This window comes from Podarcis tiliguerta (genome assembly GCF_965153285.1).
Source record: "Podarcis tiliguerta genome assembly, chromosome: 5".
In the NCBI taxonomy this organism is placed as follows: Eukaryota; Metazoa; Chordata; class Lepidosauria; order Squamata; family Lacertidae; genus Podarcis; species Podarcis tiliguerta.
Genome location: NC_139538.1, coordinates 66,476,919 through 66,713,781, shown reverse-complemented (window position 1 = coordinate 66,713,781; position 236,863 = coordinate 66,476,919). Strand labels below are relative to the sequence as shown.

General features: G+C 42.2%; 4 protein-coding genes across 13 annotated transcripts; 2 read left to right on the top strand and 2 right to left on the bottom strand.

Annotated features, from left to right (window-relative positions):
• The first annotated feature begins 53,358 nt into the window (after positions 1-53,358).
• On the top strand, positions 53,359-138,049 carry MCU (mitochondrial calcium uniporter). Of its 2 annotated transcripts, none has more exons than XM_083441453.1 (8): positions 53,359-53,663; positions 122,264-122,333; positions 125,253-125,423; positions 126,340-126,444; positions 130,923-131,083; positions 132,916-133,119; positions 134,099-134,215; positions 136,090-138,049. In XM_083441453.1, exons 1-8 carry the CDS (start codon positions 53,520-53,522, stop codon positions 136,099-136,101), a joined length of 984 nt encoding a protein of 327 aa, XP_083297579.1. In that variant the 5' UTR covers positions 53,359-53,519; the 3' UTR covers positions 136,102-138,049. The 2 variants fall into 2 exon arrangements, with proteins under 2 accessions (XP_083297579.1, XP_083297578.1); XM_083441452.1 differs by having other exon boundaries at positions 136,086-138,049.
• Positions 138,050-146,955: 8,906 nt separating this feature from the next.
• OIT3 (oncoprotein induced transcript 3) lies at positions 146,956-178,012 on the top strand (the record flags this gene model as incomplete). Of its 2 annotated transcripts, none has more annotated exons than XM_083441411.1 (9): positions 146,956-147,209; positions 151,109-151,483; positions 154,420-154,530; positions 158,235-158,357; positions 160,564-160,686; positions 164,916-165,076; positions 167,689-168,104; positions 176,142-176,241; positions 177,842-178,012. In XM_083441411.1, the coding sequence occupies exons 1-9, from the start codon at positions 147,140-147,142 to the stop codon at positions 178,010-178,012; spliced, it is 1,650 nt and encodes a 549-aa protein (XP_083297537.1). In that variant the 5' UTR covers positions 146,956-147,139. The 2 variants fall into 2 exon arrangements, with proteins under 2 accessions (XP_083297537.1, XP_083297538.1); XM_083441412.1 differs by lacking the exon at positions 146,956-147,209 and adding an exon at positions 149,098-149,130.
• Positions 172,765-191,869, bottom strand: PLA2G12B (phospholipase A2 group XIIB). 5 transcript variants are annotated; one of them, XM_083441471.1, is made up of 6 exons: positions 191,509-191,857; positions 187,099-187,187; positions 184,720-184,885; positions 181,204-181,323; positions 178,347-178,369; positions 178,029-178,191 (listed from the first exon to the last, which is right to left on the bottom strand). In XM_083441471.1, exons 1-4 carry the CDS (start codon positions 191,744-191,746, stop codon positions 181,205-181,207), a joined length of 612 nt encoding a protein of 203 aa, XP_083297597.1. In that variant the 5' UTR covers positions 191,747-191,857; the 3' UTR covers positions 178,029-178,191; positions 178,347-178,369; position 181,204. The 5 variants fall into 5 exon arrangements, with proteins under 5 accessions (XP_083297596.1, XP_083297595.1, XP_083297597.1 ...); XM_083441470.1 differs by lacking the exons at positions 178,029-178,191; positions 178,347-178,369 and adding an exon at positions 172,765-172,853; XM_083441469.1 differs by lacking the exons at positions 178,029-178,191; positions 178,347-178,369 and adding an exon at positions 177,208-177,369.
• Positions 191,870-204,250: 12,381 nt separating this feature from the next.
• On the bottom strand, positions 204,251-232,954 carry P4HA1 (prolyl 4-hydroxylase subunit alpha 1). Of its 4 annotated transcripts, none has more exons than XM_083441394.1 (15): positions 232,677-232,954; positions 228,092-228,213; positions 226,506-226,602; positions 225,576-225,727; positions 224,218-224,355; positions 222,961-223,203; positions 222,004-222,212; positions 221,683-221,859; positions 219,329-219,399; positions 211,916-212,015; positions 210,741-210,794; positions 207,630-207,695; positions 206,755-206,823; positions 205,793-205,889; positions 204,251-205,326 (listed from the first exon to the last, which is right to left on the bottom strand). In XM_083441394.1, exons 1-15 carry the CDS (start codon positions 232,937-232,939, stop codon positions 205,256-205,258), a joined length of 1,929 nt encoding a protein of 642 aa, XP_083297520.1. In that variant the 5' UTR covers positions 232,940-232,954; the 3' UTR covers positions 204,251-205,255. The 4 variants fall into 4 exon arrangements, with proteins under 4 accessions (XP_083297520.1, XP_083297522.1, XP_083297521.1 ...); XM_083441396.1 differs by lacking the exon at positions 210,741-210,794 and adding an exon at positions 210,625-210,682 and having other exon boundaries at positions 207,630-207,691; XM_083441395.1 differs by lacking the exon at positions 219,329-219,399 and adding an exon at positions 218,036-218,106.
• Positions 232,955-236,863: the final 3,909 nt, after the last annotated feature.

Below are 236,863 nucleotides of genomic sequence, written 5' to 3'. Positions count from 1 at the left end.
TCATATCTTTCCCTGCAGCCCAGGACCTGCTTTCTTTTGGGGAGTCTGCTGTGGTGTTCAGAAGCTGAGGCCACGATTTGCTAGCAGTTCTAGCAAGTTGATCCAACCCAGATTTTATTTAGTACTCAAGTTCTCTCTTTATTTAGTACTCAAACTTTCCTCCCACCCTCCTGCTTCAGCTTCTGCCTCCGATTCTGGACTTCAATCTGCCACAGACTCTCCCAGCTCACTAAGCCCTGTTACCCTTCAGCTTCTGACACCTCCCTCCTCTTCTCCCTCTGACAGCGCACCACCAATCCCTGGGCCCTGAGCCTTCTTTCCTTGGGGTTTCCCCAGCTGGTTCCCCCCACCATTCCTCTGCATCCAACCAGTCCATAGACACCTTTGGGCTAAACATATAGGGATAGCAGCAATGAGTGGGAATGGTCTGTATCCTCTAAGGAAGTGTATCCTCTAACAAAGTGATGCTAACAAGGGCATCTGGCAAGTTTAACTGGATATTTATCTAAGAAAGGCTCAGAAACCCCATATTTCAGCCCACCTGTGGGATGCAGCCTACTGAGGCTCGGTCATCATTGCCTTTCGTGAGATACAGATGGATGCATGTAACCATGTTTAAGAGCCTGAAAGGCATGGAGTGGCTGGGAGCATTGTGACACTTTTGTTTGCCTGTGTAGATATTATGCGGCTCATCAGTTTATATGGTGAACAACTGTTTACGGTCTCGTTTTATGCATGGCACGCATTATTTTACTTTTCAACATCCCTGGCCTCATAAACAAGGCCTGCTTTTTCCTCTCTCTTTCATCCCATCCCCCCGCTAAAGCAAATCTAGCATCTTTAAAGATCACTGGATAGCATTGCAGTAGCAGTCGATTCTAGATTGATTTTAAGTATACTGTATTTTGTTTCTGTTCTTTTGAATCTTGTTCTGCTCTGAATAGATCTGCTTGGGCTCAATTTGCAGCCATTCCATAAAGAAATCACATGATGATCATCAGAAAACCAACAACTTTTAACCAATTTATGTTGGATTAATACAGTAAAATAATCCCCGAGGATTTACTTGGATCTCATGGATAGTGTAATGAAAGCTGCTGTTGGGTGAAAAATCTATCACCATTACTTTATTTTGAGTAGAGGTGTTTCTGCAAACCCTATACTGTATGAGTTTTGAAAGACAAGCATACTGGTAATAACTGAAGTCTTACCTATTTTACTGGTCAGTTATCAATAATCCTCTATCAGCCTTCCCTTCATTTTTAGCTCAATATTTGATGTTCCCTGTCATTTCTGGGGGGATTTTAATTCTTTTCTCCCTTAGATTTCTTTATTCTTCTCCATTTTAAGGCTCTATTTCTGAATATTGGAACTCTCTGCAATCAACCAGTTGCCTTCCCTGTACTCTGTTTGGTGCCTGCTAAAAACATTCTTGTTTAGACAAGCCTACCCAGATGCTTAGAAAGCTGAGGTAATTTCAATCTGCTTTAGTATGTTAACTTTAGTACATTTTAAAGTAGGGTCGATTGCTTTTTTTGCTTTTCTCGTTTTATCTTTCTGTAAACCATTTTTTAGGTTTCTTTTGCAATAAAACAGTGCATAAATTTTATGAAATAAATAAAACAAAGTCATCCTGAAGTGATGACTTCCTGGGGATACTTCATCCGCTCTGCCCCCTACCCGAGGTTTCCTGTGGGCTGGACAGGGGTGGGGGAGTTTGAAGCCAGAAGACATTCTAGCCTTCGTTTCCAAGCACAATTCAAAGTGTTGTCCTAAACCCTAAATGGCCTTGGCCCAGTATACCTGAAGGAGCATCTCCACCCCCATCATTCAACCCAGACACTGAGGTCCAGCTCTGAGAGCCTTTTGGCGGTTCCCTCACTGTGAGAAGCGAAATTACAGGGAACCAGGCAGAGGGCCTTTTCGGTGGTGGCGCCCACCCTGTGGAACGCCCTCCCATCAGGTGTCAATGAAATAAACAGCTACCTGACTTTTAGAAGGCAGCCCTGTTTAGGGAAGTTTTTAATGACTAAGGTTTTAATGTATTTTTAATCTTTTGTTGGAAGCCACCCAGAGTGTTTGTGGAAACCCAGCTAGATGGGCAGGGTAGAAATAAATTATTATTATTATTATTATTAGAATGTAAAAGGAGCCTAACAAGTGTCTTGCCAAATGCAAGGTGGTTCTTTTAATGAGATTCAGAAGCAATGCAAACACAAGTGAGTGAGATTTTGTTCTAAACAGCAAGCGTTATATACATTACCAAGCAAGCACATCGACCTGCCACTGGGAGGCCCTCAAGAAGTGGTGAAGTGACACCCCCAGGCAGTCTTCATTTTTTGCACGACCCTCTGGCCATCAGTTCGTGCATGAGCTTCTCAGAACTATACCCCCCAAACCATCTGATTTATAGATAGCTAACCTGTATGGTTTGCCTGACTGCCTACATGCTACTAGCTACGTACAGATTATTCGTTAGCCAGTCTGTTCTACACCAAAGAAGGTCAGAAGGTACCCATCACTATCGCTTCTTCCTTCTACCAGGTTATACATTAAAGGCTGCTCTCAGCCATCAAAGCACTTTAACAAGAGATAGAGATGGGAAGTAAACAGAAGCAGGAAGAGGGCAACCGAGTGAGATCGCTAAACTCCTCGAAATACAAATATATTCTGGATAGGTTGCCCATACCACAAGCCAGAGCTTGAAGAACCAAAGCCAGGACTGCCGCAAGGAAGTTCTCCTGAGTGCCTCTCACACTACCATACCTGCCCAGTGCTTCAGGGAGCATGCCAGGCAACAAAAAGGAGAAGAAGCATGTGTCTGCAAACCAGGGGATGGACCATTAAGAATTTCTGTTCTTCAAGCAAGAAGGCAGAGGCTCAGAAGTCCACTATTTATGGTCAGTCATTATCTAAGGAGGTTGCTCACTAGGAGATGACTTGTGGGTACCAGGCAGATTGGTACAGCAGGTTCATCAGGTTCCCCGCAATTATCATCATCCTTGGTTCTCAATGCTGCTGAATACTACCAGGGAGACTCAGGTTCAAATTCCTGTTCAGCCATGTGATCTTAGACTAGTTACTCGCAGACCAAAACTACCTTATATGGTTTATTTATTTATTTTTTATATAATATTTTATTTTCCGCATTCAATAAACAAAAAAAAGAACAAATCGACAAACACATCAAAAGGAAAAAAGCAAAAGAAAAACAATACATACATTATACAAAAACATAAAGAAAAATAAAAACGGTAAGAATAAAAGAGTTAAAAACAAATATTGTATCATTATATTCTTCAGCATTAACTTAGGTCTGCGACTTCCCCATGCCTTCCCACTCTGTATTCTAGGTCTTATATTCTGGTAGTAAACTCTTTCCCTCTGGCGTATCTTTGGTTCAGATTAATATTATTGTCTTATTTATCCTTACATTTCCCTATGTCTTATTAAATATACTTTCTTTAACATTGTCATTTTTATAATAACATTCTTTTACATTCAATCTGATAACCTCAAACGTTCGTAATTTTATAATGCTTCTGTAAATAGTCTTTAAATTTCCTCCAGTCTTCCTTCACCATCTCTTCTCCCTGGTCTCTGATTCTGCCGGTCATTTCTGCAAGTTCCATATAGTCGATGAGCTTCATTTGCCATTCTTCCAGCGTGGGTAGATCTTGCGTCTTCCAATATTGCGCGATGAGTATTCTTGCTGCTGTTGTAGCGTACATAAAAAAAGTTCTATCCTTCACTTGAACCTGTTGGTTTACCATACCCAGGAGAAAGGCTTCTGGGGTCTTTCTAAATGTGTATTTAAATATTTTTTTCAATTCATTATAAATCATTTCCCAGAAAACCTTAATCCTTGGGCACGTCCACCAAAGGTGAAAAAAGGTACCTTCTGCTTCTTTACATTTCCAGCATTTGTTATCAGGCATATGATACATTTTTGCAAGCTTGACTGGTGTCATGTACCACCTATATATCATTTTCATTATGTTCTCTCTTAAGGCATTACATGCCGTAAACTTTATTCCAGTGGTCCACAACCTTTCCCAGTCAGCAAACATTATGTTATGGCCAACGTCTTGAGCCCATTTAATCATAGCCGATTTCACTTCCTCATCCTGTGTGTTCCATTTCAGCAGCAAATTATACATTCTAGACAATATTTTTGTTTTAGGTTCTAATAGTTCTGTTTCCAATTTTGATTTTTCCACCTGGAAGCCAATTTTTCTGTCCATTTTAAATACCTCCATTATTTGATAATAATGAAGCCAATCTCGGACTTTACTTTTTAGTTTATCAAAACTCTGCAGTTTCAGTTTGTCACCATCCTGTTCTAAAATCTCCCAATACTTCGGCCAATTTGCCTCCATATTGAGTCTCTTTACTGCCTTAGCTTCCATTGAAGACAACCACCTTGGAGTTTTGTTTTCCAAAAGATCTTTATATCTAATCCAGACATTGAACAGTGCTTTTCTGACAATGTGAATTTTGAACATTCTATGCACTTTAACTTTGTCATACCATAGATATGCATGCCAGCCAAATGCATTATTGAACCCTTCTAAATCCAATATATCTGTGTTTTCAAGAAGTAGCCATTCCTTCAACCAGCAGAAAGCTGCTGCTTCATAATAGAGTTTTAGGTCTGGCAGGGCAAAGCCCCCTCTTTCTTTAACGTCTGTTAATATTTTAAATTTTATCCTTGGCTTTTTGCCCTGCCAGACAAATTTAGATAGATCTTTTTGCCACTTCTTGAAACAGTCAGTTTTATCAATAATCTGCAGTGTCTGAAACAAAAACAGCATTCTTGGCAATACATTCATCTTAATTACAGCAATGCGCCCCAGTAGTGAGAGTTTCAAGCTAGACCACGTATCTAGATCCTTTTTTATCTCCGTCCAGCACTTCTCATAGTTGTCTTTAAATAAGTTCCCATTTTTTGCTGTCATATTTATTCCCAAATATTTAACTTTCTTCACTACTGTTAAACCTGTTTCTTTCTGAAACCTTTCATTTTCAATTTCTGTCAGATTTTTTGTCAAAACCTTAGTTTTTGTTTTGTTTAATTTAAAGCCTGCCAATTGGCCAAATTCTTGGATCAGTTCTAAAACTTTTTTTCCACTAGATTCTGGCTCCTGCAACGTCAAAACCAGGTCATCTGCAAAAGCTCTTAATTTATATTGTTTAGCTCCGACCTGTATCCCTTTGACCAATTGGTCCTTTCTGATCGTATTCAGCAACACCTCCAGGACCGATATAAAAAGTAGTGGGGAAATTGGGCACCCTTGTCGTGTTCCTTTTTCTATTCTGAACTCTTCTGTCAAAACATTATTTACTATTAATTTAGCTTTTTGTTCAGAATAGATTGCCCCTATACCATTTTCAAATTCTTGGCCTACCCCCATGCCTTGGAGATTCTTCTTCATAAAACTCCAAGAGATATTGTCAAAGGCTTTCTCCGCATCCACAAATATCAGCGCCGCTTTTGTATTTATATTTTCCTGTAAAAGTTCCAAAATATCAATTATATTTCTTACGTTCTCTGATAGATGTCTTCCTGGGAGAAAGCCTGCTTGATCTTTATGAATCTCCTCTGTTAGTACCTTCTTCAATCTTCTCGCCAAGATATCCGCAAATATTTTGTAATCCACATTTAACAATGATATAGGCCGGTAATTCCTAAGTTGATGTTTTTCAACGTCTGTCTTTGGTATAAGAGTCACAAAAGCTTCTTTCCACGATTCTGGAGCCTTTTTCCCCTGAAGTATTTCATTACATATTTCCTTTAGGGGTTGAGTTAGCCAGTCTTTCAATGATTTATAATATCTTGCAGTCAGCCCATCAGGTCCCGGAGCTTTGCCTAGTTGCATATTTTGGATGGCACTCTCTATCTCTTGTTCTGTTATCCTACTGCTCAGTTTAAGTTTGTTTTCTTGCGATATTTTTGGTAGCCCATTCACTTTCAAAAATTCTTCTATCTCTGTTTCTTTCTGTGGTTGTTGAGAGTAGAGCTTTTTAAAATATTTTTGAAAAGCACTCCTGATCTCGTTGGGATATTGCAACATTCTTCCTTCAACCTCCACACTTGTAATAGTGTTCATTTTTTGTCTCTTCTTTATTTGCCATGCCAATAACTTTCCACACTTATTTGCCGAATCAAATGTTCTTTGTCTCATCTGTTTAATTTTCCATTCAATCTCTTGGTTTATTAGTTGCATGTATTGTGCTTGATACAACTTTATCTCTCTTAATATTTCCTGTGATTTTGGGTTTGTTCTCAATCTCTTTTCACCTTCCTTGATCTTATCCAAAATCTTTTCTCTTTTTTCCTGTTGTAATCTTCTCTTGAGTGCATTTTGTTGGATCAAAAAACCTCTCATAACAGCCTTACTTGCGTCCCATATAATTCTTTTCTCCACCGTAGTGTTCAAATTTATTTCAAAATAATCTTTCAGAGTTTTCTGGGCTTTCTTCACAAATTCCGCATCTCTAAAAAGAGAGTCATTCATCCTCCATCTGAAGGATCCAGTTGGTTGTAAGTTCATTACCATCTTAATAGCGTTATGGTCGGAGCAAGTCTTTGGGCAGATTTCCACCTTATTTATCTTTGGGGCCAGTTCTCTAGTGGTCCAAATTTGGTCAATTCTAGTCCAAGTCTTTTGGGCTTCAGAAAAGAAGGTTCCCTCTCTTTCCAGGGGATGTTTCGTTCTCCAAATGTCAATCAAATCCAAGTTATCAGTCATTTCAAAAAAGGTTTTCGGTAGTCTCCCATCTTTGGTAACTACCTGTCTTTGTGCCTTATCCATATTCGTTGAGACTACTCCATTCATATCTCCCATTAGAATCACATTGTACTCCATATAATCCAACAATGTCTCATGCAGTCTTTTAAAAAATTCTGATTTTCCTTCATTGGGCGCGTATACGCCCACCATCAAATATTTCTGTCCATGATACTGTATTTCAATAGCCAAGTATCTTCCTTGCTCATCTTTAAAGACAAATTTTGGCGCCAGGCCTTCTTTAGCATAAATTACAACTCCTCTTTTTTTAACTTTATCCGATGAGATAAATTCTTGTCCCAACTTTTTGTTAATTAAAATTTTTCTGTGAAGCCTGGTCACATGTGTTTCTTGCAAGCAAATCAAATCCACATGTTCTTTTTTTAATATGTGAAAAATGGATTTCCTCCTCCGAGAAATGTTCAAACCATTACAATTCCAACTCAAAAGCTGCAGAGACATGTTGTATTATTGTTATTCTGTTCCTCCCGTTGCTTCTGATAACTTGTCTTCTTCTGCTCCTGGTGGAGTCTTTCCATCCAAATTTAGATTTAGATTCAATATTGCCTCTGCTGTCTTCTTCCTTCTTTCCTCTAGTAGGTCTGCTGTCCCTTTCTGTAGGTCCTCCCCGCAGGCCTCCAAAAAACTGTCTCTGTCTTCCACTGACTTTATTTTAATCTTTCGTCCTTTGAAACTAAAGGAGAGTCCTTCTGGGAATTCCCACCTGAAGATGATATTATTTCTTCTCAGCAAGGTCACCAAGTCTTTATATCTGGCTCTGAGATCGAGCAAAAGTTTGGGGATGTTTTTAAAAATTTCAGCTCTCGATTGAGAGATTTCCAAAGGTTTGTGAAAATGCAGACCTAGGATCTTATCCCTCTCCTCCTTGGATCTTAATGTGATCAGACAATCTCTGGTTTTAATCTTTTTACTTGCTCTTCCCAGTCGGAAGGCACTCAAAATTTTTATTTCTTCCTTTTCTGGATCTAATTCCCAAAATTTCACAAACTCTTGTGACAGGTAGTCCCGCAGGCTCTCCTTCTCAATTTCAGGCAGACCTCTAATCCTGAGATTTGCCTCTCGTTCTTTCAAGTCCAATAGAGAAAACTTAACCTTGTAGTCCTCCAGCTGTCTGGTCATCGATGGTAATTTCTCCTCCGTGGCAGCTGCGACCTGTCGAGCTTCTTCTGCAATCTTTCGCGTTTTATCGGAGTCGCCCAATAATTTCTCTATTGCAGCTGTATTTTGCCGGATGCTCAGCGTATTTTGATCTATTTTTGAAGATGCATCTGCAATCCCTCTGTTCGTTTCTAACACCTGATTTTTGATTTCTGCAATCTCCTTCTTCGTCCCTGACACCTCAGCTGTAAGTTTATCAATGGCCCCTTGTAGTTTTGAAAAGCCAGAACTTATCAGTTCATCTGTACTAGACATTCCTTTCCCTTTCTGCTGTAAGGCAATGCCTCCTGTAGGGTCTAGAGAGCCTCTTCTTCCTGGAAGAAAGGATTTGCCCGATCTTGTTGTCTTTTCCTGATAACTCTGGTAACTCTCTTTCTCAGCCATAAGCCAAGCTTTCCCACGGTCAGGCTGCAGCTGCAGCTAGGCTTGTGGCACAAACAGACAGTCTGATAAGAAATTGCAGTAAGATATTACAGCGGAAAATTACCAATAGACTTGTAACGATGTCAGTGCCCACTAGGGGGACTCTAAGATTCCACGATCAGAAGAAACAAAATGTCCTTTGGTTTACAGTCAAGACCGAATTGTATCATCAATCCTTTTGGCGTCAGTTTTATGGTTCTAACACCTTTATAACAGTTTTATAGCACCTTTAACTCTCATTAGTCAAGCGCCGTCCACTATCCCCTTTATGAGGCTAGTATCTTCAAATTCGACAGCTCAGGACCTGGGAGTCAGAGCGATGTTTTTGTTACCGCAGCCTCTTTCTCCGGGGGATTTAGTCTTTCCCAAAATACTCCCCCTCCTTCCAGTTCTTGGGAGGGGGGTTGCAATCCTTTCTATGGCTTCAGAATAGCTTTTTCAATCTCTTATTTTAGAATGTTAAAAGCATAGTCTTTACTTTCTACTATATACAAAGCGGAAGGCTGACTTCCTGTTTAGACCTTCCCGCCTCTGTTCCGATCATTCTTAAAGAAATTTAAAGTCCCGATTCTTTTCCAATTCAGGTTTTCCAAATTAAAGTCCTTCAAATTTACTGTAGTTTACTCACGATTATTCTGTTTTGTAATCCAAATTGTAACAAGAAGAGGTCGAACGCTTTTCTGATTGGCAGTGCGACGTCGCTCTGAGAAGGTAGCGATAGCCTCACAGCACCACGCCGGCCCCCCCTCCGTTCCCCGGGGCTATTTACGACCCGGAGACGATCTGGAGCTGTGCTTTCGGTGCCCGCTGAGTCCCACGGCCGTAGGCTTTCCCCGCCTGCGGTTTTATGGAGTTTCTGCGTCGTCGAAGCAGTAAAACCCCGTCCTTCTCAGAGCTCTTCCTCTGAGACATCAGAGGAAAGCAGCCATCTTCAGATCGCGTTCAGACCCGGAAGTATATGGTTTATTTATTTTTATTTATTTCATAATTTTTATATACCACTTGATTGTAGATTGAGGGTTCAAAGCAGTTATTTTGAGCACCACCTGATAGGGTGTTCTGCATTTACTCAGGAGTAATCCCCACTAAATTCAGTGAACTAACTTCCTAATGCTTGTTTTTGGTATGTTGCTTCAGTTAAGCTAAAATCCTATCCAAACTTGCTTGGGAGTAAATGCTATTGAACTCAGTGGGATTTACTTCTGAGCAAATGTGCATACAATAAGGTTGTCACAGTGATTTTCAATTTCTTTTCCCCTCTGTTTTTTTTAATTTCACTCCCGCCAGTTTCATTTAATTTTCTTGATCTATATTTAGGAAGGGAATTTGAGATTACAAAAGACTTTTCATCTGAGCTCCTTTTCTGTAATAAAATCTGATTGGAAGTGCTTTTGATAATGCTGAATAAGGCTTTTAAAAATATATAATCTTCAAAACCATGGAATAAATGCTTTGTAGTTGAGCCCAAAACCCAGTTATGATATAATGCTTGTGTTAAAGCCAATTTAATTTTCATGACTCCAGTGTCACTAAATAGGTTTAAATTTAAGCTTTCGTTGCGAACAGATCTTTCCAAATTGTGCAGTGCACCAAAAATGATTATTATGATGATAATAATTATAATAATATAACAAAATGTTAAAAGGTTTAAACATGATGTTAATACCAACTAGAGTGAGTTTAGATTGGTACAATATTTCCATTTAAATCCTCCAGAAGTTATTTTACCCCACAGGACAAAGCATACAAATACGACATGATTACCTGTATATTTTGGACTATAGAGCACAAAGCCTTAGGAGATTTCCCCACAAATGTTTATTTGTATTTTCGAAAGTAGGAAACAATAAAACTGAACGTTACAAGATGAAATAAAGCAAGGTCATGCACAACACAGAGAATTCCCCACTTGAGAGGTAGTGGTCTTTCATGAAGGTGAATAAGGAGGTCCTGACATATTGCCATCATCATAGAAACACAAGCATTTATACCAACATAGAATCATAGAGTTGGAAGGGGACCCTCGGGGTCATCTAGTCCACCCCCTGCAATGCAGGAATCTCAACTAAAAGCATCAATGAATTATGATCAACCAACCTCTGCTTTAAAACCTCCAACAAAGGATAGTTCACCACCTCTCGTGGGAGTCTGTTTCACTGTTGAATAGCTCTTACTGTCAGAAAGTTCCCCTCTCCCATATGTTTAGTCAAAATCTCCTTTCTTGTTACTTGAAGCCATTTTCCAGCCAATGTAATGCACCATACTTGAGAATAGCAGCTAGAAATCCCCATTCCAGATGCTATAAAAAGGGGAATTATAAATTCCTTGTACAGTTTTCCCTCCCAACACATCTGAAAAAAATAGATGCCAGGAAAGGTTTTTTTAGCTTGGCCCATGATCATTGATATTCCTAAAAAAAAAAAAAAAACCTTGATTCCAGAACCCTGCAACCAAAGGACAGAACCAAAAGTGTACCTCACAAGCCACAGCACCTCCAGCGGGTAGAATTCAATGTGTTGTGTATACCGCTCAATTTGACAGGTGTCATATGCCACCAATATGCTAACTTGCATGCACAGTTCTTTATGGAAAGAAGCAGCATTCACCCCCATATTCTCTCCTGCTCTGAATCATCTATCGCAACACCTAGACCCACCTCCCAGGCTGCTTTCATTCCTTGACAGGTGCCATGGTGCATTTCAATTTCGGTGCTGCAAATCAGTCCTTCAGTCGGCTTGCTGTAGGCATTCAGACTCAGAAAGCAAGAGAAACACAAATTCCAGATATGCCGTGCAGAGCCCCTGACAGACTTTGAACTTGAAGCACCGGGATCCAATTTGCTCTATGCAGTAAAGGGTAGCTATCTTTTCATCTGTGAGTGGCTTGCTTCAAACTCCCCATCTTCTTCCGATTCCCTCAGTTTTACAAAATGCTTTCCCCCTTCTAACTCTTGGTCATCCAGAAAAGGACCACCACCTCCTGCTGAGCATCGTATGAAATGAAGATCCAAATGACAAAGTCCCAGGTGAGATTAAACCCCATCTCCTAGTGCCACATTACTGATCTACCCGTTACACACCACCACCTCTCCATACAACTGCTATTAACCCTGGGAAGTTGCCTTATACTGAGCCAGACCACCTAGCTCATGAACTGAACCTGTGTCTTCTGAATGCAGGCAACATGCCCAACGACTGAGCTACAGCCCTTCTTCTAAGCTACAACACACAAGAAGTCCCACTCACCCATATCTCATGTCATGTTGACTTTGGTCCTCAGATGCTCATGTAAACACTGATATCTGACGCAACAAGATTAGGAACATGGTGACACGAAACAGCAATAAAATCAAATATTTATTTGAAAAAAGAGCCAGGATATTATTTCACAGCAGGCATTCAGTCCAAGAACATATATGACATAATACCAACAAAAGCAATCTATCCTTCTCCACTAAAGAATGCTGCTTCTTCTTCTTTATTAAATTTATAACCCACCCCGCTTCATCTGAAGATCACTGGGTGGTTTACAGTGGCAGAAGAATTTGGACATTTAGAGTTCAAATAATTGTCCAGCCACTTATCTTTTCAGTGGAAATCGATCTCATGAACACCTCGACCCAAAACTCTGTGAAATCGAACAATGGAATATTTCCCACCAGCTTGGGCAGTTTTAAAAGGGGTTAGACAAATCCATGGATGAGAACACTATCAATGGCTGCTAGTCATGATGGCTGTATATTACCTTCAGGACCAAAGGCAATATGGCTTCTGAACACCAGCTACTGGGGAGACAACTGTTGCACTCATGCCCTGTTTATGAGTTCCCCATGGGCATTTGGTTAGCCACAGTGATGACAGGATGCTGGACTAGATGGGCCTTTGGCCTGATCCAGCAGTACTCCTCTTATGTTCCCAGAATGCTCCTTAATTTATGCAGAACATTTTATGTCACTGGAATGATTGGGGTGGTGGTGGAATCTTCTTGAATCTGGAGTTCTATATGCACTGTGCACATTTACAGTTGCAAGATCTATGTCAAACATTTTTATCTGGGCCATACTTTCAGAATAAAAATTGGCCTGATATTTTATTGATAAGAAATGCATTGGAAAACAAAAAGAAGCAACTCCCATATGATCCTGGGACATCGAGAAAGTTTAAAACAATGCAGCTCCATTATAACATTAATCGTTCCCACAATATAATTACAGTGGTACCTCGGGTTAAGTACTTAATTCGTTCTGGAGGTCCGTTCTTAACCTGAAACTGTTCTTAAGGTGAAGCACTACCTTAGCTAATGGGGCCTCCCACTGCCGCTGCGCCACCGCTGCACAATTTATGTTCTCATCCTGAAGCAAAATTCTTAACCCGAGGTAATATTTCTGGGTAATACCTGAAGCGTATGTAACCTGAAGCGTATGTAACCCGAGGTACCACTGTATAAACAAGCCTCCTACATACATCCCTTAAGTGTATATACAAACCCAATGAGAAGTGTCAGCTTGCTTTTGCTGGGTAATCTCATTTATATTAGGTCAAATATGAGACAAACTTTCATGTCCCCATTAACACAAAGAAACCTTTCTCTTTTCTGACCCTCCATATTTCTGAAAAGAGTTGAAAATCCCTGTTCATCACACAATACTGTATGTCATGGAAAATGGTAGAAGAGTAATCAATGCTCTTGGAGATTATTTTGGTACTCAGTGTGGCTTAATGATCAATCCCTCTTCCCAGGGAACTCTGGAAATGGTAGCTCTGGGAGGCGAATAGATATCTCTTAACAACTCTCAGCACCCTTAATAAACTACAGTCCTTTAAAATACAGCGCAGGTGGGACCATTTGCTGAGGCCATCAAAAGATTTTTTAAAAAACAACCTGTATAACTATTAGTACAGCATCCATTAATTGGGAGGTGTTGGGTGAAACTTTTTTTCATGGTTAGCAACTGTTTTTCTGATTGTTTCGTGATTGTGATTTGTGATTGAAATATTCCACAGTACGCTGTTAAAAAAGCATTTGTTTCAAAACAAAGTGCAGCATATGTTTTATCGCTGTAGAAAAATAGGGTGAGCAGCCTTCAAGAAAGTAGCGTAAGTAGAATACAAACACAACATTCCACTTCAAAAGCTGCCGTACCTTATTTTGTCTGTCTGCTACCTACTTTTTCTCCAGCCTCATTTTCCTTTTGATTCATTTTTAAAAATTACAAGCCTGTCGACAGACATGGAATTTTTTTATTCAGTTTTTTTTAAAAAAACATTTAGTGCACCTGATGCATATTAGGCATTTTATAATTATGATAAATATTGTACATTAAGAAAAGATCAGTGAGGAGTCAGCTAGGGTGAAAGCAATTTGAAGCAGGGAAATGGCAGGCGGCAAAGGGTTAACTACCCTCCCTTACTTCTCTGCACCTGGTTGCCCCTTCCGAAGCTGCTTTTCCCTGTGAAAAGCAGCCTTTTGGAGCATCTGCATGCAATGTGTTGTTCCACCCTCTCATTGATCTCTGTTGAGTGTGTATAGTTACGCACTGGATTGTGGCCAATGTCTTGTCAATCTTCCTGCAAATGGCAATGCCAATTAACAACTCGAACTCTATGATCCTGAAGCAATAAATCAAAACCTGCAACAATCCATTGAGGTGTTTTGCTGTTAAGTCGTTTCCCCACCCCCACCCCCGTCCCCCGGACAGGAAAGCTAAAGTAAAGGAAGTGTTGGCTGAGGTCACATAAGAAGCCCGAGATGGGAAATGGAGTGAAATGTAGGGCTTCTTAGATGCCAGGCATCTGCTCTAACCATAAGTCAAGCACAAGACCTGGGCACTGAAAGCAGGCAGCCGCTGGAATAGAAAGAATGCTTATTAAAGGAGGCAGCGCACACATTTTCTGCTCCAGTGCTGCTTTGACAGCCCATCTCTCATTACAGTTATCACAGGCCTTCTCTCAATTTCTCCCCCTCCTCTTAAAGTCCCTGAATAGGCTCCAGTTAAAAAGGAGAGCAGTCTAGAGGTGGGGAAATCAGTTGATTTCAAGAGCCCTTATATGCACCACCAGAATCTTGATCCGTATACGCTCAGAGTCGTTCCTGTGCAGTGAGCTCAATAGAATAATTATCAGAGTTCTCTGCAGTTTCACTGACAGCCTGGGACACTCCTAAGGCAAGAAGGCTATGGCGTTAAAATGGTAGCATTTTAATTCCGCCTGGCATGTTTAATCCTCACACAAGGTGCATCTGCGAGATTTCAGGGAGTTTCAACTCAGTGCAACAAGTAGGCACACAGACAGGAGTGGGACAGATACCATAGAATCATAGAATCATAGAGTTGGAAGAGACCACAAGGGCCATCGAGTCCAACCCCCTGCCAAGCAGGAAACACCATCAGAGCACCCCTGACATATGGTTGTCAAGCCTCTGCTTAAAGACCTCCAAAGGAGGAGAGTGCACCACACTCCTTGGCAGCAAATTCCACTGTCGAACAGCTCTTACTGTCAGGAAGTTCTTCCTAATGTTTAGGTGGAATCTTCTTTCTTGTAGTTTGGATCCATTGCCCCGTGTCCGCTTCTCTGGAGCAGCAGAAAACAACCTTTCTCCCTCCTCTATGTGACATCCTTTTATATATTTGAACATGGTCTCATATCACCCCTTAACCTCCTCTTCTCCAGGCTAAACATGCCTGCTTCAGCAAGGCAGGAATGAGCAGCCTGCAGCCTAACTGAGGAGTGAGGAATCTGTGGCCCTCTTGATGCTGCAAGATACACAATCCTGTAGCCTTATGAGGCTTTGCCCTCGGGTGGGAAAAATATTGCGCCTGGGAAAGGGAAGTGGGAGTCAACAGACACTCAAGGAATAGTTTCAGAGAAAAAGGTTTTATTTCTACCATCCATGAACTGGTAGAAGGAGCAAGTGTGATAGTCCACAAAAGCATGCACGAGTTCGCAATCATGTGCACAAGCATATATACCCATTCCAGATCCCTCCTCCTTTCTCCTCCCTCAGGAGTCCTGCCCCATGATGTGTTCCCCTGAGCATGTACAGAAAACTGTCTTGGGACTATTGTGGACTCTTGGCAGGAAAGGGGGTGAGGGGGTTTCAGTGTGTTCCAGTTGTTTCATTCTTGTGCTTTGGCATGGTTCCCGGACAGAAAGCAAGTTGCAATGTGGTTCTTTAGCAAGGCCAGAAGGCATGAGAAAGGCCTGAGAAACAATGGACTGTTCTCTACCTTTGTTACAGCAGAGCGGAATGTTTCTGATGCTTAGCTGCTGAGAAAATGATTTTGAAAAGCTCTGAGAAGCTTTGAGCCTGCTTTGGTGGGGGGTGACTTCGGGCCTAGGTGAGGTCACCTGTCCTCACCTTCCTTCAATCCCTGACTATTACATACCCAACAACTGCTCCGTTTTAAGTAGAATTCACAGAAACCAATCCCGGCTTCTATTTCCAGATGGCCCATTTTTTGGTTAGGGTTAGGGTTGACAGGGACGCAGGTGGCACTGTGGGTTAAACCACAGAGCCTAAGACCTGCTGATCAAAAGGTTGGCGGTTCAAATCTCCGCAACGGGGTGAGCTCCTGTTGCTCGGTCCCTGCTCCTGCCAACCTAGCAGTTGGAAAGCACGTCAAAGTGCAAGTAGATAAATAGGTACCACTCTGGCGGGAAGGTAAATGGCATTTCTGTGTGCTGCTCTGGTTCTCCAGAAGTGGCTTAGTCATGCTGGCCACATGACCCGGAAGCTATACGCTGGCTGCCTTGGCCAGTAAAGCGAGATGAGCGCTGCAACCCCAGTGTTAAGTTGTGGGTGAACATATCAGACGACACAGCGATTCTTCAAACAGCTTTTGTTTATTCAGAGGCCAGAACAGAACTGAAGGGCTCAGTCAGCCTGCTTATATAGAGCTCCAATACCTTGTTACTGTAACAACTTTCTAAAACTATCCAATCACTGAACGTCACTTTCGATCCTTCATTTGCATAACTATCTACAGCATCCCCCTGCTGGCCCAGGGTGAGAACTTCAGTACATAACACCCAGAGTCGGTCAGGGATCCCTTTACCTAGGGTTGACTAGCCCAACATGCAAGTGCTGTGCTCTCTCGCCCCTGCTCTTGCCATACTTTGGGGGAGAAGAGAGCGCCACAGTCAAGTGACTCTCCCAGGAGTGATGCATGTCCCAATTTCAGGTTAGAAAAAGTTGGATGGTATGCCATTAATAATTCAAACTAGGGCTGATGAGATATTTTGAGTCCCCACCCCAAAATAGGGCCTAATTTCTAGGGATAGCCTAAGACATTTGGGCACCTGAGGTGAACCTTCTTCTTTCCCTTGGAATTAAAAAAAGGATGCAGCTAGAGACTTTTTAACTTCAACTCTCCATGTAAGTAATGGTCAGGCGTCCTATCAAAGCCCTCCAGGAGAAAGGAAGACTAAGGTCAGAAATGGGGTTCACAGGATCTCAGGTAGTTTCTAGGCCTGTTTTCACATTTTACACTCAACACTATTACTTTGGTTGCATATACACCTTACATTTAAAGCACCTTCCCACCCAAAGAATCCCGAGAACTGTACTTTTTAAAAGGTATTGGGAATTCTAGCTCTTTGAGGAGTGAATTCTAGCTCTTTGAGGAGTGAATTCTAGCTCTTTGAGGAGTGAACTGCAGTTCCCAGCTGCCTTTGGAGCAAAGCCATGTGCATTAATGTATGGTGTACATTCAAAGAGCTTGAAAGGTACCCTTTTCACAATGAGACTTTCACCCAAAGCAGAGTCTCAAAATGGCTAGCTTCCTAGTCTGTAGCTTGCTTAACGTGGTTTATTAATATAGTCCTTGGTTTGCTAGTAATATTTCCACATCATTGGTTTATCATATTTTTACCATATGGTTATCTAGTAATACTTGCCTCAGGTTTTTTTTTAAATCTGCAAACCGTAGTTTCTTCTGCTACCTAGCAGCTTGATAGAGACACTCATGAGGGGAAAGTGTGATTTATATGTACTCAACCCCCGATAGATTGAAAAGTGTTTCCAGAACATGTGTGGAAATCTCAAAATTATAAACAATACAATTGTCTGCTAAATGAGACACCTGAGTTTAAATATTGCCAAAGAGCAGTGCTGAGGCTCTTTAGAGAATCAAGGCCTCACTAATAAAATGTTATTTTCAATGTAGTGAGATTAATGGAGTTGGCATTTTTAGACAATTTGAAACATAATAACTTGTCATGAAATCTAGACCTTGTATCTATAAAAGAACAAGTGGTTAAATATCTCTCTGTTTGCTTCAGCAGTTATTGGATTACTGCACTAATATGCTTGACTTTGCAATAAAAGTTTTATATACCCAGCAGCTAGTGCAATCCTAATGCTGCAGTGGTGGAAGCAGAATACACGTCTGATCTGCATGCATTAAGAAAGCCCTTCAACATGCAACTTAATATGTCTTGGACCAGCAGCCATAGGTAACACAGGCCGTTCTTTCCAAGTACACTTTAGAAGGCCACACAGGGACAGTTATCCAGCAGGCCTCTTTCTTCACCCCACATTCCCTCACACAAAACAACTATGTGTGGGGGATAGAAATGTACCTGGTCCCATAGCCAACATAGGCCCAGATTGTCAGCTTTCATTAAAAAAAGAAACAAGTCTATAGTACTCCAAGAAAGAAAGTTACAAAGTAAAATGTGAGGGACCCCCCAAAAAAATTTTTGTGAGATGAACCAACCCAGCTGTTCCCTCCTTTCAGTGTTTAACCAATGAGTGAAGTCAGAGCTGTGATGAATGAGTGAGTCCCCTCCACTACACTTTGCTTTTCTGGCTCGTGGTTCCTGCTCCTTGCAATCTCTGTTTCAGTTATTTTCTGCTTATTCTGCTACATAGCAAGTGTGGCTGGATGTTAAAGACTCTCATGGTATACTTGTCTACTCACAAGTAAGCCTCTGTGTTCAATGGACTTTCTCCCAGGGTAAATGGGCACAGGATCGAACCCTAGGTGTTCTTGTGAGGAAATGTTCACTGTGAAGAGAGTCCATTGTACACCTGGTAGTAAGTTGGCTTGAATACCACTGGCACCTAAATGCACAATAATCATGCCAGATTAAGATTGGTTGAAGCCTTGGAGGTGTACTAATTTGGGTTGTGCTGAGACAGAGAACAATACATGCCCCTTCACAAACACTTGGGTTAATGGAAGCAAAAACTCCTGCCTATAATACAAGCACTAAGTCCTTTTCTGCAGCCATTTTATCCCTCTTTCTGTATCTTCACAATAGCTGTGTGAGGTAGGTTCAGGTGACATTTTGTCACTTGCCCAAGGAAGGAAGTAAGTGAAATATTGATGAGTTATGTGAGTTCAAAATGTGAAAAGCGTACATTTTCAGAGTACCTCTTTATATAAAGGTTGGCAAACTGGTTTTTGTTTGCTATAACAAATGGAATGCAGCTATTATAGGATGGAGGATGGGGAGGTGGAAATGTCTGCTTTCCTGGCTGTCTTATTTCTAGTGTCTTACCGCCTCTTTCTGCTAATACAGATTATACTATATTTATTAAATTTTTAATATACATCAAGTTGCCCATTGTTGCTGCTCTTTTTACGGCATGGAGTAGTGGAATGGTGGACTGGAGAGGAAAGTTCAAAACTGGAGTGTTGCTTCTTTGAGTGTTGCTGCCCCCCAAATAATAATAATAATAATAATAATAATAATAATAATAATAATAATAATTTATTTATTTATATCCCGCCCTCCGCAGCCCAAGCCGGGCTCAGAGCGGCTAACAACAATAAAAATAGCACAGTTTACATAAAATCACAGTCAATTAATTGAGTGTGGAATACAGTGAAATACAGCAGTGGTTGGGTGGTTCATTGTAGCAGCAATATTCAGAGAGGTGTGATTTGTTGCTTTCCCAACCATGGGGGGAATGTGGGGTTATTTGGGGTGGGATGTTGCTGCTGGTGTAAACATTTAAATGGGTTGTTGTTATTCAAATATCTCAAAGTGGAGTACAAGGGTCTCTCCCCATTTCCATTTCATCCTCACAACAGGCTTGTGAGTGATGTAGCTTAGGCTAAGACACAGAGACTGGCCTAAGGTCATCAAGCCAGCTTCAGGGCTGAATGGGAATTTAAAATCCGTTTTATGTCAATAATGGAAAAGAAAAGCCAAGGTTATTAAAGTATTGATAAATAACAAATGAATACAGTGCTTGCATCTTAATTATTAAAATCTTGAATTTATCCAAGCCTGAGCATCTGAACGGAACTGCTGTAAGTCTGTCCAAAATACTGCACCAAAATACTGCACCATTAGGGCTGCCATGTTTCTAGAAGCAAAATTCAGGACACTTTTGTTGAGCTTTTTTTGAGGAAATTAAACACATAGTTGTTTAGCTTTAGGACATGAAACTCAAAGCTTTTTTTAAGGCAATCAACATCAATTTTTCGAAATCCCCCCAAAGGCACTATTTTCACCGGATAAATCCAGGACATATCCGGGAAATCCTGTTGACACCCCCACAGGCTGCTGCAGAATTGCTCAGAGACTATTATTTGACTGGGTCGACCAGAAAAACAGGCAGCCAATGTTTTCAAACCTGAAAAAGTAGTAAATGGTCAAAGTCAGCTAGGGTCACTGTATCCTGAATGTGCCACAGGTTCTGCTTCTGACCTTCCATGGCTTTCTCCTCAGGAGAAGCAGGCAGTGGTACAGCTAGAAACAGCACCTTCTTTGTAAGCAGATGGTCTCACAGCAACTCCTGGTGGAGCTGGGAATACCCCTTGTCTGAAATGTTGGGGAGCTACCACCAGTGTCTGTGGTCCTGTGCTAGATAGTCTGGAGGAAGACTGATTGGACTTACAAGGAGCTTCCTTTAGATATGTGTATCAATTGAGTTGTGAAGCACACAAATGAAGTTTCTATTCTCCCCACTCATGCTTTATATACAACTGCACCTCCATTCCTGACATGTTCATAGAATCCTAGAATCATAGAATCCTAGAGTTGGAAGAGACCACAAGGGCCACCGAGTCCAACTTCCTGCCAAGCAGGAAACACCATCAGAGCACTCCTGACATATGGTTGTCAAGCCTCTGCTTAAAGACCTCCAAAGAAGGAGACTCCACCACACTCCTTGGCAGCAAATTCCACTGTCGAACGGCTCTTACTGTCAGGAAGTTCTTCGTAATGTTTAGGTGGAATCTTCTTTCTTGTAGTTTGGATCCATTGCTCCGTGTCCGCTTCTCTGGAGCAGCAGAAAACAACCTTTCTCCCTCCTCTATGTGACATCCTTTTATATATTTGAACATGGCTATCATATCACCCCTTAACCTCCTCTTCTCCAGGCTAAACATGCCCAGCTCTCTTAGCCGTTCCTCATAAGGCATCGTGTCCAGGCCTTTGACCATTTTGGTTGCCCTCCTCTGGACACGTTCCAGTTTATCAGTGTCCTTCTTGAACTGTGGTGCCCAGAACTGGACACAGTACTCCAGGTGAGGTCTGACCAGAGCAGAATACAGTGGCACTATTGCTTCCCTTGATCTTAGAACAAACAAACCAAAAACAGCTTACCAACCTAACTAAACTAAACTAACTAACTAACTAACTAACTAACTAACTAACTATATACATTTATGTACACACCAAAATTATAAAGGAGAAAGGGAAGGATTTGGCTGCTTCTACAGAGCTGAGGTAGCGAACTCTTACAAGCAGTAGGAACTATGCAAATTGCTGTGAATAAAGCCCCCAATTTGAAGGTTTCTGGATTTCCAACACCTGAAAGCATTTCAGTATTTTGTTGCTCCTTTTTAGGAACAGATAGGCTTTTTAGGTTTACCTTAGCTTTGTTGCTCTTCCTGTATTTTAAAGCAAAATGTTTTCCCGTACTGTACTTTGGTTTTGTGGGTAGAGGTCAAGGAAATCTCTCTTGCAGTTAAGACAGTTAAGCAACCAGGAAGAAAAAAACACCAGCTTGGCTAATTTATTAGCTTTTGAGTTAGCTGCCAGAAAACCAGAGGGTGAGGCTTTTCATTTACCCTTGGCTGTATTTTTTTTATCTGTGTACATTAAATGAATACATGGCTTTGTGTTGACTTCCACACCCAGCTCTGACCAGACTGGGTTGCCGGGTTGGGGTTTCTGGCACTGCCATTCTAGCCCCAGAAGTCCCTCCCCACCAGCTGCCAAGGTTTTATCTAACATCTCAAGTTGGAAACACTATTGGCTCCTGGTCTGACAAAGCCTGAATTTCTTTTGGAAGGACTATACACTCTACAAAATATCAGTCACAATAATCAAACCCAAAAGCTACCAATAGCTTTTGAATATAAGCCCTATTTGTATGTTCAAGAGAATTTGGGGGGTAGGGCTTAAATTGTGTTGTGCATAAGGGGAATGGATATGTAGGTATTACCCTGAATATTCCCATCCCTGTCCAAACCAGTTCTGACCTTCCTATACTGAGTTAGTAGATTTGAAGGAGGCTTCTAAGTTAAGGTTACCAGATTTTTTTCAATGAATCCAGGGAACCCTATTCAACTTCAATGGATTTTGTATGGGGACTGATTTGCAAATTTTGGGACTGTCCTTGGGAAATGGGGACGTCTGGTAACCTTATTCTAAGTGGATTCAACTTAAGAAGCCTCCTTATGGATTGGGACTTTAAAGTGCACTCAGCCTCACGAAGAGAGATTCACGATTAATCCCCACTATTGCTGCTTTTGAGAAGCTTTGTTTGAAATCTGAGCCAGAGAAGAATTTGGGGAGCAATGGCGCTCAATCAGTAATGCATCTGAGAATAACGACTTTGACATATTCATGATCCAGGACAGTCAAGAAAATAATTATAGTAATAAATTGTGCATTAAAATACAATGAATGCATATTGAGTTATCTTGAATATGTACTTTTGAAGGTCCCCAAAACTATTCTGTGTTCATTTTTGTGTGTCTCCCCAAACGACAATATTGCTTCTTTGCTGACCACGTTTAGGCTTTAATGTCCCCTATTACTTTCCATAAAATATCAGAATCCACAATGGGTTGAGGATAAGAGGAAAATGCTTCATCAACAGAAACTGTCTAAATCCGAATGATGGGGTTATTTGGTGGCAAGTATTATGTATTTATAATGCACCGTTTAGTTTTTAGACTCCTTGGAATCAGGATGGGGGGATAGTTAAATATTCATTAAACAATGAATTCTGAAATCCTATTACTGAGTGAAGCTTGTGTGCCTATTTTCAGATTTAACACCACACTCTTACCTCCATCTCAATTGACTTTTGTGTGGGCTGCCTACGAAGAAAGGGCATGCAGTGTTAAAGCAGATAAAATGGGAACACCGTGGAAGAGTTTGCAGATAAACCAGTCCCTTTGAGAATAAATCTAAAGCACATACCCACAGCTCGTAACACCACTAGAATAATATTTATATTTAATTTTATTTCTTATTTGCTCTTCAACAGATTCCTCTCCCCTTTGACTCATGTGAATTTTAGCCTACATTTCTGAAAGCTGTTATTTAGGTTGTTGTTGGCAATGGAGCAGTGCACCTTTTGGGGTGAGGTCAAGCTGCTAGAAGGTTGCAGAGCCTATTGTGGCTGCAGAGACTGATGCGGAAGAGATGGGTTTTGTTGCAGCCGGGGCAGATGAAGGTGTCTGGTTGTGCTGCTGCAGATGCACCACAGCGTTTCTTCTCTTTGCAATCCTCCCAGTGGTCTTGCTCCTTACTTAGGTACAAGAACTCATTCATTCATTTTATTCATAAATTTAAAAATTCAAGAACACGTGGCCATTTAGAAAATGAGCTTTCATACAGACACTTGCATATGTATACAGACATCCCTTATGAGTGTTCAGTGTAACACATGAATAGTCCCTTTATGAAATAGTAAGATACTCAATACTTTTCCATTTTCCCCCTAGTTCACTGATTTCCTTAAATCAGCTAACAGATGTTTGATTTGATCAGAAATGAGTCCAACTGGGTTCAATGGCATTTTCTCAGAAATAAGTTATCTTAGAGCAGGCATCCCCAAACTCGGCCCTCCAGCTGTTTTGGACTACAATTCCCATGATCCCTAGCTAACAGGACCAGTGGTCAGGGATGATGGGAATTGTAGTCCCAAAACAGCTGGAGGGCCAAGTTTGGGGGTGCCTGTCTTACAGCAAGAGCTTTAGGACATGGTCCAGTTAGCGATTGTCTGAAATCCCATACCACGTACCTGGGAGTAGGCCCTGCTAAACTCGGTGGACCTTACTTCCAAGCAGACATGTCTATAAAGCACTTTTCAGTCCAGTCATGTGTATGCTTACTCAGGGCCAAACTAGAGGACAGAACACGTTGAAATATATGAATGCATTTCCCATATGTGGTTTGTTTTAAAAAGGTAGGAAGGGGTGTGCAGAACATGTGGAGAGGGATTTAACTCCCCCCCCCCGAAAAAACATAGCGCTGTCCTGATGAAAATGGCCCCCTCCAATACCCGAAGCTCTATTGTCCCAGGAAAGAAGCTGCCATTGGCACCAATAATTAATTGTTTCCTAAAAATGAATCATAAAACGAGGAACAACAAATATAATATTTCTCTTCAGAATGACTGTGTCTCTAAAGGTCAATCAGCTAGTGCTTCTTTTGTTCCCTTAATAAACCTTTCTTTCTGAACTGACACTATAGAATAGGGATTATCTAACTAAGCATTTCAAACTCCATTAAAATCACCTCCAAGGACAATTTCACCCTGACAAAACAATCCTATGCATGTCCTCTCAGAAGGAAGCCCCACTGAGTTCAATGGGTGTTATTCCCAGGTAAATGTCTATAGAATTGCAGCTGAGTGTAACAATTCCTCGTCCCCCACCGCAAAGATTTCAGGTTTCCTGTGTCCTTGACCCTATTATTTTACTTTACTATTTACTATTTAAGAGTAAGTTATTCGTAAGAAAAAGTAGTAGTTCAAATTATTTACATAATATGGCAGAGATACTACAAAATGTCCAGAAGTGGGGTTTTTTGGGAGTGATAGTTGGGTATTCATATAGGGTAATAGCCAAAGTTAGTCATACACTGAAATCAGTGTGCTTAAGTAACAATTTCATTCACTTTAGCAGGTGTACTCTGATTATGAATTATTTGGGTAACACCCATAGATAAGACTGCATGTATTAACGTCAATTGTTTTAAGTAATTAGTCATTGGTAGCAGATATATGTGGCAACGTTTTAACTTTAGGCAACTTTTTATACAGGCAAGTCCACTTCCTTTATGTACTGGCATCTGTTGTCCCAGGGCCACCAGGACTCGCCAGTCTTTTGCTGGCACCCAGTCCTTTTGAGTAGCCTTAACCCACACCAGGAGGCTCCAACCAACCTGGCGTCAGATGCTTTCAAGGGGAACGCAAGACTGATAAGAGATTGCCTACAGAGTTCTGTTTCATGCAACAGATGGACCACATGAGGGTACTTTTTCCTGAAGTCAAGTAGATGGGGGAGCTATGAGTAGCTGTCCTTGGCTCAATTCTTTGGGCACGTGCAGTGGGCCTGTTGTATTGTTCTTCAGTGGTGAAGGAAAAGAACATGTTACCAAGAAGGGTCAATAAGTCACCAAGAAGTGAAGATACCATGGTGACAGCTTTGGCATAAAAATCAAAATAGAACAGAACAGTATGTCCTTGGAAAAGCATCCCTGGTGATAATTAGAAGATATGCTGGGGAAAGATTTGGGTTCATTGCACTGCCCTCTGCTGTGAAATCCTAGGTGGGAAATATCTACCAGATCTGCAATATCAAGGGTATTTTTAGTACCGTGTGAATGTTTGAGCAAACAGGGTCTTTAGTACAAAACTGTCAGGAGAGCTGAGCCCGTCCATCAAACGGGAACATAAGCTCAGCATCTGAGTCTAAGCATGCACATTGCTAAACGTTACCAAGTGACTTAGCTGGAAAAAACAAGGTGGGAGAGCAGGACTGGAAAATATAGCTTGAAATGCTCAACAAGTAACAATTTTGTCTGGCTGCATGGAACATAACACAGCCTGAAAAGATAGGGCTTTCTGAGAGAACAGGGGAGTGTTTGTATTTTTCAATAGCTGCAATAGATCGAAGACGCAACATACAAGAGATGTTTATAAAATTAAGCATGGAAAAAGTGGATGGAGAAAAGGTTTTCTCCCTCTCTTATAGCACTAGAACTCATGGACTTTCAATGAAGCTGAATGTTAGAAGATTCAGGCCAGATAGAAGAAAACATTTCTTCACAGAATTCGCTTCCACAGGAGGCAGGCAACTTGGGTGTCTTTCAAAGACGACTGGACAAATTCATGGAGGAGAGGGCTGCTGATGGCTACTAACCATGATGCCTATGCTGGGCCTCCATAGTCAGAGGCAGTAATGCTTTTGATTACTAGCTACTGGAAGCCACGGGATGGGAGAATGCTCTTGAGCTTGGGTCCTTAGAGAACCAAAACCGATAGTTTTCCACCCCTAGTGCCTGTACAGTTGTACCTCGGGTTAAGTACTTAATTCGTTCCGGAGGTCCATACTTAACCTTTAGCTAATGGGGCCTCCTGCTGCTGCCGCGCCGCCAGAGCATGATTTCTGTTCTCATCCTGAAGCAAAGTTCTTAACCTGAGGTACTATTTCTAGGTTAGCGGAGTCTGTAACCTGAAGCATATGTAACCCGAGGTACCACTGTACACAGAAAAGCAGAGCAACAAGGACGTTCTGGCTTTTGGGGTTCCTTGATGACTCAGTGTTTATCAGCATTGCACTTTGGCTGGGGGAGGGAGGAGAGACCTTGAAATCACCGTGATTCACCTCTTTAATTGGCCCACATGCAGAGCTGATACATGCCTCCAATACACACTGACTTTTTTTTTGAATCCACATTAAGGATAGGGTATAAAATATTCTGCCTCTCCTATGGTCTACCTCCATGGTCAACATGCATTGTGGGAAGAGAAAAGGATGTTGGACTAGATGGGCTATTGGCCAGACCCAGCATTTCTCATCTTATGTTCGTTCCTATAAAAAAGAGGAAAATAAAACAAAAGCTAAATTGGCCTTGCCAGGGACAATGCAGATAGTTCTGCAGTTGCAAGAAATGGCAGTTGGCGGTGAAAAGTGAAGAACGCCTCGGATTCTGGCAGCACAGGAGGAAACATGACATTCACTGACAAAAAGACACATTTTTTAAAAAATCTATCTAGCTTCCCACTGAACTTCCAGAATTTGGAAAATGATAGAATGGATGGTTCAACGTGCTTGGAAGCGCTGTGCTCAGTCATTATTAATTAGGCTCCTAATTGCTGAGCTGTTGGTGTCTTTCACACAATTGGAGTCATCTATCTTTTCCCAGCAGTCAGAAGGCAGATTAAAGCTGATGCCCTGATTTACTATTATTATTATGTTTTTTTAGAAAGAAAAGACAAGAAAAGAAAATCCTTGTAAAGTTGTAAGTGCTTTGTGTGGGAGGGAACCTAATGGAAGTTCTATAATCTGTGCTGTGATATATTACTCTTACAATATTTAGGGAATGTAAAGACATGGATATTATGAAAAGAAGTTTCTGGGAGGCAGGGGAAATAAGATTTTGTGGAGTTTTTTGGATGGGGTTGGGAAAACGAAAGACATCTATAATGTTGGAATACACATAGATGATACCCATAGATACATACACACACTGCAGCAGAGTGCAGAAATACATTGTCTGTCAAACAGAAGCCATTGGCGAGTACAAGCTTACATGGGGGACACGCAGGGGTACACATACCCCTAGACATTTTGTGGATCTATGTACTTTTGTCCATTTACTGTATTTATTTTTCCCAATTCGAACTATAAAATGGTGGTTATCTTGAGTCAAAATGAGAGTATCCCTAAACATTTTTTTTAAGGAAAAAAAGCAGTGGATATAAATATCTAATATCCCTTCAAATATCTTATATCCCCCACCCAGTGCTTTTACTAACGCCTGTTACTATAGAAATCTGCTCTGAAGTTATTTTAACTGCCTAGGAAACAGGCATCATTGAAGCCTCTGAGAAGAGCAATCCAGCTGCTTCATTTAGCAGTAGCCCTCCTCTTTTCACTGTGCATGCGTCTTGTTGCCATGCATGAGATGCTTGAATTAGAGGTTTTTAGCCCCCTGCCGTTTCCTCTCTTTGCGCCTTCCATGGGTTTTTTGCATCTAAACGGGTGGTGAGCACGAGGAAGGATTAGAGCTCTAAGTAATCTCTGGCGGCTTGCGCTTTATGTCCTTACATAGTTCCTGCTAGTTGTCATTGTAATTCATTTTTGCACAGAATTTTAATGAAAAGATAATGATCCTATAAGCAGCTGGCTTTCCCGCCTTCCTCCCGAGTCATTTTTTTGCACACTGTGTTGAATACAAACCCTCCCACGGATGCTCTTCTGTTGCTATTCGGGTTGCTAATAAACACTGGCCTGTTCCTTCTCTTCAAGCCTGGCCATTCTTGGGCGGGAGCAACAATTCTCTCACTGTCCTTTCAAAATGGCAGCAGCTGTGTCACTTACAACCTGCCGAAGTTATAAAAGCAGCTCCTGGCTCAGTGAATCAGCAGGAGCTGCCTCCTGCACCAGCAGGTTTTTGATACCTGTTTGCAGGGTGTGTGTTTAAAAGGAGTAGAGAGAATGGAGCAAAAACATCCGGCCAAAAACGATAAACTGGTTTAACTAGAAGACTACATTCACTGTCAAACTATTTGGTTTGGTAGGGCAGTAAAGTAATTGGAACTCCTCTCAAATAAATGTCTGTAAGAGAGGTGAGGAATCCACGACCTTTCTGATGTTGCCGGGCTGCAGATTCCATCATCCTTGGCAATTAGTCATGCTGGCTGAGGAGAGCTGGTATTCAACATTGTCTGGAGGGCCACAGTCTCTCCCCCTCTTATGTAAGCCCTTGGCAGGTGTTCCATGCTTGTACACAGATAGGGTCACTTCAGACATCAAAATGAACGTGATTTGGAGAGGGTTGAGTCCCATTGTGCTAGTGGAATACATGACTCTCCACACACACCCTTCCCAAATCTGCTCTGGAGGGTTGAGAGAACGCCCCAAACAGCACACGGGGCAGGTTGGGGAGATTGTTCCGTTAGGACATCAGCATTTCAGCTGGCCTGATGAAACGGTCTCTTTTAGCACTACCGTGAATAAGTTGTCAACTGAGCAGAGGAGGAAATGACCTGTCCTGTTTTTCATAATCCGTACTAGTAGCTGCCAGGACTTTTGTAAAGTTGCTTCCAGACAACCTTGCTATTTATTGAGCGTTCATCGTGATTTGTTTGTGAGCTTAGACAACCTAGGCCATGGGTAGGCAAACTAAGGCCTAGGGGCCGGATCCAGCCCAATCGCCTTCTCAATCCAGCCCATGGACGGTCTGGGAATCAGCGTGTTTTTACATGAGTAGAATGTGTCCTTTTATTTAAAATGCATCTCTGGGTTCTTTGTGGGGCCTGCCTGGTGTATTTACATGAGTAGAATGTATGCTTTTATTCCAAATGCATCTCTGGGTTGTTTGTGGGGCATAGGAATTCGTTAATTCCCCCCCCCCAAAAAAAAATATAGTCCGCCTCCCCATGGTCTGAGGAACAGTGGGTTAGCCCCCTGCTGAAAAAGTTTGCTGACCCCTGACCTAGGCTATTTATTGGGCATTCATTTTGATTTGTTTGCAGGGAGTTTAGATGATACACCAAGCAAATGTTACCCCGTATTTTCCAGTGCACTTCCTACCAGCATTTGTGAAACCAAGAGGTAACAATCCTGCAAGTATGTGTGATATGCGTAAGGAAAAAACCCACTTGCTTTACAAAGAATATTGTGAAAAGAGGGTCAAGCATGACTTTGAGCAGGACATAGTCTAGAAATGCATGGGCCCCAGGATAAGATGTGTTACAGTCCATTCTCCTGACCATTCTCCTGATCCATATATGTGCTGCAATAATAATTTTTTACACAGAGGCATTAAATACAGACTCTTTCTCATTGCAGTGACTCTTGGCTGCACTCCAGGAACACAGATATAAACGGCTTCTTGACAAATGTTTGCTTCAGGTTTACAACCATGTTTTCCCTAGTAACGTCCACGCAACAGAACAGAAGGGTGTGATTTCACTTTGTGTGAACACACCCACCTCCCTGTTTAGACAGTCACTGTGGAAAGGGAGAAAGGGTTGTGTGCTACTTTGGGCCTGAGCTACCAAGGTGGCTGCTCACTTCTGTAGTTGGCAGCTGCTGTTTTGCAGAGACAGACAGAGGAACCAGCCTTATATGGAGTCAGACCATTGGTCAATCTAGCTAACTATCATCTACACTGACTGGCAGAAGCTCTCCAGGGTTTCAGGCAGGGAACAGTCCCAGCTCTTCCTGGAAATGCCAAAAGTGGAATCTGGGGCCTTCTCCTACCACAACTTCTCTGAGTAGAAAGGACCAATATGCTACTGAAAAGAGAAGAAGTCTCATTTCTGTGCCAGGTTTATAAGGGTAATTAGAAGCCTGTTGGCAACATAGAGGCCACAGAAAAGCCTAGCCAGGAAGTAAATTTGGTGTGATTGACCAGGTATAAAGGAGAGAAGGAGGTGGCCAGACAAGGACAGACCCTCCAAGTGTCTGTATTTTCTAGGGATGTCCCACATTTAGAGAAGCCATCCTGGTTTCTGATTTCATCCTGGAATGTCCTACTTTTCCTTAAAGGTAAAGGGACCCCTGACCATTAGGTCCAGTCATGGCCCACTCTGTGGTTGGGGTGCTCATCTCACTTTATTGGCCGAGGGAGCCGACGTACAGCTTCCGGGTCATGTGGCCAGCATGACTAAGCCACTTCTGGCAAGCCAGAGCAGCGCACGGAAATGCCGTTTGCCTTCCCACTGGAGCAGTACCTATTTATTTAATTGCACTTTGACGTGCTTTCGAACTGCTAGGTTGGCAGGAGCTGGGACCGAGCAACGGCAGCTCACCCCGTCACGGGGATTAGGTGTTCTGCAAATGCTTCCTCGGTGTTAGCGCTGGCTGGAGGGGAAGTGCTACCTATTTCCTCCAACCTGCCTTACCAGCTGCTCCCCCACCCTCATAAAGGTTCCTAGTGGCAACAGAAACATTAGGCTGGAAACTTTATGTGGGGCAAAAGTGGTTGTTTGGGTTGGACTGAGGTGGATGAGGAAAGCAGTGGGCCAAGAAAAGATGACGGGTCTTCCAGTGATCACCTCTAATCTTGTCTCCCTGGCCACCCATTGCTAAGGAGGAATGGCTCTGAAAACATGCCGTGAAGCAGAGTTGCCTTCTGCCCTGGGCAGCTTGTAAGGATTATGCAAAGGTTTGGGTGGAATATCATATTCCACACTAGAGTCACGAGCAGATCTGCATCTGTGATCCAGACTGATAATTCGTGGCTGATAAGTCTAATTTTAGCTCCGCTCTCCATAACAAAATTGCTGTAAGACATTCTTTGTGCTTGTTCAGTCTTAAGCGTGTCTCTCTCCCCACCCCAAGACATGATTAAATTATGTGTTGACAATTTCACCACTCGAAACCAAAGTTTGATGTGACTGCTTCTTTTTAAAAGAAGCTGCTGTCACATTCTTTTGATAAAATTTGCTTAAAAGACTTATGAAGACATGGTTCGCTTCCTAGGGTCCCAGGCATTAAACATACAGAACTTAAGTTTGTATTGTCCTTATGACAAACCCGACGTGCAGAGATGGTTAACGAAAGGCGGGTAACATCCAGAAACATCCACGAATTCGTAATGGATGTTAAGGAATGATTTTGTGCCGAAATGTCCACCCTGTTGAGATCCAGTTTTTAGATACTTTTGAGAGTAACCCAGACAGGTGTGTGACTACAGGGCATTCTTCCCCATTTTATCTATGGGGAATTTCAGATTTCCTTCTGCAGCTACTTGCAGCGCTCGGAGAATGAGGTGGCATGTAACAATATGTTAATTTTAATTTCTTTCAGTTTCTCATTTTTCTACTCTTAAGTTCTGTTCTTCTCATTTCCACATCTATTTGCGATTTTTTGGAGGGTGGGGAGTCAGCATTTTTAGTGTCAATGTTTGTATGCAATTCTGCCTTGTATACACATTTCACAAAGCAATTTCCCCTAATATAGTGCACTTGTGCGTCACTGGTCACTAACATATGCATTTACGATAGTACCGTACATTTCTGTGTATAAGACTAGGTTTTTTTTACTTTAAAATAAGGTTAAAAATCTGGGGGTGTCTTATACACGGATAGTGCATATGCCCATTTTCTAAATTTGGGGTCCCCAAAAGTAGGGGGCGACTTATACATGGGGGCATCTTATACACGAAAAAATACGGTATTTTGCACATATTACTTTGCTGTAGTACTGCATTCCAAAATTTGCAGAAGTGCAACTTTTGAAGGATGGCTGTCTTTCAGTTCACGTTTCGTTTCTGAGAGTGCAAATTAGGTTGCAAAATGCAAAGTTCATAGAAATTCTCCTCCCCATCCTTATCCTTGGCTGAGCATGCATTGGTTAGGGTGATTGTTCCATTGACATAGCTGTGACATGTCACCAGCTGCAGTGCAATGTAAGATTACTCTGCCCAGAAGTTGTTTTAAACAATGGTAAAAATTCTATCCTAACACAGACATAAAGACTGAGATAGATAAATACTGAGATCACCATAGGTCGCAGTCACGCGTCTGAAACGCTCCCAGTGGGTCTTCGCCTTCCCCTTACGAATTACGAATGTGTAGAGAGGGCCCAATTATCCACAGATCACACCACTCATACTTGCTCATGCATATGAATGTCTCCATCCAGGCAGGATACCGAAAGTATCTGTCAGTACTTCGAGATCAGCTTCAAAACTCACTCACACAGCACGAGCCCTTAGTCCTCAGCAAACAGAGGTCAGCTATTAACTCCAGCCTCACTTCCATTTGAAAGCTCTGCACTCTCAGTTCCTCCCTTCGGATAGAACTTCAGACAAAACGAGGATAAAACAATGGCAGATTTCAGGGCCCGGAAGTTTATCTATTTAATTTTTTTAAAAAATTCCTACTATTCTACCTAATCAGGCATCCAAGGCAGCTTACAATGACACCTAATAAACATAAGGCTATTGCTAAAATGCATAGGTGACTTTTGAAGGTTTGAGGGGCAGGGTGGTAGTTGAAAATGTCTGCTCCTCCCCCTCCCCCTTTATATGCTGCTGCTGCAGTTTCAGTGCCTAGCCTTTGTAAGTTGAAAATGTTTGCCCTAGTGGAGGCAAATGCCAAAGGTAAAAGGCCTTCTGTACCTTTAATAGTTGTGTAGAAGAGGAAATTTTAGCAGGTGCAGTTTGTGGGATAGTCAGTGCCGGATTTACAACTAAACAAGCTAAACAACGGGTGGTGCTGTGGTCTAAACCACTGAGCCTAGGGCTTGCCGATCAGAAGGTCGGTGGTTCAAATCCCCGCGAGGGGGTGAGCTCCCGTTGCTTGGTCCCTGCTCCTGCCAACCTAGCAGTTCGAAAGCATGTCAAAGTGCATGTAGATAAATAGGTACCGCTCTGGCGGGAAGGTGAACGTTGTTTCCGTGCGCTGCTGTAGTTCGCCAGAAGCATCTTAGTCATGCTGGCCACATGACCCGGAAGATGTATGCTGGCTCCCTCAGCCAGTAAAGCGAGATGAGCGCCGCAACCCCAGAGTTCTCCGCGACTGGACCTAACAGTCAGGGGTCCCTTTATCTTTACCTTTACCATTACTTGAATAAGAACTTATATTATCTGCTTTGTACTGTGAGAACAAACAGTGCTATTGGATAATTAAAGAGTTTTATTTCACTGTTAATTGCCACAAATAGTGAAGTAAATGGCTTGTCGTCCGTACCCCCACCACCAAATGAACTGCATACTTAAGAACTCTGTTCTGGAAGGCAATACTTTGATTTATTTATCCCATCGTAGCACATGTTGAATGGGAGGCGTAGATGTGGATGCAAATAGCACTGAAACAGCAGAAAGGTGTACGTCAAGGAAAAAGGAAACCTCCTTGGGTGTGGGATGAGGAAAGAGAAAGGGGGATGGGGAAGGAAAAAGGAAAGAAAATGAGTTTCTCCAACCAAGCCAGCAATGTCTTCTTTGTAGGAGTGGGCATTTGGAGAAGAACCCTAACTGGACCTAGAGAGAGTGAGCATGCAGTTGTGTTTGTGTGTGTTGCACATTGCTTGGGAATCAGAAGCAGCAAAGGATGACAGCATACCCTCCAACATTTCTCCAATGAAAATAAAAGGTAAAGGTAAAGGTATCCCTGCCCATACGGGCCAGTCTTGACAGACTCTAGGGTTGTGCGCCCATCTCACTCAAGAGGCCAGGGGCCAGCGCTGTCCGAAGACACTTCCGGGTCACGTGGCCAGCATTACATCGCTGCTCTGGCGAGCCAGAGCCGCACACGGAAACGCTGTTTACCTTTCTGCTAGTAAGCGGTCCCTATTTATCTACTTGCACCCAGGAGTGCTTTCGAACTGCTAGGTTGGCAGGCGCTGGGACCGAACAACGGGAGCGCACCCCGCCGCGGGGATTCGAACCGCCGACCTTTCGATCGGCAAGCCTTAGGCGCTGAGGCTTTTACCCACAGCGCCACCCGCGTCCCAATGAAAATAGGGACGTCCTATTCCATATTGAAATATACTCGGAGTTGAGAGTGGATTTCATGCTCTTTATTCAGCTCATAGTGGTGAGGAGGAATGGAAGTTCCCCCACAATATCTGCTTTATATACATTATTTACACAATGGGCTGCACGTGACTGGCTAATTCCGGGATTCTCCTGTAGGCCAGTCAGGTTGTGGATTAGCTTCCACCTGGAGCTGGATTGGGTGGCTCCTGTGGACTAATCATACTGCTGCATTGTTCTAGGACCAATCAGACTGCTGCATTTTGGATCCTATTCAACTCAGTACATAAAACATATCCTCCAACTTATCTCCAGAGAAAATAGGGACACCCTAAGGAAAAGCAGGACATTCTGGGATCGGCTTCCGTAAATCTGGGACTGTCCCGGGAAAATAGGGACACTTGGAGGGTCTGTGACAGAAAGGGGGGAAAGGTAAAAAAAGCACAGCAAAACTTCACTAATCTGCCCAGCAGCTGCACTCTCTATTCCTCTCTCTTCCCCACCCTACTGAAAGCCAGGAAGACCTCCCTTGCTTTCTCCCTCTCCCTTCCCTTTCCCGTCTGGAGTCCTGCCTGCACCCAGCAACTCCCAACTCTGATCAGTATTAAATCTATATTGCAAACATGGCTCCAACAAAGAGCAGATCCCCCTGTCCTCCTGCCAATAACAGAAGGGTTCTTTCAGGGCTAATGATGCACATCTAAAGCGATGCTATGCTCAAATGGCCCATGTTTCTTTTAGAAAAATCCTTTAGGGGATGCTGCATCTAGATAGCTGCAGTCAACGGAGCAAACACTGAGGTTGCATTGTTGCTGTCGAGGCAATAAGGGAAGGCGGCAGAGCAGGGTGGCGAAAAGTGTGTTGAGTTAGTGAAAAGTGTGTTGTTAAATACATAGATAGATAGACAAACAAATACCGTATTGGCCTGAATATAAGCCGCACCCGAATATAAGCTACACCTTTAAAGGGGGGGGGGGAGAAAAAAAAGAAAAAATACCTGAATATAAGCCGCTCCCTTTCTCACTGCTCCTGGGCGCATACGGGGGGGGGGGGGCGTGCTATGTTGCCTGCGGCCTTTCCCCTCCCTCACTCTCTCCCTTCCCGGCCTTGGAGGAGAGGATAGGAAGCTGCCCAGAGTGGCTGGGGCAGCCCAGCCAGATGGGCAGAGTATAAATAAATTATTATTATTATTAGTAGTAGTATTATTATTATTATTATACGTACAGGGTGGGCACCACTTTGCCGCGCTCGTGCCTCTGGCTGCACACCATAAGGGTGTGGATATAAGCCGCACTTTAACTTTTCACGGTCAGAATTTGGGGGGAAAGTGAGGCCTTATGTTCAGGCCAAAATGGTATCTTGTTTGAACCAGGCCAGAGAACAGATTCGGATTGCATCCCAAGTATCAACAACTTGTTACAATATCAACTTGGTGACCATAGATACATTTTGTGACAATATATCATTGACTTGTGTTGAAAGATAAGGTTGTGTTATCTTGCAGGATACAGCAAAATAATCCCTGTTCAATGGAGATTGATGTTTGTGGGCATGTGGAAGGAACTTGATTAGGATTAGAACCTTCCAAAATACCATTAGAACTTGAACTTGTTGAGTGATTTGTTGCCAATAATATTTGTTGCAAATTATGTCAATTTTTTACTGTCCTAATGATCTGCAAATATGCTTTCCCCTAGGATTCTGCCAGCTCTAATTATAACTACATTGGTTAAGACTCATTAGGTACATGACTGTTATTTTTATTAAGTATTTTAAAATATATATATAGACATTTCTGTAGTCTCTGGGAATGGGATTCTTGCAGATGTTTTGAAGAAGAAGAAGAGTTTGGATTTGATATCCCGCCTTTCACTCCCTTTAAGGAGTCTCAAAGCGGCTCACATTCTCCTTTCCCTTCCTCCCCCACAACAAACACTCTGTGAGGTGAGTGGGGCTGAGAGACTTCAGAGAAGTGTGACTGGCCCAAGGTCACCCAGCAGCTGCATGTGGAGGAGCAGAGATGCGAACCCGGTTCCCCAGATTACGAGACTACCGCTCTTAACCACTACACCACACTGCATTTGAATCCTCCCTTCAGTGTACTGATAGGTAGATTTCAAATGCATCCATGTATTTTATGGTGCATCTGTTATTTCCTCATTATTCTTTTTTCCCGAGCAATCATTGCAGAGCCACAAACAAACAACTCTACACTTTGGCAGAGGGGTATTTGCAGAACAATAAAAGCAGAAAGGGATAACACCATCTGTTTCTGTAGAGATGTATGAGCATTTCTACTTTGAGAGAGGAAAAGCAAATTGTGGCATCATTCATGTGCTTTGATTTATTCCGCTAGAGAAGGACAAAAGTGTTAAGGTTGGGGGTGGGCAGAGAACATTCATTTGTATGCACCCCAAAAGCACTGAATCAAATTCTTCAATGAAATTATTTTATACATTTTTTGGATAGCATCATATGAATTTTTTATATCTTGTGTATCTGTATACAGATATAATGTAAGAATGTCATCACCACTGGAGGATTTGTAGTGCCTCATCACAATCCTGGGTTTGCATGGTTGGGGCAAAAGTGAAGGCAGGTTGCACAGCAGCAGAGGCTATGGCTTGGGAATGAGAAGTAGGGGAAAAGTGGTGGTTTGAAACAATGCCATAAGTTTGAATACAGCAGTGATGGAGGAAACTCACATGAGTTTTAAATGACAGCAGAGCTTTGATTAAAGCAAGAATGTAGGCTTAATGAAAGGGGAAAGTGGCAATTTAAAACAACGGCACAGGTTTGGAAAGGCTCTGTTGTGTTAGCTTTTTGGTGTTACCTTCTTTATTGTACCCATCTCTGCTATTTCTGCTTGTTAAAATGGTGGTTGTTTTTTTAAAAAAACCAACAACAACCCAACAACGCCTCAGTGTTTCCCCACTTACTCAAACCTCTGCTATTGTTTAAAAAACACATTTTCCCTCTCAGCATCACAGTATTACTCCATGCCCATTTTATTCAAACTTCTAAGGTAAAGGTAAAGGTAAAGGTAAAGGTAAAGGGACCCCTGACCGTTAGGCCCAGTCGCAGACGACTCTGGGGTTGCAGCGCTCATCTTCCTTTACTGGCCGAGGGAGCCGGCGTACATCTTCCGAGTCATGTAGCCAGCATGACCAAGCTGCTTCTGGCGAACCAGAGCAGCGCACGGAAATGCCATTTACCTTCCTGCCAGAGCGGTACCTATTTATCTACTTGCACTTTGATGTGCTTTCGAACTGCTAGGTTGGCAGGAGCAGGGACTGAGCAATGCGGGGATTCGAACCGCTGACCTTCTGATCGGCAAGCCCTAGGCTCTGTGGTTTAGACCACAGCTCCACCCACGTCAACACCAGCCATTGACACAGCAACCAATAACATACCCAATAGCCGCTGACAGCCACAGCAGCAACCAATCAAACATCCACCTTATGCACTATCTCTGTATAAGACGACCTCCACCTTTTAGAATTATTTTTAAAGAGAAAAACCTACTCTTATACACGGAAAAGTACGGTAGATCCCTTAAGCCGGCCTATACTTGCTCTAGGGTTTTTTTACAAGAAAGCGAGGGAACAGAAATGGGGAAAGTGATGTTGTACTCATGTCATAAATTGCTGGCTTTGCATAGACATCTGGGTGGCCACCATGAGAGCAGAACAGTGGACCAGATAGGCATTTTGCCTGATCCTGAAAGGCTCTTCTTGTATGGTCTCATGATCTTGAGAAGCCAGTGTAATAGCTCATCTGAATGGTAAGGATGATTGGCTTTGAGGTCAGAGTTTGACATCAAGGACCATGGCTACCAGAGCTTTTTCCTGCTCCCCCGCTCTGGCTCTCTGCTTGCAAGCCTTTAACAGCAGACCGACACATACGAGGCTTGTCCAACCGCTTATCAACACACCGGGGGAAATGTCACTTGCTAATCTTCTGTATGTCAGGCACGTTGTTTAAGGCATTGAAACTGGGTCAGAAGAAGAAGGACGGTCGCTGGCTATTCTCATTCAGACCAGAAGCAGCTCAAGACACTTTGCTGCCTGAGGTGGAGATATCTTCACCACCTGCCCCTCATTCCATGTACAGAAGTGAACTAGACCAGAAGTTGAAGCTTACTCCAACCCTGGCAATGGGAGAGACTCCATTACACCTGGCACATGCCAGCGTGTCCTCTAGCTAGGGGAGAGGAAGGTTTTTGACTGCATTTAAAGGTGAACCTACCTCATTCACATTTTCCAAAATGATGTGCGAACCCAAAACCAGCTGCCATTTGAAATTTGCACTTCTCTTAATTTTGCAGTGCAGTTCTCCAGCTGAGAAATGTGTACAAAATGCCTATGCTAGGGTAAATTTTGCATTAAAAAATGCACTTACAGGTGAAAATGACATAGAAAAATGCATCATATTAGGCAAAAATGAATACAAAAATGTGTACGCTAGGAGAAAGACAAACTAAAATGTTGATGAATATTCATGATGACCTTTTTTAAAAAAATGAAAAACTGATGTTGGAAATAAGACTGGAAAAAATGAGAAACTAAGAGGAACCAAAATGGACAGATTTGGCCCAAATCCTACTTCCAATACATTGCCATTACTTCCTGCTGCTTCCACCAGCCCACCAACACACACTACCAGAGGTAGAAGCCTGAGGTAGCAGTTTGGGGAATGAGGGACCTTCAAACTTTCATCTTCTTGGCCTGATTTTTTATAATCTGAAGTCATTCTTTGGGACTAAGGGTCATAGCATGATTACCCTAGAAACATGAGATCATAGCAATACAAGGCAGTACTTCTTTTTGTGGTTCTAAAACTTGGTTTGAGACTGCCGTTTATGTTGTTTCTAAGCCTGAAAGCAGGGAAGCCAGAAGTCTGACTGATGGATTTAGAGGAGACAAAAAAGATCGTGGTGGTGGTATATGACTCATCAAATTGGCCTGGTTCTTATCCCCTTTCTCCAGCAGGGAGCCATAGAACAGATGGCAAAGGCAGAGGAAGTGAATAAAAGCAGATAGTGATTAAGCTTTTTTAAAAAATGTAATAAATAAATACTTTCCATATTAACAGCAGCTAAATGTGTCACGAGCTCTTCCTACAACTGGGGGGCAATCTGGGGCCACAAACATCCATGGGATGTGGCTCATTTCTTCTGTTATTTTTGAAAGTACAAACGTGGCATTAAACATTTCTTGAAACAGTACATAATCACATTTGGATGGAGGTGATGGTTGTGTACATCCATTAGGGAAAGAGTAGGCATGTGGCTTTGACAGCTAATGACAGCAATCCACCACACCGCTCACGATGAACATGCCCATTCATGTTTCTGCCTGACCTTTCCATGAGTGACTCTTAAGGTGTCTCACTGTAACATGTGAAACAGTCGGCGAGTTGGAAATAAATAAAAAGCGTGGAATAGTCAGCATAAGAACAAACTCATCAGCGACCAAAAAAACTTGACAAAATACAATTAAGTCATCGCAAAGCCAAGTTCTGGCCATGCATCAGAAAGAGCAGGGGGTCAGCAAACCTTTTCGGCAGGGGGCCGGTCCACTGTCCTTCAGACCTGGTGGGGGGCCGGCCTATATTTTGAAGAAAAAAAATGAATGAATTCCGATGCCCCACAAATAACCCAGATACATATTTTAAATAAAAGCACACATTCTACTCATGTAAAAACTCCAGACAGGGCCCACAAATCACCTAGAGATGCATTTTAAATAAAAGGACACATTCTACACGCTGATTCCAGGACCATCTGCGGGCCAGATTTAGAAGGCGATTGGGCCGCATCCGGCCTCCAGCCCTTAGTTTGCCTACCCATGAGAAAGAGCATGTGACACAATTTGCACTTTTATGCAATCTCACTTTCTTTTTTAATATCATTTTTATTTATTTTTCCTTGCTTGTTACATAACCAAGAAAAATACAGTGGTACCTCAGGTTAAGTACTTAATTCGTTCCAGAGGTCCGTACTTAACCTGAAACTGTTCTTAACCTGAAGCATCACTTTAGCTAATGGGGCCTCCTGCTGCTGCCGCACCGACGGAGCACAATTTCTGTTCTCATCCTGAAGCAAAGTTCTTAACCTGAAGCACTATTTCTGGGTTAGCGGAGTCTGTAACCTGAAGCATATGTAACCTGAAGCGTATGTAACCCGAGGTACCACTGTAATACAAAAAACAATACCTGAAAAGGTACAACTTAAGAGTGGAAGGAAAAAGAAAAAGAAATAAAACTTACACAATCTGTTATTAAGATAAAAAGTATGACATAAATTTGTGATTGCAATTTCATGTTACAGTAAAAATAAAAATCTCATTATTTTTTATACCCGACCTCCCATTTATTCCTTAATTCTTTTTACATATCTTTACTGCCATAGCAAAATACTATTTCTTTGTGTTAATGTTTTCACAATTTATAAATATTTATGTTTATATAAGCAATTGCTAAAAATTGCTGGGATCACTCAAAACCTCACCTCACTTGTGCCAGCACATACTGCTTCCTTACCATTTGGTGCATGTCCTGTACTTCCTCATGAAATCCTGCAACTTTTTATGCAACAGGTATTCCAGGTGTTGTTGGTTTTTTTTAAACAACAACAACCTTATTTCGTTGAGCTGTGGTGCAGCACTTCCCCTCCAGCCAGCACTAACACCAAGGAAGCATTTGCAGAACACCTAATCCCTGTGACGGGGTGAGCTGCCGTTACTCAGTCCCAGCTCCTGCCAACCTAGCAGTTCGAAAGCACGTCAAAGTGCAAGTAGATAAATAGGTACTGCTCCGGCGGGAAGGCAAACGGCGTTTCCGTGCGCTGCTCTGGCTTGCCAGAAGTGGCTTAGTCATGCTGGCCACATGACTCGGAAGCTGTACACCAGCTCCCTCGGCCAGTAAAGAGAGATGAGCACCGCAACCCCAGAGTTGTCCGCGACTGGACCTAATGGTCAGGGGTCCCTTTACCTTTTAATAAAGAGGAAGGGTGTGTGGACAGCCCAGTATGAATCTACCACCAATGCACTATTATTGCATCAGGGACATGGTGCGGAATACACCTCCACCTGTCTGGAGACAGAGGGGTGAGGAACTGACAATCAAAAGGATTTTCCTTGTTGAACCAAGTTCACCTGCATTCCGAATTCAAATGCAGTGCTGAAAGTGGGAGTATTGAATGAACGGGATGGTTTGGTTGGGAGAATGAATGATGCAGGAGTGTTTACTTCCAGCTAAGCCAAACAACACCTGTTGAAAGAATTCAGGTTGCTTTAGGCCTGCCTGAAAAGAAGTGGGGTGGCTTTCAGCACAGTTCAGCTGACGGGCATCCACACATCCTGACCCCATGTGCTATGTAATGTCTCCTTAGAACCATCACAAAAGACAGATTCAGACTACAGCTGACCTTGTGATCCCAAGCCTTGTATTCCATCAACAGGGTTCCAGACCATTCACCACTCCATTGTTACCCTAATAAACCTTTCAGCCCCCATTGCTGTATTAGAAAATCTCCCCTAATGGAATGTGTTACTGGTGTCAGTTTTGGCAGCTTAATTTCCCATGATGGGCTCTCACTCGCGCAGTTGTCCTAATGCGTTGAGCGTAGTCGTAAAGAGACGGTTCGGCTCTTTATTCACATCGTACTTTTCCCGCATGGGACTCTATGGATGTATACTTGTCTCCCAGTTCTGTTGCTGCTGTCAAATCCATCCTTCTGGGTGCTCTTCTGAGCCCTGGATTCCCTATCAGTTGGTGAATCAGCCTAACACATTGTGAGGAAAATAAGACATCATTTAAAGTTTTGATTGTCTGTGAATTTGGCTGTGCCCTGCAGGAACTGATACCGCAGGAGTCCACAGACCGAGCTGGAGGCAAAATAACCAGTTCCTGCACCACAGGGCTCTGCCTTTGAGTGACTCTAACAAGGTATTAGGAAGCAGAACTAAACTTCAGTTTGCAGGTGCTTTTGGTTTTGTTTTAAACTGAAGCAAGTATTGTAATAATAATAACAACAACAACAACAACAACAACAACAACAACAATAATAATAATAATAATAATAATAATGTGAAAATATGTGCTGAGAAAATAACATGTTTTGTAAGCTACACACAGGGACGCGGGTGGCGCTGTGGGTAAAACCTCAGCGCCTAGGACTTGCCGATCGCATGGTCGGCGGTTCGAATCCCCACAGTGGGGTGAGCTCCCGTCGTTCGGTCCCAGCACCTGCCAACCTAGCAGTTCGAAAGCACTCCTGGGTGCAAGTAGATAAATAGGGACCGCTTACCAGCGGGAAGGTAAACGGTGTTCCGTGTGCTGCACTGGCTCGCCAGATGCAGCTTGTCATGCTGGCCACGTGACCCGGAAGTGTCTCCGGACAGCGCTGGCTCCCGGCCTATAGAGTGAGATGAGCGCACAACCCTAGAGTCTGGCAAGACTGGCCCGTACGGGCAGGGGTACCTTTACCTTTACCTTTAAGCTACACACAAGTAGGCTTGCCATTCTGAGGCTGTCTTTGTGATTACGTTTCCCATCAGGGGTTCCAACTTGAATAAAATAGGGGGGCAGGTAAGCCCTGCCCCACATTATTGATCACATGATGGAGTGCACCCACACTATTTTAATAGCAATCCCGATCAACTTGGGGGGGGCGGTCCCCTCAAATATTTTATCTCAAGGCAATAGCCCCAAGGAGTTGGTTCCTATGTCTCCCATTGTGAAAAGTGTGCCCATTGAGCTCTCTTAAAGAGAGTTTGGTTTTACCATGGAAAAGGGATCAGTGTCTATGGATAAAGAAATTCAATAAAAAAAACCTTTCTATACTGCAAAAGTGTTAACCACACTGCTGAGAGTGCCCTGCTCCTTCTAGATGACCGCTGCACTTCAAATGGAGTGGGAATGGAGATATCCAGCAAGGCGCGAGACTTAATTATTGAAGCGAAGCCTCAATGTCACTGGCACTTCAAAAACGAGAAGGGAGAGAAAAAAAATACTGGTAGGAAGAGACTTATAAATATTCCGCAAACCACAACAGACTTTAAATACTGTGGGGTGTGTGAGAGTTTCAAATGAAATTGCTGAATCTCTCTTTAACCTTTGTCTTTCTCCGCTGAGGCAAAGATGAAAGGGAATCAGCAATTTTTCCCTTCACTTAAAATAATGCTGCAAATCATTTTAATTCTGATCTTCACTTTACCACCTTTCCGTTCACCTGGATGCCTACTGAGAATAGGATTTTAATAGTCCTGTCCTTCTATAAATTAGATAGATGTCATACTAGATTTACATACCAGACTGCTGATCAGCGTCTGCATAGCAGAGTTAAGAGAACTTGATCTCGGACTCTTACTTTTTGTAGGAGTGTAACGCTATGGCTATACTGTTCACGTTGGGGAACATGGCAGGGATCCAGAATGACAAGTTGTTCTGTTCCCCCGACTCACACACGTACTCATGATTAAAGTGTATAACCTGGTGCATATCAGTGTACCTCCTTATCCAGCAAGAGTGATCTCTTAAGCAGACCCAGGCATGGGCCACCCTTTTGGATCCGGTGCTCACATTTATTTCTCCTCCTCCTGAATGGCATCCTGTACAGATAACCTCCCTTCCCTTGGCCTAATGTGCATGTTCAGAAACACACACAAGAATGGACAGGACCATGATCAGTTATCTAGTCATCAACAAGTCACAGTGAAGTCTAAGCCAGATAGCTGCATTACTAGCCATTGTTGGTGGGTTTGAAAATAAATAAATACAACTTTCATTCTGCCAAATTTGTAGATGAAATGCAAGGTGCCCAACAAGACTAGTCAGAAATTAATCTTATGTGAAGAGTGATTTTATGTCCACAATAACATTAGGCTGTGTTCCTACAGTAAGAGAGAAACTCAGCAGAAATATAAAATAAAAACCAATTCTGCAGTAATAGTTTTCTTTCTTTTTTTCAGTGGTCTAAATATTTTCACAGCTGGTTCCTTATTTCTGATGGGGATTTGGGATCTATCGTGTGTTCTTATCATCAAGGTTTATGGATTTGACCCTGTTTAGGGGTCACTTGTTTTTGAACTGTTCACAAGATTGCAGGCTATTCCTTCAAGCTCTCTCTCTTGACTTTCCCAAAGGAAGGATATAACAGCATTTTAGCCTTGATTCAATTTACTCCCTCCTGTGCCCGTAGGAACAGTTTGCTGCACCAAAGGACATAGTTGCTGGCACCAGAATGCCAGCTGCTGCTTTTGGCCTAAATTCTATCCCGGAAAGACACAATTCTTGAACGTGTCCATCATTACACTATTAACAGCTAGATCGACTAACCTTCGTTATCTGTTGGTTAGATTAAATCAAGGCTTCAGTTCCAAGCACCTTGATCTCAACACATTTATTTGGAAGCAAATCCTCTTCATTTCTAGAGGAAGCAAGCTTCCACTAAAAGAGTTGGAAGTAAATTACAAGTACAACTGAAATAAATAGGACTTGTTTCTATACAAGGAGCCCTGTTGGATCACACCTGAACTCCCTCTCTCCCAGTATTCTGTTTCCTGTGGACGCCAATCGCACGCTTCAAAGAAGGCCACAAATGGTATGGTACACAATTCCTTTATATTAACAACAGTTACCTGTCAGACTTGGTATTTGTCCATCTTTCAGGTTCCCAAAGACTCATTGCTTTTGCTGGCTCACCTTTGGACGATGAAAGAAAGAAAGAAAAACAAGTATTTCTTAGGCATACTTATTTGTCCTGAGCACACCCAGCCCAAGGAGGACAAATGGTTGGCCGTTTAATTCTTTATTGACAAAGCAAGAACTCACAGTAGTTCCTGAGGTGCACTAAACACACACACAATTATGGTAGCTAAGTAGCCGGCACCCCTCCAAGCTGGAGCAAGGGTGTGGCTACACCAAAACTTAAGCCCATGCTCTGATGGCAAGAGCACAAGCAACCTGCAACTTCTCCTACATGGAGGTTGTTGCTGTGCCTGCCTCTTCAAGCCCCTCCTGGTCCTAGGAGGCAGTGGGGATGGAGGGAGGCTGCCACCTGCCTCCCTCCTGCACCACCTTTCCCTCCACTATTGGGGTGTAGCCTGTCCTTCCTCCATCTCCATCTCTTCCCTGTGTCCTGTACCTCCTCCCCCTTAGAGGACAGTTGGCGACTGATGGCCTTGTACTATCTGGGCTGGCCAGGTAGAAAGGGCATGAGGAGCGGCACTTGCTAAAATTTCCCCTTCTCTCCACAAATATTCAATGTACAGGTTCTTGGGCATCCTACTGATGTCTGATGGTGTCTTCACCTGTCTCCCTCCTGCTGCTGCTTCTTAAAAGAGATTTACAGACTTTTGCAAGTCATTCTCAAATTGAAAGGCACGGCAATCAGGAAATGGTTTAGGTATGTGTTTCTATGTCTGAAAATAAAGCCAGTGTACTAAGCTTTGCTGCCCCACTGGGAAGTACAGAGGTACCTTGGGTTACAGACGCTTCAGGTTACAGACTCCGCTAACCCAGAAATAGTACCTCAGGTTCAGAACTTTGCTTCAGGATGAGAACAGAAATCGCGTAGCAGCGGTGCGGCGGCAGTGGGAGGCCCCATTAGCTAAACTGGTGCTTCAGGCTAAGAACAGTTTCAGGTTAAGAACAGACCTCCAGAACGAATTACGGTAAATTCTTAACCCGAGGTACCACTGTAATGTTGAGCCAGTCTTTTCAAGAGGCAGAGACTGTTCAGAGACAGACATGTAATAATCCCTTCCCCCCCCCCCTTTTTTTAGCCACAGGGATGATCGTAGGTAGGCGCACTCCTTTTGCTTGAAAGTACAAGATGAGAAGGAGCGATGATGCTGTTTCAGGAAATAGTTTACCTAGACACTGCATGCTAGAAAAAGCTTGATAAAGATATATAGGAATGCGAGCAATAATTCAGGAGACAATAAACACTTTGGAAGCCAAATAACATTCAGGCGGCACTCGTTAATCAGAGCCTGATGCAAAGCAAAAGAAGAAGAATGGTTTATATTCTTTTTGCACTCCTGTAGCAGTTACAGCTCTCTTTATCTTCATCTGTAGTATGATACAATCAAGATGACAAATGCTTATGTGATTGTTCTATATGATCTTTATCATTATTTCCATTTATTGGTTACTACAAAAGTTAAAAAGACACTTCCTGGCTCGGTCTTTTTTCAGTGCTGTAGCAAATTTTGTTGGGTGAACACAGGAGCTAGAACTGGTCACCACTGGGAGGGGTAGAGCAGAAGACAAATAAGAGCAGCAGTGGGTGGATACAGAGCCAGTGACAAGCAGAGTCACCTGTCAACATGTTGTGAGTCATAAGGCAAGTGAGGGACTGCTTGAGGGGTGGGGCTGTGGCCCATTTGCCCAAATGGGTTTGATGATGCTACTGGTCCCTATAAAAGCTTGCTCATTGGTCTGATCCACATAACTTGATTTGTTGTTGCTAACTATGGACCACCTTCAGGTTGCTCCCTCTCTAGGTTTCTTCCTCAACTTCCCATCAGCTTCACTCCTGGGCTTGTCAGCCAGAGACACTGAAGTGATCTCAGGTAGACATTACACTGCACCAATCATCCAATATATGTGCCAGTGCTTTTAGATAGCATGCTTGCCAGTGCTTTTAGGTAAGAAAGTATCTTACCAAGTGGATGTAAGCAGAGAGAGGGATTATATTGTGAACCGCCCTAAAACCTGCAGGTATAGGGTGGTATATAAATTTATATAATTTAATAATAATAATAATAATAATAATAATAATGCTTTCCAGAACATATGACCAACTCCAAAACATACTAGCAAATTCTCCCTGAAGCAGAGATGGCTGAGGTACTACCTTTTGTGTCCTGGAAAGGAGGAAGTGAGTATTTCCTCCATTTTACAAGAAACCCTCCATGCAAAATGAACACTGTAATTCATCCTCATCAGCAAACCAATCATCTGGACTTCTCATTAAAAGCAGGGGGAAGGCATAAACCCAGCTGCTTCTCAGCCAAATATTTTATTTCATTCACAGCCATATTAGTACATGTGGGAACTGCTTGTACGTACACTGTTATGTACTGAGTTGGATTTCATACACGTTTCCTTTTCCTTTTTTTTTAAAAATTAATTACTTTAATGTATCAACTCTGGGGTGAATTCCAAAAATAAAACGGATGTTCATGTTTCCAGATTGCATTGGTTGTTGTTGGTTTTTTTGGTTGTTTTTTTAAAACTGCTGCAACTCAAAACGAGAAAGAATACCCTTCTAAGAAAAGTCAGCCAAATAAAAAGCCTTTCAAGGAATTGTTATGCACTTCAGATCAGCGACCTAGCCTGCACACAGGGAGTGCTATACAAATATGGCACTGGTGAAGAAACTGAGGCCCTCCAAGCCTCGCTCTGTCAGCCGAGGAGGCTTTTCTGAATGGCTCTGCATTCAGCAGAGAATGGGACAGATCAAAGAGGATAAAAGTGCTGTAAATCCTCTAGGCTCCATAACTGAGGCCTATGGGGAGACAGGACTACTGCAGAGAAGACCCAAGATTTCGAAAATGCATTTAATAAAATAATAATTATTTTTTTATAAGGATTGCAATCTTAGCAATCATGCTACATTTAAGGCATGGTCATATATATATATATATATATGAGGTTCTTAAAAAACAGCTAGCATGCTTTTCTTGCTGCTCCTGTAACCTGCTTGATTTTACAAACGATTGTCTAATTTTAGGTAGCAGTGGGTAGGGTAGAGAAATGAATGCACTAAAATGCTCTTGAATTTTCATGAGGACTTTTTGAAAAAATGGCAAACTGATGTGGAAATGTTTAGAACTTTGAAGGGTAAGAAAAAGAGAGAAACAGAAAGTGCCAATTTCACTCATCCCTAACTGCCTATCACATGCTGTTATGTGATAATGGCGATCTTATACAAATGTCCCCATGAATTGAGGTTTTTTTGGGGGGATAACTGCTTTGCAGTGTGTTTGGTTGTTTTGACAGTCAAGTGGTATATACATTTTAATGAAATAAATCAATGAATGAAATCAATGTATTCTAATGACTCAGCCTGGAAAATACCTCTCTGCTTGCACATTGCAGTTGCTTGTCAAGCCCATACTGTGTTTGCCTACGGTAACTTATTCCTGCAAAACTTGAGTACAGGTATAATTTGAAACTTCCCCTGAGCGCTTGCTTATTTATTGCACTTCCTCTTCCTCGGAATGAGCTTCCACTTCTGCAAATTCCATCTTCTAACCAACAAACCGCCTGGTTGCTGGAGGGCTTTTCATTGTGACGCTTTGACTCTTCGTTTTCCGTTCATACAGCTGGTGACCCTAGGCTTTGCAGTGCATTCATCTATTTCCTCTGTGCTGCAACTGCCTCCCAGCATGAGGTGCAACCGAGTCAATAAATTTGCTGCACCAAGTAAGAAGTGACCCACGCCTCCCAGAATGCACCTCCAGCAGTGCAGCAGGAACAGCTTATCACAAAATTATGCTTCTTTAAGAGAGTTGCGAATACTGCAATTCTTGCACAGATGTTCCCCCCAAGTGGTCCCTGCAGCTGTTTGTGCATAGGACAGTCTTTCTCCACCAGATGTTTTGGACTACAACAACTTCCATCGGCCCCAGTCAGCATGGGGGGGGGGAATACAGTGGTACCTAGGGTTACAGACACTTCAGGTTACAGATGCTTCAGGTTACAGACTCTGCTAACCCAGAAATAGTGCCTCAGGTTAAGAACTTCAGGATGAGAACAGAAATCATGCGGCGGCAGCGGGAGGCCCCATTAGCTAAAGTGGTACCTCAGGTTAAGAACAGTTTCAGGTTAAGAACGGACCTCCGAAACGAATTAAGTTCTTAACCCGAGGTACTACTGTAGCATAAAGATGTGAGGGGCATGAGGTTTGTGCAAACCTCCTGCACACAACCTCTCTGTTGCTTTCCTGTTGCAAGGATCTCATTAGCAGTGGTTAACATTCCATGACCAGGTCTGTTGCAGTTCCTGAATTATCTTTGGGGAATGAAAGGGATGTCCCATTAATAGAAGGGGCCTGAGGAGAGGAAGAAAGCATGCAAATTTCTTTATCTAAGGTAGAAAGCTGTAGAGGCAAGGACACCCCAAGTGCCAGGATGCCTCAGTTTTGATGTTTGGACCTACTCTTATGATGCTAAGAAGGTAACTGCTGCTTCCACAGAGGAAACAGACTTTTTACCCATTCTCCTTCTCCCGGAAACCCGAAGCACAAGCTATTTTCCTGATACAGTACTTGTTTCTTTCGCAGGCTACAGAATAGTAACCAGCGGATGGAAAGCTGAATGTGCCCATAATGCACAGCAGGATTTCTTACAGACATTCCAGGGTTTGTGTGGCTTTTAAAGGGCTGCATTACTCTAGTACAGGGGTAGGCATCCTAAGGCCTGTGGGCCGGATCCGGCCCAATCGCCTTCTCAATCTGGCCCATGGATGGTCTGGGAATCAGCATGTTTTTACATGAGTAGAATGTGTCCTTTTATTTAAAATGCATCTCTGGGTTCTTTGTGGGGCACAGGAATTCGTTCATCCCTCCCCCCAAATATAATCTGGCCCACCACATGGTCTGAGGGACGGTAGACCGGCCCACGGCTGAAAAAGGTTGCTGACCCCTGCTCTAACAGAAAGCTGTTAGGGGCCACATTCCAGTAGGGGGTTGGGTTAGACTGTTTCCTATCAGAACAAATGCAAATACTAAGTCTTATAAACACCACTAAAATGTTATATTCCATTTTCTCCATTGATTCTTTCTCCATCTTCTTTGTTGTGTGGTCTAAACCACTGAGCCTAGGGCTTGCTGATCAGAAGGTCAGCGGTTCAAATCCCCGCGACAGAGTGAGCTCCTGTTGCTCTGTCCCAGCTCCCACCTACCTAGCAGTTCAAAAGCACACCAGTGCAAGTAGATAAATAGGTACCACTGTGACGGGAAGGCAAACGGCATTTCTGTGCTCTCTGGCTTCCATCACGGTGTTCTGTTGCGCCATAAGTGGTTTAGTCATGCTGGCCACATGACCCAGAAAGCTGTCTGTGGACAAATGCTGGATCGCTTGGCCTGAAAGCGAGATGAGCACCGCAACTCCAAAGTCACTTTTGACTGGACTTAACTGTCCAGGGGTCCTTTACCTTTTTATCCCTCCCAGCTGCGCAAGAGGTGAAAAGAACTCAGTAATCCCAGGAGAAGGAATTTTAAAAAGGTAAATGCAGGTAAGCCTTGGCTTGCAGCTAGTTAAAGCCCCAAACTTCAAAATAAGCAACTGTTTCTGTAAAACTGCAAGTATACAGTTGCAAAATGCATCCCCATTCATTGTTACATATTTGCAAGGAACACATATCTGTTGATACACAGTTACCCCTCTGCTTTGGTTTTCTTGCACAAGGTACAAAAAGACCGGGAATGAGAATTTTATTCCAGAGTTGAAATACTTTATTCATATCCATTGCTACTATGGATTTTAAATTATTTTTTTATGCAGGGTTTTTATTTTTAATTGATGTTATTGCATGCTTATGACTGGGTTTTATGTTTACTCCTATATCTGTCTGTGTGGAGGTAAGTCATATCGAGCTAAATAGAGCTTAGGCCCACATTAGTGGATAGAGGATCACAGTCAAATTGTTCATTGCCACGTATTTTTAAAAGCCTCCAGGGTGGGGCTGACTATAAATTGAAATAAAAAGTTCAAAAAGAACTGAGAATAAACAGAGGATCTTCCTAGTGTTTTCCCCTCAATGTCAATCAATCAATCAATCAATCAATCAACCAATCAATGTTATAAAACCAGTGTTATAGAAATATTGCTGGAAGTATTCCCTTATGTGGGATAATTTTAGTAATAATGATAACAACAATAATTTTTACCCTGCTCATCTGGCTGGGTTGCCGCAGATACTCAGGGCAGCTTCCAACAGATATAAAAACATAATAAAACAGCAAACATTTAAAACTTTCTGATACAGAGCTGTCTTCAGGTGTCTATGTAAAGTTGTATAGTTGCTTATCTCTTTGTTTATCTTTTTGACATCTGATGGGAGGGTGTTCTACAGGGCGGGTGCAACTACAGAAAAGGCCCTCTTGTCTGGTTCCCTGTAACTTCTTGCAGTGAGGAATCTAGGGTTGCCATATTTAAAAAAGTAAAAACCAGGACACCATGAAAGGTCCCCCCCCCCCGCTACAAAAACGCCAAAAAACCTGCAATTTTTTTATTGGTTTGCCTAAGATCCAGGACAAAGTGCCACCTTTTGGAAATTTCCCCCAGACGTCAATTCCGCCTTTGAAATCCCAGTAATGTTTGGACGTTATGGCAGCACTTGGAAACTGCCAGAAGGCCTTTGGAATTGGATTTCAGTGTCCAGGCTGAAAAATGAGGGTGGAAATGTTCACTCAAGTAGACTTGTATTATCCAAAGGCTTAGGGCACAAAGCAACATTTCCAGGTGTCATTTTTTTATTTTATATAGTATTTCCTCCACGTTGCTCAAAGTGAAGCACACAATTTTCTCCCACTCCATTTTACCTTTACAACCACCCTGTGAGGTAGTTTAGGCTGAAAGGTTACCCACTGAACTTAACACAGCTGAGCAGGGATTTGTACTCTGGTACTCCTAGGCCCTAGTCTGACCTTCTCACCATTACACCACATTGGTTCTCAGCATCATGGACAGTGTTTTGAGTAGGGATAGTCTGCATGATGCCCAAGACCCTTCTACTTTCTGGGGTCCTGGATCCAGCTAGGGTTAAAATCTAATGTGGGATTCCATTGTTGTACTGGTCAGGCAAGCTTATTTGTGAAATGTTGGCCATAGTTACTTCCATCAGTATAACAAAAGTAGTGCTCTGGTTGAGAGCTGAGCCAAAAGCAGGCAGCAACTCGAGAGGCAGAGTCATGCTTGATTCCAAGACTGTGACTCTGGGGGAAGCAAGTGCTAATGCTAAGAGCCTCTCAATTTTAGACTTGAGTTGCATATATGTGTAATATGTGTGTGCATGTGTGTGTGTAAGTAAACAAACAAACAAACCATATGTCATAAAGACACCACAGTCTCTGCCATCCCTCATTCCAAGGAAACCAGACCCTGGGCACATGCCTAGAATCCCTCACCTCTCAGAGTTTGGAATGGCATGCAACAATATTTACATTTATGATCCTGGCCACGTCAGTGGTGGCTAAATCAATTGCCCTATGGCTGACTCAGTAAACAGTGACTTGCGCAGGCCTGTTCTGTGAACCGACAAATGGACTACTGTAATGTCCTTATTCACCACACTTCTTGTCTACTTCTTCTAGAAGCCAAATTCCACAATGGCAGCCGCAAGTTCTATTGCCACGAGGGGGTCAGTCCCATTGAACTCAATGGCCGGCAGTAAAATGGCACACTTTGATTAGAACCCATCTCTTAATCCGAAATTGAACAGGCATCACCCCAGCTCCTCCCTGCCAAATTCTAGATATTCTTAAGAGCTGCACTGCTAGGCTTCCCTTTTCTTGACTTTGCAGCTGGCATGCAGAAGTCTGGGAGACTCCTTTATATCTCTCACGATGGGAGGTCCCCTCGGGGCAGAGCAACGCCTTTCCATTCTGCCGCCTGCCAACAAGCCTTCCTGCCTCCACAACCTCCCGGGATGGACGTGGCTCCCCTGCTCCTCCCGCCCTTGGCTGCTCTGAACTCTTCCGAGGAGAAAAGCGTGGGCGACACCTTCGAGGGAGCCAGGGAGCGGATCCAGGAAAACGAGGCATCTCGCGCATTCTGCACCAAAAGGGCGAGACCGAAATGCCTTCATAAGCAACCTGACGGCGTTTGGGACAAAGTACAGTCTAAGAAGGCAGGCAAAAGAAGAGCCGCCTGGCTTCTTTCTGACTGCATTTACGCATTTGATCTTCGCGTTTGCCGAGCGCTTTCCCCAATAGCCAGGCATCAAACAGCAGCCAAGGGTGAGATTTCCCACCGGCGCAACCTTCGCGACGTCTACACAGAAGTAATTCCTACTGAATTCAATGGGGCTGAGGTCAGGACTGCAGCCTAAACCCTTGAGGACTCGCGGCTGGGATCGCAGCACCCACTTTTTACGCGTCTCCACTGGACACCCCCTCAGCCTCTACCTGAGCTAGGCGCGCCTCTTAATAAGCCGCTCAGTTATTCCCTCCCTGTTTCTCCCGCCCCTCCACCTTCCCCGTTGACGGACAGCTCCCGAGGCGCCTTGTCCCGCCCTCCCTTCCCAGCTCCTCGGCGGCGATTGGCGGCGGGCTTGGCCGGGGATTGACACTCCGTCCCCGCGCCCTCCAGGGAGGGCGGAGCCGCGCGATTGGCTGGTTCCGTGTGTGTGTGTGTGTGTGTGTATGCGCGCGCGCGCGCGGGGAGTGGCGGCGGCGGCGGGGACTCTTCCCCGCCCCCTTCCAGCAACCCCGCAGCGCTGCCTGCCGGAGAGCGGGGCGGCTTCCAGTTGAGAGATGGCGGCCACCGCGGGCAGATCGCTGCTGCTCCTCCTCCTCTCGAGGACCCCCGGCGGAGGAGGAGCGGCGCTGACAGCCGCCGGCTGCTTCCCGGGGCTGGGGAGGCACCGTCAGCAGCAACAGCAGCAGCGGCACCGGACGGTGAGTGTCCCCCTCCGGGCGGAGGCCGGGGACCAGACGGGAGCGGGGCGGCAGGACAGGTATTGCCTGGGCTGGCCAGGAGAAGCGGGAGGAAGGGACTCGGCCGCCCGGGCGCTGCCCTTCCTGCGAGGAGCTTGGGGGGCTGGGGGACGCGGGACGTGCCCGGTGCCGCCCGTCGGAGCCTCCTGGCTCTCCCCTCCTCCCGGGCAGCCCAGCCCTTTCCCAGGGTCCGCCCCGCCAGCGGAGGGACCGCCCGCCCGGGAGCAAGGGCGACCCCTTCCTCCCTCCTCCCCGTTGGGTTTCCCTGGGCGCTTTCGTGCCTCTGCTCCTCCTCAGCGGCGGCGCCTCGGACAGATCAATGCACCTCGCGCGGCTGGCTGGCTGGCAAGGGAGAGCGAGAAGGCGCTGCAGGCTGCGGCGTGCAGGGGCAAAGAGGCGGAGGAGGGAGACGCCGGCGCTGCTGCTCCTGCTGCTGCAGCAGCAGTGACTTGGAGGAGTCTTTGCTTGCTTGCTTGCTTGCTCCCCCCCTCTCCCTCTCCCCCCCCTTCTCCATCCTCCCCGGTGCTGCATCCCCTCTTTATCTTAGCACACCAGCCGTGCCCCTCCTTACGTGGGCCCGTCTTAACTTGATGACAGGCTGAAAAAGAGGGGGGGGGGTCACAAGTTGCTCGCGAAGGAGCGTTTTTGGATGGGGGGGGAGGACATTGGCTTGGTTCCAATTTTTCATTCCAAAGGGACAGGGTCAGGAAGCCTGCTGGGCGATTTCCTTCTTAATTCACCCCTTCGTTCCAGGAAGGGAAAGTCAGTGGGGAAATGGCACAGGGGTCTTTCCGCCTCCCTCCCTCCCTCCGTCTTCAGGCTTCTTAGAGCGACAGTATGTCGTGGCTGCATTCCAACCAGTGATTCCTCCCAGTTGTAGGAAGTCTTCTGTCCCCCTGCCCTTTCTCCTGAGAAAGTTATCTGTTAAGCTGAATCAATGCAGAACCAGGCTGAGCTGAATGCAAATCGCTGTGCAGCAGCGCTCCGTCGTCTGAGGCTTTTTGCCTGTAATGTTCCAGTTGTCGAATGACTGAAGTGCACTGGTCTGTCAGGATGGGTGAACTCAGGACTGGGATGGAATCCAGCTGATCTGAAAGTTCAGTTACCTCTGGCAGCAGGGAATCTGCACATGGCAGCCAAAAGTTCACAAGCGAAACTGTAAAGATGATACAAAGGTTGTATATTTGTGTGTTGGCCTGTTGCTGAACTTTTGTGGAGTACTTCCCCATGGCTACTATAGAAGCTCTGGCGTCTTCCTAGTTAAGCCCCACTTCCTTGTCTTATGGTTGCGTTCAATTAAACTTTGGGTATGTAGCGTGGATCGTATTTCAGTGTGTCTAGGGAAATTCAGTCAATGTAGACTTTTATGTAATGTTAAATGTCAGAGCTGCTATGTTGCTCCTTCCACCCAGAGCTCTTTAAAGGATTCTCTGCACCAGCCTGTTAGGAAGTCCTTGCTCTCCTGTGATCTAAAAGGCCAGCCAGCGTTTTAATTAAGTTGCTCAAATAAAGCTGATGAAACGTACACTAGAGAAGCAATTTTGATGGAAGTACAGAAGAGCACAAGGCCCCGTGTATGCGGTTCATCCAGATTTACTACGCTATATTATTTTGTTCTGTCAGGTTTATAAGCACTTTGTGTTGGTTTAACACTGAGTACAGGGAAATGACTTTCAACCACACATGCAGAATAAGTTTGATATAGCCTACCATAATCGCTTTTTGTTTTGCAACGGTGAAACAGGTCAAAGCCGCTATGCAGAAATGAAATTTTCAACAAGATAGTAAATGGTAAAGTGGCTCGTAACGAAAACTTACTCACATCGAGTGATCTTAGTAATTTTCCTCCTTCGAAAGTTGTAGAACTTTGCAAATCTGGTATACCAAGATCTCAAGTAAATAGGTTGCTTGTTCTGCTTGACATTTAATGCTTTTATATCTCATAACTTTTACTTTTTGCGGCCTGCGGTTATGGCATGTTAGGCCAGATGCAGAAGAATAAGTCATTCTAATGAAACAGGTGTCTGACAGTATCATCTTATTCAGGATCTGCTAGACTTCATTACTTTAGCTAAATGTTGATAACAGAATCTAACAGAAAAATAGTATTAGGCTTAAGTATAAAAAAACTTCGAAAAGTAAACTATTGTGTTGTTGTCCCCCCCCCAAATCTTGATGATATTGAAGGGAGAGATTTATTGATGTATTAATAGGTCACTGATCACAGTCGACCAATGGATCATCTTTGTTACTGGACTGTGTTGCTGGGGAATCAAATTGTTTTTGATGAACATGGCTGCTGGTGTAACAATAAAATCAGGAATGCATTTGAAACACAAAACAGCTTATTTCAATGCTTTTCTTGTCAGATTATTTTGTTTTATTTTCTCCATGTCACAATCAATCGTGCTCAAGCCATAAAGTCTACATGATGTTTGAGAAAAACAGGCCAGTTGTGTAGTGTGTTCACTTTGTTTCAAGGTTATATTAATTTTTTTTCATTGAGCAATCATCCTATGTATGCAGTAGATGGCACTCTGCATTGTGCTGGTGGTTTGTACAAGACCAGGATAGTCTCTGACGACTTGGCTATTCTAGTATGCGATGGGAAGGAATGCTGAAGTTGATTGACCTGTATCTGGCGGATAGCTCATGGATCTCTATGGCCTCTGTCAGGTGGAAGAGCCTCCTCTAGTTGACCTGGCAGAGTACAGATTTTTAATCAGGTTGGGAAAGCCAGAGATAGGCAGCTGGGTCCTGTTTGTACTACTGATGACAGAAACCAGTATACTCTCAAAAGCATTTGGTTATATGGGTTTGACCCTGCAGGCATCTCCTACGCATGCCTGCTTGTTCTTGAGAGCCTGCCCATCTTCTGCGTGCTGTTTTTTGCACTGCGTAAGTTATCCTTTTTTTTATCCATATGGTTAAGGAATGTGGTTTCTGTAATGAATGATAAACAAATTGAGGGAACGCCATGTGACTTCTTGGGAACTGGAAGAATTCCTTCAGTGCCTCTGCTTTCTGCAAACCATACAAAACTAGTGCATCTGTTGTCAGCCCAGGGGTATAGAACTCCAACACATGCTGCCTGTGTATGTAAGGGGTGGATTTTCTCCTTGCCCTGGCTTAGCACAACATTGAGGCTATGGTGTAGCTGCCCTGTAAACCTCAACTTGGTTAGCAGATGCATGCCAGGATTTGCAGTTCACCAGGGAAATATCACCTCCTGGTGGATGGATTAAAGAGTACATAGTGATAACATTTGTCACAGTAGAGTGACAACTGTTACAACTGACCAAAATGTCACAAAACGGGCAGCAAGTCCAAAGGTAGGTGTTACACAATTGCAGTGGTTCTCAAACTCCACCCCCCTCTGGGGCCACACTTTCAGAATAAAAAGCAACAAAAACACACCAAGGTTTTTTGTGATAACAATAGCAGGGCTTGATCTATAACATAGAACACAGCTATTTTATAATAAAACAATTCAGCTACATAAGAACAGGAATCATTCATCACAATATAATTATAAACAAGCCTCTTACATATGTACCTTAAGTATGTATACAAACTCAATGAGAGGTATAAGCTTTAAGTATCACTTGTCGCTCTAGCTCTGATTTTGCAAATAGAAAAATGTTTTTGATGAGCATGGTGTACTATACTATACTATACTATACTATAATGTTTCTTTTGATTGTCCTGGAATCTTCCTGCCGCACGTACCATCCTTTCCTGCCGCACCCTTTGAAAAACCACTGCAAAATTGTGATTGTTTGATTGAGTCCATTTTTGCTCCTGGTATTTGTCCTCGAATAGATTCTGCATCTATAGTTATAACTAAGAAAGCATATTCTCTGACGGTCCCCTGATTAGATCCATAGCTCCTTAGCTTTATTCAGAAAGTCTGCTGCATCATGTATCTTCAGATCATGCCTGTGGGACATATTCAAAGTAAATCTTTGAAAACAGTGCTTAACAAGGCCTAGTTAAAGAGCAGATTTTTTAAAAAGCAAAAAACCAGACAGGCATATAGCAGAGTATTCTTTTCCACACACAAAAAGAGAAGATTTTTTTATTTGAGAAGCACAGTCAAGGCTATGAAAAATGGGGGAAGGGTACATTCTGGGACAAGCTCTGCTATGTCCCCAGGTGAACTTTTGAATCTGCTCTAGGGTTAGTGATTTCACTCAAACTGACTGTAATTCCTAGTTTTCAAGTAAACGTGTGGAGATTTTCCAGTGTGGTGTAGTGGTTAAGAGCGGTGCACTCATAATCTGATGAACCGGGTTCGCATCCCCGCTCCTCCACATGCAGCTGCTGGGTGACCTTGGGCCAGTCACACTTCTCTGAAGTCTCTCAGCCCCACTCACCTCACAGAGTGTTTGTTGTGGGGGAGGAAGGGAAAGGAGAATGTTAGCCGCTTTGAGACTCCTTCGGGTAGTGATAAAGCGGGATATCAAATCCAAACTCTTCTTCTTCTTCTACGCAAATAAGGGGATTGTGTGTGTGGTTTTGGGGGGAACATTTTACTATGGTGAATGATAAATGCGTTCCTGTCTGTTTTGCTGCATGCTGACCCAGCCCTTGCCAACCTGGTGCCCTCCAGATGCTGTTGGACTAAAACTCCCATCAGTCAGTGTTAGAAACTCAGATATATAAGCCTGGTGCCAAATGGCTCCTTAAAACAAGGTCACAGTTTCTAGAGCGGAATGACTTGTTGCCATTTTGGGAAAAGGCTGCTCTAAAGTCTGTATTTTTTCAAATGATGGGACTGACTGTGATTGATTATCAGCTGAACATCTGGCTAGTTCAGATGACACCCTTGAGCTAGGTTAAGAACCTTGAGAACTTAAAGAAGAAAAGTCACTTGATCCAGGGACAGTCCACATATATCTTGGCCTGTCGCTACAGGATGTGGTGTTTAGTGTGTGAAAACAGTCAAGATCCAGTGATCCCCAGGTATGCACCTCCAGGTGGAGATGTCAGGCATTCTGGCATCTGGTTGACAGCCAGGTGCAAAAGGCACCTGGCGAGTTTTGAACACTGCCCATCATCACCAGCAAGCACAGCAAGCTGCTGTTGATTGGGGTTGATGGTAGCGATAATACAACTGGAGGGTGCTGGGTTGCTGAACACTGGACTAATGGAAAATAACTCACCTGCTAATGCAAGTAAACCAAAGAGGATGATTATGTCAACCCACATTTCTTCTATGGACACAAATTCAATAAGAGCAGAATGGGGGCTGTCAAAACTACACGTAAGCAAGATCCATACATTTGTAGTCAACTGTGTGGCTTGAAGATTTGTGACTATGCATTTTCAGCTGCTATTTGTTATTGTCTGCTTGTATAACATATACACTTTTTACATTGGCTTTACCTGACTGACTGGTGAAGCTTTTCTAGATTTTCATTGAGTTCACTCCACCCCCACCCCCCCATTTATAATTAGGGATTGTTTTCATGCATGTGCATATTGATGGTGAGCTGGGATACAGGGAAAGAACAGCTGGCTGCTTTTTTGTGGAAAACTCAAAAAATGGAACCTGTAAACGAGACGCTTTGATTGGCTGAAAGCAGTGGGCACTGTAAAACGTTATAATGGAACAACTTGGTGTACTTAAAGGAGGGGGACATGAGAAACATAGATCTAAACAGAGGCTTGCAGCACCTTTAACAAATCTATTAAGGCATATCTTTCAGCAGACTGCAGTCAAGTTCTTCAGATGTTTGAAGCATTATCCCCCATTGGCAGGTGTAGAGATATAGAGGAAAAATTGTAAACAGTGAGGTCAAAGGGAGATGACATGCCAAAAAAAGAAAAAGAAAAAAAAGCAGATGGACAATTATGTTAAAGTCTAAATGTACATAAAATGTATCAACCAAATCTCACCTGTGATGAGGCTCTGTTACTTCTGTCCTATGCTACAAATTTATATGTTTGCCAGCCATTCGCCTGACTGTTCATCTGCCTTGACAGCTTTAACTCATTTTGGTTTCTTCCTTACTCAGTTAAACATGCCTTACTTAATAACATCTTGAACTTGGCTTCCTCACATAACTTGTTCCACCCTTCATGTCCCTCCACCCATGGCAACAGCCATCTGCTTGTGGTAGAGTGTCTCAGAGCTTTGTGCACACAGCCTGCTGTTGAATTTGACATTTTGCAGAATGAGGCAAGAGGATATTAAACAACTCTTTGTTTGGTGGGGATCCTTCCTTTTCCTTTCACCCCGGCCCCCTGCCACACTTGCTTCAGAGGTGAATCTGACAGAAATTAGCAATTACATCTGGAAAGTGGTTAGCGTTCTCAAGGATCTGGTGGGTCAGAGGACCACAAGTCTCATTACACATGCAAGAGAGATGCCTGGGTGAGAGGCAGTAGGTTCGCTCCAGTTTCTCTGGTGCTGCATCACAGGTTTTTTTGAGGCTCCACATGGCACTTCCTGACTCACTTCCACTTTCCTATTCCTGCCCTGTTTGTTGGAAATGTATGTGTGTGGTTTGTGGGAATAATGTCTGCTTCAGAAATAGCTATGAGTGAGAGAAGCCAAGCCAAGGCTACTTCAAATGTATGTTTCCCCACACGAGTGCCGCTTAAAAAATGTTATTGCTCCAAGGAGCAGAGCGCTACATTCCTTAATAATCAGTACGATTTGAGGGCATAGAGTAGTAGTAGTAGTAGTAGTAACACTTAGGTGATATTTGGAAATGAGTGAAGAGTGTGGGCAGGGAAACTATTTTAAATGCTTTCAAGTAACAGCCGCTGCTCTTTTTAACAAAATGAACATTTCAAAGTTGAGGTCACCTGGGTAAACCAAGTGCCTAGGATTTTTCCTGTCCTTGTCTAGATGATATTGATGAAACACAGTCACAACAAAACACAAGCATCTTCTAGTTATGCTGCCACATATCTGAAATAATGCATATTGTTTAAAATACAAAAATCACACAACTGGATGCCTCACTCACTGCTAGTAAATATTAGCACCAACACTTTGTTACTTATCGGGATTTTGTAGCCCATGTGGTCATTCTCCTTGTGCAATAGACCTCTATTTGTCCAATGGAAACCCCCCCTCCTTTGCATCCCCTCTCACCTTCAAAACCTGTTCCAGAGGTGCGAAATCCCTGGATTTAATTTTGGGGGCGCACAGGGAGAAGAGAGGAAGAAGAAGCATGAGTGGAACACTCTCTCTGTGCGTGGTGTTGGATACATCCTTGAATCAAACCAATTAATTAAAAAAAAAGATAAAGAACCCTAAATACTGAATTACTTATTTATTCTTGGGATGTCTGAAAACTGAATCTCTTCCCAAGCTATTTTGGATCCATTTTTCTTTTTGTTTTGCCCTGGCATGACTAAGGATTAGGCAAACATATTGCAAATGGAAACTTAAGCATCCCTGACCATCCATAATGGCAGCATTCAACGCACAAACAAGTTAAAAGCAATCCCTCTGGAAAGTCTCTGTGGGCCTCATAAGCTCAGCTGTAATGCCCTATAATGGATCACCGTGAACTTGCTGTTGTCGAAATACTAAGGTGGAACTGTTGAGTAGGTTCACAGATAATAAACACAAAATCATAGAATTGTAAAGAAGCATTGAGACTTATTCTGGATGGCTCATTGCTTTAACGTAAGTTCCCAAGGCATCTCATTTGGCAAATATGCTGATCCCTGGTGTTATGGAACTTCAAGGCAAGGCTTTGTTAAGGCTGTTTGGATGGCTGTTCATGCTGCCATGTGGTTGCAATTACTCTGCAGCAGAAGTTAACTGTTCAATGAGGAATTAAAGGCTTCTGGACAACATAGTCTAACAGCATTTTGGTCACATTGCAGATGCTAATGTTGTAATTTCACCAGCAATGGTACCTATGCAAAACTGATTTCTTGAGAGGCATGGTATTGCTGATATGCAACTGGTAATCAGAATAACACAATTATTTTAGTGTTGATTTACTTTACAACCCACCTGTAGGAAAAGAAATACCTTTATACCTATTGAGCTCAAGGCTTTTGGTTATTAAAATAGCAGAGAACTCAATGGTGTTGATAGAATAAACTTTGTGGCAGTTCCTGCACAACAGACTTCCTAATGGGTTAATATATGGCATATTGGAATTAAAAGGTGCAGTATCAAGAAAGCTTGAATCTTGAAGAACACTTTACAAAATGAAACAGAAGTATTCAGCTAGTTAGCAATTACGGCAAAGCCAAATTGTCCCTATCCTTCAATAGTATGATTTATCCAAAGAGGTTATGTGTCAATTCCAAGTCCAGCTTCTGTTCCTGAAGTATATTTTCAGCTTAATAGCAATAATACATTACTTCTATTTAATAGAGTATTGGACTGTGAACTCGCCAACTGATCCTTTTATAATTCTTGGCAGGAAAAGACAGAATGCTCCTATCAGACTGCTCCTGGAGTCGAAGTCCAAGAACTTATTCCATGCTCTAGCATTCTTAATGTCCATCTTGATCCTTGATATATGACCCTTCTTATGTATTCCGATTTTAAGGTGGAGCTGTTTTCATAGTACATGTAAAAATGTCATGTACTACCTGCTGCTCTTGTAAACTTCTTTTGAAACATGTTCGTTGACTGCCAGACGTGGTGTAGTGGTTAAGAGCGGTAGTCTTGTAATCTGGTGAACCGGGTTCGCGTCTCCGCTCTTCCACATGCAGCTGCTGGGTGACCTTTTATGAAGTCTCTCAGCCCCACTCACCTCACAGAGTGTTTGTTGTGTTGGAGGAAGGGAAAGGAGATTGTTAATCGCTTTGAGACTCCTTCGGGTAGTGATAAAGTGGGATATCAAATCCAAACTCTTCTTCTTCTTCAGATTATTTTTTATGTCTTTTTAAAGCCATAAATGGTTTTGAGTAACCCGGGAAGCATCTTATTGAAGCTTGAGGGCTCTGAACTTTTCTTCTTTTTTATTGTGACTTCAGCTGTTAAATTAAGCAAACTGTTTGCTTGTCTTCTTCAGTTGATTCTTCTTTCTAGCTGATTTACCACCTCAAAACCATGCCAAGAATCAGAACTGTTTCAAATTAGGTAGCCTAATTGAGATTATTTTTGTTGTATGAACAGTATTGTTAATAGCTTTTGCAACTCACTTAGAGTTCTTCTGCATGAGTGTTAGGAGCAAATAATTGTCTGTTGTGGAGCTAATATTTAAAGAAAAAATGGTATTATGTTTTTAAGAGACTTCTAGGACTGGGTTTCCCAAAGTTGGGTCTCTAGCTGTTTTGGGGCTACAACTCCCATCATCCCTATCTTGCAGGACCAGTGGTCAGGGATGGTGGGAATTGTAATCCAAAAACAGCTGGACACCCAAGTTTGGGAAACCCTGTTCTAGGATCTAAGATAGGACACTCTATGTTTGTCCTCTTATCCTTGAGCCAGTTTTCACACTATTCTGATTGGCCACCTGATAGAGAAAATAAAAATGACTGTATTGAGGAACTAGAACTTTTGGCTTTCTTACCAGAAAATTTGCATATGAAAATGGTGATATGCTGGGTTGAGTACCAAGCATCTTGATCAACGACCTCATGTAATAGATCTGTTGCTGGACTCTAGAACTTAATGTGAGAGTGGGTAAAAAGGTAAAAGTCATCCCCCGCCCCCTGGGAATACTTCAGATCAGCAGCTTTCCCTTTTCTAATTTCCGAATATTTTGGAACAGTTAGTTTCATGATCTCAACGATGTCCGATAAATTCACTTTCTGATTACAAGAATGACATTCCTCATATCTCTTCTTGGTCCCCCCCACCCCCCGCCGCCTTTCTTTCGTTCCTTAGTATTTCATTAAGTGTACAGTTGAAGCTGGTCTATTCTTCTTATTCTTCAATCTCATTTCTTGCTTGCTGATAGGTTTGGTCCCCACCCAGGCAAAATGCCTCCACAGATGAGAGTTTTAAATTGCTAATGAGTTGACTTCCCTTAATGACAAGCTTTTAAGAAACAATGACTGCAGAGGTATAGCAGGCTTTGTTTCTTGAGATTTACCTCTCAGTTAGTGTTGGAGAGCCAGCCAAAAGTTATGTAGTTATAAATCAAACCACAGGAGTTGAAGAATTGTTGGCTGTCAATAACAGAAAATGGATGCATAAAGCACTATCCAAAATGATTGATCATTGTAACATTTTAAAGGTAACTTCCACAAAAACTGATTTCTAGGCATTTGGCAGAACTGAACTGCTTATGTAAAGCAAGTTGTATAAATGTAATATAAATTAACATCAAGCAAATAATATAAATTAATCTAATTTAGCTGGCTGCATGCTGCTTACTTGAACAGACTTTGCTTTCAGAGAATTTGCAAAATTCCGTGGAGAAGAAAGGTTTTGAGAGAGAGCATATTTGAACTCCTGATTATACATTTCCAGGAAGACAAAACTGGAGTCTCGTGTATTTATGGGAACCTGAGACCAGGAGAAGCTGGTCCTTTAGTGGAGACAGATAGTTGTTTGGAATGATGTTGGTAGTCTCTGGACAGTCAGAAGCTTGTATTGTATCTTAGTCCCAGCTTCATAACTTCTCTGCACTTACAGGGCAAAAGAGCTAATCAGTTCTGGTCAGGTAGTCTGTGTGGAAAAAAAGACTTAACTTGAGGATGAATATTCAGGAACAACACAGTAGACAGCTGTCCATTCAGGGTTAATTACTCAGGGTTCAGACACTCTAAAACAGATTATGGAGGTTGTGCAACCAGAACCACATATCTGCTTCTTATTCTGGTTTTATAACTGACATTAGCCCATGTTTCCCTGGTTCAGATGTTATGGGGAACTCTGCCCTACTGAAAATAAGGGTCTTGGCACAAAAGCTAAGCACATGGCAAGATGGGTCCACTCATCCACAGCTTCATAAACTATGAGTGGTTTCCAAGCTAAGTCAATAAAGTTCAGGCCCCATGGATTTAAATGGGATCTTAAGTTTAACTAACTTAATTTGAAGCCAGCACAATATTAGAACCCAAATCTTAAAACTTCAAGCTGATTTCTTCCAGCCAGAATCTTTTTGTGAATGCATCAAAATGTGTGTGTTTTTTTAGTAAGTTAAAAGGTATAGAATTCTCCCTGCAAAAAGTCTGCCATTAGTTTGCTGCTGGGCTACAACTCCCATAATGCCCAACCATTTTAGTAAATGGTCAGGGATGATGGAAGTTGTAGTAGTTCAACATCTGGGAACCCAAGGTTGAAGAATGCTGACTAATACATTCAAATTTTGTAATACCACCTACAATGCACAGTTAATTCTGAAGAAAGCAGCTCTCCAATTGAAAGCTAATCAGTAGCTTCATAATACAAATCACAATGGGTAGAGCTTTATTGATTTAATTGTGTAAATAACCTTTATCTTTTTATGCACAATGATCCTCTTGGATTTGGGTGCTGCGAAGGCAAGCATGAAACTGTTTCAAAGCAATTCATATCTGCGTAAAGATTTATACGTTGCCAAAATTAGCACAAATGGGAAAATAGGAGTGTTAGAAATACATCTCTGAATTAAAACATTAGTATGGATTAGCATTGCTTTCTACTGAAAAGTCGTCGTTGCTTTGAATGGCTAGCTTGCCAGGGGAAAAGACTGCTGCACTGATTGGCAGTCCTTGAGCTACTGTTCTACATCTTCTAAAAATGCCGAAGCTGCAAAAGGAATGATGTTTAGGAAGCTCTTCAGGGTTTTGAGCTGAAAAAAGGGTGAAATAAAAGCTAGGCTATACAGTAATGTCTGGACATCCTCAGTGCTTTCTTGCTTTGGAGTGAATGTTGCCATTTCAGGTTGGGGTTACAAATGTAATTAACTTAATTGGATGTTGGATTAGATTGATCTAAGACGAAGCTGGCTCAGCAGTAGTTTGACTTACTTGGCAAGTTGTAGCCAAAAAGCATTTCTTCATCCTTATGTTAGGAAGCTTGGAGCAGCAGCATCCAGCACCAGTAGGCAGAAGACCAGTGTCAGGGGAAAAAGAAAAGAAAACATAGATAATGGAGCTGAAAGAGAATGAAAATCAAAACTTATTTGGATTAATTCCTTTTAAATTACAAATAGAACTTATTTCTGTTAAGTTTGGTCTATACAGTGTATTTTAGGATAGACTATTATTCTGCCATAAAGAACGTGTTTTGCATGCTTAAGATCCCTACATTAATCTATGGCCTCTTAATTTCAATGATTTTGGGTAGTGGGGCTGTGCAAATCTGCACCTGGTTGCGGAGAGAGTTGTTGCTAGTTGGAGCAAACAGTAACGGATCAGTCTGACTCTGTATAAGCTAGTTAATACATTTAAGTGTAAAAGGAACAAAAGCTTCATTGGGTAACAATCAGTCGCTTGCCAAAGCAATCTATAAGAAATACACTAAAAAGACTTCTACAAACCTAGACAGTTTTTGAAGCAAGTTACTCAGATTCCCTGGGGGACGCGGGTGGCGTTGTGGGTTAAACCACAGAGCCTAGGACTTGCTCATCAGAAGATCAGCGGTTCGAATCCCCGCGATGGGGTGAGCTCCCGTTGCTCGGTCCATGCTCCTGCCAACCTAGCAGTTTGAAAGCACGAAGTGCAAGTAGATAAATAGGTACTGGAAGATAAATAGGTACTCTGGCTGGAAGGTAAACAGCATTTCTGTGTGCTGCTCTGGTTCGCCAGAAGCAGCTTAGTCATGCTGGCCACATGACCCGGAAGCTGTACGCCGGCTCCCTCGGCCAATAAAACGAGATGAGCGCCGCAACCCCAGAGTCGGACACGACTGGACCTAATGGTCAGGGGTCCCTTTACCTTTACCTTACTCAAATTCCCAAGTTTCAGCTAGTAATGATCTCATTGTTGAACAACGCATGCACTGGAAACTACTTTCGTTAAGATTCCTGTCGATTCTGCTGCTTAAGGAAAGCTGTGCAGTATTCTATCCTTTCACAGATAACCTTGGTCCAATCACCATCTCTCTATCTCAAACAACTGTGAGGAGAAAAACCGGAGGGTGGGAAGAATGTGTAATGTTTTAAGCTTCTTGCAGGAAAAGTGGCATATAATCTCATAAATAAACATTATTATTCCTGACCATCATACAAAACTGGGGCCTATACCTTTTCTAGCTCCAGGGCTGAAGCTGCAAAGTGAGGGTAGAGGTTGCCCCCATGATTTTGCTGGTCTTTATCCTCACATCTCTGCTCCCTGACATGAGAAGGGGAGCTGAGGGTTGTGTTCTAGCGCTGGGCTGTTAGAAGGAAAGGTTGATGCTTGGTTTTCATGCTGGGTTGTACAGTGCTTGGAAGTTTCTCTGCAGTCCCCAGCCAGGGCCATAGCCTTTCCAAAGAGATTCCCTATAGTGCACTTTGTTTCCAAGCACAGTTCAACTGTGGGATGATCCCCAGACACACACACCCCCCAGCTCCAAGCTGTAGTGAAAGACTGGGGATCCTCTCGCCATGCTTGTCAGAAGGGGAAAGGAAGACATGAGTGGAATAATGGACTCCTGGTGAAAGCTGTCCTGGCTCCCACCCAACACATGACGGCACTGGCGGAGACTCTTGCTTGGAACGAAGGATGGCTTTATTGAAACAAAGCAACAGCACAGACTCAGTAGCAGGTAGAGAGCTATTGCAGCCTCAAAACTCTTACCAGGCGAAGGGGCGGCAGGACACAATGGGCTAGGAGTAGGAGCCAGAGTTCCTGAGTTCAAGACCAGGGCAAGAAATTCAGGACCACACAGGAGCTATTAATTTCTTCCAATGGATTGGCCTGCCTTCTTGCCAGCCGAGCTTCTGAAGTTGTTGTGTAGTCACTCACAGGATTTCTGTGCCGTGCAGGAATGTGGAGCGTGCAGGTGTTCACTACATCTAGGTAGGTAGGTGGGTCTGTCCCTTCTTCAGAGGCACCTCCTTGTCCTGGGAGTCAAGGCTGAGCTTGCCTCCCCTTCTGATCCCTGTTCTTCCACCCCAAGCTGTAGGTTGGCATCCTCCCCAGACTCCCAAGATATGCTTCCCCAGGAGAGGAACGGAAAGTCAGAGCTTCCAGGCTGGAGCCTGATGGCATCTTGGGGCTCACAATAAAAGCAGCCTCTGCTAGCAATATCATGTGAAACATTTTGTAAGGGTTTTGCTTCCCTGGTAAGCCTTGTAAAGCTCACATTCATTTCATTGGGGTTTCCACAACTTAACTTGCTAGTGGACAGTATCCTATATTTGCTGTTTGTGATAAATTTTCAGATGCTCAATTCCCTGTTGAGTGAGATAAAAATTGGATTTATCCATTCATCGTATAAAATTGGTTGAAAAATAATAAAGGAAAATAAAGGTTTGGTGTATCACAATCCTCCTATACTGGGGTTTTTCTTTATGAAATTTAACTCTTGCAAAGATAGCCTTCAGCTTTAGCTACATCTTGTTGCATGCAAGCACAACAGTATAGAACTCAATTCTTCTTGACATTTAATGTTCTGAATTCCTTGGGATCAGGAATGCAAACATACTCTGGAGCATCTTGAAAATTGGATTTTTCAGTTTAAGCGTTATGACTGTCATGAAGCAAAAACATAGGTTACAGACAATTTACACACACACACACACACACACACACTTGGCAAGCATGCACCCATGTTTAAAACTTCTAACAGCTTTTCTGTAAAAGGGGCAAAGCTAAAAACCTTATTGTGCATAGGTTCATTTGAATTGCAGCAGACAACAATTATTCCAGACTGACTAAATTACTTAATGTACTGCTCAAAATGTTAAGGGTGATGAAGCATATTGTCTCCAAGGAATCAAAGAACTAACGATTTGTTAAGACTGTTCCTCTTCCATAACTGATGTGAATAATTCAAAATATTATCATTTTAACTACTTGATAGAAGTTGGCTTTCTTAGCAAATTTGTTTCTGTTAAAATCCAATAGCAGTTAGTGTTTCATGCTATCAATGCGTCACAGATTGTATCAAAAGTATTATGTCTGTCATTGGTTAGTAAATTTCTGATACTGGCAGCAATTGTGGTACCACTGGCACACCTAGCCTTCTGGGTAGCCACATCATTTTACTATGGGATGGTCACGCTGTTGCCTGGAGATAGCTTGTCAGATGACTAGTTACCAAGTTATTTCTTGCTCTGTTCAGGATGTTTGGTTTGACCTTTCAAGTTCTCAGCTAGGCACGCCAACTCCTTAGGTAGCCCAGCCAATGGTCGGGGCTGATGACCACTGTAGCCCAACACCACAGGTCCTTCATTCCAGCCCTAAACTGTCTGAGAATAGGATATATGGAGAATCCCTTTCTTCCATACGAACCCATCCAGGAACTCTGCTTAGCTTCTGAAATTTTTCTTCTTCTCACCATCCAAATATCTGCCAGTGGTATAACTCTGTTCTGGTGATAGTAACTCTTTTAATACTTAATTTTAAATTGTTGCAACCGACCCTGGGACCTGCTGGTGAAGAGTGCATAATAAATGCAGTATTATTAATTTTATATTTTATATTAATGATAAAGAGGGCCTTTTCAGTTGTGGCACCCAGGTTTTGATATGACCTCACTAATGATGTGTTTTTTGCCTTTTAAAAAACCTGACACTTAAGACACTCTAATAGTGGGATAGTTTTATTATTTCTGTCTGCTCTGTGTTTTAATTACCTGCTTTTTATAGTTATGCAGTTTTTATTGTTGTTGAAAGCTGACTTCTTTCTGCTTGCAGAGAAAATCAGCATATATGTTATAAGCAAATGAGCCTAAAACTGGTTATTCTGAAACAGTGCAGCTTGTTAGCATTCTCTTCCTCTGCACTTCCCGTAGGAAGGGCGTAAAGCAGGGTTTCCCAAACTTGGGTCTCCAGTTGTTTTTGGACTACAACTCCCATCATCCTTAGCTAGCAGGACCAGTGGTCAGGGATGATGGGAATTGTAGTACAAAAACAATTGGAGACCTAAGTTTGGGAAACACTGGAAAAGACTTCCTGCTCCATATGGTCATGGAACAGTCATCATTCTGTTGATTAAAAACTTTTAAGCTTGTAACACTTCTTCATATACTTAAGACAAATACTTGGAAAGTCTACTAATATTAAAAGTGGTGTTTCTGTAGTAATAACATTTAAATTCTTTGTATAGATAGATCGTTAAATCTTCAATGCAGATTAATAGCAATACCCAAAGTTAATTTAATACATTGGCATGTTTTCAAAGTGTTTTGCATCAAACCAAAGGCTTATTGGAGCTTTCTAAACAAAAAGATACATAAGACGCCTTTTCCCACGTGTGCCCACTCAACCACTTTGATTAACAGAATTTGCACAGTGCTACATAATACCAGTTGTACATTTGTAAGAATGCAATCACTTAGCTACACTTAGGAACTCCCTGCCTATTGATATAAAGCAGGCACCTTTGCTTTATCCTTTTTGGTGCCTGCTGAAAACATTCCTGTTTTGGCAAGCCTACCCAGATGCTGGTGGGAAATTTTAATCTGTTTCTAGTATTTTAAATTTTAGTATGTTTTAAAGTATTGCAATTTTTTCTTGAATTTATTGTTTTACCTTTTTGTAAACCACTTTGATGTGCGTGTTCTGAAGTCAAGCGGTGTATAAATTTTATTAAATAAATACATGTATAGGTATTTATTTTTCTAACCAGGGGAGGTCCAAGTATCTGCCCATAATGCCCCACTACGGGCAAGAAATGCAAATGGTTTCATCCATTTACTTGTAATGCGAATCAATGGTGGGTTTTTTAAAAAATGTTTTCAGAAGAATCAGATTATAAACAGCAAAGTAGATTGAACATGTCTGCCCAAACCATTTTAAGCTTGGGTAGCAGAAAGGGTATTGTGGAGTAAATTAAATTCTTATGTTATATCTCAAATCCTCCTTGTTTGTAGGTGTAGGCTGGGGATCTAAGTAACATTGAAGGAAGATTCATTCTTTCCAGATCGAAACCTTTGGCCCAGTCACTACAGATAAAAAACATATATACCAAAACACTTGTAGTGATGATAAAATACCTCGTTATCAGGGCTTCAGACGCATTGATACTGGTTCCAGAGTCCAATAACAGGAAATGTTAATAATCATTTTCAGACACAATCATTTACTGACAGATTTCTTATACTTTGACAAATAGAGACGATCTCAGTAGACGAGGAACTAAATGCCGGCCCAAATTCAGATAATGCGAGGGAAACTCTGAAACTGATGATGAGAACCCAACAACGTGAAATACTGGAAGCGAAAGCGAGTATAAATCATGGCAAGGAACTCTTTAACCTGAAATTTACTTTCCTGTTCACCCTGAATATCTGAAAAGTAGCAATGTACTTCAAAATAAGCAGGCAAACAGAAACATTGTATGATTTTATAACTTGTAGTCCAGTTTTATAAGACTGTATCCTATGAAAAACAAGAGCTTCCTTGTTACAGTGTCCAGGCAGTTTTCTACAGTGCAGTCAGTTGGGCAGTGTGTGATTAATTCTACAACTGAATACAGTGGTACCTTGTTTCTCAAGCGCCTTGGTATTCAAATGCCTTGGTTCCCAAATGCTGAAAACCCAGAAGTAAGTGTTCAGGTTTTCGAAAGTTTTTCAGAAGCCTAACGTGCGATGTGGCTGTCGGCTATTGTTTCCGGGGTGCCTGCACCAATCAGAAGCTGCGCCTTGGTTTTCAAACATTTTGGAAGTCAAACGGACTTCCGGAATGGATTGAGTCTGGTGCTTTTGTTTTTGCTAGCTATTTTGCCTTTTTGTTTTTGAGGCTTTTTCGGTTAATTTGTTTTTGTGACTATGTGGAACCCAGTTCAGCTACTGATTGATTTATTGTGTGACTGCGGAAATGGATAAAAGCCCCCCATCCAAACAATGACTATCATCAGTGCAGGTAATAAAAAGTTTTTAAATTTAAATTTTATCATCTACAATACTGTCTTATTTATTTTATAGTACAGTACATTGATTATTGCTTTCATTTTATGGATCAGTGGTCTCGTTAGATAGTAAAATTCATGTTAAATTGCTGTTTTAGGGGTTGTCTTTAAAAGTCTGGAATGGATTAATCCATTTTGCATTACTTTCTATGAGAAAGTGCACCTTGGTTTTGGAATGCTTTGGTTTTGGAACGGACTTCTGGAATGGATTAAGTTTGAGAAGCAAGGTACCACTGTAACAATTTTGCAAGAACTGTGCTCTCTCACTTTTATGCTAAAGGTCCTGCTAAGGATCCACGAAGCCAAGAAACTGTATAGCAGTACTGAAGGCAGGAGCAGTATATACTGCATCTGCTAACCACCCATGAAACATCTATTATCATGTCAGGAACAGCTCAAGTGCTTGTCCTTGTCCTCTCCTCTCAGATCTCGCCAAGCTGGCCACAACCCCAAGTGGGATTCACTAATTTTGCTCGAGATCACAAATAGAAGACAACAGTTCCCCGTTTCTGGTTGAAGAAATGTAACTTTTTACCATCTGATTTTCTGCTGCATATGCTGTATTAGTTCAATAGGTAGAAGGGCTGAGAACTTTGAGTAGAGAAGGTTTTGATGCTCATTGTATGGATTGTTGTATGGATTTTGTAAATGGTTAGTCTGGGCTCCTTCAGTCTGGGCTCTTGTGTGTTCTCACTTGCTGCCTGAATAAAGCATGTTTTTCTTATTTCTGGGGACAATTTCCCCTGCCTGGAACTGTTTGCCTAATTATATCTATGGCAGCTCTTCCCACCTCTTCCATTGCTACTTGGAAAACATCTGCTTTCTAGTTGCTTTTTCTATTCTCCACTTATCTTTCTGCTTTTTTTCATTGTGAGCTATGCTTTTTATCAGTGAACCTAGGAAAGAATGAAATCACCAATCTGAAGGTCAAATATTAACCATTCTGGATAATATCCATCATTGTGGGTGTGTGGAAGACAAGCTTGTACAAGGGCTATGTCCCTCCCTCAAAGCTCCCAGTACCCCCCCCCAATCAATTCCAGAGAGTCAGGGGGACTTAACATTGTGCAATGACAGTTGTTTGGGATTCCAAGGGGAGAAGGATCACTTGAAATAGGGAAGAAGAAGATGAAGAAGAGTTTGGATTTGATATCCTGCTTTATCACTACCCTGAGGAGTCTCAAAGCGGCTAACATTCTCCTCCCCCTTCCCCCCCCCCGAGGTGAGTGAGGATGAGAGACTTCAGAGAAGTGTGACTAGCCCAAGGTCACCCAGCAGCTGCATGTGGAGGAGCGGGGAAGCGAACCCGGTTCACCAGATTACGAGTCCACCACTCTTAACCACTACACCACACTGGCTCTCAGAAAAACTCTGTGCCTGCTGAGCACAATAACTCTCAACCTGATTTTGAGAGTCCTTCTCCTCCAATCCAATGCAATGCTTTATTAGTTTTCAGGAAAAACGATCACCCATACAAGCAAAAGAAGAATACATAACTCTAGCAGTAAATAAACCCTGGGTTGTACTTCATTCTCTCAATTAGTGTTAATGCATATTTGCAGGTCACCAATCAGGTTCTTTGTATCTGTATAATTGAGAAAACTGACCCAAAGAGCACAAAGGTGGTCTGCTGTAATTACTCTAATGAACTTGAGGGTCAATTTTTCCATTAAGGCCAACTATCAAACTTACTGGTGCCAGCCTAGCATTAAACCTGCTTTCAGAATTGTCTGGTATGTGGCAGTGGTAAGTTTGGTCCCTGGAAGCAGAAATGTAATGAGTTCTTTATGTAGTAAATTCGTTGTGGAACCATCGTAGATAGAGAGAAGAGCAAGCTTGGGATCCAGTGGAATAGTTTGTCCCACAATGTTGTTAAGTCTCCTAACCCACTGAAGATTATTAGATTATTTTCAGGAGATACAGAGGCCTTCAAGGGGAGAGAAAAAGGTTGGTTGTGCAAGTTTGTATTTCACTTGGGCACTTTGCTTTTTATTGTAAGTGAACTTTGCTTAGTTTCATGAAATGAATATTTAAGGATATCCACCATGTTCTTAGGAAGGACACTTAATTTTCAAGTTTCACTCAGTTTTATGATGTGAAAGCTAACCTTCTTAAACTAGCGCTGATTGTCGTGTGAAGAAACAAATAACGTAACCAAATGGGTAGTAAAGATAATGGACTGACTTTTTGTCTTCTAAAATGCATAACCCAGTGTTGCCTGCAGTTGCTTTCTATTTAGAGTCTTGAATTTTGGCTGTGCCATTGGAGCTGTGTCCCTTTTTAATTACGTTGTACAGGAAGAGACTAAAAATCCAGTGAAAAGAGCAGTGTCTGCTTGAAATCGGGTTAACTAATATAGCTTTCTTTGGTGGCTGTCCAAGCATTACAGTATTTACTATATTAGGATTGCTTCTGTTCCAAATGCTGTTTACTTTTTAGGTTTGGCCATTATTGGTTCAGTGGAGCCGGTCACTAGGAGATGTTATGTAAACTCGGAGGAGAGTTTCCTGAAACGAAACGAATAAGATGGTTATTTTGTAAAACCAGTCTCTGTGAAGCGCAGTAATCTTAACTGCTGGAAAGTGATAACTGGTACACTATTCCCTAGATACTCAAACAAATAGGAGTTTCCTTTGTTTTATTCTCCAGATGCCTGCCTTGATTTAAAAGTTCGGGGAAACAGCCAGATTTAGAAAAATAATGTTTTCCCCATAGCTTTTCTAATGATCTTGTGCAAAAATTTACCCATCCGTGTCCCTTTTTGAAAGGTATGCACATTTAATACCAGTTGGCAATCCACCGCTCATTTACATCAGCCAGTAATAGATTTTTCTGTGTTGTTATATTTATCAAGGCAGCTTACATGGATTCCCTGCACTCCTTTTATCCTCACAACAATTCTGTTAGGGTAGTTTATATTACCTTATTTTATTGAAAAGATTTTAGATGCGTGCAAAAAACAACAACACGCAGTTCACATATGCATTCATCTAGCAAGCTCTAGAATGCCTGAGCTTTTAAAATTTATCGGTTTATTTGATTTGTATTCCTCCAAGAAAAGTTGCAATATTATATATAGTGTCTCTCCCCTCTAAGCCGAAGGATAGCGATTGGCCCAAGGTCACCCAGTGTGCTTCATGGTTTAGTTAGGGTTTAACCCCCTGTTTCTCCAGTCCCGTGGCCTGCAAGGAGCCATACTTTGGTGGATTGTGTTGGGCGACTCCTTGTCATCTTGTATTAGAATTCTGCCCCTGACATACATGATCCTCACACAGAACCTTGGCATGGTAAACTGCTAAACAGGTAAATCCTGAGATGGCAACTTCAGCTTCACTTTCTCTCCTGGATTTGCTTTGTTGTCCTTTGGACCCCAGGGTTTCACCATAACATTCAAGATGGCTTTCAACAGATGCTGAGGTGCTATTTCATTAATCTTAACTTGTCAAGGTTACTGGGCGATAAATGCGCACAGATGGCTCTTGCGAAATAACCTGGGTTATAACAAGTGTGTTCTTATGAGCGTAAATACTCATATAGATAGCTGTTAGGTGGAATAGAAGTGTTAAGGGTGCAAGTGGGTTTAAATATGAGCATGAAGTCTTGAGGGAAATCTTTCCTGTGAAATGAGCAATTTATCCTTTTCCATCCTTCCTCTTAGTATGCCATTTGTTTTAATGCAGAAACTGGGCTTCAGTGAAGCCAGATTTGCAAACTGAGCTTTCTGTGAGATAGTCACATTTCTTTGAATCTGAAGTAAAACCAAATTTAAAGAGATGAAATCTCAAAATATATTACTGAATAGTATTTACTGAGATGACAGAAGGTATCAAGGATGTGCAAAATACTGCAAAATGTCTCATTTTAGTTCTAACCGCATTGGTTTACAACTGAGAAAAGTCAACTTCTGGTAGTATATGTGTACTGATGTTGCCCCTTGGTTCTAAGCTCTCAGTTTTGGCAGGAAAAACCAAAAGCTTTAAGGTGATACAATTACCCCAAGTCTATAATTCAAATATAGACGTTACAAACCCAATGAAAAGCTCGACCTAGAATACATTTCACTCTGCCCACTTCTCCCTACGCAAAGTGAATTCAATCAGAGACTTGGCAAAATGTTTCTTCATCAGCTCTATTCATTAACACAGAATAGCAACATGAGCTAAAATATTTGGAAATATGGAACTTGAGTAAATGTATCTGGATAATAATGACATGGACTGCTCTTTAGATTGTCCCCTTCACTTTCTCTAGAGAGCTAAACAAATATGCAATCAGTTCTGTCCGTGTGGCTTATTTCATATTTCAGAGGAGTCCATTTCTGTTAGGTGTACGCTGCCTTGCTCATATAAGTTTCTCTGATAAACATCTGCATAACTTTAGTTGTTTTGTTGTTGTCATGGGGCCGTGTTCTTTGTGTTTTTATCTTTGGAAGAGGTGTAGCCGGTGGTCCTGTTTTGGGGGAAGGTAATGGTGAGCATCAGCAGTTTTCTGTGAAATGGGTATTTTGTGGTACTCGTGGCAGTTTCTTATGTTTTCCAATGTACTTCCAGGGCAAAAGAGGCTGAGGATGCCTGTAGTAATCAATCCACCGAGAAACTGTGGCTTTGAGAAAAGATTTGGGATAAAATTGCGTCTGTGGTTTCGAAGCCCACAAAATTTAGCTACTTGTGGACAATCCCAAAATGGTGATCACCAGGATCCTGCCATTCCTCTAAAGCAGGCATGGCCAAACTTGCCCCTTCAGATGTTTTGGGACTACAATTCCCATCATCCCTGACCACTGGTCCTGTTAGCTAGGGATGATGGGAGTTGTAGTCCCAAAACATCTGGAGGGCCAAGTTTGGCCATGCCTGCTCTAAAGGATATGAAGTTCTTATCCTTACTCTGGGCTTCAAGTTGTAGGTGGTCAATGATAGTCTCCTGTTCCCCAATAAATCTCTATAAGCTTTGATCTGAAGAGGGTGATAGTGATAGTTGCCACAATTGTGCTGGATTTTAGAGGTTGTCTGAAGTGTAGCACCTTTGCTGGAGCTTCTTCTTTTTGTTATATATCCCAGAAATGCAGAAGATGAAGAGAAGGCCTGGAGAAGGGAAATGGGGATTGTCTCTTTAGCTGTGGTATGGTAGCCAGTATTGGCCTATTGGTGAGAGGACACTTCTGTGGCTGGTTTCCATGCAGTTCCTTTGATCAGAGCTAGGTAGTAGCACACAAGCTTCATCCCTCCTAATATCTTTCAGGACATCAACTGAAGACCTGCTGAGTTCTGTCTCTTTTATAATGGTATCCTAAAGTACTTAGCTGCATTCCCACAAATGGCTGAGAGGCACTGTGTGGTCTTGCTGTCCTCTGAGACTTCCAGGTATCTCCCCACTCCTTCCTCAAGTACTACATGTGATTTCTTTTTGTTTAATTTTTTTTTGTTTAAATGTTTATTTTACTAAGCCCAAGTTTTCAGGTTATATAAGATCTGCAAGTGTAGGGAATGAAATGTTTACAAGGTATTAAATGTGCTTTTGCCAAAATATGCTGCTGCACATACCAATCCTGTACAACTATAAAGGCTTAAAGTAGAATGTTGTACTCTTCTGGCTTTATTTGAAACGTAACTCAGCTCAAAAATGTGTCTCTTAAAATCTCAAACCAGCAATTAGCTTATGGTGATAGCATCCCTTAGGCTGTCCCTTGCTGCTGTTTTTAACAAGATAATACGTAATCCTTTTGGTTCTGAGAACTGGTTTTCCCTGTTGATGCCTTGCACTGCAGTTGTGCAGATGGGCCTGAGTATACAGTCAATTGGTAGCTATTCTTCCACCTTAAGATGACTGTCCTCACTTGAATTTAGGGATCTCAAGAGGCTTCCACATTGATAACTGAAGATGTCCTGGTTTGGAGAGGCTTTCTTCTGCAGAATCACGTTAAATGGAAGTCATTGGAAGAATGAAGTGATTCAGATCCAAGCACAATTTACGTAACCAGCAATCTTTGTTGGGGGCAGGAGGAAGGAATTCTTCCTACTTATTTCCAATAGCTTTCATGATCTATTAGATGAAAGTCTTGTTCTTCTTCTCCCCTATAAAAGGGTGCAAATCCTAAAGCCTATTATTCATCACCAGGGGTGCCAACTTGAGCGAAATATTTGGGGGAGGGGTCAAGTAAGCTCTGCTCTGCAGAATCGATCACAAGACATGGTGTATGCACTGGGCAATCCAGTCAGATGGACAGGGTACACATAATAAAGTTATTATTATCATTTGAATGGCAATGCCCATCAACTTTGTGGGTGCCCAGGCCCCTCAAATATTTTATGGGGTACTTGCCAAAGAGACTTTGACCCCCTAGGAGTTGGCTCCTATATTCCTCTTGCTTCTCTGCTTGTCCTCTTCTTTTGTTTCACCATTCTTTCATCCACTTGTTCTTCATGGTGCAGAGAGAGGCAAGTGACTCAGAGAAAGGGTTCTTCGATTTTTGTTAGCAGACTAACAACAAAAACAATTTTATTATTTATATGCCACCCATCCAACTGGGTTTCTCCACCCACTCGGAGCGGCTCCCACTATTTATAAGTGGCTGTTTTATGCTTTATTTTCCTGCCACTTAGGGAGCAGCATTTTAGGGTTACTATTCGTAAAGCTTCAGATGTTTCACATGAGTAATATTATGATTCTACCGACTCAATTACATCCTTAATTTGAACCATTAATCTTAAACTCTGTGCCTCCCTTTTATTTCAGAGGAAATAAATACAAGGAAGTAAAACAAGTCTTCAACTGTGTGATATCTTTTGTATAGATTACTGTAGGTAATATTGATTTTGGGTGAAAATACATCTATTTGTATTTTCCATGTGCTTGCTAGGAAGCCGCTAATGACTTCTTAGGGAATTCATCCAATAAAGTCAATGTTTCTTAGCTTCTGAAAGGGCACTTTGCTGTTCCCTACTTTGGGTCTCAAGTCTCTCTGTGTGTTCCATATCTTAGTTATCTATGTTTATTCCAAGACAGAACAGAAGTATTACTAATAGACAAATAGTATTTCTGATATTTCCTGGCAAATTGTTTTCGGCTTTCTGATTTCTCTTCTTGATAGAACTCTCCCCACCCCTCTCCTTGTATTTCCAATTTGTCTGCAAAACAGGTAGTAAAATAAGAACAGGAAAGTTTTTTAAATGTCAATGCAGCAATTGGCTTTCTCTTCCTTGAAAATGTTTTTTTTTACTATTTCATGGTTATGTGAGATGCATGTTTCTTCTGTGTAACTTTTATTGCTCTTAGACTGATTTTTAATTTAAAAAACATTTGTGTCCTGACTTTGTTTGAAAAGTATGCAAACTTTCCCTCAAGTTACTTGCCCAAGTGGCAAGAACTGTGGAAAGTCCAGATCAACAATAAGCTTTGTGGATTGAAATCAGTACTTCCAGTAAGTTAAAATGTGTCATTAAAGTGGGGAACACAAAGTTCAGGTTTGGACACAATGCCTATCCATTGGTTTCCATTGTGAACAGTAAAGTCCTACTTATGTTCATGTTTCGTGGCATTCCATCTACTATTAAAAATGCCCTTCCTGGAGTGTCCACCATTCTCAAGTGTGTTTGCCATGCCTTTTTGTGTACCGAGTTCCCTGCTCCACCCTTAGGCCAGTTCTGGGTAATGCTGTTGATTTACAAGCTTTATTCAGATTGTTGAGCTCTGTTGGCTAGCTGTCTTCTTAAAGCTGTTTGAATTATTGAAATAATTGTCCTACATTTGCAACAAGGGTAGAGTGCAATGCACTTTGGCCAACTGCTCCTGTGTCATAAAATTTAATAAACCTACCTGCTTGCCTTCTGAGGAGGCTCACATCCTCAAAGTGGCCTGCGTGCTACATTAAACAGTAAGCAGCAAGTGGGGGGTGTTGCTTATCCCTCAAAATGAAACTGGGAGAATTAAAGAGGACATGGAAGGCATGTGATTGACAAGTCACCTGCCTGCTGATGCATGCATTTTCAGAGATGGTGTGGGACTGGATTACAAGAAACTGGCTCATGTTAGGTCTCTGTGTTAAGGGGGCTTAGCAGTGCTTTTTTTCTGGAAAAAGGGGGGAATAACTCACCACAAAGTTTGTTTGTTCATTGCGGGCCCAGTCACAGCTCCACCCCACCCCACCCCACCCCACCCCGGGCAGTGGCTAAATGTAAGAGATAATTAATATAATCAAACAGACAATGATCTGGATTAGGGATGGCCACAACTGATACAGGTGGATTTTGGGCTCAGGCATTGGGTGTATATCCATTCCAGCCCCCCAGACAATTCTTTTTATTTAATTAAAATAAGGCAAGTTCCCCTGAGTTCCTGCTAACCCCACCCCCCAAAAATACTGGGGCATAGTATGCTGCAGCAAGCATGTGGCACTTCAAAAACTAGCTAGTTAAGACCCACAGAACTTGGAACACAAGTCACTTCATTAAGAGCTTGCTGCATGCCTTAAGCTGAAAAATACATGAGTGATGTTTTGGTGGACCCTGGTCAAGTCCCAGACAACTCTTCCAGTGAAGACTCAGACCACCTAAAGCTAGGAGACCCTGCAGAGCACACAGAGCCCTCCAAATCTGACCTTAGCGCCCAGAGGGAGAACTCATAACGATGGTCTCCAGAGGTTGGCTTGGAACGAGCCTTGAGGTGACTCCCCAATTCACATGTAGCAGAGGAACTGCCCTCCAAGTCAGAGAAGGAAGCTGAACTGCTTCCCAGCCTCAGAAAGTTCTAGAGTCCAGGCCAGGGTGGCTGTGAGTGAAGGAACACATGCTTGAGAACCCAAAGTAATAGAGCTATTCATGAGTACAAGACACCTTGAGAGCAGGAGGATTAAGCACTCAAATCTTCAGAACAGACTATGTGAGACCTTAGTTGAGGTCTGGTAGCTGCTGGATCAACATGTCTTTCAGCTCCCAGACTCTTATGAACCACCTTTACCTGTGCTGCCTCATCATGACCTCCCATGCTGCCAATTTCTGGATGTCTACTTAAAAACCCTGCCTCTTGCACTATGCTTGCTTCTGGACTGCTTTTTTGACCTCAGCTACACCTAGACCTGGCTACCTAAGTAATATTCACAATAACACATAATCTGCTTCATAATGGTGTGCATTTTGATAGGTTTAAATGAAGAAAGGAACTGATTGTGGCAAAGAATTGAATTAGAAATCTGTGGAAATGAATACAGCAGACCTTAAAAATGCTCTTCTCTTTTAAAAACAAAAAGAAACTGGTGACATTTATATTCAAGTGCTAGGTACTGCATTTGAGAGGCCTGGATCATTCTTGGACTGCAATTGAAGACCATTTTACACACTGAAGCTTTATTTTAAATAGACCATGTCTTTATTTGTCTAATGAAACATATTAATGGCTATAAAACTACTGAAGCTGTTTAACTAGCAGTTGTTGTTTTTTTTTAAAAAATCAGAATAGTCATTTTACTTAATGGTTCTGGTAAATCAGTGTCTTAAAACAGGCAACTAAAAAAATCTGAGATACATTATTTGTACATTTCTGTTCACTAAAATATGTAGTGGTATTGGGGAATAGATTCCACTTGGTGGGTAGAGCTTTCTGGCCAATTTACCATTCCCTTTTGCTTTTTATGAGTTTCCCAAAAGCTTTTCTTCCACCTTCTGTGAATTCTACAAGCATTGCCTGACATAAGAGTCTGATAATATTTCTTTTTGATTTAAAGGAAGAACAGTATCATTCAAAACCATCGCTGCATCCTACTGTTGCCTGAAAATAATTCATATCTCCAACTCAGTCTGATGTCTATGAAACACCTGCCACCAGATTTGTGTCTCATGGCACATTGTCTGAATGTGAATGACTCTGCACACAATATACAGGGTGTGTGTTTTTTGCTTTGTGAAGGCAAGTTGCATTTGTTCCCCAAAGTGATTCTTTAGGCTATTTGTCATGGCTAATAGATTTAAAAGCTGCTTTCAGGCAACCTGTTAGGATCTTGCAGATGGGGAACTGAAGCAGAGAGCAAACGAGCTGTTGACCAAGTTTATATATGAACTAGGGCTGAATTTAATGGCTGCCCATTTTCATTGACACCCCCCTTCCCATTCACAAATTGGACTAGCTGGTTCTGAACCCCTTGCAGTTTGAGAGATAAAGTTTATGTTTGCCAAAGTGGCAACTGCTACTTGCTATGCATCCCAACCCACCCCCATAACAATTTAAAATGACTTTGTTTTGCCTGCAACAGCAGAATGGAGCTCTGGCCACCTTTATCATATTTCCTCCCCTAATTCCCAAAGGATTTTGGAGAGAAAGCTGCAGCTACCATCCTGGTAGGCATCCCATCCTACACAAATGGTGCAAACTGTTGTTAAATCCCCTCCCCCAAAGTGAACCAGGAGTTTGCTGCCACTGTAATTTGAGCCCAGGTGTTTGAAATCACATGCAGTTTTGTTTCCCACTAAATATCTCTGTACTGAAACACATTTGCTATACAGTGGTGCCTCACAAGACGAAAAGAATCCGTTCCGGGAGTCTCTTCGTCTAGCGTTTTTTCGTCTTGCGAAGCAACCCTATTAGTAGATTAGCGGATTAGCGCTATTAGCGGTTTAGCGGCTATTAGCGGCTATTAAAGGCTTAAGGGGTTAGCGGATTAGCTGCTAAAAGGCTATTAGCAGCTTTGTGCCTTAGAAAAAGGGGTTGGGGAGCGAAAAAAAATCACAAGAATCGCAAGACATTTTAGTCTTGCGAAGCAAGCCCATAGAGAAATTCGTCCCGTGAAGCGCATTGAAAAACGGAAAACCCTTTCGTCTAGCGGGTTTTCCGTCTTGCGAGGCATTCGTCTTGCGGGGCACCACTGTACTTTTGCTACATTCACCTAAACTTCCCACCTTCTCTCTTCTGCACTTTCCCATCCTGGTTGAGATTAGCTAATGTGGTTTGAAATATGCATGTATTCTACCAATCTTTTGGCCTTGTCACTGAGGCAATATGGCTCCGAATCAGTGTTAGAAACTGGGATAGAAAAGCCAGGAGCCAAATGGCTCCTGCGACCTGGGTTGTGGGCGCCAAAACACAATGTCTAGTCGCCATTGGGGGGGGGGGAGTGATCGGCAACACTTTTTATTCTTTCAATAAGCATGAACTAATACATAGTTCACATAGGTGACACATTGTTAATACCACATTTTTAACAGAAATTGTTAATACGTGTTTAATTTGGTGTTTACAATAAAAATATTGGTACTGTACTTCAGTTTTCGAAACACTCTACTCTTTATTCTGAAACTCCTTAATGTATACTTCAAGGCACAAAGGAAATGCATTTCAGTAATACTTGAGTGTCAGCCAGGTGCAGAAAATGGCACCCAGGCTTTTTGAGGAGTCTGGAGAATCTTCAGGTGCGAAATATGCCTGGCGCCCTGCTAATTTCGAACCCTGCTCCTAATATGTTAACGTTTTTTGTATGGTGGTGGTGGTTTCTTCTTTTGTGACATGGGGTAGTCTTGAATATTTTTCTGAAAAGTGGGGTATATATATAAAAAAGTCAAATCATGCATCGGCATAGCCATGGCAGGTGGGGGGGGGAGCTGCCTCCTCCCCAGATCAAGTAAATAAATAAAAACACTTAACTAGCTGACCATGTGCATCGCAGATAGCTTGGTTCTGCCCCCCCCCAACACAAATTCTCAAGAGGCGAAACAGAATGTGCCACCCCTGCCAAGGCGCTATTACACTTTCTCTAATCTGTTATTAAACATATATTCTACGGCAAGGCAGCAGGACCACTATACAGTGGTACCTCGGGTTAAGAACTTAATTCGTTCTGGAGGTCCGTTCTTAACCTGAAACTGTTCTTAACCTGAAGCACCACTTTAGCTAATGGGGCCTCCTGCTGCCGCTGCGCCGCCTCTGCACGATTTCTGTTCTCATCCTGAAGCAAAGTTCTTAACCCGAGGTAATATTTCTGGGTTAGCGGAGTCTGTAACATGAAGCGTATGTAACCTGAAGCGTATGTAACCCAAGGTACCACTGTATTAAAAAGACATCTGAATGATTGCTATGCATAGAGGGATGCATGTGCTTTAAACAGTGACGGTGTACATAAAATGCTCCAGTGGCACATTGTATTGAATCCAGAAATGTCCACAGAAGATATCTAAATGCAAAGAAGGTCAGCTCTCTGAAGATATCTCTTTACACCAGGAAACCCACATTCATCTGCCAAGCGTTCAGTTTGGTGAACGGTTTCTTTAATATAAGAAATGTCAGGGGAGAGCTGCGCACATGACTTTGCTGGAAATGCTCCAAGCCTCTCAGTACTGAAAAGGACTGCAGAACTGCCTTATGTTTCTAGGGCAGAGTGTGGGAGTTCCCTGCACCAAAAAGGTAGTTCCCAGGCATCCTGGGGAGAGGACGGAAGGAAAACAATATTTTAAAATAATGGTGTGCGGTGCACATTCTGACTCGCGTTAAGCATGGCTGAAATATGCGCTGAGGGAGGAGTTCTGTGAGTCAGGGGAGTGGGGATTCCAGCCGCTGCCGTGCTCCCCCCCCCTGCTTTGCCTGCTTAGTATGCAGAGGGAGTGTTGCCATCCAGCACAGAGTATCTCCCCGTCTCTCATACATCACACACTCAGCAAAGCAAGCAGCAGTGGATGCGGAGAACCCTGGCAGCACAACGGCTAGTGCTTTGCTCATAACCTTGGTGCTGCTCCTGCAAGGTTACCGGCTGTATTGACTGAAAGCTACAACTTTATTTCCCTTATGAGATCCCTTATCATCATCATTATTATTTTTGCCTTCAAGGTTGCCATCCTTTCTATAAAAGGAGATAGTTTATTAAGAGTAACAGTAAAATATACATGTGTTATGCAGGCAAAATATCAGATCTGATAGAGGCTTCCTGCTATTGGTTAATTTCTTTCCTTTTTAAAAAAAACAACCCCCAAGATATTAGAGTCATAAGAGGCTGCTGATATGTAATATATTATAGAAATAGATTTTTAAAAGCTCACTCACAATTTGAATATGAAATGGGGTCCACGATGTACATTAGTTTATTAGGAAGTTCATTACCAGCGTTTTTTATTGACACTATTGTTGCAGAGATATTCTCCCAATTATATTCGGAAGGCTATTTTATTATTCTTATAAATGTGCTGTTTTGCCCGACCTTGCATGTTTATTCTGGTCCAGAAATATATCTTCTCATCTTTCAAAACAGCCCCTATTGGGGCTTGTTGCCTTGTACACACGGTTTTAAGCTAGAAGTAGGCAACAGAAAAGTCATGGTCTGTATCTAGTCTACCAAAACATTTTCATGGTCATGAACCTTGCTTTATTTGTTCGAGCAGTTCCTAAACTAGTTCAGCAATTCAGTTCAAACTAGTTGAACTGACCAGAGTCCCGTTGAAGCAATATCTTGTGTTTAGATGATACCAAATTCTAAATTGTTCTCTAAATAAATTGGTGCTTCAGTACAAATTTAGTAATGTGAATCTAAGTGGACCAGATTGACCTGACACTCTAGAAAAGAGATGGGAAAATGAACTCTTAAGTTTCAGAAATCCCTTCATAAATGTGGGTGTTTGCAGGAAAACTGTCTATTTCCTTCATATTAGCTAAAGCTAAACAGTGGGATTTATATGAGATAAGCCCCCTGAAAACAGGAGAGAGAGGGAGAGAGAAGCCTCCTGAAAACTATATTTTCCTCATGGGACTAAGTTTGGAGAAGAGATGATCTTCTCATGCTTTTCTCATGCTGGACAGCGACATTTCATTGCTTCCTGCAAGTTCCTGCATGAAATGAAACTGGTGACTTCCACTCTCTCACAAACATGCAGTTTTGCTTGCTTAGTCACCTGAATATCAAACGTCATCTGAGAACTGAAATCAAATTTCCTCAGCTGTAACTAATGCTATTCCAACTTGTCAAGCTCAGAAACCAAATCTGATGGCACATACCTCTCCTTCCCTCCCCATTTTAAGCAAACATTAAAGAATAATAACTTCCGTTTCTTAAATATTTGTCACATGTTGTTTACATTTCCTAACTCCTATACTTAGCGTCATTAGAGTAAACCTGTTCATCTTTTCTGTTTGCTGTTCGGGAGATAGAATAATACCCATCCAGCGTTTTGCTACTCAGTTGTTTAAGAGATAATTTGATGTGTCTCACCATCCTCCTCTTTTCGAAGTGCTCCGAGGCAGAAATGAGTAATAGTCTCAAATTATTATAGGAATAACAACACAGAAGATTTTATCCCTTCTTAAAGGCCTTGCTGGTAAGGCTGCAAATTAGCATTCTGCTGCCTACAAGTTTAGATCTATAGATCACATAGGAGCATTTCTGCGACTCATCTTAGAATGGAATTGCTCATTCCTAGCAAGCTATTAGGTATATTACTTTGGCTACGGTAGGCAGATGTGGCTCCTTTGTTCCAGGTGCAAGTTCCAATAGGCTTCTCTTCCTTTAGGATGGAGAGCTGCTGAAGCATGAAGCTTCTGCTTTTATCTGCAGTTCTGTCACATTACCCTTCCTTCTTCAGAAAAAAAAATAATAAAACTTGTCTTTTCTTAAAGCTGTAGTGAGAGACTCTGTGTAACCATCAGTCATGCTCTGGTGCCCTAGTGGGTATGGCTGCTGCAGCATCAAAGGTAGTGTTCAAATGGATTAGGACTGTGCAAGATGAGGAGGCTGGGCATTCACTTGAAATCTATGCTGCATCCCTCTTTGGTCCATTCTCTCTTGACCGAGTGTATTTAAAGAATAAACCTATTTAGAAAGTGATGTGTATGCTGCAGTCTGCCGAAACAGGCTTTCAACAAAAAGTTTACAGCCAGCAGCATCACTAGACCCTGTTAAATAAAGCAATCACTATGGATTTGCTTTTGTTGTGGTGTTGAGAGTAAATACGTGTGCATTTTGCTAGGTCTGGTGTGTTTGAGTAGGTGTCCGCATGCTGATGTGCTTTTGCAACTTGATCAGCAGGAGTTACTATAATGAAAGAATCCAGTTAGCAGGTGGGGAAAAATAGCAGTGTTCCTTTTAAAGTTGCTAAGCCATTCATGTATTCCTAGATGTGAAAGTATGCAATTCTGCAGTTTGTTCCTCTGGAAGCTGGTACATTAGCACACGGCTGCAAGTAAGACTAGCAGGCGTAAGTGATTTGATAAATTATGCACAAGTAGCAAGAAATGTGGCATTTGCAGAGCTTCTCCATCACCCCTTTCCCCAAGCACAGAAAGGGCATTTGAATGAAAGCAAGGAGTAGATGCATTTGTAGCTGGCATGGAACATAATTTCTTTTAGGACCTGGTCTGGTCTGGATAAAAGTAATAGCTTACATTGAGAACTTGGGAGTCCTGCAAATATTAGGAAGTGATAGGCCACAGTGATAGATCTGGATGTTGTAAGAGTGAGAGGTCAACATCTTTCAGCTGAAAGTTGGAAACTGGGGAAGTGAAGGCAGGCAACTGCAAACTAAGAGTCAGCAAGTAAACTGTGACAAACTTACCCTGCCAGATAAAATATTGGTTTAGGGGAACCAGCAAAAAGCCTTTCATTTTCCCAGGTTATGTTCTCCATGCAGAAGAAAAACTGAAATCTAGCCTGGATAAATGATCAGATTTGCATGTCTGCAAATTTTGCATAATTCTGCTCATCATGGAGGAGGGTAAAGAAACTGTGCAAGGTGTTAAATCTCTGCTCCCTGGTGAGTGAAAAAACTGCTGAGTCTCCATTTAGTTTAAAAGATCTCACCAGAGATTGACTGAGAACTTCATTTTTTTCCCTTTTGGTAGAAGGGCTAAAAGCTTGCTTTAAAACCGAAAGGTTGCATTTGGTAAAAGTGCAATTATTCTGAGGTTATGAGCTGGTTTATGCGACTTCCTTTTTCTGTCTTTACTACAAAACTGTCTACAACAATTACCGTATTTCTTGCTCTATAAGACTCACTTTTTCCCTCCTAAAAAGTAAGGGGAAATGTGTGCGTCTTATGGAGCGAATGCAGGCTGCGCAGCTATCACAGAAGCCAGAACAGCAAGAGGGATTGCTGCTTTCACTGTGCAGCGATCCCTCTTGCTGTTCTGGCTTCTGAGATTCAGAATATTTTTTTTCTTGTTTTCCTCCTCCAAAAACTAGGTGCGTCTTGTGGTCTGGTGCGTCTTATAGAGCAAAAAATACGGTAACACTCCATTCCAGTAATGATCCTTCTGACACTGGCAGCTACCAGATTCTACTGTTAAAACTGCTTCCTTCTTTATAATGGTGTTCTGCTGCTCTTTTCTGTTTCCATTTCCTCCTGTGGTACATCTGCCCAAGTGCTGCATTTAAAACTGCTCAGATTTCATGTGGCTCTCAAATCACAGTTCAGCTGACGTGTGTGCACACTTCTTGACTTTTGGGTGTATTATAGCAGTGAAGAAAGTCTGCCTTTAATTGTTCTTTTGCAAGTCATTTACAGTGCAAACACAATGGAAATGGCAAGTTCTATAAAGGAGGAGAGGAGAGTAACTTTGACAAATAGTATGTGTTGTTTTACTGGTTTCATTGTGAATTGATAAAGTATTGCAACCCTAATCAGAGTACCATTTTCACCCTTTCAACAACTTGTAAAGTTGGTCATTTCGATAGTGTGCTCACTGAATGGGACTATGCGTTGCTTTTCTCAAAGACACATTGTGAGCAGCAGTCGACACTGTCTGCGATACGTTTCTGGAGCCTGCTGTTTGGTGGGCATAATTAGTGACTGTATGATAATGTCTGTGTAAAACCACCTTTAATGAAATTTAAAACAAATGTGGACATTCTCTACCATCAGCGAAGGCAATATATTTTAAGTAACTTTTATGTTGCTTTTCGAACTCCAAAGTGGCTCACAATCAGACTGCAACAGAACCCTATTTCATGGAATGAGATGTTCACGGCCATCAGTATAGAACGGTGTCCTAGCATATGACAGGACTTGAAATACATGCCTTCCTGGATAACCTTATCCTGCTGTTCCTTGAATACATCCCAGAGAAAGCACTTCTTAGTACTTCATTGGGTAATTTCTCACTGTAAAGCAGCGGACGTGATGGATGGAGTGTTACAGTCAACACAGCAAATGCACTGGCAGATAGCCACTGGAGCAAACAGTTCAGGAGCTATGCCTGTGTAGTGCCAAAAAAATCTTTATCTTTCAAATTGTTCCCCCAGCAGGGAGGTGAAGTGTTTAAAGCTTTAGACTTCCTTTTGGATGGAAAGTTCAGGGCGATAGGTTGGGTTACGTTTCATCAGATGCAAGGGCTATACAAAACAGTATTAATGCTTCTGGAAACTCCGTTCCCGAATTACTAAATGTGTAACGTAGCTGGTTTGTGGCATGCATGTAGTACGAGTGAACTTGGGGTGCAAGCAATTTGCCCTCCTCACAAGATGCAGTTAAAAACTGACGACCTGCAAGTCCACATGACCCTGAGAGACCCTTAATTGCTAATCCTGTGTGGTCTCACTCACTGCTATGTAGCCTTAACTCATAGGCAGTATACTGAAGACCCAGTAGCTGAGAGGCGAGATGCAAAAAATAGGTCAGGTGTGTGTGCTGTATCGGGCATCCAGAAGAGTAAAGCAGTATGAGGGAGCTACATTGCTTCCTTACTTTTCCCAAGTCTATGTGAAGAAGTGGGGGGAAGCTTTTCTTCTTGCTAAGATTCTGGAACTAAAGGAAGCGCTCATGATCTTATCTCACTCCATGCTGAGCTTTTGTAAGAAGCCCAAAGCAACATGAGTGTCTCTTGCTGCACCTGCCTTAAACAAAGACCTGAAAGTTAGGGGCAGTCTTTCCTCCCCACATTCCAAGCTCCACATTCTCTGCAGTTAGAGGTGTTTGGCAAGATAACATTTATTTCAGCACAGTCCTGTCCCATTGTTCTTTATAAGTACACCTTGTGTGAAAGGAATCGAGGCCTGGAGATTGAGCTTTGGATAGAGCCTTGAGGCTTTTCTTCATTGGCTTGTAAGAGGTCTGTACTATCCCAGGCTAGTGTTTTTAAAGATTGGAAGCTACTTCGGGTGCTCACCATTTTCAACTCAACACTTGACCTAGCATATGTTTTCTGTGCTTATAACTAATGCTACTATTTTGCCATTTTGGTAAATAATCCATTTAAATTGCACTAAGACATGTTTGAAGCAGAAAGCATCGTGGGGAGAACATGGTGCTTTTCTAAAAGCAGCTTTTGCACAATTATTTTACACTGCAGATAGTTTTGTGTTTTTTTAAAAAAACCCAACGCTGCAGCTTTTAAGGGGCAACATTCACCCGTTTCTGTATTTGCGGATTATTACCTAGAGCTCTCTGAATAAGGTCACAGCTTTGTAGTTTGTTAAAATGGAAGCTTTATGAATGAAATCTGAGGAATGAGTCATGCCTTGAAAGAGACTTCGCTAGTAATTGGAATGCAAGCCCACTCACCCTGTGTTTGTGTTGCTTATTTTTGTCATTGCTGCGGCGGAGGTGGTGTGGGCACCAGACTGAATACAAACCTCCCATTGAACCTGTTTTTCTCGCAAGATAGAAATCGTGCAAGTCTAAGCATTAATGGGATTCCTGACTGCTTGCTTATTTATAGTCCTCCATCCAAGCCCTGTTACTCAATAGTCGCAGATTATTCACTCATCAATCTTTTTTTCAAAAGAGCAGTTGGAATAGTTGTGACATAAGCTGTCCTGCAGGTGTCTTTGTTGTGCAATTGGTTAGTGTATTTTTTAGCTACTAGTCAGAAGGTTGATGGTTCAAGTCCACCTTGGCCGTGGCTGGTTTCATTTCATTCTGTTATCCATTCTAATGATCCCTCATTTTATGTGGTTAGACTTTGTGGGGGAGGGAAGGAGCACAGCTTCATCATACATGTGGCCAGCTAAGCAAGGAGATGGAGGGATTAGGCACTAAGAAATAAAAGCACTGCAAGTGCAGCAATTTAAAGTGCCTGATTCTCCCCACCTCCTGTCACTTGCATTATTTGTGTGCTGGAGGCAAATTACTCCTCTATGAAGCCCCAACTGCCCAAGAAGCAGAGCAAGCCACCATGGTACTGATGGCTCCTTCACCTTTTCAAAGCAGATCCTCAAGAAGCGGTCCTTGATTTTGCTTTTTCAAGAATCTTGCCACAACCACCTCCACCCCTTTTCTTTCTCCTCTGTATCTTCTTTCTGCTCTAGGCACTTGAAGGGTGTCCATTTTGCGCAAGAGGGCTCTTGTTTTGCCTCAGTTGCTTTTCACTCAGGCCAAGCAGACTATATATAAAAACACACACATATAAAAAAACATTCTGAAAATGCTTTGTTTTAAAAAGTGTTTTAAAAAATACATTGGATTTTCTATAAGGCTCACTGTCGCCATCTAGTTTCACATTGTATATTGCACTTAAAACACACTTAAAACCTTTTATTTGCAGCTGTATAGCTGAGACCTAAGAATGCAATCTTAGCCATAACTGCATTGCCATTTGATTCCATGGGACTTATTCCCAGGTAAATAGACAGCATTCATGGCCCTGTGAAGTGTTGAATTCAGTATTCACGCTTAGATATAACTGTAAAGTTTTCATTGGCTTTTTATGTGATTTGAGCTTCAATATTATATATATACACACACAGAGAGAGAGAGAGCGTTCAAATGCACCACTTACACTGTACTTTAAAAGCATCTATTCACCAGCAGGAAAAAACCCCAAAACATCTGGTAGAGTGTTTGTTTTGGAAAATGCAGCTGGCTAAATGAAGATAGACTCAACACTTTTATAACATGGCACACTTAAATATTTATTAACTTTCCAATATCTGCTGGACGCATTTTGTTTCTAAACTGGCTGTAAGTGATGGCTACTATTTTTGTACCCTGTTTCTGATGAATTTTTTACAATAATACACATGTCATGCAACAACAGTACTCGCTTTAAACAGAAGAGTTAAGTGCAAGCTGCAGAACAGTATAGTGCAGTCTTTATGCTATGCTGGTCAGCCACTGGTTTCTTTTCACGAAGCAAAACCTGTTCCATTTGCAGATAAGGTGTATGGTATTAAGGGGCTGGCACAAATGTTCCTAGTGTTGCAGAGCGGGGAGTTAACTTTTAATGAAAGGAGTTCTTACATTGGCAGCCATTACTTCACTAATGCCCAAATCTTTGTTGTTTAGTTGTTGTGTCACCTACGCTGCCTGTAGAAAGCAATGATTGGAAATCATTACTTTTAAGAAGTGTGATTGAAGTATAGAAGAACCAGCTGTTAGAAGGGTTTGCACCCATTGGTCTGCCTGCAGTAGTATATTCCTGGACAGAGAGAGCCTGGCCCCAGTGACCCATTCACTGATAACCTCTCAGTTGGCTAAGCCAACTTGGCTAACTGTATTGTGTGCAGTGTGGCGCTGCCTCTGAAGGTGGTGTGGAAGCTTTTGTTAGTGCAGAATGCTGTAGCTAAAGTGGCTCAGCACTGACTACCAATATATCCCCCTTTATCAGCTTGCCTGTATGCTAAGATCAACAGCAGAGACCTTTCTTGGTTCCCCACCATTATTGTGAGATGCATTATGCGTAGAGTTGTCATATTTCAGAAGTTCTTGAGCTTTTTCCCCATGAATTTGTTGAGCTTTTTTCAGTTTTGCAGAAAGTTGTTGAGCTCTTTTTGCAGAATCTGAAAAAATAATATAAGTTTAATGGAATTCACCAAAATCTTAAGATGGTAATGAACTTACAACCAACTGGATCCTTCAGATGGAGGATGAATGACTCTCTTTTTAGAGATGCGGAATTTGTAAAGAAAGCCCAGAAAACTCTGAAAGATTATTTTGAAATAAATTTGAACACTACGGTGGAGAAAAGAATTATATGGGACGCAAGTAAGGCGGTTATGAGAGGCTTTTTGATCCAACAAAATGCACTCAAGAGAAGATTACAACAGGAAAAAAGAGAAAAGATTTTGGACAAGATCAAGGAAGGTGAAAAGAGATTGAGAACAAACCCAAAATCACAGGAAATATTAAGAGAGATAAAGTTGTATCAAGTACAGTACATGCAATTAATAAACCAAGAGATTGAATGGAAAATCAAACAGATGAGACAAAGAACATTTGATTCGGCAAATAAGTGTGGAAAGTTATTGGCATGGCAAATAAAGAAGAGACAAAAAATGAACACTATTACAAATTTGGAAGTTGAAGGAAGAATGTTGCAATATCCCAACGAGATCAGGAGTGCTTTTCAAAAATATTTTAAAAAGCTCTACTCTCAACAACCACAGAAAGAAACAGAGATAGAAGAATTTTTGAAAGTGAATGGGCTACCAAAAATATCACAAGAAAACAAACTTAAACTGAGCAGCAGGATAACAGAACAAGAGGTAGAGAGTGCCATCCAAAATATGCAACTAGGCAAAGCTCCGGGACCTGATGGGCTGACTGCAAGATATTATAAATCATTGAAAGACTGGCTAACTCAACCCTTAAAAGAAATATGTAATGAAATACTTCAGGGGAAAAAGGCTCCAGAATCGTGGAAAGAAGCTTTTGTGACTCTTATACCAAAGACAGACGTTGAAAAACATCAACTTAGGAATTACAGGCCTATATCATTGTTAAATGTGGATTACAAAATATTTGCAGATATCTTGGCGAGAAGATTGAAGAAGGTATTAATAGAGGAGATTCATAAAGATCAAGCAGGCTTTCTCCCAGGAAGACATCTATCAGAGAACGTAAGAAATATAATTGACATTTTGGAACTTTTACAGGAAAATATAAACACAAAAGCGGCGTTGATATTTGTGGATGCGGAGAAAGCCTTTGACAATATCTCTTGGAGTTTTATGAAGAAGAATCTCCAAGGCATGGGGGTAGGCCAAGAATTTGAAAATGGTATAGGGGCAATCTATTCTGAACAAAAAGCTAAATTAATTGTAAATAATGTTTTGACAGAAGAGTTCAGAATAGAAAAAGGAACACGACAAGGGTGCCCAATTTCCCCACTACTTTTTATATCGGTCCTGGAGGTGTTGCTGAATATGATCAGAAAGGACCAATTGGTTAAAGGGATACAGGTCGGAGCCAAACAATATAAATTAAGAGCCTTTGCAGACGACCTGGTTTTGACGTTGCAGGAGCCAGAATCTAGTGGAAAAAAAGTTTTAGAACTGATTCAAGAATTTGGCCAATTGGCAGGTTTTAAATTAAATAAAACAAAAACTAAGGTTTTGACAAAAAATCTGACAGAAATTGAAAATGAAAGGTTTCAGAAAGAAACAGGTTTAACAGTAGTGAAGAAAGTTAAATATTTGGGAATAACTATGACAGCAAAAAATGGGAACTTATTTAAAGACAACTATGAGAAATGCTGGACGGAGATAAAAAAGGATCTAGATACGTGGTCTAGCTTGAAACTCTCACTACTTGGGCGTATTGCTGTAATTAAGATGAATGTATTGCCAAGAATGCTATTTTTGTTTCAGACACTGCAGATTATTGATAAAACTGATTGTTTCAAGAAGTGGCAAAAAGATCTATCTAAATTTGTCTGGCAGGGCAAAAAGCCAAGGATAAAATTTAAAATATTAACAGACGTTAAAGAAAGAGGGGGCTTTGCCCTGCCAGACCTAAAACTCTATTATGAAGCAGCAGCTTTCTGCTGGTTGAAGGAATGGCTACTTCTTGAAAACACAGACATACTGGATTTAGAAGGGTTTAATAATGCATTTGGCTGGCATGCATATCTATGGTATGATAAAGTTAAAGTGCATAGAATGTTCAAAATTCACATTGTTAGAAAAGCACTGCTCAATGTCTGGATCAGATACAAAGATCTTTTGGAAAACAAAACCCCAAGGTGGTTATCTCCAATGGAAGCTAAGGCAGTAAAGAGACTCAATATGGAGGCAAATTGGCCAAAGTATTGGGAGATCTTAGAACAGGATGGTGACAAACTGAAATTGCAGAGTTTTGACAAACTAAAAAGTAAAGTCCGAGATTGGCTTCATTATTATCAAATAATGGAGGTATTTAAAATGGACAGAAAAATTGGCTTCCAGGTGGAAAAATCAAAATTGGAAACAGAACTATTAGAACCTAAAACAAAAATATTGTCTAGAATGTATAATTTGCTGCTGAAATGGAACACACAGGATGAGGAAGTGAAATCGGCTATGATTAAATGGGCTCAAGACGTTGGCCATAATATAATGTTTGCTGACTGGGAAAGGTTGTGGACCACTGGAATAAAGTTTACGGCATGTAATGCCTTAAGAGAGAATATAATGAAAATGATATATAGGTGGTACATGACACCAGTCAAGCTTGCAAAAATGTATCATATGCCTGATAATAAATGTTGGAAATGTAAAGAAGCAGAAGGTACCTTCTTTCACCTTTGGTGGACGTGCCCAAGGATCAAGGTCTTCTGGGAAATGATTTATAATGAATTGAAAAAAAATATTTAAATATACATTTAGAAAGACCCCAGAAGCCTTTCTCCTGGGTATGGTAAACCAACAGGTTCAAGTGAAGGATAGAACTCTTTTTATGTATGCTACAACAGCAGCAAGAATACTCATCGCGCAATACTGGAAGACGCAGGATTTACCCACGCTGGAAGAATGGCAAATGAAGCTCATTGACTATATGGAACTTGCAGAAATGACTGGCAGAATCAGAGACCAGGGAGAAGAGACGGTGAAGGAAGACTGGAGGAAATTTAAAGATTATCTACAGAAACATTATAAAATTATGAACGTTTGAGGTATCAGATTGAATGTACAAGAATGTTATTATAAAAACGACAATGTTACAGAAAGTATATTTAGTAAGACGTAGGGAATTGTAAGGATAAATAAGACAATAACATTAATCTGAACCAAAGATACGCCAGAGGGAAAGAGTTTACTACCAGAATATAAGATCTAGAATACAGAGTGGGAAGGCATGGGGAAGTCGCAGACTTAAGTTAATGCTGAAGAATACAATGACACAATATTTGTTTTTAATTTTTTTTCTTCTTATCTTTTTCATTTTTTTTTCTTCTTTCTGTACAATGTATGTATTGTTTTGTTTTTGTTATTTTCTTTTTGATGTGTTTGTCGATTTGTTTTCTGTTTGTTTATTGAATGTGGAAAATAAAATATTATATATATATAAAAAAAGGAATTCACCAAAATCTACACTTCTGACCATGGGTTGCCATGCGTTGGGATTTTCCCGGACATTTTAGCGATTTTCGCCCAGACCCTATTTCCAAAAACTGAATCCTGGCTATGATCAGGAAATTCCAGAGATTTGCCAACCCTAACTATGTCGTGACTTGGAAGAGGCTTTCATTGCAGTGCTGCCCTGTTTGGAATTTCCTTCTTCTCAAGATATGGCTGGTGCCATCCCTTCTTGTGTTTTCTTGTTAGCTGAAGCCAAAGATGTCTGCTCAATAGTTTGCAGGATGTTTTTCCTGTATCTACTGATGGTGTCACTATAACTGCTCTTGTTTTGTGGTGGTATTGTTCTGATTGGTCCTATTGTGAATTTATTGTTCCCACCTTAGTATCGTTTATGATGAAGGGCGAGCAAGAAATATGTTAAAGTAAGTTGAATTTCAACTCCATAGCTTGGTTTAGAAACCTAAAGAGTTCTGTAACTATTTACAGTGGTACCTTGGGTTACAGATACTTCAGGTTACTGATGCTTCAGGTTACAGATACTTCAGGTTATAGACTCCGCTAACCCAGAAATAGTACCTCGGGTTAAGAACTTTGCTTCAGGATGAGAACAGAAATTGTGCGGTGGCAGCGGAAGACCCCATTAGCTAAAGTAGCTAAAGTGGTACCTCAGGTTAAGAACATTCAGGTTAAGAATGGACCTCCAGAACGAATTAAGTTCTTAACCTGAGGTACCACTGTATTTCTTAACACTGGTTGATAAAACGTTTCCTAGTTTCTATAATGGTGCATTGAAGGGTTGAGAATGTCTTTCCTGCGCATTTATAATCTCAGAATACGGTGCATACAGGGTGCAATCTCACGCCTGCCCAAGGTGAGATCTGAAGGCAATCATCTTCTTGAAGTAAAGAGGGTCTAGGTCTGATCAGGGACACCAGCTGGGAACCAGATAGGTACCACCTCTGGTTCCATGATGGCAGAAAGATGGGGTGTAAATTTAAGATAAAAGTCCTCTCTTACCTCCTGAACAACACATATGTATATGACATTTCCAAAGCTTTGAATCCTCCTGCACCCTCATTCTCCCAAAAGGGATGGAGAAACTGCATGTATCAACAGCATTTTGTGTATATCCAGTTCATATAGTGGCCTTATTTCAATTATGTCATGTGCACATGTGAAATGGTCAGATTTCCACACTAGCTGACACTCAGCTGTGCAATGAATTTCTTGCAAAAATTATGTTGTGGGAGCTTTGGAAGGTGAAATGATCTGTCTGTCTATCATTTGAAAAGGAAACTGTCAGAATGTAAACTATTTAATGCTCGCTGATGGTTTATGTGATAATTTAAAGAATCATAGGGTTTCTGTTTGTTTTTATAATCTTATTTTTACTAATTCTAGCTAATGTGTAACATTTCCAAATGTGCTTAAGCCATTAATTATTTTAATTTAAACGTTTATACTTTCTCCACAGCCTCTCTTGAGCAAAACATTATTATTTATTTATGCATAAAACTTTCTGCATTTAGAACTGGGAATGCAAACACTGACATGACAAACCAGAAGTACCCAACTTAAGAAGTCCAATTTACTGACCACTGTGTTTATTCAACAGTTGTGTAACGTGTTGTGTTTTGTCAGAGTAATATATGGCCTATAAGGGCACAACCTCCTGTGACTAGATATACTTTTTACCACTGGGGGGACAAATTATTCAGTGTAGCACAATAGTTTTGGCAGTGGTCCAGGTTGAATGTACTGACTTACAGTCAGTTGTCATATTTCTATTTCTGGTTTGGCAGTTTAATAATTTGTTTTTCTGTGGCTGCTCATGGTGCTAAATGTGGCACATCACAGAAGGAGCAAAGAGGAGCAAAATCCTGCTGGCTGAGCCAAGAAGCCACTGCTAGATTAATATTTTTAAAAGTTAACAATAAATATCGCTAATTGCAGTGCTTTTCAAAAATAGATAGATGATAGATAGATAGATGATAGATATAGATATAAATGCATTGACAACTATTAGTCTGCCAATGTTCCTAGCCTCATATTAGAACTTCTCCCTCAGATAGAAGCTGGACGGGAGTTACCGTATTTTTCGCTTTATAAGACACACCAGACCATAAGACGCACCTAGTTTTTGGAGGAGGAAAGCAAGAAAAAAAAATATTCTGAATCCCAGAAGCCAGAACAGTAAGAGGGATCACTGCGCAGCGAAAGCAGCGTCCCCTCTTGCTGTTCTGGCTTCTGGGATAGCTGCGCAGCCTGCATTCACTCCATAAGATGCACACACATTTCCCCTTACTTTTTAGGAGGGAAAAAGTGAGTCTTATAGAGCAAAAAATACGGTACTTCTGAAACTTGTGGTTGGAAAGAGTCTATCATAAATCCTTAAAAGTGCACATCAAATTTCCAGTGACACTTCAAGACAGCTGTGCTCAATATTCTATGGATTTGATTTACAGATGGCAAGGGCACATTTCAGTGGAGTATATTTCCCCCCCTAAAACAAATAAATAAATGAAATTAATATTCAGGTTTGGGGGGGATAATTTGGGACCGTGTTTCTCATGTTTGCAGCATTTTGCTCCCACAGTAGAGAAATGAGGAAGAGGCTGTGACTGAAAGCGATAGCTGAAGCAGCAAAGTTAGTTTTCGGTTGTAATTTAAGGATTATTCTTTCCCCTTAAACATGGTAACTTTGTGAGCATTTGTCAAAAGGATAAACTGAAAGGAGATGAGGAGAAACTGTAGCTATGTTACAGTCTAGGATAATAGTGATCTCTGTTTTTATATATGCCCCCAAAGCATCCTGTTGCTGCAGCTTTGTTATTAATCGGTCAGTTTTATTGTTTAGCCATAGGCTGTTACACAGCTTTCTGTTATGAAACCTTTAAAAGCCTTCAGGTTAGATGAGGACTGAGGAGTGAGACAGTTTTTTTTACAGTGATGTGCATTCACAGAAACCTTCCTGCACCGAGGAGCCTATCTTACGAGAATCACGATGTACCAATTTCTCCTAGAATCTAATTATATTAATCCTCTGTGGAAATACAAGCTTAAAATAGAAAGTTTCAGGCTCTTTAAATTCCTTTTTTGGGATATAGAGGTTCCTAAGATTGGGATGGGTCACTCAAATACTATGCTGGCATCTCTAACGAAGCTAGATTTTTTGTTTTGTGCTTGATATCTGACCTGCTATGCACCTTTATTTTCATTAGATGGAATGGAAATCTTGATAGCAACAAGTTGTCTTTGTTTCGATCGTCGTGTGCTAAGAGGTGGGGAATATGGAAAGGTCAGTTATTTAGAGACACGGACTGTGAGAAGGGTACCCAATCCAAAAGACTTTTAGAGGTCGGAGTTTCTAATGACATGGAGTAACGAGAGAATGGGTTGGCTAATTGTTAGTGTATGGAAATTTAATAGGGTTTTATGAATTTTCCTATTGGCCCAGTAAGGAAGGAGAACTATAGCAAAGTTATAGTTTCAAATAAGATACATATTTGTTCTGCTCCATAGTCACTTGTAAATTCTTCCTCTGCATCCAGCCTTGATATGTAAGCAAATTTGCTGGCCCAGGGAAATCTTTTTCCTCCTTACCTCTTTTCCCCAACCCTCCCCAGTTTTTCTCAAATGTCGTTTTGTTGTTGTTGCCTTTTATGGGAAATTATTCATTTTTATTTATTTTTAATAATACATTCTTCCACATTTTCTTCAGTTGATTTTTTAATAAGAGCAGCCTTTTGTCCAGGCTTATCTCATTCCTTAGCTTCTTGTATATTTATTATATGGAGGAAATACTAGAAGAATGCACCCGACTCTTGTAATTCAGGGGAGGGCTAGCAATACTGCTCAGATGTTAACATGTTAGAGGATTTCTGTAGGGGACCGTAGCAAATATAGCAAGGTTGTCTTCTCCTTCCATGCATGAAAGATGCTCGTCCCTCATTAACAACACCTGACCAAACAGCTGCAAGCCCAGCTATGTCTCACTTCAATATTTTACGACTTGGTTTATCCTGATGAGTTTGTCAGGGGATATACATATTTCTAAAACGCCCTATTGTTGGGGATTTTTTTTTGTTATAAAATGCCAATCTGCCCACTCTAGTTTTTGAGTGATTTAGCGAAGGGAGACAAACTACCCTGCCTTTTTGGAAAGTTAGTACACACGATTACCAGCTGGCCGGGAGCCATCATTTAATGTGGGCACATTAAAATTCTAACAATCTGCAGTGCTGCTTGAGCAGAAAGGATTGTATTCCTGACAGAGTCTACTGCTCTTCTGCTTCTCACAGAGGTCAAGGCTTTGAGAAGATCCCAGGGGCTTCTTTCTTTTCCTTTACGTCTGGAAACATAATGAAGAAGATTGCTTCCAATATAACGCTTTTTGGTTTCAGTTCAGCGGCAGGCAGTGGTTATACCGTTGTTTCGTGCTCCAAGACAGAGGACCAAGTTAATTCTCCCCACATTCATGATGTCATGAGAGATAGTACCAGTTTGGGAAACTGAATGCTTTCCATTGCCCTTTAGGACAAAGATCACACGTTGGAACGTGCAAACATTTGTCTGCGGTGAACTCAAATGTTATCTTATGTGTCTGTGCATCACATAAGAAGGCATGCACATGCTTTTGGAGTTAAGAGATTGTTTGTCCAGTGGGAAACTGAGTGAAACAAAATACAGTGGTACCTCGGGTTAAGAACTTAATTCGTTCTGGGGGTCTGTTCTTAACCTGCGGTACCACTTTAGCTAATGGGGCCTGCCACTGCCATCACACGATTTCTGTTCTCATCCTGAAGCAAAGTTCTTAACCCAAGGTACTATTTCTGGGTTAGCGGAGTCTGTAACCTGAAGCGTCTGTAACCTGAAGCATCTGTAACCCGAGGTACCACTTTAAAAGTTTTCAGAAGCAGGCTGCAGAACCTTTTCCAACATTCCTTTTTCTCATTCCCTTCTCACCAGCCTTTCTGGGGCCATGTGCCAGAGGTGGGTTCTTCCTGCCTAAGTGCAGAACCTTACATTTGTCCCTGTTGAAATTAAATTTTGTTAATTTGGGCTTGTTAATTTGGTTCTCCAATCTGTTAAGGTCATCTTGAATCCAGATTCTGTCTTTTGCGGCATTAACTATCCCTCCAAGTTTGGTGTCATCTGCAAATTTGATGAGCATCCTCATAATTCCTTCTAAACGACTTGAACAACAACAGGCCCAGGACAGAACCCTGTGGCACCCCACTTGGCACTTTTCCCCAGAATGTTGAGGAATCATTAATGAGCACTCTTTGGGTTCAGTCAGTCAACCAGCTACAGTGGAGCAGTCTTCCTCAGGAGGTTTTTAAGCAGAGTTGAGATTCCTGCATTGCAGGGGGTTGGACTAGATGACCCTTAGGGTCCCTTCCAGCTCTACAATTCTATGATTCTATAAAACAGTCTTCTCACCTCACATGTAGCATCAATTTCAGCTGAGTTCCTGTTATTTTGGTTTTGAACAACCCTCAAGCATTCTGGAGAGATTTGACCCTCTTGACTTTTCCATCTCAACTTCCTTTTTACCAATTCCCTCATTTTGGGGAAGTTTCATTTTTTTGAAGTTAAATTCCACTTCTATGACAAACTATGAAAGTGATTGACAGTGCCTATAACTATGCGCATGGACATCCCAGTTGTACAAAGGCTTTCCTGTCTGACATAAAAATGAATTGGTCCTTGGATTGTTTGATTATATCAGGTAGGACATATTTTTTCAGCCAGAAATAAGCTTGCCAATTCTAAACTGGCAAGAAGTATGCTCCCAAAACCAAACAGCACACCCTGCAAATATGCACACCCGTTACTCCTCCTTCTGCTCTCTGCCAGCACTAGTGTGGGTTGTGACTTACCAAAGTCACAACACACCCAAATACCTACTGAAAACAGATCTTTCATTAAATGAAAACTTCGATTCTCTTTTTCCAACCTCTGCTTGTGTGCAGCTACTTAAATATTTATAGTAGGCAAGTGTTTAGCTTGTTTCTTAGTGGCAAAGATGGACACACATGAACATGCTCGGTAAAATCATGCAAAATAATTTTTGCAAGCAAGAATTCTGTGAATTAGGATTGTGTTTAATTGGGCAGAAGATTTTCAAATACAAAAATTATTTTAAGGTCATGGCTTATAGCTAAAATCAGGTGTTTTTATTCTACATTTCCTTGAGTTTGCTCTTTGGCATTAAAACATGGCCAAATATAAAAATGCTGTTAAAGGCATGAGTATAAAAGGATGAAGAGTTCTATTAAACTGTTGTAGTAATGCTTTTATCATGCCTTCTATAGTTACTAAAATTATTTCCATGACTCACCAGGTATTCTGGGCTGCAGTTCCAGAATAACTGAGTTTGGTCAAATAGTTCAATAAAATTCTAGTGCCTTCAATCAAAGACAAAAGCTTGTTTCTCCATTGACAAAAGAGTATATCTTGATATCCTCACACCATGTGTTCACTAAAAAGGTAAAGGTAAAGTTAAAGGACCCCTGGATGGTTAAGTCCAATCAAAGGCGACTATGAGGTTGCAGTGCTCATCTTGCTTCAGGCTGAGCATGACTAAACTGCTTCTGGTGCAATGGAACACCGTGACAGAAACCAGAGTGCACAGAAATGCTGTTCAACTTCCCACCACAGCGATACCTATTTATCTACTTGCACCAGTGCTTTCAAACTTCTAGGTTGGTGGGAGCTGGGACGGAGCAATGGGAGCTCACCCTGTCTTGGGGATCTGAACTGCCAGCCTTCTGATCGGCAAGCCCAAGAGGCTCAGTGGTTTAGACCACAGCTCCACCTGCTCCCCTTTCTGTTCACTATATAGCACATCTAAAATTTGTGTAAGTCAGTAAAATTTTGTTTAGGCTTCCGTCAGAATATTTTTTTATTGGTGAGCTTTTGCATTGCTCAAGAAACAAACCTTAAGCCTAAAAGTATTGCATGTGGTCATAACACAGCTTTAGGGTGAAGTCCCATGCCTATACCAGAAAGTAAGTACCACTGGGGCTGATTTCTGAATAAGCATGTACATGTGTTAGTACAGCTGGCATATTTTACTCCCAAAAAGTGCTTTCTTTTGTATCTATTTGGTGTATTCTACACAATATGGGGAAAAAAAATGTTTGGCATAATGGTTGGTCCTAACCTGGGGAGAGCAGGATTCGAACCCCCACTCAGCCATGAAGCTTACTGGGTGACCTTGGGCCAGTCACCATCTCTTAGCCTCACCTACCTCACAGGGTTGTGGTGAGGGTGAAATGGGGAAGAAGAGAACCATGTACACCACTTTGAGACCCTTGGTAGATAAAAGTGGTATACAGATGTAAGAAAAATGAATGAACAAACAAAGACACAAATGAATGAACGTGCTGGCTTTCAAGTCTTTCCTTGCCAACCTTGCTTTTTAAAGCCCTTTCATTACCTTGATTGGGAATATGAAGTGTGCTTAAAGGGTTTAATGAAGGGATAGGGTGGGGAACATTGTTGGACTCCAACTCTCATCTGGCCCAGCCGACATGGTCAGTAGCTTATGGAAGTTGTAGTCCACTGACTTCTGGAGGGCCACAGATTCACCACCCTTGTTTAATGAATGAACAGTGCACAATGCCACAATCTAAACTCATATAAGCATGAGTCAATGAGGCATGAAATAGGTTTGTGATTAATTATGATTTAAAATACACGTGTTTCACTTTGGAAAGTTTGAATGACCCGCCTTATATCACTGTATATACCATGATGTTTGTTTGTTTGCTTTTAAATAAAATGGTGCCTAAAGAGCTGCAGAACTGGAAAGGATATTTGCTGTTGTGGTTAAGAATGAATATAGCTTGTGTGTGGTGGGGCAGAAAAAAGGTGAATGAACAAACAGATCATGTATTGATTGAAAGTGGATATGGAGAAAAATATATGAATGTATATTTCTGCATGTGCATGGTTGGGTAAGTTAAGGCTGATGTTAAACGAATGGCTAAAAAGAAGATGTCATAGAAGCATAGAACTTTACACCTCTCCTGTAACTTACCCCCCCCCCCCCCGGAGATGATTTCCCCCTAAAATCATTGAAGACTGTGTATTTTGTTGACTTGCTGTGTACACACACACACACACACACACACCGCCCTATACCCACAGGTCTCAGGGCAGTTCACAGAATAAAATCAAAATATAAAACCACAAAATATATAATCAAAATAAAAACAACAACCCAATTTTCTAGTACAGTCATACCTCGAGTTGAATGTGCTTCGGGTTGAGCGCATCTCGAGTTGCGTTACTTCCGGGTTTTGCCGCTCGCACATGCGCAAATGCTAAAAATGATGTCACACGCATGTGCGGAAGCGGCGAAACGTGACCTGCGTGTGTGCAGACGCGTCATCGCGTCTTGCGTTCCATACGGGATGCGACTGGGGCTCCGGAACGGATCCCGTTCACATCCCGAGGTACCACTGTATCTCTTTTGAGTCACCTTAGCCTCTCAGTCCCCCTTTCTCTGTACTCATGTGTTGAAATGTTTTATCTCATGATCCTCATTATCTGCATAAGGCTATTTTTTAGCTCAAGAAAAGGATGCAAAAACAGAATCATAGAGCTAAAAGGGACTTCACTTCAAAAGTCATCTTCTGACTGATGCAGGAAACCTGCTGCTAAAGAATCCCTGGTGGGTAACTATCCAGCCTCTGTTTTTAAAAAACTTAAAGGAGAGTCCACTACCTTTTGAGGCAGTCTGAACATCTTGTGTCATCAGAAGTCCTTATTTGAAATTCCTTTTCTTGTCATTTGAAACCATTGATTTTCATCCCACCCTCTCCCTCTGGAGAAAAAGAAAATAAATTTGCTCCATCATCCATGTGTCACCTCCTATTTGAATAGGGGTATCAAACTGCCTCTTAATTGTCTTACCTAATTCCTTCAACCTTTCCTCATAGGACTTGGTCTTTCTCACTCTCCCATGGGCACATTCCTTAAACTGCAGTACCCAGAATGGGGGAAGTTACTGCCGATGAGGTCTGACCAAAGAGAATAAAGTAGTACCGTTACTGTCTGATATTTGAATTCTTCTGTTCATGAAGCTTAGAATTGCACTAGCCTCTTTAGCTTCTGAATTCCACTGCTGGCAAGAGAACTAAAATCAGATAGGTAAAGGTCTTTTGTATATTGGCCATGGGACCAACAAATCAGTCTCCCTGTTGTTATTGTAACTAAATTATATCATAAAGAAGTATATATCAGAGTATGCCTCTGTATCAGTAATAATTTCTATGATACCTTACAGACTAAACTAAACTCCTTTATCACATGTGCTACTTTTTCCAGAGGACTTTTTTTGGTCAGTTTTCACATTACTAAGTACAGTGGTACCTCGGGTTAAGTACTTAATTTGTTCCGGAGGTCCGTTCTTAACCTGAAACTATTCTTAACCTGAAGCACCACTTTAGCTAATGGGGCCTCCTGCTGCCGCCGCGCCGCTGGAGCCCAATTTCTGTTCTTATCCTGAAGCAAAGTTCTTAACCTGAAGCACTATTTCTGGGTTAGCAGAGTGTGTAACCTGAAGCGTATGTAACCTGAGGTACCACTGTAATGCACATGGAGTTGGTATGTTTTCTTTTTCAAAAGAGCTGCAGAACAGCAGTGGACACAATTTTAAGCAGAGAAGTAGCAGGTAGGGTGTGTTTTTAACTTTGTACAGTGCTTAAAATTCCTAGGTGCTGTACAAAAATAAATAAAACAAGTCCTGCCTACAGGCTTTATGAACTAGCTTGTCTCTGCTACTCTCTGCTACAACTATGCAGCAATTTGGCTAAGTGTGTAGTTCTGGTTTGATGTTAACAGAATGTTAGATTGTTTTGAAGAGAAGCCACACCAGATCCTCAATTTGTTTTAGATTTCATGGTACTAAGTTCTAAATTATAGTGTTGTGCAGGGCAGAATAAACCCTAATCAAGCTTGAAAAAGCTGTCATCTTTTCATAAGTGCAGAGCCAATGAGAAGCTGCTCACAATAACACAGCAAGCTGTTTTTTGTTTTTTAAAAAACCCAAAGCTAAGGCTTGGTTTCTAGGATAAACATAACCGGTTATCACATCTGTCAAATGATGAATAAATGACTTCACGTTGGTATGTGTAGTGTAAGAAGGCATAATTTTCTGTTCCATCCTGTATTTGTCACATGCAGCACTGCTTCTGTTCCCCTGCATCTTCTGTGAAATACTACGTTATTTGTCTCCATGCTTGCTGCGGCTAAATCACACAATTACCGGTACACTGTCATTAGATTATTCCACCCCATTCATTTCTATGCAATGCAAATGGTGGGGATGTAATCAATTAAATATAGTTTGTGGACCAAACAACAACAGTGAATACCAGTTGTATTTGCCGGAACAATTTATGTTAAAGACATGAGGCAATTAAGCAAACACTGGCAGTTTATTCCCCTGTTACCGTTTTTTATCAGAATTCTCTGATGTCCCTAATAATGACTTCAACTTGAGGTGTGTTCCTTGCACACATTGAAATAGCTTCAGCTCTGTGGCAGCGTGTTGAAAGTCTAGCATAATAAAATATGTAATGCGCAGTGTGCTGAAAATACGAGATTACTGAAATTGTTTGTTTGTTTTGCATTGATGTGTCACCATGCCACATCAATAAAGTCCCCTGGTATTGAGACTCTTTTAAAGTCTTGCCCGAGTTAAAGAAAGTATAGTGACTCAGGGCCAAACTGCGCACAACCTGAACAATGCCATGCATGGGTTTCTCCACAAATTGTTAGACTCTGGTAAGCTTGTTCCAGATTTGGATTCTAATGGGGTTCTTTAAGTACTTTGCTCCCTCTGCTGTCCTGATTCAGACTGAAATCCCCATGTGTGCAATTTCCTTGAAGAAGTTCCTACTGAAATTACCATATTTTTCGCACCATAGGGCACACCGGAACATAGGCCGCACCTAGTTTTTAGACAGGGAAATCAATAAAAAAAATATTCCCCCCCCCCCAGCCCCAAAGAGCAGCGTACAGACTGCGCACAACCTCTCCCTGCTGGAGGGGCTGTGCGTGGCTATGGAACAAGCCAAGGCAGCAAGCGGGCTGGATCTGCCGGGAGAGGCTGCGCAGGGCTAAAGAAGCCATAGCCCCGTGCAGCCTCTCCATGCTGGAGGGGTTGTGTGCGGCTATGGCACAAACCTACATTTGCTCCATAGGACGCACACACATTTCCCCTCAATTTTTGGAGGGGGAAAACTGCGTCCAATGGAGTGAAAAATACGGTAATGAGATCTTTGTTTCATTGCAAAATGCAGGTGTGAGAGAGAGCTGGATTCATATTGAGACCACAGGTGTGTGCTGGCTACACACACACACACCGGGGGGGGGGGTGATCAGGAATGCTCCCCTGCATGTTGTGGTGGGGAAACTCAGGGGTAGAACTATATAGTTAAGGTCACATGTAGTTTGGCCTTTGGGTGAGCCATTAAATGAGGAGGGGAGGCTGTTCTTGAGTAACAGCATGCTCCAAAGAGGCATAAACCTTATTTTAAAAGGCTATTTAGTGAGTAGTAGCAGTTAGGGTAAAAAGCACTCCCTATTATTTTGTCCTCGTAGTTGCGCATGTAGGTCCCCAGGCCACCCCTCAAATAACTTCACACATAACACGTAATTTAGTTTTGGTTTTTGGGCACTATTTTGGCCACAACTTTATTAAAATACAAAATCAGTGAGTGGTTGTTTAGACATTGGTTATGACTATCTGTCCCCCCGCCTGGGACAGAACTGGCATCCCGAGGTCCGATCGGTAGCCAGTAGAAGAGAAAGTCAAACTGGGGGGTCACCTGAGCTAAGCGTCGGACCCACGCCGCTCTCCCCAGCAGCTCCCCGAAAGCTTGCCTGCCCGGTCCTATAACAAGGATTCCCATAACAGGGATTGAGCGGCCCTGGTCCCATAACAGGGATTCCCATAACAGGGATTGGGCGGCCCTGGTCCCATAACAGGGATTCCCATAACAGGGATTGGGCGGCCCTGGTCCCATAACAGGGATTGGACGAAATCATGGCAAGCCCCAGGATTCCTTTAACAGAATTCCCTTCATCGCAATAGGAGGGGCAGGCACCGCCTGTTCAGCCCCCTCCAACACCAGCATATTATAACCAATGCCTAACCGCAACCTTACAAGTTGTGACGAATTGCAGAGTAGTAGGCAAAAACCAAATGGCACAGCCAATCACCAAATGGCAAAATTCCTACTAGGCCCCTGCGCCAAGGCAGACGACCCCCATGACAGGCAAAGCAAGGTCAACCGGAAAAGAGGGCGGGTGGGCGGGTGATCCGATGCACTCTGCAAAGAGAAAGAGAAACCAGAGTGCACCAATATTTAAAGACTATGGTCCCACCCACTCAATTTGCAACATACAATTTGCCCCAGCAACCCGGTTATCCAATCACAGATGCCAGGCAATAACTATTAACCAGCCTGGCAACAAGAGGCCTGGCCCGGTGGCCCACACCGCAACACGTGCTCTCATTTATTGGAGAACACGCTTTGTTGAATATTTTGATCAAATTATTACACTTGGAGTTCAATATATAATTTGCAGCCTTTACTGATGAAAATTACCACTTACCAAACACCTATCTTATACCAAGGAATAGTTCTCTCTCCAGAGTACTTTGCAAGAAGCTGTGCCATCAATAACTGGAAATTATGCTCCTTACTTTATATTAGCACAGTTTGAATATTTCATCTGTTGTTACTTTTCTTCTCAAATTAATGGTCTTTTTGGAACATTTATTCTGCTGAGCCTGACATTAATATTCTGCACGTTGTTTTTTTTAATAAAGCAAACATATTGTGCTGTTGGACCACAAGCAGCATTAGCAAAGAAATTGCACCAGCCCTTGTGTTTGCAGACCAAATAGTTTCTGAAGGCTTATGTAAAGCTGCAAATAAGGGGAGGCGAAATGTCTGCCTCCTGCTGGAATTTGTGCAAGGAAGAAACACAGGTCCCATAATATTCTTGGTGCTCTTTTTCCCTTCCTCTTTCACTATCAGAGTCTCTTGCTTCCTTCGTTTTTGTGTGTGGCCTTGCCCCCATCTCCTTTGTGCCACTTGGGTAATTCATCAGTTCAGAACTTGGCTCCTCCACCAAGCTTTTGTGCATATTGCATCAAACCTACAGAAGGGTATATGGTTGCGGGACTGTGCAACTGTGAAAATTCCACGTCTCCATGATAAAGCTTGCTCCCGTGCAGTTCTAGGAGTGTGACGACTACTGTTTCAGGCCCACCAGGAAATAGAAAATGAATTGCAATCAGCATGTTAAAGCAAATAGTTGTGTTGTAGCCCTTCACCCAATGTAGATCTTCTATTGTCATTGCTTGGCGAAAAGGTTTCCTAAAGCTGGTAATTTGGCAATTAAAACAAGTGAAGGTCGTTCTATGTCTAAACCCATCAGTTTCCCCAGGAGCTAATATATTCATTGGTATGTGAATATTTTTTCTCCTTATTGGATCCAGTACGTATTGCCTGGGAACAGAGCAGAGCACCTGTCACATAGTTCTGAATTTTCAAATATAAATCCTTCAACTAATATACACTGGATATTGAAGCAAATATATAGGACCATGCTCATTCTTTAAGCATACTACGGTTAGTAACTGGAATGTTCCAAGTTAACTCATGGTTTCACTGCACTAGTTCATTTTCATATACAGAATAATAATAATTAATAATAATAATAATAATAATATAATATGTTTGAAATGTTTGGGTAAACATGGTTATTTGTATAATTATTTGTATGTATCAAGTGCAGTGACTTAGTGAATCATTTACAGGGCAGCCTAGAAAACAACCTTATTTCTTACCCTAGTTCATGTCAAAGTGCTGAATTAAGAAGAACACTGTAATCACTGAAGACAGGGATGCTCAATTTTGCACTGGTTCTTTAATGTTGTCCGATAACGTGTGTCTATGCATAAGTTTTTGTTTTGTTTTGAATTAAGTCCAGATATAGGGTTTCAGCTGAACTCTTGTTCTTCCTGTTTAGCAGAGGTTCAGGTGCTTTGTGAGCCTTGTAGAGGACTCTCTGTTATAGGTCAGTTATGGAAATGCAGGTAAATAATACCACCTGCAAGCAGATAGGTTTGGGGGTGCAATAAAACAGTCACATTCTCCTGTTTTTCTGTGCCCCATACACTCTAGATCGAAATGCTGTTACGCTTCACAGGGATATAAGAGCACAAAAGTCACTCAAGGTAGAAATTCTGTCTTATCTCAGTAGTTCTACCTCTGTGAACTAGGAATTGGATCTGTCTGAAGATTCTGGGTGCTGAAATGGTTTGTATGCGGACTTGTGCAAATGTTGTGGTAACAGACTGTTAGGCTCTGTAAGCTGTTGTTAAATTCTGTAGACTGTAATACAAAAATTCAATTACTTTGGGGAGGGCGAGTTCCACCCTCCCATATCAAGATTAATAGCTTCAACTTTGTCTCAGACTATCTTGTAATAACAGCATTTTGTTTTTCAAAGCTATCAATTTGGCATTCTAATTAGTTACAATCTCTCCACAGGCCAGTCTAGTAGCAGCTTTCTATCACGGCAAAACCGAAAGCTACATTATCTATCTAAGGAAGGATTGTGTTCCTACTTAGATGTTAAACCATGCCACACAAGTATTATCTTATTTAACTTTTGTGTTGTTTCACTTTAAAAAACAACAACACCCCAAAGCTGACAGTGGTTGTAGGATACACCTATCCACTTGAGACAGTTTTCATCCCGGGTCTCACCTATTAATTATCTGCGGAAGTAAAGATGGTCACTCTTCCTTCAGATCCCTATATACACTCAGTGCCTAGATGGTAGTCTTGCCACCAAACGCCCTGTCTCCTAGGCAACAGGTTTTTTGAGGCTGCAAGGTGATGGGGTGGAAGGTGAAAATGCTCACCCCCTTAAATGGTTGCCTCTCCATCAAGCACCTCTCTAGGGAGCACTGAGAATTTATGTCTGGGAATATCAAATCACATCATTTTAGATCTGAAAGTGATCTTGAAGGTCATCTGGCTCAACCTCCTTAATCAACACAGAACCTATAATACAGGATGCAATGACGATATCCCCGACAGGTCCCCAGTTGCTGCAAAGGAGAGCCCACCACTTTCCACTGTCATCTGTCCCACCATTGCACAGCTCTTACAGTTAGGAAGTTTCTCCCGTGGCAGCCATTGCTTCAGATACAGTGGTACCTCGGGTTACAGACGCTTCAGGTTACAGACTCCGCTAACGCAGAAATAGTACCTCGGGTTAAGAACTTTACCTCAGGATGAGAACAGAAATTGTGCAGTAGAAGCGGGAGGCCCCATTAGCTAAAGTGGTACCTCAGGGTAAGAACAGTTTTGGGTTAAGAACGGACCTCCAGAACAAATTAAATTCTTAAACCGAGGTACCACTGTATATGAGAGCATATTGCTCCTCCACTCAGAGTAATACCATTGGTCCCGCTGCCCAGTATGTCTGTCCTGATTGGCAGAGATGCTCCAAGGCCCTAGGAGACTTTGCAAGCCATGCACCTGAGGTATTTTTAAGCTGGAGATGAATCCAGCATCATCTTCATGCAAAACATTTGTTCTACCACTGCCTTGAAGGTGGATGTTATTCTTCATTCTCCCTCCCTGCCTCAGAAGCGATGCTGTGCCTTGTTTATTTTGAGCAGCAGCAGGACAGGCACACAGAAGCAGCTGGAGTCCCAGGACCACAAAAGCAGAGCCCAGAAACAATTGCTAGGCTGCTACATGGCTCAGTATCAAGACCAAGTACAAAAAAATGGTTATTTAGGAAAATAGAACCGGCTGTGTGAATAATAAGCATAACTGTAACAGAATAATGGCTTCCCCTTTTCAGGAAGATTGCATTCTCTGCCTCTTCCCTTCTTCTCTTGTAGATTATTCTAACCTATTTTTGACTTCTCTTACTAATGTAAGGCAAATGCACAGGCAGGGAAATGTTTGTGACAGCTTCCAGGTTTGAGTCAAGGAATAAGTGACACCAAGCCCCTTGCTGTCAGAAGATAGCTTTGGGAAGACCAAAGAGCTGGAGCTCTACTTTCATGGTTCTTCCCCTTACAAGATTCTTCAAATTGCCCCCTGTGTATGAAGCACACTGTTGTAAATTAAGTTTTGGGAGAGGCACCCTCTCTGGTCACCAGCATAGCCTGTGATACTAAGAGTTTTGTTCTACTCCACCCTAATGTACCTCAGCTGCTTTGATTCACAATGAGGTACAACAAGAGGGCTTTTAACACTTTCTGTTTTTTATTCAGTAATGCTGAACTCAGTTACTAGATTTGCTTTGGGGGATAATAATAATAATATTAAAATAATTTATTATTTATACCCCACCCATCTGGCTGGGTTTCCCCAGCCACTCTGGGGATGGGTTGCACCAGTGCCAGGATAGATTGCAACATGTTCCACATAATCACAGGAATGATGGTTAAACCAGACTATATGAGGGCTTCCCCCCCCCCCACAAGCATCATGTTGCCACAGTGAAGGGTGTGTGTGTGTGTGTGTGTGAGAGAGAGAGAGAGAGAGAGAGAGACAGAGAGAGACAGACAGAGAGAGAGAGACAGACAGAGGGAGTGAGGCAGGCAAAGAGCTCTTTAATGCCTGTCTCCCAAGAGTGAACATCAGCAGAGGTTGTGTCCAAATTCTCTGGTTTGTTTCCTTCTATTCTTTTACATGTAGACTAATCTGTGGGCACTTCCAGACTGCCCATATTTTGGTCTTGCACAAGAACCCTACAAGCCCCAAAGATCTAGCATTTTGAGATGAGGAAAGTGTATGATCACTCTTGCTTTGATGCAATGTCATCTAACTGCCCTGCAAACCAATCGGAATGAACCAAGAATTACAATAGATAAGGAATCCCAGATACAGTTTCCGACCTCTGGGTCTCCCACCAGTCCATGAGCTCGACCTAAGTAGTGAACCATGGCTATAACTTTAACCAAAAGGATTGTTTGTTTGCTGTACTGTAAAGACACTGGTATGTCAAGAATGTTTTGCTATCTAAAACATATGCCCTAGCTGCAGTAGACAGAGTTATGATGGCCAGGAAAAGGAGCAAGGCAGAGTCATTATTCAGACAGATTGCAAACAAGGAAGATGCTAGGCTCCAGTGCACAGCTTGGATAAGCTTGGGAAAAAGTTGTCACCCAAATTCTTATTGCTGCTGTTGTGTAGAAAGGAGAGTACTTGAAAACTAATGGGGATAGGGAAACCTGTGGCCCAGAGATGTTGCTGGGCGACAGTTCCAATTGTCCCTCATCATATTGGCTGGGAGTCCAGCAACATCTGGAAGGCCACAAGTTGCCCATGCTCACTTAAAATATATATGTGTACACACACATATATATGCATGCCACAACACCCATATAATGGAATTTATTGAATTAGTCTATTTTCCATAGTAAGACAAAGGTCAACAAAATAAAATATACCTGAAACTCATTTAAATCTAAGGCATAAAAATGTGCATGGTATATATTACAGAAAGTTTTGCATTATAAATTACCTAAATTAAAATAAAGAGAATAAATAGCACCTCAATAGTTTTGTGCCCTCGCAATGTAGAATCTGCTCAGCAGATCATTGAAATGGACTCTAAATATATTTTTCTGAGACTGGAAGCCAAAAAAGGCCATCCACCAAGCTGCATATTGATTAGTTCTTTGCAACAAAAAGCTTGATCTTTAAAAAGGACTGTAATTAATGTTCTTTAATACAGGAATAAAATTGATATGCAAGATTATAGTGGGACTAATTATGCAATGTTGCTGCCCTGGTACATAATCAGTCTTAGACTGGTGTGCCCCAGTCTATTGGCATCTCTCTCCCTCTCTGAAAATATTTAGAGAGAGAGAGCTCGCCAACACTTTTTTCAGCTGGGACTCACTGGAACACAGTTATGGCACCTCTCTATCTCTATTTCTAGTGTTATTTTTCTAGAAAAAGAGGTACCGGGACTCACTATGAACATCTCCCTCATTCTCTTAGAATGTTCTTTGCTTGCATATATTTTCAATCTTTTCTGCCTTAGTAGAAATGAACTTTCTGCATTCATGCTTTCTCAGAAAAGCTATTGCAGCCATCGGAGCAAATGCATTGTTTCCTCACCAGAGCTCAAGGGGGCAAGAACTACTTAAGTTTCTGATACCTGCTTATTCTCTCCTGCTGGTTATTTATATCCTGCAATACTGTATATGAGAACTACCAAAACAGAAGATGTTGAAGGGGAACTATATCTGCCTTGTATTTAGACTTTGCTCCCATTCAAGCGAATATAGTTTCCTAGTAAATGTGTAGTTATCGTCACATTTCTGTAAACCTTCTAATTTGGTTATTCTGTAATTCTGTCATTTGCTGTAGAATATATGATTGCTTAAAGAGTGGGAAGGAGCACGGGTGGAGGAAAGCAGAGGCTGAGATGACATGCAGGTTTAGTCCATCACTAATTTGACAGCCAAAGGCACTGAGATTGCTTTAGGAAAGCTTGCAGCACTCCTGTAATGTTACTGGGATTGTGGCCAACAGGTTTGGAGGTACTTGTATGTCAGAGCCAAAAATGGATTTTTATTTCACAGTGCAGAGCTGGAAGCAAGATTTGTCTTTTCAGCCATAAGCAGCTAATTGCCTTGACTCTGGTTCAGACGTGACTGGATTCGTTTTTGAGTGACCTGCAGCATAATGATGTAAAAAGCTTTTAATTTTCCCACACAGAAAATAGGAGCTGAACACCTAGCTCCAGAGCTTCAGTATTCAATTAATTAAGTGTCCCAGTGCTAGACTTTACCGTAAGACAGGAAATTAGAGGTGTGTAAGGTTGTGTCTGTATGGAATATTCTGTTAGCTTGAAGTGCAGAAATTTAATCTGTTATTTGGATTTCTTACTTCTGTGGGGGGAACGATTGCTGTTCCTGTTCTGTGTGTGTCTTCATGTGTTCACAAACACATCTGAGAAATTCCATGAATCTATTATTATTGAGGGATGCGGGTTGCGCTGTGGGTTAAACCACAGAGCCTAGGACTTGCTGATCAGAAGGTCGGCTGTTCGAATCTCTGCAATGGGGTGAGCTCCCGTTGCTTGATCCCTGCTCCTGCCAACCTAGCAGTTCGAAAGCATGAAGTGCAAGTAGATAAATAGGTACTGCTCTGGCGGGAAGGTAAACGGCGTTTTCGTGCGCTGCTCTGGTTCGCCAGAAGCAGTTTGGTCATGCTGGCCACATGACCCGGAAGCTGTACGCCAGCTCCCTCGGCCAGTAAAGCTAGATGAGCACCGCAACCCCAGAGTCGGTCACGACTGGACCTAATAGTCAGGGGTCCCTTTACCTTTACCCTTTATTATCATTGAACTTAGAAAGGTAGAATTTAGCTGACCAGAAATGATCTAGAATACATAATAGGTAGGCTACCTAAACTGGGTAGAAGCAAATGTAATTGGCATATATTTGACCAGTATAGACATCATATGTAGCCATGTTTGGTAGCCTAAGCCCTTATTAAGAGCCTGAATGTGCAGAGAAACTATATGCTGAGCTAAGAGTTAAACCCTACTAAGGGATTGTGTACTATGGAAATGCCCGTGAAAACTGCTTTTCATCATGCAAGCAGAGAGGTTAGGAAGGTAGGGAAATGATGGTTCATTCTGTATTGAAGCAAGATTTTGCTACGAATAATGCAAACAGTGGGTTGCAAACCCATTCCAAACAAAGGTTTCATATCCAGATTTGCACCCCATCCTTAACTATGCAGCAGCTACTCAAATGTTAACACTTCACTATGGTTAAGGGGGGACAAGCAATGGACAAAACATTATGTCAGAATGGAGTCATTGATCAAAAAAGAAAAGACGGTGGTAATTAAATCAATGCCAGCTACACTGGTAGTTGGTATCCTGTTGAAAATGCTGACCGACACATTCTATCTAGATTAAAAACATTACTCTAGTCTATGGGGTGGAGGTTGAATTATGGAAGCTTCTTGTGCGCTCTGACTTTTAAAATGCCTGTTGGCATTACCACTGTGACAGTGAGAGGTGAGGCAGGAGATAAGCTGTTTTTACCATTAGGATGAAACCCAGAGACCCTAGGTGGGACCATTGAGCTCTTAATGGGCCTCTTTGCATGAACCTTATCTGCCAAGTATCCATAATCAGATAGTGAGGGAATAAAACTTCCAAACTCTTACAGCTTGTGCATGTTCTCAAACTGATGAAACCCTCCTTATCCCTATGGATCTGTTACCAGATGCTCTTAAAGGTAAACACATGCCTTCAATTGAAATCTGGGTGTAATTATTTAGTATTGCTTCCTGAACTGATGCCAGAACATTCTGGCTATTAACTAAATGTCATCGAATGAATAGTTGTGAAACATAATCAATGAAGTCTGGAATGTGCGCTGAGTTTTATTTGGTCCAAAGCTTCATTATTCTGCTGAATTCTTGTTGGGTAGCAGGTGTTACGTTCTGTTACCCTTAAGATCAGAAACTAAAATTGTTCAGCACTCTTTAGATGAGAGAGCACTGATGCTTTTATAAATTGGAGTCTGCTTTGTATGGCACAGTGGCCTGGGGAGACCAGGAGCAGCACTCAAGGGTTATGGATTCATTTATCTCAGTGTTTATAATTGCTGCACTATTAACTTATTTAATCAAATTTGCATTAGCCGTGGCTCACAAATATGCTACTAGGCTTGAATCCTAAACTTTCTCTCATGCAGCATAGTTGTCTGTTAAGCCCGTATTCTAGATGTTTCATGGCTGGAACTTTACCTGGAAGTCTTCTAGTATAACCGCTAGTACAGCACTTTTTTTATCATTACACTTGGTCTTTAAAATAAAACAGCTGAGGGGAGAAATCAGAAAACTTGGTCAAACTTTCCTTGCTGTGTGCCATGCATAGAGCCCTAATCTCATGTTCCTCTCATATGCCAAAGGCAAAGGATTGATTTGGGGAGTCTGCTATACCCACGCTGCTGTTCCAGTCCTTCCACTTCATTGTTGATTTGCCTAAAATTGCTTGAAACCTTGCTGCTTTAACATTTGGGGCACAAACGCGCTTCTTCGGTGTTCATTCACGATAGCCGAGTGAAACCTCTGTTGTAAGTGGCAGCATGATTGCTAGATGCTTCTGTCTGCGTAAGACAGGGGTCTGCAACCTAAGGCCCATGGGCCAGAAGCAGCTCGTGGACGTCGTTTGACTGGCCCACGATCTGCCCCCGGACCCAGTTACCCACTCACGCGCTGCACTAAACTGGCACAGCTCAGCGCGGGGACTTGCTTCTGCAGTGACAGAAATTGTGTCTGCACACTTGCAGATGCCGAAAAACACCAGGGAGGGGGCACACTCATGCGCACACACATGATCCGGCCCACAGAGGGATCTATGGGACCGATCCGGCCCGGGCAAGATAAACCTTGCTAACCCCGGGCGTAAGGGAATGGCTTTGCCCAACACAAGATTGGTATACTGCCTGTGCCTGCTTTTAGACAAAATAGGTTTGATCAAGGTGTCAAATGACGTGGTTGTAGTTGTTTACCTTCACTTCCGACTACTATAAAGATTTCTCCACATGGGTCTGCTGCTAAAGTGCTAGGAAACCACCTTGCTCAACTTGCTGCTACTGCAGTTCTGCAGTAACTGTTACAGTAGCAACTGGTGTGAATCCATTTCCAGACTCAGCTCAAGGTGCTGGTTGTTAACTTTTAAAGCCGCAAATTGTTTTGGATAGCTAAAGGGCTGTCTCCTCCCATAGGAACCTGCACTTCTGTTAAGGATGCTCTTTTGTGTACCCCATCAGTTTCTGAGGCATCTCTAGTAATGAGGTGCAGGAGATAGCCTTCTCTGTTTGCTCCCAGCCTGTGAAACTCTTCCACAAGAGAGCTCTTTGTCATCCTCTAATGATTGTCCACTACCTTTTGAAAACTCATCTGTCCTGGCAGATGTTTTCAAATTTTATTTAATTAGTCTGCATTATATGCCTTTTCTGTCTGCACCTAGTTTTTGTTACTGTTGGCATTTGCTCTGCATTTGATTGCTTTTGATACTGTGTATTTTATTTCAGACACACTGGACATTTTTGCGTGAAAAGCAGGGTGAAAATTTGCTATAAATCAAAGAGGGTGGGAATAAATGAGATGGATTTATCTATCTTGATCTGCTTGTGGACTCTCCCGAGACACCTGACTGGCCACTGTAGAAGACTGATTAAACTAACCTGCACCTCTGTGTAAGGCTAGATTAAATAGACTTTTATGGTGACATCCTGCATGGAAATTCTGGCATTCTCATGTTCAGCAGCACCCTATCTGTGGATGGGGAAGATACCCCATTGTTTAGTGTTTGAAACTTTAAGTATCTGTGCAGGATGCTCAAACCCTTTGGGATACAAGATAGATTTTTTAAAATTCCTTGCTGTTTATCACACTTGTATCCCACTCCTTTTCCAAAGACCTCAGAGTGGATTTATTTATTAATTTTCTTATATTTATATTTCACCTTTCTTCCGCCATGGAACCCAAAGTGGCATTCATGTGCTTCCCAACTTCAGTAAGATGGTGGCCTCATATCATGCCCGGGTTACATATTGTTCCCAGGTGAGTTCCCATCTTGATAGTATGGTGCCTTGTATACTGAGCCACCATCAGAAGAACTTCCTCATGTTTCTTTGAGTAACACTGTAGTGAAGAAATGTGCTGTTTCTTCCAGGAAGTGGCCTTATTGCTGTTAAGTAAGAAAAGAAAAATGGAGATTGGATCATTTCTGTGAAGGTGTAGCATAAATTGACCTGATAACAGACATGCATTGCATCTCAAATCCCTTGATTATATCTTACTGTACTACTTACCTTGGTTTACGAACTTAACCATTCCGGAAGTCCGTTCTTAAACCAAAGAGTTCTTAAACCAAGGCATGCTTTCCCATAGCAGCTGGGGACTCAATTTACAAATGGAACACACTCAACAGGAAGCAAAACATGTTTTCATTCCAAGGCAAAGTTCACAAACCAAAACACCTACTTCCGGGTTTGCAGTGTTCTTAATCCAAGTTGTTCATAAACTAAGCTGTGCTTAAACCAAGGTACCACTGTACTGCTGTTTTCAAAACAGGACCTGTTGTACCACGTTGCAATAAGTGACCAACAGTTAGATATCAACAGCTAAATATGCTGATCACATGCATAGCTTCAATCTTTTCTCTTCTTAAGAACATTTTATAGGAAAGCAGGTGCCACAGCCTCAATCTAGTTTACGGGTATATGAACCCAGGTGGAGAGAGAATTAATGGTTCTGCCTCCCTGTTTCCATCAGGCAAACATATGTACCTAAGCAAGAGGCTCTAGGCTAGTTGGGATAACAGCTGCAAAACTGCATGGATAGAGAAGAGCCCGTTCAGGCAGTTTCAGATATTCCAACAGAGCAAATAAGTGTAGCAAGGAAGATTACCGGAAATAAGTAGCAATAACTTTGTCGATTGAGAATGCATGAAAGGGAGGTAGCAAGCTGGAGGGATAAACTTTTTGCCTTCACATAGGAGATTATTTCAGACCTGTGCTATTGAAGGAATTGGGGTGTATGTTATTTCTAGATCCACCTTGCACGAGCATCATATTCACTATTGCATTACTATGACAGAAGCTGTAGCAGTGAATATACTGTAATATAAATCAAGCTGGATCGCAGTTGTGTAGTATGGACAAACTAGACATTTGAAAGTATGCATGGTTTGTTTGAGTAGTTATGAAATTTAGGACTACATCCAACGACTTTTAACATGATAGCCTTCAGTGGCCGATCTTTTACAGATACATACCCTTTTTTGTATTTACGTAACCTTATAGGTCTTCTGCAAAATGGGCTGAAGCAAAATTTGGAGCAAATACCAAAAGGTTTAGTTCAAAGAAATTGAGATTTTATAAAACTGAGGCAGAGTGTGGTTCCATCAGTAGCCTGAATACAATATTTCAGGGTGCCTCCCCTCAGGGTTATAGAGCTTCACAAATTTACATCTGAAGGGGACCTTGTCCCATGTATAGTGATATCATGCAAATGAATCCCTGTGAGTTGTTTCCATTTGGGATGTCTCCTATGCAGTGTGGGAAGCCAATTGTCAACAAACCAACCATCACGTATGAAAGTGTATCTACGGTTCTACTCATTCCAACAGCAAACAGTTGGTTGTGGCTTGAGAGATTGGAGACGCAGCAATGAGTACCAACCAGCTGTTTGGGGGGCAGGGCCGTTACTCAGTGGTAGAGCACCCCGAAGGGGCCTGATTCAGTCCCCAGCATCTCCAGGAAGGGCTGGGAATGTGCCCTATCAGAGACCCTGAGAACTACTGTCAATCAGTGAAGATACATTACTCTGCTACAAAGGCCAATGGTCTGGCTCAGTATAAGGTAGCTTCCTATGTCCCCTACCCAGCAATAATAGCCAACTTCTTGAAGGAAATATCTACTTGTTTGCCAATCTGTATATCTGCAGGTATGCTGATGCTGGTGTTGGTGGCAGTGGTCCATTAATAAAAAAGATTTAGAAAAATCAGCGCTGGAAAGTACAGCAATGCAGTGCAATACAGAACCACCCCCACTAGCATCCATTCTAAAACGTATGAGGCAACATAGCATGGCAGAAGAAAAGTTAACGTACAGGAAACGTGTCAGTTTGGGTAGTTCAGTGAAGCCATTTGATGTGTGGTAGCATGGTAATTACAGCATATTGGAGCCATCTCCTCTATATACAGCATTGTACTTAGGAAATGGAAGAGGAAATTGTTCTTTCCAAGTAGCTAGTTGGTGTCCTCAGTAAATTGATTCCTACCTTAATGCAGAGCAACAAGAGGATGTTCGCTGGCAACTCAAGTAATGAGCCATCCTTTCCTCTTAAGGAGCTCCAGGCTGAGTCGGTGCAGATGTTGCTGCAGTCCCCTCTGTAGCAAGCTGCTCATCTGAGTGGTCTATTCAAGATTGCAAGGCTATTTCTGAGATTAGGAAAACTGCATTCCCTTACCCGCAGTTGTGGAAGTAGCCCCATCTATTGTATGCCCTTACTTCAGAGAGAAGAACATATCACAGGTATTTGACAATGTACTGTTTCAGGGTAATCATCAGCTACCATATTCCAAGTCACCTTTTCTTTTTCACACTGAACAAGACGTTAGAGATGCTATAGGTATGGGCTTAACACACTGCGAAGCTCCTGAAAACTAATGCCTTCTATTAATAATTTAATTTAGAAATTTAAAAGCCGTAGTCCTAAATATCCTTATTTGCAAGTAAGCACTTTTCAAAAGGAGTCTTGCTGCTGCATGGAGAAGTTTAAGATAAAAGTGCAGCTGTAAGCTTCATAGAATAGTTAGGCTTTTAAAATTTTATATGAAGATTTAGATTGCAATGGCTGAAGGTCAGGGTTTAGCAATATTGCCCATGCATTTTGCAGTAAGTAGATGGACATGACCATAAAAAGATTTTAAAATTAATTTATTAACCGCCATTTGTGGGCGTATTCAGTAATTGTGCCATTATGGCTCCATCAGAATGAAATTCAGATTTCCTAATTAAATAAGTTAAGCGTGAAACAGATGCAGCAGGTTTTACGTGGAATTGTATTTGAATTCTGTTGTTGTATGGGGTTGTTTGAATAAGCAGTTCAAGCAGAAATGTGCAATTGGTGTGGATTAACCAATATTTCTAAGGAGTCCTGTTTAAGCGTTCCCTAACGTAGTTACTCTTTCAGCCCGCAAACATTTTCCTCTGTCTCTGCTTCTGCCAGTTTGCTTGTATAAAATGTACCAAAAGGTTTTTAGTTGTTTCTGCTGGGATTCCTAAAAGTTGTACCGGTATCACTTTGATTCTGGGTGCTGGCGATTCACTCTTCTTGCTGTGCTTCTTTCTTAGATAATGTTTTGCATTTTGAATCTTTCTGCAGCCTGTTAGCACACTCACGCCCTTGGCTTAAAATGGAAATTAATTCCTATCAGGGCTATTTTTCTAGAAAATGAGGTGCCAGAACTCACCATGAACGCCTCCCTTGTTCTCTTAGAATGGCAATGGCGCCCACCTGAGAGGTGCTGGAACTAAGTTCCGGTGAGTTCCAGGTGAAAACCCCCCTGCTTATAGTACTTTTTAAAGATTTTGTGACTTCCATTCTCTCTCCTCACCCACCGGCTTTAAATTCAAATGAGCAAAAACATTGTAAGGTATGGGAATTGGCTCGTGAAGTGTATCCATACTGAATGACAGATGGCAGCAAGAAGTATATCTCCTGAAAGGTTCTACCAGTTTATTGTCTTCCCTACAGTAGGATGTTGCTAGATTGGTGTCCTGGCACGGGTCATCTGAAATAACCTAGCACTTGCTGTTTTTCTTAATAAATCTTTCCTTCCTGTTTTCCTTTGCTAGGCACACCAAAGGCTTCCTCCTTGGCAGACCATGAGAGTGGTCTATTGCAGTACTGTAGTGCCCTCTGATGGTGAGTACAATAAATAAATTTGTTCAAGACAAGATTCCTACCCCAATGCTCAAAGATTATGCGTCTGTATTGGTATTTTTTAAAATCAAGGGTGTGCCTCAGTATTCCCCCCCCCCATACAAGTTGTGGCAAGTGAGGTTCACTTGTAGGCAGAAGCACTTCAAAATTTGATGAAATGGTTTGCTGGTTAAAATAAATACCTTTACCTACTCTAACATTCTCGCACTGCTTTGTTGCAAGAAGGCTGTGGCACGTGATTTTCTTTGCCACTTACCTTTTTCTCTTTTTGCCCATTCTTAAATTAAAGGAGGTTCTTTTCCCATTGTTTGTTTTGTTCTTGGTGACTTCATGTCACCATACCAGCCTTGTTTAGGGCTACCTTTTCAAGGTCAACTCCATGCCTTGAAGGTCAGTCAGAATTCTTCTTGCAGAGATTCAGAATGACACGTAGCTCTGTTTGGACTTCTGCTTGAAAAACCAACTTGAAACATATCACTTCCATTTCCCTTTTTAAAATTCATTTTTCTTCTTTGCTTTGCATATGTACTTTCACAACTGATACTTTAAAGAGCTTTAGCGTTTCCTGCATCTTAGTTTGAGTTTGAAACAAATATGGCTAGTATGCATATGTGGTCTTAAAGCGACAGGCTTTGGTTTACTTTGCTGTGGGTTCGTGTCCTCTCCAAAAATGTGTAAATTCCGGACTAAAGACATTCATGGTGGCTGTTGCCCCAGTTTCCTTAGCTGTATTTGCGTAAGAGGAGTTGTGGCTGTAGTTGCTCAAAATGGCCTCTCCCAACTCTCTGGCTGAGGGACATCTGGTCCTGGGAATGTTGCAAAGGAGTTCTGAAGTCAATGTAGAGTCTACAGAGTCATACGGAAACATTGTGCACGGCAAAAAGCCAGTGAGATTTTCAGCTAGCCAGAACAATTCTTTTAAAAACAAAACACCTTCGCCCTCTCCCTTTCACAGACCTCCAACAGAAGCTATAGCCTCTGAATCATGTAGTCAAACCTCTGGCATTGCCCCATTGTTAAAATGTTACTGAATTATTTGAGCTGTTGTAAGATAGAGTCAGCTAGATGCTGTGTGTATTGAGCTTATATTTCCCCTTGTTTTTATCCAGTGTCACAGAATGTGTACCTGTCATACTGATGGGAAACCTGAAGTACCCTGCCCACTGTCCACTTGGGCACTTGAAACATGGCTGTTGCCCCACCAAAAAATAGTTGAACCCGATCAGCAGTCAGAACTGTTCTGTATTTATTTTAAGTATGCTAATTTTTTTGAAATGATTTTCTACTTAGTAGTGAACTCGCATTTTTAAACTACAGAGAGAGGGAGAGGGAGGGAGGGAGTTTAAAATGCTAACCAAAGAGAAAAGTCTCTCAAAACCTTGGGAATACATCAAGCTATTTCCAATAGTACCATGTTAAAACTGAGTTCAAGAAAAAAATCAGCCATTAAGAATGAATTATGAGATTTCTATAATTTTATTACTAACATGGTATTTTCAATAGAGATATTTTTTTAAAATGCAAAAAGAATCATTTCTTCACTTAGATGGCGGAAAGCTCCTGGCACTGAATGTTATTGTTATTTATTAAATTTATGCACCAGCCTTCGTCTGAAGACCACAGGGCAGTTTACAGCATAAAAATACAAAATGAAGACACAAAATACCTTAATAGCAACAACAACCAACAACCCCTCTCCTACAAAGACATTTAAAAGACCATAGATGGTTTAATCAGCCAAAGGCCAGGTTATAGATGAATGTTTATTATTGTTCCTGGGTGTCTTTTGTGTTGGTATTTTTTTAAAGAGAAGTTAAAATTATTTGCCTAAATATTGAAGCATCCTACATGGGCCATTGAATAACAAGACAGATACTTGTTACTGGTGTTGTTTTATGTAGATCGGACTTTGCATGCAAAGTCTATGTGGTTGGGTTTTTTTGTTTTTGGGGTTTGTTTGTTTTTTTTTTTGCTTTTGAGAATGGCATTGCTGTTGCACACAAACTTTTAAGTTCCCCCAAATGAGTCCTAGAACCAGCTGCTGGAACCTCTGCTTTATGAATTTAGTAATAGTGTTTATTTTAAATTATCTGATATACTTCAACTAAAGCGTGGTGGGCTGCCCTAAAACACTGGCTCAGGATTTCAGTGTTTGATCTAGGGAAGGGTTTGTACCAGCACCTGGGCAATGAGGAATTTGTCAGCTAATGGCAGAAAACCATGGCTATAAAAGCCACCTCTATTGGTCTGTCAACCCTCCAACTGTATTACCTGGGTTATGAAGGCACCCTAAAGACATTAAAGCAAACATTATGGGATAATGCACACAGTGACTTGCGATCTTGATCACACACAGTCTGTAGTCCGCTGGCAGTAGGGTACAATATGGGCATGTCTTTAAGTTAACATCTTGAATTAAAAACCTGACAGTACCAAACTATCAAAGGCTTTTCACCAAAGCCAGACTAAACGTCTTTCCTTCTGCAGTGTTGGATAGCAGGTTGAGAGGAGTTCCCTACCAGGACAGACTTTGCTCGTGTGCTCAAGACATCGATTCCATAAAACATATTTTGTTGCACTGTGCAGAATATGAGCAAGCCAGGGCTGAATTGATACTACCCTTGCTGGTACCTTTCCCGGGAAAATCAGAGGCTCACTATGTCAGGTTCTTGTTGGAAGACCGGACAAATGCTAGAACATTAGTAGTGGCAAAGTTCTTATCGGTGGTTGCAAGAACCAATGATCCCTATATTCTGAACAAAATGCTTGTTTAACCTGGAGGTGGGCTGTATGAATTGTGTGTTGCTTTGTAACGATTTGTTGGGTCTCTGGACCGTAATAAAGATAGTTGTTGATATACTTGAAGTAATCTGTTTTGAATGTCTGCTTCCCTGCCCCCAGACGTTACAGTGGTTTATCAAAACGGGTTACCTGTAATATCTGTGAATCTTCCATCCCGGCGTGAGCGGTGCCAGTTTACACTTAAGCCTATATCGGATTCTGTTGGGGTATTCTTACGGCAACTACAAGCAGAAGACCGGGGAATCGACCGGGTTGCCATTTACTCACCAGGTACCACTCAGCATTACTGAAGCAATTGGATGAACACCTACAATACAATGTTAGATTCTGCACTTGTTTTCTGTGCTTATAGTTCCTTTAGTTTGTTAATGCATTTTCCTCAAAACCTCTTGTAAAACTGATATGGATGTTATATCATATTAGCAGTATTTCACATGTCCTGTAAAACTGTTATGTTGAGGGTGGGGGTGAAGATAATCCTCACTCTAGAAAATGTCGTCTCTTTGATGTTTTCTTAGACATACCTAAGATTAATAATGTATAAGCTCGTTTAATAAAAAGGATACTTGGTTTCTTGTGGCTACAGTTAACTACAGTACTGGTCACTTTTATTTCTTTGGAATAGCAGGTCTTATGATATACATTGCTTTCTAGATGAGGTAGTTAGAATGTAAGCATTTAATTCTGTGCTGCCTACTACTAGGCCTGTAGAGGTTGGTTCTAGGTTCTAGGTAAGAGGTTGGTTCTATCTTCTTTGATTATTGGAAAAAACACAAACTATAGTTTACCAAGTGGATAACAAACAAATGGGATAGCTCTACATAAGGATGGCGTTAACATGTGTGCTAGAATACTGGTTCTGACAAAGACTTAGGCAGAGAGTGGGGTTCAGCATCCCAAATTGCTGCTACTCCAGCTTAAATCCTACCCCACTTCAAACCATTTTGGGAACATTCTGACACATAGGCCTGCCATTGCAATTCACACATATAAAGGATACCTCATATATTGGGAAGCTTTCGTTTTACAAATTTGAAGCTGCGGGTTGCACTCCTGGAAATGTGTTGTGAATTTAATATATATATATTTACAAAGTATTCTACACTGTTTTGCACTGGAATACAGTACATTGATATTAATTTCTGGATAGTTCTTAATAGAATCTTTTCCCTCTTTCCCCTTTCAGATGGGACACGTGTTGCCTCTTCAACAGGCATAGATCTCCTACTCCTGGATGATTTCAAACTAGTAATTAATGACTTGACTTACCATGTTCGTCCACCAAAGAGAGGTAATGACTTCATGCAGTTGGGATGTATTTCCAGATGTTATTTTTGGGAAAACCCTCCATCTAGCAATTTAAAAAAAAAGATAATTTCATCCATACTGAAAAAGACTAGTTGATGGTTCATCTTCCGCAAACCTATGCATTCAGAATTCTGAGCAGATCATTCTTTCCCTGACTGTCAGGAGGTGAAGATAACTGTGAAAACATTCCAACAGCTTCTCCAGCATCTCTAAGGCAGAACTATTGTGACTTGCCTAGTTCTTTGCTCCACCCACCCAAGTCTCCAGTCACTTCTCTCCCCCACCCCCCCGCTACACACATCCATTCTTATGGCCTCCTCTCATTCATACTTCTCATCCTTAATTTTTTTAAAATCTCAGTTTCTATAAAAAGGACTTAAACTTAAAGAAATGACAGACAGTCTGGCAGAGAGAACCCATGATCCAGGTGGCAAATTAATGTCCTCTCTTATAAGAGATTCCTCTAGGGTAAAGGATGCTGGGGGGGGGGACAGGACACCCCATATAGATCACTGAATGTATGGCAGGTGTATTGATCACTTGACTTCCAGCTGCACACATTGTTGTTACTACCATGGAACCTCGGTTTTTGAGCTTCTAGGAAGTCGAACATTTCGGCTTTCGAATGCAGAAAACCCAAAAGTAACTGCTTCAGTTTTCAAACAATTTTCAGAAGCTGAACGTGCCACACGGCTTCCATTTTGAGTTTCCCTGTTGTATTGAAGCTTCTGCTTTCAGTTTTCGAACGTTTCGGAAGTCGAACGGTCTACCGGAACAGATTACGTTCGAAAACCAAGGTTCCACTATAAGGCAGCTTGTTAGTCTGCTAGGGATTCTTTGGGAAGTGCCAACGCAACACACACAAACTTCAATTCAAAGAACAGCAAGCAGTATTCTGCTTATGGAACAGGGTTTTTCCATCTCTTCCTACCTCCCCACTGCAGTCCCCAGCAGCTCCTGAGAAGCTGCTCCTGAAGGTCAGGGGAACCTCAAGAATGGTGTGTAATAAAACATGGGGAGATAGAGAGACAGATGCTACTCAGTAGAACCACAGCACTTCTCAGTTTGTGTGAACTATAATTCCTCTCTGCTTTGGAACAAAAGTAATGGTGAATTTTAGGTTCCAAAATGCAGCACATCTCTAGGGCAAAAATCAGGTATATTAATAAAACTATGCTATCAGCCATGTGGCAACTGTGACTTTGAATATTTAAAAAGGCAGCAAAAATGATTAACTGGCAACTTCGCCTACCATCTGCTGAAATCCTGGGTCTTGATTTGGCCTAGGAGTTCAAGCCAAGTGCTCTTCACAATGTCAAGCACTTCTGAGGTTTTTTTTGCTGTTTGCTGGAACTTATCTGTGAAATTCTTAAAAATGGAGTGTCACCAAAAAAATGATTGCATGGCTGTGCCCACAAATAACAGAGGAGGTTCTGTGTAATAATAAGGAGCGAAAGGTTAATCATACTTCTGAGAAGAGAAGCTGTTGCAAAATACTGATGAGACCAAAAAGGAACCTGATGAGACAGAAGAGGTCTTGGTTCAATTTCAGGGAACAATAAGACCATTAATAAAATGTTGTGTGGACTGTGAGGGCCCTTTGAATCTTCCAGCCTTCCCCAACCTCCTGCCCTCCAGATATTATGGACTTCTATCAGCCTCAGCCAGCATGGCCAATAGGAAGGGATAGTGAGAGTTTTAGTTCAAAACATCTGGAAGGCCCCAGGTCAAGGAAGACTGATTTAGTCTTTCCCATGTTCTGTCATGGAGGAGCTTCTCATTAGGTATAAAAAGTACCCATTTTTAGGACATTAATATGTAACTGTGACTTAGTTTCTAATGTAGGAGGCATAAGCTGGAATTTAGTTTTATTTAAATCCAGACATAAAAGCTTTCTCAGAACATAGAGAAGTGATTCCTTCATGGTGCTAAATATTGTAGGAACAGCAACAGTTTTAGGTCTGTAAACCTGAACATCAGATCTGTTTCTTAAGATGTGTACTACTACCTGATTCTGGAAATAAAAGGTTAATCATGTGTACCAGTTCCATCACTTTTCACTTGTGCATGGTTCATCATCATCACTTTGGATTTGTATACCATCTTTCTATCTTACAATACCCAAGGCAGTTTACAAGCTGAAGAAACAAAGGATGTACACCTTATAACAATCTAATGCAATGCAAAAATGTGATAATAAAACATAACTTTAAAATAAGCAACCTGCATCAAATAAAGTAACATCTAGCAATCATTAGAATAGTATAAAGGTAAAGGGACCCCTGACCATTAGGTCCAGCTGTGACTGACTCTGGGGTTGCGGCGCTCATCTTGCTTTATTGGCCGAGGGAGCCGGCGTACAGCTTCCGGGTCATGTGGCCAGCATGACTAAGCCACATCTGGAGAACCAGAGCAGCGCACGGAAACGCCGTTTACCTTCCCGCAGGAGTGGTACCTATTTATCTACTTGCACTTTGATGTGCTTTCAAGCTGCTAGGTTGGCAGGAGCTGGGACCAAGCAACGGGAACTCACCCTGTCCCGTGGATTCAAACTGCCGACCTTCTGATCGGCAAGTCCTATGCTCTGTGGTTTAACCCACAGCGCCACCCGCGTCCCGTTAGAATAGTATAAAATAATATTAAGTATCAACATATAAAAATTAAACAGAAACCTATTCTTAACAATTACAATAAATAATTTCTAAACTACAATCAATAAAACGACAAGCCACAGTGCATAAAATAATACAATAAAAATTGAGAAGCAGAGACTGGAGGGTGGGGCAAGGCAGGTGGAAGAAGACTTTGCTTAATGAAGTCTCTCCCCTCACATGTTAAATTAGTTTGACATACGTCTTGGCTAGATTGAAGCATATTAATATAAACACACATTGTAGTTAATAAAACCCTGGTATTTATACCTTTTGTGTGTATTGATAGAGAAGATTAGAGCTTGCAGGAATTGCTGTGGTTCAAATGTTGTGCTGCCTCCATCTCTGCTGAACTGATGTCTGTCAAACTTGGCTTGTTTTGTAGATTCACTGAGAATTAACAAAGGCAAGCTAAACCTGAAGACTGTGTGCTGAAATTTACTGCTTGCAAGGTTCTATATATTTTAGTTTGCGTTGTCTTGACAAAATTTACAATATCTAATTGTTAGGTAGAAACTCAGCAAAAGTGTTTTCATTAACCTTAACAACATTAACATTAACCGTTTGATAAATGTACAAACTTGTAAACAGTAATATTGAAAGAATGTGGTTACAATAGGCTGCTATGCAATATGAAATATCAGATAAGTGTTGATTTTGTTGCCCTCTCAGACTTGAATATCCCAATTAATTTGTGCATGAAGTACCGGTTCACTATAGGTACCTTAAATTGATTTGCATGTTCAGATCCCGAGACCTCGCTAATAAATAAAGACACATTCGACTCAAATTTTTGTTTTGGTTTTTGGCAGAATTTAGGCCAAACTTTATTGATTACAGATAAGTGAGTGGTTGCATAGGCTCTGTTTCACCTAGCTCCCTACACCCACGGTAGGTAGCGCTGACCCAGGGTGCATCATAGGACAGCCAAGGGTAAACACCTGGGGAAGGTCAAGAGCCTGGGAGCAGACTCTGTCCCCAGATGCTCCCCAGGACACAGGCATGGCCACAGCCCCCTACTGGGGGTTGACCAAACCAATTTGAGTCCTTGGATTCCTTTAACGGAAGACCCTTCACATAGGGATTGGCACAGCTCCGCATCCCTATCCACCTTGAACCAGTGCCTATCCACAACCTTACAAGTTGTGACGATCTGCTATGCGGCATGTAAAACCCAAATGGCCACGGCCAATCAGTCAAGTGGGGAAATTCCTACTGTGCCCCTGTCCCAATGACAGACGACACACAATGTCATAGCAAGGTCAGTTGCTGAAAAAAACCCTAAATATAGGGAGAGGTGGGCAGGTGTTCCGATGCACGAGCGAAAAGAGGAAACTCTACAACACGTGCATGGGTATAAATAGGTCCCTCAAACCATCTGGCTTCTTTCCCATTGGCCAATTGTTTTTTACATGGCTTCAAAATTTATGCTAATTTTTCATCAGTAGTCCTAGACCTTCCTCTTCCTCTTATTGCTGATGATGAAAAATGATCCAGTATATTTTTTTGATTACGCACACACACACACACAAAACACACACAAACACACACACAATCGCAAGCAAAGTCCTAATTCCAGTGTTTGGAATTAACGAGCATAAAAAAACATGGTTATTCATAGTTGGTGTGTATCTTTAAACATTACTTTCCGCTGAGCCTTTGTTTGAAGCAGGGTATCATTTTCTTATTTTATTTGGTTCTGTAAATGTCAGGGCAGTGAGAGCAGTTTTTCATTTCGGTTCTAATAAGCTGTTAGAGGCATAACCACTGTGAAAAACAGAACGTTAAAAAGTCCTGTTTGCTTCTTTAGACCTCTTAAGCCACGAAGATGCAACCACGCTGAATGATGTGAAGACATTGGTTCAGCAGCTATATACCACACTGTGTATCGAGGAACACCAGCTGAATAAGGAGAAGGAGCTCGTTAGACGGCTAGAAGACCTCAAGCAGCAACTAGCGCCCCTGGAGAAGGTGAGAACCTCTCTTCATTGGTGACACCCTAAGCTGCTTTGATGAGTGGCTCAGTCGACGGCATAGCACAAATTGTATTGTAAGCTAGCAATAAATGTAGCTGAAAAAGTAGAGCTTAATAGCTTTGTGTTGCTAGTTGGATTTGTAGCCTAAAGGGAAACCTACTTTATGCAATTCTTTCTGATCTTTGTCAGAGCACGGAAATATTAAATGGGTTCCAAGTGAGTTATTTTTCATCTGCGAAATGAATTTTTGGCACTAATATTAAGCATTTCAGGGTAAATCCACAATGCAGTTCAGATTTAAACATAAAGATCCTTGCCAATGGAAACATGCTATGTATATTGCCCATGTCACAGCAGTCACCTGGGTCCTCTCCCCCAGACTTTGTTTACATAGAGCGATTCCTTTGGTGGTGCTATGAAGTTGAGATAACTCTAAACTACAGCCCTTTGGCACGCCCCTGTAATAAATTACGCTGAAACTGTGTGGGGTCCATTTTTCAAGCTCCTCCATCACAAACCACCAAGAAAGTAAGTGGATCAGCTAAGGTTGCTATCGCATTAGTTTGTCCTCTTTAACATTTATAAAGGTAAAGGTAAAGGTACCCCTGCCCGTACGGGCCAGTCTTGACAGACTCTAGGGTTGTGCGCCCATCTCACTCAAAGAGGCCAAGGGCCAGCGCTGTCCGAAGACACTTCTGTGAGCCAGAGCCGCACACGGAAATGCCGTTTACCTTCCCGCTAGTAAGCGGTCCCTATTTATCTACTTGCACCCAGGGGTGCTTTCGAACTGCTAGGTTGGCAGGCGCTGGGACCGAACAGCGGGAGCGCACCCTGCTGCGGGGATTCGAACCGCCGACCTTTCGATCGGCAAGCCCTAGGCACTGAGGCTTTAACCCACAGCGCCACCCGCGTCCCTTATTTTACAGTCTATGCCTTAACATCAAGGCTACCTTCAGAATGTAAAACACCAAGGCCCCATTAGGAGGTAGCTCAGCTTGCTATCCATTAGCTATAACCAAGGTTTGTTATTGGCTATACTCTAGGTTAGTGAGGAGAAAGCTGAACCACAAGTCCCAGCTTGGACAACACAGTAAGGCATACCTATGGGCAGTCCTTGTAAGCTATACTGTCATACTTTGGTTCTCAAATTTAATCTGTTCCGGGAGTCAGTTCGACTCACAAAAAGGTTCGAAAACCAAGGCGCAGCTTCAAATTGAAATTGGAATTGGAAGCTGCATAAGCCGTGTCGGACTTTCAGCTTCCAAAAAACATGCGCAAACCAGAACACTCACTTCCAGGTTTGTGATGTTAGGGAGCCAATTTGTTCGACAACTAAGGTGTTTGACTACCAAGGTATGACTGTAGTTTGGTTTACCGTGTTGCATGAATCAGGTCAACGACAGCTTCTCTCCCACCTTGCATCCTTCTTTGCATGTGTATAACTTATGTATATGATTACATGTTTTTCTGGTTCCCCCCATTCTATATCTGTATATCGAGACAGAGCTTATGTGAGGGTCTTAAATAGTAAACAAAACAAAAAGGGATGCAGCAGGAGGTTGGTAGTCAACAGAAAGAAATGTTTCACAATAGGAATGGAAGGTCAGTTATTTTGAACTTGAAATGTTAGCCACTCAGTCGACTGTAAACAAGTTTACACCCACCCACCCCATATTTTATTGATTTCAAAGTTAAACAGCATTCTATTTAAGGATCGTTATAATATCAGCATTGAAAACACCAATCCTACTTTATGTGCTTATTTCGTGTTTAACCTTCGTTGAGAAGCAACAGCTCAACACAGTTCTGAACATTTTTGTCCTGCAGGTTAGGATGGAAATCCGCCGGAAAGCAGAGAAGAGGACCACCTGGGTGCTCTGGGGTGGGCTGGCGTACATGGCCACGCAGTTTGGAATTCTGGCCCGGCTCACTTGGTGGGAATACTCTTGGGACATTATGGAGCCGGTGACCTACTTCATCACATATGGCAGTGCCATGGCAATGTACGCATACTTCGTAGTAACGCGTCAGGTGAGGCTTGCTTTTGGTTTTATTCTACATTATAAGCGGGTGTTCAGAAAACCCCATTCTCATAAATATGACTTTTCCTCATCTGTGCTGTTCTTTTCTTGAAAATGAGGGTGCCTACCCTGTGTACTTCTGAATCTTTGGCTGGTTTATCCATATACCATCATAATGTGGCAAAAAATATTCAACATTAAGCAATGACGTACGTGTGTGTGTGTGAACGTAACAGATGCAGTGGAACCTTGGTTTTGGAGCATCTTGGAAGCTGAACGTTTCAGAAGCCAAACACTGAAAACCCGGAAGTAATTGCTTCTGTTTTTGAACGGAAACCCGGAAGTAATTGCTTCCGTTTTCAAACGCGCCACTGAAGTAGAATGGCTTCTGAGGTGCGTTTCTCAATTTTCACCATAGACTTTGCCAACAGCCCTTTGCACCTCGGTTGTTGAACGTTTTGGAAGTCAAACGGTCTTCCAGAATGGATTACGTTCGACAACCAGGGTTCTACTGTATAACATTCAATTTATAACAGATATAGCAACAGACATAACTCACTGAGCATTAGCTGAGATGAGCAAATTCCTCCATAAACCAAAGATCTGTTTCCTTCTGTTGCTCTGATGAACCACTGCACAGTTGTCGTTTTCAGAGTAGCAAAGGTGTCAAAACTTGCATGCTACTACATCCCAGAAGAGGCAAAAAGTTCAAAAAAAGCCCCCACCTTGCCATAGCTTAACTCCATCACCTGAATCTAGCAATATGTAAAATGATAACAGGGTGATAGGCCAAAAAGACTTCACAGCTTATCACTCTTTAGCTGATAACCGGACTTGAGTTCATGGCTGTAGAAAAGCTTCAATATTTTGTAATGCATTTATTGCCCATTTCCTATATTAATTAATCAACAGTTTTATCCCCTTTCTTCCCAACCCTCTTATACTAATGCCTTCCTTTTTTCTTTTTTATTCAATCTTTGATTGCACAGGAGTATGTATACCCAGATGCCAGAGACCGGCAGTACTTATTATTTTTCCATAAAGGAGCCAGAAAGACGCGTTTTGATCTAGAAAAATACAATCAACTCAAGGATGCTATTGCTCAGGTAATGAAAGTAATTTCAACTAATGGGGGTGGGGTGGGAAGATACCCTCCCATCCCATCCCAGTGTTGGATCTTGGTAACTGAGTGTGGCACTTTCCCACATTCTCTTATCACCATGTACTATGAAGTGCTGCATATTATGGCAGGTGTTAATAATTCTGGCATAGATACTAAAGGTGGAATCCAACATGGTGCTCTTCCAGTCTGCCCTCTTCATCCCCCCCCCCCCCACCGTTCTGAGGGTTCTCCCAACCCGCCCCCAAGCCAAATTAAGAGGCTGCAGAGGGTGGAAAGGGGGGAAATCCCTGCTGTACAAGTAGAAGTCTTTGCTCTCAAGCCTTCTGCTGAAAGTGCTGGTTAGGTGGATCCTGCCTTAAGTTTAAATGGCTGGTTTGAACCTGCAACAGTGCAGGTGGGGAAATGGAAGTCCTAGTTGTTGTCTTGCAGGGGCTAAAAGAGTAAATGTCTGTTGGGTGCCACTTTAAATGATTGCACACATCAAATCTCTCTTCTTCCTGGTGGATGATTATGACTAGTTGCTACAAAACCTTAAACCGTTTGCCCACTGTTGGAGGCAGTTTCATGTACCTGCCATGCCTCAGCTGAGAATCCAGCATGTGCATCAATGTCATGTGATAGCTGAGTGAGGTCCCCATGGAATATGCCCTAATCTATCCATGGTTTATGGCTGTACAAATTACCTGCAGATGGTGCGTTTGTGGGACTCCCTTGGGTGGCTCACTGATGTTTATAGAAGAGTTGCCAGCTGTCCATCATTTTCCTAGTCTAGTCAGTAAAACCACCTCTACCATGGTCTATAATTCCACCGAACTTTAGAATTGGCCCAATACAGGGCTCTTCCTCTTAACACCATGGCTGCACATCTAATACCTTGACCCTATTAGTGTTGGGGCTTGCCAGCATTTTTTTAAACAGACTTGGCAAGACTTCTTACATTTATGAATGCTGTTCTTTCTGCCCCTGACATTAATCTTGGATTCTATAGAATGCTGTGTTGTTCGTTGTATACAGGAAATAAGCATTATCTGGTGGGAGGTGCGTGTGATCTCTAGGAGAGGGATAATCCATTTTTTCTGCCACTTTGGAAATTACTGACTTTGCAGTTGCTGCAACTGAAATTGCTAAGTCTTTGGGGATAAGTGTTCAATCTACTTGGAGGGGGATTATTGCACTTAATTAGGGCTGGGTATTTTTTATTTCAATTGGATATATGTAAATAATCATAAAAATATTGTGCTTGTATAATAATAATAATAATAATAATAATAATAATAATAATAATAATTTATTTATACCCCACCTATCTGGCTGGGTTTCCCCAGCCACCCTGGGCGGCTCCCAACTGAATATTAAAAACATGATAAAGCATCAAACGTTAAAAACTTCTCTAAACAGGGCTGCCTTCAGATGTCTTCGAAAAGTCAGAAAGTTGTTTATTTCCTTGACATCTGATCGAAGGGTGTTCCACAGGGCAGGTGCCACTACCGAGAAGGCCCTCTGCCTGGTTCCCTGTAACCTCACTTCTCGCAGTGAGGGAACCAACAGAAGGCCCTTGGAGCTGGACCTCAGTGTCCAGGCTGAATGATGTTGGTTCAGATGGTATCATCTACTTATTTTTCATAAAATTTCTATGAGTTACAGCTTCAACAATAAAGAGATCACATTACATTACAGCAGGAGTCGTTAACCTGTAACCCCCCCCCCGATGTTACTGAGGTACAGAACCCCTCATTCCTGACAACTGGCTGCGACTGATGGGACTTGTCATTCAGCAACATCTGAAGGGGTGTATTTCAGCACTTTGTGGCGAAATGTGGTTCTTATAGCTTTCTCCCCCCCTTAATTTTCAGGCAGAATTGGATCTGAAGAGGCTTCGAGACCCCTTGCAGGTGCATTTGCCTGTCCGACAAATCAGCGATAAAGACTGACCAGCCCAGGTCCTCTGAACCCTGGCAGACTTGGCAAAACGGTTCATAGCTCTCGCCTCTTTAATTAAAGCATTGCTGGTGGAAGCTGGGAGGTCTTGCGGGGTGGAGGGCTTTTTAATCATTCAAAGCAGAACAAGGACCATGGCTGGGGAGGGGTCAGTGTGTTCAACGAGAAGATTGGGCATTGTGGGATGTTAAGTCTTTTCAAAGGGCTTGACAAATACCGTCACATTTAAACGTTCTTTCTTCCTGGATGAAAATATATATAAAAAAGTCGGCATTTCATAAACAGAATGTATAGGGGGCATATTTTTCCGGCTTGGCAGTGTCTGCCTCTTGATGATGCACCAGCAGCCTGCTAAGCTTTTTAAAAGACTTCTCCTCTTTCAAAATACCAATAATAAATAATAACAGTGCATCAAAAAAAGTGAAGAAGAAGGGGGAAAAGCACCATCTTATGAAGCTATGGCTGCTGATCCAATTGGCCCTACATGAACATTCACTCTAGATTGGACCTAGTGTGTCTCTTTTGTAACCTTCATGTGAAACTGCTTTTTACTTTAAAAGAAAACGAAGCAGACTTTCTCCTTTATGGGATGATTACATCACTATAGTCAGTTTTATCGATATCACAAGCGGAATAACCCTTGCCCTGAACGTTTGATAATTGACACTTTGAATGACTTACTACATTCTTAAACTTGAACATGTCCCACTGCCCTGGATGTACTTCTAGATATAAATGGTGATATTGCATGAGAGAATTTTTCATATTCAGTCTTAAGGGAGGGAAGTCTCCCCCTACTCTTTCCACCCCAGAATCTGGTAGTGACCTGGATTAATCAAATCACAAAGGTTGGTTTAAATATATATCAAATTGGGTACTTGACTCAAAACCATGACTCTTTACAGAAAAAGCATTAGGACAGGTATAATTAAATGTGATGTTTGCATAGCAGAGTGAATGATGTGTCTTTCATGAAGTCGCCTGGTCTGGAGACTTTGTCAAAGGCCTGGAGTAGAAGACCACAGAGTTCCACATTGATTCACAAGCCCTTTCTTTCTTTGGTAGCTTTAAAAAGAACGCCCCGGTGCCTAGGAGCCAGGGTTTCTGCGGAGTAGCAGATTGCAAACTCCTTTTTTTATTATTGTTGTTATTATTTTAAAAGTTGAGGAAATGGCACTCCATCACCCTCCACTTCTTGCAAACCAACTGGGTGGTTCCGCCCCTCCTCCCCTGAGCGGATCTTGCATCCTGCATGGAGTGGAATCAGCCTTTTCTTATCATCCTGTGATAAATACTGTGGAGACAGGATGGAAGTTGCAGAAGGGCTCTAAGCTTAATTCGCAGAAAGGCCGGGTGTTTCCTTTCAGTTCACTACTTCTCACTGTGTCAAGGCGAGAGGCTCCCACTTTCTGGAGAAACCATGTTTTAAAGTGTACAAAATAAATATAAACCAGACGCCAGGTGCCTTGCAGATGTGGAAATGCAGACGGGACCGCTGCTGCCTCCTCTCACTCGATGGCATGTTGGACTGAATCGATGCATGTTCCAAGGTGTTTTTTCTTTCTTTCTCTCTCTCTCCCCCCACCTTTGTCTTTCTGTTCTCAGTTACATTTTTGATTTTCGTTTGGTTTTTTAAAAAACAAAACAAAAACAAACCTGTTTTATCCTCTTTGTATGCGGCATTTTAAAAAAGGAAGAAGACGAGCAGTCCTGTAGAGGAACATTTTATGTGTGTTTGGGGCGAGGGAGGGGCATGGAGAAAAAGTCCTTAAAAAATAAAGTAAAATACTGAACATGTGTAAAATCCTGTATCATTTATTAAATATGTATAAAAGAGCAATGTACTTCTGGAACAATAAATAACTATTCAGTTTTTGAACTGTTGTGTTGAAACTGATTTCTTCCCAGTTGAAAGGAGTGAATCAAGTGTTTGCCAACTTTTGCCTGTTTGGGCCTCTTTCATTTATGGATAAGCCCAAACCAAGATGTCTCATGCTTTACAAAAATCATACAGGGATGGTAGTTCTGTGTGGGAAACAACATTCATCCCATAGATCACAGTATGCGGTGGTACATTCTCAGCGATTGTACCTCTTATGTACATGGAGTTGACGACCTGTGTGCCAGTGATCATCACATAAGCACACAATTTCCCGTATGCAGTATAATCTCTATTGTAACAGGCAGACTTTTCCTCAACTGATAGATATCATTCTTGCCCTGGAATGGCAGTAAAGAAGAATGCCCTGCAATATAGCTTTGACCATAAACTTGAGATACAGAAGCTTCACTTAACCCATGGGTGAGGAATCTGTTGCTCTCCAGTTGTTGTTGGACTTAGACTCATAGAATCCTAAGAGTTGGAAGGGACCTCAATGGTCTCATATAGTCGAACCTTTGCAATACAGGAATCACAACCGTTAAGGGATGATGGAAGTTGTGGCTCAGCAACACCTGAAGTCCCCCACCCCCTAACAGTGGAAGCGGGGACTTGTTCTATCAACCTGCACCTTCCTTATGCCTGCTGATCGCAGAGGAGGCTTCTGTACAGCTCTATGGTCATTAGCAGATGGTGTGGTAGGATGTAGGTGCTGACTTGATGTCCCAACAGGTGAGTTGCTGCTGCTTACTAGGAGAAGGAAGGAGGGTGGTGGCTGGTGCAGAAGGAGCACCAGATTGGCTGATGCATTTGTACCACACTGACCTCGATGGCGCCTTGCTCCTCCCAGGAAGCACCAGCCAACTCAATGGCCGAGAGGTCAAGTAAGTGTCTCCCACCGTACCAATCTGCCTGCAAATGACTACAATAAGACTGGATGTCAGGAAAACCCTTGCCTGCCATGTTGCAGTGCCAAATTCAAAACAAGTGAAAAATATTCGTTTATCACCTACACTGTTGAGATTTCCACCGTGCTAGACATCTGGAGTTGTTTAGGAACCTATGATGCTTTAGGGGGATAAAGTAGGCAAGGAAGCAATAAGATTAAGCACTGTCTTCCACCATAACACATCTTTGCTTCAAATTACACACTCCCAACACCTCTCTGCGACAGAAAGGATGTGTGAGTTCAGTTGTTTAACTTGATCTTCCCTGGAAGTGGCTTTTAGAGGAAGGAAAAGGCACTGGCCCACAAATGCACTGAGAAATAAATGAATAAGCTGCCAAAACCTGCTCAAAACCAGTACATGACCTACCTCCACATTACCAAGATACACCTTTTGTTGCTGCCTCTTTTAAAATCTGTGAAGCAGGTGAATTGTTTTCAAAAGTTGCTTTGACATTTTTCATTGTTGTTGTGAAGAAAAGCCTTGCTCTCTTCCCCACCATTTTGCCAGAGCACTCAGGCACCTATTTCCAGGCCCAATTCCTAAATCTACAATCCCAGGATGGGTTCTGTCAAGCAGGAAGATGAAGAAAAATGCAATGGGGTTTTACATCAGCACAAACCATCTTCACCTACCCCAGGGGTTGTCTACAGTCTCCGCAACTCTTAGCATGTATCACACTACCTCAGGGGTCAACAACCTTTTTCAGCCATGGGCCAGTCCACCGTCCCTCAGACTATGTGGTGGGCCAGACTATATTTGGGGGGGGGGAGAGAGAGAATGAATTCCTATGCCCCACAAATAACCCAGAGATGCATTTTAAATAAAAGGACACAGTCTACTCATGTAAAAACACTCTGATTCCCGGACCATCCGTGGGCCAGACTGAGAAGGCGATTGGGCTGCATCTGGCCCTCGGGCCTTAGGTTGCCTACCCCTGCACTACCTGGCCAAAAGCGACCTGTGCTTTGATATTTAAAACCTCCAGCTGTCACTCAATCCATTGTTGGTGAAAAAGTCCTTAAAAACTGAGCTGCCTTTTGCCCTTCAGTGACCATCGGAAAAACCAGCAAATGATCACCTTTGCTGTGTTACTCATGAGTAGACCAGACACAGGTTTGTAACTAACTAGGTCAGCATTGGTCATCTCCTTTTATTTTCAGTCTGTTTTGTCCATTTGTCCTCTTCCTTTTTTGTTCTCAATAAAACATCATATAATTTGGCTGCTGGGGTCTGACATTAATGCCAAACTTTAGGATTCTGGTAATCACCCATGTGCCTAGGTTGTTTGGTTCATGCTACAGGGCATGGGAGTTGATAAGAGAGGCACAGACTGCTCTGATTCCAGGGAGAGCCAGAAGCTGGTGCTACTCTGAGTAAACTGAGAGGGATCTGGCTGAGAAGTGCAGAGTGCGCTGTCTCAGACCCACATTTTAGTACTTCCTTGGGTGCTCCAGAATTCTCTCCCATCCAGAGGCTTTCATATGGAAAGGTTGCAGGGCAGCAATAGCCAGATAGTTGAGGTGCAGCATGACTCCCCTACAAGGCAATTGTGCAACAGTTGTGCCAACGCAGGCACTCCCCTCCTTCCCCTTATGTTACAATTTGCACCATCAAGCACAATAATGCTAGGAAAAATGGCCACTGTTACATCTAAGGAGACCCCCATCTCCCAGTGTGCAACCTATCATGCCGGCTAAAGGTATCAGTGACAAACCAGCATTGCTCATCTCACAGGAGGATTCCTTTAGCATTATAGTAAGGCTCAAGTGCTTCATAATGCAATACAAGACCAGGCTAGTGAGAGGTGTCGTCACTTGGTCCCAGGCATCCATCCTCCCCGTTGGGATTTGGGCTTAAAAGGCCAAGGAAATTTGTGGGTGTGCGACTAAGGTGTAGGCAAACCTAGTTTATGAAATTTCACATTACGCATCATGGACCACTGCTAAGGACTTGGCTTCCAGTTTCCTAGCACTGTGGAGCATGAGCCAACATGTGAGAACCTTAACTCCAGTCTTAAACTGACATATTTATTATATGCATTTATGTATGTAGTAGCATACATGAGAACCATTTCCTGTTAAGTGTTCCAGCCGAAACACAGATTTTCACCTCAGTGAGAACTATGCCTTTGGTGAGATTACTTGCAGAGAGGTATGTACAAAAACGTGTCAATGTGTCTGTTTTCCCATCTTTAATTGTTGGCTGCTTGCCTACAATTAAAATCAGCAAAATGTTTCATTTCATGGCTGTAATCTGAAGATAGCTGATTCCATGATTTTTTATTATTATGTGGCATTGATCTAATACGTTTGTGAATGATTAATATTCAGGCGAATATTCCATTTCAGGGTGTTTAAAGCTCTGTTGGAATTATAGCTTCCTGTCCACCTTTCCTTCTTTGCTCTGTGGTTGTGACAAAAAGTAACCTTTCAATAAATACCAAGGAAGCCCTTCTCCTTTCCCAGGTACAGCCATCTGCAAGAAATTATATATGCTGCCTCCTCACTATTGGTGACTCCCATTGTGCTTCATAGGCAGTGCTATTTCTCTAGAAAAAGAGGTGCCAGAACTCATAATGAATGCCTCTCTTGTTCTCTTATAATGGCAGTGGCGCCCACCTGAGATGTGCTGGAACTGAGTTCTGGTGAGTTCCAGCCGAAAAAAGCCTTGTTGATAGGCTGCTCTACTTTGACCTCCCTTTCTTCATCACTTCTTTTGCCTCTCATGCTATCTCTGTGTGGGCAGCCTACTGATGGGTACATCCCATAATATTAGTATTATTTAATAAATAATACTTTATCTTGCCCAAGGCAGCTCAAAGCAACCACCGACCAACAAACAAATGACATTAAAACCAATTGATGGGGGGGGGGGATACATTTAAAACACGAAGGTAATCCTGTGGGTTAAGCCACAGAGCCTAGGACTTGCTGATCAGAAGGTTGGCGGTTCAAATCCCTGCAACGGGGTGAGCTCCCGTTGCTCAGTCCCTGCTCCTGCCAACCTAGCAGTTCGAAAGCACGTCAAAGTGCAAGCAGCTAAATAGGTACCGCTCCGGCGGGAAGGTAAACAGTGTTTCCGTGTGCTGCTCTGGTTCGCCAGAAGTGGCTTAGTCATGCTGGCCACATGACCCGGAAGCTGTACGCCGGCTCCCTCAGCCAATAAAGCGAGATGAGCGCCGCAACCCCAGAGTCGGTCACGACTGGACCTAATGGTCAGGGGTCCCTTTACCTTTACCCACATCTAGAAGACCACAGAAAGTTTAAGGCTAAATTGTTAGAGGTAAAACTGTGATGTATCCAGACCCTCCAAGTGTCCCTATTTTTCAGGGATGTCCCTGATTTGGAGAAGCCATCCTGGTTTCTTATTTGATCCCAGAGTGTCCCACTTTTCATTAGGATGTGCCTATTTTCATTGGAGAAATGTTGGAGGGAGGTATCCTACCTCTAAGCCATCTGAAGGCAATCCTTTTTTATATGTTTTAAATGTTTTTTTAAATGTTAATGTTTTATTATTGTTCTTATATGTTGGAAGCTGCCAAGAATGGCTGGGGCAACCCAGTAAGATGTGTGGGGTATAAATAGTAAAATTATCATTATGAAATGGGGCGTCCCTATATGCATCGGAGAAATGTTTGAGGGTATGAATATATCCACAACCTCCATAATAAAGTATAAGGATGGGGCACTGAGTCAAGATCGTTAAGGGAGTTGAGTTTATTCCCCAATTCCGTAACTTATCTGCTAATGGTTTCCTTTATTTTATCAATTTTTCTGCTTTGCTCCCTCAGCACTCCTTTGCTTTGGATTATTTTTTCCTTGTATCCATCTTTGGTTTTAGTAGTGTTTCAGTTAAAGGCAGGTGGTTTTATTCATGTATATTTTTAACTTTTGCCTGGATAGAATATGAGCTCATAAATCCCCAGTGGAACTTGTTTACCAAAATAAGGTCTTCCTAGCTCCTTGACCCCCAGCAATCAATCTTAGAAGCATGTCCAAACTTATCTGGAATATGCAACCTTCAGTTGACTGTCGGCAAGGCCTTGCCACATGTGGCTGGTTCTTGGTGGCCTGAAATAGAGCTGCAGCAAAGTGCTGTTTCTCACATTTCCCTCTCCTGAACCAATGTGAAAGAATACAGAAGGTGAAAACTTCACGTTGTTTATGCAAAACGGAATAGCGAAAAGGAGGCTGGCAAAGTTCTTTCAATTGGCTGTATAGATGCAGCAAATCAGGACAGTTAAGATGGATGCCAGAAAATGGTTGTGCGTCTCTGGTAGAGAGGCACTGTGAAACTGTGGTTGTTTTTAATGTTCTGTTTTATGCACGGTATGTTTTATTTATTTATTTATTTATTTATTTTTGGAATACAGTATATAATATTTTATTTTCCACATTCAATAAACAAAAAAAAGAACAAATCGACAAACACATCAAAAGGAAAAAAGCAAAAGAAAAACAATACATACATTATACAAAAACATAAAGAAAAATGAAAACGGTAAGAATAAAAGAGTTAAAAACAAATATTGTATCATTATATTCTTCAGCATTAACTTAGGTCTGCGACTTCCCCATGCCTTCCCACTCTGGATTCTAGGTCTTATATTCTGGTAGTAAACTCTTTCCCTCTGGCGTATCTTTGGTTCAGATTAATATTATTGTCTTATTTATCCTTACATTTCCCTATGTCTTATTAAATATACTTTCTTTAACATTGTCATTTTTATAATAACATTCTTTTACATTCAATCTGATAACCTCAAACGTTCGTAATTTTATAATGCTTCTGTAAATAGTCTTTAAATTTCCTCCAGTCTTCCTTCACCATCTCTTCTCCCTGGTCTCTGATTCTGCCGGTCATTTCTGCAAGTTCCATATAGTCGATGAGCTTCATTTGCCATTCTTCCAGCGTGGGTAGATCTTGCGTCTTCCAATATTGCGCGATGAGTATTCTTGCTGCTGTTGTAGCGTACATAAAAAAAGTTCTATCCTTCACTTGAACCTGTTGGTTTACCATACCCAGGAGAAAGGCTTCTGGGGTCTTTCTAAATGTGTATTTAAATATTTTTTTCAATTCATTATAAATCATTTCCCAGAAAACCTTAATCCTTGGGCACGTCCACCAAAGGTGAAAAAAGGTACCTTCTGCTTCTTTACATTTCCAGCATTTGTTATCAGGCATATGATACATTTTTGCAAGCTTGACTGGTGTCATGTACCACCTATATATCATTTTCATTATGTTCTCTCTTAAGGCATTACATGCCGTAAACTTTATTCCAGTGGTCCACAACCTTTCCCAGTCAGCAAACATTATGTTATGGCCAACGTCTTGAGCCCATTTAATCATAGCCGATTTCACTTCCTCATCCTGTGTGTTCCATTTCAGCAGCAAATTATACATTCTAGACAATATTTTTGTTTTAGGTTCTAATAGTTCTGTTTCCAATTTTGATTTTTCCACCTGGAAGCCAATTTTTCTGTCCATTTTAAATACCTCCATTATTTGATAATAATGAAGCCAATCTCGGACTTTTTAGTTTATCAAAACTCTGCAGTTTCAGTTTGTCACCATCCTGTTCTAAAATCTCCCAATACTTCGGCCAATTTGCCTAAATATTGAGTCTCTTTACTGCCTTAGCTTCCATTGAAGACAACCACCTTGGAGTTTTGTTTTCCAAAAGATCTTTATATCTAATCCAGACATTGAACAGTGCTTTTCTGACAATGTGAATTTTGAACATTCTATGCACTTTAACTTTGTCATACCATAGATATGCATGCCAGCCAAATGCATTATTGAACCCTTCTAAATCCAATATATCTGTGTTTTCAAGAAGTAGCCATTCCTTCAACCAGCAGAAAGCTGCTGCTTCATAATAGAGTTTTAGGTCTGGCAGGGCAAAGCCCCCTCTTTCTTTAACGTCTGTTAATATTTTAAATTTTATCCTTGGCTTTTTGCCCTGCCAGACAAATTTAGATAGATCTTTTTGCCACTTCTTGAAACAGTCAGTTTTATCAATAATCTGCAGTGTCTGAAACAAAAACAGCATTCTTGGCAATACATTCATCTTAATTACAGCAATGCGCCCCAGTAGTGAGAGTTTCAAGCTAGACCACGTATCTAGATCCTTTTTTATCTCCGTCCAGCATTTCTCATAGTTGTCTTTAAATAAGTTCCCATTTTTTGCTGTCATAGTTATTCCCAAATATTTAACTTTCTTCACTACTGTTAAACCTGTTTCTTTCTGAAACCTTTCATTTTCAATTTCTGTCAGATTTTTTGTCAAAACCTTAGTTTTTGTTTTATTTAATTTAAAGCCTGCCAATTGGCCAAATTCTTGAATCAGTTCTTAAACTTTTTTTCCACTAGATATGCACGGTATGTTTTAATGTGCTGCTGCACTATCTTGTACCAACAGGATATAAATGAATAAAGTGGATCCAAGGACAGTCTGAGGCACTGGCCAGTTTCAAGGAGGCGTGATAGAAGAGCTCTTGACAGAAGTACATTTGTGCTTATTCTGAAGCAAGTAGCTGAAAGGCCAATCCTTAAATCTGGCAGAGAAATCTCTGGAGGCTAGGAATCTCACCATCAGCGGGTGATGGAGGGCAACATTTCTGCACAATTTTTGTCTTCGAGATTGGGCAAACGAGAGGCTGCTGACCCCTCTTATTCTAAGGGTTTCTCATTGATCAACTACCCTGTAGTTACTACAGAGATACAACTAGTCAAAATGAATAATACCAGCCATCAAGCATAAGCTGAGGCAGGCAGTGAAGAGAAATAACATTTTATGTGTGTGCGTGCTTCAGATCAGAAATTCAGCTGAAAGTTGTCATATTTTATTTTATTTGATCCTAAAACGAAGTCTATATCAGCCTCCAACAACGCATAACTTCCCTTGGCTGGTTGTACGGGTGCCCTTTCAATGGGAGTTTTATGTTTTGGGAGCTGAACGCTGAAGTTCTTACTGCACAATCATTAGAGACCAAGGACACTTTCTAATGGTTGTGCCGTAAGAACTTTGACCTTCCTTCTCACACCCCTTTTGCTAAATGGAGAAGACATTAGAATGAGAGCCACGAGTAACATTTTGATTTGCCCTTAGTGTACTCCATAAAATAGGCAGACTGACCTTTCCCCCGGTGTGGCTGAACAAGTAAACGTTGCTGAAGATGCTTCATTTGCTGCTGCTACATATATAATATGTCCAGCCACAAATTCATTCTGAGGTAAAAACTTTATGAAACAATCTTTCAATTAAACAACAACAATGCACCCCTATTATGCTGTTTATGAACACCTGCTACACCTGCCTCAGAAATTTATAGCAGCAAATGGAGAAGAATACACAGCACTGAGTTAATAGCTGGAAGTGTAGAGGCTCAGAAAACAGAGCTGTGTCAACAAGGGCCCAAGAGTGTCTCTCCTTTCATCTGTGAAAGTGTGGGTGCCTCGCCCAGCTGTTCAGCCCTGAAGGGGGGCAAGGGACCTTAGTATGGCATCCAGCTAGCCTCCCTCAGTGGTAGGTTGGTCTCAGGGTATGGTCTGAAGGCATGTTTTGCTCTATTTTGGCAGACGGGGGGCGGGGGGGGGTTTGAAGTCTCATTGTCTCTTGCTCTCCTATTTCCTCTGATTAAGACACTCTTGTCCTTTCCTCATGACAGGAAGCAGAAGAAAAAAAATAAGATGGAGATAATAGCTAGGAGCCATCTTCCTTTCTTCCCACATCTCCACAGGATGCCTGGGTCTCCCTTCCTCAGTGGTCTTTCCAGATAAGATAGCAGGTGTGTCACTTTAGGGCACTTGGACAAGAAAACAATCAGAGGATGGGCTTGGAAACAAAATGAATGCATCCGCGTGTGGGGGAAATAACCCTCTTTGACTCTGAAAGGCAGAGCTGCTATGGGGCAGGTCAAGGCTGCCGTTGGGCTCTGCATTCCTTACAGCCTCTTCCTCTGATAAAACCTCCAGGACCCTTAACAGACTCTCTCTTCATGTGAGCTTGCTTCAGGACTCCAGAACCCATTTGGTGTGTCAAGGAGAGCGAGAGAGAGAGAGAATACAGGTGAACCCACGTTGCGTGCTTAAAAGGGATTATTTTGACAGAGCACGTGGCCTTGGTCAGAGGGGGATGTTCCTGTTTCTCATTTTGTCCTTGTACCTCCATGCTAAAGCACAGCCCTTGCAGGAGAACACAGTGGGTAAGTAGACGCAAAGCCATTTATTAGACACTTTGGCAGTGAGTGTTCTTGCAGTGACTTTGCCCTCCTTTTAGGTCTTTTCCCAGCCAAACTGAGTTGTAGTGAACATAGTCCAGAGTTAGCATTGCATTTCAATTGCAAAAGGATCTTGCATTTCCCCTAACACTTTTTGCCCTTAATTTCTTACCGGTGGGAGAATGTGAGCCTTCCCCCAAATATTATGTTTGCCCTGTAAATCTCACAGGCACCTAAACCTAAATCCTAGATTTCTTTTTTTTAGAGGCTATACTAGTTGACTTTACATGCTTTTGATCAGAATGATTATATTGTAGTTTGGTTTTTATATTTGATGTACCCTGTCTGAAGGCTGGGTTAAAAATGAGATAGTTACTGCCTTGGATTCTAAGTTGCTTCTCTGTTTCATGCAAGGGAGAACCAACGCCCCCTAAACCATATCCTACACCTTTCCCAAAGGACTACAAAAGTCCTAAGATGAAATGTATTCTGCTTGTGAGAAAGAAAATGAAATAGGACTCTTTTCAAGAAATCGAAATACCCCCCCCCCAATCTAAACCGTCGTGGTGTTGTCATAAAAGCTTTGAGGGCTTCTCCTTCCTCTCCTCCACCTGCATCCCTGTGCACAAATCTGATCTTGGGAATTTGGGGCTTAAGGATAGAGAAGAAGAACAGTTTCACTGAGCCAGCAAATTATTCAAGTTGGCCAAGATTCTTGGATGTCACCCACTTTCTCAGCATCTGTAGAAGAGATTATCATGCTCCCATTCACCACTAAGACAGAATCTGCTCTGTGGTGGACTTTGAATCACAGGTATACATGGAACACCAAATTCTTAATTTGGGTTCTGAGGCATAACTTCAAATGTGGTAGTGATGTTGAGAAATTCCAGTGGTAGGAGCTAAAATTCAAACAGATACCAACACCCCATTCTTGGATCCACCGAGAGCCTAACATTCAAACCATCACAGAATGTTGGCTATATAATTGCGTTGTGTATTTTCCCACCATGGAGCAAGAAAATCTGTGAATGGTGTGTTTGTGTGTATGTCGACTTTGATTAAGAAAATGTCATAAACACAGACACAGAGAAATACATACACAGAGCTGCATTTCAAGGTGGATTTTTCTTTTTAAGCCAGGAGATCAATTGTGGATTCTCCTGCATAACGTGTCCATTAATTCTGATGAGTGTGAATTGCAGCCACTGCAATATCTATAATCACAGGCAAGTGAAGCAATCACAGTTCGTCTGTGTCCAAGTTGTTTTCTCATTAGGTTAAAATGCATATTCTTATTTTCAAATGGTGCTACAGACATTGCAGAATTCCTAAAATTTGGGTTAAATAATGCAGGAGAAGCCCAGTGGGAAATAAAGCATCAAAAGGTAGAAAAACTTGATTTGTTCAGTTTTGCTGTGTGCCTAGCCAGAACAATTGCCTTCTTTAAGAGTGAGGATAGTGAAAAGTAATGGATTTGCCTTAGTCAGAAAAATATTAGCATAAATCCTGCTTTAATGGTGGACCTGACCAGTCATGGTTAACTGGTGCTTAATCAGGTGTTAAATATATGCAAAGATTTAAGCTGCAAACTTTCGCTGCAGAAGCTGCTGGGGGAAGATTAAATACAGGCCTGATGAAAAGTGAAATGAATATTTTTATTACATTCTTCTCTCTGGCGGCTTCCACTTTAAATCTCTATGAAATCCTGCTTCTTAGGAACAGGTTGACTCAGATGCCCTTTGTACATACACAAAGCTCTCACTGCAGGCAACAGCACTTGTGCATGATCAATAAATAGATGGTGCTTAAATGAGATATCTCACCATCATCCAGTTAGGAGAACTTTATTGCAATAGGAGATGCAAGCAGAGATGGAGGGCATGGAAAGAACCCGGCCTTGAAGGTAGTTCCATCAGCTTTACCTGGTCCAGAACTGTGGTGCATTTATGAAGAAGGAAGGGTCACAAGGAAAGTAGCACCACTTTCGTTATATCTATTCTGTGCTGACTGTTTGTGGTTACCTCTCAGATTTGTACTGTGTATCACCTTTAAAATATCTGGGCCCTGCATCCCTAAGAAACTAGCTTCCCATGAGGTCCTTTCCAGACCTGCAGATCAGAGGGAGAAGGAGGTTGCTTGGAACACGCAGGAGGTCCTTTTCTGTGGTGGCATCCACACCCTCTAGGCTTTGATGCCTACTGAGATCCACCAAGTCACCACATTATATTCTTTCCACTGCTAGCTGAAAGCATCCCTATATGCAAAACCTTTCCTTGGCTATAAAAGGATTGGTGCTGCTGTATTCTGTTTTAGTTATTGCAGTTTTCATTTTTGTTGTTTTTTGGTTTTGCATATATTTTATCATGTTTTGAATATCATTTTTACTCTCTCTCTCTCTCTGTGTGTGTATCAAACTCTAAGCAAATTATTAACTTAATAAGGACCAGGGCTGGTCTTTAAGGTCTATGAAGACCTTTAAACACTAGGGAACGGAAAGTATGTAGAAAATTAGTTTGCAAGGTGAGGGAGAACTGCAAGTCATTGCACCCGATGGCAGCGTGAGTCAAGTGTTCTGCTCTGAACTGGGGAGATCAAAGCCACTCTCATGAACCATTGTCAAGGAGAGCACCATTCTGCCTAGCAGAAAGCACAGACACAAAGAAACGGCAGCTTAGAGACCTATTTTAATCGCTTCTTACTGGCAGGAGGCAAGCCAGAGAATGAAGAGGAAGGGCCCAATGTACCGGTATATCCCAGGGCAAGGAAAGGTGACAGAGAAGACAGCCTCCCAGGATAAGACAGAGACATTTCAAGACAATTTCTAAGTGCAATTTAACAGCACTGTGGGCCAGCGCTGTAAAGCCCCATTTGTAAAATATGATAAATTTTAAAATTAAAATATAGTGCCGGGTGGGGTAGGGGATAAATCTGCAGGGTCCTAGGTTCCTTCATTGCTTATCAACGCCCTCTCCCCAAACAGAGCCAGAAACTACATCAACCCAATAGCAGACCATTGTAGGGAATTAAAAAAGATGTTTGGTGGGGTGTCCCACTCCTTAAATGGGAAATAAATCTAATGGCTAGATCCAGTACGTGAGATCATTTTATGCAGCCCTCAGAGCCCCTACTAAATTTTAACCAAGATCAATGATGTTGGTTTTCATGGTTTGCTAAGGAAGGGGAGGGGGAAATGGGTGGCATTATAGTATCTTGAAATGATTTAACAACAACAAAACCCTACGAAAACAATTACAGCAATTATATATATATATAAAACCAATTGCAACATAGACACAGACTGGAACAAAAGGCTTGCTGAAAAAGAGAGACCATCAGCAGGCACCAAAAGGACAAGAGATGTTTAACAGGAGGGACTTTTGAAGGGGAGATGCTCTCATGATAAAGGCCCGATTCCTACATTGTACAGAATGGACCTCCTGATGAGATGTTATCTGCAGGAGGTTCTCTCTCCTGCAGAGCACAGCGATTGGCTGGGTATATAAAGGGAGAGATGATTGCATCTCTTTTTATGGAATTGCTTGTAATGTGTGATTTAATGGGTGTTAACTTGTAAATGGGAGGCTGTGCTGGAGTGCGCATGCTCTGCAAGGGAGAAGATCTTCCTGCTTTGCGGGCATCCGCTTTACAATGAGGTTGAGGACAGTTTGTGCATCTGAATCAAAGGTCAGTCCTGGGTCTGTGTTATTGTGTGATGGATAGAATGCGCTCCAAAATAGAGAATTTGGCCCTCTCTGCCTTAGGCGACTGATTATTTGCCTTTTGCTAATCTTCGTTTCACAAGTCTTTCCCCACAGATCCTTGGCATGTATACTGTTGTTCTTTTGATTGCCACGGGGCTCTCTCTTCTTTCCATGTTGCAGCTCTTGATCCTTGCTCTGCCTACATCAGTCTGAATGAACCTTGGAGGAACACTGAACACCACTTCAACGGCTCTCACGACCAACCCGAGTGTGACAGCCATGTTGACGGGGAATGGTACCGCTTCACTGGGATGGCTGGCGATGCCATGCCCACCTTCTGCATCCCGGAAAACCACTGTGGTACCCATGCTCCAATATGGCTAAATGGTAGCCACCCTCAGGAGTCAGATGGCATTGTCCAGAGGCAGGCCTGTGCCACCTTCAATGGAAACTGCTGCATGTGGAACACAACGGTTGAGGTCAAGGCCTGCCCAGGAGGCTATTATGTCTACCAGTTAACCAAGCCCAGTGTCTGCTTCCATGCCTACTGTGGGCGTAAGTGACCCCCAAAACTTCTTTAGTTGCAAAGAGGAGTTCCCCTTGGGCATATAATATAATGCCTACAACTTAAATAAAGTTCTATGGTACCTGTGTTGTCATGTATGGAAAATCCCTTCGTTCAGTTGTTGATTTCACCGTGGGGACTTCTCATATAAAGCTGTGTTCATTCATATATAAAAAAATATAGAACAAAGCTCCCCCTCCTTCCTCAAGCAATTTAAAGCTGGATTTCCAGTTCATCTCTGCATCCCCAGGCAATCTAGTTAATAGCTTCCTGTTGCGCTATTCATTGGTATTTATAGTTTATCACTGAGAAATCTATTTTAGTAATTTATTTCTTCTGGAAAACAATTCCCCCTTGTGCATTGCAATCAGCTGAGGAGGCCTCCTTTTTTATGGTGGGGCTAGAAAGGCCTTTCTGAAGTGGCATTCTCTTGCTGGAACTCTTTCCTAGAGAAGGGCAGCTGGCTTCATCCCCTTGTGAACTTCTGGAGGTGTGGCCAAGACCTGTATTTTAAGGAAAGCTTTTGCATTGCTGGATTACTTCATGAGATACTGTAGTTTGCTTGCTTTTAGCTGTCTTGTGTGTTTTATACAGCTCTGTTGTTTTGGCTCTTTTTGTAAGTTGCTGCACATTTGAGACACAAATCTGCTATGTGTTCTGGGAAGATGTCTGTTCCTATGAAATCTGATCATGGATCTCCAACATGCTATCAATTTGCCCTTAAAGTGGAGAAGACTTGGGTTCAAATTGATGCCCAACCATGAATCTCACTAAGTGACCTTGTGTTATTTTCCTAGCTCTCAGTGAAATCTACCTCACTGGGTTTGTGAATTTACAATTTGGATGATAGGGGATCACATATCCTGTCCTGAATTCCTTAGGATGTTGTTGGACTACAATTCCCATCATCCCTGGTCACTGACTATGCTGGCTGGAACTGGTTAGAGTTACGAGTCTCATAACACTCAGAGGGCAATAGATTTCTCACCCCTGCTTCGAGAGCACCTAAAGTAACTTTTTTAATACTGGCCTATTTTTTAATCTGAATCACTGCTCTCAATTGACAGATATTATTACTGAACACATTTCTTGTACAACTGACTGAATTAAACCGACACTTTAAAAGAAAGGAGTTGATTTTCTTAAAAGCTGAATAAAACACTCCTTTCCTCCCAGATAATAAAAAATCATTTTTATTGCATTGACGACAAATTCAGCCTTCTGTTCTGGCTCTTACCTTGAAAGTGGAATACACCCGGACTGGCTTTGATACAGTGATCATGTCGGTTTGATTTATTCAATGCACAAGGCCATGCAACGTGCCCTCAGCCATTGCCTCCAATCATAAAATCTGTGAGTTGTTAAATAATCCCGAGGCACTGACAACTGGATTTCTATTGCAAATAAATGTTGGAGCTATTTGGGATTCCTGCAAATCAGGAATGCGAAAGATGAAAACTGTATGTCACCTTTAAAAAATGCCTCACCTTGGAAAATGTTTTCCTGAAGACAAATGTATTGATTTTCTCCTTTCATGCTCAAAACCTTATCAAACTGAAGTTGCACAGATTAAGGGTTTTGCCAGTACTAGAATCAAATCAATACAGACTCCATGGCTCAGGGAGGGTCAGTATTTGGGCACCAGTGTTTTTAATAGCCATACCAGTCAGAGAATTTCAGCTGGATGAGCTTTTCAAATCCAACTGCTTCAACTGATATTGAGGAATCATCCCTGCTGAAAACAAAACAACGCAATCCAGAATAATCAGAATATATCATCAGAAATATTTGTTTCCAATGTGTGTTACAAAATTGTTTACACCACAATTTAAGAAGGATATTGACAAGCTGGAACGTGAGCAAAGGAGGGTGACCAAGTTGATAAAGGATCTGTAAACAAAGCCTTATGAGGAAAGGTTGAGGGAGTTGGGTATGCTTAGCCTGGATAAGAATAGACACAGAGGAGGTAAGGTAGCCATCTTCAAATATCTACTGGTGTAGTACCTGATTCAGACATACAAGCTTAGCACTGTTGCATCTAGTTCAGCCCTTCACTTGAACCCTATTAATGTAACTGTGAACATGGAAGGTAATTGCGTGTTCAGACCCAGAGACCTCTCCACTAAATAAATTCTCACATGACTCAAATTTTAGTTTTGGTTTTTGGCAGAATTTAGGCCACAACTTTATTGATTACAGAAGGTGAGTGGTTGTATGGGCTCTGGTTCGACTAGTTCCCTGCACCCTTGCGGGCAGCACTGACCCAGGGCACCAGCATAGCTCAGCCAAGGGTGAAAACCTGGGTAGGCGAAAAGCTGGGTACAGGCTCTGTTCACCAGCCAGATCCCCCCCCCCCCGGACTCAGGTACGGGCACAACCACCTCTCAGGGGTTGACCAGACCATTTGAGTCCCTAGATTCCTTTAACAGAAAACCCTTCACATAGGGATGGCGAGATGGACTGCTCCCCCATCCCTATCACCTGAACCAGTGCCTATCCGCAACCCTACAAGTTGTGACGATCTGCTACGCGGCAGGCGAAACCCAAATGGCAACAGCCAATCAGCCAAGTGGGGAAACTCCTGCCGTGCCCCTGTCCCAATGACAGACAACACACAATGGCATAGCAAGGTCAAGCACACAGCCCTAAATATAGGGAGAGGTGGGCGTGTGTTCCAAATGCATGAGCCGTGCATGGGTCACATGCATGGGTATAAATAGGTCCCTCGGTCCATTTGGACTGCGCCCCATTGGTCAGATTGAACCCAACATAGAGGGACCTACCAATCCGATGTTGTGGCTGACCAATCAAACCCACCCACAACACAGGGGGTCAGTCTCCAGGTCTCACTGCAACACGTGCCCTCTTTTAGGGAGGACACGGTTTACTCCTGTATCTTTAACAATCCTCCTTTGTAATTCTGCAGATTTCTACGACATCTGTGACATGATAGATTGCCGGGGCTCTTGTTTGGACACTGGAGACTGCACATGCTCTTTAGGAACAATATTGGGACCTGACGGACAGACCTGCCTTGGTAAGGAAAGACGCAGAAGAGGAGACAAAAGAGGCAAAAGGGAAGTATCAAGGCGGTGGGGGGAGAGAGAGAGAGAGAGAGAGAGAGAGAGAGAGAGAGAGAGAGAGATAGAGAGATAGAGAGAGAGAGAGAGAGAGAGAGAGAGAGAGAGAGAGAAGAAATGAACAAGTAGCTGAAGGATTTCCCCTCTGCTGTTTCATACTTCTGTTCATTGTTTTTTCACGATCAGTTTCAGAGTGTTGGATGGACTTTTCACAAGTCATGCTTGCCACTTGCTAGTGGAAATACAAGCCATTGGGAATAATCAGTGTATGAGAATAGTCTGGAAAACAACCACTACAGAAACAGAGAGGAAAAAGTTAGGAAACAAACAAGAACGTAGGAGTAAAAAAAAAAAGAAAACATCTTAAAAATACACTGCGTCGTGAATCTTAGCTACCCATACTGTAAATCCTTTGTAAATAAACCTGTTCAAAATACAGAATAGGAACAGTTCAATAGTCAAAGGTTGGAATAAACCAATTTCTCTTAAGGTCTAGGTGCTTTCCCAGTAATCTCCCTTTCCTCTCTCTGGCACAGCATGGGCACAGGCATTCAGGAGATCTGCTCTAACCATAGAGCCAGGGTACCACGTGGACAGTACAACTGTGTAAAGTCCTATGTGCATAGGGCACAAACAGATTTGCTGTCTCCATATGGGGAGTGGAGAGTGTGGCTGTGCTCCAGCTCTGGATCAGACTTTTCAAATACGGTCCATACTGGCCCAGAGCAAATACCAAAACTGAATTGCAGCAACCCCAACCCAATGAATGTGCAATCACTAAACTGGGTGTTGAGCCAGCACAAACTGTTTGCACTTTGTTGTTGCACCCTTGGAAAACCCGAAGAGATCTCAGCTTGCAGAGGAGGAAAGTGGACGAAGGCAATATTTTGGGGGCTAATTAGGAGGGCTGTGCATTGTTTCCATGCTGCCATGATTACATCCATGGCTTAATTATCCTGGCATCTTGGAGACTGTGCGGAAGCATCTAAAACCTCAGTGTCAGACAGTAAATGCTTAGAGCCAGTCAAAGGGCAGCAGCTTTGCTTGCAAGGACCAAATAACATCTCAAGGTTAGTGTAAAGCTAGTCTCATACATATTCACAATCCCATCACACACCTGCCTCTCATTCGAGACTTTTCCTCTGCTGATCTGTTCAAGTCCTCTCTCACTCAGGGTCAGGTTGTCTCTTATGTACCTGCAGCCACCAGGGCCGGCCCATTCATGAGGCAAGGTGAAGCAGTGGAAGCCAAAGAGGCAGTGCTCCCAAGAGTGCCCAGCTGGCCCTGCCTCCTTTGCAAGAAGCAGCAGTGCCTGTTTCATAATAATAATACCTAATTTGCACTTCATGAACCAGTCTGTGAACTGAAACGCAGCTGCAATTTGAAATTGGCAACTTCTGCTTATTTTGTGAGGCAGTTCTCCAGCAAATAAGCATGGATTAAAATGCATATATTAGGGAAACTATATTAATGCAATCCTCTCATTCTTCTGCCTGAGATCTCTGAGGCTTACTCGCCTTCCTAATTAGTTTCCTGAGTTCTGCATAATAACAACTTCAGGTATATTTCAAAAACCATTGCCTTCCTCCTTCCCACATTCTCAAGTTTTCCTTCTGCATTCCCTGTTTCCTAATTGAGGATACTGGGGAATCTAGCAGGATTGGAGTCTGGCAATGCTACCACAGCATTGAGCACCATCATCTGAGAGGTCTTTCATCAATCAAGTTAACTGGTTTAGCTTTTCATTCAACATGCGGTTCCCTGGTTATATGCTATGAATCTTAATTCTCAGCAGCTCTTTCTGAAATTCCTTTCTTCAAGTTTCTTAAGTTACTGCAGCAATCTTCAAGCTATTTATGACTTGTAAAGTTTGGATTAATGCCACACTGCCTACTAGCGTGAGCTCTGGTAAAAAACAGCTCTTCTTTTAAAAAGCTTTTGAAGATTTGGGGTTGCTTTCAGATGAGCATTCGTCATTCTGATGTTTACTGAGCCTTCAACCTGATCTGTATATGCAAAGTTTGTGGGGAGGTCAGATGGTGCCAGCTATTTATTGAGCATTCACTCTAATTTGTTTCCATGGTGGGGGAACGCAGGTGGTGCTGTGGGTTAAACCACAGAGCCTAGGACTTGCCGATCAGAAGGTCGGCGATTTGAATCCCCACAACGGGGTGAGCTCCTGTTGCTCAGTCTCTGCTCCTGCCAACCCAGCAGTTTGAAAGCACATCAAAGTGCAAGTAGATAAATAGGTACCACTCTGGTGGGAAGGTTAAACGGTGTTTCCGTGCACTGCTCTGGTTCGCCAGAAGCGGCTTAGTCATGTTGGCCACATGACCCGGAAGCTGTACACCAGCTCCCTTGGCCAATAAAGCAAGATGAGCGCCGCAACCCCAGAGTCGGCCACGACTGGACCTAATGGTCAGGGGTCCCTTTACCTTTACCTATTCTACATTTTTCTGCATCACATTCCTTCTCTCAAAAAATCCTTTTAAGGGAAAGCCCATTTGTCATGCAAGAACACCAAATGAACTTTAATTGAGCAACCTGAATTTGTGAATATGTAATGGAATTCCACCCAAGGATAGACTCAAGTATAGAGGTTCTCTGGGTTTCATCATTGATTAACAGTGCTCAGAATTAACACTACTCAGAATTAATTCCTACTGATTTCAATGGGATTTGCTGCCTAGTAAGCACTACTAATTAATAGAATGCTAATAATAGGGTACTAATGAATCTCTTGTCCTAATAACATCTCCGCCACTCACCCTATGAAATCTGGCCTAATTCTGAGTCTTTATGCACATAGCTGACAAATGGGATGGCAAAAAACCGCATTGAATTAAAATGCCCTGGAAAGGTTTCACTGAGCTATCTAACTAGAAAAAGATCACTTTCAAGAATATGCTGAGTAGCTCCCTCTTCTCAGCCCTCTGGAATTTCATGGAAGTTGAAAAACTATAGCACATTTTCATCTAGGAATCAGTGGTCTGGTTTGTCTTGATTTCCCCTTCATCTTTTCTGACATTAGTTTAATTGGGTACAGGGATTTCCAGCATTTATTAAGCAGATTTTCCTCTATATTACTGTACAGAAAATGTAATATAGGGGTTGATCTACATACAGGAAAAACCCACTATAAATAAGTCAGAAATTAAATCGTTATAACAAAAGGAAAAAAACGCTATGGAAAATTGCTTAGAATTCCCTCCCTCCACCGCCATCTGGTGTTGCGTCTTTATAATGCATTCAAAACACTGTTTTTTGACTAATGTAGCTGAGTCCAGATTCAATGAGATTCAAGCTGCACCCAAAGTACTCAGTATACTCCATGTGTGCTGTGTCATGTAGAAGATTCACCCCAAAACAAACGATGGCACAGACATCTGGTTCATATAACTCTTACGTTTATTTTTGTGTGCCCATGCCCATGTGTGTAATGCAAGTGAGAACACGGCTGTTTCTTTAGACTCAGAATCCTGGCTGTCTTTTCATAACGTGTAAGGTGATCCTTACTACTAGCCTGTGCCACCTAAAGGGGAAAAAATGATTCCCTGATTCAGATTTCATTAATGGAGCAATTGGTTTGCATATTACACTTCTTAATCACCAGCTTCATATTGTTAAGTTGTGGATTTGTGGCTCCTGTTTTTCCCCACAGATGAAAATGAATGTGAACAGAATAACGGAGGTTGTAGTGAATTCTGTGTGAACCTCAAGAACTCCTACCGTTGTGAATGTGGAGTTGGGCGAATTCTAGGGAAGGATGGAAAGACCTGCCAGGGTGAGTAAGGATCCCTTGCTCCAGGTCTTGCATGCTTTTTTACACCTGGGACTGACTCCAGCTACAAAAGCTGAGGCTGGTGAACAGACTCTTTGGCTGGGGTATTGTTTAGGGGTTTTCGTTGGGGTGGGTGTTGCTGTTACTGATGCTATTTATTTGTATCTTTTTGTTTCTATAATCATGGTTTATGTGGAAATTGTTCAACTTGCTTGTGTACTTTTTGATGCTTTATTAATTACTTATGACTACTTTTGTTATGTTTGTGTAATTCTTTTCATTTTGTTAGCAGCCTCAAGCATGGTTTTGGCTATGGAAAGCTGGCATACAAATAAAATGATGTATGCATGGCTCCAACAAAACATTTGAAAGGTCACATGTTTCCCATCCCTGTCTTACAGCATGAGTTGTCTTCCTTAAAAATAATAACAACTAGTTGAATGGGACAACGACAGAAATGTGAACTACACAATAGGAACTAGAGTACCATAGCAGAGCCATGTATTGTTAAACACTTCCTCCATAGCCTCCCAGCTGGAAATCAATGTCATATGATGTTAAGGGCCACTTTACATTTGCTGTGCAGATTTTAAATAAATGCAACCGGCATCAGTTCTTTGGGACTGCAGCAGGCAGGAAAGTGGGATTTAATCTTCCGTCTCCCTGATTAAACTTCCAAGAATAAAATCTCTTCTGAAAGTGCTGTTTACCTTGGGTAAATTATTGGTGCTATGCCAGTAATTATTGGCCCTTTCCACCAATGCTGTTTCCACTTTTTAAAAAAAACTGGCACTTTTTTTTTTTTAATTGGGAGATTTATATTTGGGTCTAGCTTGGCCCTGGGTTGTTGTCTGAGAATGAATGGTGGAGGGACCACAGGTGTAACCAAGGAAGAAGGCCCTTTAGTTCATCCTCTTCACATCCATCAATAATATATTTGTATCTTCATAATCTAACATTCTGGCCTTTGGGGGGAAAGCACTGGTAGCATCCTTTTTAATCATTATTTTTTTGTTTTGTTTTTACTAGGAAGAGTAATTGTTTCCTTTTCAGTAAACGTTGGGAAATTTGTGCTTGCTATATAGATAGTTTTAAGACTCTGAGGTAATAGGTGACATTTTTCATGCGTTCAATGCTCTCCAAGGAATTTATTGAGCAATATACAATCGAGTTGGTCGGTTTCATATTTACTGATATGCCATGTGGTTTATGAGCCATTCCAGGAAAGATATAATTCACTTTGCAACCACCCCAACATCCATTGCACAGCCACAAAATCTTCAAAGGATACCATTGGTTTTAATGGTCATAATCTCAGAGTGGTGGGGTTTCCTAGCCTAACACATGGGCACTGATTTAAAGCTCATTTGAACTGCCAAGATCTTGTCAGTCTAAGAAATGCCTTGGATGTTTTGAAAACTACCTGGAAATTTTTCATTCTTTCCGTATGTACGGAGCCTGCCCCAAGGCCCACTCTACACTCCCATCCTGGTTCCCTCCAAATGTTTTGGTCTACAACTCCCATCAGCCCCAGCCTGCAGGATGGGAGTTGTAGCCCAAACTAACTGGAGGACACTAACTTGGAAAAGGCTGCCTTAAAATGGTAGCTGGTCCGTATTTGCTACCAACTGTAAACTTGGCAGGATCTCATTTAGGCGTGCATTTAATGGTCAACTGTACACTTAAAAACACAAGTTGTGAAGCCTAAGTTTTACACGTTTTAAAATATTAAAAACTATTTTTAAGAAAACACACAAAACTGAGAAATTGTGGGATTCTGCAGATTAGGACAGTACATTGATTCACAGGGAGCAGGAAGTGTGTCTTTGCTGCCTATTCCTCCAAATTGCTGTAACATCCAACAGAGAAAGTCTTATGTACAAGTGCCATTTAAAGTAATGAGAGCTGCACAAAAAGCACGACCTACTTCCTACTCATGTTCTTCCTCCATTCATATTCACAGTATCCCATTCATGTTCTATTCGCAATTCCCATCCGTGTTCTTCCACAGTTCCCATTCATATCAATACAGCTTAGAAAAGATTTTGCCCAGAATGATTGCAAAAGTTAATGTATAACATATGAAGGTTTATACCACAGATACAATTGCTATAAAATCCCCTTGTTATGGACAGATAGAGACTTTCATCTCAAGCCGATCTGGGTTGAGCAAAGATTTTTGTGTGTCTGACTGTTATCTCTATCCTAGAAATTGAAGGTTGCCACAACAACAATGGGGGCTGCAGCCATGTTTGCGTCACGGTAGAAGACACCTACCAGTGTGAGTGCCCACGCGGTCTTGTTTTGTCAGATGACAACCACACTTGTCAAGGTAGGACAATTGAGATTGCTAGCGACAAATAGTACATTGTGGCTGGTGCAGGAGAATGTTGCTGGGGAGCAAATGCACCACCTGATTTCTTTGCCCCCACCCTATTAGAAATGAAATATATTTTGAAGGAGAACCTCCTGAACGCTGAGATCAGATCAACAGATCAACCCATTCCATCTAGCCCTGTACATTGGGGAAGATCTCAGTTATGTTCCCTGACCTAGTTTTGGTTCCTCAACACTTGTCTTGGCTGTGTGCTCACCATGGATCCCTCTTCCCTTGTTCAGTGGTGGTTCTGCTACTGTTCACTCCTGCTCGACCTCCCATTTTGATGGGCAAACACGGTATCCGACACCAGCCTGTCACAGCAAAATGCTGTCCCACCTGTGAAATTATGCTGCCCTGCATTTGTCAGAGGCATTTGGCGGGTTCATCCTGCAGTAGTTTCTTCTGCAAGGACAATACGTGGGACAAATGTCTCATATGCCCAATAGTGGGCTCATCAGCTTGAGTATCTAGTGCAATGGGAAAACTCTCACATGCTGTCCTCCGGAACAAATGTGTTTAAGGAGCAGCCACTGCACTTTATTAAGCAAAACACATTTATGACCACACATACAATAGTTTATGGGAACATAAAATGTAGACCCTGCCTGCAACTGCATAAATACAGCTTTTTATTAATTCTAATTAGGTGCATGGTGATGTAGTTGGTAACAAGGCCAGCAGTTATCCAAAGCAGTTTGCAAATTAATGTTTCACTTTACACTCTTCCTGTAAATTAGTAGTCAACATTACCCTCAATACTGCTGAAAAGAGAGTTATTATATTCCTTGATCAGCTACGAATTGTTTACGTTTGAGAAAGCACCGAAAGAAATGTACGTTTCTGGGACAGCAGATATGGAGAGGGGAGGGGGCACAAAGACAGTGCTTGTGAATGTTGGCAAGAGTGCGTCTTCAGGGGTAAAGTCAAACTATTGGAAGAGTTACTGTGCCTGCTATGGCTATGGAGAACGGTATGGGAGAGACATGTTTTATTGGAGGTGGGGCAGATGAAGGCATCTGGTTTTGCTGCTACAGGTGCAACACGGTCTTTCTTCTCTCATACCTTGGATGGCCATCAGTCATGGATGCTTTAGTTGAGATGACCCTTAGGGTCCCTTCCAACTCTAAGATTCTGCCATTCTATGATTTGCCTCAGAAACATAAGTTGGCCTTCATCTGTAAGGCTGGATGAGGGGAAAAAGAGACCTTCTTATGTCCCCCCCCCCTTTAAAAATTGCTTCCAATAAGAAATACATATTTTCTGCCCTTGCCTTACTTGATTAATGAGAGACAGGCCCTCAAACTGGGATCCAAACAGCAGAAAAGCACCAAGCATGCTCATTTATCAAAGAGTTCATTGAATGACTTAATAAATGTCCTAAATCAGGTCTGTGAGCTGATCAATTCATCTATGCAAAGTTATCCATCTGCCAGGTATTACTGGAAATGGTTTCCAAATTGTCCCTCAGAAGCTTGAAAGTAATGTTTGCCTTTCCCTTCACCCCCCCCCCCCCGGCAACCTCCTGCTTTCTGGTTTGTTCTCTGGTATTTGGGATACATAGATTCCTCTTCATTCTTGTGTATCTACCAGAGCAGTTGCTGAAAGACAGAGAACCTTTGCCTTTTCATTTTCTGTTTCTTGGATTGTGGTGTTGTTGTTGCGGGGTGGGTTGGGGTGGGTATTCTTGCTGTTGCTGCTGTTGGTTTTTTTTAACTTTATTTTAGATTTATGTGGAAATTGTGATTTTTGTGGAAATTGTTCAGTCCGGTTGTCCATTTTCTGATGTTTTATTTATTGTTTATGGCTACTTTTGTAATGTTGCATTTACATATTTTTTTTCACATTGAGCATGGTCTGAAAGGAGGCATACAAATAAAATTATGTATGCTTCAGTCACAACAGCACCCTTGATGAAGCCAGGAGGGAAATGCAGGAATATTACTCTTCTGCATACGTGTGTGCACACTGCAGCATATTGTTTCTTATCAAAACTATTTCCTGGACTGGGCAGGTGGTTTAAAAAGTTTTGAACAGTAACATTTGAGGAAAAAGAAAACCGTATTTTATCCAAGATACCAGGAGTCAGAAATCAATGCATCAACTTTAAATGGGGGCAGCACCTGTTTTCATGATTCTGAAAAACCTGGCAAAATCAATGCCTGCTAACTGTTACATTAGCAGGATTCATAAATCTGTACCTTTCCGCACTAAAAATAATTTATAGTCTGTTCATCGCTCAAGCTTGAAAATTATGTGTCAGTGAAACAGTGAAGATTGTGTTTCAGAAAATTCCCTAAATATGGATGACAGTGTGTTTGTTTTCCATCAAATGTTTCCTCACAGAATGTATAGTGATGGCAACAAAGAACACAAACTAGTTAAACTCAAATGGGTAATTATGAAGTGAGTTTTCTGCCTCAGTCAGTAGTAAACTGGAACTTTAACCCATCAGGCTATTTGTGAGGATGGAGCAACATTCCTTGAAAATGTTCCTTCATTGTATATAGGCTGATGGGCACTTTTGATTCTTAGAGGACACTTTATTCTCCAGACACCACTCTAAGGGCCAGAATAATCCAACACCCTCATGGATAGTTAGACTTGATGATAAGTGGTATTGCCTAGTTAGTAAAATGTTCACATATATAACTAAGGTCAGCAATATGGGGTGAGGCAGGCTGAATAATCAATGTACCCCCAGAGCCATCCTTTCAGGAGACAAATTGGCCAGTGGCTCTTTGCCTATCCAGAATACTCATGAGATAGAAAGATAATGTAACCTTATGCAAAATTGACACAGACACTGGCCTACATCCAAAAAGCTGCTTAGGCTGACACAAGGGGCTTGTGCTATCCAAATATAGGTTTTTTGCTTGACCTTTTAAATTTTAAAAAGGTAAAGGTAGAGGGACCCCGTTAAGTCCAGTCACGGACGACTCTGGGGCTGTGGTGCTCATCTTGCTTCACTGGCCAAGGGAGCCGGCGTACAGTTTCCGGGTCATGTGGCTAGCATGACTAAGCCTCTTCTGGCGAACTAGAGCAGCGCACGGAAACGCCGTTTACCTTCCCGCCGGAGCGGTACCTATTTATCTACTTGCACTTCGTGCTTTCGAACTGCTACGTGGGCAGGAGCAAGGACTGAACAATGGGAGCTCATCCCGTTGCGAACAGCTGGCTAGGCTATGTCACAGAATTTTCCTCCTTTCTTTAAGTAATTTGTCACACCGCATGGAAAGGTGCTGTTAGTCTTTTGTCAAACTTTCTGTTTTACTCATTTCACAGTGCCTTAAAACAAACAAACAAACAAACAAACATTTTATTTTAGTTTTTAAAATGAGAATGACTTTTAAAAAACAAAATACAACAATACAATGCAGCTGAGTCAAGTTCATGTCAAGATTAATAAACATTTCATCTGTCTAATTATATAACAAAATAAGTGCCAAGTGTAAGATACATAAATTAAAGTAAACTTGGTGTGTGTGTGTGTGTGTGTGTGTGTAGGAATCCATCAAATACAGATTAATCATGGGATCTCTCCAGAATGTTCTATGTGTTGTCAGTGAATTCCAGACATGTTCTCTCTGAGGTAAATATGAAATAAAACTGTGCCATTGGTTTCACAGTTCTAGGCCAATGATATATTTATTTTTCATTATTCATATATACAATAATATATCTTCTTGCCTTCATGCTACAATGGTAGTCTGGCAATTTCTTAATCTGTGAAGATCAGGTTATTGGTGCCAATGCAATGCTAGCCATATGCAGCATAGCCACAAATGGAGGAGAGTTTCCTATCTGGAAGCGACCTTGATTTGTGGAAGATTAGGATAAAAATAAAATACCTCTCTCTAATACTGAATCATCACAAAAGTGCACATGACACTACTAGATCTCAGAAATACAACGTAAGCACAGTTAAGCTCTCATCCTGAGGGGTGAGGATGTCACAGTAGAGAAGACAGACAGGTCTCTGGGGGATTAAAGAAGCTGAATCTAAAGCTTAAAATAATCATCACATTTTACAAGCCGGCAGATCAAAGCCAGGTTTCCACCAGGCAAGATGGACCTATATCAGGGAGCATTTGCTGCAGATAAAAGAGGCATCAAAGGAGGACTCATGCAGCTTCTCTAAGTTTCATTTCCAGCTCACTCACTAGATTTGCTCTTTCTTACAGTCCCTGTCCTATGCAGATCTACCTCCATAGAGGTGAACATCCCTAAGGATCTAGTTGGAGGGATGGACCTCTCACTCATCAATGGTTCCTGCAAAGGGGTATCCAATGGAACACATGTCAACATCATCTTCTCCCTGAAATCCTGTGGTACCACTATAGATGTATGTATGAATATTAGCTTTTTCCTGTTGGCTGGAAAGATGTATCTCCATTAGAGACTATCAATCCTATAACATTGAATCTGTGCAATTCTGGTGAATAGCTGTCAACTTACAGATTTGAAAATAAGGGACCAGCAGCCTCGAAAATAAGGGATCAGCAGCCAAAATAAGAGATTTTCCGGCCCCTCCGAGCCAAAGGCAGAAAGCCCAGCCAGCAGCCAAATGAAGCCTCAAGCGGTGGTTCCCACAGTGCAGCAACCCGACAAAGGGGATGCAGCAAGGAAAACCACCGTCACCTCTCCACTGGGAAGCGTTGAGCAAAGGCGAGTCCACAGGCAACGCTGCCGATTTGATCGGCATGAGGCATGCAAGCTCCACCCCCCAGGTGTTCTTAGACTCCTGATTGGGTGAGCAACACAGCCAAGCAACACAGTTGGAGCCTCCCTCCTCCCTGGCTGGCAGGGAGGGAGGGAGAGGAGCTGCTTCCTTTGAAACCCAGGAAATTTAAGGGACATCATCAATAAGGGACAGCAGCGGGACACAGCACTGGGATAAGGGACTTTCCCGCCAAATAAGGGACGGTTGGCAGCTATGTTCTGGTGTATGTAAGAATATTCTCAAGAGCACATTGACACTGAAAATCTACATTGGTTTTACTTCAAACTTTCCAGAACAATTCCAGGAATGAGTGTTTCTTTTATATTAGATTTCAGTATTAGCCACACACTTATACCCAACAGCATACTAAATAAGCAAAAGAACAAGAAACACCTCTGTTAAAATTAGTTTTTAAGAAAATATAGTTTGTTATTCGCCTGGCAACAGAGGAGACTGAAGCTGCCCTTTGTTGGCTGACAGAATAATGACACCAGCTCTCAGCTTCCTCAGCTGCTCCCGATCAATCTTATAGCTATTTAATCGGTTTCCACTCTCTTTTCTGTGTTTAAAGTACATTTAAAGTAAGGTTCTTATGTATTTTTAAAGTACATAAGAAGAGCCCTGCTGGATCACTCAGACACCCGTCAAATCCAGCATCCTGTTCTCAGCATTGTGCCTCTCACAAGCTTTTTATTGAAAATTATCACAGCTGGAGTGATTACTCTCTTTTTTCCCTTATAGCTATTGACATACATTCAGTTCTGAAATTTGGGAGAAATTTCTATTTCCCTTATATTCCATATTCCATACCTGTTTCGCTAACCATCCACCAACCACTGGAAATCTTATTTGGCCATCCCTAACATTTCAGCATGTCCACACACTTTCCCTCTTATCTTGGTTAGCATACGGACTAGAAACATGGTTTTTTCTAGTAGGTGTGTAGCTTGGGGGCACTCCTGGATCCTTTGCTGCCACTCAAGGCTCAGGTGGCCTCAGTGGCCTGGAGTGCCTTCCATCAGCTTTGGCTGGTGGCCCAGCTATGCCTCTATCTGGAAAGGGATAGCCTAATTACTGTTATCTATGCTCTGGTTAGAATGCGGGTGGCGCTGTGGGTTAAACCACAGAGCCTAGGACTTGCTGATCAGAAGGTCGGCGGTTCGAATCCCCATGACGGGGTGAGCTCCCGTTCCTCGGTCCATGCTCCTGCCAACCTAGCAGTTCAAAAGCACGTCAAAGTGCAAATAGATAAATAGGTACCGCTCTGGCAGGAAGGTAAATGGTGTTTCCGTGCGCTGCTCTGGTTCGCCAGAAGTGGCTTAGTCATGCTAGCCACATGACCCGGAAGCTATGTGCCTGCTCCCTCGGCCAATAAAGCGAGATGACGCCGCAACCCCAGAGTCAGCCACGACTGGACCTAATGGTCAGGGGTCCCTTTACCTTTACCTTATGCTCTGGTTAGATTACTGCAATATGTTGCCTCTGCCTCTGAAGACGCTTTGGAAACTTCAGCTAGTGTAGAATTCAGCGGTCAGGTTGCTCACTGGAGCAAGATGGTTTGAACATATTATACTGATCCTGGTCCAACTGCAAAGTGATGGTTTTGACCTATAAACTTTAAATGGCTCAGGACCACAATACCTCAAGGACCACCTCTTTCCATATGAACCTACCCAGACCCTGGGATCATCTTCTGAGGCCCTTCTTTGTGTTTCTCCTCCTCGAGAGAAGGGGCCTTTTCTGCAGTGGCTCCCTATCTGTGGAATGCGCTCCCCAGGGAAGTTTGCCTGGCGCCTTCATTATACACATTTAGGTGCCAGGCAAAAACATTCCTTTTAAACCAGGCCTTTGGTTGATCTGATTGACATCCTATGCCCTTTTAAAATGTCGCTGGGGGGGGGGTTAATTGGGTTGTTTTTATTTTGATTATATATATTGTGGCTTTTATGTTGATCTTTTCTGTGAACCTCCCTGAAACCCCTGGGTAAAGGGAGGTATATAAATTCAACAAATAAAATAATAATAATGATTTTTAAAAGCAAATTTTGACAGTTTCCAGAGTTTCTTGTTCCTAGGAAGCTGTCTTCTGCTCCCACAGAAGCTGACTTCTGTCCCTCTCCTCCCGCACTCTTGCAGATTCACTCACACAGACCCAGTCGTAATAGAACTGTTCCTCTTCACATATTTCCTCGTCCATCTGGCTTCACAACATTCTCTTTCCTTCTCTGCCCCAGGTGGTAAATGACAAAATCATCGCTACCAATATGGTGACTGGCTTGCCCAAGCAAACGCCTGGCAGCAATGGCGACATCATTGTCCGCACAGGGAAGCTGTTGATCCCTGTGACTTGCGAATTCCCTCGCCACTACACCATGTCAGAGGGCTACGTCCCCAACGTGAAGAACTCGCCGCTTGAGATCGTGAGCCGCAACCGGGGGGTCTTCCCCTTTACCCTCGAGATATTCAAAGACAATGAGTTTGAAGAGGCCTACGGAGATGCTCGCCCCACCCTTAAACTCCGAGATTCTCTGTATTTTGGAATTGAGCCCTTGGTGCACGTGAGTGGTCTTGAGACTTTAGTGGAGAGCTGTTTCGCCACCCCTACCTCCAAGACTGACGAGATCCTGAAATACTATTTGATTCGAGATGGGTGAGTGTTGGCACTGCTTCTTTCATTTCTCTGATGTTCAAAAACCCCTGTTCTCGTTGCTGTTTTGGGTCTTTCAGAGCATGGAGGATAACAGAAAGTGCCACCCCTTTCTCAAGGCAAAATGGTTTTTTTCTGCTGCCCGTCAGAACAGTTGCCAGCTGTCATAGCTACCAAGGCAAAGCTACCCACTTCATAAAAAGGAACCAGAGGGAGCCGTTGGGTGAGCAAATGGATGTCTTACAACTGCAGTTCCAGGAGCCAACTCTCCCTGTGATTGTAATGACTGGTAATTAATTTGGTGCCAAGAGTTAAAGCCATTTGCCCTTCTTTGTAGGCCATCTGGTGACCCACCATTAGAGCATATTTAACCAATTAGCAGAATTGTGATCTTCAGTGATTGGATTACTTCAGTGGGAAGCCTGCTTAAGGCCCTCAATGAGGCATGGGTCTTTTTCCCCTTGCAAAATATTCCTTTATAAAATAAGACCCCCCTGGACTGGAGATGTACATAAGTACTCTGGACTTCTTTCACATCTTACCACCATTATTTGAAGAAGCCATTTTATACATTCCATTTCCCACCCCCAGTAGCAGTAATCCCCACCATAGCAATTGCTGGGGCATAGGACTCTTCAGATATACGTCAGCAGAAAGGATTTGACCAAGTGCTATAATATATACATAGTTCCATCTTTCCATCTTCCCAAGAATGAGTTCCTGGGTAGACTCTTGCAGGGTCAGTTTTCTTGTGAGGAAAGCATTCTGGAGACTTGGGTGACATGTTTTTACACATACAGACCAACCAGAGAGGGAAACAGAAATGCTTTCATTCTCCAATCATGAACTCTATCCTTCCCACTTAAATGTGCTTCTCCTGCAGAGGGGGACAAGGATAAATTGCAGTGGCCTGGCATTGCCCTCAAAGGCCTTCAAGCCTATTCTTCACCATCAAGTGTGAAGTCATATGCAAGCCTAGAGAGTTTTGGGGGGTCAAGAGAGTCATTCTGCGAAAGCAAAGAGCATGTTCGCAGCAACATGTGTAGTGGCTTTTAATTGAATTGTTCCTCAAGCAGTTAGCAGCATGTCAGTATCACTACATCAAGACTTATTACTGTTTGGCCCAAGGACTTCTGTGTTTTCTATACGGTTGGCTCATTAAATCTACCAGGATCCCTTCGGGCACTCCAAAACCTCAGGCTCCAAACACCCACTCGCTGCTTGCAGCTTGGAACGTTGTGAATGGTTTGTATGTGTTTTTAACGGCAGCAGCAATGAGAAAAAGAGGAACAACAAATGCATAGGAGAAGACGGGAGGCCGAGCTCTGGGGCTTCCAGAACTCCACGTTAATCATGATGAGCAGCTCCTCCTGTGAAAAGGCTCTGGTATATTGATGGCATGTGTGTCCTGCAACCCCATTGCTGCCTTTATCCTCTAGAGGGCATCTCGAGACAGCAAAATGGAGGCTGGGTGTGATGGAACAGGCATAAGGCTGGCTTCAACATACCTTTTATTTTTATTTTTGCCAGTGTCACAAAGTTGGAAATAATTCTCTGAGCTTCAGCGAACAATTTTTGCCAGCTAATGGCCAAAACCAGGATTCAGTTTCACAGATTTAATGCATGGCAGAGAGGGGGACGATTAGACATGTTTCAGCATTAGGAAGGAAAGTGCTTAAATCTTTGGGCACTTATACCAGCTGTTGCTTCAATCTGTCCCAAAATTTATAAGGAAACAGGTGAAATCTGTGCCTAGTCCCAGATTGTCTGTCAGAGAAAAAAGGTGGGGTTCATGTGGAAATAAGTTACAGTAAGAGCTGTTTGCCAGTAGAACAGACTCCCATGAGAGGCGGTGGACTCTCCTTCAGTAGCCACCTGTCATTTATGATCTGGCTGAGATTCCTGCATTGCAGCTCAAGGTGACTCGGGGTCCCTTCCAACTATACAAGACTAACCAAGAGAGAGACCCCTTCTTGGCTAAGAGTGCCTCTCGCTTCAGTTGCCATTGGAAAGAAGTGTTCAAAAGCTCTGTGAAGTGCGTTCAAAGACACACACATACACAGTCCTGCTTGCAGGATTAAGTACCCTCCCAGCTACACATTTGGGAGCCTTGTGAGATATTTCTGTTGCTAGCCTGCTGCTCCACTATAGATGGCAAGCAAGTCAGGTTGGCTGGATGTTTCCTCGCATAAAACACCTCGCTTTGCACATAAAAGACCAGCAAGTCAGGCAGGAGGACTAACTTCTCTTGCTGGTATCTATGTGCAGACTATCTTGTGCTTTAGACAAAGCTAACTACTTGCACCACCACCAATATATTTTTTTTTACTCTGGTTTCTCCTCAGATCGTTTTTTCACCCTAATTTCTTTTTTCCAAAAAGATGTCTTTGTATGGACTGGTTCAGAAATGATAAAAATTCTTCAGAATATTAAGTAAAAGTAAAATATTATCAGAAATTTATAAGAGATATCAAAAACTAATTTGTATAAAACTGTGCCCCTCAAAGGTCAGTACTACTGCATGCCTCTGAGGGCGGCTACCGAGTTGGCCTAATGACGGTACTGGTTCTGTCTATTTGAGGGGAATCTTTAAAATGGAGGAACATCGAAGTATTTGGGGTGCAATCCTAAACATGTTTACTAGTGATAAGCCTCATAATGGGACTTCCTTCTGATTAAACCGGCATATGATTGCGCCGCCAATCCCCCACCTTCAGTCTGAAGTGTTCCAGAGCAGCAATAGATACTGATCATGCATTCCCTCTCTTGTCAAATGAACACACAATCACTAGGGAGTGACTCTGAGACATTTATTTTCATGTTCTTCACCTGCTGTTCAAAGCAAAGCAAAGCAAAGCAAAGGAAAGCAAAGCAAAGCAAAGCAAAGCAAAGCAAAGCAAAGCAAAGCAAAAAGCATCCATACCCCCAAACTGTATACAGTGGTGCCCCGCAAGACGAATGCCTCGCAAGACGGAAAACCCGCAAGACGAAAGGGTTTTCCGTTTGCAGAGGCGCTTCGCAAGACAAATTTCCCTATGGGCTTGCTTCGCAAGACGAAAATTGATGAAAAATTTTGAGGGTTTTTTCCGCTCCAAAACCCCTTTTTCTGAAGTGCTAAGCTGCTAAAAGCATTTTAGCAGCAAAACCGCTAATCCCTTAAGCCTTTAATAGGTGTTAATAGCCCTTAAACTGTCAATAGCGCTAATAGCGCTAATCTGCTAATGGGCTTGCTTCGCAAGACGAAAAAACCGCCAGACGAAAAGACTCACGGAACGGATTATTTTCGTCTTGCGAGGCACCACTGTAATCAAAACTGACTGTTACACTGTTGTACCCTTGGTGTTTAAAGTTGTATAAAATACAAGTTCCCCAGGGGGAGGCAAGGCTAAAATCTGTCACAGCAAAAACAGCAGAAAGTCCTGAAGCACCGTGAAGACTAATAATGTTATATTGTGGCATATTTCATGACTTAATCTCTACTTCAACACATGCAAGGCCTAAGAGGCCTATTTATTTAGTTAAAGCATTTTTACCACACGCTTTAGTCAGAAAACAACTCTCAGGGCAGGTTACAAAGATCAGTAGTAAAACAGATCTGGTGTACTATTTGACAGACATGACACATAAGCAGAAGGAATGGGAAGAGAGGAGGAGAAAAGCAAGCTCGTGCATTACTTCTTAAAGTTGCAGTTCTTATAACACTAAGCTAGGATGGAAACAATTCAAGGAGACTGGTGGAATGGCTGCAGTTGAGAGAGAGAGCATAGGTGGCTTGTCTCCCAGCAAAGATGATAAAGTACCGTAGTTTTAATTTTCTTCTTTCCCTCTGCTCCTCAGTCTGATGTACAGGTACTTTCATTCCAAACAATTAATGAAATTTCCTTTCAGGATTGTTCTTTTAAACGGTACACTTTTGTAATCAATTAAGAACCAACCATGCCTTCAAGGGCACCCTTATTGATGAACACTTCGGTAGCATCTGGTGTTTACCTCGTCTTCTAAGATATGTGGGTATTTGTCTTTTCTAGATGCATCTCATAAATTTTATAAATTCCCTCTAGAGATCCGTCTTTGTACCTGCTGCCTTTGGAGCAATTTTAAAACTGCTAACCCTAAACTCATTTTTTAAATTGAAAATTTGCCAGGCACGTAGCCTGTGGTCTGTGAATAACTGCTTGATACCGACTTCATAATTCTTTATTAGATTGCATGTAAACAACCCTCAAATATGTAGGCTATTTCCACCTGCAAAGGAACTTTTTTTCTGCTTTGCTGGATTTAAGCAGAATTTGCTGTTATAACATCTATTTTTAGGCACTGATAGGGTCAACATCCTAGGGAGTCTGAAAAATAAACAGCCGTGAAAAAGAATTTATACACCATCTTCAGGCTGCATCTGGAGAACTGAGGGAGAAATTCAGTGTTGTCCAATGTTAAGCCTTCCATCAGGGCATTTCAGCTTGCCAGATGGAACATCCTTTTCAGTGGGGTGGGGTGTGGGCTGCCAACCCACCTAGAGCCAATTTCATAGGGGGGACCCTGATGTACAGACAGAAATCCCTGCACATGTCTTCTGTCATCGGTGAATTCCACCCAAATTACAGTGTTCACTTCTGGACACCACATATTGTAAATAACAACAACAATCCACTGACAAAATGGAGCTTTTTCACAGAGTGGTTACTGGGGTGGTGAGGGGTTTTGGAAATTAAGTCCGAGGAAAACCAGTTGGAAGAACTGGGAATGCTTAGCCTGGAGAAGAGGAGATGAAAGCGTTATGATAATAGACTTCAGTTACTCTCTTATTTTAGGGTAATCTTCCTATTGGCAAGAGTCAATTAGTCATTTTTAGAGGAGAACACACTGGAAACTTCAGTTTAATTCACAAATTCACTGAACAGGTATCATGGAGGTGTGGAAGACAGGTTTTTCTAGTCCTAAAGCAACATTGGTAGTCCTCCACAATCCAAATGATGTCCCTGTGAACTGCTGCCACTCAGTCTTCCTCACACAACTCATTCATACACTTGCCTTTACAGGCAAAACTTGTAGTTGTGATCTACATTCCAGGTGTCCAGTTGCTTGCTGTCTCTCTCATATATCTCTAAACACCCCACCCATCTGACTGCTTTGCCCCAGCTACTCTTCAAATGCCACATCATGTCCCAGAGGTGTTAGTTTGTTGTAATATGGCATAAGCTTTGAATAACAGAGGAACATAAATCACAACAGTACATTAATTTTCTCTACATATACGGTATGTTAACCTTTAGACAGCGAGTGCCCGGGATGTGTATCTGCAACAACAACAAGGTTTGGAGCATGCTTCATATGTCAACTAAAACATTTCCTCCTTTTTGGTGATAATGTAAGGAGCTGCATTCAAGTGGCAATCGTTATGACTAAAAATGTAATTAAATCCTGCCCAATGAGCCCTTTCTTTCCCACCCCTGGATAAGCAGTTAATTAGCTATTTATGCCATAAGTCCAAGTATTAAATATCATTATACCCAGGGGAAGAGCATAATAGTTCAAGTCTGTTTCTTTCCTCTTCCTATCTACAGCGTTTAGAACATTCAAAGTCCACATTCCTGAGATTAGGTTGCTGGAAAGAAAAATGCCATGTTGTCTTATATTGCAAAACCAGATGGCTTCTTTCTTCTTTTTTTCTTTTTGAAAGGACAGGTTACTGAAAAATAACATCTATCAATTAATTCTTTTTAAAATCCCCTTCCAGAAAAGATTCTGCTCCTGTAAAAAGAAAACACCAGATACAATACATCACATAATTTTGGATTGCCCTCTTCTCATTTAATTCATAGCTGGGGCATTTTCCGTACTATTATATCATACTTTTGAAGGGAGTGACATTTACAGTGCATACTTCATCTACTTCCTCTGAATTAATTCCACTCGTTTCAATTCTGGATTAACTGGGTTGAGAATAAGACGCCGTGTCATGTTCAGATGAAAACCTACTAAGATAACTGTATGACTCATCCATTTTTTGGTATCACAGGCCCCCAAACCTCAGAGGTATAATCGTCCCCAAGAATCTCTAGTTGGAGAGAGACAAATAGTTCTTGTGGGAGCCAAATACAGCTTGAAATAGGCATTGCCTTGCAAAGTATGCATCTGACTGATTCATTGGCACCTCTTGGCAGGCCTGTGTGGAATAAGTGTAGAACAAGGACTTAAAGGCAAAATGTGGTCCTCCAGACCTCTTTATCTGGCTCATGGGACTCCCCCCCCCCTTCCTGGCTAGAATTTGCCTTGAACTCTGATAGTGTTTCTTGCTTAAATGGATGTTACCTGGATGGAGGCCATAGAGAGGTGTGCGGGTTTGAATATAGAAACTAGCCTGCTATACATGTGTAACATTCACATCCATTGCTCTGTTCCCTGTTGCCTCTGGCCCTGCTCTCCATTGGCATGTGGCCCCTGGGAAGTTGTCCAGAAGGAAATCATGGAATCATGGTGCGCAGCCTGGGAGTCATTTTGGACTCACCGCTGTCCATGGAGGCGCAGGTGAATTCTGTGTCCAGGGCGGCTGTCTACCAGCTCCACCTGGTACGCAGGCTAAGACCCTACCTGCCCGCAGACTGTCTCACCAGAGTAGTGCATGCTGTAGTTATCTCCCACTTGGACTACTGCAATGCGCTCTATGTGGGGCTACCTTTGAAGGTGACCCGGAAACTGCAATTAATCCAGAATGCGGCAGCTAGACTGGTGACTGGGAGTGGCCGCCGGGACTACATAACACCAGTATTGAAAGACCTACATTGGCTCCCAGTACGTTTTCAAGCACAATTCAAAGTGTTGATGCTGACCTTTAAAGCCCTAAACGGCCTCGGTCCTGTATACCTGAAGGAGCGTCTCCACCCCATCATTTAGCCCAGCCACTGAGATCCAGCGCCGAGGGCCTTTTAGCGGTTCCCTCATTGGGATAAGTGAGGTTACAGGGAACCAGACAGAGGGCCTTCTCGGTAGTGGCGCCCACCCTGTGGAACACCCTCCCTTCAGATGTGAAGGAAATAAGCAGCTATCCTATCTTTAAAAGACATCTGAAGGCAGCCCTGTTTAGGGAAGTTTTTAATATTTAATGCTGTACTGTTTTTAACATTTGATTGGGAGCTGCCCAGAGTGGCTGGGGAGACTCAGCCAGATGGGTGGGGTAAATTATTATTATTATTATTATTATTATTATTATTATTATTATTATCATCACAGAAATGTAGAATTGGGATGGAACCATGGGGGACATCTAGTCCAAGAATCGTTTCAAACCCACGACCCTGAGATTACCAGTCTCGTGCTCTAGCTACTGAGCTATCCCAGGTCCAAATGCAGCCCTTGGGCTGAGAAATGATCCTCAACCTTGATGTAGACCTTCAAGATTTGTGCATATCTTTCTTTCAAGCCACCTTTAACTATGGTTTGTTTCCTGCCTTACTACCTACAATCCAAGCTGCAAAGCTGTTACAAGACCCAATGAATCAACAGGATAAAATAAAAGGCTGCTGTGAAAAGTTACTTTATTTTTGTGATAATTTGGTGTTTTTGAGAATAATCAGAAAGGGAAGGAAGAGATGATGATGTTTCCAGAGCGCCTTTAGTTCTGAAACTGTATTATTTGAACTAAATGCTCATGTCTGCTTGAGCCAGCTCTTTATTATCTGTGTATCTCTGGTCAAAAAGGTGAACTGAGGATAATCTTGATTGCAATACATTGGCAAATTACTTGACTTTCAGGAGGGGAGAGAGAGAGAGAGGGAGAGAGCATGCTCAGAGATTCACTGTGCATTCTGACAATTTTGCTGGCTGCTCCGCCCCCCCCCACCCCCCAGTTTCTGGCAGTGCTATTGATTCTCACTTCTGTTTTTCCATCCACTCTTCATTTTTGGATGTTATGCCACTAATACATCTATTAAGCAAGGAGAGTCAGCTTCTCTCCCCTGCTGCCTCTGTTCTTGGAGGAATGTGTTGCGATTTCCCCACCCACAGTCTGTGAAAACCATTAACATTTTTCTTTTTCTTCAGCTGTGTTTCTGATGACTCTGTGAAGCAATACACATCTAAAGATCATCTGGCCAAGCACTTCCAAGTTCCAGTATTCAAATTTGTGGGTAAAGACAACAAGGTGAGTGAAAATGCGCAGCAGCTGCTCCTTTAGCGGTTTGCTAGCAAAACATCTGACACATGCATGGACAATAGATGCAGGAGGTGCCCTTGAAGGATGCAAATCAGAGATGCATTGCCTTCTTCCAGTTCTTCATAAGGGATTTCACCTTAGGAAGAGGATAAGGATAACAGTTTGCTGGTTCCCTGACTTCTGCTTTTATTTCATACTTTCATACTAACAATGTAGGAATGACAAAGAGGGTGATTGAGAATATATATATGTATACAATGCACACACACATATAATGCAATAGGATGGTGCAATATTGTCGTGGGCAGCAGTGGCCTCTGTCCCTCTTTCCTTCACTCCCTCCTCTGATGCCCTCTCACGTCTCTGCCTCCCAAAGGCTTCCACAGCTGTTTGTTGCAGCAGCCCTGGTTACAAGCTTCTCAGGCGATTGGTGCCTCTGGGGCTGGCCCAAGGGGTGCTTCCCAAGCCCCTGTGGGGCAGTGTGAGGAGGCACCTCTCTTTGGAGGTGGAGCTCAGAGACCAGGGGTGGCAGCTGTGGCTGCCCAGAGGACTCCCAAGGAGAGGAGAGGAGGCTGAGGAAACACTCCACAAGGGATGGTATTTGCAAAAGGGTGAGAGGCTCTGTTAGCTCTGCAGGCAAGGGGTGGCATAACTAGGTTCCTGGGCCCCATGGGCTGCTGCAGAAAGAATGTAGTTGGTCAAGGGAGCTGTGGACTCAAAAAGATTGAAAACCACTGATGTAGATATTCCCTCTACTTGGAAAAGAGACAGAACTTTGTTGAGTGCAGCAGAAGCTGAAACTATGTTATCTGTTTAACTTGTTGACACCACTTTCAACTCCTGTTCAGGAATTGAATACTGTTGCAACCTAAAATCACGTACAACCTGTCTGGTTTTAAGATCACCACCCTGATCAAAACTTTGTGACCTATCTGTTATGATTTTTTCCCCTTTCTTATTTAAGCAATGCAAACAATATGCAAAACATGTACGCAAAAGTCTGGCGGTTTGGAGTGGAGGTGTCTGCTGGATCAATACTTGACCTGCTTTGTTTTATGGCATAAAATCCCAGTGCAGCCTTTTCAGTCTATTTTTTCTTCTTGGGAGCAGACTACACTGAAGATAGAAGGAATACTAAGCCCCAGGCAGAAGCATTTGTAAGCCTCATAGCCTAAAAAGCTCCAAGCCTAGCAGGTTGGTTCTCTGAACTTCTGCTTCAGACATGCCACTGCAGAAGCCTATAGGTTGCATGTGGTTGAGAGGCAAAACAGGGTGTTATCTGAGTTTCTGGCTTCTGTACAAATACTGCTACCCAGTGGCGTAGCGTGGGTTGTCAGCACCCGGGGCAAGGCAAGCAATTTGCGCCCCCTAACCCGTGGATTTGCGCCCCCTAACCCTAACCCCCAGATGTTGCGCCCGGTGCGGCCGGCCCCCCCTGCACCCCCCACGCTACGCCACTGCTGCTACCCCCCACCAACCTGAATTGTTTCCTTTACCTAGCAAATCCCTGGATTCTGCAGATGTGCGTGACAGATTCCCCCAGGCCATTTGGGATGCTTCATATTTGTTTATCTCCTTTTGTATTCAGGAAGTGTTCCTCCACTGCCGTGTCCTTGTGTGTGGAGTGACGGATGAGAGGTCTCGCTGTGCCCAGGGCTGCCGCAGACGGATGCGCAGATGGGCAGAGGAAGAGGAAGCCAGTCACATGGCTAATCGCATCCTCACAGGTGGTCCCATTAGAATTGACGTGGAGAAGTAGATCTATCTCAGCCTTCACCAACCTAGATCCCACCAGACTACAGCCCCTGTTTTGGGCCTACAGCCTCCATGCTGGTTGGGGCTGATGGGAGTTGTAGTCCAAAGCATCTGGAGGGCACCAGGTTGGCAAAGGCTGTCTTATCTTGTGAACATGCTGTCTCACTGATGCTTTCTCCTATGCAGTGGCGTAGCGTGGGTTGTCAGCACCCGGGGCAAGGCAAGTAATTTGCGCCCCCTAACCCGTGGATTTGCGTCCCCTAACCCTAACCCCCAGATGTTGCGCCCGGTGCGGCCGGCCCCCCCTGCACCCCCCACGCTACGCCACTGCTCCTATGTACCTTCGATAGTGAGCCGTCATCTGTGTTTGGCAAGAAAATAAAGGCAACAAACAAAACAAAACCATGTGATTTCCTCTTTCCCCAGTGAAAGCCTATGATCTTTACTAAGGTCAGATTAGATGCAATCTCATCCAAATGCTGTTTGATGTCTGATAATGGATGGTTGGAGCAAAATTAAATGGGCCATTCGAATCACAGGGATGACAATGGTACCAATTTTTGTTAGAAATCATTAGTTCAAAGAGCATGTAAAATGCCAGATCTATAACATTTTCATGAATAGGAATTTGGTTTTTTTTACAAGGCTACACTGACATAGAGGAGGGGGACATTGTCTGCAACATACAAACAACTTAACTAGCACACTTGATCATTTTTAGGTGTTGAAATCAACACAAACTAAGGGGTGCAGAGGGTGCAGAGTGGTTCAAAATCTAGGAGTTTTGAACCACTTTGTAGTATTTAAATGGTGAGAGCCTATATCATCATGACCTAGAAAAATCTTTCCGAAAGCCAGATGAATCAGTGGCATAGTAATTTGCAGTCTGGAAAGGTGTTGAAGCTCTTCACAGTGACAGATTCATGAACACCAATCCAAATGTCAGTGTGATAGATCTCACCCAGTAAAAGATGGCTGCATGACCACTGAAGCTCATAGGATTAATTGAAGTTACTGGATTCAGTGAAAAGAAATGCAATGCAACTATATTACTGTCTGCTCAGAAGTAAGTACCACCTTGTCCAATAGTGCTTACTCCAAAGTAAGTGTGAATAGGGTTACCAACTTAGTCTCTATTCCATAAATTTTGTGGACTTCAGTGATACTGTTGGGGAACATCTTTCTCTATAGTCCACAAAGTACTTATGCTAGAATCAGGGCCATTCCTACCATTAGGCAGAAGAGGGCAGCTGCCTTATGCAGCAGATGCTGGGGAATGGGCAGCTGTTGTCTTCAGGTGAGATGCTGCCTTCAGGTGTAGTAAAATTAAACTTCCAGTCAAGTTGGTTTCAATATATGGAATGGGGAGGAAGGCTCCCTTTTGTCCTTCAACACAAGCAGGAAAATGCCTTTGGCAAGCTCTGGCCAGGAAAGTCCAGAATTCGTGTTGTTCCCCTTTAAAGCCTTTGCATTGTCCTCTTCCAATATCTTCTCTCTACTTTTTGTAAGGATTATTAAGAAATATTTTGTTGGTTGTAGCCAAATGCCTTGCATAGGCTCACTGTCAGCACTGATGTAAGATATATGCACCATGTGTTCAAACTATATAATCTACACTAAAAAAAAAAAAAAAAGCTTCGGAACTAGGTGCTGAAAATTCTATATGTTTTAACTTGCTAACTGTGTATTACTAGGAAGTTCATTAATTGTAGCATTCTTATAGTGTGAATCTCCATTCTCCATCCCAAATAACAGAGCATTTATGTTTTGTAATGTTTTGATCATATTGCTCTCATCATGCATACCTATTGTTAGGAATTTAAAATATAATGATAAAAGGCAGTATAGGAAACTGATGTAGGGCTGCCATTACCGGGCTTTCAAAGGTGGAATTGATGTCTGGGGGGAATTTCTGCAAAGTTAACTGCTAGACCTACCAAACATCAACCCAGATGGAGGAATGAAATATTGGGAGACAACACACTTATCGCAGGATAGCCTAAATAGGGAGGGGGGATTTATTTAGTTATGGGATCATGGAAAAGAGTAAATACTGTATTGAAAAGAGTAAATTCTGTAAGGCATTCATAATGTAAATGGTTGGACAAGTTCAACAGTGTTAAAAACGGCTCCAAGAGTTTCAGATAATCAAGAACCAGAGAACATAAGTTTAGGTGCAGCAGGATATGTTTAGAAAAGGAATCCTGGTGTTATTTTATCAGAGGGCAACAGGCAAAATATCAAAAACGTTCAAATTTGGGACAAGTGGCAATTTGTGTTTACAGAGAAATAACCCAGAGGGTCTAAGAGTTATATTTTGGAAGAATGAGGATGGTTCTAAAAATATATATAGTTGTGCCACCCGAAGTTGTAAAATAATAGTAATCCTTTGTAGCTAGAAGAGAGCATCGTAAATGTTACTGGCAAGCTCTGATGTTATTTTGAACTATATATGTTATTTAATAAAAGTTAGTTTTACAACAGCCTACCATAATAAACTTTTCAAATACTCAATATACCTTTGTTTCTTGTTATTAAGCAATATGTATGTTGCTTCTCTTTAAGTGGAGCAATGCCTTAATGGAAATAAAATGAAGAGTAACTTCAAAACCCACACTGTGATCTTGTCATTCTTCCCTCTTTTTTTGTCTTTTGGGAAATCCCCAGAATCAGCCATTCTGTGTGCTGTTGAGTAGTCCATGATCCAGGACTATTGGTGCAACCCTGCACCTTTTTTCCAATAGAATGGGATTCTCATGACCCTTGACTGGCTCTACACCACTATGGCAGCATTAAATGTCTGGTGATAACAGCCAGTCGGCTGTGTAAATATTTGCTGCAGAAATGTACTATAGCCAATGTCACGTTTTCTCTGTATCCTTTGTCACATCTGGAATGCTCACACATACACACACATCGCAGTTGGTCTTCACTGAGGTTTGTCATTATGCCAAACAGATGCTTTGGGAAGGTGAAAGAAGTTGTCAGATGGAACAGACGAGAGTGCCAGGCCAAGGCAATCGGTTCCACTCTTCAAGCTGCAATTAAGGCATTTGCAGTGATCGCAATGATCTGCTCCCCTAATGTAACCGCTGCCAAAAATTGCACCTGTGTAGGGAGTAGAGACCGGGCCCGCTTCTAAGCAAAGGGGCGCATGAATCCAGAGCCATCGCTGTCAGGCAGTTTGACGCTCACCTCACAACTCTTCCCGTTCTTCCTCCTGACAAACGCAAGCGCTTCTTTGGCTGTCCATGAAAGGACGGCAGCCCAGAGTCCTGACGGTTTTAAATACGGCGTCAGCTACTGATTCACATGCTGGAACAGAGGACAAAGAGGAGCATGTCAGGACCAATGACCAATCTCCACTGTGTACCTACTGAGGTTTGTTCTGCTTCTCTATAGGCAGCTGCTTGTCATACAGACAGTTTCATGATCCATCATACCAAGGGGAGCTGGTTTAGCTTAACAGGAACTGCCAGCTGAGAAGTGCTAGGCTATGGAGACATCCCTTACATCTAAGGTGCATGGTTTCCCCTGAAGAATCCCCAGGAATGGTGCTGGGAACTGTAGCTCTGTGGGGGTAAGCTACAGTTCCCAGTTTCCTGTGCCTGGTGTAGCTGATAAGCAGTTCTGTCATTTGCATTGCAAATTTCTTTGTTTATTGCTAGGATTTCTACCTCACCTTTCCATAAAACGTTGTCATGTTTGTGCTCAGCCAAAGACTATTTTGTGGATGCTCACTATAATATCACACTATAGTCCAGGGGTGGGAAAACCTTTGGCCCAGAAGGCCATATCTTTATCTCCCCTGAACCTCTTGGGCCAACTTTGCCAGGTGGTGATGGGGAACCACCCACTTGTCAATCATCTGAAGTCATGATGATATTGGGTTATTGACACCTGTCACTGTTGACCCATGATGATGGAGGCAAGGTCATTCAAAGGGTTTGCGCAGCCCAGTGCCCAGTTCTTCTCAAACACCCAACAACCACCTGATAGCTGGGTGCTGTGCCTAGGACTGAGCAAGTTTTGAAAGCCCAGTGCTTGGCTTGGGAGGCGGGTTGTCGGGCTGGTTGGGAAGTGCTGCACAAAGCATTCTGCAAGTTCTCCCCTCAGCGCTTGCCAAGCATTAATCGTAGGGTTTGCAAAGCGCTTTGTGTAGCGTTTCTGAAGCGCTCAACATCTGGTTGTTGGGTGCTTTGCAAGCACTGCACAAGGAGCTTTTCAGGCACTAAGTGCCTGCAAAGCCCCTTTTGGCCAAGCTCCACCCTTGTAGGGCAGGTGGGCGTAGCTTGCCCAAAATGCCAAAGCTTGCCAAATGGAGAATTCTGGCAGGCCAAATTTGGCCTGTAGGAGAAAGGTTCCATACCCCATCTATACTTGACTGTTCCATTTCTTCTTAACAGTTAAACAAGATATAACATTTATAATTAGACTCTCTCACCCTTCTTTTTAAGTAAATAGCAGGTTTGTGTGCTGCCTCCTCGAGAGGTCCGGAGGGTGGCAACATGAAAATGGGCCTTCTCTGCAGTGTCTCTCCGTCTGAGGAATGCTCTCCCCAGGGAAGTTTACCTGGCGCCTTCATTATACACCAGGCAAAAACATTCCTTTCTAACCAGGCCTTTGGTTGATTTAATTGACATTCAAACTGTGGGTTTTTTTTTGGGGGGGGGGTATTGGGTCGTTGTTGTTTTGATTATGTATTTTGCTGTTTTATATTTCGCTTTTATTCTGTGAACTGAGACCTCCAGGTATAGGGTGGTATATAAATTCTAATAATAATAATAAAGGTTCCTGCATCCCTGGCAAAAATGGGATCTAGGAGTGGAAGGGGAAGACCCATAATTAAGTGGGGAGTTTCATTACTTCAGTTTAATATAAGTTTTGATCCTCATGGTGCAGAGGAAATCTAGGAAAATGGGAAGCTGGTATATCTGAAAGGTTTGAATGGCTGATGGGGGGGAAATGGTCAAGGATGGTTGAAGCTGAGCAACACCTGCAGATTCCCCATCCCTGATGCAAGTGATGAATTGCTAAGATGCTCACAGCATATAATCTTTACAGGGCAACTGGCATGATTTTTTCCTTCGGTTTCTAGTAGGTTGTGTACACCTATAAGTACTAAAACCACACGCGTTCCATCATCCTAATGAGACAGGAAGCCAATGATGAGGGAAACTGTCTTAGAGAATCTGCTGAGAGTCTGCATCAGCAGCTCTGAACTTCCCCATTTATCTTAATTGTTACACATGGAAAATAAATTAGTGACCCCTTTGCCATCTAATTGCTGGAAGCTGAACCAGAGAGGGGTAAATGGTGGGGGGGGGGGGAGAAAGGCTAGACACTGTGGGAACAATATTTTTCAAAGCAGCACACATTAGGCAGTACACTCCTCCCCCTCCCCTACCCACTTATTAAGATTCCTAGGGAATCTTTCTGAAAATCTGCTCATCTACACGGGAGGAGTGAAGGGGAAGAAATTGATTTAGTTTGCATTTTAACGCTAAATCCCCAAATTCTCCCACTACAATACTGAAATGCTTCTTGGAAATTGGCCCATCTCCAGATTTTGCACTGCATTTCTCCAGCCAAAGAATGTGTACAAAAATGTAATATTAATGAAGGCTGCGCATAAAAACTCACAGTGAAGGTAACATGCCTTCTGTTGGGGGAAATTGCTCTCGAAAATGAATAAACTAAAAAAAACAAAGTTGACTGCGACAAGGTGTGCATCAGGAGAGCCGCACGTAGAAATGCATACAAATATGCCTGAAGACTTCTTTTTTAAAAAAAAGAAAGGATTGAAAACATATGTAGAAATACAAGTAACCCAATTTAAGACTGGAGAAATGAGAAAAAACAACCAACATGGACACATCTTCCTATCCTTACACTGAGGTAGCTAATTGGCAGCTCATGAACCCAACATTTGCCTGGGGTCAGACACAGACTACATGTTTATGGCCACATCACAACATACATTTAAAGCACTACACTACTACTTTAATTATCCATGGCTTCCCCCCAAAGAATTCTGGGAGCTGTGGTTTGTTAAGGGTACTGAGAGTTGTTACAGGATCTCCTATTTCCCTCATAGAGCCACAGTTCACAAAGTGGTTTTACCATCAACACCTCTTCCTAGGCAACTCTGAGAATTGTAGCTCTGTGAGGGGAACTGGGGTCTCCTAACAACTCTCAGCACCCTTAACAAATGACAGCTCTCAGAATTCTTTGGGTGAAGCCATGGCTGCTTAAAGTGGTAGCGTACTGCTTTAAATGTATGTTATGCAGCTTATGCTTGCCCGGTCCACTTTCTATTTGTAATAGCTCCTGCTGATGCTATGTAAAAGTGTGGTGTCTGAAGTGCTAGCAAGTATCTTTGGTGCTTATTAAAATATAATTTGAAATACCATTACCTGGCATTTTCAGAAAGTAAAATTAAAATTATTTTGCTTTCCCAAAGCAGTTTATGTGCTTCTTCATCAAGCGTAGACTTACCAAGCTAAAGGTTGTCCAATCACAAAAATAATAGCCGATTTGAATTCCTCACACCCAAAAACATGTTTTTGAGACTGAAGAAACTTGAAAAAGTAAGTTTCACCCCTTCAAAGGACACTCCCTACTGCCTCATTCCCACCAACTGCTTAGGAAGTCAGCCATCACTGAGTTACACTTCCTTCCACTTAATGCATCCCTGGGTGGGAAACTCACCTGCCACCTTGGAGACGAAGCCAAGGCTGCGCTTGAGGTCGGAGCAGATGGACTGCAAACACCAGCGAAACTTGGCATCGCAGCGGTATTTGTTGGCCCCGCAGGTATCATAGCATATATCCAGCTGGTTGCAACACTTAGTCATGGCAGGGATACCCATATCCAGCTGTACATGAAAGGAGAGGGAAGAAAAGATTCTCTGACACACAACATTGCTTCCCTCCCTCCCCTCATATTTCTTCTCTGAATGCTGTTTATAAAATTTAATTTTGCATGGATTAGCTGCAACGGATTGAACTGCCTGATACTGACGGTTCTTAGGAGACCAAGAGGATGAGAAAAACATGCTGCAGTGAGATTAAACAATAGCTAAACCACAGAGTCTAGGACTTGCCGATCAGAAGGTCGGCAGTTTGAATCCCCGCAACGGGGTGAGCTCCCGTTGCTCGGTCCCTGCTCCTGCCAACCTAGCAGTTCGAAAGCACGTCAAAGTGCAAGTAGATAAATAGGTACCGCTCCGGCGGGAAGCCAAACGGCGTTTCCGTGCACTGCTCTGGTTCACCAGAAGCGGCTTAGTCATGCTGGCCACGTGACCCGGAAGCTGTACGACGGCTCCCTCGGCCAATAAAGTGAGATGAGCGCCGCAACCCCAGAGTCGGTCATGACTGGACCTAATGGTCAGGGGTCCCTTTACCTTTACGCCTATCAAATAACCATGTCACTTGTCTTGGGAAACAATGCCATAGTTCCTTGAGCAGAGCTAACATGGTGTCCTTCAGATTTTGTAGGCTCCCAATCCCCCTCAAAGGAGTAACATTGACTGGCAGGAGCTCTCCAAGGTTTCAGGAAGGGGTCTCTCCAAGACGTAGCGGGAGATGCCGGGGATTGAACCTGGCACCTTGTTGGTTACCTTTGTCTTAAATCAGCCTCTGGTCAAGGCTGATGGGAGCTGTGGTCCAAACCATCTGGAGGGCACCAGGTTGGGGAAGGCTGTCCTAATATGTGGTTTTTGTGGCTTTTGACTAGAGAGATGGCAGTTAATACAAGAACAGGCTTGTCATCATCCACCTTCGCCACAGATGACCTGAATATGTCAATGAACCACACATATTTCCTTTCTTGGTCAGGTAACACCCTGAACACAGTGAAATATATTTCATTTGCTGATCAGCATCAAAGAAGGACGAATATTCTCCAAGGAAACATCAAGCCATGCATGGCGAGGCTTCCACTGACAAGGAGCAACTCACGTTTACAGAACAAGGGGACACTGTCATTTATATAGGGTTCTTCAACATCAACTTTGTTGGACTGGTCATGTTGTGTGGATGCCTGATTATCGTCTTCCAAAGCAAGTACTCTATTTCAAACTTAAAAATGCAAAGTTTAATGCTGGTGGTCAACAAAAGAGGTTTAAAGACTCTCTCAAGGCAAATCTTTAAAAATGTGGTAGAAAAATTGACAACTGGGAAACACTGGCCTGAGAGTGCTCCAATTGGAGAACAGCCTTCACCAAAGGTGTCATGGGCTTTGAAGACACTCGAACTCAAAACACTCGAACGAAAGGGAGAAACGTGCTAAGAGGAAGGCACGTTTGGCAAACCCTCACCATGACCAACTCCCACCTGGAAGCCTATGTCCCCACTGTGGAAGGACGTGTGGATCCAGAATTGGCCTCCACAGTCACTTACAAACCCACTGTTAAAATCCTGTTTATGGAAGACAATCTTAATCGGCTACGAGTGATTGCCAAAGAAGAAGAAAAGAAAAAGATATTGCCCATCAGCCTCAAACTGCCAGATGCTGAGTCCCTCTGAGGCGATGGTGCCAGTTGGCATTTAGGACCAAAGCCCATCAGTTACAACTCATGCATTCCAATCTGGTCCACATCCAGGTACCATGTCAGCTCTTTGGAGTGCTTTTCCACTCGTTTTTATTACAGATCCCGCTTTCTTTCATTTTTGCCTTTCTGTAATTATGAAGATAATTGGAGTCGTGAATCCTGCATCCATTTATGCAGTCCCCATCCAGAGGATTTATTTGTTCACCACAGCAGCCACCAACAGTTGGAAGCTAAATGCTCGGGTGACTGGCCAATCAAACAGTAAATTATACGGGTAGCAGTCAGTTGAGACGTGATCGCTTTGTTTGCCATCAGCAGCCAGCCGTCACCTCTGGCACACACAAGGCAGACAGCTTGCACTTGACATCAGGATGAGAGTGGCTGTCTGGGCAAACATTGAGCGGGACGCTCTTCCCATTTGGAGAGCCTGGACAGATCAAGGGACAAAAAGCACCAAGCAATCACAACCCTGCCTGAAAAGGCAAGTGTGGTTAGTAAATCATTTCACTGGGTAATGAGATGTTAGCAGTACATACACTTTCGGGTACCTTGAGACCCAGGAAATAGGAGCTGCAGCCATTGGGTTCTGGAGACTTGTAATCTGGCCTGGCCATTGGTGCTTTCCCTGTAAGACAAGTGGATAACACACCCAAAGAAAGCATTAATAGTTCTAGACGTGACAGCCTTGGAAAGGAGGACTTTGTACAAAGCTTATTGCAGGGCTGGTGAGCATCAGGAAAGGACTGGCTTGGCTTTGCCAAAGAGCAAGGAATCAATTTAGTCGGGCATCCTTGGGAACAGGACTAGAAGCAACAGCTGAAGGCCCCAGGGGGCTGGAAGGGTCCTTTAGCACGAGGCGGTGGTGAAACTTGAATCCATCTGTGGTAGCCACCTGATCTTTTAAGTGGCCCAAGATGTAAGTCCCTGGCCCATAGGTCAATGAAACCTCTAGTGTTCATTGATCTAATGGCCAGGGCATTGCATCTGGGTGATGTAAGATGGCAGGCGGCCACCATAGATAGGAGTCAAGCTTTGCCCCTGTACAGAAGTGCTGCTGCACAGTAGAGGGTACTGAGTGATGTCACTGCTACAACAAGCAGGATTGGGCCCTGCCCTCGTTGATGGATATTGGAGTCCCCTGACTGGCACTGTTCCAAGTGTCCCCCATAGTCTGTTGCCAAACAAGTTTCATTATATAAAGTTGAAGTCATTCATATCTATACATATCCATATCCTTTATTTCATGCTATTTACAACAGACTAGAATTGCAATTAAAATTTAATTTTGCAAAGGTGTTTTTAAAAATCTAGCAAAGTGGTTAATTCCAACACTCAACATGTAAAACATCCATTTCACATTCAGAATTGAAATACTCATTTTGAAAAGGCGTTTCCTGTCAAAATTCAAGTGTTGACATCTTGTTTTTTATTTTATCTGATGTAAAATGTAGTATTTCAAAAGATGTCAACAGTCAATGAGCAAATATGTGTCTCCCATAAGTAGCATTGCATGCCAACAATCCAATACTGTGGGTTCCTTGTTCTCTGTATGATCCAGTTCATGTATACAATGGAAATGCAGCTAGGTCAAGAAATACAATGCATTTCCATCTCAGGGTTTTTGTACCTTCGAAAAACTTGGAACTCCCCCAAACTTGTAAACATTCCCCATGTGTGTGTCTGTGATGCCTTTTGGTTGCCTAAGCAATGACACTCATACCCTGAAAATATAGGAATCATTCTCTCTTTGTTGCCCTTCAGAGTGGTAGGGGGTGGAAGAGTGGTCTGAGGTACTGCATTATTTACTCTCCAGGAGCCAAATAGTCTGTGGAAGTCCCTGTACTTCAGATATGGACAGAAAGTTCTTCAAACTTTCACTGGTTGCCAACATTGTCAGCATTCCAAGAACAAATGAGGGGCAAGATGCCATAACCCTCGATGACATGTCAGATGCCATATCATAACAAGATAAATCCCTCCCTTCATTTACTGGCACCGGTCCCCCATCCCCTTGGTGGATGAGCCAAGGGAGATCATTGTGAGATCCTGTCTTGTGGGCACCTGGTTGGCCACTGTGAGAACAGGATGCTGGACTAGATGGGCCTGGGGCCTCATCCAGCAGGTCTCTTCTTGCGTTCTTCAAGGATGTCCCACACATGACATGGCTGTTAACCCAGGTTTGCAGTTGAATGTACACCTGATGAACAGCTGAATCTTTGATGAGCGTACTTGTCTGCATTGCATTAAAATGTACAGTGGTACAGTAGTACCTCGGGTTAAGAACTTAATTCAATCCGGAGGTCCGTTCTTAACATGAAACTGTTCTTAACCTGAAGCATCACTTTAGCTAATGGGGCCACCTGCTGCCGCTGCACCGCCGCTGCATGATTTCTGTTCTCATCCTGAAGCAAAGTTCTTAACCCAAGGTACTATTTCTGGGTTAGTGGAGTCTGTAACCTGAAGTGTATGTAACCCGAGGTACCTCTGTACCTCAGTTTTCAAACAGCTTAGTTCACGAACAACTTGGAACCCAAACGCTGCAAAACTGGAAGTAGGTGTTCCTGTTTTCAAACTTTTTTTCAGAAGCCGAACGTGCTCCGTTTTGAGTCCCCCTGTGTTTCCTGCTGCACTGCTAATTTGCATCCCCCCATTGTAATTCAAACCTTGCACTGTTCTAAGGTGATATTTGGAGCTTATATTTGGTGCTTTTGTTTTTGCTATTTATTTTGTCTTTTTGTTTTTGAGGCTTTTTCAGTTAATCTGTTTTTGTGACTGTGTGGATCCCAGTTCAGCAACTGACTGACTGACTGATTGATTGATTGATTGAGTGATTGACTGCAGAAATGGATAAAAGCCCCCTATGCAAACAATGACTACCATTTGTGCAGGTAAGAAAGAAAATTTATTTTAATTTTTATCATCTACAATACTGTTTTATTTCTTTTATAGTACAGTAAATTTATTATTGCTTTCATTTTGTGGATCAATGGTCTCATTAGATAGTAAAATTCATGTTAAATTGCTGTTTTAGGGGTTGTTTTTAAAAGTCTTGGACGGATTAATCTGTTTTGCATTACTTTCTATGGGAAAGCATGCCTTGGGTTTTGAACACTTTGGTTTTGGAGCAGACTTCTGGAACAGATTAAGTTTGAGAACCATGGTACCACTGTAATGTGTAAATTGAACCCAAACCATCTGTAGCACTGGGCAGCTGCACATATTACAGAAATGCTCAGTCTGCTTGTTGTTTTTTTAAGATGCAAAGCCTTGAGGAGTTTTTGTGACCCAGAAAAGAAAAATCAAGGTGAATAACAACCGTCCACTCTGGGGGAAGAAATGAGCAGCGAATTGATTAACAGCTCCTGGGGACTCCATTGGTACCAATTTCAGAGGTTAATGGAGTGTGGGAGGCACCATAAAAACAAAATGTATGGTTGTAACTTGTTAGTCTCAACAAAACAAGAAAAAAACAAAGTTTTTGGCCTCCAAAGAGATTGTGGATGTTCTTCACTATCCCCAAACCATTCTAGATAGCAAATGTTTAGTGTTTCTACTCCTAAAGAATAAATCTGAGCTGACCAAACCAGCAGTCTTGGCTGTTTTGCATGAGGCTTCCTATCTCGTGACACAAACCACATGCAAAGTTCCAGAAGCTGCATGCAGATGGGAACTGCCCATGTAGCCCTAGCTGGTGCAAGCAATTTCTAACCCAGCTCCTGGAAGCCTGATTCTCAAAGTCCAGTCTTCATCAACCTGTTGCCCTTCAGATATTTTGGATGGATGGGGATGATGGCATATCCTCCAACATATACCCCACACATTTTACTGGGTTGCCCCAGCCACTCTGAGCAGCTTCCAACAGATATAAAAAGATAAGAAAACATTATTAAAAAAAAAAACCTTCCCAATACAGGATTGCCTTCAGACACCTTGGGGGTTGGCTGACTCCATACCCCCCAACATTTCTCCAGTGAAAATAGGGACATTGTAAGGAAAAGCGGGACATTCCAGGATCAAATCAGAAACTGGGATGGATTCTCTAAATCAGGGGCATCCCTGGAAATTAAGGACACTTGGAGGGTCTGTGGTGGGAGTTGTTGTCCTAAGTATCTGAAGGACAGCAGATTGGCAAAGGCTGCTCTGGTCCATTGAACTGGAGCAGACAGGTCTGAATTTTGAAGTATCTGTTGCCTGGTTCACGGAAAAGTAAAAGGATATATTTATCCATTCTAAATAAGTGAAATGAGGATTACGTAAACTATGCTAATGATGATGGCTTGGAAACTTCAAGCAGTATGTAGCCCAGATTAACAAATACGCCTAGCCAAAGTGTGCAAGTTCATCAACCATAATAAAAAAATGACAACAAGATGGCTATGCTCTACCTCCAAGTATACCAGCCACAAGAGTTGCTGTGCTTAGGTCCTGCTTGCAGGGTTGCCACAGGCATCTGGTTGGTCACTGTGAGAACAGGGTGCAGGACATTTTGGGAGCCCTGAAACTTGAACTGTTATGGGGGGCCCCTTTGCAACCAGCAATGAACTAACCACTGTTACATTCTTCAGTGGGGCTGTTCACCTTTACAACATCTGTGCTATTGACTCTCAAACTTTGGGGTTATTGAAATACATGCAGCAACAACAAAATAATCAATTTGAGTCGTGCGACTCAATTTGCATCTACTAGAACCATTTTTAAAAAAAGCATTGTGGACTAAAGTCGCTTCTGGGGCCAGTCCAGGATTATGGGCCCTGAAGCTTAATCTTCATTACTTTCAGAGCATATCCACCCCTGGCTGGACCTATGGACTCATCCAGCAGGCCTCTTATATAGAAAGCAATATTCTGGTCAACTATTGAGAAGCTGATATAGGTTTGAATTTGCCCAGGCTATCACTAACTGGAATGAAACATGTGCTAAATAGAAGTGAAAGAAGAGGAGCTTACCATATCTACACCGGTACTGGCAGACGCCGTTCTTCCCTCCTAGCAGCTCTGATACGTAGTCCAAATAGGCATTCACAGTCTCAAAGCCACCCCGGATGGTCCCAATACCCCAATCTGAAAAAGAGGCTTCCTCGGGCACTGCTGATGGATGGGCTGCGTTGTCCTGAATTGTCTCTTCAGTGCCTGTCCCCACGGCCAGAGACATGCAGAGAATCAACAAGCCGACAAACAGTTTCATTTTGAGGCAAATCCAGGCACAGGGGAAGTATAGCGAGACAGCGAGGGGTTAGTGAAAAATGACAACTGAGCTGCTCCGAAAGTTTTACACGGCCTGTGTGTACACCCTTCTCTGGTGGACTTTAAACGCTGCTGCTGGGGCAGCAGAATGAGGTCACCACAGTTAAGAGAGAGCACAAAGTTCAGATACTTTGGTCGAAGCATAACTCAGTGCAATGGGTCTGTTGCCCAATATTTAAGGCTCTTTTATTTGCTCCCAGGATCACCCTGGCTCAGAAGATGGCACAGGCTTGGTCCTATAACCCCAGAAGAACTCCAACAACATAAAACACATCTGCTTCCAAAGCTCCTTGAACATCTCCCATCAACCCACCTCACTCTCCCCTTGTTGTTGTTTCTTTTCCCTTACTCCAGCGCTTCTCAAGTAAAATATGAAGCAGTAAAAATCAGTCTTATCTCTCTCTCTGTGTAAGGTATGGGGCAACCCAGATACATATCAGTGAACTTCATCAGCCTTGGGTCATAATAGCTGCTGGCTGATACCAGATTTATTCAGAGAGTTCCTGACCCAGCATTGACTTTATTTTCTGTTTTAAAGACTCAAAAGGGAGAATTAGCACACATAGATGATGATGATGGTGATGATGATGATGCCTTTTCCACCAACTGGGACTCATGGAGGCTTATAGCTAAAATAGAAACAGCTAAAAACATAAGAAAGGGGAAGCAATAATTTAAAAGTCAAATAAACATTAGATAGATGATAGATATAGATAGATGATAGATAGATAGATGATAGACAGATAGATAGATAGATAGATAGATAGATAGATAGATAGATATAGATAGATGATAGAGATATATAGATAGATGATAGATAGATAGATAGATAGATAGATAGATGATAGATAGATGATAGATAGATGATAGATAGATGATAGATAGATAGATAGATAATAGATAGATAGACAGATAAATGATAGATGATAGATAGATAACAGATAGATAGATAGGTGCTATATAGATAGATGATAGATGATAGATAGATGATAGATAGATAGATGATAGATGATAGATAGATGATAGATAGATAGATGATAGATAGATGATAGAGATAGATATAGATAGATATAAATATAGCTAGATAGCTTGACAGATGATAGCTGATAGATACAATATATTAAAACAGACATATAATTGCAATAAAAACATCACAACACCAGCCCTTTCCTTTAAAAGAGTCCATTCCCAAAAGGCTGTTTTAATAGATGAAAGTCTTCACCTGCCAGCAGAAGGACAACAAGGAGAGCCAGTCTAACCTCTCTAGGGAGGGACTTCAAGTGTCTGGGAGCAGCCAATAAGAAGGCAGCAGTTTGAGAAAATATAATGTGAAACAACACATCTTTTTACTGTGAAAGGAGTCCGGGTGAGTCCGGCAAACGGCATTATATGGAAAACTTGCCCAATATCACAGAGTCAGCAAAAGCCCCAAAAATCAGGGACAAATTTGCTGCTAAGTGGATACCTTCATTCTACATACCAGCCAAGGGAGGCCTGTGATCCCTCAGTCTGCCTAGCGCTAAGGAGAGACACTGCTGCTGTGCTTCTCCCTTGTCTCCAGGATGAAGGCAAGAAAAAAAAGATGGTATCTTTTAATGGACTGACCCAAGCTTCCAATTTTCTGCAAAGTCACGCATTTAGATCTCGTCGTGAAAGCTTGCAAGAAGCGTAACATTAGAGGTGGCATGATAAAAAAAAGCCGTTGTATATTCTGTGAAGAACCTCTTCGTATCTCCTGCTTATTCACATATATTTTCCAGTTAAAGCAGTTATCAGATTGACGTGACCTATCCAGAGCAGATTATGAATGCCCTCTGGTTTTCCTTTTTTTTTATTTTGAGTATCTGTTATCAGGGAGTGCTGAGGCAGAGGAAAAAAGCAGGTTCAAGAGTCATGATGCCCAGCCTGCTTCATTTGAAGGCGCAATTAAAGTACCTCTGAGCTGAATCATCTCTCTGCATTCAGGAGGGAGCTACAACGGCACCGCTTTCAGAATCCTTATATACAGGTTGACACAGCTTTTGCTTTATATGGATCTGCCTGTAAGCCCCAAATATCAAATGTGCATCTATTTAACACAATTTAATATATTCAATGCATATTTAACGTGTCCCTTTGCATGGCTCTCCTCTTAACACTAAACCATGATTAGAACAGGGCTTGCTCGCTCTTTTCTCCCGTTAAATGAGAACAGTACGAACAGAGTCTGGCAATCCATCACCAGCCATGCTTTTCTGCTGCTTCCTTTAGCACACATTTAAAGTATATTCTGTGCACATTTAAAGCCCTTGGCTTTCCCCTAGAGGATCCTGGGAGATGTAGTTTCCCCCTCAAAGAGCTACAATCCCCAGCATCTTTTAACAGCCTACAGTTCCCAGGATTCTTTGGGGGGGAGACATGTGTGTGGAATGTGCTTTAAATGCAAGGGGTGGTACTTTGTTGTGTTAATAATAGCACCACAGTTACTCTTCAGCCTTACGAGGAATGATGGAGAATCACGTTTGTATCACACCCTTCCTCTGGAGAGTGAACCCAATGTTAAGGCCCTCCATTTTGTCCTTACAACAATCCTGTAAGGTAGGATGAGGAACTGTGGACAGCCCATGATCCCCTAGTATGCTGCTTTGGTGGGATCTGAACACCAATTTTCCAGTCTAGGTTTTTGTGAAGACTCTCGATTCAAGAGTGCCTGTGGCACCAGGGAGTGGCCAAATTGCCAGTTGAAGGTGCTGATGAGCTATGTGGCCCATTTCACAGAGTGAAGCACTTCCTGCAACGTATTCACAGGCAACTGGTTTCATTTGGTAGCAGGAAAAAAATACAGGTTCAGAGAAACAGGTGGGTCAATTGGCTAATCCTCATTATCAAATGATGACCTGAGCAGTATTATTTTGCTCACAGTGTTCAAAAAGTTCCAGCTGTATTGCCATGTCTAATGTTTATATATGTTGTGGGCCCAAATTCAATTAAAGAAATATTCAGATATCACATCTAGCAGTTCCGTTCCAGCTACGAACGCAACTAATAAAATGATTTGTGCAGTCGTGTTTAACAAGTTAATCCAGTATGGCTTTTAATAAAGAGTGTGCTGTACCATAATGATTGCTTCCGATTAACAGCTTTCCTCCTTACATTGGGATGAACAATGAGTGCAGGAGAGATAAACATTCAATGCTGCAAGGCATCCTCTGAGAAGGGGGTGCAGGCAGAAACAACGGCAACAACCTGTCAGCTTTCCATACCTAGAATACAGATTTGTCAAAACTGGAACAAGTCTGGCTCATGAAAGCTTCACATCTCAATGTTGTGCAATGCAGTGCCAAATGCAGACCTGTTGAGTGTGTTCTCAGTGGCTGGCTAGCCTTGTCCCTGAATTAACACCTCTGCATGGACCCGATCCTAAACTTCTGCCTTCTTGTGGCTGTACTCATTTGTGAGAAAGGCTTGGGGAGTAAACCGAGGGGAAAATCTGCATCTGCTGCCTTGTGGGACATCTTTGGGAGAAGAAAAGGCTAAAGAGTCAACCCTACACATATCCAGAGTGGACTCCCTAAGAAGGTAGGATGGTGCCTTCTTTGACTACTTCCGACTACTCCTCCAGCCAAGGAAGTGCCAAACATATCCTTCTGCTTTCCTTTGGATTACATCAGCAAGGCTCAGAGGAGGGTTGTGTCGCCTGGGCAGCCCTCGAGTTCCACACACACTGCCCTGGAGAAGTCACTTTGGTGTTGTTAATGCAGCCAGTGGCGTAGCGTGGGTTGTCAGCACCCGGGGCAAGGCAAGTAATTTGCGCCCCCCCCCCCGCTGCACTGTCCCTCCCCCAGATAGTTCCTCGCTCTCTCTCCGCACCGCACCGCACGCCTGGCACCCTCCCCTCCACAGTGGGCAGCGACCCGGGGCAAGGCAAGTAATTTGCGCCCCCCCGCTGCACTGTCCCTCCCCCAGATAGTCCCTCGCTCTCTCTCCGCACCGCACGCCTGGCACCCTCCCCTCCACAGTGGGCGGCGACCTGGCGGCTCGGATCGGATTCGCACAGCCAGCACTGCAGTGAGAGACAGTGAGCGAGCCAGGTAGGGGCAGAGAGCTGCGAGTGCGAGCGCCCCCCCCCCCCAGATGTTGTGCCCGGTGCGGCCGGCCCCCCCTGCACCCCCCATGCTACGCCACTGAATGCAGCAGAAATGATACAGGAGGCAGCAGTTCTGTGTTCCTGGTCTCTGCAGCCATAGCAGGTGCTGTGATTCTCCAGAAGTTCGACATGAGGCGCACTTCATTCTCTCTCAGGACAGACGAATGTCAACAGAACGTGAACCGAAGCTTGGGAAATTCCCAGTCAGCTCTGCCAGCTCCTCTGCTTTTCTCTGCAGATGTCACCTGTGGCTATTGTGGTCTCACAGGGAATGCCAGCCTGCACTTTGAAAAAAACAGACTGGCTGTTGTGTGAGCTCGTGGTTGTTGTGATAAAGCTTAAATGATGCAAGATGGTTGTTGTAGACCAAAGACAGGCAGCTCATTAGCACCTGCCCCTACGGCCACTACTTGCTTTAGAGGACGGAGTTAAAAAATGGCCTAGGAACAAAAAATCAGAACTATCTCCTAATCAGTTGAAATTGTCGCAGCCTAATCCGGATACTTTCAGTTCAAATCTTACGTTTAAGTGGTGGCAAATCAACTGATTTCAAAGGAATTCCTTTCCAGGTTTGTGTGTGTGTTGGGGTTTCAGTTGCACAGCCTGATCATAATCTTTACCCAGAGATTTCAATGAGATTTTCTCTTAGCTAAATATGTATGGGAATATAGCATATGCATAGGATCAGGCTGTTTTATTTTTTTTCCCCTTTGACATTTTATCAAATCTGGTATCAGATTGGCAAAGTGCTCCCTTTTGCGTAACTCCCTGACCCAGTGTCAAAGGCTTATTGGTCGTCCTTCCTGGACAGCTCTGCTTTCCCCTCTCCCCCACTTCAATGTCAGCAAAGACACAAAATACCCCACCACAGCTTTTTCCTTCTCTCTCATCCCCTCCAGGCCAGAAACATACCTGCCCCTCACTGCCCATTTGAACAACGAACTGAACTCACAAAGACATACAGTGGTACCTCGGGTTACAGATGCTTCAGGTTACAGACGCTTCAGGTTACAGACTCCGCTAACCCAGAAATAGTACCTCGGGTTAAGAACTTTGCTTCAGGATGAGAACAGAAATTGCGCGGCAGCAGCAGCGGGAAGCCCCATTAGCTAAAGTGGTACCTCATGTTAAGAACAGTTTCAGGTTAAGAACAGACCTCCAGAACGAATTAAGTTCTTAACCCGAGGTACCACTGTATTGCTATGGTTTTCAATGGCTGGCAGGCTGGCTTCAGAGAGGATAGTGCTTCAAGGTGCTTTAGCCTGCTGCTCACAAAAGTGAGAAGATGGAAACGTAAACTGTGGGGTTGGGGGGAAACCCCAGATTGCAAATGCATACTTCAGATTGGCTCAGACTGAAATGCTTGCATCTGATCGGTTGCAGAAGCTCTTCCTAAGCACTGCCATAATTATCTGGAACTTTCAACGGCATTTCTGAGGGAGTCCTGATCAGTCCCCTGGGGAAAGTGGGGGACATAATCAAAATGGAGGCCCCAAGGGGTCCCCTGTTATTATTTAAAATCCCCTGGGGACAGGGGTGACCACATAGGGATGATTGTGATTGGTTGTGCTGCCCAGAGATGATTGGCCAATAGAAGAGATGGACAGAAACAAGTCAGTGTGTCTCTAATGTATTGAATATGAACGTAAGGAACCGAGAAGGGACTGCAGTATAGCTTGGGGAGGGATAGGGTGGGGCAAGTGCCCCATTTGGCCTAAGGCACAAGCTTCTGCTAGAAGGTTAGTTTTGCTGATATGCTCTGGGATAGGCAAAAGGTACAGATATTCAGCTTGCTCTAGAACCAAGATGACTGATACAGTTCCTTTGGAGGAATTCAAAGGCTTGTAATTTGCAGCTCCTTCGCTGATAAATATACATAGAGCGAGCAAAGAGACTAGCAGACATGAAAATCTCAGTCCACCAGCTCCCTCAGCTGGCCATGCACCCACAATTGCATGGAGAATCTCTTTCGTGTGTCCTTGAATTAGTCAGGCTCTGTCATTTCTAAACATGTTGATACAAAATCTCTTTAGGTGCGCAGCAGCACAAGGAATGATCTCACTGCTGAATACATCATATGAAAGCAGAGGGGGAGGAAAGTGGCTGAGGCCTTATAGATTTGCAAAACCAGATAACTGTTATTGATACCATATAGCCTAAAGAAACGGTTGCTACAGAAATTTGGACTTCATGGCGATAACATTTGCAAACGAAATGTTCGAGATCTCTAGATGTCTTTTGAGCAGCTGGCCACTGGAGCAAAACCTTATGGCTCAAGCTTGGCTCTGAAGATAACTTGCAAAAAAAGAAATAATATTCACAGAATAAGAGTTGTGTGTCCCTTCTGCCTCCAGCAGATCACTAGACATAAAAAGCTTATGTGGATGATCTGGGAGGCCTTTCTGAACAATGTAAGATGGGTGAAGGAGTGGGAGGAATCATCCCAAATAAGGTTTGGATCCAAATACAAATTACAGAAGTTAACAGAAGGAAAGTTTACCACCTTTTACCCCAGCATTGCCTCCAAACCAGATTAGTCAAGAGGGCTTCCCCAACTTTCCAGAGCTTTCTGGAGAATGCAAGTAGCTGAAGGTGGAAGGAATGGCAAACTTTTCTTCCATGACCTTGCTTTAATTAAACTGAATTTTAGGAAGTTTTTGATATTGAAATCTGATTGATTGATAAAAGGCCTATATAAGATGCAACTTGTAACTTGAGTTCATAGGATCAGGACCTAACTACCCTCTGCCCTGAAGCTACACTTACATAAACATCTCTCTTTGAACGTGGCAGTTCCAAAAACTGGGTAACAGAACATACAGGAAAGTCTTCACTTTTATTGAGAATCCAGACAAACCACTTCACCACATCTTCATGCCACTTGACTGAAGAACTTTTAAAGTACCAGCCAACACTTAAAATAGGTTTTTGAGTGAAAAGTAGAAATTTCCAGGGGACTCGGCTGCCTCCCATCTTATGCCTTTCCTTAATGCAGCTGCCTCTACTCTCAAAACAACATTGCAGCATGGAAGGATTGACGCCTATATTCATCGTATGTGTGTTTAGAATCTAGGTTATAGGGATGTATTTGTAGATGCATTTTTAACCACAGGATTGCAACAGCATCCCTATGTGCCATGAAAAACAGAATAGGGTCAGTTGTAAAAGATCAAAACGAACTAAGCCAGTCCAAGGTTAGCTGCATATTTAGGGCACTCTTGGCACTCTCCCCCCCCCCAAGCGAAATAAAGGAGTTGATGTCACAGATCTAGTTTCTAACAGGAACTAAATTTGCTTGTCACCATTGCAACCTGCAGGTGGGTGCTCAGGAATTAAAACCTCTAGGCATGCTAACTACTGAGCTGGCCAGCTTAGAAACAGGTCTAATGCCTTATCTTCTGCTTAAGTCTTCCTTCAGGCCACAGAAAAGCTAATGGCAGCCATTTTTAAATTTTCAGCTTCATTTCAGTTTGAAATGAAGTAGTGAAGAAACTTCCCGTTCAATGGCAGCAAGCCATTTTTGCTCAGACGTAGCTCTTATCTAACCAACCAGAACGCTTCATTTGTCTCAACGGGAAAAGGAGCTCTCCGTTTGCTTTCGAGCCACTCCAAAATCACAGGGCAACAGGCTTGTGTAACATGTTAAAACTATCTTACTCAAAGATCCCATGTCTGGTCCATTTCACTGAAAAATCCTGTGAATTAAACAGAGCCCCCCTTTCCTGCAGGCTGTATCTAGTTCTGGTGAATGTTATCATTGTTCTGAACCTGTGGGAAGTAGCCGAAACTATTTAACTATTTAGCATTGTCCATAATTTAAGTCGTGAGACACTATAGAAGAACTGGATTCTGTGGATGAAATGCAATGGAAAGCAAAGTCACACCACACTTCAATGTGAAGGATTGATTGTCCCTATTAATGGCGGAGCTTTTTATTTAGAGCCTGGTAATACACACACACACACACAAATACAATAAGGCAATTTCTCAAAATATCATCGTTGTAAGCCCAAACAGTTGTCATTCATACGTCACACAGAAGTGCATTCACATAAGAGTTAAGCTCAGTCTAGTCATGGAAGTGAAAAGTAGGTTTAGTACTTGTTCTTCTTCCACCATGAGGAATGATCCTATCCATTTGCAAAAGTGAAGTGTTCCCGCCCCCTTAGGAAAGGGGAGGCATAAAAGCAAACTTTCTCCAGAAAAAGAAGTACTCTCTTACGTTTCACTTATTCAAACATCGTGGTGATTCACTTTGTAACAAGTGAGCTGATAAACCAGTAAGAACCAAAACACAAACCTCCTAAGTGCCTAGCCTCCTAAAATCATATGCCTAGAAATCCAAAATATTAGGTTAGATTGCAAAAACAACCTGCATGGCTGATGCAACATTTCTTATCCAAACACCCAAAAATATTTAGATGTTTCCGTGATGCATGTTAAGTGTGTGGCATAGAAATACGGCCTTAAATAATTAAAAAAACAACAACCTACTTTCAGTAGAAACTTTTAACACAAATGGATTTCCTTATGTATCACACCTCGAGTTAATCAACAAGCTGTCTCTATTGTTTTGGCACGTTCTCCATCTTATATGGCTCATTTTGCTTTAGCAAAATCCAAACCAAGATTTTAAGCTTCCATCCACTATCAAGATGCCCCACTGCTTAGCTCCCGAGATATCTCTGCAGTTCATAGTCAATCACACTGTGCAGTAACTCTTGCTTCTTTTAAATGAAAATAAAGAAATGCATTCTTACTTGTCTGGGGGAATGGAGTGCTACTATGCAGTTTAAACTTGACAGGAGTAGTGCTCCTAAACTGAGTGTGTTCCTTTGTGTTCCCCATGAGCCTTTACAATTCACGGGTTGATTTTTTGTGTGGAAAGAAAGTGCATTACGTTTGCACACAAAGAAGAGTGTTCTGTATTCTAAGGGCTATGTTCACTGTGCCAAGAAAGTGGAGAGTGTTTGCACAAACATACGGGACCAATGTTAGTTTCTCCCCCAGGCTAAGAGGGTTCAGCTCTGATTGGCAGCCTTTAAACAGTCATATAAAAGTAATGAGAGACGGAACACCCTTTGGTGAAACTGGGTGTCCCACATTTCCCCCATCTCAGTAAGTTTTGAAATCCAAAGCTCCCCAAAACTAGTGGTTTTCCAACTTCACTGTTGGAAAATGTGCCAAATGAAGGTCAATCACTGAAGACCCCTTTTCAATGGAAGTCCAAGTGTATCCTGACTCATTTGGCAGAGTATATTTAGGAATGGAGTGCCAACTGATTGGCAGTACTACTATTTCTCTACCATGGAGAGAAAAGCCAAGGATAAAAACTGCTGTTGAATTTTAACTTGCCAAGAGGAAGAAATGGTTGAACTTCTGTATCAGAGCAGCTCTAATATAGAACATTTTAATACCTAAAAGGATTAATGAAGTTGGCATCTTCAGCCCATCAACATTTCCCTCAAGGATAAAAGTATCCTGATCGAACGTGAATTCATGTCTATAGCATCTTCCAAGAGGCTCATTGTCACAACCATCCCTCCTGCAATACTTCTCAATTTACGCATGCCCCTTTGGCAGCACACTCCACAATATAATTAAGCTGATGTATTTTACACTTGGAAGTAATAGGCACTAAAAGCAATGAGAGCAAAATAAGTGCTTCAGTTTGAAGTACATTGCAATGTTTACTGCTTTACCTTAAAATTGTCACTGTCGCACGCTGCTTACAGATGTGCTTAAATTAAATCAATTGATTATTTTAAAGTAACCTGAGGCACCCTGAGACAGCTACAACAAGGAATGGGGGGTGTTTTGCTAATCATTCCAATTAGCTGCAGTTTACTGTAACATATAGACTCAGACAAACTGTGGTTACTCTTAACTGTGGTTAAAGGAAAAAGCCAACTTCAAACCATGGTTTACAAGGTTGGCATGCTCCATAAACCATAGTTGAGACTAACTACAATTTGTCTGGGTTTGGATGTAAATGGTAAACTGCAGTCGCTTGTAAACAGAAATAAAAACAAACATGAAAGTGTGCCATCTCTTCCTTATGGCTGTGCTGTGGTCTTGGTGGTGGGGAGGAAGTTTTTGAAACTGAGGTTCATGTACATTAACATTGTGCTATAGTTAGAGTTACATCCAAATCGAGTGGCAAGAGTTCAATGGGAGTTACCATAAAGTAAATGGGCATGGAATTACAGCCTTTACATAATCAAAGGACTGGCCTTTACTATGACACTTTAAACGAACTAATTAAAATTATTCTCATATATGTGGATTCCGTCTTCAGGTTATTACAGTTCACCCAGGCAATGTGTGTAATCTCCAATTCAAGGTTTCCAAATGGCAAAGTTTTCTGACTTAGTACATAGCAGCTTCATGTTTTCAACACTGGGGCTCTCTTCATTCTGGATTGTGTCTGCTGTTACAGCTTCACTCCAAAGGCTTGTTGTTTTCAACTGCAAGCTGCAGAGCCTATCCATTTTTATAATGAAAGGTTTTTAGAATGTTGGATTATTTTGATTGTTGTTAGCCGCCCTGAGCCCATTTATTTATACCCTGAGGGCGGGGTATAAATAAAATTTATTAATTATTATTATTATTATTATTATTATTATTATAAAAAACCTATTTCTGAATAGGTGGCATGGTACAGTGGTACCTCAGGTTAAGAACTTAATTCGTTCTGGAGGTCCGTTCTTAACCTGAAACTGTTATTAACCTGAGGTATCACTTTAGCTAATGGGGCCTCTTGCTGCCACCGTGCCACTGCCACACGATTTCTGTTCTCATCCTGAAGCAAAGTTCTTAACCCGAGGTCCTATTTCTGGGTTAGTGGAGTCTGTAATCTGAAGCGTCTGTATCCTGAAGCGTCTGTAACCCAAGTTACTACTGTACTATGTTTCAAGTAGACTCCCATTTTAACTCAAGTTCCTTATTATTCCTGTAATGATCTTTGTGCTTATGCTCCACCGAAGGCACAAAGAGGAACTTCAATGGAAGAGGCATACCTTCCCAATGAAACAAAAAGGAACCTAAGAGCTATGGTGCAAAATTAACTTTTGTTTAAAAACAAACAAACCCAAAACCCCTTGTGCACTTAAAATCTTCCACTGAAAAATGTGAAGACAGGTGTTAACGTTTTAAGGCAGTGGGGCCATTTTAGAAATGGCTGCACTGCTCTCCAGGGTTGAGTTCTTAATAAAACTAGTTTTGCATGTTTGTCGCAGAAGTGAGCTGTACATCGTGCTAGTTATCTTTCCTTTGCCCCTGCACCCTGTCACTAAAGCATCGCCTCCTCTAATTCCTAGAGCAAGCTTTGCTTTTGCTTTTTTATTATAAGGGAAACGGTTTTCCTAGCTAACATTTGACACACTATTATGCACATCAGTTATTTTGACTGTAAAGCTCGCAGGACTTGCTCCATCACTGAGGTGCAAGCTTTGAGCTCTCTCTTTGTATTACAGCGGTATCTCGGTTTTCAAACCTAATCTGTTCTGGAAGACCGTTCGAGTTCCAAAATGTTCAAAAACTCAATATGGAAAACTCAGTAGAGAAGCTGTGTGGCATGTTCGAGTTCTGAGGCGTGTTCGAAAACAACAGCATTTACTTCTGGGTTGATGGTGTTCAAGTTCCAAAACCTTCGTCAACAGAGAGGTTCAAAAACCAAGGTACCACTGTATGTCTGTCTTCACCACAAAACCTGGCCAGTATTAAAGTGTGAAAGTATGGGACTAAATGGCTCTCTTTGCTTCAGATTTAGCATACCATTTTTATACTCTCTGTCTCTCCACAGCTTGCAGCAATTTTGGAAAGCCAGCGTCTGTTTATGACACCACAGAATCAAGATGTCATTTACTGCTACCACAGGAATTGTAGGCTGAAGCAAGGTCTTTCAATTAGTAGGTTCAGCTGCATCAGAAACACTTACCTACCTTGTCAGAAGAGATTCTGTACAGGAACCAGCCATTTCTGTCCCAAAATACTGATCCAACTATTGCCAGGAGTAAATGTGTACACAGTGGATTCCAAATCATCCATCTTTGTTCAGGCACAACTTTGGCTGTATTTGACAGCAAGCATCAAAGATACACCAGGCGTGCTAAAAGGCTCTGATCAGAGCCTATAATAATGAAAACCCTTACTCAGAGGAATAAAGAAGACCGCTATGACTAACCTCTTCAGAACTGTGTATGCTGCAGAGTTCAAATTAACATCCTGTGTAAACGCAGCCCTAGTTTAGGTAAAAGGCGAGTAAACGGAAACAGAACACATTCACGGTCCACAACATACCAAAGTACACGAAACAAAAAGCTTTCAAAAAGATTTAGTATTATAAATATATCATCTTTGTCACAAAACGCCTCGGCTGGGGGAAAAGTTTGGCATTTTGGGAATGGAAGTGTGCGTCTTCTCATCATACAAATTGTTTTTATACAAATCAAACTCCGAGACTAAGGCACAATGCTGTGTTTTAAGCCCACCATGTTCTTGTCTCTACGGATCCATAGTGTTTTTTCGCTAGTTACAAAACGATAAAAGCAGCAATCGATTTTTAAAAGGAAGAAGCTGGATCGTGATATGGTTCAGAAGATGATTCATACTTGGAAAGCAAGTCCTGTCCCTCCCACAAAACTGTTCTTGGAAAGTTGCAAAAAGTACAGAACTGCTTGAGCAACTATATAGTTATGTGCATAACTGCTGGCTCACTTTTTTTAGGATCACCGGCCAGGTTCATCCAAGAGGCATTTTTTTAAATATAAAAAAGGAAGACTTTCTGTGTCTGAACTTTCACAATGCTGGAAAAGTCACCCAGAAAGTTAAGGCTCATGGACACAGCCCTTGATCTTTTGTATTCGGTGGGGGAGTTTTGCTACAGATGTCAATGGGATGCAGCTCACAGCCCTTGTCTACAGTTCTATAGCCATGGTCAGGCATTCTTAAAAACAAGGAACAGAAGTGGAAGACATGTATAGCATCTTACCCTCCAAGCAAACAAAGTCATTGTCTGAGGACAGACTGTCCATATCCATTCTACCCTCAGCAGAATGTAGTTTATAGTATCTCTGGCAGAAGTTATTTTGGCCATGGAAACTCAAAACATTCAAAATCAATTACACTCTCTCTATAAAAAATTTAAAACGGTATATTAGCAAAGACATTTGTCCTTATGTAAAAGAAGGTCCAGAGATGAAGAACTGGTTGGCACTGGAGACAAAAGTTGTAGGGGAGTGTTAGTGTAAAACTATCAGTGTTAATCAAGGAAAACGTGGGAGGAAGTTGCACAAAAAGGAAGAGAAAAGGGAGAGGTTTGGATCAGTCCGACTCTGATAAACTACACGGTCTTCGAAATTCTTGCCCACGTTCATGGATCCACTTATTGGATACTACAGGAAAAGGAAGAGAGAAGAGGCACATTTACATACAGTTACTCACACCTGGCTAAACTCAGCGAATACATATTAGTTTGTGAAAGACTGCTCTGGTAACAGAATGGCAACTTCCCAAAGTCTAACTAAAAACATCGTATGACAAATTACTTCCTATTTATTGTTGAACAATGAGATTTATTTATTTTTTACCATTACTATCAACCCTGTGAGGTGATTTAGTACCTGGCAATACTGATCTGAAAAGATCAATACTGAACTTGCAGTGGAAAACCCCACCTACCTACAATGAATTATACAGTAGCTGGCAAACTGGACTTGCTTAAGTTTCATCTCCCTCCCCATCGCTCTCACATTTCATTTAAGAATGATATTTTTGTTGTTCTTATCTTTTGGCTATGTGCAAATGGTTCAAAATGTGGCAGCTATGATGTCTGCGTAAATTCTCTGGTTTCATACTTACCCCATTTGTTTCCGACTAATACTGGACAGGCAGCATGCCTTGTGCTGTAGTCCCCTTCACCACTTGGAAAAAGATTGTACCAAAATACAGCTGTCCCCTGGGAAGATGTAAAGCGGAGTTGACTCATTAAACTGCCTTCAGTTTAACTTCTGGAAAATGAAAAGCTAAGGCAGGCTAAAAACAGGCAGAACCACAGGCAACAGCAAAAGTGTGGGAAATGTACTGATCATTACTCCCCCTGCGATTTCTAAGTGCTCCTCAGCGCTATGCTCACACATCACCTATTGAGCCCCTGGCAGCGATGCAAGTTTTCCGTAAAATTTTGAATTAATCTGCACAGGGTGTTTCGCATCAAAAAAAATTCAGTTTGCATCGGAGAATTTAACAACAACAACACAACAATAATAATTTATTATTTATATCCCGCCCATCTGACCTGGTTTCCCCAGCCACTCTGGGCGGCTTCCAACAAAATATTAAAATACAATAGTATACCAAACATTAAAAGCTTCCCTAAACAGGGCTGCCTTCAGATGACTTCTAAAAGTCTGGTAGTTGTTTTTCTCTTTGACATCTGGTGGGAGGGCATTCCACAGGGTGGGTGCCACTACCAAGAAGGCCCTCTGCCTGTAACTTGGCTTCTTTCAGCAAGGGAACCACCAGAAGGCCCTCAGCACTGGACCTCAGTGTCCAGGCAGAACGATGGGGGTGGAGACGCTCCTTCAGGTATACTGGGCTGAGGCCATTTAGGGCTTTAAAGGTCAGCACCAACACTTTGAATTGTGCTCGGAAACGTACTGGGAGCCTAATGCATACTTTATCTCTAAGCCAGGATATGCGTAAGTACCAATCTCATTCAGAACATTTCACACAGCTTCATTATATGATGCAGCATAGATGGCTTTTAAGTGGAAGGAATAGTATGGAGACTGTCGGCTATGATATACAGGTATTTCACCTACCTTTCTAGGCCAAACGCTAGCTCCTACTTCAGGAAATACTGTCGCTCCTCCTGCTGCCACATCACTCATCTGACAAAATAAATGGTGTGAGGCATTAAGCTAGCCACTCCAAAAAGTAATCCCATAGATTTCACTACTGATCTGATCTCAAGGGCACTGCAGCACATTGTAGGGATATTTTTCACCATTGACGTTTTGAACAATAAGGCAGATTGAATTTTTTTTAAAGGGGTATGCCTGTACCACATGGATATCTAAAGTACTCCACTAGAAGCACACAGCACTACATTCTAGTACAGGAATCACCAACCTGTACATGAAAGGAAACTCCATCATCTATGGGAATATGCTGCGGATGCTGGAATGGTACCTGGGCAGGTACAGATTGCATTAAAAGCCTTAAGAGACAGAGGATATTTGTGGCAAAGGTACCTAGCTAGACACAGACATTTCATTCATTTAGGTTTGTGACCTGTCTTTCAATTCTCAAGAGGTAGTACACTGTAGTATTCCATTTTAAAAACAAAACAATTGAAGCACTATGGTCCCTAGCAGCAGGCAATCCAGTGATGCTCGCCTGACCTCCCATGGCCCCCACATTACTGCTGCATACTGGGAGATAAAGGTGAGGTTGGTGCAGGGAAAATGCACCATGCTGACCTCACTGTCACTCTCATCCCTCCCTTCCCCACCTCCTAGAAAGCAGCATCAACATGGGAAACAGTGAGTGTTGATGCAAAGCTACTGGCTATGCTGCCATAACACAAACAGGAGAATTATAAAAAGAACCACACATTTCTTCATAATTTTCACTGCGTGAGAGAAGCTCTTTTGGCGACATGGCTGAATCTTGCCTCCATAAGTATCTTACTTACATAGAATAACCATGTTGCGATTCTGTTGCCTGTACCCAATTCTTTAAAGGCATCCGGCTCATCTTTCTGCATAGAAAAACATGCAGTACAAGGTCTTACTGTACAAGCGAAACCCAACAATGACACACAATGTTAGTGCTAGGGTAGACATTTACAAATATTAATTTTTAGAATGCACAATGTAAGTAAGGGAAAATTAGTAGTAGTTAGCTGAAAAATTATCAAGCATTTCACCCGGAAGTTAAAGGTTCAAATAAGCTGTCATTTCAGCATTTGAGTTTTACACTATCAGCATACAAAGTTCTTAAAGCATAAGGTATGCTTCTGGTGTCCTGGGACCTGGCTAGACTTTACTTACTAGGTTATCCCAACATGGCATCTCTCTGATGCTGTGACTGAGAACTCTTAACTCCTTCCAGTGATGGATAACAGAGAGAGAGAATGGAATGAGCCAACAGGAATGAGATTTGGACACTGTGTAAGTTATTGTTGATGTATTGCTGATGCTTAAGATATCACTAATGACAGTTGTATAATTTCATTAGGCTGCAGAGCGAAGGGAAGAAGAGCTATTCCATTTGTTCTGCTATGAATGCAGCTGCTCTCCCTCAACTGTCACCTAGAAAGCAGCCCTTCTATCAGGCTATCTGAACAGTTCTGATCCCGGCTGATCAATATAAGAACTGTAACTTTAAGGATGGATGGCTAAGCTTACATGTTTCCTCCTCCCTCCCCATTCGTTTTTCGTTGTGTGTCATGACTTTTTAGTTGTAAGCCTGAGGGCAAGGGTTTATCTTTTTTTAAAAAACGATCTGTAAACTGCTAGGGAGCCTTTTTGGATGAAAAGCAGCGTAAATTCAATCCAATCCAAATAACTTTAATGTAATAGCCATTGGCCATAACAAATCTGAATTAAAAAAAATACAAGCAAAAGGGGTGTTGCGCCACAAATAATGGTCTCTATTTAGATCTCTGTGTCTCCCTTACAGTTCACTATATTGTCCACGGTCTTCTTTCTGATCTTTTTGGCCGCTAAAGGAAAAAGGGTGACTTTATGAGTCACTGAAGTACAGTGGTACCTCGGGTTACATACGCTTCAGGTTACAGACTCTGCTAACCCAGAAATATTACCTCAGGTTAAGAACTATGCTTCACGATGAGAACAGAAATTGTGCTCTGGCGGCGCAGCAGCAGCAGGAGGCCGCATTAGCTAAAGTGGTGCTTCAGGTTAAGAACAGTTTCAGGTTAAGAACAGACCTCCAGAACAAATTAAATTCTTAACCCGAGGTACACTGTATTTACATCGCTAAGAACCTTCTCTGCTGGGAAGAGACATCTTTCCTGTAAGGTGAGAAATTGCCTCCTGGGTCCAATGTATAGTGGGCAATATAGTAAATAGTGTAATACAGGCATGGGGCAACCTTTGGCCCTCCAGATGTTTTGACCTACAACTCCCATGATCCCTAGCTAACAGAACCAGTGGTCAGGGATAATGGAAACTGTAGTCCAAAACATCTGGAGGGCCAAAGGTTGCCTACGCCTGGTGTAAGATGTCTTCCACCTGCGGTTGCAGACATATACAAAGTAAATATGCTTCTTAAAAATAAATACATGAAGTTCTGGGGAACATGGTCTTTGGGGACCTCTCAGAAATCCCATGAAGATAGCCATCACAATCTAGAAAAATAACATGACTTTTGAAGGCACATAATCTTTTTAGGCAGAACAAGTTTCCATTGCTCTCTCCTACATCTGCAGATTAGAGGAATTGGTCTAAAAATCACACAGAACAACCAGGCAACAAGAAATTGTATGCTGACCACCAACTGCAACTCAAGACAACCAGAGGTTTAAAATATACTTGGCAATTTAAATGATTTATGTCAAAGCAAACAATGTGCTTTTCACCCCTAGAATTAGAAGGGATTTTTCCCCCCACTGCTCAACCCTAATTGCTTTCACATGTACATGCTTGGGAAGAATCCAGTGTTTCCCACACATTATACTATTGGATGCCATTTTAGTATATTAAGGCGGCACTCTTATACACACTTACTTGGGAGTAAGACCCATTTAAGTCAATGGGTTTTACTTCTGCAAATATGCTGGAAGGGTGCATTATTAGACATATGTATCTGGGAGGAAGCTCCATTTAATAAAGTGAGATTTACTGAACAGGATTGCATAGCAAAGATATTCTTTCAAAGATAGTTTGTTTTCTAAACGCATGCATGGGAAGAAAAAACAATTAACAACATGCAACATATAAGCCAATATAGCCTTACTGTATGTAATTTTTTAGGGGGGGGGGAAATCAAGATTTATGTTAAGGCAATAATTTTAATAAATGTATGGTGGGCTCAAACAAAAATGTTAATTGACGGTGTTATTTAACACATAAATGCCCTGTAAACCACCATTTGAGATCAGTTGCCCTATTTCTTGCAGCCTTGTCCCAATATAAAATAAAAGATAGTATTAAAAAATAAATAAATCTGGCAGCCCACCCAGAAGTAAATATAAGCTAACATTAAGAGATATTATCCCTTCAAGATTACTTGGTTCCTCTGTGCAGCAACTTAAAACAGGTGTATAAACCTGTTAACAGTTTCAGTGATCTGAAACCCATAAATATCCAAGCCTGCCTAAACCCATTTGGATTTTTTTTAAAAAGCCCTTCACCCTATGGTTGGTTGCAGATATATCACTATGACATAAGAGCTTTGGGGTTTGTCTAATACCATCACCTTAAATTTACCAGGCACCATTTCCTGCAGTTTCCCCCTTTAATCCCTTCATTCACTTAACAGCACTTCACTTTAACATTGTGGTAATATTTGTTATTCTCTGCTGTTCAGATGGTGGTTTAGAGGACTTTAATCATTTCACACGGATTAGAAGACTTGAATGTAACACAAACACTCAATTAAACATTTGTGTCACAGGCCGAAAGGCCTAGGCTTCAAACTATTTCATTTTTCACCCATCTCTTTACTTGCCCGAGCAAAGTCATAGTGGGGCTCATACTGTCCTCCCACTCCATAATTTGCTACCTGGAAGAAAGAAACACAGTGCATGTAAAGCACAAAGGCAGGACAGAGAAAGACTTACCCTTCCAAAATCAAAATGAGGCTCGTACTGGCCTCCTACGCCGTAGTTGGCAACCTAGAGCAGAAGAAGCACAAACAACCGATGAACTACCCAGGGTGAGCGATGAAGTATCTGCTTCATATGTACGTTGATGCTTTGCTAACAAGGAGTGTCATAAAAATCAAGCCCAGGAACAATGTGTGTGGTGGGGCGCAGCTTCCCTCCCAGGACTGGCACCGATTCTGCAAGGCAGTGGCAAGGTTGGAGCTATGAAGATGCACCATCAGGAACACCTGACTGGCAGGTCCCATCCACTGCAACCACATGGTCATCCCAACCTCACTGCCACCCTGCCATCTGGTGATGGACAGGTTGTAAGTACAGTGGAACCTTGGTTCCCGAACTTGATCCGTTCCAGGAGTCCATTTGATGGTTTGGGAACCAAGGCACGGCTTCCGATTGGCTGCAGGAGCTTCCTGCAGCTAATCGGAAGCCACGTCGGATGTTTGGCTTCCAAAGAACGTTCGAAAACTGGAACAATCACTTCCAGTTTTTGATCATCTGGGAGCCTGAATATTCTAGCTCCCTAGGCATTTGGGAGCCGAAGTTCTACTGTACAAATAATTAACAAAGCAATAAAGGCTGAACTATGCCCTCTTTAGTAGTGCCACCAACTTGAGTCTACTCTCCCAAATAAGGAACTAAATAAAGCAACGGCCTGAGGTTTTACCTTTCATTTGCCCTTACTGAAGCTTCACCAACTTCATTTTCCATTTCAAAATGATTTTCAAAGTATTAAGACAATGTATTTCAACAATGTAGCTCGCTCCCTAATATAACATTTTTTTAAAAAAATATCTTTTCCCTGTTTTGCTCAACTGAACTCACCCAAGGAAATACTGAACTGGAGTTTGCATTTTTTAATTTTTCACCATACACTTAAATATTGTGGCTAACTGCATTCTGCACACAAACACAGGTAAAAGAGCTCAATATTTCCCCCCCTCAATGAAAAGCCATGACTTTAGAGTGAAACAGAGTTGCATGAGTCACACTGCCCCCTCGCACACAAACAACATATTCGAATATGTATTTAAACCAGTATGAGATGAGTTGATGCCAGCAAGATTCTTAATACTCAAGCAGTGTGGGGTTTGGGGGTGGCATTTGGGTTTTTCAATATCTCCTCGGCTCACCTGGAGCTCCTCTGCTGTGGAAACATCCAGTCCTGTAAGGTCTTGTATTCTTGCATTAATACGTGCTACTACAGGGTTTTCGTATCCAGACAGCCAGGCACTAAACATGGAAACAGATATTATTCCTGACCGGTATGATCAGAGCATCACTTTTCAAGACGAGTAAGAAGCAACTTTTTAACTGTGCAAAAATGCCTACAGGCAAATGCCGACACTAAATGTGATAGCCGACATCTCAGTAGCTCCACTTAGTGAACAACTTTAGCCCTATTGGCATATATTACTGCTCTGCTGCATTTCTTCAAAGCAATCCCCTTTGGCTGGCCACAATCAAGTGAAGTAAGTTGTGACCCAAAAGAACACTTGGGAGAGAATGATATACACAGTATTGCAATGTATGACAGACCCTCTTTGATTCACCACGATTGCGAAGGAAATGCTGCAATGGTACACACTGCAGTTCACATAATAAACCTGTGGAAATTAACTCGCATAATAAACCCATTGAAAATAATACAGGTCCATTAGTTAATAAGTTAGGTCCACTGATATCAATGGGTCTCCTCTTAGTTAAACTTAAATACCACCCACTCTCTCTCCTGTCAAACCAGAGAGCCTGACTGTGAAAAAAGCTCTCTCTTGCTTTCTTATATATGCATACACATCATGGTGTATACTTGAACCCTCCGTACACCGATTCAGCTGTTGATGCTGATATATGCGAAAAACAGGAAGCCTCTCCATGCCAGAACTGCACTCAGAAATCCCATCTCTGCACTGAAGAGCTGGCAGAAACAATTGCCCTAGAAAGCTGTCCAACAAACAGCTAAGGGTGAATGGACTAAACCCTGTATTGTCCACCTGTATTTTAAGAAGCAACTGGTGGCTTAACAAGATTACTTTCCACTCTCACCCCCAAGTGTAGCAAAAATTCCACCTGCCCCCCTTGCTCCACATGGGGTGTGGGGCTCTCCTTTATATATTACTAATTATCCTGAAAACCATTTTACTGAGCTAGCAGCAGGATCGCCGATAAGTGGTGCTTAGGATTGTGACCATTGTACAAGGTTACAATTCACTGTACGAGACTAGTTTCCAGAGGGCTAGCCATGTTTTTGCAACAGAAAACCAACAATGAGTCTTGTGGTACCTTTACAGGCAAACACATTTTATTGTGGAATAAGCTTTCATGGACTAGAGTTGGAATCAAGACTAGATTAGTCACAAGAACTTATTTCCATTCCTACCAGGGACTGTAATGATGGGGTGGACTGTTTGAAGCAGTAAAGTACATGGACTACTCCCAAGTAAAAAGGAGAGTCCAGAATAAGCGCTCATTTAAATGTGGGCTGAGGGCTGGGGGCAGAGGAATAGCACAATCTTATCTGAAACTGGAGAAGCTGTTAAGTGTTTGGCTCTCTTCCTGCCAAAATTCTTTGCCCTACCAGACACACACAGGTTTTTTTAAAGTGCCCACTCAGCTTCTGCCTCTTTCTATTCAAACCTGAATTTTCTGTTAAGGTGTCTACTCCCCACATATTCTAGCAGCTTGGACAACATTAAAGACCCTAGTTTCACGGTTTGTACACCTTAAAAACCAAACAGTAATCATTAAGCTAGTTGTTCGATTAGCAAATGTGATTTTTATGCACCATCGATGGTCAAAGATCCCTTGCAGAAACACATCATGTATACCGTATTTTTCGCCCTATAGGATGCACTTTTTCCCCTCCAAAAATGAAGGGGAAATGTGTGTGCATCCTATGGGGCGAATGCAGGCTTTCGCTGATGCCTGGAGAGCCCCACCGCCAGCCCCACAAGCTCGGGGGACAGCGGGGAGGCGCAGCGCGCCATCCCACTGTCTCCCGACCTGGTTTGGAGGCTGGCGGCAGGCTTCCCCCTCCCCCAGCCGCGCAAGCTCCCAAAGCGATGCCGAAGCTGCGCGCAGCTTCTGCATCGCTCTGGAACCCGTTCTGGGGGCTGGGGGAGGGGATTCCCCCCCCTTTACTTACACCCCAAAAATCTAGGTGTGTCCTATGGGTAGGTGTGTCCTATAGGGCGAAAAAATACGGTATATACTAGTTTGAAACTGTATTTTCACTACCGCTCGAGTTTGTTTAGTACCCTCCTTTTCAAAAGGATCACAGCAAATCTCTAATCAAGAGCGGTAAAATATGGCACCACACAGGTTACAGAATCTCAAAGGGTACGGAGAAGGGAGAGCTGAATGTTTGTCTGAAGTTAGTAGGCAAGGAAGTTTAGGGGGGAAACTATCAGAACGGCTGTTAGCATACAGAGCAATTGCAAGCACAAGAAATACAGACAGAGAATATATTTCTTATAACAAAAAGCAATGTCATGTCACGTAAAGCATTACCCATAGCGAGACTTATTTCCTAAAGAAGAAAATTCATATTACAGCAAGCGAAGTTAGTTACAATGAAAAACTAGTATTTGCACCACTTAATAAACCCTCTTCATTACCCCTACATTAACCTGCTGGCTTCCCCTTGTCACCCCATGCAGCTACTTTCTCTTTTCTGCTCTGTAGCCCAGCTTTGTACCTGTTTTCACCTTCACCCTTACGTCCATGTCTCCTCCTACCTCCATTTGTGCAACACTCCCCCCCACCCGGTTGCACACAAACCGCCCCCACAGTAACTTCCTGCATCTTCCTCCTTCCACACATTGCAGCCACTAAGCTTGATTCTCCCCTTCTGCCCGATTATGAAGCCACCATTGTAGTGGCAGCCAGTTGTTCCAGGACTCAATTGAAGGTGCTGGTTTTTACTTGCAAAGCCGTCTGTGGCCTAGCCCAGCATTTCTTATGGAACACCTCATCTCCTATTACTTGTTCCAGTGACTATACAAAGCTGCTCTGGAACTCTTCCGGGTAGGCAGGCTTGGCCGGCATACATTATTTCATGGTTTTCGATTGGGGAAAGTTGTCTCAGCTTCTGTCAGGCCCAGCCAGAATGGAGAGCTGTTAGGTATGAGGCAAACTCTAAATCGCGTTTTAGATTCTGAATGAAAGCTTGGCAGAATAAGGTTGTTCAGCTCCTTCTATATTGTGTTTTAATTCTTATATTCTGCTGTAATGTAGAACACCCTGAGTTTTCTTTCAGTATGGATGAAGCTAAATAAACACAGCACAGTCGTACCTTGGATCCCAAACTTCTTGGTACTCGGAAATTTTGGCTCCCGAACAGCACAAACCCGGAAGTGAGTGCTCCAGTTTGAGAATGTTTTTTTGGAAGCTGAATGTCCGACGCGGCTTCCGATTGAGTGCAGGAAGCTCCTGCAGCCAATCAGAAGCCGCGCTTTGGTTTTTGAACCATTCTGGGAGTCAAATGGACTTGCAGAAGGGGTTCCAATGCTGCTTCTCTATTACTGTGCCTGCTGTAATGTTTCAGCCTTCTCCTTCTCCTGTAGCCTAATTCGTAAAAATGTCAACTTTTAATTGTTTCAATGCCTTTTTTCTACTTCAGCTCAGTCAACATATACCCATCAATTGCGTATCCATCAGAAATGGAGTGGGGGGCAGAGAGAGAGAGAGACGTTATCTTGCAAGAGGAACAAGCATATCCTCCCATTTCCTTTCCCAGGAAGATCATTTGTCAACACTTTTCATTTCAGCTCACAGTCATGTGGAAGCTAAAATAATCCTGCAATGCCTCTGTATCATTTGTGAGGGAAATTGTGCTCTCTGAACACTGCAATGTGCTATTATTGCTCTTGACAGCATCACAAAAGCTTTTCCATGTTGAATGTTGCTACAAGTTAAATTTAGTGGGCATAACAATATTTCTGTGGTTCTCTCCTTTTGAAATAAACTAATACTCAAGAAAGGTACCTTCACTTCCATCAACATTTACTTTCATTCCTTAAAGATTCAGCATCTTTTCACTGAAGCTTTTAAAAATGGCACTACTAGGAAGGACTGTTCCTAAAACTTTAAAAAGTAATGTTGAAAGACATGCATTTGTCTGGTGGAGACTCCACCATCATGGTCTAAAGAAATTCCTTTAAAGATGTCTCCCCCCCTTCTTTCTAGAGAGGAAACTATACTGTAGAGTAATTGGCTATTTCACAGGCATACATCACGACCAGCAGTTTCCTGTAAGTCAGACTGGCCGAAATATTATTGTACTACATACACACGGCTTGGCTCTAAATGCTGCTTTCCACTGCTGGCAAAATGCCACCGTCATGCAGCCTGCCACGTACTTCAGCACAAACAGTAGTCCTGTCATAAGCAGAGGCATGCCGTTAATATAGAAATGTGTTAGCTAGGAAAGAGCGCTTGGAATGTTTGGGAGGAGGAAGCAAACTTCTATTAAAAATACACGAGAGAGTTTTTGGGTTCCCTGTAAATGTGGCTTTACTAGTTTGCTGGTTTTTTTTTTTAAAAAAATACTAATATCCTTGACAGGAACGAAAACCTACTCCTTCGCCAATACAGATTTCGGTTTTGAAAAAAAATCTGTCTTCTTAATATTGCTTGGTGTGTGAAACTTTTCACAGAACTGCACAAGGTAAAAACAGATTCAAACTGGATAGTCAGAATGCACAGCCCACTGGCGGATATTAACTGCAGTTGACGTAAATATTTTGATTGTCCACAATAGGTTCTACTGTGATTTAAACCACCAGGAGAAGAACAGCTCTCTCTAAAAGGAGGTTACAGAGGCACAAATTATACCTAACAACTCACACATTAGTTCCTACACTTTATCACTACTAAAACCACACACATGAAACAGCAGATGTAACAATTAATTACTAAAGGAAAGCAGTCTGCATTTTTGCCTGCTCCTGAAGTGTGGCTTTTAATGTAACAAATCCCTGAAGGTCAAGGCAGCTTCTCTTTCCTCGAATCAACACACACGATGCAAGCTTCAAGAAGGCGTTTAACATTAATGAGTGGTCTTTGCTTTAAAACTCTGCTTGGCTCTTATACAAAAGTGTTGGATAGACCCAACCTTAACAGGAGACATTCATTTCCTCTGAATAACTATTCCCCATGTTTTGCAACAGGTGTATATGAGGGTCAAGTATTGATCCATTAAACAGCTCAAGACCACTTTCTCCACGAAATTTACGACACAAGCATGCTCTTGCATGCCAGCTCCCATCTTGAAAATCTCATGTTATGTTTTCAGGAGGTACTGGACATATTGCAGAAATCCTGATTTACACACATTTACACACATTTGATGTAAAAGCTAGATTTTTTTCCCTGGGCTTTTTTTGTGGACAGGCGTATTATAATAGCAAATAATTTTTGAGGCTGCTTATGCCATACTTTTTTATAAAAAGAGAAACCCATGAAACTGAATGATTTACAAACTATTAACAGTATTTATAAGCGCCACACTGAAATATCCCCTTAAGCCAGTAAGGAATTGTTTTTTTTGCCATAAACAGTAACTTTTAATCATACACATTTAAAAGGATGGGAAAAGACAACTACTATATTTAGTACACTAACTATTTAAAAATAGAATTCTAACTAGGAATCTCAAGCTACCATTAACATAGAATGTGTTTCCTGTTTACCATGTGCCTCCTAGAAAGTGCTTAAGATTAACACAGGCATCCTGACATAGAAGTAAAAGCAAGCAGATGCTATATAGCATGTCATTTACAAGGATTCTTTCTAAAATAAAACAATGTAGTGTTAATTCTGGTGGGATCATGCAGATAAGAAGGTAAGGTTCATGCATCGCGACATATACAGAAGTGTTTAACAAAGCAATCCTATACATGTCTACCCAGAAGTAAACTGGCTTAAAACAGGATTTATTCCAGGTAAGCATGTATGGGATTGCAACCTAAGACTCACTGATTTGAGCGTGGGAGAAACAAGGACATTCCTGAAGTCCTTAACTTTGACTGGTTCTTTACCCACAGAATTTAAATTTGAGGATTTTCCCCTTTAAGCCTTCCAAACTTCCAGAGCCACAGAGGTTAGTGTTCTATTTTAAGGCTCCATCCTTTTCATCTAGTTAGCAATTAGTTGAAGGGGGAAGGAGGTAAAGAATCCCACACCAGGTTTGACACAAGCCACTGCAAAGAGAATTTCTGTAGCAACTTATCGACATACCAGCGTCCCCTTACCTCTTAGAGACTCTGTAATGTGCTGTGGTCAGTTTCCCAGTCTGGGGGTCATGCACAGTAGCTCGGCTCAGCTACAAAAAGAGAAAGGACAAGGGGCTTACTCTAGTAGCAAGCTTCTTCTGGGCCAAGCCACAGGCAATTAGAAGGGTTCCGATTGGTCTGGATGGAATGTAATGCTCAGATCAGCAAGAACATTTAAAAGGATTACAGTAGCTGCTGCTACCGTTACTCCCCAATTAATCTCAATTGGTTCAGTAAATTTGGTTAGATTGTCCTTTCACTTTTTCCCTCCAAATGGAAAGTTTATGCAAGCCAATTGTTTGCAGAGTTTCACAGAGAACTTCTCGGTACCCAGAAGTTTATTGTTTTGCATTGCTGCCTCAGTTTTGCTTTGTAAGAAAAGATAAAGCTTTTGCACGAGACTCAGGAGATATATATATTTAAAGATGTCATTAAACTCATTGTAGCAACCCTGGGCCATTCACCATCTAACCTACCTCACAAGGTATTGCAATAGGGTTATTTCAGTTAACTGTTGCATGAACTGCCCAGAGTCTAAATATTGTAATTCATAATTTTTTGTAGTGGTCAGTGAATGATCTGGGAGCAGCTAAAGCTAAACAGAGGGGGAACTGATCACTGCCATGCACAAGAGCTTTACATAAGAGATAGGTGTAAATAAATATTAAGCTGCGATTAATTACTATTAATATTGTGTCACGATAAATGTTTTGCTCTAGCAAAACAAAACTGGAATTAGCAATCAAGCAAGATAAAATGATAGTCTCTGTTGCGATAGATTTGCAGAAGTGCTTCAATATCCCTAAATACAAATAGCTGAAGAGCTGTCTTGCCAAGATCACTTTTCTATAAATTTCACAGACAGGTAGCAGAGAGCTCATTTTACTAGTGAACTTAATAACTCTGCATGCCTCTTTGACAGTTCTGTGGGAGGCTATCCTTTAAAAACCAAGACATGGAAGACTTTGATGGAGATAATGGCGCTCTGTATTGAAGAAGGAAAAACTGAAATCTCTACCCAAGAAAACACTGAGGCAGATTGGAGCAAACTAGGAATACATCCTAAATAGGCATACAAGGACAGAACTTCTGGTTAGAGGAAGAATCTGAGAAACTCAGCAGTAACAGTTTGTTACAATATCTGCAGAGAGCAAAGAAATGGACCAGAAAAATAATAATCAAACTCTTGTGTTTTCTGGTCATTTTCTCCCCTAATGAGCACCGCAGAGGCACTCATTAAAGGGAAAGAATATACGGCAAGTGAAATCTTACCTTTTGCTAATTCTGTAATGTGCAGTCTCCAAAACGCCTGTTATGGGGTTTGAAATGGTGGCTCGCCTCAGCTGTGAAGCGAACCAATCAGAATAGTTGCATTACAATGTATATTATCGCATCACATCAATCCGACCATTCAGAACCCAATTATGGAGCACAGTCTAAAGTAGGTTGGTTCTCATAGCTATGTATAGCAACAGTATATCATCATGCACAATGCTGTATGGAGGAGACCCATTACCAAGCAGGTACTTCTCTTTTAGTAACGTGTAAGAACACGACTCACCTTCAACTAGCTTGGAGTAACAGGGCACTCCCAATAGCCTTATACCCAGCTTTTTACTTTGGTTACAGTACTTTATCAGCTTGGCTTGTACAATTACGACCAAACAGGATAGTTTACTGTAGGTATTTGGCATACCTACAGGGATGGGGAACCTGTGGTCCTCCAGATGTTGCTGGACTCCCAAGTCTCATCAGCCGCAGCCAGCATGGCCAGTGATCATGGATGATGGGAGTTGTAGTCAAGCAACCTATGTGCGCTATAGGTTATGCATCTTTATGAAGTTTTTTGTTGGATCAGGTATACTGAACCAAGCTGGTCTACAAACAACTCACATCTGGCTTCACTCTAGACTGTTTCCCAGGGGCTGATACAGCTTTGAAATGCAAGATGTGACCACGCTTCTTACCAGGCAGGCTCCTGGTACTCCTAATGGGTACTGGTACTCCTAATCTGAAGTGGGGAAGAGTTACAGAGTGCTGGCATGTGCCACTTACCTCTTAAGCACCCCTCTGATCAAGGCAACAAGGAACAACCTCTCCTTTCCCAAAGAGACGGTGCGAGTTAAGTTAAAAAAAAGCTTGCAACTCACATCCTTCTACCAGCCAAGGCAGCACCTATTCACAAATTGTTGACTGGTGCTGACGAGGCAAAAACAGAGCATGAGAGACGCACATGCTCTTTCATCTCCTCCTCTAGAAGATGAGAGGTCACCCCTGAAGGCACTTGCATCTACCGTATTTTTTGCTCTATAAGACTCACTTTTTCCCTCCTAAAAAGTAAGGGGAAATGTGTGTGCGTCTTATGGAGCGAATGCAGGCTGAACAGCCATCACAGAAGCCAAAACAGCGAGAGGGATTGCTGCTTTCACTGCGCAGCGATCCCTCTTGCCGTTCTGGCTTCTGGGATTCAGAATATATTTTTTCTTGTTTTCCTCCTCCAAAAACTAGGGGCGCCTTATGGTCTGGTGCGTCTTATAGAGCGAAAAATACGGTAATAGCTAGCTCTTTGGCGCAACTTCTCATTTCTCAGATGGGGTGCCTGAAATCAATCTTTTGACTAAGGGGACAGACACGCCCTGGTGACTAGGCTTGTGGGGGGAGGTTTGTGCCATGGCTGAGAAAACCTTTTGCCAAACTATTTGACCTGGGGGAATAAGTCATCTTTTCCTAAAAACCAAACCAAATAATTAATCGTGTCCACATACAAAGTATAAACAAGATTTTACATATAGGTCTAAAATGGATCAGTCATAAGTTTTTTTATTTTTCCAAGGAAAGGCCATTGTTGGGGCCGTTTTTAAAAGAATGAAAATCTGCACTGGGTGGCTGGTTGAGAAATTATGCCCTGCACTCAATCCTACACTTAAAACTCTTGTCTTCCCTTAAGTTTATTTGGGAGTCCAGACTATGTGCAAAATGGCCATGTGCAAACCTGGGCAAAGTAAAACTCCATTCAGCTTACACACACTGTTATGTCTTCATAATTGCAGAGTAACTAGAAAGTTGGTGATCTACCATCGTAGGTATTGTCACTTACAACTGCAGCTGAATCAATACTTCTAATGGACTTTGAGGACAGAATTAAAACAATTAAAATAGTGGTAGTAGTATATTAATCCAAAGGAGTTATTTCTATCCAGAGGCAGTTCATGCATGCTGCAAAGATTGCCAAGTCCCGCACTATAGTTTTTCAGGATTGTCTTTCACAGCCAGCCACAAAAAGTCCTCCCCAGCTTAATTGCTGAGACCTGCAGAGGAAGTTAGGTCAGACTGTTTGTGAACCTAAACCAACTTTGATAGCCAGTGGCTCACCTTTTAGAAACAACAATCCTTTTTAAAAACCTTAAAATGCCAGGGATTGAACAGGGAATTCCTTATGCTGCAGCATGTGCTCTAACGTAGAGTTATTCTAAAGTGTCAGTTCCTAATGCCATACAGAAGGAATATTTTTTTTCAGACTTATCCAAAGCAAAGCGTGCCATCATGAAAACAAGGCTGGCCGGGAGAGCTCATGCATTTGTAGTATCGTTTAAGTTATCATGGACAGATGGAGATTCTTTATTTACCCTCGGTTTTGCAAGCTCTTTGACCGTTTCTATTTCTTCGTCAGAGATTATTTCAACAAAGCGAACAATCCGAGGGCGGTCCCATTCATCCTCTTGTTTAACAGGGCCCAGTATGTACCTGGGATTCCCATTCCCATCGTAATAGCGGCAAAAAAGCTTCTTTTGTCTTCTTGGAGTCTGCAAGAAGCAAAATGTTTTTTGAAAGTTTGTAAACAAATGCATAAATTTCTGAAACGATATAGCTATCTAGCTGAACCAGCAGATTTTCACCATCTATTTTAAAGCCATTTTTATAAACTGTACATAAAAGATGTCAATTACCATTTTGAGACCCTCCCCACGGCACAGCATTTCATACTTCTGTCTCTCGGGAAGATAATCTTTGGCAGGTCCCTTTTTCTGAGTCTTGTTTTCCTTTTCAGTCTGTCCATCGGTTTGGGCAATAGACTTGTTTGCTTCTTTTTCTTTTTCTTTTTCCATGATGTACTCGAAGTATTTCATATTGCCATTAGCTCTCTGGTGTTCTGAATCTATTGGAAAAGAAATGAGCCCCTTTGTGAAAGGCTAACCGTTCAACAAACTTGCTTTTCATGGTTAACTTTCATTTTCTTTTTAAGCATATGCTTAAATCTGAATATTGTCAACATCTAACTCACTTGTACTGCCAGCTGTTTTAGTTGCATATTCTCATTAAAGAGAGAAGTTCCTAAGTCAAAGAAACAAATGACTGACAGAGTGGTATTTTCACAGCAGTTGTGAATCTGTCCATGAAACAACTCAGAATGAACGAACGCTTCTTTAAATCGCTCCAATCCTTGTAAACTAGGGCTGTATTACAGCTATGCTCGTAGAAATTTTAAACTACTAGGAAAAATGTTTGTTGAGCTCTAAATGTTTGCAAGAAACACTCTTCCAGCAGCTATGCTTTTTGTGAAACTGTAACACTACACTAGCACAGACAAGGCTAGAAATGTAGTTGATGTGCTACCCTCTATTTGATGCTGGATACAAGAATAACCAATGGCCAGGGGTAATGGGTGTCCAACAGCGATTACAGGGACAAAGCCTGTTTTGGTAGCAATTCCTCTCGCCTTCAGAAGCCCCCTCCCATCCCACACTGCTCAGGAAGATTTCCAAACCATCCAGGAGAAAGGGGGGGGGGAGAGATAGGAAGCAGAAATTGCACTAATCAGCAAACAGATCTTTGGTGCACAGGAAAATTAGTGCACAAAATTAGTTATTGCAACCCACAGGAAATATACAAGTTCTTTAACATACCTAACTCAAGAAGACGCTTGGTAAGCATCACGGCTTTCTCCAGATCCCCCTGCTGGTACACAGCATAACTCAAGTAGTCTAGAACAGAAACCTTGCCAATGGAAGGAGAAACCTCTCCATCATCCAGTTGTTTTAGAGCTTGCTCCATCCACAGTTCAGTGTGGTAGTAGTCTGCTTCAGTGTATGCAATCTTGCCCAGCTCAAAGCAATCCTCAGCTGTTAGAAATGTCTTGTGTTTCACTCCTGTAGGAAACAAGAAGCCAATAATGTTGAATCAAGGTTGCATTACTGAATCATTTGCACTGATTTTCTTCTTCTTCTGAAGCTGCATATTTCTATTTTTATTATGTGATTAATGACACCTTACAAAGCCTATGACGGAAAAAACAAAAGTTGCGCAAAATTCGTGCTAACCATAGCTACTTAATTTTTGTATAGGCTGCAATTTACTGTAAATTGGTGCATTTATCATTAATGTTATAATGATAGTGGTTTTTAGATAGGAATCCTAAAGACCACCAAGACAACCAGGCCAAAGAGTGTGCCCTACTAAACTGTTGTGTTTCCTAAGTCCTAGGGTGTGGAATCTGCCTCCCCCGCCCCGAGAGCGCCACATTCCCCCAGGGATAACAGAAGCAAACACAGGTGGGGCACCTTACACTTTCAGTCAACAACAACACACTATTGCTATTTGTACTGTGGGAAACTCATCCCAATTGCTCCAATAGGAGTGTTTGCCACGGTCCAATGCAAAAAGCAGGCACTAAGGGCCAAATCTGGATTCGGACCCTAAAAGGGGGTTAAAGAAGGGCTGTAATGTTTTGTCTCCTACTGTTTCACAATCCAGAACCTGCAATACGCATTGCCTAAACAATTTTAATGGACCCTTTTTTGACAACACAAATTGCAGGGGACCTAATCTAGATTGGGATCCTGGCATGGGAGTAAGATAGACTTTAACTGCCTGCCCTCTGCAGTGATTTGGAAGTTGAACACAAATCATAGCTATGGTTTGAGCGAAAGAGTAAGCAAGTAATTTAAAAAACAACAACATGCAAGCAAAGGGAGGGGAAGAGGAAGGAAAATAGGGGTACAGGTGGACATACGGTTCAGTCTTTCAGCAACAAACCATGGTTTAATATGGTATGTGAAACAAACTCTCCCTCCCTAATCACCCACACCCTCAATTGGTTTCTGCAAAGTAGTTTTCTTAAAAGTCTTTCCCCAATATACATACAAAAATCACCAAAATTTTACCTGGGAGATTTCCCCTCGATATAGTGTCTGTATCCAAATTATACGTATCCTGGAGCCGTAAGAGAGCTTTGGCAGCACCCGTCTGATCTTCATCATTTGGGAAATACTGGCGTTGAATAGTCATGTTAGAAATGAACCCTAAAGAAAGAAAGAAGCTCTTGGAATCATAGAATTCTTAAGTCTGGCGATGCTTGAAATCAGGGTGTGTGAGTGTGTGTTTGAAGGAAGGAGCAGGGAAACAGAGCATGGGGTGAAGGATGTGTGCAATCAGGGTGTGTATGAAGGAGCAGGGAGAATTGGGTGTGTGGTGAAGGATGATTGAAATTAGGGTGTGTGTATGTGTGAAGGAAGGAGGAGGGAGAATAAGGCATGAGGTGAAACACCAGGGTGAAATCCGGCATCTCCTTGATTATTTTTGTTGCGCCAATTATTTTCATTGATTTTCCAAATTATTACAAATCTTGCCGAATTAATTCAATTTAATACAATTTTCCAAAACCAGCTTCCCACTCTCCTTATAAGATATGTCCAAGATGAACCCATTGCTGCTTATGTTCTCAATTAATCTCTAGATAACATCCCTCAATAACCGCTAATATTACCCATCAGCTGCCCCTTTACATCTCTGAATACAGCAAAAAAATCAAGTAAACCTTTGTGTGTGTGTGCACGTGCGCACGCGACATTTGAAACCAAATGGCCTGGGCGTATTTGGGCCACTCCAAGGTGATTGCAGCGTCGAAGATACCAATATGAAGCTATGTGTATTTTAGATACCATGACCTGTCACCTTTCTTGATGTATGTAGGAGGATGTTTAAAGATGCTTTGATGACTCTGTGTGCTGTGTTTTAGTAGCCTATATAAGCTTTGCTCTGATATACCACGGCAGCTGGCTGGAAGGGAATAGTTTTAATAAATACTGGGTCTCTCCTGGATACTGGACTTGAATTAGTTTCCTTGGTTCCGTGGTTTATTTAAAAGGTGGCCCCCTCACCTGGGTAACTAACAAGGTGGTGCAGAAGTGAATTACACCTGAATTTTTGGTTTTCCCCTCCTCCCACTCGTGTCATAAAAACACACAGCACAGTGTTGAAACTCTATTCCTATTCATCACAAAGACGTCTGGCTTCTAGCAGGTATCACAACACTAAGATGAGTTACTGCTGACACAAAATCCCAAATCTCACGGAGATTTCAGGTCTCCTCAGTATGAAGTTATTGACCTTTTAGGAGACTAAAGTGGCTAAAGAGAACGGAAACCAGGGATTTTCTGGCCCACCGCTCACAGAATTATCCACTACCCGAACAGCTCTCAGCATGCAAGCCAGCCTTTACAATGGCTTTTTAAAAGCCTACCATCAGACATATCCTTCAGGACTAGGTTCTCCAGCTCACTCCACTCTGTGTTAAGTCGCTTCATCAATTTGAATGCGTTCACAGGATGCCCCAAGAACCCCTCTGGGTCTTTCGTTGCCGTGTCTGTCAGCTTATCCAGTTTCTCTGCCCATCTAGAGAGACAAAATGCAACCTAAATATTTTTACTAAGTCACTTTCCATGTGCCAACATTAATGTTGTGAATTGACATCGGATACCTTGTATTGTTTCATGATCTAAAAGATAAATAAATTGCACTGTCTAAAGATAAATAAAAAGCAGATTTTCAAAGCTAGCTCATAATGCGACTAGTTTATAATAGTTTCTTCTCTACATTCTAAATGCTGCAAGTCACTTGGAGATTCCCTGTGTATCAAGTGGCTAATAAACTGAATAAATAATGTACCGTATTTTTCGCTCTATAAGACGCACCAGACCACAAGACGTACCTAGTTTTTGGAGGAGGAAAACAAGAAAAAAAGTATTCTGAATCTCAGAAGCCAGAACAGCAAGAGGGATCGCTGTGCAGTGAAAGCAACAATCCCGCTTGCTGTTCTGGCTTCTGGGATAGCCGCGCAGCCTGCATTCACTCCATAAGACGCACACACATTTCCCCTTACTTTTCAGGAGTGAAAAAGTGAGTCTTATAGAGCAAAAAATATGGTACATTTATTTATTTATTCATACATACATGTATACATACATTTCTGTACTTTTTCCAAAGGTTTGAAGTAAAGGAAGTAAAGTTATTTTTATTATCCACAGCCCATATTTAAACTCTGGATGGCTTACAGCCAACATTTTGCAGAAATAGCAAATATTCCTCCGCCCACAAAAAGCCATATATTATATTTTGCCTGGGGCAATTTTTTTGTAACCCACTAAATATTAGTATTAAAGCCTGTACATACTTCTTAATCTGTTCCAGCTTGCTCTCTTCTGCCTTGATATAGTCTTTTAGTGAAGTCACCAGGTCTTTCTCTGTATTAATTAAGTCTGTCATGTGACCTAAAAAGATAGTTTAATCCACTCATTATGTCTATGATAAATTACAAAATCTTAACAATATGCTTTAAAAAACAACAACCACCACCAACAAACCCAATGCACAAGGAGTTTGCAATTACTTTACACTTTCTAATTCTTACAAAAAAGGTGCAAGGGAAATATTTCTCCCTGCTATTCTTTATTAGTTTTGCCATGTAATCAGAATATATTGTCAGTAAGTTAACCAATATGTCTCAAGTAGAATGTAAACTACAAGGCAGCAGTCTGTTTCTCTGAACTAATGTCTTGCAAATATTGCAAAACCACTCCATACTCTCCCTGTGGATTGTGATTTTTCCACATTAGAGAGTTTCTCAGTGGCAGTTTTACAACACATTAAGAATTACTGGTAAGTTTATGCTATCAAGGATTCCCTTCCTCCCCAAATTGCTTTCTGTAGCACACAATATTGATATGAATAGCCAAGGAAAAGGGAATTCAGAAGTGGCTACTGAGATGGTAAGAAGACCCCTTCCCACTCTTCTGGAAAAGCAAGTCACCTCCCCACTTTGAAACCCAAGTTGTCCCCCCAACTGATAAAACAACAAATCATGAATGTAACACCATAAAGCAAACATCCAACTGAAATATCCTTGCCATAGGCTTAGGAAACTGAGAAGGGTTGGGTTTGGAATTATGTTTTCAAGCGTCAAATATTTGTCACATTCCATTTATTAGCTATTATGCAAAAAATCTTCCTTTCAATTATATTATATAAACAGTGCAAATTACCTTTCCCTAGGGCCACTTTACCTTTTGAAAAGTCAATAGAATTGCTATTTTAAGTCAATAGGACTACTAATTTCTAAGAGCAACTGCATAGTTGGCCATTTGCTGTTGGGGGCAGCCCACAGTGGCTGGGGAAACCCAGTCGGATGGGTGGGGTATAAATTATTATTATTATTAGGAATTCTTCCTCTCTTCAGGCTAGAATCGTGTCCCAAGTAAACTTGTAACAATTGCCACACGCAGCAGGCAAAAGGGTTTCCCCAATATATTGGCAAGGTTAAGTTAGGTGAGATATACAACCATATTACACGTTTAACCAATTTGAGTGCATGACCAGCAGATCTGAATACATGAGTATGTATTATTAATAAATAGTTTCATAAATAAAATACAAATATTATTCCCTAAAATGTTGAGTACTACTAACTTCTTCTTTTGCCAAGCACAGCACTGCTTCAGTGCTTTCGAACACCTATTTAGTGATACCTGGGTACTTTTTGCTGCCACGTTTCAAAGTTATCTGTGGGCATTTTTCTGATTTTTATTAAATTTTTAGACTTTATTGTTGGCCATATTTTAGCTCCATTGTCTTCACTAGATCTTGGAAGGGCAACTCATAAATGTTATAAACAAACAACGCAACTGAGCAAACCACCTTCTGCTTCATTATTGCTCAATCGTTTAAAAAATGCTTGACAATTCTGCTCAAAAGTATTCTTACCAATGGAAGTGAAGAAATCTGTATGGGCATATGAAGAGGGAAGCACAACACAGAGGACTAGAAGGCAACATGATTTTGTGGGCATCATTGTTCTACTGCTCTGCTCTTGCCTTAACAAATGCCTGAAAGAGAAATAAAACAGCACTTTTAAAAATACGGCATAGTTTTAACAATTACGAGGCTCTTGAGAACAAACCAAAGGAGCCATTTACATGCTTCTAACAGAACCATGCACACAAGAAGCCACCTGGGCAGCCAAGACTCTTGGCAGATGTGCAAACAGCACCTCTGGATTGTCGCCAAGCAAACTGGGCTTGTAACATGTCAAGCATAAATGAGCGTCATCTCCCCTGCAGGACTTAACGCACATGAGTAACAACCGTTTCCCAGAGCTACTGATTGTACCAGCTGCGCTTGCACTACTTCTGTAAATGAAGAGGAGAGCATGGAGGTTGTTTCCAAAGCATCCTGGAGTTTAATCTTAGGAGTGCTAAAGGTAAAATCAACGTACTGCCTCTGTCCTTTTTAAAGTCAAGTTCAATCTCAGCACTGTAGTGTTGATGCTTTATTACAAACAGGTGGTAAATAAATGTTGTGAAATAACCAGACAAGGACCCTGGTGGCTGAATTCAACTAAGTAGTTCCACTAGCAGGAGCCAGCTTATCCCCTCTCCTTCCCCAATGTGCTCCCTTGAAATCAGCTCTGCGGCATAAGCAGAACCCCCAGAACAGTGCACAGCAGGCAGAGAGGAGAAGTCATTCTGTTGCCACAACAGAATGTCTATTTGTCAGGGTGTTGGGACAAGATGACCTCCAATGCAACAATTGCATTGCATTAAATGGTACAACTGAATTGTGTTAAATGTGCAATTCAAGACCAGAAGGGTGCTGCTATGCTTTCCCACCCATTCCTGAAAGTTTTCTTTTAAGTACCGACAGAATAAAAACAACATGTCAGTGTCTGGAGGGAAGGAGATGTTGAGTTCTACCAACTAACATACATATCTGTCTGGAACTTTAGGGCCAGATAGCTTCCTGTCAACCACATCCATATTCCCATCCAACTGCTTTTGTCAATGTCCTCTGGTTTACCTTTATCCTCTCTACCCGAACCTCTTTATGAGTGAGTGTTGCTCATCCACATCCTTGCCTGGTTAATATTAGTGAGCCCTTGCTTGGTTCAGGCACTTAGCTCTCCACTGCCTACTATCCCCGCCTTAATATACCCCTTCTGAGGTTGTGCATCAAGACAAAGCTAAGAGGTCAATTTTCTTCCATCCACAGAGGCACAGAAGGGTAGTTGACAACCAGCAGGCAAGCCAGTCTCAGCCCCAGAGTACGTGTTTTACTCAAGTCTGTGAGCTTATAATCCCCAAGTGGTTTGAAAATCACATGGACACATAATGTGGCCTTTCAAGGTAAGGTGGCATTACTGTCATGCCCGTAAACAAACAGAAAACAGTTTTCTAATGTATTACCAAGGCTTTTGGAGAGTAATTTCACAAAACTGGGATTCATGCGAATCTCAACCACATAACCCATTGCGAAAATTCACCTCACAAGTAAGAATGAAACCCACAAATACATTAGTGTATTTGTGAGAGGCATTAAGTAGGCTGATAATTTGTCAGGCAGCAGAGTTTCAGGGTAATACAACTTCCCAGTAGTATTTTATATTTAGAAGAAGGCCTCAGTTATGTTGAAGTTGGAAACTGACGTTGCCGTTAACTATCCAGCTCTTAGAGATGAAATAATTTCAGGAATGTCAGGGCACTGGAAGCTTCCCTTTAAAAAAACAGGGAGAAACATTTGTGCATTCATAGTAAAGGGCCATCAGTCAAAATGTCTGTTATATTGTTTGGTCTCAGATATACCGTAAAGCCCATCTGAATCCGCATCACACTTATACAACGGATACTCGCGTTTTTAAGAACACCACAGGCATACAGTATTAAACAGCTGGACAATGAAGCACATGGAATGTTCCCAATCATTTCCATCATTGCTACTGGACAATTAGAAGCTGGACACACCTCCCATGCATTAGCAGAGAATATAAAATAAAATTCTTGGAGCATTATTAGTGTTTGCTTTAGCACAGTGTGTAGTAGACCTTTCACATCCTGCTTCACACTTTGAACTTTTCTAAACTGAACATACAGGGTTTGTGACCAATGCTAGTCCTACTCAGAGTAGTAGACCCACTGAAGTTACTAAACATGACAAACCTCGGTCCTTTAATTTCAATGATCTACTGTGAATCAAACTTAGCTGGATAAAACACATAGTAGTTGTAAAACAGCACATGTGGGTTACATAGGGTTTTTATTTTTATTTTCTGGGCCTCCCAAATAGATTAAGCCCCTGTTGTAAACAGAAATTGCAACATTGCTTGTTTACTTTAAGAGTACAAATCCTTTCAAATCTCTTACAAGGGAAATCAAAATACATTAATGTAATCACAATAAATCAGGTACGAGGGAACAACTAAAACTCCTGTAATCCCTCTGGCCATTGGCCATGTTTGCTGCGGCTAATGGGAGCTGTAGCTCAGGAACCTCTGGAGGGCCCAAGGTTCTCCACACCTGAAATAAGTAAATACCAAAATGCAGCAAGTGATTAGGACCCTTCCAATATAGGGCCTGTGGGAGAGCAGGAGGGAGTTCAGATGAAGCAGACACTGATGTTTTCTTCACACGCTTCCTTCATTCTCATGAAACTTCTCCCAGGTCAGTTCAACTAGAGAAGACACGGAGTGTCTTTTTCACCTACCTACCTACCTTTGTATTCTAAAACTGTTTTAAGAGTTGCACCCCATTCCAGTATGGAAGTGATTTGGTGGCACAGCCTTTGCTAGGTGGTCTTTTTAGATTATTTTATGCAAGGAAACAAAGTTATACTGCTTGCCTCTAGCAATTTAAATCAGCTAGGCTGCTAAGAGAATTTTGTGTATGTCGATGCGGGATCTCTTGTCCATAAAGCCTCTTACGCCACACGAGTTTCAGGAAACCCACTTTTACTTCACTGCTGAAGTCTCATATTAGACTTCGAGTAAGTTCGACAAACTTCTGAATGACCCAAGTGTGATGCAATACTCCTCAGACACTCCAAAACATTTGAATGCTGATCAAATAGCACAGTCCCTGATAAAATTAGCCAAAAAAAACCCTGACTCTGCATATCCTCTACATCGAAGCTCAGATTTTTTCATGTCTGTGTGAGCTGCTTAGAAATGCATTCTATTCATACTTAGCAAGCATGAGCAACCAGTCAGCGTAAATAGCTTCTCTCCAAAAGTTTGTGAAGCGAGCAAAAGGTTGATGAAAAAAATGCTACTGCCACGTATTTCGCCCTCCCCCACTCACGTAACGGACACTCGTTCATCTCAAAAATCTTCCCAAGTGAAGTCTAATAGAAAGTACCAGAGCCTTATCGAAACAGTCAACTTTCTGTGTAACTTTCTTATTGGCTCTTCAGTCCCTTCTTGCAGTTTTATACCCTCTTATTTGCAAAGAGATCAATTTACAAAGGGGAAGGGAGAGAGGTAACCATTGCTTGCTGAGGAATTTCCGCACAAACCAATCCTGCTGGACAAGTTGTATAACACGCTGAAGAAATAACTGGAAACTAAGGCATGTTTGGCTAAGTAAAACTTCTTCTCTGGTTAAGTCTTGTATTTTGTTTTTTAAAAAGTTTCAACTGTTAGGCCTTGCATGAACACCGATATCAGGAGAAGAAGCACCACATGCAAACTCGGATGAATATCATCCGCTCAATGAGTAACAGCCAGAGATGGAGATTCTAGAAGGAAGGAAGGAATCAGGTTTCTCTCATATACTACTCTCAGTATATGCTACTGATTAAAGAAACTCACGCCACTCATTATAGGGCAAAATGAACAGCCTCTGAAGCTCAATTGCTGAAGAGGCTTAGGAGCAATCTTGAGGGTGAAGAGGGAGGGGGGGGAAAGACCCACATCCACGTCAGCCCCAAACCCCATTTTTCCCTTGGGGCACAGACATGGGCGGATCTGTGCAAGAATTTTGACAAGACTGGGCTGCCCTGGGCGAGTTGCTACTAGGCAAATATTTCCAGGGACTTTATAAATATTATTTTGGGGGGGAGGGGAGAGGGGCAGAGAGCGCTGTGCCAAGTCCATCGCACTCAGTCCATAGCACATCAGCAGCGTAAAAGAAAGGGAAGAGAAAGTGCCTGGGGGAAAGGGAGCCGGGCGGATTCCCCAGCAAGAGGGCGAAAGGGGACTTATTCAGGCAGCATGCCTTTGGTGGTGGTGGGGAAGCAGAGAGGGGAGCCCAGCAAAGCAGCCACAAAGGAGGACTGTTTGTTAAAAAGCACACTTGTGTGGATTGTGTGCTTTGTTTTTTAAAAAAAATAAAAAATCAGTGTCTAAAATAAAATAAAAAGTACGACATACTTTATGGGGAAGTTAGCTGCTGCGGTTGCTGCTGCTGCAAAGCCAGGCATGCCAGCTATTTCCCTTCCCGTGGGAAAAGACCCTTCCCTGCACGCGACCAGGAGTTGGGGGAAGTGGGTGGGAAATGGGAAGAAAAGCCCCTGCACGCACCTCGGAGGAAAGCCGCCCAAGCTGCTCCTGCTGCCGCTGCTGAGCCCTGTCCGCCTCTCCGCCCGGTCCGGGACTGCACGCAGCAAGGCCCCTTTCGGAATGCTTATGCGGGCCGGGATCCCGCCCACCGCCGGCCCTGGGAGGCGGCCCCTTCGGAACGCGGCCAGGGAAGCGGCCGCCCGAGCTGTACGTGAGGCCGGGCACAGAAGCAGCAGCGGCGGCGGCGCCCCCGGCGAATGCGCAGGCGCGATACCCGGCTCCATCCCCTCCTCTCTCCTCTTCTTTTGGGGGACAATTAGCGCCTGGAATTAATTGGGAAAGGGTTTTTTTCCGAGGGGGCGCGCGCGGCGGAATTGCCCATCGAACACAGCGGGGCTCCTTATGCAGGACGAAACATGCCCAGTGCTGCTTCGTAACGGGGCGAAAAGAGTGGGGGAAAGAGCTTTATTTTTTTATATTATTATTATTATTATTATTATTATTATTATTATTATTATTATTATTATTATTGTTGTTGTTGTTATTATTATTGTTATTATTATTATTATTCATCAATAGAGCTGAAAACGCTCCTACGCCGCCAGGCTTCTGCAGACAAGAAGTGTTCTGTAGGGCATACTGGGTAGCTCAAAACGGACTGATCATTTCATGGTTTCATGGTTGCTCTAGGGGTGAAGGGTTGCTCAAGATTAATACCGTAAGCGTAAATGGATTGTTCAGATACTGCCAATCATGGGTTAATGGCAATAGGATTTTGTTTTGGATTCCCGCCCTACTCCTGGAAAGTTCAGTCTGAATGAAGTAGAATTAATCTGGAATAAGGGGCTGGCATTCTGATGCTGATGATGCACGGGGCCAATGAAAAGCTTGCAGGCATGAGGAGTACCCACAATCGGCACCCATTAATAATAATAATAATAATAATAATAATGGTGTGCTGGTATTTTAATGCCTGTTTTGTATATTCAGGACATTACATTGGGACCGACTCCTGCAGTAACTGCTGCCTTGTGAGATTTGCTTTCATGGTTGTGTTAGTAGTAGTAGTAGTACAGTAGTACCTCTGGTTAAGAACTTAATTCGTTCTGGAGGTCCGTTCTTACCTGAAGCACCACTTTAGCTAATGGAGCCTCCTGCTGCTGCCGCGCGATTTCTGTTCTCATCCTGAAGCAAAGTTCTTAACCAAAGGTACTATTTCTGGGTTAGCGGAGTCTGCAACCTGAAGCGTATGTAACCTGAGGTACCACTGTAACAACAAAAGTAAGAACCATGTAATTTGCTCAGTCCATATAAATTCTTCCTTCTCATGTTACCAGTGTGGTGTGGGACGCAACTACACAGAAGCAACTCTTACTTTGGGGTTTTTTAAATAACGGAAATTGGATCATTGGCCCCTTCATGGATCACTGCCTTGCCGTGGCGAAGGGGCTTGAGGAACTCAGAGAAGCTATGAACTATGCCGAGCAGGGCACCCAAGATGAACAGGTCATAGTGGAGGGTTTTGATCCAACGAGGCCTTACAAATAGCGGGGGAGAGAAGGCAAGCAAAATGCAAGGGAGATAGAGAAAGATACAGGAAATTGAATGCAGATTTCCAAAAAATAGCAAGGAGAGACAAGAAGGCCTTGCAATGCAATGCAAAGAAATAGAGGAAAACAACAGAATGGGAAGAACCAGAGATCTGTTCAAGAAAATTGGAGATATGAGTCTGACCAAACTGCGGGAGGCAGTGGAAGACAGAAGTGCCTGGCGTGCTCTGGTCCATGGGGTCACGAAGAGTCGGACACGACTAAACGACTAAACAACAAAAATAACGAAAAGGCATATTTGTTTTTCCTTTAGGAGGATGCTCCATGGGGATGTTCCCCATAGTATGACCTAGAACGGTAGTCATTAACATTCTTAGACCAGGACCCACCTTTAGCCCAACAGTAGCTACTTTAGATATTATATGTACACACATGGCCCATACTGGAAGTGGCAGTGGAGCTGCACAGCTGGCCCTGTTCTCAGTGTCCTCACACTGAGCATGGGACATCTCAGCAATGACTGGGGTCACAGTTCTCACGGGAACCCTACATGCATAGGCTTCCCCTGCTCAGAAAGCCACACTCAGCAGGTGGATGTTATGGTGCGGTAGGAGGGAAATCACATGTTGGGGTCAGGACCATCTGCGGGGCCCAGCTTATGGAAGAACTTCACACATGTAGTCCACATCTGCACTATATTTTAAGGCACTATGATACTACTTGGTTTCCCCCAAAGAATGATAAGAACTGTGGTTTAAGGTTTATAAGCAGTGCTAGGAGACTGCTGTTCTCCTCACAGAGCTACAATGGAATGAAGGGAATAAAGGTCATGTAACTGATAAACCAGCCTCATATAACCAGTATGCTTAACTCTAATTAATGCACGAAGGGGTTAAAGCCATAGAGTAGCCTGTCCTTTGTGCTCCCACTTGCACCAAATGATGAGGTCAAAGCTGGATGCTCCAGGCTTAGACCGCTTGGTTTAAGCAAACCATCTTTGTGTTTCTATACAAATAATTTACCTCTTTTTGGAACCTCAGTTAAACTGCCTGTGTTTTGTAGTGCTGTGTGGGAAGGCACATGAATATGACCTTTGGAGAGTTTGTAAGTAAAGCATTTTTTAACTTCCCAAATGTGTAGTCTCTTTCTATGCTAAGGGAAGTGGGGAACTCTGGAAGCAACTTGTAAGGGTTAAAGGTCTAACAACCTATATTTCCACACTTTACTTTGGTGCATTTTTGTGATTTTAATCTCTGCTGGGGCTTCCTCACCAAAGAGTACTCACCCAAAAAACTGGATCTTAGGCAGCCAGGGAATTCTCCTTTTATTTTAATATATTTTATTTTTTCCTTTCACCAGACTAACACCAACAACTCCCACCGCCCTTAAAAAATTATAGTTCCAGAATTCTTTGGTGAAAGCCATGACTGTTAATGGGGCATCATACTGAGTTAAATGTATAGTGCCAATGTGACCATAATGGCTTATAAAATCAGTCTCCTTACCCACAGCATAGCACAGTAAGTAATTTTTCAAGTAAACTGTGTTAGAAGCATTATATGTTAATAGATGAAAGCTCCATCTATCTTTCTGCCAAGCAAGCTAGACATTTCCTTTATCATAAACTCTACTCTAGTCTTGCTTGTTATAAAGAGATTTATGTGAGCTGTTTTCTCAGTTAATCCTATTAGCCTTGTGGATTAACTGGATAGTGTTTGCTATGTTCAAGAAGCTCGTGAGAAACACTCAAGCATAACTTGGCAGTGCTGTATATCATTCGAAGAACAAGTGTGCCGTAACCTGTAACGGCTCATTTTTAAAATTGTGTATGGATATATATCTTCCAGTTAAATGCCTGGCAACCTTTATTACTGTCTTTGAGAACAAAACAAAAAGGATGGCACTATCAATATACTTTGTAAATACTCCCATTTATTTATTTTTATTTTCAGTTTAAGGATTCATCAGCCAGAGTGCCTTAAGCATACAAATGGCATCCTCAAAGTGGTTGTTTTAATCTACACAGCTTCAGAGACTTCGTTTAACTTCCCCCCCCTATAGATTGAATATTGTTACTGACTCCTCATTCAGTAAGATCAGTATTGGCTTTAGTACTCAAACAACTCCAGGCTCTGAGGAGTTCTGGCTGAAAAAAAGCCCTGGGTAGAACTGAGGAAATTCTCTCCAACATTGAGGTAGAGAGACCAATTACCTGGCTTGGTACGAAGACAGGTACATTTGTTCCTGTGAATGTGGTTTTGCTGCTGGGCCAGTTGCCAGAGAAGCAAGAGGCAGTTAAGGCTGGTTTCCCCCACCCCATGACTTAATGGTTCACATCAGATGAATACAAAAAGATTTGTGTGGCATCTTACGCATTTATTCTGGGTTCTGCTCCAAACCGCACCAAAAGCTGGATCCATAAATAAATAGCTGGTTCTGCCCAGGGCCTGGCTCTGAGATCCACTCTCACAACTAAAAAGGTCACCTGCAGTCCCAATACAGAAACCAGAAATTTGAGTTGGCAGTCTTATTTGGAAAAATAGAAAACAATAGTATAGCAATTCTGCGTAAGCACTGCTAACGTAAGGGCAGAGGAAGATAAGATCTAGTTCAGCATCCTTTTCCCCAACTAGATGCCTCTGGGAAAGCCACAGGTTG

What these genes read in the sequence shown, in the direction of transcription:
- MCU (XM_083441452.1), top strand. Translation starts at nt 53,520, where the DNA reads ATGGCGGCCACCGCGGGCAGATCGCTGCTGCTCCTCCTCCTCTCGAGG. An exon ending in GGTTGCCATTTACTCACCAG is followed by an intron (nt 125,424 to 126,339) that starts GTACCACTCAGC and finishes TTCCCCTTTCAG; the next exon opens with ATGGGACACGTGTTGCCTCT. An exon ending in TGTTCGTCCACCAAAGAGAG is followed by an intron (nt 126,445 to 130,922) that starts GTAATGACTTCA and finishes TTGCTTCTTTAG; the next exon opens with ACCTCTTAAGCCACGAAGAT.
- P4HA1 (XM_083441394.1), bottom strand. Translation starts at nt 232,939, where the DNA reads ATGGAGCCGGGTATCGCGCCTGCGCATTCGCCGGGGGCGCCGCCGCCG. An exon ending in CCTGAAGGATATGTCTGATG is followed by an intron (nt 224,356 to 225,575) that starts GTAGGCTTTTAA and finishes TTCTTTCTTTAG; the next exon opens with GGTTCATTTCTAACATGACT. An exon ending in CATTACAGAATTAGCAAAAG is followed by an intron (nt 212,016 to 219,328) that starts GTAAGATTTCAC and finishes TTCCATGTTTAG; the next exon opens with TGCCTGGCTGTCTGGATACG.
- PLA2G12B (XM_083441468.1), bottom strand. Translation starts at nt 191,746, where the DNA reads ATGAAACTGTTTGTCGGCTTGTTGATTCTCTGCATGTCTCTGGCCGTG. An exon ending in CCAGTACCGGTGTAGATATG is followed by an intron (nt 187,188 to 191,508) that starts GTAAGCTCCTCT and finishes CTTGTCTTACAG; the next exon opens with GGAAAGCACCAATGGCCAGG. An exon ending in GTCTCAAGGTACCCGAAAGT is followed by an intron (nt 184,886 to 187,098) that starts GTATGTACTGCT and finishes TTTCATGTACAG; the next exon opens with CTGGATATGGGTATCCCTGC.